This window comes from Petromyzon marinus, chromosome 13 (genome assembly GCF_048934315.1).
Source record: "Petromyzon marinus isolate PM22_M1 ecotype Great Lakes invasive population chromosome 13, UKy_Petmar_22M1.pri1.0, whole genome shotgun sequence".
In the NCBI taxonomy this organism is placed as follows: Eukaryota; Metazoa; Chordata; class Hyperoartia; order Petromyzontiformes; family Petromyzontidae; genus Petromyzon; species Petromyzon marinus.
The window spans coordinates 7039897-7285101 of NC_133679.1; the positions used below are offsets into that span (position 1 = coordinate 7039897).

At 42.3% G+C, this 245205-nt stretch overlaps 3 protein-coding genes across 8 annotated transcripts; all 3 read left to right on the plus strand.

The window, feature by feature from the left end:
- The first annotated feature begins 61549 nt into the window (after window positions 1-61549).
- Window positions 61550-131209, plus strand: MSH3 (mutS homolog 3). 5 transcript variants are annotated; one of them, XM_032953273.2, is made up of 23 exons: window positions 61550-61839; window positions 64436-64568; window positions 66033-66451; window positions 67658-67774; window positions 68349-68466; window positions 69763-69911; window positions 74120-74286; window positions 82223-82347; window positions 85688-85802; window positions 89760-89844; window positions 90432-90541; window positions 93319-93451; window positions 94192-94379; window positions 97284-97452; window positions 100416-100480; window positions 105203-105319; window positions 108149-108256; window positions 112405-112519; window positions 112961-113118; window positions 123945-124131; window positions 125588-125708; window positions 126934-127111; window positions 128408-131209. In XM_032953273.2, exons 1-23 carry the CDS (start codon window positions 61690-61692, stop codon window positions 128487-128489), a joined length of 3309 nt encoding a protein of 1102 aa, XP_032809164.2. In that variant the 5' UTR covers window positions 61550-61689; the 3' UTR covers window positions 128490-131209. The 5 variants fall into 5 exon arrangements, 4 of the variants coding, with proteins under 4 accessions (XP_032809164.2, XP_032809165.2, XP_032809163.2 ...); XR_004402739.2 differs by having other exon boundaries at window positions 61552-61854; window positions 126984-127111; XM_032953272.2 differs by having other exon boundaries at window positions 61553-61854.
- A 9521-nt stretch (window positions 131210-140730) lies between these two features.
- On the plus strand, window positions 140731-225272 carry LOC116941917 (ras-specific guanine nucleotide-releasing factor 2). Of its 2 annotated transcripts, none has more exons than XM_032953275.2 (27): window positions 140731-142325; window positions 158385-158491; window positions 178598-178745; window positions 181058-181150; window positions 187043-187296; window positions 188059-188138; window positions 188535-188728; window positions 189276-189385; window positions 190835-190953; window positions 194345-194505; window positions 197016-197082; window positions 200239-200378; window positions 201296-201378; window positions 202068-202316; window positions 202799-203166; window positions 204313-204429; window positions 207885-208094; window positions 209744-209838; window positions 211108-211220; window positions 211358-211418; window positions 212588-212715; window positions 214041-214125; window positions 214652-214849; window positions 215085-215164; window positions 215545-215662; window positions 216625-216693; window positions 217894-225272. In XM_032953275.2, the coding sequence occupies exons 1-27, from the start codon at window positions 142053-142055 to the stop codon at window positions 217984-217986; spliced, it is 3813 nt and encodes a 1270-aa protein (XP_032809166.2). In that variant the 5' UTR covers window positions 140731-142052; the 3' UTR covers window positions 217987-225272. The 2 variants fall into 2 exon arrangements, with proteins under 2 accessions (XP_032809166.2, XP_032809167.1); XM_032953276.2 differs by having other exon boundaries at window positions 140734-142325; window positions 212612-212715.
- Window positions 225273-234200: 8928 nt separating this feature from the next.
- Window positions 234201-242354, plus strand: LOC142924424 (ARL14 effector protein-like). The gene is made up of 3 exons (XM_076066825.1): window positions 234201-234483; window positions 240309-240436; window positions 241219-242354. Exons 1-3 carry the CDS (start codon window positions 234433-234435, stop codon window positions 241448-241450), a joined length of 411 nt encoding a protein of 136 aa, XP_075922940.1. The 5' UTR covers window positions 234201-234432; the 3' UTR covers window positions 241451-242354.
- The last annotated feature ends 2851 nt before the right edge of the window (window positions 242355-245205 follow it).

Consider the following 245205-nt stretch of genomic DNA (forward strand, 5'->3'; position numbering starts at 1 on the left):
CCGGCAGTGTGGGATGACAGACAGCCCCTTTCTCGTGAGTCAAACCTTGATGACAATAAAGGTTCCAATTTAAAATTACCAATTAAATAAACCTAACTTAACTATGAAAACCTTGAACATTTTCATCTCAGGAGGAATAATAACAATGCGAATGATTATTGTAATAATAATAATGCTGTGAAATTCAATATATTGATCATGATTATTGTAGAAATTAAAAAATATTTTGTCACTACAATATATATAATAATTAATCTATTGTAATGATATATTCGTGGAAGTAAATTAAAAAGCTCAACAAAAACAACATACGATGTAACTGGTATTGCCCACACATCACGATACTGAAAAATTACCTGTAAATTACTAAATTGGGATGACTCACAGCAACATTGACCCCTAACTGAAACAAACAATACTTGGCAGGAGCCTGCTGAAAAATAGTCTTGAGGCTCAGTTAGACCTTTCTGGGTCAACCTGCATAATAACTATAAATATAATAATTATGACGGCCATGTATTGTCATCATTGTGGTGACTATAAAACAATGCATGCTGAAACTATCTAACGCAAAAAAAAAATAACCTATCCAACTGCCGATACAAAGATCGTACTGACAAATATCGTCTTTCTTTGGCAGAAGTGAAAATTTAAAAAATGATTGGTGTGAAATTTCTTTGCACATTTAGCCAAGGCCTCACCATGCCGGTGTTAAAGTAATGTTCCCATTTCAAGTGTATATTTTTACACACTCTCATGTTTGTTCGAACATGGGGCAGCAAATGTAGGACAGTTGAGCGAACACTTTTTTTCCGGCAGCTTATTGAGACAGCTTATTCTTTCCACATTGAAGGATTTTAATTGTTTCCTTCAAGACGTGACCGTTTACAAACTCGAATGCTTTGGAGGCAAGGTTACGACACGTGTACGTTTCTGAAACTCCCAAAGCTCCTCTGGGCTGTGAGTTGGACAGGAGTTGGGAGTAAAGTTTCATGACCACCATCTGTGTGGATTTTATTCACGTACTCTGTTTTCTGTGCACGTGCAAAAAAACACTCCGTAAATGTTTAAATTATTTGCAAAATATTCCAACGCAGAGCACTCTTGAAAAAGGTCCTGGTGACTCAGGATTCAGTGCACAAAGGAGTTCGATTGGAATTGTATTATTATTGTGAATAACATTGCATGCACCCAGAGAGATGAGTCAAACGGCACTATTTTTGAATAGTTTATGTCATAATTTGATTAAATTTAACAGGTTACCAAGAACAATTTAACTTATTACGCCCTGGCTTTGATCATTTTAAGTCTCCCAACATACAAATATAATTACCATTATGTTTATAATTATATCGACGACTTTAATTTTATCATGGGACCTTTTTTCCAATGTAAATGTATGAAAAATAATAGGTTTCACATTTTCTGGCAATAAAACAGGAGGTGTAAAGATGTGCAAACACCAAATAGAAATCTTTTGCAAGGAATCATGTCTGCATTAACCACGCGTACTCTGATCTGACACTGGTGAGACTACACAATAAAAAGTCCGTCTTTGGTGTAGGCCAAACAGCTTCAAAGACAATGCGTATATTATTAGAGCATGTCTGTTTGCGTGTTCGCCACAAGTACGTGTGGTTCATGCAGACTTGAATCCTTGTGCAGTGTCTTAGGTCTCTTCTCCTTCCCTCTCGCTTCTCGAGGCGCGTGGTGTGCGGGTGGCGTGCGGCGCACAAGCACTCAGTCGGAGGCGAGGTAGTCGCAGGAGGCACCGACTTTCCTTTATTACGTTCACGCCACCAACTCCGGCCTCGTCTCTCACGACCACGCTGCCGTACGGCGCGGCCCAGACACGACCCTGTCCGCGTTGCACCGACGGCGTCGACCGAGACGGCCAACCGCTGTTCGGCCTCGCAATCATCGGGCGAAGGCGGCGGCGACGAGGGCGACAGCGACGACGAGGCGAGTCCAACCCCAGAACCGGCAGCCCCGAGCCCTCGCTTTCCGCTGCTTTTATTCCCCTCGGCGCGGCTTGGCTCCGCCCTAGCCACACCTCCCTTTTCGAGCCCACCAGAGGGTTCCAGGGGCTTCCCCACGAGGTCTACCGTGACCCTTGCCCCAGTTCCTCCGCCCTGCCGGCACACACACACCGTGTATATGCTCGACATCGTGTGCGCTAAGTGTCCACCTGCAGTTGCTGCTGCTGTACAGCAGTCGGCGCTCTGTCACTACACTTGTAAAAGGTTTCCATTGTGTGCTTGGACTACAATTTTAGACAGTCTAGATAAGTAAATGCACGTCTTATATAATGAGTACTGCACATGTATTTCGTATGAATTTAGTTAGACCTCAGGAAAGTGCAAAATTAATTCACTTGTTAGTTTTAAATTATAATTTCATACGGAGCACCGTATACGTCTTTATATATTTTTTATCACATAATAGTTTTTTTGGTTTATACATTTGTACTTTTGGATGAATTGTGCTCTTGGATTAATTGCTAGTCATCAGATAAACATAAAACTATGGACTCATGGGGTATACCAGTGAGGAATATTTTAAGACCGAACGCAATTTAAATTTAATTCCCTATTATTAAAATGCAGGGTCGAGCAGTTGCTCAGTGGTTACCGCACCATGAACCCAGCGATCCGAGGAAAACATTTTTGGCACGGCTCAGTGGCAAGTTATATCTGAACCGGTCCTTACAAACACCCTTTCACCATCCCGCATTGACCAGCATGGTGAAGTATGGCCAATAAAAACCTCCACGACTGAGACAATATGGGTGAAGCTTTAATCCAGTATTGGATTGACAAAAGGCTGTAGCATATTATTATAAAAATGTACCCTGAACGTGCATAAGTAATGAATCAAAAAATAATTGATTTGTATGAAGTTATGTAAAACACACTTGTTATTATGCAAAATCAAATTTAAATCAACGCTTTTGTTTAATCAAAATGCTATGTTTAGACACACAGGTCATTTCATTGTCGCAAAGATATGCTCCGAATGAATTTCTTTCGTATTTTTTTAGTCACGTTCATATCCTCATCCATTGCCATTCGACAGTTAAGGTCATGGACTGCAAGTCATTAAAGGTGTGTAAGTCAGATGCTCTGTGATGAAGAATAATTGTTTAATAAGGGTCAGTAGCCTGGATCAAATGGAACTCTGCAGAGCAACTCCTGTGTACTTCACAATTAGCTGCTGCTTGTTGAAACTGTGCCGCATATCTATTGGCGTGCTCGCTGCGTTCTCATTTAGCAACAAAGAATGAATGAATACAGAAGATACATTCGCACAATAAGATGAGTTAAATGAATAAAACGTCTCGCAAATGAATGATCAAATGTTAAGAAGATGTATATGAAATGTGAACATTTTGCATAGGAGGAAAAAAAACCTATTTTGTTCTTTAAAAAATATATATAATCTTAAAGTCCTCATAGGCATTCTCCTCCCGGTGATTAACCACAACAGTGAGCCTGTTCATTGCTTAATTTGCCGTGGCCCTTTGTAGAGCTCCTAATCCGCAAGCTATTGGCATGAAGCACACATTCGCCAAATGCACGATTTCTACTTTCTTGTCTAACTTTCTAACGCCACTCTTATGGCGCGATGTCCCAAGACGCCAACTCTGCATTTGACACGAAGCAGGCGGCTGTCAAAATGGAAATGAACTGCGAGGCTTAAGCCAGCGTTGACGGCGAGCGGTGCTGAAAGCTGTTACCATTTCGGTGAAATCATCGAGGATTACGCGGGCCGGCAAGCGCGTAGACACATTAGCTTTGAGCAGTGTGAGGTTTGCATTGTGCTCAGACAGTCCCATAGGCAATATGCTTTTCGGGCACGTTTTCCAACAGATTACAGCAGTCGCCGTCAACTCCATGTTAAATTCATTCCCCGCTGCTTCTCCCTAAGATGCTCAGATTACACAATCCGTGTTGTCTCCTCCAACAGTAAATACCCGCGTTGTTTTCCGCTGAGCGCGTGCGATAAATGCACAATCTCCTGCGTGCCTGTCAGAGTGCGGGTGTGGTTAAACCTGCAGCCTCAGAACAGTCGGATGCCGAACAACTCCACTGGTGTTGCAAATTAAATAGAAATCAGCCGTAGACTCGAGGTATAACGCTTAAAAAGAAGAAAATTATTCCCAAAGCGTGCCTTTAAAAAGAAAGTAATTAATATAAGGTCATACGATTTTGTCAATGCATTTTTTTATACTCTCCTAACAATAGTTTTCAATCTGTACGTTGTGTTGAAATCACCTAGCGTATGTTAATTAACATCACATTTGCGAATATAATTCACATCACCCACACAAATAATACTTGTGTGCTAATTTTGACCTTCTCTGACTGGTGAAGGCACACTCTCGGTCTCTGTTATTCGGTACCAGATGGCCACATTTTTGGCAAAATTTCACGCGTGTTCCCTGGAGTATAGCTCTGCTTGTCAGAATGAATCTCATAATTTGTCATGTTTGTTTAGCTCACAAGAAAACCCTATAAATAAATATGTCCCTACATGCAATTTAATCGTTATTTATTGGTTGATGTTGAAATATATGTTTTGAAGAAGGGCATTTCTGGACATGCCACTTTTAAACGTGTCTTTAGGCTGACATTTAAACAACAACTAGTGGTGAGTGATACCTTAACTTCAATTTAAATGAAGAAAAATAACCCAACAAGGTCGCCTTCATGTATCCATAAGAAAAGGTTTTTCTTACGCAAGAAATACGTAAAGTAATTTTAAGTGATTTTAGATTTTAACATGGAGAGACGGATATACGAAGGAGACATGCTGATTTCAACTGAAATGCATCGATTGCAAAAATATAATAAAATTGCGATAAGTTAATTACCTCCCTCGCCTGGTATAAAGGAGGTCGTGGGGTCGATCCAGACAATGACGCCTCTATATTTGATTGTTCTCCTCGTGGTCGTGTGATTTTTTTTTCTCTGGCTCTTCCGCTTTTTCCCTCCACATTTATTTAAAAAGAAAATATGCCTTTAGAGTATTTGGCTCCTATAATTTCCATGTGATAAGCTACTTAGTTGAGCTATCACTTGTGAGCAGGTCGCTTCTGAAAAAGAGCTACCTACATAGCTCAGTGGGCTTTACCTGGCAAAATAAAAATATATATATTTTAAATAGTTTGAATCAATAAAAAGCATTTGTGACATCTAAATACATTTGTGCAAAGTCAATTGGGCATTTCTGTCTTTGCAATATTATGGCAATAGAATCAATAAGTTAGCATGCTGGTGGTGGATGAGACTCAATTTGCATGGCTAGGATTGATGCTTAATTACGAAGTGTAATTTTCTGCCACGATGTAGCCATGTCTAATCATGTGGTTGCCTAAACACTTAAGTGTTGGGAATTGAGGCGATGATACGGGCCTGTGATGAAGTGATTGTGATATGCTCTTGGGGTTTACGCATTTCCCTCATCCAAGCGTACAAAACATAGGCAATTGAATTATGCTCACATATTCGTATGAGAATTCCCCAATTACCTCGATTTATTCAGTTACTTCACGTTGAGCCCACTTATGTCTTAAGAGCGTTAAAAGCAGTATCAATTTAATATTTGGCAAATATGTGAAAAAATATTTATAGCCTCATGTTACAAGCACTTACCACAATTCGCACATACTGGCACGGCATGGGGAGGCCTTGATAAATGGCTGCATATTACTACAGTATTATAATTTCAATATACAGATATTATTTCCTGCATTATCATTAGATGTAATAATAAATGTGTCATTAGCGAATCTGAGATGGGTCATGTTTAGTCATTAATAATTACATGTTTACAAAAGAACGTTTAATATTCCTGCGGATAAATTATGTAAAAGAGTGCCACCTTGTCCGATTCCTCTTAAAAACGTGTATTTTTGTTCTTTTCGTCATGCCATTTCAGTCCGGGATGTGGTCGACAAACATGGGGGGGACTCCGGGGGAAGGAATGGCTAGTCGACAACAACCGAATTCCTGCCCTACACCAGCGCTTCCCACCCCCTTTTTGACCCCTTGTCAACCTCCAAACATTTTGACGGTCCACCACATGCCACTGCTTATTTGAAATGATCCATTTCCTTGGTGAGGATGTTATTGTGCTTCACCTTCTTCTCCTTCTCCGTGGATCCCCTGTAAGCAGTCTCGCGGACCACAGGCTGGGACCCGCTGCCCTATGACACGTGTTGGGTGGTGTTGTCGGTGTCAATCGGAGCGAGAAAGTTCCCTTCTCGTCGACTGCCTTGACGCGTGCAAAACGGTGCGTGCGGAATTCATTCGACGAATGTATCACAAGCATAGTGACTTTGCAGGAGAAATCAATAGTGTTATTACAACTACTACGTATTACCCTTCCTCTGACCTTTGTGGAGCCCATTCTTTTTATGATCGTCGACAATTCCTGGGAGATTTCAAAACACGCCGCACGCAGTTGACATTGAAATTAAACGCGCGGTAAAGAGACAACATGAGTGTGTGATGTCCGAGCATGCTCTACATCTGCTTGACGGGAGTTATATTTGGTTGTTTATATTCTCCGGGACTAGCAAGAGTTTGTTCAAAGGTTATAAAAACCTGAAATTACCCATCGGGTTTGTAAAAACTGTGAGCTGAAACAACGTGGTTGTGTATCAATCTCTCTGGTCTCTCTCACTGCCTCTCCTTTGTATGCTAGGCCAAGACAGAAGGGCCTTAACTCCAGGGTGCTCTAGAGAGCCCCCCCCTAGATGATACGTTGGCCTTCTCTTCTACACTCGGCCAAACGTATTCTTGGTTCTTTCAGTAAAAATCACGTAAATAGAAAAAAATAATAATAAATAAAAGACAAAAACCCACGACGTTTCGATCGCAGCACAAGCGGTCTTCATCAGGATGTGTTGCGATCGAAACGTCGTGGGTTTCTTGCTTTGATTTTGTTTTTGTTCTATTTACGTGACTTTACCGAAAGAACCAAGAATGTGAATTCCTTTTCAGTCACGAAAGTTTGAAAGTCTAAATTTCGGCCAAACTTATTTGACGAGGTGGGAGTACACACGCATTACCCCATCCACACGTGACCTGCCAATCGGCTAACTCTGGACAGAGGCAGGGGAGAGATTTAATAATCCTGCTCATTGTTTTAACTGCCGTGCCACGATGAGAGCAACATCCCCCCCCCCCCCGGATTGCACGTCTATCGTGCTGTTCCACCGTGGCAGCGTGTCAAGAAGCACGTAACAGTACAACCTCGTTATTTCGGTATTTGATCAATCGTAATTGGAGATATTTCGGCACGGCTGCGCTTTTGACTCAGTCGAGTCGCGGCGCACGTGGTGAGCGTTCGTGCAGACCCGTCGCTTTGGACTTTACCTTACTGATGCACTGTGTGCAAGCCAACCCTCTCAGAAAAGTCGTCTACGCCTACATAAAGAAGTAATAGAAAGGGTCTGAAGTATACATCCCTTAGTCTGCGAGACAGCTCCAAAGTTGTTGGATATAATTTATGCAGGGTGTGTGCCAATGCGTATGGTGCGTTAAGAGTTTGGAAAACAAATTTGTATATATTTTTTTTTTAAATTGGGGCAGGAGGCACTGGGAAGAGTACCATTGTACATAATTCGGAATATTTTTGTTTTAATCTAGCAAGGCCAGAGGCCCATGTGTGTCGAATTAACAATGGTTTACTGTAGAGCGCATACACGTGCTCTGTATGGTTTTACGGCATTTTCAATAGGAAGAAGGCATTTGTGAAAGGGGGCGTTCGGCATACAACAAAGAGCGGTGGCGCAATGGTTAGCACGCCGCGCTACAAACCCGGCCACCCCAGTTCGATTCCCGCTCACGGCCAACACCAAGTGACGATTATCTGAGCCGCTCCCGGGCCTCCCCGAGGTCGACTCAGCCTCAAATGAGTGCCTGGTGCGTTGTGTAAACATCGCCACTGGGGAGACAAAGGTGGCCGGGCGTGGTTGCTGGCCACCCACCTCCTCGTGTGCCGTTCTGGTGCTCGCTAATGGCACTTGCCCCAACAGTCTGTTAAGGCTACACGGGAGGGGGGGGGGGGTCTTTGTCTTTGTTTGCCATACAGTACAGTACAGTATATGGAATGCTCTTTCGTGATTTCCCAAAAGGTGAAACAAATGTCAAGGTGAATCCAGAAGGACAACGCAAACAGTGCATTGCAAACATGTGCAGTGTGTGTTTATGTCCATGTTAGAATTCGCCTGAACGTTACATTCATGGGTTTTATTTGTTTAAATTGCATACAGCATTGCAATGGTTTTGTGTACGTTAAAAATATATATTGTTAAACATATTTTGTTATCCTTTACAACTGAGGTCGTTTTCCCTTCTAACGTTGGGTCATCATGACAACTCACAAAAATATATATTACAAAATTGTGCTGCTTCTCTATTAGGCAATTTCCTTAAGGAAAAACGCCTTTTGACCATTGCGATGACGTATCGCGCAATAAGCCTATCTCCCAACGACGTAATTATTCCCGACACCAACATGGGACATCACATTATGCGCCACGTGATGTAATCTCATGCTGCTTGGAAGGTAACGTTATATACATCATCATCATCACCAGGCATGATGAATCCACTGCTGGATGAAGGCCTCCACAGCCACCATCATCCCCCAAGATCCTGCAATGTAACAATCCACCTCGCACCTGTACATGAGGTTTAATCGCTCCGTCACCGCGGTAGATGCCCTCTCCTGCGCATTATCTCCGTGGCTTACACTCCATTATAAATTCTCCTGCCCAAGCCCGCTTGCTTGCTTTTCTCAGCAGTCAATACGATGTCTCTAACTTGCACGTGTATCCCAAATCCCGGTGGCTCCTCATTCCGTCTATCGGTGTAATTATACAACCATGCACCAATGTCACAACCATGGCGTGTTCTAAATAGCGTGTGCAATATATTTCGTTTCAATACCTAAATAATGTAAGTCCAATGTAAGTGGCTTGCGGGGCCCACAGCCAAACCATTTAGGGGCCGTCCATACATGACTTCACGCGATTTTGGACTATTTTTGACCCCCCGCCCCCCTCGTCACACGGCGTCACAAAAAGTCAGACCCCCCCTAAAATATGACGTCACAAAGCTCTGCCCCCCCCCCCAAAAAAAATATAAAACATGCTTCAAATCGCTTTAAACTTTTGTCATTGTAGTGCGTATATAATGTGCCGCTGCACTCTGATGTTGTATGAGAAAACATTTATTAAAAAGTATATTTAATTAAGTAGAACGTGTTGTCTATATTTATTTAAAGTTGCGCATTTTGATGTGACGTCACGTTTCTCAAACCCCTCCCCCTCACACATCGTCACAAATGTCTGACCCCCCCCTAGGTGCGTGACGTCATTTATGGACGGCCCCTTAAGACATATCAGGTTAGTGTTTAATTGCCAGCATATGAATAAAAGAGGCAGCTGAATGATGTGTCTGCTTTAAAGTTGTACAAATTCAGTCGATCTTGTCGGGACAGATATGCAAAGGAGGTGTATTGTCCACATTTAGTTATTTAGCTACTTTATACTCAACAACAGCACTAATGATTATTTATTTCGTATTATGTACAAACAATGGTGTAATATAACACAGGTGAGCCACAAACATAAAAAAAATTATCTCAGTCGATTGTCACACCAAGAAGCAATGTTATTTTTTTTCCTTCCTGTGATGGGATAAAATACAGCACTGTTATTCTGCCAAATCAAAGTTCCAGAGGGATATTTGTGCCATTGACTCTATATATATACATACACGTAGAGCATGATAATCAAATTGCTGAGATAATCCTTTTTTTCTGGCTGCTCCCATTTCTACATGAACCAAATATGAATCAAGGGTTTCAGAAATACAAGCTTAGTGCTCTGATGAAGGTTAAGCCCCCTGATCCACTCAGCCACTGAAATACGTGATATATATTTTAAGTGTGCACACTGCAGACAGAAGTTGTATTTTGGCAGTTGTGCATTGCGATTATTATAGACTCCATAATTACTATGTGAAAAAATATGTCAGTATGTTAATAATTAAACCCCACTTAACAGTTTTTTTTAATGTGCTGCGGTTATAGCAGGGTATTTTTTTGTGCAGTTTTGATATTATCATACTCGGCAGTAATGATCAATCCACTGCTTGATGAAGGCCTCCACAAGCCACTGCCATTTCTCAAGATGTTGTAATCCAACAACCCACTGAGCCATATTTTCATTTAGATATTTTTCAGAAGCGACCTGGCCACAAATGATAGCTCAACAAATTGGCTTATCGTGTGGAGATTTATTGAGATTTATTGAACCCAAATACTCTTTAACATTATTAATTTTACTTAAAGAAGCGCTGCAAATGAACGGTTACAATGATGCACAAATCAACATTGAATGCCAAAACTAAATCAACACGAGCATTGAAACTGCCCAAGTCATTAAAACGATAAAAATACCGTACATTGCGGGAGTAACTCAAAAATTAACCAGATGTTTGGAAAAACAAAACATCCGAGTCAGATTTGGCACGGTACGTAAAACACAAAAAATAATATCTGGTACAAAAGATGTGTTACCGAAGCTATCAACAGAAGGTGTGTACAGGATTAACTGCACGTGTGATAAACGTTATGTTGGGCAAACAGGACGAATGATCAGCACGAGACTAAAATAACATAAGATAAATATTCAATTCTCCCAAATACAACTGTCAGCAGGAGCAGAACACATGTGCCGACAAGGACACTCAATTGATTTTGATAATGTTGACGTTCTGTGCAAAACTAGCTACTATTGGCCAAGACTAATTAGATAATTTATCGAAATTGAAAGAAATAAAAATAACTTTAACCGTTCAGATAGCTACCGCCTTAGTGCTGCGTGGAAGCGAATAATCAAATAATGCATTATTTAAATGCATGCCTGCAAAGGGCAGCATACTTCAATAGGGATTACCGTTGGTACGGATATTTTAATACACACAATAGACAGGAAAGACATTGTAATTACTGCTGAAACGTCGTAATCAGATTGTAAATGTTATGGCTTGGCTCTCCAACACACCGGCGTGCTGTCCTAGTGACGAATTGGCATGTTCTGTTTACGTGACAACCCTTACTAGTTGGCTGTGTCGGGTGGTGGCGGGTTTAACGATACCCTGACCCCAACATTTTATTGTTCAACCTTGAATAATAGATTCTTCTAACATGTCCTGCTGTTCATTTCCATTGGACATAATGGCTATGTCATTGGAAACTGGTTTCATTACATTTTCTGCAACCCCTTTTTTAATATAAAATTATTATCTCTTAAAAATATAATGAATTATTTTTTTGGGATTCCATTTTCAGTGCTCAGGTGCAATTAATTATCCACAAGATAACACATCAGTGTCTACAAAATAATACTTTAAGCCTGTAGTTGGATGTACATGTGGATATTAAAAATCTGCACAACGTGAACTTAACAATGAGGCTATTGTGTGCAGTGCCATCTCATACATTGATAAACCGCACCAAACACATTTGCCTATAGAGGCGTCTTAATAAGTTATCTGTGGTGCTTAACACCTACCCTACACAACAGGATAAACGATATTGTGCCATTTCAGCTGAAAGTATATCTCATATGTTTTCAATCACTGTGCAGGATGTTAATATTAAAGTTTTTTGTGCTCTTGTGATTGTAAAAGTTATTTCATCCCGCACTTGATTTACTTCATGTTGAAATTATTTGCACGTCACCATGAAATAAATCATGATCAATTCCTGATCAATCAATTGCTCAAATCAGTTAGAAGTATCTATAACAACATTACTCCATAGTATTACACTAAAACTTAGCAAATATTTATTCTATGATAGCCAAAACACACGTGCTATATAGGCTATATTTCGATTTTAAACTTTCGTGACTGCAAGGATTTATCTTCTTTGGTTCTTTCGGTAAAGTCACGTAGAATGAGAATAAAATAATGAATTAATAAAATAAAATAACACATTAAAATTCTCACGACGATTCACCTGATGAAGTGGCCTTCATCAGGTGAAGGGACCAGACTGTCGTCCCTTCACCTGATGAAGGCCACTTGTGTTGTGGCCGAAACGTCGTGAGAATTTTATTGTGTTATTTTATTTTATTAATTTATTATTTTATTCTCATTCTACGTGACTTTACCGAAAGAACCAAAGAAGATAGGCTATCTTTGTTAGTGGTCATATTTATGGTCATTTCATTGCATATTCAATTGACTGCACGTTGTTTGTTTATTTATAGCCATAAAAGAAATGTTATTTTATTCTTTTGTAACATAGTTATTTTTTTCGCACTACCATAAACGAATGGCCAATGTACAAATGGAACTTTGGAAGGGAACACATTTTAAACAGATATTCACCACTTTAAGAAGTTAACTGTAACAACGTTTGTCACTTTCTATCTATAAGTGTCTCTCACTGCCATATGTATTAGAAGTAGTGCAATTTACCTGCCAAGCTTGTTTTTTCCTTGTTAGATTATTAGATGTTACTTTAAATCAATGGACGTGTGCCCATGTAATTTTCGGACGTACGGCGACACACTCTTGACTTCAGTGCTTGATTAGGTGGGTGGGTGGATCACCTCTAGATTATATTCTTAGCTCTTTCGGTAAAGTCACGTTGAAGGGAAACAATAAAATAATAAAATATATATAAAACAATAAAAATTCTCACGACGTTTCGACCATAACACAAACGGTCGTCATCAGGTGTGAAAAAAACCAAGGGCAAGAAACATTTGAAAGAAGTGTCGGTTCGCATTAATTTATTTATTTTCAAACGGTGTATTTGTTTATTTATTAAAAAACCGTCAGCGCCACGCGCAGCGATTTGGCAGTCAATTTAGAAGGACTAGTCCATCTATGTTCTGAAAAGAGGAGGGGGGAGACGAAACATTAATGTATGCTGTCTGAAAGCCACCGTAAGCATGAACAATCAATTAAGACCTGAAATGGTTTATCAAATCCTTCCAATGATTGCTAAGCCAGAATCCATCTTCTCGGTTGAAATTGTCTCTGTGCTTGTATATGTGGATAGCCTCATGAACGAATCTCTCATGGTAGCCAGATGGCTTACAAAGAACCTCTGTCTTGGAGAAGTCAATGTCATGTGAGCCTACTGAATTATAACAGTGATCTGCCACGGCCGAGGTGTTGGTCCTACCGTGTTTAAGGTCTGCTTTGTGTTCACGAATGCGGTCCGAGACATGGCGTTTGGTTTCTCCAATGTAACTACTACCACAGAGGCAACTTAGTTTGTAGACACCAGGGTACTGTATGTCCGGAATCACATCTTTTACAGACGGAACCAGATCACGGATTTTATGTAATGTGTTGAAACGGACCTGGATCTTGTGTTTACGTGACAACTCACATGCACATATGTTACCAGCAGGTGGTAGTACAGCAAATAGGTTTTGGTGACTGATATGTTAGGATTCTTGACTATTCTACCCTCATATCTGTGACTTCACCCCTACCCCCCCAGTCCTTTAAGCAAAGTATGTGCACACTCTAAACCATGTCATTTATGAAGATCAGTGTGGTATGTTTTGCCACATTATATCTCAAGGAGCCAAACCCACTCCCTGGGTGCATTACGAAGGTCTGGATAACACCAAGTAGGCTTGCTCGTCTTAGTGCAGCAGCATTATGACTTTAAATGTCATTTTCTCCCCCCCCCCCCCCCCTGCTAAATGTCACATGTGTATTTTTGTTGTGAAACGAAAAGTAAGTCGTGTGGTTACATAACACGAGCTGTGAATCTCGTGGTAGGAAGGATTAGCGGTCGTCTAGCCAGCCACAAAACACGTGAAATATGCATACAGCTCAACGTAGGTGTCATCTTCCACTTGAAGAATGTGGGGAAATGCGTAAATGAACGATGGATGAAACCATTCGGGTATGTTTTGCATGTATGCTTTCACAATGTGTGAGTACAAATGAAAGTACCACCATGGAATTGAAAGAAGATATACACACACAAGCATACATACACGCCATGTAACACTAACTGATGAACATGTATTACACACTCTGAAAACACAGGGTGTGTATGAGACTTCATCCTACCGTTATAGTGGCCTCAGATGAGAATTACAAAACACAAGCATCAATCGAGCGAATGGTTTGTGTGATTTACAGTCATACATTTTCTTTTCAGAGTGGGTATTATTATATTCTGAATCAGCACTATTATTGATTCCAACATTTTCGTGTGCATATGGCTAATACAGTATAATCTGTTCCAGTTTTAAGATCTAAAATGCATATGTAGAGAATATATTGCTTAGCCAGTGTTCAGATTGTGTGTTGTCATCTGCTTTATATTCAGCGGCCTTTGTCATGCAATAATTATCGTGCTGTCAGATGTGCTATCTCTACTCTGGAACCTCTTTTCTCTTAGAGGATATTAATTGCTTTGCTATTGCTTTGGTTGTTTGAAAGTTGATGGGTGCCATTGCTGGATGTCGGATTACTGTATAAGCAGGCACAACAGAACCGGGTTGAAACGGGTCACTCCTTCAGTTTATTATGCTTCAAAAGGTAAGATAACACTTTTTTTATTTTAAACCCGATTAACCATCGCCGTATTAGGACATCTGATAAATGCAAATATGACACGTGTCAGCCTCACTGCCTGCTGCCGCTGCGCGCTGTTAAACTTGGTTTATGGGCAGTGAGTGTCGTTTGATTGGTCACAAATTAAGCGATGGGTTCTAGCCTCACAGTGCTTGTGGTAAAAAAAACGGACAGAACTGATAAGCAGAGATATTTCTAAACATGGCACACCGTTTATAATCCATCAGATGGCTCAACAGGCAGCTTTGAGTGGCTTGCTTAATTCCCACTGGCCTAGGCTGTCCCTGGGGAGCCAGGCTCATTTTGCAATGGGTCAATTTTCACACGGCAAGGTGCCTTGGGTGAGTCACTGATTGGGAAATCTGCCAACAGCAGATGGAGAGGGTGGCGATATTTAGGTATTCTCGGGAGATGTCCACACCACGTGTTTCTTTGTGGTATGGAAGATGTGACTGTATTGTTAAAAGGCATGTGTTAACATGCTCATGGAGGAAACCCCAAAAAATCCAATGATATGTCTGGATACTCTCGTATATGTAAGTAAATGTTTTTTTTTTAAAGCAATACATTTCATTTATGCAAGTTGCAAAACAATGTGAACCTGGTTCTGTTACAGCAATCATCTCTCGTTGTTTTGTATTCGCTACCATTTAAAAATATATATATTTGCCACATTTCGATATGATTTTAATAGCCTTGCTGCAAAAGGCAGAATGACTCTGCGGCATTGCATGAAGATGTACATGGTGTTCCCAATTGCACAATAGCAGCAAAAAAAAGACACCCAGATATGGACACTAAATAATCGATATCCAACACTTATAACCAGTGTGTAGAGGCGATCGGCTTTTAGTCGTTCCTGGAACAAGTAAGTTTGTAGCTGGGCTGTGAATACTACAAGGCCTTTGAGATGAGGGGGGCTAATGTATAGGGAACTGTGTGTGCTGCAGTGGAGGAGGTTGTAATGCGGTACGATGTATAACTGCGTGCGTGTGCATGCGGCTCGTGTGTTTGTGTGCTCGTATACGAACACCTCCCACGTGGACTGCTACGTGGGTGTTCGTGTCAGTGCATACATTAAATATTTTTTTTCATATATATAATTCTTCACTTAAAGCTTTCGTGACTGCAGAAATTCACACTCTTTGGGTCTTTTGGTAAAGTCAAGTAGATATATATATTTTTTATCTCCGTGACTTTACCGAAAGACCCAAACAGTATAATTCTTCAGTTTTGAGAGGGTTCCAAAAAAACACCGTGCTCAATCCCCCAGTCTCTAACTAAGGCTGCGATATAATTCAAAATTAATAAAAATGTAAATGACCTACACGCGCACAAAAAGACAAAGATGCCCCTCATATAGCCTACACAGGCTGTTGGGACAAGTGCTGTTAGCGAGCACCCATGAAGGTCGGCACTACACAACGAGTGGGTGCTTTTGTCTGTACCATGGGGAGCCACATTTGTCTTGCCCGGTGCTGGTGCATACGCAAACACACACACACACACTTTGTATGTGTGTGCTAATTTACCTGGAACCTGGGGTGGTGTTCCATGAACAAAATACTTGAATGTAACAGGTTTCAGAAAGCAGCAGGGATTCGTGTGTGATGGTGTCCATGGGTTCACGCCCCCCCCCCCCCCTGCAGTTACTGAAGGTGTTACCGTTCACAGCAATATCAAAGCAACCAATGTTGCTTGAATCGAATCATGACAGGGCTGGTGTGAATTGTTGTACCGCTAATTTAAACTGTAACCGATGATTCCAGTAACATTTATGATAAATCACTGTTGTCGTTAATCCGGAGAAATGCAAAGAATAAAATATGTCTGGGCAATCTTCTTAAAATATATAATGTACTCCTAAAATGTAATTAACTTACATTTATAAATAATCTATCACCCTCAATAGCTTAAATAAAGTGACATTCAGAAGAGTTGCACATCACGGGCTGTTATCTGAGTCAAATTCCTCGTTCACCATGAGAAGGAATTCCATTCGGAAAATTAATGCGGATATGATAACAGAGTTTGTCACAGCTGTCAATGATTTTCACATTTTTTATATAAAAATATGTGTGTTACATCCGATGTTTGATGTGTTTTAATACTCACGTTGTATTTGTTCTCATAATAAAATCTTGTTTGAAATATTTTCTTGACATTTTTTTTTAATGAACAAGAATATTCCAATATATAAGTACAATTTGCAGTATATTTAATGTGGTTCTTTTTAAACAGTTTAAAAGGCTTGAAATTTGTTCAAATTATCCATTATGACATCAGTATCGTTCAGTAGCTGTCATATGCCTTATGCAGAAATCCAATTAGTGCTGCAGTATAAGTACTTTTTTAAACGTTTCAGATTTATGTTAGTGTATTTATTATTATCACATTTAGCTAAATATTCAGCTGCGATTGGTGTCAACTTCGACGTCCTGTAATTGCATATCAGAAAGGTGCTGAGCAAGAGCTCTAAGATAAATTTCCTTGACAGCCCGTGAGCATAAAATGCATTTAGCGAATTCCATTTCACACGACTTCCCACAGTCAAAACACCAGACACATTTACAGAAAGAAAAAAAACGATAGATAAATGATTTTTTTTTTATTTGAGTGAACGTCAGCCCACGTAAGCCACAGAGCCACTTTCCAGCCTCCTCCTCCTCCAGCACTTGCAGGGAGTAACCGGTCCGCCCGGCGGCGCCCTGACGCACGGCACAGCCGAAGAGAACGGAGCGCCACGGCCTCGTGGCGTCACCGCATTCACGCAGCGGTGGGTGCCGTCACGGAGCACCGCGACCCCGTCGATGTTCAAACGCTGCCTGGCCACAACGGAAGGGGCTTTACGCACATTTGTCTTCGCGTGGTCGCCGGACTGGGGAGATCGGCGAGACGCCTGCCGGGGTTGTTTTCACCAAGAAGGGGCGCACGAGGGTTGGCCCGCGTGGTTTGGAAAGGACACAACAACCCTGTCAACCCACACGGTTCGACCCCGTATTCTTTTTGCGCAGGGGAATTGGGTCGTCACGTCCAGACGGCGTGCAGCCGTTTCAACACGGGCAGCATCGAAAAAAATGCCGTTGTCCTATTGGGTCTCTCGTGATGAGACTTTGCAGGATGAACGTGGAGATTTATAATGGCACGGGGTGACCAGTTTAGGTCTGAACTGGTCTGTAATAATGTAGGCACTGATAAGGGGTTGACAGTTATCCTATACACTACACTATATACTACGATACACTACATTATGATACACTATACTATTACACTACTATACACTACACTATATACTACACTACTATACACTACACAATACACTATCGCATACCATACCTGTCAACCCATACGGTTTATCCGTATTCTTGTTCAGGGAAAATGAGTTTTACAGCGTACAGCCGTTTAAATACGGGCAACACTAAAGTATCGTCGATGTATTTGTGTTTGTCTCCTTGTGCTGGGACTTTGCACGATGAACGTTGAGATGTATAAGGGGTCACGTGGTGACCAACAAGGTGTGAATCGGTCTGTAATAAGGTAGGGCACTGATAAGGGGTTGGCAGGTATGAGGACACCATCGTCAATTTTACCAGTTGGGCTTCGTCATTGTCGTTGTGCACGCGTGCAAATGGGGGCGGAGGGGCACCTGCCCCAGTCAAATTGTGCACGTGGACGTGGCAGATGTAGCCCATTGTCACGAAACCATCGTCTCATCCATTCATTTTTTTTCCCAGTGCCACATGAATGAACGTATGTAGCAGGCGGTTCGCGGTGGATGGAAGGCACTGGTCGGTAAGACGAGACAGAAAGGTCACTGGGATATTAGCGAGAGGGCATCAACAAAGATATTTAAGAAATATAAAAGTGTTGAGGTATTATAAGTGTTGGAACTGAAAGACTGCCATCAAAGATAGGCAAAAGTTAAACATTTCACCCCCTCTACACCGTTCATCATGCTAAGTCCGCCAATTAAATGCTAATTTTTATGCTAATTCCTTTGTCAAGGAGCTCTGTTTCTTCTCACACAGCTTAAAGGTCGCGGTCTGTGCTTGGCTGTGTTCGCTCCAGCGCTGTCCTCCAGACAGTCTCGTCCCTTCACCTGATGAAGACCGCTTGTGTTGTGGCCGAAACGTCGTGAGAATTTTATTGTGTTATTTTATTTTATTAATTTATTATTTTATTCTCATTCTACGTGACTTTACCGAAAGAACCAAAGAAGATGAATCCTTGCAGTCACGAAAGCTTTAAATCGAAATTGAATTATGTTTGTTATAAGTCTTCCGTCTCAAGGCAAAAACATTGTTTCATTACGATTTATTATTAATTAGGAAATTAACAATTAAACATTGTAGTCTTCTTGACAATGTGGTGTTTCCAGGATACACATAGTTTATGTTTACACCGAACACATCAGTTGGGTATAGCAGTGATGCAGTGTTCAGCACACTTCTGTGTGAACCCGGCAACCTGAGGCCGATTCCCAGTCACAGATAACATCAATATCGCGTGCCATCTGAACCGGTCCTTACAAATTAGCTCCACCAGCTTGCACTGACCACCATGGTGATGTACGGTCAAACAACTGCTGTGACTCACATGGTTTTGGGAAGCCTGTGTCTAGAACTGGATAGACGAAGGGCTATGAAGGATTATAATATATTTTTGTAGTCTGTTCTTTCGGCACAGATGTGTAAATAATTTTACAATGTGGCTTTTAAAGTATATTTAACAATTATATTTGGCGCAAATGTTACAGTGAAAATGTGTATGATGATTTATGTTTTATTCATGATTGCTCATTTACACTTACATTAATTTTGCAAGAACGCAGGAGAAGATTATCAAATGTTAATGTGCTTTTATTGATGGTAGTGGTGCAAGCAAGTGTAATGATTGTAGCTTATATATTAAAAGAGAAAGTATACATCTGAATGTATGAATGTTAAATGCAAGGGAAGCCTGAATCTTGCATGGAAAAAAACATACATCAGACATCAAATGACTAACACGGCTACGCACACTGCCACGTATTTAACTTTGCATATCCTGTGGGCAACAGCAGCATATTACGCGTGAAAAGTCCAATTCATGAGTCACCAAATCGTCTTGTTCTCCTGAATATTGCCAAAAAAAATCACTGATGTTTCCATCACCAACAATGAGGAAAATGGCCAAGGCTATATTTTATGTATATGTTAGTTCTCGGCTATTTTGTCGGGATGTGAATCTGGACCAAAATATAAGTATAATTTGTTTGTCACTGAGTCCTCCTAACCTCCCCCACCACGTGCATTTCGTTCTTTTTGGATACCACTTACACGACATTCAGAAACGATAGTATACTCACACAGCGCTCGTGGTTGTTCTTCACATATATTTCAGAATTTTTTAACCATGGATAGTGCGACGGTATAATGGTTCATACACTGGACTTGAAATCCAGAATTTTTTGCCAGTTCAATTCCGTCTTGCAGTGCAGTGGTTTAAAACAAGTGGCCATTTCTTTGTTTAAAATCTCCCTGCCTCTGTCCAGCTAGCACTATAAATGGGTGCACCACAGTTAGTTGATCGGCACGTCGCGTGGGTGTTTGGTAACGTGGGTGGGTGCTCCCACCTCTTCCAGGATGTCTGATCAGAGTGGAAGAGTAGGCCAAAACACCCTCGAGAGGGGTTGTTTTGAGCTCACTGGTAGAGACGCTTCCACCAGCAGTGGCGTGATTTTAGGGCTGCATCTTTATACTTTACCTTTACCGGGGTTTATGTAGCATAACTAATTTCACACTTGTGTCATTACGAATTGCTCTTGTGCAACCCCCCCTCCCCCCAATATTTCCCATTGCCTAGGCTCCTGTTACAAAATATTAATACTGCAAATGCTGACTGGATGCATGAATTGTTTTGAGAGCAGTCCGCAAGCACTATACCGGGGATCCGTGGTGGGGGGATATTTTCTACATGCTCGCTGCTCGCGCCATTACGTCTCACAGTGACCTTTATGAGGCCACGCAAATGTTGGCGATAAATTGAACACCATGTGGTGTTTTTCAGTGGTGGTGGTATTTTTTGTATTGTACATTCCCTCGCCCGTCTACCGAATTTGCATCTGCCAAATGCGCAGTATACTTTAATACAATTCTCAGTTTAAAAAAAAATAGTATATTATCCTTTTGGCAGCTTCCTTTACGTATCATTTCCACCTTAGATCGGTAAACAGCAGATCACAAAAAGGCATCAGCTCATGTGCCGTTGTTCGGTAGTGTCAGGCGGATTGTTGCATTGCAGGATCCCGAGAGATGATGGAGGCTTAGGGAAGCCTTCATCCAGCAGTGGATTAACCAATGCCGTTGAAGATGATGACTGAATGACATGCCGCATATGATGGGTGAAAGTGTGAGCATCCCACACTTCTTCCAACCTATCTGGCTATTTTGGAAGGGTTGACTCTGAATAGACATCAATAGAATGAGACCATCTGAATTGAAGTGACGTGAAGCAGTATTCGACGGGCATATGTTAAAAATGTATACTGTGCTGTAAGTATGGCATTTTTAACACTCTCTCATGATAACTGGTTATGGATTTTCAGGCATCGCCCGGCGGTGGCAGCGCCGATCGGTGGTGGCTATGCGCGTGGGCAGTAATGGAGCACTGTAGAAGCGAGGGTTGATGGATCACACACAAGCGTCCTGAACATTCGTGGGCGTCCGACGGTGCCATAGCCTCCTCGCTTGCCAGGAGAATGCGGTGAAGCAAAGTGTGGACTAATTTCCATCTGTCTCATCTAAATGAGATAGAGTGATCGCCCTCTCGCTCGTGTTGTTTTCCTCACATATGTCGAACACTCATATAATTGGTTGATAAAACCGTGCTGTACACACAGGCACCGGTTCACCGTGTGGCTGCCTTTTCAGCTTGTCCGCAATTCTGAGTCATTCTCTCGTTTCGAGAGCGAGCGCATGTGTGCTGCATTACAAGTTCCAATTATTAGTAGATGGGTAATGATTCCCTCCGAGGAATTCGATTAATTGCCACGATTTGTGGTGATGGTTTGAATAACAAAAACATCTAATGACATTTTATGTTGTGGTGTTTGCAGCGGCCAAAAGTGGTGGCAGGAGTCACATGAACTCATTAAATACAATTCAGATGAATTGACAAATATCGATTTTTACACACCCAATTTATTGTGTGTATATTGGGCTGAAGAATTTATAACTATTCTATACATTTACTCCTCTAGAGTATATATTTAAATATACGAGGACAAATAACTGGTTTGGAACATTTCATTCCAACATCTCAATCAAAAGTGTTATTGTTTTGTTATTGTATAGCCTTTGGTGAATCAAGTTATTATTGTTTCTCAGAATGGAAATAATATAGAGTTATAATTTACGTATTTTAATGTACCTACAAAAAATATCAATCTTTCCATTCATACTGAGGCACAAATACACGATTTACAACTAATTGAAAATATTTAATTGACTGACTCTTCAAGAGCTACTTCAATAACTGTATTATTATTTAATGCATGTGACCACTGTATGGGCAAGTATATTTATACTACTCTAGGTTAGATGGCTGAAAAACTTTCAATTGATGCTTTTGTAAATGTTACGATTTTACTGCCTGCCATTGCCATATCTGGTGAGGAACACCCATAGCTTGCCTCTGAGAGAAATCACTCCATGTGATGGAGATGATAAAAAAGTCAAAGTTATTTTAGCTCAAATGACCATTTGAAGCGTTGCTCCTCTCCTGTTTACCCCCTGGAGCCAACGGCGGAAATTCCACATTCCTATGGCCATTAGTTGGGTGGGGTCTGAATGCTATCGGGCTTCAATGTGCCATTCCCCTTGTGTTCAATCACAGGCAGGCACATGGCAGGAGTCCAATTGGCCCAGCAATCAACTGAAACGCTGAAGAAGCTCTGACCAGACCTTTGTTTTGACGCTTCAAGCGTATGATTTCCCCACAGTTTGCTCTTGCTAACGAAATTCCTTATCACCTGGAGCCCGGCTGTCATGCCCAGTTTAGACAAGGGAGCTCTGGTTTGCCCATTGTTGTTGAGCTTGGCAACAACTCTGTGGCTTGCTATTTAAGATTCCTTATATGTTCTGATATTAATGCATTGTGTGAAATGCTGGGGAAAGGTGTGCCATCCTTCAGAGGGGAATTTACACCTGTAAATAAAGTGTGCAGTCAACAACCAACAATTTCATATCACCCACAACGATTTTATCGATTGTCACCTATCCAGCCAAAATATTTCTGATTAAATGTAAAAGTTATATTTAGAAAAAAAAGTCCAGTATTCACACAATTGGTGGGGTGGGAGGGGTTGGGGGTAATTAATTACAGATGCCGAGGATAGGTATGTATACAAATATGTTGAGCTTCTTTCACACCGTGCGTAGCCAACCGTGCTAATAGGAGGTGCAGGCACCTGCAAGGACTGTGCTCCTTCATGTGTGGTCAGTATTACATTTTATGTTTGATTACTTTATCTTCAAATGATCATTTGTATTTCTCACCTGAAAAAAGTTGTTCAAGAGTGGAAGATTTTGGGGCTGAAACATTGCTCAGCCTTTCACACGGGAGGGAGTCAATGGGAAGACGACGATGGTTTAAGGAGCAAGTTTCGTGGAACGTTTCTCGCTCGTTAAGTGAGACGCGCACCGGAGGATTGTTTTTTTAATGAATTAATAACTAATATGAACAAAACATGCATGAATTACTGTTCTTCTAACATATTCCTTCCGAAGTGAGATTGAACGCAAAGGTAATTACCCTAAAAGCATTTGCATTACAGATGACATTTTTTTTTACAATCAGTTTGACCTGATGTCTGCTGTTAAAAATGGATCGTATCCAAGAAGAGCACGATGAAGGGCATTCGTCAAGGGGACCTGTAAAGCACTTTATGTAATGAATTAGGTCATTTCTCAGTGCAGAACTACAATCCTTTATTATAAGCTCTTGTTGCTCCTTTAAATCCTCTCCCCGAAAGAATTGGCCAACTAAAAAAAATCACACAATACAATAAAATAGTTTAAGAGCTACCCCTCAGACCGTTCTCAAAATGTACACAGTGATAACATCTCGCCCACAAATATTAAAATAACAAAGGGTGTTCCACAAGTTGCATGCTGGGTCCAAATCTGTTCTCCGTATATTTAAACAATTTTGGACTGAACTTATATCACTCAGAATTAAATATCTTTGCTGATGACCCTGACATGCTAGTATTAGGTAAGTCTTCAAAGGAAGTGTGCCTTACCTGGAAAAATAAACATAGTTTTCGTTTAAAATAAAAATAGAATATCTTAAGTCAAACAGAATCTCCAAAACGATTACGACTCAAGTCAATATCAATTATCATCACTGAAAATGCTCCTAAATCTCCCCAAAAATTAAGATCGTGCTTTTTACTTTAAAACAAAAATCCAGTTTCATTCTCTTCACCTATTACGGATATCAAAACAACATAATTTAGCAAACGGAGTGCTTCAAATACTTGGATTTGCTGATTGATTATAAAAAACTTCCATTCCAATCCCCATATTGATAACATCTGAAAGAAAATCAAACACATTTTTTTTTAACATACGTACGAAGAAATATTGTTTTTCCATTCGATTGCACCTGCAAATTTGTGAAGCTATAATGATACCACTTTTTGATGACTGTGACGCTGCTTACAGACCAGCTACTAATGAATGACTAAACAGACTAAAGCCAAATTTTGATTTAAAGCTTTCGTGACTGCAGTAATTCATATTCTTAGTTTTTTCGGTAAAGTCACGTTGAAGAGAAACAACAAAATAACAAAATATATATAAAACAATAAAAAATTCTCACGACGTTTCGACCATAACTCAAACGGTCATCATCAGGTGTGTCGGTTTGCATAAATTTATTTTGAAAACGGCATATTTTATTGTTTTATATATATTTTGTTATTTTGTTGTTTCTCTTCAACGTGACTTTACCGAAAAAACTAAGAAGACTAAAGCCACTTTATTATTCTGCTCTTCGATTTGCACTGGATGTTCCATAAGGACCCACACCGTTGTGATCTCGACTCAAAATCCAATCTCACATCACTTGATGCAACATGAAATCTACATTGGGCCCTGTTCATCCATAAAGCATCGTTAGCAAATCTGCTCTATACATAGCTAATTATTGAACCCCTTTTTTCAAAGCCAAGAAATCTAAGACGTCCTTCTAATTGCCTTTAACTATCCCTAGAACAAAAATTGGAATAGGTGACAACGCCTTTGCCGTTGCAGGACCAACATTTTGGAAGAACAACCATAAAATTTTTATTTAAATCTTTCGTGACTGCGGGGATTCATATTCTTGGTTCTTTCGGTAAAGTCACGTAGGTGATGATGAGTTCTTGTGTTGCAGTCGAAACGTCGTGAGAATTTCATTGTTTTATATTTTTTTAATTGTTTTGTTTCCCTTCTACGTGGCTTTACCGAAAGAACCAAGAATAACAAACAACCTTGTTTCCTCCCTTAACATCATACATCTTCCTTCAAAAAATATTCAAAGCAATATATTAGCTCTGGATACTACCACATTTGCAAATGTGATTTGTAACTTTGATCCTTACCGATCTATTGGTAGTTCAACTTAATGTGCAATTTTATTGAAGGACTGGTTGTTGTCTTGGTGTGGTCTGGGACTGTTTTTGTTTTGCTACCTTGCCAAATATTGCATCCGATGTTGAAAAATCGGCAGAAATGTATGTACTGTATGCCATTTTACTTATATCTTTTATGTATTTGTATTTAGTGACCTTCTTAGCTTTCCTGCACTTTGCACTCCTATCGGTGTTTGTATTTTTCTTCTTTGGTTCTTTCGGTAAAGTCACGCAGAATGAGAATAAAATAATAAATTGATAAAATAAAATAACACAATAATATTCTCACGACGTTTCGGCCACAACACAAGCGGCCTTCATCAGGTGAAGGGACGAGACTGTCTGGTAGGACAGCGCTGGAGTTATTATTTTATTCTCATTCTACGTGACTTTACCGAAAGAACCAAAGAAGATGAATCATTGCAGTCACGAAAGCTTTAAATCGGTGTTTGTATTGTTTGTTGTCGTAGCTTTCTCAGATTCCCCGACTGGACATCTGCGAAAAAGAGCTTTATAGCCCATCGGATTTTTCCAGTTTAAATAAAGATTCTGATTCTGAGAGTTGTAATAAGGGGAATAAATAACTTCAGTGCAAAGCATAGGGGTGACAGGGGAGCTTTTCGTCTCTCTCCCGTGTACTTCTTTACCGAATACTGCACGTTTCCCCAATAAGCATCGATTATCAGCAGCTGTGTGTAGGACGTGATCATCCTTTACAAATCACAATGGTTCTTAGCAAGAAGTGCAAGGTGGTGCATTCTGTGTGCATAGGGACATTGATTGTTGGCTCTCTTCCTTCTCACACCGATAGTGTCTGAGCACACTGAAATTAGAAACATTTCCTGTCTTGGATTCAGCCATCCTCGATCCGAGCGTTGGCAGCGCCATGGGCAATCCTTCGCTACTGACTTCAGTCTTCTGCTATCCTCATTGTCTGTTCCAGCGTGAGCTCGTCCATGCTTTAATTGTATCTATCTATGTCATCCTTGGTCTTCCTCGCGCACGTGAACCGGGTTTTGTGTCTTGCATAATTTGCACAGTTGCCGGGATGGAAATATTTGTTTCTTGTACCCGATCATTGCAGCTTAGATGCTGGCAGTGACAGATACAATTCATTTGTGGGGCACCCCTGTTGTCAAAACGTCTTGAACACTGCAAAAAAAAACCCAGTACAATTCATAATATATAATTTCTTGTTCAGACTCTAAAATTGTCGAATGGACTTTAAAAATAAACTCTAGTTTTTCAGTAGTGCATTATATAGCTACGTAACTCTATAGTGGAGCCTTGTCGTGCATATATACAGTATAGCACCGCAGCTGCTACTGACGTCTTGTTCAGACACGGACACCATTAAAGGTTAAAAATAATGCGATTTTTTTTACAGAAAATTACATAGATGTAATATGTATGATGTGTGTGTACTGCCGTGATGCTACGGTTACCACTCTGGACTTGCAATCCAGAGGTTGACAATTCGATTCGCCGGCGTGGCAGTTGAAACGATGGACAAGATTCTGTCCACCTCGCATGATTAAACTATAAACTAAACCATTTTTTATTTAGCCCGGTAGGGCCCACGGAGCTGTCTAGCTCTTTTTCAGAAGCGGCCTGGCCACAAATGATAGCTCAACGAAGTGGCTCATTGTGTGGACATTTAGAGCAGCCAACTACTTTAAGCGCATGTTTCTAAATGTGAAGGGGGAAAACCGGGGGGACTCAGAGAAAAATCCACGCGACCAGGCGTCAAGGTCGGGATGGAACCCACGACCTCCTGCGTACCAGGCGAGGTAGTTAACATCTCCTAGCCGCCGCGGCACGCATTGTAAATGTGGTTACTCCCATCTCTTCCAAGACATCTGACCATCATGGAAGAGTAGAGCAGAATACCCTGTCGAGGTGTTCTCCAAGTAGAGGCGCTCTCCTATACTCCACGAGCGGAGACCCCAGAAGAGACCATTCCGCCATCAGTGGCTTCATCCTGTGTATCATTTAATCAAGTTTAATGAAGATGAATAGTCTATGTAAATCGCAGCTCACAGCTAATATAATATATGAAACTAATTTACTGTATTCAATTTCATTTCAACATGTATTATATAACATGGCATCTTAAGAGTAATTGAAACTAGTTGCAGGTACGGATTTTCGATAAAGATTAAATGAATGTGCAGCAATACCCTCATGCTGCTAATGGAATGATTATGCAGTCAAGGGGATGAACATGATTTAAATGACGTTATCTCCTTCAAATCAGACTATATAATAGCGTGTTATTATTATTAGTATGCACAAAGTCCCGCGTCGTTACGTTGTGTAAACACTACTCGTGTAAATGCATTTATTTCACTACACGTGTGTTGAACAATCGGACAAACATTACTGTAGATGAGTGAGGTGTGCCCTATTTGTAATGTTCCAAGCATAATGACAATCATTAAAATTGTGATAATTTGGCGTCGGTAGTTTCGCTCGCGTTTTTAAAACGCGTTGAACACGTCGCTTCAAATGTTACTGACACCAGCGGCCCAAGTTACTACACGGCAGGGTGATCACTCATCATCCTCTTTCCTACTCTGCAATCCTTGACACGAACGTTTTTGCAGCCAATGTTATGATTCATAAATGATCCTACGCACATATATATGAACGAGGAGGGAAAGAGTCCACATTACTTGCTTATATGAAGTGCATTTACCATAACTGTAATGGGCGAATATGGCATAACAAATATGCTATAGATAACCCCGATTACCACCTACATGGTATATGATAGCATTTATAAACACATCTGTTAACATCGCTTGTATTGAGTGTGCGCGCAGCCTTCCTTTGTGACAGTCATGCACGTAAAACTGAATGGAATGGTTTATTTTCATTGTGTGTTAGATCGCTTGGCTAAGTGTGTGGAAAGTGGCAACACAACACCCTCATACACAAAAAAAACCGTAAGAGCATGAAACAGTGAAGCTTTCCTTCCAAAGGTCACGGATAATCCTCGGACTTGCCAACAGCGTACAAACCCAATCATGATAAGTTCCTTCGAAGCTATTATTTAACGAGGGCTCAATTTCAATACTGGACAATACATTAACGTTTACAGTGCGTTCCAAAGTCAACTGTAATGAAATAATGGAAAGCAATTGTGCACGGAACGTTAACAACTCGAACAATTATCATCTCTAAATGACGAGACACCCCACCATAGTCGAAAATTAGTGCAGGCTGCAAAGGGGGGAAAGTTTCAACGAGACGCCAAAAACGTGCACCACGTTATCGCAAAACCACCAGTTCCTGCAGAACTGCATTGAGGGTGTTATCTTGCAATTTAATTGCAATCCACAATTTAAAAGTACTCATTTGGCGTGGTGGCACAGGATTGCTCTGATAATTAATAGGGTTGTTAACATTATGAGACCTCATTTGCCAGAAACAAGATATAGAAATAGGTTTTACCCTTTTAACTGTTTTGTGCCAGTTAAAAGGGTAAAACCTATTCCTATAATAGGGTTGTGTTTGTGAGGACTCGGGAGTCGTGATGCCGGATGGACACGGGAGGTTTTTCTTCGGTTGGTGCCACGGTTTCCTGCCACGTGTATGAACGCTCATTAAAATTGCACTTTAACATCGAGATTGAAAACTCATTGATTTCGAACTGCTTTCTGGTGCTTAGTTTGCTGTACCCCCCCAACCTCACCTCACCTCCGACCAGCACGCTTGCCTATGTACGGTGCGAAAACAAGTTTTAACAAACATACACACGTACATGATTTGCTGAAAACATCTTCGAATAAAAAAAACCCAATGCGGGAACCTCCTGAAAAACAGTCGTACGACTCACTGTGGGTTTCCTCGATTAAAAAAAATATAAGCGAATGCTTTCTCTGATATTAGTGTTCGTGCATAAGAATCATTTTTCGTGGCCCCGGGGTCCCACAAAAATCAGGTCAATAATAATAATTATTATTGTTGTTCAGTCCGCCCACTACGTGATCCCGACAGCAACGCGCCACCCGCCCAGACTACCGCACCACCAACAAGCGCCAGCAGCAGCAGCAGGCGGCGATCACCACGATAGGCGCCACCCCACCGGGCAAACGCGAGCCCCGGGGGGCGTCCGCCGCAGTCGACGCCCTCCGGTCAGCCGTCGATCCTCAACTTCTTTGCCAAGGCGAGCCCCACCGCCGCCCACCCCCCCAGGCAGTGAATTTAACGTGTTTATGTAACTTTTCAACTTTTTACGAAACTTAGTGCCCCGAGTAGCTCTCGACGAGGCCAATCGATTGACGCTAGTTTTGTTGTTGTCGGTAAGGCAAAGACTCGTGTAGCCACGCGGTTTTTCCCACCCCGGGGCAGTGATGGGACCCCGGGGTCCCGCCAATTGCTTCAGCTGTCCACCACATGGATGGAGAAATGAAGTCACCTGGTGAACAGGAGCTAGATGGAGTGTTGAATAATGGGATGGTAAGAGATGGTGATGACTTGGAAAGGCTTTCATCTATCAGTGGATAGATCACGGCTGCTGATGATGATGAAAATATATTTGCAGCCGTGCATATAAATAAATACCGCAGATGGAATGTCTGCTTGGCAATGCACATTTTGGCTAAAGTCTGCCATTAATTAACACACCTGCATACAATGACGCAAGTAGAAATATTCATCAGTAATTATTCAGTTGTGAACATCTATTGATTTTGATAGCATTTGACAACGTTGTTAATAAATGGCACACAGTCGTTACAAATAGTTGTGTCAATTACGAAGCTTTAAACTGAGCTTGAATCACACACCATCTCATGCATGGTCGACGTGCATATAAATGTATACTGCTGCAGTTTCTGCACTTTGTATGTAAATGAGTGTGTAAAGCACAATCAGCTGTTATCTTAGAATTCTTAATTGAGTATTTTTATTATCATGCTGCACACATACAACGTATTAAGAGCTTTACATATTTATATGTATTTTAAGGTTCTAAGTGCACAGGAATGTAATTTGCATCTTTAGGAATAAATTATATGCATCTCATATAAAACTGATTAACACATTTGTAGTTTCTAACTATATCCTGCTTGACTAAGCTATTTTGTGGGGGGAAAGTAGTGCAGTTATTAGCGCATTTCATTTACAAAAACCGGAGACCTGAGTTGATTTCCCAACCATAGTTAACATCAGCAGCGAATGAAATCTGAACTATAATAATTTGTTTTTATATAGCATCCTTCATGCAAATTGCATCTCTAAACGCTGAACATTTTAACCCACCACACGTACATCTGAAATATATATTTAAAAAAATGAATGTCACAAAAAGGTAGGAGAACACTACGAAGAAACACCGCAACCAAGGGCACGAAAGTTCATAAAGCATGGACCAGGCGGGGCAACATCAATTGTTCGAGCACTCAAGCTCCCAAGATCCAAGAAAAGTCCAGGGCATGATGATAGCAATAATTGAATTTCGTACAGCGTCATGCACGCAAATAGTACCCCAACACACTGCGACATCGTAAAAACCCGAGCACGCGTTAGCCAAAGGCAACGGTAAAGAAGAACGCGTAGAACGTGTTTCAGTGTGATGCGAATATTGAAAGGGCGCTGAGCTGACGTATGGCCCACGGGGGTGGGGGTCCATTCCACGATGGAGCTGTCAACGAGAGAACGCGTCGGGCAGCGGTCGTGCACTTGATCTTTGGAGTGACCGGCAACTCCAGACCGGCAACTCCAGACCGGCAACTCCAGACCGGCAACTCCAGACCGGCAACTCCAGACCGGCAACTCCAGACCGGCAACTCCAGACCGGCAACTCCAGACCGGCAACTCCAGACCGGCAACTCCAGACCGGCAACTCCAGACCGGCAACTCCAGACCGGCAACTCCAGACCGGCAACTCCAGACCGGCAACTCCAGACTCGCAGCCCTAGACTCGCAGCCCTAGACTCGCAGCCCTAGACTCGCAGCCCTAGACTCGCAGCCCTAGACTCGCAGCCCTAGACTCGCAGCCCTAGACTCGCAGCCCTAGACTCGCAGCCCTAGACTCGCAGCCCTAGACTCGCAGCCCTAGACTCGCAGCCCTAGACTCGCAGCCCTAGACTCGCAGCCCTAGACTCGCAGCCCTAGACTAGCATCTCTAGACTATCAACTCAAGCGGAGATGAGCAATCCCGGGCCCCCCTAATTCACCAACCAACCTGTACTGATCAGGGTGGTTAAATGTTGAAGGTATGAGCTCGCCCTTCATCAAGTAGTGGATTAAGAACAGGCTTTAAATTATCGTTAAGGATATCTTTGTGCATTATTACATCTGATTGCAATCATTTAGTTGATTGCCTCGTAGGCTGTGTGAATAACAGTACGGTATGAAAGAAGTTCTACCTACAATCAGTATAAAAATTGCAACCCATTGCCTTTTGACCGTGATAAAAGGAAAGCATGCACAATGAATACATTATATGTGCGTATTTTGTGAATGTACTTCATTGGGTTCGTTTTACTTGCATGGTGCCACTGTTTGGGTACAATTGGGAACATTGCAACAGTTACATTTATCGGTGGCAGAAACTAAGTCTTATTCTTTTTTTTTGCAATTAAAAATTGACAGATTTCATGAATATCTTGAAAGCAAATTATACTTCTATTGAGTCTCATTCCCATTGTTATTGTGTCACCGCGTTGCTGTGGGGTAGAATTGTGGCTGCACGCCGAGAGACGTTTTGATTACGGAAAGCCACTCGCATCATTTGCAGCTGTGTCGTGCATAATGTCATTGACAATCGAGCCAAACACTTGATGATTTGCTTAAAATATTCAGAAAACCCCCCGAGGCAACAAATAATGTCATAAATAAAAGGGTTTACGTCTCGTGTTTTTGGGTATCCAAATAGAAAAAAAAGCTAAAGCATCTTGCCAAAAATGTCAGTTAAATTGCAATGCATGAAAAATATGGGTTAAGTCAGGTGAATTTACCTCTAGATATAAACACGGACACACACATGCGCACTGACAAACTGCATGCATATAACGATGTTAAATGTACGTGTTTATCTTTTAATTGGATTAAACCTGAGAACAAGGCAGGATATAAATAGCTGTTCAATATTATTCAATGGTTTAACAGTGTGTTGTCAGGGTCATGGATTTTTCTTCATTGCATTCGGAAACACCAAATTTGTTGTGTTCATGTGATTTAAACACATTGAGAACCACGAGGCTTTGTCATTATCCACGTAATATGTTGAATTGCAAACACTGATGCATCTTTAAATAAAACCTCGCAGGGAATATTACATTATATATGTATACATTCTACATATATTTTCGTCAGGCATATGGGCATTTGTTTATTCATGCTAAATCAATATTGTTTTGCATGAAATAGTTTTGCTTCATGCTGAGCGGTAGATATTGAAGCAAAGTAGGGTGGAGTGAAGGCCACGTCTTACCTCGTTGGGAAAGGAAAGTTGCACAACTTCAAAGCTCCTTGGGCTGAGAGGTGGGAATGATTTGATACGGCAGTAGGCATTTTAACGAACCCATTTTTAATAAAGTATTAAAGCTTTCGTGATTTGCATAAAATTGTTGTTGACCTTGAGAGTTTATCCCCTCGTGTGTATGTGTGGGGGATTTCTTAGGTTACTCTGGTTTTGTCCCCACATGTAAAACACTCCTTTGAACATAAATTGACAAAATGTTCCTTCTGCAAAGAGGTTATGAGAATCGGTGAGGCTTTCTTGAATAGATAAATAAATACCTTTGGAACATTGCTTCATAATGATTCTGTCACTTGTGGAATGCCACCGTGGTATAATTATCATCACACTAAATCTCTGCATGTCTACCCCACCCAGCAGTATACATTCGCACACAACAGTCGATTGTCAGGTCGCATGTGGTGGGATAGAGTGTGGGTACTCCCACCTCGTCCAAGATGTATGTTGAACTTCTTTCGCACCGTATGCTGCCAACAGTATGGCAAAGTAGACCAAAATACCCTATCAGATGCCCTCTTTAGTGGAAACCCTTCTGCCAGCAGTGGTGTTTACATGCAAGCACCCGTGCGGACAAGGACATCTCTCACTTGAAGGCAATGCCAATCTCTTGGTGAAATCCTGGGATGGTATCACTCCAAATTTGCGGGTGTGACCAATGGAATAAATGGAATATTGACACTGCGCAGCATATCTGTAGTACCTGTTTGCTTAACCTGGTGTGGGGCATTAAACTAAATAATGAATTGCAAATCAATGTCGGCTCTAAGAATAGGCCATGACACTGGATATTTCCTGCTCTGAGAAATGTGGATTCACTGCAGAAGTTTTCTTTCTGAAATTAACTTTGCGTGCAACATGAGGCAAACGAAAGTTGCATGAAAATTAAATGTAAATGTCAAACACTGGATTTGTAATTTCCTACAGAGTGCGTCGTCAAAGATAAAGCAGTAACATTTGCGCAAAATAAAGAAACCCAAATCACTCAGCGTGACGTCGCAGGAAAATGCCTGCTGATAGAATTGACTTTGCTCGTTGTGCACAAACTACCTCATGAATATTCTTAATTGAACGCGAGCTTGCTATTCTGGTATCATCCAGAATACAATACGGTGCTGAATACCGTAACAAGATAATAATAATGCAATGGCTGTCTGCTTGTTTATTCTCAAAGACGCACAACTCTGTGCCATGACAGCAAAGAAAATGATCAAACTTATCGCTGTGACTAACTTCTGCAATTAAATTACAACATTTTCCTTTCGGAGATCAGTTGGTTCTACCAGTGTTTCAAATCGCCTGGTTCAACATTGAAAGTATTTCAGACAGTATAATAATGATTTGAACGGTTGTAATTTTTTTTGGAAATGCTATTTCCATTCTTCGTAATGTATATTTGTTCGTTTTATTTATTGTGCATTCCTAAATATTCGTTATTGTGTATTGTTGTAGCGATAAGTCAAGAAACATATAGTCTGTCCTCTCTAGATGCCTGGGTGAAAAGTGATGGGGCTTTGTCCTTGCCCAATCCTTGCTCTGCTTAAAAACGCAACAAACACAAATCATCAGACAGGCATAATTGTATATAAAAACCTAGAATGCTTACTGCTAGGATATTCCTTAAAACGGCAGGGTCATATTAAACTGCAAATACGTCTTCACACCTATATGCAAATCAAATAAGTGTCTGCTGAGGAAATTTTCTTTTGCTTCTTGTTTAAAAATGCAATTAACACTTATCAGAAATCTTGCTCTGTCCAACGTTGAAGGATCACCTCCTCGTGCTGAAACCATAACTTCTGTTTTATGTTCTCTATTTTCTCTATTAACCATACAAACTGAAAAACAATTTGCTTGGCTGTTGAAGATGCACTACTTTGCTATGTTTTTTTCTAGGCAGTGTGTGCAGATAGCATGGTAGGCTATGGTCATTTTGTTTCAAGATGCTGTCGAGAATCATTTATTAGCTTGGATGGCAAGCCCCAACTGATGGAGTGTGGAGCCCGTTCAAATCCATTAACTGTACAGCCGAGGGTAAATCGCATTTGGAGCGCTCATATAGACACATGTAAAAAAAAAACATACATTGTGTTGCAGATATCCAAGCATTAGTGGTAGGGACAGATAGTTGTGGTACAGATAACATGGATAATACAGAATTACGCTTTCAAAATGGTCCATATTGATTCAATGAAAATCACAATTTCGATGTATGTAATCAAAATGCTCAAGAACATATTCCAAATGCACACAATACAACTTGATTATCCAGTCAATATTATTACATAAAAATAAGGGAAAATATTAATGAGACTTAGGCTTCTTTGATATAATCCTAATAATTACACTCAACGCTACCCACCAATTACTGAACAAATGATATGCTTGTCATTGTATAAAAAGGCTCACCAATAACAGGACGAAATGTAATGCACCTGTAAATAATAATTAGCCTCACATTCACATTTTCCTTTTTCTTATCACATTATTGCATGCTTTTTAATTATACGTCGTATATTAAAAGAATATTGGCCATAAACATTATTTTAGAGAATTACTCCTCTTGTCCCACGGTGATATGGAGGACACACATATTTTATTATTGGCAGGGTTATGCACGATTTTACTCTTCTTATCTTCACATTAAAAATTGCAGATAACACTACGATACACAATTTTGTTCCTGGGTAGTAAGTCTTATTTCGTAATTGCTTATGCCTAAAAAAGTATTGAAAATGGCTATTATTCCCCACAAACTTTGCTTTTGTGACTAAGACAGTGATATTTGGAAATGTACCTATTTTCAATGAGAAAATGGGAAAATTTGTGTCTTTTCATTCAGATGAAGTCAAAAATTAAAACAACATATAAATCAAAATTAACATGTATTTATACTAAAGTAATACAAAAATGACTACAAAAGATTTAGAAGTGAGTAGTTTTTCGAGATTTACGATTAAACTGTAAATCACTTTCACGAATCAGCCCCCAAATGTAGTCTCCCATCATGGTCTCGTTCTACTGTCCTTGGTAGCGGTGTTCAAATTCCAGTATATCCTGGTGGAAGCGCTCGCCTTGCTCCTCCGAGTACACTCCCATGTTCTCCTTAAATAGATCAAAATGAGCATCAAGGATATGGACTTCGAGGGACATCCTACAGCCCATTGTGCAGTAGTTCTTCACCAGAGTCTCAACCAGCTCCACATATTCTTAGTTTTTTCGGTAAAGTCACGTTGAAGGGAAACAACGTGACTTTACCGAAAAAACTAAGAATATGAATTACTGCAGTCACGAAAGCTTTAAATAAAAAAAATTCAGCTCCACATAGTTTTCGACCTTGTGATTGCCCAGGAAGCCACGAATTACTGCGACAAAGCTGTTCCAAGCCGCTTTCTCCTTACTAGTGAGCTTCTTGGGAAATTCATTGCACTCCAGGATCTTCTTTATCTGTGGTCCGACGAAGACACCGGCTTTGACCTTTGCCTCAGACAGCTTAGGAAAGAAGTCTTGAAGGTACTTGAAGGCTGCCGACTCCTTATCTACAGCTCTGACAAATTGTTTCATAAGGCCCAATTTGATGTGCAGTGGTGGCATCAGCACCTTCCAGGGGTCCACCAGTGGCTCCCACTTGACGTTGTTCCTCCCCACAGAGAACTCGGTCCAATGTGGCCAGTCCCGCCTGTGGTAGTGTGCCTAGGTGTCCCTGCTGTCCCAAAGGCAAATATGGCAGGGATACTTTGTAAAACCGCCTTGGAGACCCATCAGGAATGCCACCATTTTTAAGTCTCCGATGACCTCCCAGCCATACTCATCATACTTCAAGGTGTCCAGCAAGGTCTTGATGCTGTTGTAATCCTCTGAGGTGCACAGAGTGAGCCAGGAGAAGAGACGGCTTTGATGCTCCTGGATGAGCTGTCAATGAAGAGGCGCCACTCATTCTGGTTCCCGGCGATTCCGATTGCCTCGAACAGACTGGTCACATTGTGGCAGAAGCAGAGCCCATCTTGATGGGTTAAGAAGCTGCAAAAAGGTTGGTGACGCTTCCTCTGATCTGCGTCTTGCACGCTTGTATCCAACAAGTTCCACTGCTTGAGCCTAGACATCAAAAGCTCGGCATTGGACTTGGTGAGGCCAAGATCTCTGATCAAGTCGTTGAGGTATTTTTGGTTGGGGTAGTATGGGTTTCTTTCCTCAGCTACACCTCTGATATTGTCATCGATTCTACAACGTCTTCCTCGCTCTCTTACTTGCTGCTCTCTTCTAAAAGACGGCTGCTCTCTCTCCAGAGTGGGTATGGCGAGCTCATGGCATGGTGGCACCAGGGCGATGGATGAAGGAAGGTCTGGATATGTGATGGCAGGTGCATTCTTGCCAGTCCGACGTTTGGAAGGGTCCACCATGCAGAAGTAGCAGTTGCTTGAGTGGTCAGTGGGTTCCCGCCAAATTCTTGGGATAGCGAACTTCATGGCTCTCTTTTCCCCTCTGTACCATCCTACAAAAATAAATTTATTTCACCCATGACTAATGTGTAAGAGGTTCTCGCAACATTTTTCATATATTATATTATTTTCAATAACATTGAAAATTGTAAAACATTTTAAAATTAAAAACTTTTACAATTTTTTTTTACAAATTTTATAACATAAAATTCTGAGCAACAATTGTCCATCTTACCTTCCAAAGTTTTTTTTGCATTGCTCGCAGGTGAAATGAGGTGCCCAGGGTTTGTCTTGTTCCTCGACAGGCATGCCGAAATATGCCTTGTAGGCCTCACACATCTTAGCAGATGCTTCCACAGAGTACTTTTTTGCTCTTGTCTTGATAAATTGGCTGCAGAAATAGCAAAATGCATCTGCCGGATGCTTGCAGCCTCTTGATGCCATCTCACAAAAATGCAGATATGTACCACTTAGGCAGCTGGAACTAAATTGAACTGGTGGGCTTAAGGCCCCTGTATTTATACTACTATTTATATTACTGGAAAGTTCTAGAATGTTCTAGAAATTACTCCAAGTTTACTCAGCACTGAATTTATCTGGAGTGTTCTGAAAAATAGGTAAATTTCAAAATATCACTGTCCTGGTCACAAAAGCAAATTTTATGGGGAATAAGAGCCATTCTTTATTTGAAGCTTTCGTGACTGCAGGAATCCATACTCTTTGGTTCTTTCGGTAAAGTCACGTAGGCAGAAAAATAACCCTTACTGGCAGCTGATCTATATTTACTAAAGCAGTGCGTGGCCTCATTTGCAGTTGAAATATGCTGTGGAACTGATGCATTGACAATTTGGTGACGCATCACTTGAAATGCTATAATTTATGCACATGAAAATAAAAAAATACCGTGAAAATTAGGTTTTTTATTGGCTCTACCGTAAAATATATATAATGTCTGTGCATGTGACATTTAATTATGCCACAGCAAAACATGCGAAATATGTATTTATATAATATAGATACATATGGTTGGTCATGTACATGAATGGCACGTGGAATTTGAAGATGGTTTTCCGTCTGTTTCCTCTACGTGAAGTCAGCCTTTATTGAGCACCAGTGGTTAAGTTCCATAACATATACGAAGGGGACACTTTTACTTCAGGAATTGTAATGCAATTGTCCACTGCTGTGATGTGTGAACATCACCACTGGGAAGAAAAAGGCAGCTGGGTGTGGTACTTCCCGCAATACCGCCCTTAATGTGGGGTACAATTCTTCACATAAAATCACTAAACCACACTTGGCCTTACAGTGGCCACGTCTGCAAGGAGACGATAATGAATTTTGTATATGGTTTTGAAGGAAAATCAAGAATTTTTTCCTGATTCTGTATTATCTACTAAATCCAACAAAAAACATGTTTTTACAAAACACCATAGTCATCAAGGTTTTCAATCCATACAAAGTAAACATATTTGCAGCTCTCTCCCTCTTCTTATTCCTGACCTCAGTGATCAATTACTGGTGCATGCTGTGCTCATAGACACGGGCAAAATGCCATTGCTTGTAAGCCTCCAGTGTGACCTGGCCTAATGAGCTCCTGTAGACCTTGACATAAAATACGATTATCAGATGCGTATCATATAATTTGCCTCGGGAATAATCTCTGATAATCCATTTATTTCAGGACACAGACAATGTGAACTGGTATTTTGAAAGTTGCCCTGGACAGAATGCAATTTGAATGCAATATGACGTCTGTAGATTTTTTTGTGTGTACAGACTAGAGTTTTAGTATGTTGTAATGTGCACCATTAACATTATTAAATGGCCTGTCGTCTCGCTTCATCGCTTATGTTCACCAATGTAATTGTTTTGTAAATATTGCCACAGCAATACCTATGTAAAACACAAGCTGGAAAATAAACCTGCAATTGTGAAGACAAAAAGCATCAGACAAATCGCCAAAGATTAAAAAAAAATGCCCTTTTGTTTATGATTCACGGAAAGATATATTTTTTTACGTGTGAAACAAATACTACATTCACACCTTGCCTTGGTATGCACGTGATATTTTATTTATTTGTTATTATTTCGCTTGTTTACCCAGGAAAGACTCTGTTTCAAGTCTCGTTTTCAGGAGAGGCCCGCTAAGTTTTCGCAGTCGGGGGCGATGGCCCAACTTGTTAATCCTACTCTTTGGTTCTTTCGGTAAAGTCACGTAGAAATAAAATAAAAAAAGCAAAAACCACGACGTTTCGGTCACAACACAAGCGGTCGTCTTGTGTTGTGTTGTGATCGAAACGTCGTGGTTTTTATTACCGAAAGAACCAAGAATAAGTCTACATTATAGACTGCCAATACGCTCACTCAGGATAAGAACCAGGATACATTCTACATTATAGACTGCCAGTACGTTCACCGAGGTTACGAACCAGGCTAGAGTCTACATTATAGACTGCCAGTACACTCACTCAGCTTAATAACCATTGCTACAGTCTACATTATAGACTGCCAGTGCACTCACTCCGATTAAGAACCAGGCTACAGTCTACGTGAGTGTTTTTTGCTATTTTTTATTCACTTTATTTATTATTATTTTATATCTACGTGACTTTACCGAAAGAACCAAAGAATATGAATTCCTGCAGTCACGAAAGTTTTAAGTCGGAAAAATTCAGTTTGGTTTCATCATGCAATCACAATGTTACACTGAATCAGCAGTACAACTTCATTCAATCAGAACTTGTCACCACAGTAACTAACCTTGACCCTATAGTATCATTTGGCTTAAGTAGGGTGGATGTAACATTACAATGCGCTCCCATACAATGGCAGGGTGCCAACATAACGGTTAATCACACAGCAGCGATTACAATGCTCTGCAACGCATTCAACACGTTAAGCCATTCAGGTGTATCAGAACAACAAAAACAGTTTCTCCTATCACATATCCTGCAAACACACAGACCTTATTGTGTAATTCATCAATCCCATCAATAGGTCACAACAAATGAAATCGAGTGTACACAGAGAACGTGTTTTCTGCTCTGATGGTCACTATGCATGATTTATTTAACCTGTACAAATACATCCCCTCACTGTGAATTACTGGCGTGCGTCCAAAAGGTAGCCTGCACCCGGGATACACCAACGAATTGTGGGTCCCATTGATTTTCATTTGTGTGCTGAGTGGTTTGTTCGGGGTATTTTGGGGGCACGGGGAGAGAGGGAGGTGTTAAAGGAATGAGAATAGATCTTCTGTATTCTTATAAGACGAGTTCGTCTAAAGACACGATGGAACAATATTTGATAATTAGATGGCATGGTTTTGAGTGTTTTGCCTGTGAATCCTAAGATGTACGATAGTTAATCCGCGAGTAGTGTAGATGACTGGGATTCATAATTTGCGTCATTTCCACAGGGGCTCACCAAACCAATGGCCAAATTATGATTTTGTTAACATGTGAAAACTCATCTAATCCCCCTTCCGATGAATTTCACATGATACATTCCACAGTTTTCATGGACCATAAGTGATAACAGAACCTCCAGAGGAAAAGCAAATACTAAAATTCTGCACAATATATGTTTCAGTCTATTTTTGTTCATTCTGTTCTTGTGTACGATGGCAGTGTTCAGGAGCAAAGTGCCAATGTCGAGGTCTGCTAGCCACGAGAGGGCTTCAGGAGAGCGTTCGTGTAGTTTTGCTATTACACATTGCAAGTCACATATCAGTGGTAATAAAGGAAACCCTAGTGTGTGCCGACAAAGACATTTAGTTCAGTGCAAGCATCAATAATGAAATATCTAACAGCTAATTACCACGTGACAAAACTCACGTTTCATTTAGGACATATCAGACAACTTGGCGTACACAGTACTTGGCATTTTGCAATTTAATTTTTTTTTTAAGGGAAACATCTAATGGTTTAAACGTATGCAATTAAAATGTATTAATTATCCTGCAATAATGGATCCCCTGTGTCCCGCCACGGTGCTGGCAAAAGCTCATGAGTGGCCGTGCTGTGAGAAGACAGCCGCCTCCACAGAATCATGCTGGCATCAAGGAGAATGAGACATCGATGCCGGGACTATGCTGAAAAACTCACGATCTAAATGGGGATAAAGAAACACAGAGCACACGTGTAGTGGGTCCGACTGAGTCGCAAACGTACTTCTTAGAGGCAACACATTTATTTCACCAACACGAATACACAAAGGGGTAACTGCCCATTTACCAGATAACAGCCTAGGGTGGTGGACCACCCGGCTAACTACACTAACACACTGGCAGTTAGCTACAACGGACCGGACCCCAGCTCGGGTTCCGGACCACGTGTTGGAGACTCTTCTGGATGAGAACATAGATCTTTAGATGACTGTAGCAACAACCGACCCCGGTCCCTCCGGGGACCCGGCTTATATGCTCCCGGCTCGGGGCCGGCTCCGCCCTTGGCCCCGCCCACCTTCGAGAGAGCTCTGGCTCTCTCTCTCTCGACTCTTCTTGAGACAACTCTCCCGTAACACGTGACCACCCCTTAGCCCCCACCTGTGGGCCCCCCTGTAGACTTTGCCGGTCACGTGCCTTCGGGGTCAACCAGAGGTGCCATGGCCCAGGGTAACCCTGGCCCAGGGTAACCCTGGCCCAGGGCTGACACTCTCCCACTCCCTGCGGTGGGAGATGGCACTGCATGCCACGCGTGGTGCCACTGCGCAATCCCAGCGCTCAGCAAGCCCTCACTAGGGCTGGTACTACACCCACCTACGGGGTGTCCGCGATGACAATGCATCGCACGCCGTGCCTTGCTAGAGCCGGCAATACTTGGTGACATGCACGATGCTGCTGCATACGTGATGTCCACGATGTGAGTACATCGCACGCCATGCCCCTGTAGGGCCGGCACCATACAGTGACATCCGCGATGTCCCTGCACGTGTAATTTCACGTGATTTGGAACGGTCACAATTCGTACGTTCACTCGATACACCGCCTTTAAAAATTGCATGCCAAACGCGCGGGGCTATTTATGTGTATGGACAGTTGAAGAAATTAAATAGCATATTACATTTTTTGTAAAGTTGCTTTAGTGAGTTGAGTTACTGGTCGCGGTGGAGCATCGGTGAGCACACTGTGCTATGAGCCTGGCATTCAGCGGCGAGTGATTTTTCCAGCGCATCCTTGAACCCAAGCACGTCTTCACCAACCTTCACTAACCAGCATGGTGAAGTATAGGCAAGCATCCACTGTGACCGACACGGGTATAGGGAGTCCATACATTTGAAAGTATCCGGTGAAATAGGAATACACTTCCTTAACAGTTCCACATACGGCCTATGTATCGTTTTTGCCAATCGGCCTTTGGGCAATTACGATCAGTGCACACATGGGTGTGTAATGAGCCTCGGGACTGGCGAAGACCGGCAAATACTGAGCCCATTCTTGAACCTGAATCTGTCTAACCCTGCTGATCATGTCTGAAATTGAATGAATGATGTCCATTTCACCTAGATTCCAGGGGTCGGCTATCAAAATAACAAGAGGAGCCATGTTTTTGTTTTTAATTTAGTTTAAAAAAATGCAATATTTCAAGAGCCGCAATGCACGTGAATACAAGACGGACCTTAAAAAAAAACATCACGAAGCAGTCCTTAAGGAGCCGCATGCGGCTGCAGAGCCACAGGTTGCCGACCCCTGACCTAGATCATTGCATTAGTGGTGTTTAAAGTAACACGAAAACACGTAACAAGTGAGCTGTGAGAATGCGACTGTGTATGGACTAGATAGTAAACAACTGTAGCCTGCACTCTGTCAATGGAGGAATAGCAACACTCTCTTCCTGAAGCCCTTTCGTGGCAAGCAGGCCTCGACATTGGCATTTAGCTCCTAATACATTGCAAGACACAAGAATAGAATCTGTCTACTGCAAGTACCATGTGGAAAATGGAAAAGATTAAAGTGTGTTATAAATAATGAGGTGCCTTCGGTATATTTCAGGAAAAGGTTCCATATGTTTGTTCCAGGTGTCAAATATGTTGTCCTAGAAGTTTACTGATCTCTGAACGTGCATTGCCTACAGGAGTTCAGTATAAGATTGCTGTACGTGACATTATATACACGTAGCAGTACAGTATATATGAGTGCGGGTATTCCCACCTCTTCCAAGACGTCTACCCAGCATGGGACAGTACGCCAATATCATGCTATAAGAGCTCTTCAGAGCCCCATCTAGTTCATACCCTCCACCAGCAGTAGTCTGAGCAAGGAATTGCAGGGCTGCACCTTAACATCTAAAGCAGCATAGCTTCACGGATTGAAACTCCAGCAGGTTAACGTGCTGAATATTTAAAAAAAAACCTCCATAGTTAAAATTCTTTGCAAGAGACTTTATGGTCAACACTCTACAATAACTGAACGACGAAGGATATTTCTGAACCAGGAGACGTGTTCTTCAAATGGTTTTCAATGTACATTTGCCATCCAACAGCATGTTGAAGTCTAGCAAATTGATGATATGATGCAGTTGATGATTTCAAGCATCGATGAAGCAAGTGGAGTTAAAATAAACATTTTTTTCTTTCTTATGTTCTAGGCAGAATTAATGGATGGCTTAGGTGTTGCGCACTATACTGTGATTTCATAACGTGTACTTTTGAAGCAAAGTTTTAAGATATATTTTCGTCATCCTAACATTTTTATTGGAAATAGTTTCGAAGTCTGGATAAGATGCTTGATGTGGCTTTGTTTATATTGCATAGCATATTTTTTAAACAAGCTTATTGAGGGTTTTCAAGCAAGTTGTTGATATTACCCAAAGATGATCACTGAGCAACATGGTTTTAGTCGAAAGCATGACCGGTTAGACTTTTTTTGCTGTTGTAAAAGATAGGTAAAGGTTTAGCCCTCTTAATTGCTTGCTCATCCCGTGGTTGGCAGAAGGACCTCCACCCAAGGACGCTCGACATCGGTGTTCTTCATGCCCGTGGGCCACTGTCGGCCCCTGGTGGCCTTTAGTGCGGCTCATAACGTGACAATGCCATACCTGTCGACCCCGTTATCAGTGCCTACCTTGAATTTTGACTTAAAACTTTCGTGACGGCAGGAATTCATATTCTTTGGTTCTTTCGGTAAAGTTCAAAGAATAGTGCCTACCTTATTACAAACTAATTCAGACCTTACTGGTCACCCCGTGCCCTTATAAAAGCTCAACGTTCATCCTACAAAGCCCGTATTGAAATGGCTGTATGCCGTTTGGACCTGAAAACTAAATTTCCCTTTATAAGAATACAGGTAAACCGTATGGGTTGACAGGTATGCAATACACAAATGTGAAAACACCCTATCATGCTGTCAAACCCAATGTTTTTTTTTATGTGTGGCGGCCCTAACACTGATGTCTTATCGGTGAAAGTGCCCCCCCCCCTCCTCCTCCCCTCTAAAAATAGTGAATACCACTGCTCTACATGGACCCTCTGGTGGGTATTTGGACCACTCTTCCACACTGGCCAGACGTCTTGATAGAGGGGGGTATTTGGACCACTCTTCCACACTGGCCAGACGTCTTGATATAGGTGGGAGTACACACTCTTGAATTGTGTCCAGACGAATTGTCAACACAAAATCGCATGGTTCCATCACGTATTTTAACGGGGACAATAGGGGCTCCCCACGGGCTGGACGATGGGGCGATAATATCTTGCTCTAGCATTTCATCAACAGATCGCCGAATACATTCTTTCTCAAGAGGACCTACACGATGCGAATTTAACCTGATCGGGGGTGCGTTTCCCGTGTCAATACGATGCTGCAACAACGTCATTCGACCCACGTCGTATTTCCCCGAACTGAACACATCCTTAAATTCCACTAGCAACGCATGCAAACTCGACCGTTGCACAGGCGATAGCTCTGGGTTTTGTTCGTAAAGATCCCTTAACCATTCCGGATCATCTTCCTCCCTTGACAACATTTCATCCTGTCCCGTAGCAAAACATGTTTTTGTTTCAGGACCCAGCGCACCCGTTGCGTGCGCCAACGTAGTGCCCCCTTGAATAACAACCTCTTTGTGCCCCGTGTTTACAATTTGAATGAAAGGATCACAATATGTTGGTATTATGGTCAAAGCTCCTACCACGGTGGGCATTCTCAATACAGCATTTGAGGGTGTCAACAGCACTCCCTCCTGCAACTCATCCCAAGGCAATTCCTTCTTTAACCGTAGCGGTACCAATATTTGCGATGCAGGCGGGACGCGCACGGTGCGGCTCACCACGGCCTGCACCACAGCGTTCGCCACCACAAATTTCGAAGGCGTCCCCAAAAATTTCATACATCTCCACGACGGTAATTCCAAACAACCTTTTGTCCACCGAAATCTGAATTGGCATCTTTTGCAAGAAATCCGTGCCCAACAAACACGGTACCGCCAAGGCCGTTGAAACCAAAACACTTCCCGTCACAATAACCTCCCCAATTTGAATTGTCGCAACCACGCAGCCCATAATGCCCAAACTACCCCCGTTTGCTGCTACGCATGGCCCTTCCACTGGCCCCAACGATCCAGGCGACGTCGGCAGCGACCGAAAAGTTTGCAACGAAATGAGAGTCGCCGACGCCCCGGTATCTACAATAACCCGTACCATAACACCTTGAATGCAGGCCATCACATCCGACGATCCCGGCGCGGCCCCCAACACATGATGTACCAACGCGCCCCACGTATCTCGGCCATGCATACTATCCGAACCCGATGAATACGGGTGAGATGACGCGGATGAGTGATGTGGATAGGGCAGCCATGTATTGAATGCATCTCGACTCACCCGGGATCCTTGGTCTTGGGGGAACCGCCCGCTGCAGTTGTTCGGCGCCCATGGAGGACCACCTCTCCGTCTCCAGCAGTCGCGGGCGAGATGACCCCTCCGCCCGCACTCGTAGCATGTCCGATGCACGCCGTCTCCATATACCCCGGGACGACGCCGTCGTTGTCCGGTCGACACCCCGGCCGCCACTGCCATCGACGGCGTCTCGTCCACCACCACCGCCACCGTGCTCGCGGCCCCGGCAGGGGTCATCAGTGACGGGTGCGCCGCCGCCGCCGCTGGTTCGTCTCGTATGTCAAGGTTGACTTGTATGTTCTTGGCAATCAGCAACGATGACACGTCGTCGTCATCATCCTTGTCCGGGAGCGACAAGACGACTTTCAGCTCCTTCGCCAGCTGCAGCATCTTCTCTTGCAGCAGGGAGTCCCAGCCCTCCTCGTCCATCGCCGGGTACGCAACCTGGGCGAGGGCCAGCAAGGCGCTACGGAATGCCAGAGGGGACTCCGTGGCCTCCCGTTTCCTCTGTTGAAATCGACGTTTGGCGACCGACCGTGGCTCGTAGACTTTCCTCATTGCCGCAATAGCACCGTCCAATGTTTTTCTGACAGCGGCAGCGAGTCCTTTAAAAGTCGCCAAGGAGTCATCATCCAATGCCGTCGGCAGTGCTCGTAACGCGGCACTCTCCGTCCAATTCAGGGACTTGTAAGCCGCACGGAATCTTCGTATGAACGCCGTCCAATCTCCCACTTTGGCCTCAAACCGTTGTATGTGTAGCCGTCGTGCTGGTTTCCGCTGACTGGTCGTCTTCGTCGTTAGAATCTTCCAACCGCTCCAGCTGAGCGGCAACCTCCGGCGATAGACCCGGTACGGGTAGTTGAATGCGGTTCTCCGTCAAGAAGTTCCGGAACTCCTCCGACAACTTCTCCATCCTGGCCTCCCACTGGGTCATGAGGACTCGCCAATCCTCTGGCGATCCCGAGCCTTCAGCACCACCCGAACTGCTGTCGCCGTCCGGAGTACTGCCGGCCATCTGGCCGGGCTGCACATTGTCGTTGTCGCTGTCGCCGCCTGAGTCCACGGGCACATTTGTTTTCTTTGCCGCTTTCTTTGACATCGTGGCGTGTTCCGTACTTTTTCTGACACCAAATGTAGTGCCGTGAATTCACTCGGACGACAACCGCCTTTCTTCCACCGTCACTTTTATTTCCATCGTTCCGCACACACACACACTATATAGTTTCACACACACACAGTATATAGTTTCACACACACACAGTATATAGTTTCACACACACACACACTATATAGTTTCACACACACACACACTATATAGTTTCACACACACACACACTATATAGTTTCACACACACACTATATAGTTTCACACACACACTATATAGTTTCACACACACACACACTATATAGTTTCACACACACACACAGTGATTCTCCTCTTCGCGCTCCGCCAACTCGGACACTCCGATTCACCTCAGCACAGTCCGCTCATCCTCCTTCCACACACAGTGGTTCTCTCTCTATCTCCTCACACACAGTGTCTCCTCTATCTCTTCACACGCAGTGACTTTCTCTATCTCCTCACACGCAGTGACTTTCTCTATCTCCGCACACACAGTGACTTCTCTGTCTATTCACACACAGTGACTCTATCTATCTCCGCACACAGTGACTCTATCTGTAACTCTCCCTTTACCTATCTCCCCCGTAACTACCCCTCTGCTAATGCTAACTCTCCCTATCGCTATTTACTGTCCTTTGGGTTCGGCTCTCAATCTATTCTTCCCTAACATTTGCCGGCTCTCCTCTTCGCATCTCTCCACCTCTCGCCAACAACTGCCCAACAACAACCCAACTCCCCATTCAAATCACCTAGCGTTTTATCCCCTTTCCAATCAGCCTTAATTAATTGCCACGTGGCTCACTGGCATTTTCCCGCCAGCTCGCACCTGTCCAACGGTCCAGACTTCGCGACGCCGCCACTTAACGCTAACAGCCTCTCGACCAATCACAGCCCTCGTGCCATGACTCCTTTAATTACTTCGGTTTGTTTACGCCACCCGTGACTCAACCACCTGCTCGACCATATGTGACCAACTCTGCTTGTATGTATGTACTGTATGTGGCCAATTTACCTATGCGTATCCTTTACTCCACTACACAAGTAAAAAATGCAATATGTATCGAAAAGAAAAGTCCGTATTATAAAGCAAGTAATGATAATCTTTATAATTTAAAATCAGACCAAATATATAGACCCACGAAATTGTGATTCTATTGCTCATGGTATAGCAGATTATTTCTATGCACATTCATCTGAATTACAGCATGCTTCATCGTGACTTGCAATCAACAAGAAATATAATTAAGCCAATAACACATAATTATGCGCCGACATGATTAATGTTCATAAACTGATATTTTACAAATTAAGAATTGGAATGAGGGGTGTTTAAACTCGTATTCTACTACACTACTATACATTCAGAAGGCCTATACGCTCGGTATGGTTCCAGGAAATATAAGGAGGACACTGAACAAATTAGATTTATCCAGTTATTTTGTTATTTGTGAAGTGCCCCAGTTGCTGCAGGGAAAATATTGCCATTGAAATATCTTTGTCTTTAAGTATAAAGCAGTGATAGATGAAAATAATAACACTTTGCCTCCTGTACACTTGAAATTCACACTGGAGAGTGGAAACGTTTCCAGGCATCCCACCACATGCAATCTTAAAGGAACTGCCTACCATATTGTTTGCGGGGATGTTTGCATGTTTAATCTCAGATGTGTTTAATGACTTTACATTTTCAACACATTTTTGTTCGTGATGTTTAGCAAACATAAATGAGATGAAAGGATCTCATTAATACTGTTTTGCTCGTGAATACTGCATACATTTGACACAGACTGTACACTACATTGCTGTATGATCTGATGCACCAGCTATATACGTACGGACGGTGGTGGCATATTTGCTGACGTAAAGGGATGCGTGAGTGCAATAATGCTGTGAAATATGTTTAAGTGGAAATAAAATGTAATATTTAACTCATTTACTAATTTAACCAAGATGTGTACAGAGTAATTTAATACATTACGCGTTAATATACAGTTGAGTATTACATGTTTTCAAATTGTTTAAAAGTATGTCATTATGTGTTACATTAAGTAGAGGACAGCAGACATCCAAGAATCCGCGATAAAATGATGGATTTCTAGATCTCTTCCGGCAGTGGCTAATTTCCTGAAGTAACCCGCGGTGATCTGTGGATTTGTTAACCAGTCGTGCCAACCTCGTAATCCACACATTTTTAGCAAATCAATGCAGTAGCTTCTCACGTGGTCCGCGATCTTTGGCAGCTTAATGGAGCGACGAATTCCTCCTGTCGTCCGTGGCACACCATGGCGGAGCGGCATGTTGTTCGCGGAAGCAGATCTCACCTTCGCAATGCGCCACGAACTACAGGATTCATGATGTGGTCCTGCCCCACATATCAACATGGATGGCTGGAAGTCTGCTGTAGTCACATGCTTGTTCGTGACAGTATTTGTTCAAGACTGGGAGGTGGTGACGCATGCCTGTAATCCAGCCCTGCGGAGGCCAGGGATGGTGGATCGCAAGAATATTACAAAACTCCCTTCCCATGCATGCAAGGATCAGGCAGTACAGAAAAGTGTGGACTAACATCATCTGTCCCTTCTGCATGGGATAGAGTGTTGCCCCCTCGCACGCGTGGGTTTTTCCAGGTGCTTTAGTTTCCTCCCACATATATAGAAACATCTTAATATCGAGAGGACTGCAGAGCTTGGTCAATTGTTTTTGCCAGCTCACCGGGCTGCTGCTGTCTTGCAGCTTGTCTGTGGTTCCTCAGCATTATGAAATGTAATTTACAAGAACGACGCTATATAAATTAAACATCACGACATTGTTTTGATATTCTAATTCTCTTTCAATTGTGCCTCATTGTTTATTTGTTTTGATAAGCAAAATACAGATATTCATACACCATATGGACAACTATAAATAGCTAAGTATGAAAGATGGACGTTTGTTTTCTTCATCAAATGGCTATTATGGTCATGCACTGCATTTCAAAATTTGTTTGCTGTGCACGTGCAAATAACTATTTAAAAAATTCAAGACAATCACTTATCAACTAAAAATTGTCTTCGGTAAACCATTTCATATTGGTTTGCGTTGGTTGTTTGCAAGGGCAAAAAATAATTGGGCATTTAGTTACGATCTCATTAGTGTAAATCTTGTTAGAGAAAAGCTGCATGCGAGAGGGAATTTGCCCCGTGCATATTTGGCTTTTTGGGCCATGGTTGAGGGAGCATGCAAAGTCTAATAGCGCTTTCTCAATTTGTACATTCCGTATTTTCTACAGACTATTGTACTTAATGAAACTGCACTAATATATGTATACTATTACACTGTTGTTGTTTTCCTCAACATTGATTTACGTAAAAAACTAATGTTAATGGACAGACACAATTATATTATGTTGATTGCTTATTCAAAGAGTTCATGTAAATTTGAGGCTTATGAAACTGCACCATTTTTTTCATTACAGTTCTTTATAAATCCACTGCTGGATGAAGGCCTCTCCAATCCTTGTCCATCATGGGAGCTATATACATACATATACGTATCGTAGATGGCAATTACATGTGGACAAGACAAGCAAGATTTAAATCTTTCGTGACTGCAGGGATTCATATTCTTGGTTCTTTCGGTGAAGTCACGTAGAAGGGAAACAATAAACTAATACAAATATAAAACAATAAAATTCTTACGACGTTTCGACTGCAACACAAGCAATCATCATCAGGTGTGAAAACCACAGGACGAAAATTTGAAAAAAGTGGCGTTTTTTTAACGTTAACACCACGGAGCGATTTGGCAGTTATTCAGATGGACGAGTCCATCTATGTTCGGAAAAGAGGAGGGGGGAGACGAAAATAATGGTTCTTTGCGAGCCATCTGGCTATCATGAAAGATTCGTTCATGAGGCTATCCACATATACAAACACAGAGACAATTTCAACCGAGAAGATGTATTCTGGCTTAGCAATCATTGGAAGGATTTGATATACCATTTCGGGTCTTAATTGATTGTTCACGCTTACGGTGGCTTTCAGACCGCATCTATTATTTTCGTCCCCCCCCCTCCTCTTTTCCGAACATAGATGGACTCGTCCATCTAAACAAACTGTCAAATCGCTCTCCGTGGTGCTAACATTAAAAATAACCGCCACTTTTAAAAAAAAAATCTTGCTGTGGTTTTCACACCTGATGATGAGTGCTTGTGTTGCAGTCAAAACGTCGCGAGAATTTTATTGTTTTATATTTGTATTATTTTATTTTTCCCTTCTCCGTGACTTTACCGAAAGAACCAAGAATAAGACAAACAAGGTAAAGTCCACAAAACTAAAATACAGTCACATTGTCTTGAGCCATTCAGTGGGCCTCTGAGTCGGCAGTGTTCAAATTGAGAAGGCCTCATGGGGAGTCCAGCACAGAAAGATCAGTCCATCCAGCATGTGCACAGCAGTATCATCCTCCTCCACAGCACTGCAGTTGCACCGTGGCTGTTCCGGATGTCCCGGGAGTGATCGGGTTTGGCACAGCAGAGCACATTGCACCTCAACCTCTAAAGCTGGTATGCGGGCCCGAGGATGATACTTCACAACCTCATACTTGCGCCAACTCATTGACATTCAAAGGAAATTTGTTCAACATCATTTTTTTAAAGTGGTATTTTATCCACTTTGAAAATGGGTATCGGTAAGGGTTTAACAAAAAAAATCAGCAACAGACCACCTAAACCGTTAAAGTTTGTAAGTATGCCACTATTTCCATGTTATTTGATCCTTATTTGGTACCCCGGGGTACCAAATAATACAAAATGGCCGAGGCAATTAAATATTTTATTTCTGGGACGCTTTTTTTTCCAGGGGTGTACTTCATTCCGCGACTGGGGTACCAAACAATCCGAAATCAGTGCGACTCCGCGATGTTCAAACACAGCGAGGACGATTGCGCTGAATCCCCTGAACGCTCGCGTACGAACCGTAGTGGTGCATCGTGAGTACAGCTCGTCGAGATGAGTCGATTGCCGCATCGCCGACCATCAACAGACTAAAAATAACTGCATTACGGACATTATGCGAGAGCCGGGGTACTGTGGTGCCCCGGGGTACCGCCATTAGTTTCATTTGTCCGTTTGCCCAGGTGATCCACATTAACCTCTCCCACAAAGTACGCCCTCCACTGGATCCAGCAGCAATCTCTGCTTGTCACTCAGACCCACAATAGACGCTGGAGGGATTGAACTTCGCAACTGTATGACAATTTGAGTACAATCTTCAGCTGTGGCATAATGCCACTGCTCATGGGATCTTTCAGCCCCTACAAGATTGGAATGCATTCCCATCGATTCTCCTTGGGACAGATTCGAGCGTCTGACCCCAGGGTTGTGGTGAAAATGTATCCTAATTAACCACCCAGCTTGTCTCATATATACACATTTTGGCAAACAACGCCTAAAGAATTAATATGATATGTTACAGAAATACTATGTTAGAAGTTACTTGCCAAAAAAATAAATTTGGCACAACCTCATACATATTTACTTAGGTACACAATATTGCTATTATATGGGAGTGTTACAACTGTAACCTGGTGATATGTTTTGAAGTTAATGTGTGAGTGCTGGTAATTGAATGTTTTTTATGTGATAAAAAGAGTATTCATTTTTATGTTAAAACTATTTAATTGTGAAAATTATGCATTAGCATTCCCTTTATATGCTCACTCGCTTGCTTCATAGCAATACAAATGAAATCGCGAATCGTCCATCAGTCGTGGTGAGCACTGCCAAAGCGGTGAAATACAATTTAAAGGCGCAATTACGGTGCAATATTTTATGAAACCTGAAGATACACATTTACAGTGAGGGAAAAAAAGTATTTGATCCCCTGCTGATTTTGTACGTTTGCCCACTGACAAAGAAATGATCAGTCTATACTTTTAATGGTAGGTTTATTTGAACAGTGAGAGACAGAATAACAACAACAAAATCCAGAAAAACGCATGTCAAAAATTTTATGAATTGATTTGCATTTTAATGAGGGAACTAAGTATTTGACCCCTCTGCAAAACATGACTTAATACTTGGTGGCAAAACCCTTGTTGGTAATCACAGAGGTCAGACATTTCTTGTAGTTGGCCACAAGGATTGCACACATCTCAGGAGGGATTTTGTCCCACTCCTCTTTGCAGATCTTCTCCAAGTCATTAAAGTTTCGAGGCTGACGTTTGGCAACTCGAATCTTCAGCTCCCTCCACAGATTTTCTATGGGATTAAGGTCTGGAGACTGGCTAGGTCACTCCAGGACCTTAATGTGCTTCTTCTTGAGCCACTCCTTTGTTACCTTGGCCGTGTGTTTTGGGTCATTGTCATGCTGGAATACCCATCCTCGACCCATTTTCAATGCCCTGGCTGAGGGAAGGAGGTTCTTACCCAAGATTTGACGGTACATGGCCCCAGCCATCGTCCCTTTGAGGCGAAGTTGTCCTGTCCCCTTAGCAGAAAAACACCCCCAAAGCATAATGTTTCCACCTTCATGTTTGACGGTGGGGATGGTGTTCTTGGGGTCATAGGCAGCATTCCTCCTCCTCAAAACACGGCGAGTTGAGTTGATGCCAAAGAGATCCATTTTGGTCTCATCTGACCACAACACTTTCACCCAGTTGTCCTCTGAATCATTCAGATGTTCATTGGCAAACTTCAGACGGGCATGTATATGTGCTTTCTTGAGCAGGGGGACCTTGCGGGCGCTGCAAGATTTCAGTCCTTCACGGTGTAGTGTGTTACCAATTGTTTTCTTGGTGACTATGGTCCCAGCTGCCTTGAGATCATCGACAAGATCCTCCCGTGTAGTTCTGGGCTGATTTCTCACCGTTCTCATGACCAATGCAACTCCACGAGGTGAGATCTTGCATGGAGCCCCAGGCCGAGGGAGATTGAGAGATTGTGTTTCTTCCATTTGCGAATAATCGCACCAACTGTTGTCACCTTCTCACCAAGCTGCTTGGCAATGGTCTTGTAGCCCATTCCAGCCTTGTGTAGGTCTACAATCTTGTCCCTGACATCCTTGGAAAGCTCTTTGGTCTTGGCCATCGTGGAGAGTTTGGAATCTGATTGATTGATTGCTTCTGTGGACAGGTGCCTTTATACAGGTAACAAGCTGAGATTAGGAGCACTCCCTTTAAGAGTGTGCTCCTAATCTCAGCTCGTTGCCTGTATTAAAGACACCTGGGAGCCAGAAATCTTACTGATTGAGAGGGGGTCAAATACTGATTTCCCTCATTAAAATGCAAATCAATTTATAAAAATTTTGACATGCGTTTTTCTGGATTTTGTTGTTGTTATTCTGTCTCTCACTGTTCGAATAAACCTACCATTAAAATTATAGACTGATCATTTATTTGTCAGTGGGCAAACGTACAAAATCAGCAGGGGATCAAATACTTTTTTCCCTCACTGTACATGCTAAGCCTTGGCAGTTAAATTATGGTAGCTGGGGAATTAAAAAAACAGGTTGAGAATGTAGTCTTAATTCGCCTGTCAGTTTGATCCATAGATGGCATGTTGGAAATTATTAACTTTGACATTGTGTCCAAAATCGTCGCTATGTTATATTCAAAATGTTAATTGTTGAGCCAATCTCACGTTTCATTATTTTAACAGGGAATTACACGTATTAACGCCTGTATATTATATGCCTCCTCTGTGAAGTATAATTACGAAGCATTTTTTAAAATATATTTTCCTTTGAACATTAATTACATTGTTAAGAGGGTCTTCTATGGCCACTGTCTTGTTTACGGCAGTATTGTTATTCACTATGATGGATATGCGCACTGGGGGCTAGATTCTGTACGGTTTGGATGAGTCACACTTTTATCCGACACTCAGGGCTTCCAATTTAGTCCCCAAATTCAGGCCATCTGAAAAGTTATTGAGCAACATAATAAGTATGCTACACGCAGAACGGGATGTCAGGGCCAGCTGTCTCCTTGGCTTGGTTGTGGGTTAAAAAAATAATGCATCACGCTCATTTCAACATGAACTATTCGCATGCTGGTGTTACAGCTATACTTGCCAAGACGTTATTCCCTTCGTGTCAATTTTCCCACCAGAGGAGGGAGAGGACTTGATAATAAATCATAAGTAGAACAGTGGAGCTAGTTTGTGCAAATATGCTGTATGCATTCATTCTTTTCTTCTTAATCCAACATTTAATACCAACCTCAATAGACAACAAATAATCTGCACATCTATCCTGCGTGGTTCAGAACCACCTTAGAAAGATTCAATAACACACAAAGGTGTGATATTACATGTGCAAAAAAGCTCCCAACTTAATCCAGCTTCCCACCATGCTCAGAAAAACAGTGCATTTCATTATGCGCTTTGATGTCTTGGATGAGATTTAATGGGCGGGCAACAGCTGTCAAAGTGAAAATGGTTCTGAGAATTGGCTTTAGTCTCTCATATTAAGTGGTAGTGTAGCAGCACAAGCCAATAGCACACAGGGTTTCCACAAGAAGAGAGCATGGTACATTGACCGAATATGTCAGTCCGTCACTCGAACATGAGCATTTATTGCCCAATGGGATTTTTTTCCCCCCGTGCCAAATAATAATTAAAAAAAAACCGTGCTCTCATAGTGGCAGCCGTACACTCAGTTTTCAGACAGTGACATAGATTTTCTTTACAACAAAGAAATCATCCATGAATGTTGACATTTTGACAGCGACCTAATAAATAAGGATTTTGAAAAAGGATGAACGTTGTAAACAAATACGATGTTGAAATTGACGTGGAGAGAGTGGATTACGAGTGATTGAATGTGTTTCCTTATGAATAATGAGCAGTGTTCACGAGGCGGTGAATTGCGCGTGTGGGTGTTTTGTGATTGTTGAAAAGAACACGATTTGGAAGAGATTGAAAAAAGGTGGTGAGTTAGGTTGGGTATCATCAGCTGTGTCCGGGAAGGCAGTTAATGATTGGGTCGGTGTTAAAGCAGAGGGGGAGTGGTGGAGCAATGATTGTGGCACTGCTCTTTGAACCCAGCGTCCCGTGTTCAATTCCATGCCACAGCTAACATTAGTCGGGAGTGATATCTGAAATGATGCTCTCTCCACCCCTTTACCAACCTACATTTAGAATCAGAATATTTATTTATACGGAGAAATCTGATTAGCTATGAAGCTATTTTTCACAGATGTCTAGTCAGGGTGGGTCAGAACGTTACAACAACAAACAGTACAAAATCACAATATGAGTGCAGAGTATAGGAAAGGTAAGCTAACATTGACGAGTGTGGTGAAGTATGTTCAAACAACCATGAAGGCTGACATCGTGTGGGGTGGTGTTCATCCAGAAATATATAAAAATCGGACTGTAGATTTAATCAAAGAAGGAAGATTACACGTTGCTGGGCAGGGATCGTTCCACACTGTGTTGATAGAGGGGAATGGAAATACTGTCTGGTCGAAATTAATGTATATCAAACAATGGACATATGATGAAGGGGCGAGTTGAGGGAACAGTATGGACCTCATTCTGTAAGGGGGAGGTGAGGATGCAAAGTTGGGGAGAGTGGTTGTGGAAAAGGTGATCGAATGTGAGAGGAGCCCTTGATCATACTGATGGCAGCCAGGCTGGGCTCTGAGGGCTGTGTCACTGCATTCGGTAAGAGTATGTTCCAGACCGAAAGAATAAAGACTTTACTGTGTTGTGTTCAAAATCATTGATATGTGAGCTTTGATGATTATTTCAGCACAGTTATTTAACAGAGCAGTGCAATTCTAAAAGGAGCCAACCAAGAATGAACCCTTTACATCTGTCACAACAGGTTAACTCCTATGTGACCTAAAGTGTCTATACTGTATATCTAAGGTGCTGCTATTTTTATATTTTAATTGGAAAAATGTGGCTGCGGCAGGAGGTGGCTGTATGATGTGTGCTCTTGCGTAGGGTCAGGAGGATGGTGGTGGTGGCTCATCCCTGCGAAATAACCAGAGGAGGTCCACGACAGTTTCCACTCTCACAGGCACCCCGAATTGGACTATCCTCTCTGTGTGGCGAGGGCCTTGAATAGCATCTGCTGCGAACACTTGGCGAGAGAAAATGAGATTGGCAGATGCCTTGACTATGCCAGCCATGCCTGTGCCACATTAAAATAACAAAAAAGAGAGAATATTAAGAGCACCTTTGATGACTTTAAAAATGGAACATATTTAACGTTTTTTTTTACACTTAACGTTGTATATTGCATTCAAGATCAAAGGATGCAGTGTGTATTTAATCGTATTAACATTTCAAAGGCACGATATTGTTATTTGTTAATGCTACTTTTATGAGAACACTTTGTCCACACTGCGAAAAAAAATGTTCCCATTATATTTAGAATGTGTTTATATTTTCATGAAACTTTTAAAAGGACATACACAATTATTTGTGTACACATATACATTTAGTGTCCTCTTCTTTGGTTCTTTCGGTAAAGTCACGTAGAATGAGAATAAAATAATAAATTGATAAAATAACACAATAAAATTCTCACGACGTTTCGGCCACAACACAAGCGGCCTTCATCAGGTGAAGGGACGTCCCTTCACCTGATGACGTCCCTGATGAAGGCCGCTTGTGTTGTGGCCGAAACGTCGTGAGAATTTTATTGTGTTATTTTATCAATTTATTATTTTATTCTCATTCTACGTGACTTTACCGAAATAACCAAAGAAGATGAATCCTTGCAGTCACGAAAGCTTTAAATCGAAATTAGTGTCCTTTTTCCTGCACCTCTGATTCGTTCCTTCCCTCGCACCTCCGATTAGCACGATTGGCTAAGTACGGTTCGACAGAAGTTCAACGTGCAAATACATGATTTAACCACAGTGAAATCATATCGGACTATGCCGTGCTCTTTATTGTACCAGACCTAAAACGTGCAGTGGGATTCGCATTGCACGTGCACACTCGCCATGCGTCGGAGGCGATCTCACCAGCCGAACTGCAAATACAGTGTCTACGTAAATCAGCTCTCTAGTGTGCTCTGAAGGATGACATAAATAGGGTTCGCTCTATGAGGCCAATATAGCCTGGGGTAGATGGTGCAGTCCGCTGCCATTTTCACAAAGTTACACCCCCCTTCTCCCGTCACTGACTGCCTGCCTTGCTTCCCTTCATTGTGGATTTTAAAGAGGCATTCTTGTCGCCACCACCACCACATTGTTACCAGATTTCCACTCGGCAATTCTGGGCACAAGTACAAGGAGAACCCCTCGAAAACGACGGTAATTGGTTCCACGAAACCGGTTGGTAAGTGATTTAGTCGTTAAGCGAGTATAGGAAATACATGTTAAAGGCTTAATTCGTTCTGAGAGTTACCCTTTTTCACCCAAAAAAACGACTTTAACATATTTAAACAATTGATATTAATACATAAAGATACTAACAACATTATAAACACATGTAAAAGGAAACATGGTTACTCGATGCATGAATTAATATTCACTGCACCTACAACAGCCCGTTAAACAGGAGAATGGTCGGTAAGCGAACACATCTATGGAGGCCCGTCGTTAAGCGATTAGTCGTTAACAGAGGTGGTCGTTCAGAGGGGTTCTACTGTAGAGGGCAACCTGTGTGTGGGAGGGGGGGCTGGAGAGAGACTGATAGGCATAATCACGATAATCATCCTCTCCAAATTTTAATCCGTCCCAGTGGTTAGGCCACCATTTCTCACAGTGGACCCGGTGCATATGCCTGCCATTGGCGCAGAGCACCCAATTGACATTTACAAATCGTGAATGTGGGAATTAAACAAAGAAAGTTGAGAATAATGAGTACATTGATAACTCGTACATGATTTGTATTCAAAGACATTAATTCAGAACGATATACGTTTTAATTGGATGATTGAGCACGGCGGTTTATGCAGCCATCAGTGCACATAAGCTTCAGCTTAGAGAAGTGCATTACCGTATGTAAATTATTTATATATACAATAATACGGGACTGCACTTACATTTAGTCATGCATATTGCCTGAGGATTGAGATACATTTTCTAAAATAATATCTTAATGCTATTACGCTGTTATCCTAAACACTTTTAACTTCTACAATCTGGTGAATTTATTGCAACATTTCTACACTTCTATCTTTCCATCCAGAACAATTTTGGGACCACAAAGTAACCATAATACTCATTACTTTCACTTAAATTTTGATTTAAAGCTTTTCGTGACTGCAATGATTCATATTCTTGGTTCTTTCGGTAAAGTCACGTTGAAGGGAAACAATAAAATCATAAAATATATATAACAATAAAATGTATTATTTTATTGTTTCCCTTCAACGTGACTTTACCGGAAGAACCAAGAATATACTATCACATATTTAATCAAAAGCGTGTCAAGGACCAGAGGTTTAGGAACAATTAGGCCGTTGTGTGACTTTGATCGATTCTACCTCTGGGGAAAATGTCACCATCGTTGCCCTTTTGCGGAGAAACACGCAGAGAAAGGTGGGCGTCACAGAAGGTTAGGACACTGCGTGAAATACCAAGCAGCATTAGCAGGCCCCGTACACTGTGGTGTACACAATGCAAAGAGTAGTACTCGCGGTGATAATAACTTCATGCAGAATGTACGATGCATAGAAGGCCTATGTGCAAAACATTTTTTTGTAAAGTCTATGAATATTGCACTGCAACATGAAATTATGAAATGTGTATGCCAATTAAACTTCATATTTGTACACAGACATGTGCAGCGTGCTCGTAAACTAAAGTTGTGTTTTTTTTTTATTAAAGTAGGTAAAATTGAAAAAAAAACCCTGAAAACTATATCTCGGGCGGCTGTGGCATGAACACACAAAGAGGCCAAATATGTGAATACTGATATTAGTACTGCAGTGTTAACATATATACACGCAATGAAGCAATGTATTTATATGCATTATATATGATACATTTCAACAAGTAATTTACTTTTTAAAATATAACATTTGTAATGGTAACATTGTAAGGCTGCTCAATGCATTATTTCAAACCACAGTAAACCATAATTGTCAAGTTGCAAAATCCTTTAGGCTAGGGATGCAATTTGCTGAAGACAAAAATTTAGGACAATTCAATTTTGTGCCTCATTACACAACATCTTCTGAAGGCATTAGACAGTCATGTTTACTCTCCATTGTGGCAATTATTTCCCCCAAATTTGCATGTAAGCTATTCAGGAGTGGAAATTGCATGCTGCTAAATAAAATAGCTTCCAACCTCTAAAACATGTGCCGTTATTCTACAGAGCAAATTAAATGAAACATACGAAGTCTTTTATGTGATGCTTTCCATATCCCTTCGCATTGCAGCTACAACTTTATTATAATCGGCTCCTTCAATTTTAGGAAAATTGTACGATGTCCAATTTTCAGACCACCCTTGTGTTTGATGGTCTGGCAAATCGGATCAGGTTGTCATCCGTGCCACCTGGCCCTGGTGAGATTAAAGGTAAAGATGCTTAGTCATTCTCAATTTCATTCCAAAACTTCTTGTCAGGAAATTGGATTTTTGTAAAGGAAACTTTTTGGTACCGTATTGTTTATAGTAAAAAAAACTAAGTGACACGGACGTTGAAGGTTATGTGTTATGACTGGTTGCAAAATACTGGATGTTGTTATCTTGAAATGCTACGGAAGCCCATCCCTTACTCTTGCCATCTCGAACATATACGGGACTACGTGAATGATAGCAATTCGCCTGCTGGTGCAAGTTAAAGCGACATCGGGCAAAACCTTTTGCCGACAAGAGCTCTGCAACGCCACATTGTGGTATGACTGGTGTATAACGTTCGATGGAAGAGACTTCGTATGTAACAAAATGGGGATTTATACACATGGTACATGGATTAAACTAATTTATTCTACCATTTAATATGGGATTTGATTCCTAAGAATGTATATTTTAGTGGGAAAACAATGCAGTATTCCAAAAGTATTTGCAATAGAAACATTCCATTGTAAGCCATGATATGAACATTACCACACATTTGTTTGGGATCCAAATAATCGAGAATAGGTGCACGCTTTGATTAGAGACATGAAGAGGCACACAAGGATTGGAGAAAATACGCAGATTAGGGACATCGAATTAACGGTTAATTGCAGGCGGCTAGGATAGAGCGCATAGCGAGAAGGGATGACGGAGCACCCGGGGGAGGGGGGGGCAGTGGTGGCCTAGACTGACAAGGGAAGAAAACGCCAGCTGAAAAGCACGTGGCGATGGATAAGCTTAAGTGTGGGGCGGAGCATCGCGGAGTGGGCGGAGCAGAACGGCATGTGGGCGGGGCATCACGATGAATGGGCGGAGCGGCGTGACAAGTAGGCGGAGCATCATGAGTGAGCGGGGGCATAAGTATAAATGGGCGGAGCATAGGTATAAATGGGCGGAGCAGCGCGACGAGTGGGCGGAACATCGAAGATTAGGCCTCGCGCCTCTCGGCTTTGGACTTCTTCCCTGCCACGGAGAGGCGTAATTACCAAACGCAAATGCCGCGCAACAGAAGCAAAAGAGCCAAGGCGTCTGCCACGCCGCGGGCCAAGCAGCAGCAGCAGCAGCAGGGGATCAGCCACTACTTCACGAGGGCCGCCAGCGGAGCGAGTGCTTCGCAGCACGCGCGGGCGGAGCGCCATGCGGAGGCAGCAGCGGTGGAGGTGGTTGCGCACGACGCTTTTTTTTAAGCGTTCACATTTCCCACCACGCATTGGCCTGAGCCTCCGCGCCCGCGTTGCGCGGTTGGTCGCTGCTGGGTTTGTTTGAGCCAATGGGAATGCACGCTCCCAACGGCGCGCTGCCATTGACCAATCGGTAGCCGAGCTTGGTCGGTTTGCGCTTTATCCGGTCTGTGGATTTCGACTCGTGGCAACGTTTATCTTTTAGGAGTGATGTTTTAAATGAAGACGTGACCCAAAAAGCTTTATAAAATATATATATACGGATGCAGACTCAAATTGCGTGTCTCGGACTGTGCGACATGAAATGCAAATCTTTAATGATACAAAAGTTCGGACTGGTTATTTAAAAAATATATAATTATGTTTTAATTGCACATCCTCCCTTGCATCATAACATTGCAAACACGTTGACGTTACTGGCGGTAGCAGCAGCGTGGGGGGGGAGGGCGGCATCGTCGATGGTATCGGGCACGCCGCACTCATCACAGCGGGCGGAAGGACGGGGAACCTTTACACGAGTTCTTAACATGTCTGTTGAACTTTTAACATGTCTGTTGAACTTTTAACATGCATGTTGAACTTTTAACATGTATGTTGAACTTTTAACATGTCTGTTGAACTTTTAACATGTCTGAACTTTTAACATGCATGTTGAACTTTTAACATGTATGTTGAACTTTTAACATGTATGTTGAACTTTTAACATGTATGTTGAACTTTTAACATGTATGTTGAACTTTTAACATGTATGTTGAACTTTTACTGGTAGGGAACGTAGTGGACTGGAAGCCCAACCGGGATTAATTCGCAGGAGGCAGGGGATTAATTGTTGTGTATGTCTGTGGATGTCTGTCCACGTCGGAGGGGTGGGGCTGGGTGGGGAGGGAAGAGGCTGGGTGGGGGGGGTGGGGGCTGGGTGGGGGGTGGGAGGGGTGGGGCTGGGTGGGGGGTGGGAGGGGTGGGGCTGGGTGGGGGGTGGGAGGGGTGGGGCTGGGTGGGGGGTGGGAGGGGTGGGGCTGGGTGGGGGGTGGGAGGGGTGGGGCTGGGTGGGGGGTGGGAGGGGTGGGGCTGGGTGGGGTGGGGCTGGGTGGGGGGGTGGGAGGGGTGGGGCGGGGCTGGGTGGGGCTGGGTGGGGCTGGGTGGGGAGGGGCTGGGTGGGGAGGGGCTGGGTGGGGTGGCGCTGGGTGGGGTGGCGCTGGGTGGGGTGGGGCTGGTCACCCCGTGGTGCCCTTATATTGACTGGAAGCCCAACCAGGATTAATTCTCACAGGAGGCAGGGGATGATACACTGCACTTTCTGGTGCGACCTCTTTTACACTGCAACTTTCTGGCGTCGTTTTATAATTCTGCTCAATTTTCATTTTGCTTTCTTCTGCGCACGACCCTAACAAGTTTGGCTTAAATATCCGTACATAATTACTTCAAAATTACTTCAAAATTTCCTACCAGCCCCCTCCGCAGGAATGTGTTTTCGCACGGTAGAGGCCAACCGTGCTGATGGGAGGTGCGGGGAACGACGACAAACTATACACAAAAAGCAGTTCTAAAATTAGTTTCCAATCTCGATTTTTTTTTAAGTGTATAGCGCCAGTGGCTTACTAATAATATCGCTACCTTCCAAGTCCTTTGGACGGCGTGTCCCATTAAACGTGCAACTTTCACACGTTGTTGCCCGTGTAACCTTTTGGAAGAAAATTTGAATTGACGTTCCAAGTTTACCAGGATATTGGTGTAACCGGCTATGTTTTAATCCTCAGAATTGGAATGAGCAAATTTTAGTGAGCAAGCAAGTTGCATTGATATGGTGGCTTTGTGTGTGCAGTTATCGTAACCAGGCTGTGTCATCAACTTGCCACACTTGAGAACCGGGTTAATCACGTGTGACAGAAACCTCAATTGACGTGATAATTACACATTGAGCCACCTATATCCCCACAAGTATCACCTTTTAAAGAAATAATACCGGCTATGCCATCTGTATTCAATGTAGTCATGTCCCAGAAGTTAAACCTCTGGGGTTGAACAGTGCTTATTTGTGGATGTACCTTCACACTAATTTACTTAATGATAGTTTTTCTACAATTCTTAATTTTTGAGCAAGGGGAATTGTCAACATTGCACGCTTGATTGTTTACAGAAAATACCGTGTCTGTCAGGGGTCTGCTGAGCTTTGTCTACCTTTCCACTAGCTATTTAAATCCTATACATTTTAATTGAGTTGTCAAATCAAATGTATTGTTGCACACATTCTGTCAATTAATTGCAGGTTTCATTTAACCATTTGAATCCTGTAGTTGCTTTTTGAATGCAGTTCAAAAACTTTGGTCCATTGCTATCAGGTGTTATTATTACGATTTTACCTACTATGGATTATAATAACGTTGCTTTGTTGCATAAATGTTTTTTTTCTGACTGAGACTAGTATTTAACACCTGGCTCAATTTTATAATTTTAACATTAAGTGATTTTTTTAGTGTATGACAAGCATAAAACAAATCACAAATAGCCTTGGAGAAAGTATAATTTATATATGTGTAACGAATGGTTGTATAATGTGAAGCTTACAGCAAAGAGAAAAACGAAAACGGAGAAAAATGGTGTAAAAGAGATTGTGCCACCGGCCAAAAAACCAAAACGAACCTGTGAAGCATTGGAGGACGCTGATGCGTTTGCATCTTCCAGTGATGATCACGGTAAGTTCACTGTTTTGGCTATAACAACAGTTAACTCTTTGGTGCACCGACGTTATGGTAGGACCTTGTCTACCATCTTTTTCCATCCGTCTCTTGTTTTCCACAAATTACACTTTCAGCTCTTTAAACATCCAAATCCTTGGCCTTCCTATACTCATGTTTTTTGTTCTTCTATACTAGCCTTAGTTAAACCATCCTGTCATAGAATGCGGAAACGCTCACAGTGGACATGAGTTCCTGATGTCTTCCACGGTTGTGGGCAGTCACATTTTGTTGATTCTTTCCATTTGTGGATAAAGCTGCTGACACCCGCCGTAGCAAGTTCAGATATGATTTAAGTAGCCCACTGCTTGCAGGGAAGTATGCTTCCTTATGGTTGGATGGTGGGACCCTCTATAATTGTAGGTGACGTTTATGTTTCCCCAAGTGTTTGTCCCATCAGTCTGCGATGCTGCCCAGTGTCCGGCATAGTCTTCTACAGTGTTTCAAGAATGGCTTTTGCGATTTCGGGGTGCATTATCGGGAAACGGTTGAGGCCTGTTTGAATGGGCAGGTCTTTATCTTGGTATCGATTGAAAGCTTTCGTGACTGCAAGGATTCATCTTCTTTGGTTCTTTCGGTCAAGTCACATAGAATGAGAATAAAATAATAAATTGATAAAATTGTGTTATTTTATTTGATCAATTTATTATTTTATTCTCATTCTACGTGACTTTACCGAAAGAACCAAAGAAGATTTATCTTGGTAGTCGACGTATTGATGAAGAGTTTCTAATAAATGGTGGGGGTGTGCTGGTTCGATATGGCAGAATACGGGTAACCAAGGCTGTGGACTTTATTTTAGTCACGATTGCCAGCTACGATTGTCATCGCCGAATTCAGCTGGACAGCGACGTTCCTTGTGTCCGATGAGCTGAAGAACCAAACTGGGGAGCAGCACTCAACCGTAGAGTACAGCAATCCCTCGATATATTGAACAGATATGTGCCTGACAAGCTATCCTGAAAGCAAAATTCTGTATTTTGAAATGTTTTCCCATTGACTTTCGTTATATAATTGGAGATGTATTGCTACGAAAAAGGGTTCAGACCCAAGGATGGATATGGAACTGTGGAGGGCAGGGGCATTCCCTACAAGTGTCAGAATTTCAAGTTAATTCCATGATATTCTGAACTAAGCACAGCCATTTATAAATGTGAGGTTTCAAAATATCCCATAATAATGTGCCTTTGCTGTGGGGAAATATTATGAATGGTCCTCAATGACTAAATTTAATACATGTCTCTGGACTAAATACATTAGAGTTTTGAATATCAATAAGCCAAGCAATTCATGAGGCTATGCTTTAAATTTGTTGGAAAATTAAACATTAAGCGTTATTGGTTGCTAAAGTAATACTCCTATTAAGTATAAAGCAACCAAATGAAACTGATGTGTTTTCATTAAAGCTTTTGGCATTTACAGAGGAGACGCGTGATACTCCAGCGGAGAAAAACTTGGCCCCCTCCACAGCAGAGAGGCTTCGGGGCTTCTCGTCAGAGGCTTTGGAAGAGGTTACGACACGAGCATCAAGCAGAAAAGCTGGCTCACACAAGAGTCGGGAAGCCTTGGATACAAGAAGTACCTGCACCACGTCTGACATTAACCACAATTCAACTGCGGATGAGAAGTCACGTAGCACATCGGCATTCCTGAGAAGGTTTTTGTCGAACAGTGGACACTCGGAGAGACCGAAGGCGGTCGACTCCACACTAAATAAGCGGACAAAAACCATATACACGCCCTTGGAGCAACAGTACCTGGATATTAAGGAGCAACACGGTGGTACTTTGCTGTTGGTGGAGTGTGGCTACAAGCACCGTTTCTTCGGGGAAGATGCAGAGGTCAGGTTGATATTAAATATTTTAAGGGTGACTTATTTGTATAATTAGAAAGGTCATGTCACATGCAATTCATTACTGGACTTGCAATACAGAGGTTGCTGGCATGAAAGAGCAGGCCAAAATTCCCTTTAAAAGATGTTCTCGAGAACCTTCTCTCGTGAAACCCCTTCTCCCAGCAGTGGCATGAGAGGGTAATTGCAGGGCAGCACCTTTGACCTTTCAAAAAATAATGCTTTAATATTTTAACTGTTAATTGTAAAAATTCTGATAGTGATATTTAACTTTTATTTATGGCATGCAGTTATCGTGGGTCAATGTAAGTTTGAGAAAAGCAATTGATTGTACTAAATAAAATAATTCATACAGAGATAGAACTGTAATATCCAGCAGAATATGTATACTGAGCTCAATGATTGACGGCTGATGAATATGATTATATGAAATGGTGAACCTAGAGCAGAATTAAGTGCTTTCTTAAATCTGATCATGGAAAGCTACGTACCAAAGTGCCTGAAGAGGAAAATATTAATTGTATATTATCCTTCGTGACATATGGGCACTAGCAAATAAAATGGAACAAAAGCTGAAAAAAGTGCACGAAAGTTTAGAGATATGTTTGCTTGTCAGAGGGTAATATGTTTCAAATAAATGCAAATCGGATACATATTTACTGTTCAGAAAAGTAGACTTGGGCAGGACACAGTGCTAAGATGAGATGTTAGCCATTCGACTGGATTGGTGACAGAAGGTTATCCAAAGAGAAATACCCAATAGGGTGATAAGAAGATCAGTAAATGTCCAGTACTGAGAAAGATTGTGGCATCACAGGACCATGTGGATCACTGCACAATGGGGAGGGAGAGAGAGTCTTTTATCCAGCAGTGTAGAAATAGTGGCTGCTGATTATGAGTTCGTTTAATATCGATTGTGGTTTAACATTATTTTGACATGCGACTATTATTAGCTACTTTAAACAACAATTATTATCTGTGTTTGATATAGCGCTGTTTACACAGAGAGCGCTATAAATCGGTTTACTCTTTCATATCTCTGTAAGTATATGATTACGTCTATATTTGTGATAGTCTAGTTAAATTGAGAAACGGTAATGCTTAATGTGCAACTGTTACCGCCCTGGAAACGGGGCATTTTTTTGTTGTATTATTGATGAAGAAATTATTGGTTGGTTTAATCAATTAATTTCAGATTGCAGCAAAAGAACTGAACATCACCTGCCACCAAGACCACAACTTCATGACGGCCAGCATCCCGACGCATCGTCTCTTCATCCACGTCCGACGGCTTGTGGCCAAAGGCTACAAGGTCGCGTAACTATAGCATCTTCGTTCCAAGCACGTCTCCTTTCAGACCTTGCAACACCAACGATGAGCTTCCATTTTCTCTGGTTTTGTGCCACTCCTCCTACATTCCTTTCCATATTTTATTTGAGGCTATCTTCACATCTTGTTGATGGTTTTACTCTGCTCATTCCCATTGCACCATGATCTTTCCTAGGCTACTGCTGCCTTTTTCTCATTACGTGCTGCACAGTTTTATCAATAATTTGTTCGCACATTTTAAGAGTGATGCTCAAGGCATTACAATTAATGATTATTACGCAAATATCTACTTTAAACTGCATCACCATGGTTATCCAAGGTACGAAACTTTGGCAAATAGGGTTTATTCTGATATGCTCATTTCCTTAAGTGTGCAATTATCTAGTGTATGATTAAGTGCCCATTAAAGCTTGGGGGCAATTTGGCTTGAGTTTGATTTAAGTGGTGAGGATTGTTTCATATGAAGAGACACGTGTATTTTTTTCTGCATAATTCTACAATTTAATGATAATTCTACTGTTGAATGTAAGTTATACTTGTACGTTATTGTGGTTCAGGTCGGTGTGGTGAAGCAGACAGAAACGACTGCCCTCAAAGCTGCTGGTGAGAATAAAAGTGCCCTCTTCAGCCGCAAGCTTACAGCCCTCTATACCAAGTCCACACTTATCGGAGAGGATATCCTTGTGAATGTGCGGGTCGAGCACCTTGGTTATAAATTTGCGTATTATTTATTATGTGGCCAGATAACGGTATATTTATTATGCAATTTTATGTAACATTAAGCATTAAACACACCAAAAAATTATCTTGTTATAGGCCACTGTCCTAGCCTTACATTGAATGTCAGTCATTTACAAAATATATTGTATATATTTTAAAGCTGAAATGTTACTTTATATATCCTTCAGACGGATAGTACTTCTGTAGAATACTTTTTTTTAATTGCTGTACAATTAGGAAAAATATATTTTGCACATGGTGTCTAACACAAATTAATTATGTCGCAGAGAAGCAGATGTTCCACTAGATGTCCCACTAGCTCAGATGTTAACAAGATCCCTTGAGACGCAGCACAAATTTACCATCAATAACCAACTGCTGAAAATGGTTGAAGCTCTATAACATGGGCTAACTGTAGCTAGAGATCTCACAATTATACACATTTTACATTGGAGCAGGATTTCCCCAAGTACAGTCTTCATGCCCTGCCACAGTGCATCCATTCCTATTTACGTCTTTGTTCACATACAAATGAAGCCGTTATGTGGACACACGATCTCTAGGCTAATTTAAGTTGGCGCTGTATGTCATATGGGGATTGTTTAAGAATAATCAAGTGTGTGCAGTGTGTATAAATGAGGGGTGTCCTGGAAAATACTTGATTACCTACTTTTTTTTTTTAGAAAACACTGGTTTCATGGAAAACCTGACAATCTGTGTTTGTACTCTTTGTTTTTTTCGGTAAAGTCACGTAGGTAAAATAAAAGAAAACAATTAAATCACGTGACTTTACCGAAAAAAACAAAGAGTTATGAATCCTTGCAGTCACGAAAGCTTCAAATCTAGAAACTGTTTGATTTTTGTATCATCTCCTCTCAATTGGCCATGTAATTTAACTGAATAATGTAATTCACCGGCACTCAACAAAACCATACTTTCTGGACAGTGAGTTTTCATAGGTTAACAAGTTATTCCAAGACATCCCTCGCATGATTCCTGCACATCTATTCATTTGATTGTAGAAGATTGGAAAACATGGGGAAAAATATATTTAACTTTGACGCTATAATATTATACTGCAGCTCCATATCAGTACAACTATGATATATTAATTGAATCTGCATGTAGGTTGCTGATTTATACAACAAGCGTATGTGTGTGGCAGATAAACATACTCTACAGTTCTATAAACCTTCTCCGCCTACCGTAAATCCAAATGACCTGTCGACGGGACACTTAACGGCTGTGCACATGTTGACCCATTGGATCGGCTTGGAGAGGAGCCGGAAGAAGATGAGGATCAAACTTCCTCGCCCAGCAGCTACCTGCTGTGCCTGAGCGAAGTGCCAAGCGGCTCCAGTACCCGACAGGGTGGTCAGAATGTCACCTTCGGCCTGGTGGTGAGTTTTGCAGCAAAGGCAATGGCATTGGCATGCCAGGCACAATTGCTTTTGTTGCATGCACTCTTATAAGCACTCTCATAATCATGTCATTGGGTGTTACCCCCAGACCTGGGATTGACAGTTTTAGAACTCCCCAATCTGTTTGCTGCCCCTTATCTCGTGTTACATGCTACACTTCGTCTCAGCCTTGTGAACAAAAACGACTTCAATATGTTGTTGAGCTACACTTTATCTCCCTTTCAGTCTCTTCCCTTCAATATTGCCGTTAATGTACAAACTTATCCAATAATTAATGTTTTTGCCAGTTATGGATATTTTCGCCAGAAATGCATACTCATCGGCGAAGCACATTTTGATGCTTCGATGGTTAATGTTAGTTGAGTATGAACTGGCTATTGATTTGTAGGTACAAAGTGGGTCATACATTGGCAGTTGATTGTAAGACACTTCTATTTCACTACCAGGTGGTGGCAGCAAAACCTCTTGAAAAGAGAATGGGCATAAATTGACTCATTTTTTTAGGTTGGGATTGCATTAGTGCAGAAATTAATCGGTACCGTCTGTATAAACCAGGGGCCAGAAGTATAGAACCTGTAAACATCCCTGGATGTTCGGTTGTGCAGTGATGTACGGAGGAATCCAATTTATGTTCCCTATCATTAAAGGTGAAAATAATTTTACTTAAATATGAAAGGGTTTTCTTCAAGATGTCTGGGAGATTACCGCCCTTTGGGAGACAGGATTGACATTGCAGTTTATATATGGATTAATAATCTACAGCGTCTGTATTAGCTCAATATGTGCATCGAATCACCTGTTAAAATTAATGTATGATGTATCCAAATTATATGGTAATGTTACATTTAACAAGACCGAACAAACAAGAATATATGAAACATTTATTCTCAACAAACAGAATAAACAAGACGCATTGTAAACCTGAGTACGAATGAAACTAAATAAAAGCAGTCCCTGAATACAATTGTGACCGAGAATCGTGACAATTCATTGAGGATGGTTGGGGGGGGGGGGCATTCAGTTGTTACCTAACACTTTCCAGATCATGTACCATACAAATGTACTGTACTGTAAAGTTGGTTGCCATCGTACAACACTATCCCTTATACCCTTTATAAATAAATCCTAGAACAATTAATACAATTGTTTAAGATGCAGGGGCACAGCCACCGATTTATGAAGACAATCAAGAATACCTTTATCAAAAGAACGTTTACTCCGAAATATCCATTGTCAATAAAATTATTAAGTTGTAACCACCGCATGATCATTGCCTCCTGTATAGGCCCAGTCACAGTGTTCAATTACATCCGCAGATGAATTAAACTGAAGGTTTCATGCGCACACAGCCGGTTGCTTTTCTCGTTTGGAGCCTGGTCAATGCTGCGTTATTTTCTTCGGGGGTCCCATGGTATACCCTCCACCTTATTTAACCTGCAGGTTTCATCAATTCCGCAGTAAAACAAACTTGCCCACAACCCCCCCGCCTTCCAATCTAGAATGCTTGAATTAGAGCGTGAATGCTTGGCGCTTGGGCAACCTAGAGATTGGCAAAATAGGACAGCCTTTTTTTTTTAGCATGTGCCATTACGACATTCCATTTGTCTCTACTCGGGGAAATAGCAGGAAACAGGATTGAGACTTAACAGCTCGCATTGTTCCAGTTTCAAATTGTCGCACACGAGGCCAGCATGCTTCAGTGATTGTCAAATATGGGTATAGTGTGTGTAGGCGGCTGGCCGAACTGCCATTGCTGATCATTCTATTATGAGGTGAGTCCCTAGGGGAAGGAGTTGCTGTGGCTTTATATTTGCTAGAACAGGACGATGGATGGGTGCCGCTAATGAGTTTCGGATTATGAGCTTAATTTATTATCGTGTACAAATATCACAATTTATTTACTACACCTGCTCAATTACTATCATGTAAGAAGTGAGGTTTTTATTCTATACTGCGCCAAACTTAAGCATGCCTCATTCACACAATGCTGCCTATATCCCAAAATACCTCACAGCTATTACTTAATTTAATTATTCCTCTGAGGTGCATTATTTCATATTTTGTAGTCTTGTTAACACATACATTGACGAGACAAAATAGTTTAACATTTTATATAAAAGCCTTTCGCATTGAAGTGACATCAGTAACATTTAGTGTCCCAAAAAACATTAAAGGTTACCATCGCAAGAACCAGATAGGTTGGAAAGAACAGTGGCTAATTAGCTTAACCTTATGCAGATCAAACATGGGGAGAATGCGAGGGAAACACATAATTGTGTATATATGTTCAACTTTGTTCGCACTGTACGTAGCCAACAGTGCTAATCGGAGGTGCACTGTTAAAGCTTTGCATTTTACTTGCAGGTTTAAAACACGGATTTTGGCATTGACGTAATTGTGATGATAACATCTAGATTGCTAAATTAATTCCCACTAACTATGCATGCATGCATTTCACAAGAAGCACCATTTCTTCTGACATGTTGCTGCTTTATTTGTTGTGGTGAGTGCATTTTTAAACCATAGACTTGAATGTCTTCCTTACATTTTTGTTTTATCATGTATAGGTGCAGCATATAAGCAGTGCTATGTAAATTATGTTTCATAAGTAATTCGTTCCAAATACAGCTTGGGTTAATCACGAGACGCCATGGTCACCCTCATTACAATGCACCACCATCTCATTTTTGAACAGTCGGATAAGTCTACTGAACACAAAAGGGCTGTTAATTAAGGTAGTGCATGCTTATAATCTCTCCTCTGGTGGCATAACAACAGTACATCTTTGGAGCTCACAGCCTGATGATGAATATTGATTGGTAGAATATATTGTTTTTAATATTGTTAGCAGTCATCAAAATCACAGAAATAATTGATTCACAGTATGAGGCCATTCAGAATACTGAACCTGAAAAGGAGACGTTTAAGGCACACAAAAATAACCGTAAAGCAGATTTAATATTTTAATGCCTCTTTACATAGCTTACATTAGTTTTCAGAGTGGTAGCATGGAGAGATATCCCTATTCATTTATTCAATACAATTATTAGTACTTGCAGTACGTACATAGAAGTGTATGTGAGAATGGATTATTTTTCTTGTATGGTATTTGTAATACATTGCAGCCACTAAATCTACCACATTATTCAAATATATATTCGTTCATAAAATGTTCACCTGTCATCTTGAAAGGGCATTGAATCACATTTTTTTTTAATTTATCGTTTTGAGACGTTTATTTTAGTATAAAAGTCATGGTTAATAACCTGTTAATACAATTATCTTGCTGAGTGATGCTGTGGTTATTAAACCGGGCTATACTGCTTGACTGGCAAGACTCTTGTGCACCAGTTGTGACAATCTCTTCTTTACAACGGGTTTGATGTACCATTTTCAGCTGGAGGATGAATCAGCCCTTTAACTTATCCCTTTTGAGTTTGATCATATGAGTAGTACTTTGTGGGATACCAAGTTGACTTTAACTATGGGTTAACTGACACTTGTCATAGGAATGTGGACTTTTCACCACTGGCCCTTGACTGTAACAGGTCATGAGCGCTCTCATGTATAAATAAATGGAAAACTAATTTGATTTTTCCACACTATATTACAAAAAAATGTTGCTGGCTGGATTCCTGCCTGACTGGCATGCAAGCGCGTATGCGCAGTGGTGATATCACCACGCACATCTGCATGATGATGTGACCCACATCCCACCGCGTTGAACTGGGTTTGTGCATTGAGCTGATGTCACACCTCCCTACCACCCAACCTCCACCCCGGTCGTGTATCCCACACAAAAAGTGATAGAAGAGAGAGAGTGAAATGGCATGAATCGGAGAGGAAAGATATAGAGCAAAACAGAGGAGAGCGAGGGAAAGCGACAAGCAGTGGGAGAGAGGATTATGGAAAGGCAAGAGAGATTGAGACGTGAAAGGGAGAGGTGGGAATAAGGAGAGCGAGGGTGAGAGGTGAGAGAGATACAGGGAGAGAGATGGGGGAAAGGGAAGTGGGTGAGATACATTGGAGAGAGGAGAAAATATCCTGCTAGGCTGGCTGGAAGGAACGGACAGACGTATGGTCACGTCCAAAAGGACTTGTGGGTTGTTAGTTTTATCGGTTGGCCTTTACCTAACTATGCAAATTTCCTGCTGCATTTAAAAATGCCTTCGCTTCTCACCACTCAGGCAGTGCAGCCCAGCACTGGAGAGCTGCTGTTCGATTGCTTCGAAGATGGAAAGGCACGCCTGGAGCTGGAGAGCAGAGTGCTATCACTGCAGCCCGTGGAGTTGCTCATCCCAGCCGCTCTTTCCGACGAGACTGAGAGGTCGCTGTGCTCACTCACAGCCAATAGGTAAGGCCAGAAAACTGGATCACGTCGCTGACGATACATTTGTCTGATTGCGAAAGCCTCGGCGTGAAAGCGAGTGCCCTTTATAGTCCCACAGGTGTCACTGTGAACCATAGACTCTTTAACCCTTTCCCGTTCCGAGACGACAACAAGTTGGAGGGTGGGTCCCGTTCACCGCTGAATCTCGAAACGCGCAAGCCGTTCAGCGTTAATTCTATTTAGAGAGGCATAGTGCCGTTGTTTTTAAAAAAACATTATACTCATTATGAGACCTCCTTTGCCAGTAACAAGATATATATATATTCCTATATATATATTCCTATATCTTGTTACTGGCAAAGGAGGTCTCATAATGTAAATGCTCACCCCGAGCCCTCAATACTCTGATAGTGCGCTGTTTTTGAGTTGTACGCCTTTTGGCGTCTTCTGGTCCAACACCAGTGGAGACTAGGCTCTAAGAAAAGCCGTCTCGGGTGTGGACCAATCAAATTCAAGGACAGTGCATATTATTATCAGAGTTGTCTCTTTTGTTTGCATTTTGACTGCTTGTGTTGTGGTTATTGCAAACATGATGCCTTGAATAAAGGTGTCAGTTTTTGTGCCAGTTAAAAGGGTAAAACCTATTCCAACATTATACTCACCGCAGAGAACTTGAGCAACACCACCGCCCTCTGATAGCTGGCGCCAAACTGTGCCACACGTTCTCCCGAATGGCCTTGTGGGAGCCTCGTTACTTGATGAAGCTATTTTATTGTCGTTTTTCTTCCAATTAATTTGAAATTTGGTGGAATGTTGGTGCACGAGTTTTATTGAGTCGGGAGTGATATCTGAATTTGTATTGGACCCCCCCCACCCTTCACAAATGTGCATTGAACAGCATGGTGACATAGTCAAACAATCCTCATAACCAACAAGGTTGGAGAGGCCTTGAGTGGATTGACAAAGGGCAGTGAATTATACGTTCATGCCACGACTTGAGATGCCATTTTAAATATAATTCATCTTTGTCTTATTAATCAAAACACAATTGAGCAACCTTAAAAAAGTGAAACTGTTATTTTATAGTTAAGAGGCTTTTGTATGCCAGTTGTGACAATCTCTTAACAAGAAAAATAACATGGATTGTGAAAATATGTAAATTTAACACTAAAATAAGATTCACATATATTTCAGAGCCTATTCTGGTAAGCATATTTCATCAATTAAAATATAAATTGTAAACATTAATTATTTTGTTATTTGTTTAATGCATAGGGAAAAACTGGCAGTACACTTGTGCACGTACCCAGCAAATGCAAATGTGTCTTTCCCTGTATCACAATCAAGTATGAGTGCTGAATCAACATATATTCCCCTTCATGTATTGCTTCAGTCAGTGCACTTCATTGCTCTTGAATGAACTCATTTAAAAGTAAATGAGCCTGTTCTGCACAGATATTTTCACAAGCAAAATCCATTTATTTTAAAACAGTGGATGGGTGCAAATCTCCTTACTGCCTTCTCTCTGTTTAATTTGCAAATTTACATTTTCTTAAAGTCCTGTTCATATGTGTGTCAAATGTGTACTCCAGTAACCTGTTATGCTTTTAAAGATGTGCTGAAATGTTCTAGAAACATTGTACATTGGACAATTCCAGAAATATTTTACCATAAGATATCAGTCACATAGGTGAACGTTTTTTAGATGATTAATTTGTGAATTTTGTAAGATTATTTGAAGTGCAATAGCGCAATGCATTCTTGTTAAGCACGTTTTAATGTACACTTGGGCAATAATTTATTTAAAAGGTTTTAGGTTTCCTTTTTTTACTGGTAAAGTTATCTGCCGTGTAGTAGAAAAAATGACGTGAAACTGATTATAGCAACATCTATTTGTATTGGATTGTTGTTACTATGTGGAATAGATGTATTTCACAGTAAATATCACGTTCACTGCTCTACAAATGTATCAAGTTATCTGTTTACAACAATACGTTATTTTGCTGGAAACTTACGGAAAAGCATCATTCGTTTCATCCCCAAATTGGGATGCCACTGGAGTTATGCACTTTTAAATATAGATTGAAAACTAATTTATTTAGAACTGCTTTTTGTGTCTAGTTTGAGGTCCTTCCCCCACACCTCCTATGCACAGTGGGAAAAGTTCAACATACATGCATATTCACATCAACTTAAGAATGTTTTAAACAAGTCAAAACTCTGCGATACTAGGTATTATGCCCAATGTACATATATTAAGTATAACTAGACCAAGTATAACTTACGTTGGTGGCTAAGTCACTCAACACAGTGCACATCCAAGCTGTGCGTCCAAACAATAGTAAGGCCGCTTTGCAAAAGGCACTGTCCAATTCTGGCACTTGCTTGTTTGCCCGGCTGTCCCTACAAAGTATTGCGGATCTAGGTCAGTGCTCTCCCATCCCTCTCACTGTGGGGTTGCCAAACAATGAAGAGCGGCTGATTTAATTATCTCGTCACTGTCTCGATGCTGCCACTGCTTACAAACACCATGGGCACGATGCCCCTAACTGACAAATTTGGAGCATGAACAATAGTTCCAGTTCTAAGGGTGAAGTCCAGGAAAAAGCTGTGTTTGTACGTGAAATCAGGACATACCTTTGCATGTGAATTAAAGTTTTATATACACATTTATATCGGTGTGCTTTAATTGACGAATTTCCTTTTTTTTCATTTGAGAATGAATTAAGTAATTCAGCAAACAAGGCAAAGTAAACGTGATCTGTGGACAATATAAGCGGATAAGCACTGGTCAATCCATTGCCCATCCCCCTTTTCCAATGACGGGCTATCACGATTCAACGAGAGTTAATTTAAAGTGGAAGGTTTGGCTATTTCATTACGCGTGTGTATTAAGTCAGCATTAAGAAGAAGTAATTAATACATGTTTTCTCTTATTCTGGGGAAAATTCACATGCAACTATTTGAAACGCATTACGTGATATTTTGTAGTGTTCCACATTTTTCAGTTTCCGTGTAATGAATAGGTTGATGAATGCATCCAAGCTGAACGGTGTGATCTGCATTTCATCAGGGTCATGGTGGTGTCCTCGGCGAGCGTAATTGGCGTGCCTTGGACAGAAATCTGCAAGGCCGCATCGTCGAAGCTCCCCTTCCCGATTCACAAAACATTACAGGCTTGGTTTGCTCGTGGCTCAAGGTGGCCGATTCAGGAAAGTGGTGCGGCGGTGACCCAGTCAGGGCATTCTGGCTAAGTGCTGTCATGGGTTATTTGGTGTAGTCAGAGTGTCGGTGGTCAGTGTTATGACTTAACAGGGTTTCGGTACTTACGTTAAACCCGGTTTTCATAGTCGGCCACCGACACGCTCTGCACCTACCCACCTTCCTCGCAAAAGTTTTTCCTCGCCTTCACCAAATTGGCCAGTGGTGTGTCGGTAAGAAAGTTAAGTGTTAAGTTGTGCTTGCGTGGCTTGTTGTGTTGAGTTGCCATTGTTATCCAGGAAGTCAGACTTGGCTTATTCTGCGTCTGGTCAGGAGCAATTGTCATTGAAGTTAGGTTTAATTCGACTGTCAGTGTGACTTTAGAAAAGTGGGTGAGAGAAGAGGGGGTCGACAGGGGGAGCTATGTGGGGGTGATGGCTGCCTGCAGTAGCGTGGGCTTCCTGCTAGTGTGGTATCTGCCTATTCTGAATAAGAACCAAAGAGTGTGGATCCCTGCAGTCACGAAAACTTCAAATCTCGATTTAGCAACACTTGGCTTACATAATACACATCCAGCAGGACCACACATGGCTGTCCATAATGCATATCCAGCGGGACCACACATGTTGTAATAGGTTTTTCACTAATGCGCAAATTCATTATCAGCTCATTGTCAAATGTTAAGTGCTGCATTTGCAAAAAAAGCCTAACATCTGGCATGACAATCTGGACTTGAGTAAAGAAATGTCAGCCACATGCTTAGTGTCATGTTTGAAGATCATTGTGCGAGAAGCATAGGGATTTTAATTCCACATTCAGACCCAAGTGGTGTAGATTTTAAAAGACTCTTTACCTGAGCACCAGCAGTTTTTTTTTTAGTACCCACCTTTCTATCCAGCAATGGTTTTGCCATTTACTGTTAAACAAAAATGGTCTGTAGCTAATACATGGATTTTTTTTGTCCACTGCTGGATGAATTCCTCCCCCACTCAGTGTTGGTAATGGGGGTTATTTGAGCATACTTCACCATGATGGATAGTGCACGTTGGCAAAGGGGGGCACGGGATTGGTTATGAGATATCACTCACCACTGACAATAGCCATAGCCGGCATTTGGACTCCAATTGCAGAATTCATAGTGCATAGCTTAATCGCTATGCCACTGCTTCAATGATGAAATTATTCACACTATTTCCACAATTCGTTTTTTTGTGACATTGGTGGGTTTTTTGATGCTAGTGTTTTCATTTACAAAATAGATATTAGTTTTTAATTATGATTAGTTGACACTGTTGGATTGGTTCTGGTAGTTTAGCAGGAAACGAAATGTAAATTCACTGACTGCCCTCAGCCAGTATCTGGCCAGCCCTTAATGGAATGTTTGATATTTTCTCTTCAGCCAGCAGAGGAGCGTCAGGAGAGTGTGAAAGGCTCCTTTGGTGACAGCTGCTGGCAGTGTCCTTTGAGACTCGATAATTAGGTGCCAGCCAAGCAAACTAAGGATAGCGATATTGTGGCAGTTTGTTTTTTGTGAATAAATTTAAGTGAACGTCAACAATTCTGTTTTTAAAAAGAAACATACGCGAATTACCAGAAGGTTTGTCTTGATAGCAAACGGTAGTTCAACATAAACTACAGTAGCTAATATTTTGCTGGCTTTTATGGTCATGTACTAAAGATATACGATACCATTAATTATCCATATACCAAACATAGGTCTTCTCTGAATACCAATTTGAAGCCATATGTTTTTTTTTGTATTTTTATTGTATTTTTTTTAAATACTTGGAAACTTTGTGTTCCTCTTTCTGTATTTCTATGTCTCGTTTGTCTCTTCTCCTGATATGTATACATCTGTTATGTCTCATTTTGTGTATCCCCGTCTCTTTCCCTATGGCTCTGCCTCGTGTCTCTCTCTGCATTGCTGAGTGTTTCCCTCTGCCTCATCTCTGTCTCGCGATTGCCATGTGCTCGTGGTGGAGGTTGTTGCTGCCACAGTTCTGATCTCCTGTGCTCACCTCCTGCCTGCCTGTCCCATTCCCACGACGGCCCATGGTCATCGCGTGAGCTTACCGTTGCAACATCTTCCCTTCAATACTGTTGAATGTGATAATATAGATAAAAAGCCCACCTGTATTCGGCCATGTGTAAAATCGGTGAATGTTCAGTGCACTTTTACTCGTAATGTTTTCTATTTACAATGAGTCGTAGCAGTTACATATACAACGGTGGTTCATTTGAGTTGTTGCTAAGTGACTTATTTGCACTTTAATTCATTATAGACCTCGAGTAATTAGCTTGCCAGTGAAACTGCCTCTTCATGCCAGGGTAATTAGAGGGATGTGCAGGCGTTATTATGAGCTGTCCCAGGGGAGAGGAGTATGGTTGTCTCACCTTCAGGGTTGGACCTGTCCTGCAAACACCCACTGGTGATCACATTTTGAGTGGGGAATCCCTTCCTGCTACAAGCAGTAGTGCTGTGTGTCTGTGTGTGTGTGTACGCGATGTGCTCATCTGGCAGGCTTGGCATATTTGCGCTTGTGTGTGGGAGCCAAGGATTATAATGATTGTGGAATGCCCGCTCTGACATTTGCTTTAAAATGCTATGCTGTTCATAATTTGCCTATGCATGTGATGGGATTACAATTTATATAGATTGATGGTATTTTATGTGCTGTATTCCAAAGAGTTTAAAGCTATATCGTAATTGAAAAATGGCATTATATGCAGTGGTTTATATTTATCAGGACATTAATCAGTATTTGTTGAAAAACATATTTTTTCCTTTTTTTAACCTTTGTTTCAATTACCTTTTTTAGTTAAGTGTTAAAGTAATATCCACTGTACAACTAGACATATATGTTACAATTATATAATGATCAACTAAATGCGATGCTTAACCTAAAAAAATCCATCCATTCGACTAAACATTAATTATTTTTGTTCATGAATCCCTTTGCGTCTACATTGGATGGAGAACTTCAATTGAAATATAGTGCTGAGTCTGTCAGGTGTTGCCACACCAATACAATTGGAAGAGGCATTTTTACACACATACTATAAGCGGAAACAAATATGATCTCAATTGTAATGGGCTAAGAATATATGGGAAGCCATCTGTAGCAGATTAGCTTATAGCAATACAGCCCTTATTAAAGCTGTATATCAGCTGCGTGCTTTGGGACAACGTGCCGTTGTTCACTGTTGCACTTCAACAGCCAGTGCAGAGGATTAGTGGGATTTTATTAAGCACTTGTTCACTCACTCTTAAAGTAAAATGGACTCGCCAAGTTGATACTTTTGCATAAATAACTGAATGAATCGCATGCTATTGGTAGGTTGTTGAATGTACTATATATGCAATAATTTTCAACCCCCATATCAATACACTGCTGGATGAAAGCTTCCTTATCCTATGTCGGTCATGAGGGGTGTTTCACCATACTTCATCACCTTTGTTAATGTGGGTTGGTAAAGGGGTGGCCCAGAACCGGTTCAGAATTCACTCACCACTGGATGTTAGCTTTGGCTGGGAATTCAACTCAAATGCCTGGATTAATACATCGGTGTTAACCATTGTGTCACTGCTACCCCCACTCTATAGTAATGCAAAGGGGTACAGGGGAGCTTAATACGGGGTATGTACACTGGCAGTAGTGCTGAATGTCAAGGGAGTAAATTGGTGAAGTTGTAATAAGCTATTTGTAAAATAGTTAATTGCAAACAGTGCTAAAATGTGCACACTGTTGCATTTTTTTACATTTTGGTTCAGATTGAGATGACGTTGCACACGTTACGAGTTTCTGATACGATTATTTCCCATTTATGCATTATCTGGTAATAAATATTACATTTTTACATCTCAAAGAAATCCCAAATTGTCGATTACAGTTATTCTGCAATTTAATATTTTCCCACATCGAACATTCAATTTGGTTGGTCCTCTTAAAAGACATGTAGAGGTTTCACTGTATTTGTTTTTGAGCATCTGTTCAATCTTTTTTGCTTGTGCTGTTTTTATCAAAAACAGAAGCTTCTCAGAGTGCATAAAATAGGACAATAACATTAATTGGTGATTGAACAGAGGAGGGTTTTTCTTCCTTTCCTGGATTAACTTAATAGTTCGTATCAATTGTATATTTCATTGAAATTTTTGGTGCATAACTGAAAGTGATGCTGCTCTACATATTATTGGGCCGCACTAACACATTATAATTGTTACACTGTTGATCTGCTTGAATGGAACTTTAGCCCTGTTTATGTTTGTGCAAATTAGTCATGGGGTAAAATGTCATGTGTTTTTTTTTTCGGCTAAGTCTTAACAATACCAAACAGCCCCAAACAGAGTACCCCAGAGGATCCACTTTAAATTTCTTCTGCCCATGTGTGGTGCTTGCATGAAGCTGTATAAAATCGTCACTGGGCAATTAGCACACATTTTTTAATTCGTGTAGAGGTATTTTTTGTTAAATGGATAGTGGCAAGCAGTACAGTGTTTCCCAGTATGACAAGCACAACAGACCCAAAGAAAAACAACAAAAAACCAGTGATCCCTGGGGCTAGAATGTGCCTCCTCTCCACTGATCTCTGATTCGTTTTGACGCTGCATAACATTGATGTGTCTTCAGGCTCAGCAGTGAAAGCAGTCTCTAAACAAAAAAAAATCCACCTATCATCTTTATGCTTGAGTTGTCATTGCAGTGATTGTCGATGCCACCTTACAAGTGCAAACAGTCTTGTGTTGTTGTTGTTGTTGCAGCTCGCAGGGTGACGATCGGGTACGTGTTGAACGTGTGGACGTTGATTTGTTTGAGCACAGCCGTGCCTTCCAGGCCGTCTCGCGTTTCTTCGGGGCCGAGAGTTTGCAGTCCAACTGCAATCATGGTAATATATTTTACTTGCTTCTGGGATCTCTCCAAACTGAGATGCAGCACAGGCAGACTTGTATTTGCAGATTTGAATGTTTTGACTGCTGCAAGTTTATTGCCAATAACGTGAGTGCTCGAAGTTTGATTTCAATCTCCCACTTGGAAATGTAAAACAATTCGAATTGTGGTAGTTAAAGCGAAAATTAGGTCGTGGCTAGGACTCTGAATGAGGTGCTGTTTAGATGCCCTGCAGATGATAAAGAGTGGCCCAGATGACAGAGTGGCCCAGCATGGTTCTGGTTTTATGAACATTTTGCCTTTTAACTTGATATATTGACCAAAGTTAATCTAAATATTAATGTTACAAAATATTTAGAGCCAATTCATGCGGTAATGCTGATAATTTGTGGAAAATGGTCAAATAGATAGAAAAAAGTTACTTGCCCATTTTTACACGAATATATGAATTTGCCTGTAATTCATTTTATTCTACGTATAAATATTATAATTAGTGTATGCATACTTTTGATGAATTAAGCATTAATTTTAATTATGGTAGAAAACAAAAAATCCATTAATTAACTTTTACCTATTATTAGCTGTGTAATTATAGTGGCATGTAAATAACTAAATAATACGCCCTATTAAAGCCTCAAGACAATTTTGATTGCCAGGAAGAATTACAGGCTTTCTTCCTCAGTAACTTAATTATGAAAAAATCCCATTACGCTACAGTGACCTCTGTATAAGTTTGAAAATCAAATTCCAAAGTTTTTAAAATTGGACATCACTGCATCTAATCTTGCCATTTCAACAATATTTTGAGCTTGGGCACAAAGGAATGGGTTCTATTGGTTTTTCCTACCGCAAGATAACATTTCCTCCAAAGAATAGTCATTAAATGGTCTTATTTATCCTCCACAGGCTTCTGCTATAAGAAGCTGCAGATAAAAAATAATGTAATGAAACCAGGCTGACAATAAAAAAACGTTCAAAACTAGCAATGTGTAAAACATACAAAGGAATGCCCGTGGGCAGTACTTTAGTAGAGAGAAATGAAAAGAAAATGCAATGACTTAGAATGTATAGCGTTAGACAACTAATTTATACAGTACTAATCAATCTTCAAAGAAATGCATTCCAAGTATAAACTTGGCTGTAATAGCCACGTGTGTAAATGTAAGCCTTCGTGTGAATTTCATGCAGAGGGAACCCTTGCTCTTTGGGCATTTGCAAATTGAAAGATGTGCACATTTTAAAAGTACCATATTTACCTGGAATGGATAGAGCTGCCGTTGTACTTTTGTGGGATTTACCAATTTAAGTTCAAGCACTTTGCCTCGTCCTGCTCTTCCAAATGCCTTGAAAAAGGGAACCTTGGAGAGGTTGTCAGTGGGTCTCCTCTGGGCTGGCCTTTTTTCTTAGCTCTTCCCTCTGCACCTCAGTTGACAGCGCTGAATTATGTGTCAGCGTCGTGAAGGTGAGAATAAAAATTGCCAAATTACTACATTAAAGCAGCACGGTGCACACATTGGACAATTTCACCATTTCACGCCCCACAGCAATCGTAGCACAACCACACGGAAAAACAAAACCACTTAGAGTGCAGGTCGTGGGGTCGCACTAACCACCAGGCAGAGCATGGGTGCAATCATTCGCTTGGGGATGGAAACAGCATGCCACAGCATGCAAGGATACAGCCGGTGGGAATTTTCTGCTGTAATTATAAGTTAATGGGGGATTTTTTTTTGAAGAATGCATGCAGTCATGCGCGTTAGTAATATGCCTATGTGGTACACTCCATTTTCATTACTGAATCCCTATCCAGTTATAAGATTTAAATGCAAGTTCTTAACATGCATTATTGACTCTACTTTACGCGCATGGGTTTGTCATAAACATGGTGCTTGAAAGGCTCTTAATGGAGAAAAAGCGAGTTTTCTGATGAAGTCAGTAGTGTGTCCCTGTTACTCATTAAAATAACTATGACCCAGAAGTCAACTGCTGTACTTTGTGTTTTGATTGTGTAGCATAGACTCATATAATTCTATGTCCCGATTCTATTTGCCTTGACCAATCACCCAGAATGCACCTGATCTCGTCGCATCTTGGAATCTAAATGAGTTGTGCCTGGATAGTGTTCAGATGGGGTTATGGTCATGTTATTATAGGCTTGGGGGCTACGTTGTGGGCAGCAGAGGATAGTACGGCAAAATCCATCGTTGTACTGTGCTTTGCTCCCACACCTATGCTCCCCGCCTTCACCAACATTCACTAACCTGGGTGTCGAAGTATGGCCACATAACCTGCACGGTGAGGGGAGACCATCATCCAGCAGTGGATTGACAAAAGGACTCTGAATATACACCTTCGTGATCTCTATTCAAAGGTGATCTTAAGCCAATCAAAGAAAAGGCATATTGATGACATCCAGCAATAGGTTCAAATAAAATATTCTCTAAAAAGAAAAACTATTAATACAGGTACTTCATATTTGTATCATGTTTTAAAGAAAACATTTGAAGAGGTGAGTGCTCCTCACATGCTATAATATAGATCCCTTTGTCAATCCACTGTTTTATGAAGGCCTCTGTTCACTGTTCGATGTGGATGATTGTTTGGCTGTACTTCACCACGCTGTGTAGTGTGGTTGGTGTAGTGGAGGACTCAGGACCAGTTCAGATATATTATCAGTCACTACTGATGTTAACCATGATTGGGAAATAAACCTGGGTCACCAGTGTCATAGAACAGATGATCAACCACTCTGCCACCACTCCACCACCCTCAAATGTATGCATGCCTAGTTTAGGATTTACTGAGTCAGTTAATAGCATGCAATGAAGGACTAATCACTGAAGTGTACAAACAAACCTTATAAAATTTGATGTTTGTCTGCCATAACATAATTTTTTCACTTTGGCTCCAGACAAACAAGCGCATTAAGCTATTATTATTATTTAGATTATTTTGGTGCTGTAAATGTACAAATGATCGCCGACTTTGTTGAGCTATAATTTTTGGCCTGGTCGCTTCTGAAAAATAAGTGAATACCTCAGTGGGCTTTTCCTGGTAAGATGGGGATGGTTTAGTTTTGTTTGTGTATGTTTGGGTGATTTGTTTACCTTGTATTTTGCACTACTATCGTGTTTTTTTATTGTTTGCTGTTGTAACGTTCTTAACCGCCCCTGCTGGACATCTGTGAAAAAGAGCTTCATAGCTCATCAGATTCCTCCAGTATAAATACATATTCTGATATTCTGATTCATGGTGCCGCGTTTCCAGTTTGTGTAACTTTATTTTTTTTTATGTGCTGATTGGTGTTAGTGTTTGTTTGTTTTACAATGTGTAAACAGATGAACAGAAGCTGTCCCATGTGCTGGCTATGGAGAAGCCCATCATTGCTTGCCTCGCGGTCCTTATTCACTACCTAACGGAGTTTGGGCTGGAGAGGGTGCTTTACCTGTCAAGGTACGAACACGTCCTCGCCTCTGTTTCACTCTTCTACAATCCATGGACTTTCTGCTCCCAAGAGTCCAAGGCATTTCGTCGAAGCCCCTGGTTAACCATCGCTCAGTTATGGACGCTCAATTATGAGGAAGCTACTAGAGCTTGATTAGGAAGCCACTGAAAACTCATTTCTTTAGAACTGATTTTTGTGTTTAGTTTGTTGTCCTTCCCCCGCACCTCCGATTAGCACGGTTGACTATGTACGGTGCGAAAGAAGTTCAACATACATCCCTACATCTATCCTGACTCTGAAAAATGTATATTTGAGTCGTATTCAAAGTATTCCAAAGGTGCAAAAATATAGTGGATAAGCATGGAGTATAAATAGAAAATCTAGATTAACGTTTCACTGACAATGTTGTGTTTAATCGCTGGCAAGCTGTCTATTATTGTGTGAATTTGGCAACATTTTTACTTATGTTTTGATTATAATGCGAGTAATTGTACATTACATTGATATATGAGTATCCGTAGAAAAAAATATATTTATGCATTAATTTCCCAAAGTTTTAAAGGTGTTTTTACATTTGTAGTGACTGACTTGGAGACGTAACTTATTGGAGGGAATTCTTTAATTTTAACACCGAGCACACTTACACACTCTCTGCTGTTACACAACGCTCTGTCTCTCGCTTAAAGGCAACTCTACTCTGGTTGCTCGCCTACAACACAACGCTAGCCGTCTGACACTGACGGTGCTGAGCTAAGACAGCCAACTACTGCTAGCAGCGCAATTATCAAGTGGGTGACGACAGCGACGAAGGCACGAGACGACAGCGGCAGAGGCGACAACGACGACGACGAGGAGATCCCACTCCAAACGACGGCCCCGATACCCCGCTCAGGGTCCCCTTTTATCCTGTCAGCGTGGCCTCGCTCCACCTCGGCCAGAGGCGACAGCGACGACGACGACGAGGAGATCCCACTCCAAACGACGGCCCCGATACCCCGCTCATGGTCCCCTTTTATCCTGTCAGCGTGGCCTCGCTCCACCTCGGCCACGCCCCCCTTCTGGAACCTACGAGCGGGCTCTCGACGCATCCCCTCCATAACCTTTACCCTAGATCCCTCTCGGGTCTGTCACGTGGCCTGCTGTCAGTCAGGGCTGCTTCACTCTGCAGATCCCCTTCCCTGCCAGCAGCCAGCGCTATGCTACGTAGTAACCAATTCTATGTCGCTACACATTGTTTAGATTCATAAGCACTCTATTTAGATTTTTCTCTTGTATTTAATGATAATGGTTTCATTACGATAAAAATAACAATAGTTTAGAGTCCATGGTCAATCCACTGCTAAATAAAGGCCTCCCCACGTAAGTTTGAGCTGCCATTTGTGGCCAGGTCGCTTCTGTGGGCTTTACCTGGGAAGTTAAAACATAGTTGCGTTTTATTTGTATATGTTTTTAAAGTGATTTGTGTACCTTTTCCTATACTTTGCGCTCCTGTCGTGTTTTTGTATTGATTGTTGTAATGTTCTGAAATGACCCTACTGGACATCTGTGAAAAAAAAAAAGAAATCTATAGCTCATGGTATTCCTCCAGTATAAATAAATATTCTTATTCTGATCCTCAGAGAGGTTGCTTGGCCATACTTTACCAGGAACTGATTCAGGTATCACTAGACCCTGATGTTGGCGGTGGTCAGGAAGTACGCGCGTTGTCGCCAGGTTTGTGGCGGAGTGTGTGAACCACTGCACTACCGCTCAGCCTCTCAGTACATAATTGTAAATGCTTAAAACCATGATGGATTTCGCAGTAGTTTGTACCAGAATGTAGATTAAACAATCAAATGTCCTTTCAATGAAAAAAAACTGCGCAGCCTGAACATTTTTTTTATTTCGAATGAGGGTGAAACAGGTGTGTGCTCAGCCAGGTGATTTCAAAGAGGGAAGCCAAAGTGGTGCAGTAGTTTGCGCACTCTGCCACGAACAAGGTGACCTGAGTTTGATTCCCAGCTGTGGCTCACATCAGTGACAAGTGATATCCGAACCGGTTCTGTGTCCCCCACTCTTCTCCAACCCACGCCGACCACGGATGTTGTTGGTGAAACAACATCCGTGATTGATATGCAGTGGAAAAGCCTTCATCCAGCAGTGGATTGACAAAGGGTTTTAAATTATTGTGACAAATCCTATTCATGTTCTTTGGTTCTTTCGGTAAAGTCACGTAGAATGAGAATAAAATAATAAAATAAAATAACACAATAAAATTCTCACGACGTTTCGGCCACAACACAAGCAGCCTTCTTCAGGTGAAAGAACAGAACTGTCGGGACGACAGAGCTTCAATTGAAATGTCGTGAGAATTTCATTGTGTTATTTTATTATTTTATTCTCATTCTACGTGACTTTACCGAAAGAACCAAAGAAGATGAATCCTTGCAGTCACGAAAGCTTTAAATCGAAACAAATCCTATAGTTAACTGTCGCATTAAAAATTATTTCTGTTAAAGTTTTCCTGTCATTACATGTTTTTCATACAAAAGCTCATATTTCCTTATTTTATCTACACCATTGAGTGTAATAAGAAAAACATGTGTGATTAGGCTATACAAGATTATAAAAACGTGGTATTTACTGATCAGTATCACAGCTTAAAGGTCGCGATCTGAGCGTGGCTTTTTCACTCCACCGCTGTCCTCCAGACAGTCTCGTCCCTTCACCTGATGAAGGCTGCTTGTGTTGTGGCCGAAACGTCGTGAGAATATTATTGTGTTATTTTATTTTATCAATTTATTATTTTATTCTCATTCTACGTGACTTTACCGAAAGAACCAAAGAAGTATTGGTTCCGTGTACAAGAGTATTTAACATAACCATGAAAATGAATAAAAATGAATACGCTGCTGTTTTTCAGATGTTCAATATTGTATGTTATGGCATGTTGTTGGATGATAATGCACGATAGAATACAACAATTTTGTAGAATTAAATATAATTTTTAAAATATATATACATTCAGATATTGTATGTACATGTCAGATGAAGAAGCTGAACTGGCTACTGCTGTTCCGATTGCGTTGATCACTGTGGTCACTTCAGCATGAGGTGGAGTCGATGAACATGGCCACCGGCGTCACAGCAGCAGCTTTTTCACTCTTGATAAAATATCAGAATTTCAATTATTGTGTAAGGTGGTCTAATAATAAATCACTTAAACCGCAATTCAACTTCCCCATTTACTAAGCCTAAATGTATTTTTTCCGGTGCGTAATGACAGATTTATTTGAGAAAATTGTCCGATTTGAAATAAAATTGCAGACCTAACAAAATGTTCCAATTGTTTTGGCGTATGGGAATATTGGATGGGGATGATGCGTGCACATGCAGCACTGCCATTGCTTGCACCCCTTATGCGTCCATCCGTCAGGTGGCCAGATAGCCGGTGCTTTGGCAGGGTGGCCCTGTCGTTACAAGTCGGCTTTTGCCAAGTGATAAATGCAGTGCCTGTCGCTGAGCGGCCAGGCCGATTCTCAATAAATGTTAGCTGTCATTTGCACGACCGCACTGGTGCACGGATTGGGAACTCCGCTGGCCTGCTGTGACACGTGGCATTTAGGATGGATGCGTTTAAGCGGTCCGAGTGGAAATGGGCTCTTTGAGATGTACCATCATGCTTTGGAAAGGGGCGGGGGTGGGTGGGCTGGCTGGCACTATTTGATAATTGTGCTCGCATGAAAAAAATGTGTTTTTGGAATGTGCTGAAGAATATGCTGTTGTCGGATCATTTGTGTTTTGAATTTACAAACGATATTTATATTCATAACATCGAGAATGATGCTTGTTCTATTTGTTTACATGAGTCGGCAGTATGTGTAATTATTTTCCGAAGCCCACAGAATATTTTATCTATACATTGGATAAATTAAATTGGGAAATGCTATATTTTAAAAACTAATCTACTTATGTTTACTTCGCAGCAATTTTCAGAAATTTTCCATGGAAAGTGAGTGCTTGCACATCAATGGAATTACACAAAAAAATATGGAGCTTTTCCAAAATCAGGTAATATCAATAATATAGCCATTTTCATAAATACTTACATTACATTTTGATATATAATTGTCTGAGTGAGCATTTCTTTATCTCTCTAGGTGATTGTTAGATCTTTTACCTTGATGAGAGTTTCTGATTTAAAATTTTAGTCTCGTATTTGCAAGGACACTTGATGATCATTCAATTGGACACGAATAAATAAGCCCTTATTCGCCGTGATTTACACAACAGGATTGTACATTTCCAATTATTATTCTAAGCTCATTTTAACTCCACTACTGGATGTTAGATCTCCCCACGCTTTGTCTGTCATGAGATATATTCCACCGTACTTGATGCTGGTGTGGGTTTGTGAAGGGGCGGTTCTGGACTGGTTCATACATCCCTCACCATCTATGTTAGCCATGGCTGGGAAGCGAACTTGGCTAGATTCATGGCACAGTGGTGCTTTATCTGACCACTTCTGCCATCACTCTACCCCACAAGTGAACTTATCAGTTGTAAAATGTTTGCAGTTATTCAAAAGTAGTTTGAACTGTAGTACATCAAAATATATAAAGTTTTCCTTGATGACGAATTTTTTTTGTTTTTTGTAGACCAACGGCAAGGTGAAGGGGAGCTTGCTGTGGGCTATGGATCGCACGTGCACTCCGTTTGGTCGCCGCATGTTCAGGAACTGGCTTGGCCGCCCTCTCATCTCAATAAGGTACCTGAATAAAAAAAAAACTATACGTTGAAGCATATCTCCACGGACAAAAACTCTTGACATTGCGATTTGCTTTTCCCGAGAAGAACGTGTCTCGTCTGGTTTGTGTTTTAACATACTGGTGATGATTAATACATGGGCTGCTATTCTCTGCACCTTGATATTTGAAGCAGTCGTTCTGATTTCTGTGCCAAAAGCACCATTTAATTTGACGACATTTTTAACTCGGAAGAAATCCACTGTGTTTTAACCAATTCGGCTACTCTAGTTGCTGACTTTGAGACATGTATGAATAGCAGTTATATATCCAGCAAAATGGCATACTTAAATCTTGACATTTCGAATATCTTCTTATCTGAAAAGTAACTAGTTTACTGGGGTATATGATGGACTTAATTTTGCTTGTATTTCCAATTTAAGAAAAATAATGATCAACCTTTTTATTTAAAAAGGTTTGAATCATTTTCCAAGGTTATTTTCTATCTGTTCTCTTTTGGAGAAAATATGTACATGTTAATTCGAATCTATTGAGACCCTTGCAAATTATATATCCCATATCAAGGGATTATGCAGATAAGCTTTTAATTAATAAAACCAGCATAGCTGTTTCACAGTGCGATGATCACATTTAATGACTTTGGCTTCATGGTCGAGACATTCACTTTATTTAAGTCTTTTAAAGATTGAAAATAGCATTTGCATTGGAATATAAGAATGGCAATGCAACATTATTTCTGATCGGTATATTTGTCATTTTATAACTACCCTTTGATGGACATGAAGGATTTTGAAATATACATTTTTTTCCCATGGAAACTTTTCTCAATCATGCCCACAGCTTTTGACAACCATTTATTTTGTTCCGCCTATGACATCTGCAATTGGTACAGGGTTTAATTTAGATCTCTTGCGGGTGTACAGCAATGTGGCGAAAAAATGTGTATGACAATACTTATTTCCATGTCATCATCCAAACAGTATTATTTTTCAAACTCTTTCTGTGTATTTGCCTTTTCCAATCCTTTACAGTGCGTTTTTTTTTTCTTTTTGAATTTCACAAGAGTCATTGGGCCTCCAACTCTAATTGATAATGTTCAGGAAACTGTTATCCACTCTCATGAAGGTTCTACTCTTGCCTATGGTGTAGAAAGTAGTGGCTATAGCAAGGTTGTGTATTTGGGATAGTTTAATCATTTTCCATTCTGAAAAAGAAATTGATGTTTTTGAAGTGAAACTCGTATTACATGTTTGTTTTCTGTTCTATTCAGAGCTCTCGGATGAACATATAGCAAATGAAATAATAAAATTACGAGACCTCCTTTTTCACACTTTCCTTCTGTTCTTGTCACTCTGACTTTCTTTTTGGTTTTACTACCATGTAATTGATGAACGTGCAACTGACCCTATATTTAACATGTAATGTCCACAGCAATTAATAAAGAATGTCAAATAGATATCCATTTTTTATACATGCATACATGTTTTACTTTATGTTAGCACTTGCCTATTTTGAACAAATTTGAAACATGAGAGGTGTTTGTTTAAAAATAGATGCCGATTAATCGATTGTAAAAATAATACATTGCTTGTTTGAATCTATAAAATGTATGCATAATTTCAGCTATTTTTTAAGTATTAATGGCTCTTCTGATGTTTTAAATGACAACATAACATTGCCATGACAAATTGTGAGAATTCCGTAATTTACCCTGTTCTCCACGCAATGTTTAGGTTTGGTTTTAATAGCCGGTTAAGTAAATTATACTTTGACTGAAGTACATTGAATTCGGCTTTCACATTTTGGTTTGTAAAAAAGTAGGATCTGCGTTTTTATTCTTTCTGTCTCACTGCATAAATCCAGGATCTTCTAACCGTAAAAAAACGTCTTTTGGGGTGGTCTTTCTGATTGTTACTTTAGAGCAGCAGTCCTTAACCCGTGTGGATTGTCCTCCTGTGAGGGTGCAAAAGCCTTTCAAATGTGGCTTAGGCAGTGGCATGGATACCTTGTAGGAAATACTCGAATGTGTGCAGGGAACGTCAGAGCGAGGTTGTGGTGACAGAACACACTAATAGCACAACATAAAACAAAGTCATTCCTCACTCCGCATTGACTAGATGTGTGGACATGTAATCTGTCTGTGTATTGTAGACTGTGGCAACCTGGGGCTGGGGTATGCTAAGGGACCACGGTCCGAAGGGGAGGGCCTGTGGTCTTAATTGGGGGGGGGGGGCACCAGACCAAAAAGGTTGAGAACCACTGCTGTAGAATTTACGACAAGAGGCAGTGCAATTCTACCATTTGATCTGTGGGCATTGCTTAATATATGCTACAATTGTACTCTTTTATGAACACATCATGGGAACTCTTTGACTGGTCAATTGCTCAAATTGTAAATGTTGTGGATTTACTCTCCAACACATCGGTGGGCTGAGGTTGTAACTAATTGGCGTTTTGTTTACGTGACAAATCCCTTACTAATTGGCTGTGTCGGCTGGTGGAGGGTTACGACACATTTATACTTGCACGATCTAACCCAAAAACCATTATTATTATTATTAAAAAACATGTCTGCTTATAAACTAAAAACACACTTTTTCAGCATACAGACAAGCCTATCCATTTTCTATATAGTAAGTCACATTTTTAATGTGTGCCCATTGCAGCATAATAGCATCCTCTCAATACTGTAAATTACATTTTTTTTGTAATAGTTAAGTTATATGCTTAGTAATTTTACTGCTGGCGCAAGAAGTATTAATCACGTGTGCCCTCGCAGTGACATCAATGCACGTCTGGACTGTGTGAGTGAAATCCTGGCATCGGAACACATGGTGCTGAGCCGTGCTAAGGAATTGCTCTGGAAGCTACCAGACCTGGAACGTGGACTGACCAGCATCTATCACAGAAAGGTACCGAGTGTTTAACATCTAAAAAGGCTTGCTTTGTCTATGCGTACGAAAGTTACTGTTGCCCAAACCTCAAAGGTCTTGGTCCTTATGCGAGGTCAGATAAGAACAGTTACCACGAATGACCCTGGTGGCTATGAAGGATCCCAGTGGCTTCCGACAGCCCATGACTAATTATGAATACAAGTATATGTGTTTAAATCGGACAGCATGAGTAATGTCAAGGTGAGATGGTGCATGAAAGGTGCAATATTCACGTAATTTAGGGGTAAGTAATTCAGGCAAGCACTTGTTTTTTTTGCTGTGAGCACACCCGAGAGTAGGTTGTTCTGGGTCATGTAGAGTTGGCGGTTTTCAATTCTGTAGAACCAGACACATTATCAAGTACTCATTTGGGATAAGTCAACTTGGTGGGGGCCTTAATCACGTCCAGACATCTGTTATGCCCTGAGGATGTTGAAATCCTGTCTCAAATATGGAAAGAGACCGCAGAGCCACACATTGCCTGCTTCGGTATTGCTACGTACAATTTATATCTTAACTTTACAATGTGTACTCTTTGGTTCTTTCGGTAAAGTCATGCAGGTATAAAATAAATTAAATCGCGAAGTTTCGATTGCAACGCAAGCAATCATCATCAGGTGGGAAAACCACAGCAAGAAAATGTTTTGCTGAAGTGCGTTTTATTTTTTTCATTTTATTAATATTGCATCAGCTTAAATACTGGCATGTCGTTTACCCAGTGTTCAACAAAGGAGTTCAGCCTGATTGCTAGCAGCCTGGAGAGACTATGTACAGAGACTCACGCACTGGCCGCATCCGCTCAGGACCAGCTCTCCTCTCCGCTCCTGCTCGGCATCCTCCTGGATGTGCCGCGTCGGCTGCAGCATGTACAACACTACACCCGTGTGCTGGACAAACAGGCCGCCAAGTGAGACGTCTGCACCAATGCCTTTTGTCTTGTTCTCAATAGTGACTTGTGTGTTTTTTTTTCTTTTTTTTTCTGGCAGCTCTTGTTTCCATCTGTGTTGACCTGGGTGGTCCCAGTGTTTTCCTGCCATTTAATTTAACTTTCAATTTTAGGCACCAACATGCAAAATTTAGCACCCATCGGGGATTGGGCTTTGTTTTATTGGTTTATTAATTCTGGAATGTTTGTAGTTGAATGCTGGAGTTGGCATAGCAGCGCCACTCACAGGATCGTGTCGATTAATTTGCTCTCATTTGTGCATTCTGTAAAAACCATTGAAACAATTATTTTAACCTGTGTGAATGTCTATGTTGAGCAGAAATACTGTAATTACAAAAGACAGACTTCTAACTCTTTTAGACCAACTTATAGAGCATAGGCAGGTAGTTATAATGTCTACTGTATTGTATCTACGTATAATACAGGAAACCTTGAGATTACTTGAGCAGTAATGCAATTGTAACCCATTTTTTAATTTTTCCAGATAGGTAGTAGACTGTAGATATAAACTATTAAATGTACATTTTGTACAAAACGAACACAATAACTAACATTGTTCCTTTTTAAAACTAATATTGTTTGGCTTGCATGGAGCTTGAGTATACAATTATCATAGTTTCCCTGATTCAATTGTAATTGGTTTGCAAAGGTTATAGCCTGCACGGAGCAGTATTACGCATTCAAAACCTATGGCTGTGTTTTTTAAGTCTTAGATTGGGCCCTCTGTAGAATTGGCCTGAAATGGAGAGCTTCTCTTGTGGGATAGCTTTGCAGTCATTTCTCATTAACGCTTAATGCCATGAGGTGCTTCTTCCATCACACCTGGCATTTGGTGATGTAGAGGTACTTGATAAAAGACCGGCTCTGACATTCCAGATTTCCCATCCAATAATAAAGTCTCGGCATCAAAGTGCAAACCTAATTGCTGTTTTTAATTTGAAATATTAGGAATAACGGTTCTATTGTTGTGACTCACATTTGTAGAGTCTTACAACTAAATGCTAAATTAAACTCGAGCACAATCGCTCCATAGAATCATTACTTTCTAACTCGTATGTGCTGTGCTTGAATTATATTTGACGTTATTATTCGTAAAACAACAATGAAAATAATCCTTACTTTTTTTCTGCATGATTTTCTGTTCATTGCATGTGTTTTGAGTTTAACCGAATTAACAATGTGAAAATCCAATTTTTTTTATTAAATTCATGAATTTGTTACTGCCCAATAACCTTCTAACAATGGTGGTGATTTTTTACCTCATACTTGGCAGCCTTTGATTTAAGTAAAAGCATTGAGAGAGACAAATGTGCAAGCATTAGCAAATTTTGAATTATTAAGGAAGGGCAAAAGGAACTTTAAAAGCTGCTGCGTTTCAGATCAGATATATTAGTTGCTGATGACAAAACTCCTGCCCTTCATCTCATCTCTCAGGCGGTCAACCACAAGACACAGGGTTAATTTTTACATCGTTGGCTACGGTTGAAAAGAAAGGGCCAGATATTTATGGACTTATTTTTTCAATTGATTTTTCCCCACATGTTTAGAATGATTCTGACATTTGTTGACCTTGATGGAAATTCGACGTGAATATAATGTGCCTCATGTCTGAAAGGACATTGTGAATGCAAAATCGCCAACAATTTAGAAACAAATGCCTTTATTGGTGGCTGACGTCATTAACGATACATTTGACTTGTTGGTCTAAAATAATTTCAAGGTTATATTATGCACAATTCACAAGAATACAACTGTGCTTGTGTACACGGATTCTTATATTTTGCCGTAAAGCAAGCCAATGAGATAACTTGTACTCTTTGATTCTTTCGGTAAAGTCACGTAGGTGTAAAATAAAATGAATCGCGACGTTTCGATCGCAACACAAGCGACCGTCATCCGGTGGAACAGATGCAGCAGGAGAACTGCTGACATAGGAGAAAGAGAGCTGCTGCAACAAGAGTCTATGTAGGATTTTGGTGGGCTCAACCCAAGGGTAAGTGGGCGGAGCTAGAGAAGGAACTTGCGCGTAAATGTCAATGTGAGAGATTAGCATGTCAATGCGAGACGGTCCCAGCCACCGGAGGTGGCGGGGATCCTCCTGTTGCTGGGCCGCCTCACAGATATTCAACCTGGTGATGTACTCAGAGAGTCGGAAATAACAACTGACATAGGCAGGTAGGATGGAAACATCACAGTCAGTTCAGACTTTACCTGGTTAATAACGTCCTTCCAATGATTGCTCAGTTTGTATCCATCTTCTCAGTTGAAGTTGTGTCTGTGTTTTATATATCTGGATGGCTTCATGAACAAATCTATGAAGGTAGCCGGTAGGTTTGCAGAGTACCTCCGTCTTGAAGAAATACATTTCGTGTGAGCCCACAGCGTTAAAACAATGATCAGCAACGGCAGAGGTATTGGTCCTACCGTGTTTCAGATCTACCTTGTGTTCACGAACGCGGTCCGAGACATGTCGTTTCGTTTCCCCAATGTAACTGCTGCCGCAACCACAACTCAGTTTGTAGACACCAGGATATTGCATGTCAGGAATCGCATCCTTTACAGATGGGATTTAATCACGGATTTTGTGTACTGTGTTTAAGCAAACTTGGATCTTGTGTTTGTTTAAGATTTTGGAAATATTTTTGGTAACCCCTGCTATGTATGGTAAAGTGATGGTTTTGGTTGGATCCTCAAAAGGTCGTCTCCCCATGGCTGGGGAGACGACGCTTTGCGGATTGTCCGGTCCGAGTATCCGTTTATCCTGAGGGCTTGGTGTACGTGCTCCAACTCACTGCCTAGGTGGTGTTTTTCAGAAGTGAAATCTTGTTATGGTAAGTGTCGTAACGTGGGTTTATGATTCGGCAGGGAAGGTGACAAGACACGGCTATTCACGGACCTGACAGGCTTTCCCCGCATGCTGAGGCGTAGCGAGGAGATCCGGGCAGTCTTGGAAGAGCTCAGGGAACACCGTACTGAGGTCCGGCGGACTCTGCGTAGCCCAGCCGCCGACTACACCACCGTCTCCGGCCAAGAGGTGCCTGTCCCCCCCCCCCCCGTGACCGCCAGACTGGCGCGTCTAACTTAGCAGGCTAAGAACTCAAGATTGTAAATGTTGTGGGTTTACTCTCCAACGCACCGGTGTGCTGCAGTAGTAACCAATTGGCACGTTTTGTTTACGTGACAAACCTTACTCATTGGCTGTGTTGGGTGTTGGTGGGTTAAAGACACATATTTACACGATCTAACCCTAAAAAAGCCCCTTTATGGATAATATTGGTTGCCAAAGCCTACGTGTCAAACAGGCCAAGAACCATAGTCAAGGCGTGCGGTCGCCGATCCGGGCATGGTAGTGCAAGCCCGTGATCCAACACTTTGAATGCAAGGGTTGGTGGATCATGCACGATTGTAAACCTCCCATAACCACAAGCTGGCCAGGTGGTGGCAGTGAAGAAAATGTGTTTGTGGACCCATCAGTGTGGGACATCCGTGTGAATAGTTTCCACTCGCATGCATAGGTTTTTTCAATATACTTTGGTTCCCAAACACCCCCCCTTGCCCCCCCCCCCATATGCTAAATGCTCATTCATGCAATCGATAATACTTCCCAATGTAGGACCGTCATATTTATTGAATAATTCCTGGATAAATAAAGGGTATGTTTAAAACATTCAAGTACATGCAAGTATAATAGGTGTAACAAAATGAGTTTTATCACTTTGGCACGTTCTGTTTCCGTGATGACCCTTACTAAATTTCGATTTAAAGCTTTCGTGACTGCAATGATTCATCTTCTTTGGTTCTTTCCCTTACTAGTTGGCTCTGTCGGGTGGTGGCGGGTTTTAACGACACATTTATATATTTACGCGATCTAACCGCCCAAAAATAAAACCTCTTAAAGATGGGTTTTGAGTGCTACAGATGTATCTACCTTATCGGCAGGATGTGATGTTATCCAGGGTTTTGCTACATTATTGGTGATCATTTTGCACAGCCTCACTATGCTGGAATATTTTGTATTTCATCTATATGTATGGATGTTCAACTTATTTCGCACCATACATGGCCAATCGTGATAATTATCTGGCCTCCCTTATTTATTGTGGGGTTATTGAAATCTTCAATTGGAAGTTTCAACATTCTTTGCATGCCTCCAAAATGTTTTCTACCATTTCTGGGGACTCTAGTTAAATTTGGCTGATGAAAAAAAAATATTCGAATATTTTTATTGCTTGGAAAATCGTAGCAGAGTAACATAGCAATGAAGACTTACTCTGCTGACGTTTATTTATAGGGCACATAATCTGGTCATGTTACGTTTGTTTAGGCATCATAGTGAGTTTTCCATGCATTTGGGGAATACAAGCATTCTGAAACAAGTTTACACGGTCCATGTTTGATCATTAAATTATTAGTTACCTTCATACTATCAATAATGTGACACAATTCCATATGTTGGGGTGAAATTTTTCCAAAGAAAGAACCATACATTTAAAGAAATGTATTTTGCTTTTTTTTGTACTTTTTGTTGTTAAACACTAAAATTTGTTTAAATCTACCTAAGCTTTTAAAAGGGTTTAACTCTACTGTAAATAGTCCTGTGCATCATTTTTGATTATTTTAAAGAGCACTATTGCCGGGTAAAGCACAAAGGCCTGGCGTCAAACAAAATGATGAATGGTTTTCTGTGTAGTCCACATTACATCTATTAATCGAACTGGACGTGAACACTGTGATTCCATTTTGCTTATCAGATTGATGTTTAATTAGTCTCCTGGGTGCCACCATCCCAGTCCCTGACCGCCTTTCGCCTACTATTTTTGAGGATGGATCACCTCTGCACTAGCTTGGCTTTTCAGTAGTGCAGTTGTTGCTGATAGATGCAAGTTTTCTCAGCATTGCAATAACAAAAAAGCTTACATATTTGAGCACATTTTTGTTCTTAGACGTAATATTGCTGTTAGAAATTCCAATTCATTGTTATTTATGTTGTCTGTGTATAATATTGAGTGGTAGTTAATGCACTTACAATTTGGTTCATATTTTACATATTTGTATCTCACCTCGGCACCAAGAGAATATTTCAGTTGGGGACATAATCCAACTTATGTTTAAAAGAGCCTAAGACATTGGACATGGGAATGTAATTCTGCATTACATAACAATTTTTAAATAAACTACCATAGTTTGTAAATTATCAAATTACTTATATTATTTTTAAGAAGAAGCATCTTATCAAAGCTGGCACAAAATCACTGCATAAGCACAATCATAACTGTATTACAAAATTTATTTTATTTTAAGCGAGGATAATGCAGATTTAAATTTTTGCTTTAATTTGAAAAAAACTCTAAATCGTTTTTTCAATAATTTGGTTTCATTTGAAAAAGTGTCACTTTTTGATATTTGTAACATTCACGTAAAACTGTCATATTTGTTTAATCTGCCTACAGGACCTAGTCATCCGCAAAGCCATTACAACTGAGACATCACTCTTCTGCAGAGAATTAAAACTCTGAAATTGTGGGTTAGGTATGGAGCTAATTGATTTGATGTAAAGAGCTTTGAAGTGTTTTTTAATCAAAGACCAACATCGCTACAGGTGTTACCTCCTTATTGCCATGAATAGGAAGCCCTAATTAGTAGATAGCTCTGCTCTTGACCTGTTAACTCTGGCTGCCCTGTGCTTAATGGCCACTAACCTACACTTATATTGTCACATATGCCCAAACATTTCTTTAATTTGCTTATAAGCATGAGAGCATTAAAGTGGAAAGGTTTTTCTGTCAGTATTTATTTTATTTTCATTCTGTCTCCTGTCTTGTGCAGCACTTTCAGATCCTTAATTAAATGCTCTGTACTATTATAAGTATTATTCACTTAAGTTATGACAATTTTATACCTAAGCACTCTGTAGTATCATATCATAACATATCTTGTGCTTTTTTTCTGTTTGTTCAAATACTTCATTGCCTTTTTTACCCCCCCCCCTCCTCCCAGTTTTTAATAGAAGTGAGGAATTCCATGCTACACACAGTTCCTTCCAACTGGGTAAAGATTGGCAGGTGAGATTTCCCTTAGATCGAGCACTCCTCTTACTGATTTACATCTCAGGATGAGCGGCTTGCTGAATGCATCCCGACCAACCGATAAATGCACCGATTTGGAAATGCTGGTGATGGGTATTTAAAGCAATGAATAGTCTGAGACTGTTTTATGGTGAGTGATGCAGACAATTAATCGTTGAGGGGGCGATTGTAGAATGCATTTATTCACGTTGGGTCGGGAGACACTGCATGCCCCACCAAATTCATGGGCAAAAGGACACGTTCGTGACTCGGCCACCGTTGTGGAATCATTACGTAAACCACGAGAGACACCGCCAGAGTTATAACTTTCATTATACGTGGCGTGCGATAGGTTTAACAGCTGGCATTGGAAATCACCACCACCACAAACATTTCCCCCAGATTAACAGGCCTTTCCACTGTGCTGGGATTTGGATTTTGGGATTACAAGATGATTATCCTTTTTAGATATTCATATACTGTATGTGTAAACTGCTCAACACATAAAAATCGAATACAATGCTTAATTGTTAAATAAATAAATAAATGCTGACAAGCTAAGGTCAACGATTGATTCATCCTCTAGTAGTAAGGTGTTATGAATTTAGAGGTGTAACTTTTAAATGTCTGTGCTTTGTCATCTGTTTTTTGTTTAATAGGGTATCAACTGATATGTCTGCAGTATATTATTCATAAGTGTGACGTGACCCATCATTAGCGCGTTCGCCGCTTGTTCGAATCCAGCATTAGCGCGTTCACGGTTCGAATCCAGCGGCCGCCCTGATTCCATATGCGGGTGTAATAACCACGATGACACTACGCGCCGTCTGTTTCACAGTGGACATTGACAAATCCCCCTGATGTCATTGTGTGCAGGCGTCAAGAATCCAAATTTTAAAATTCAAAAAGTACCTACAAATGACTCAATTTGGGATTGGGCATAGCAATAATTGGCCACAACTGACAGACATAATGCCCATTTGCAGGCAAGGTTATTCAGATTATTTTGCCGCTGTAAATTTCCACATGATTAGCCACTTCGTTGAGCGGTCATTTGTGGGCAGGTCGCTTCTGAAAAAGAAGCAAATAGCTCAGTGGGCTTTACCTGGTAAGATGAAAATAGTTTAGTTTAATTTGTTAGTATTTTTTTAAGGGGTTCGTTTACCTTTCCTATACTTTTCACTCCTATCGTGTTTTTGTATTTTTTGTTGTAACATTCTGACCTTCCCTTTCTGAACACTAATGAAAAAGAGCTTTATAGCTCATCGAATTCCTCCAGATTCTGAGTCACTTTGTGCCCACAGTTGACAGCTGCCACTGGGGGTGCCCTTTCAAATGTTTGAATTGAGATGCAAAGCAAAGCCCTCTGAGACGCCTCTGCGTATAAGGCGCCATCTCTAAATCAAATCATTTTTCAGTGTAAATATATACTGTGCTGTATACATGCTGTATATTTAACATCTATACTCTAAACGTTTATATATCCCTTATGAACCTAGATTCATGTAATTATAATATATATAAATGCACAAGTGTGTGCATGTATATAATGTGTACATATATGCATAAACACAGACTGATAGTGTTTGGCTTGAATCATAAGCATTTAACTTTGCCACAGATGCATTCAGGTGCATGCACAAATGTACTTAATTTAAGAGAAAACGACAGCCTGGTAGAGGACTGATTTATGCCTAACTAGCTGGAAGGAAGCTGTCAACTCGTTCAGATATTTGTTGACATTGTCGCTAGCCATGCGTATTGCCAGAAAACATATGCGAGAGCAGGAATATCCCTCGACAAATTAGAATGTATGTAATAAGAAAATGTGTTCAAATTGTTGCGTAAGTTTCCCATTGAATTTTATTTCTCATAATAATTGCCCACTTTATTTTGATTTTAACATATTGGGGATTATTTAAACATATATATGCCTTATCTCCAATGAACCTGATTCGCCAGATGTTCATTATTTCCATCTCTATGTTGTTCGTTTTATTAGAATGTGTTCTAAAATGTGCACATGCAAAGCTTGTGGCAGGCATCAAGTGTTTACGTGTATTTGCTGATCGTTATTGAGTAATTTTATTCCGATTTTCACAATGACATACAGTGTAACTGTTTTTGCATATATCTGATTATAAATTATGAAGGAATTGTTTTGCGTGACGTTGCAGTTCAAAGGCATCAAAGAAGTGATAACCTTTTGACACCAGGTGGCAATCAATGCATTACCTAGGTGATCTGAAGAGTGTCTCCTATACGTGTATATATATAAATAAAAATGTACCACTACTACCTGCAAGCAAACTATTCCCCTTGGTATTTTAAATTAGAATATGAAGAAAATGTTCCTTGGCTCAAAAAATGCATCGTGGCAACATGTGTCCCAGAGTATCATTTCCATTTGCTTATTGCAGCCAGTAATAACTCCCTTTCATGGTGTGCTCTGTATGGGTTGTCCATAAGCGTCCGTTGTTCCGTGCCGTGTGCTACGCTGCGCTGTAAATGTCAAGGCGGTTTTTTTTGTTCCCTGTTCCCATTTCTTCTAAACCTATTTCCCAAGTGAGAGCCATCGTGCACAGCAGTCTATGGGTTAATGAGGAATAGTCCGGCTCGTGCACAAATGCATGAGATGTGCAAAGTGGGGTGTGGTTGTGCAGTGCATAATATTTGACTTTGACAGCCCGCGTGCACAGCTTTTATAATTAGTTATTAGACGATATCCATACCATAGTGAGTATAGACATTTGCTGAGGATTTAATTGCAAAAAAAACCCACGGAGGATTCCAGATCACTGCATTTCAAATACAGTCTTAACATTGGATTAATGCATTTGAAGTGTTTCTTTCCATAAAGGCCCTATCCCCAAGGTATAATGTAATTACGTTATTATTGCACAACCACTCGGAATTCAGAATTTCACAGCTGTGTCACTTAATTACCCTTTATTATCAAGAGTTAAAACTAATAAGTTTTATTCAAATTTTCGTCTTTATAAACGTGCGAGTCACGGATTATGAGCACAGTTAGTGGGAAGCGATAGTGCAGTGGCTAGCACGCTGCGCTACAAACGCGGCGACCTGAGTGCCGGCCTTCATAGGTGCTCGCTAACAGCTCTTGCCTTAATAATCTGTTAAGGGCTATATGGGGGTCTTTGTTTGAGCATCAGTTATATATTGGGTTTTATCAGTTGTAACATTGCAATGCACTCCTGAATACAGTCCACCACAAGAGTATTTTATTTCTACAATGAAAGTGCACCTTACTGTCTGCATGTTTCCTTATATAGTGAATTATGTAAATTAAGAAATCCACTAAGGACTCTTATTTAGATGGAGCCCGATTCTATTAAACCATATCCTCACTGAGATTGAGGTCTTGGTTATTAAGATGTAAGCAATTATAATGATCCACTGATACCTCCCTGCCATTGTTTTTTGGGGTACACTCCTTTACAAAGTTGTTTACAATTTGGAACATTTTCAAAATACATTGTACATTGTCTTTGTAAGGCTATGCCTTAATGTTTCCAAATGCCACATGGGCACCCAGGTTGAATTAAAGCTAAAAATGCATGTCGACTTTAAAGAAGCTCATTTCCATGATAAACAACTTTATCATGGAAACAAGCTACTGGACATATGTGGAAAAGAGCTTTATAACTCATCGGATTCATCCAGTATTAATAAATATTCTGATTCTGAACTTACCTCTGAGTTCCTGCAAAGCTCCAAAAAACTCTCATACCTTTTACCCTTTTACCTTTATAAGCGTTATATAGGCAAATTGCCTTGTGTTATGTTCATGGAAGATGCAATATAATAACTAATATAGATAGATACACGCCTTCAGCTTATTTTCTGGACTGTCCAAGGCAAGTGTGAAGATTTGTTGTGAGATAGTAAGAATGTTTTATCTATAACCCTAGTTAAGAGCTACCATAGCAGACTAGTGACAATATATTCAAACACATGGGTCAGAAGTTACAATGACATCGGTAAGTCGGGAGTTGTAATGATGCCCTCGACGATAACTTTAACATATTTTTTCATGAACGAATTTTCAAACGTGTAATGACAGGGTGACACCTGCTGGCCAGGAAAGGGAATCACGGGTATGAGCACGGTTAAGTACCAACCAATCAGAGAAGGAGGTGTATCTGGGGCAAAGGTAACAGGTGGAGGTTAGCCGAGGTACTCCGGGAACCTGCTCGAAGGTTCCACGAGAGGGCGTGGCCAGAGGCGGGGTCTAGCCACGCTTGGGGGGATATAAGGGGGAGCGGACCGGGGCTCGTGTGTGGGGTCTTGGGTCCTGGCTGCGTCGCTGCTCGCCGACATCTCTCTCCGTCGTCCGGCCACGTGGAAGGTCTCCTGCGGGGTTTCCATCGCGGTCATCGTCACGCCGCCAGCCAGCGGCGTGGCCGAGTGAGGGCGGTGGGACCACGCCGAGTGATCGGCTGTGTGTGTAGCCAGTGGAGGTGTTATTAACGAGAGTTATACTCAGTGTGAGGAAGAACAGGTGTTGGCCTGTGTGGTGCCCAGTGTGAGTAATAAAGAAGAAGTACCCCTCTACACGACGTGTCGCGGAAGTCGCTCATTACACATGCATTGGACAGTTCTGGACACAAAGCCTAGGTACGCACCTACAATATCAGAGCCCCACATATTTTGAGTGATATTTTTTCGTAATATATATTTATATTTTTCTGAACACAGTACGAAGGCGGTGACTCGGTTCCATACGCCTTTTGTGGTGCAGAAGTTCAAGCAGCTTTGCCAGCTCCGGGAGAAACTGCGAATCGACAGCAACGCCGAGTGGCTGGGTTTCCTCACGTGAGTACTGCATCAGCAGCCACAGCAGCGCACCTGAGCCGTAGCGTAATGTGAAGAAAGCGGTACAGCAAAGTGTGGACTAATGTCATCTGTTGCTACTGTATGGAATAGAGTTGCTCCCTCGCATGCATCGATTTCCTCCGAGTGTTCCAGTTTCCTCTCACATGTATAGACACCGATTAATTGGCTGAAAACATCATATATATGTACCTCCATGTTTTCCACATTGTGCAGTGTTGTGAGATACAGTTTGGATGAACGGCGCGATGTAAAAACGCTTGTTTTTTTATGCACGTGTAGTGACATCAGGGATGTCACTGTATGGTGCCGGCCCGGAAGGGTCGTGCCGTTCGATGTTCCTCCATCGTGGACAGCACCGTGTGGGTGGCTGTGTGTAGTACCAGCCCTAGCGTGGACAGCACCGTGTGGGTGGCTGTGTGTGACACCAGCCCTAGCGTGGACAGCACCGTGAGGGTGGCTGTGTGTAGCACCAGCCCTAGCGTGGACAGCACCGTGAGGGTGGCTGTGTGTAGTACCAGCCCTAGCGTGGACAGCACCGTGAGGGTGGCTGTGTGTAGTACCAGCCCTAGCGTGGACAGCACCGTGAGGGTGGCTGTGTGTAGTACCAGCCCTAGCGTGGACAGCACCGTGTGGGTGGCTGTGTGTAGCACCAGCCCTAGCGTGGACAGCACCGTGTAGGTGGCTGTGTGTGACACCAGCCCTAGCGTGGACAGCACCGTGTGGGTGGCTGTGTGTAGCACCAGCCCTAGCGTGGACAGCACCGTGTAGGTGGCTGTGTGTAGTACCAGCCCTAGCGTGGACAGCACCGTGTGGGTGGCTGTGTGTAGTACCAGCCCTAGCGTGGACAGCACCGTGTGGGTGGCTGTGTGTAACACCAGCCCTAGCGTGGACAGCACCGTGTGGGTGGCTGTGTGTAGTACCAGCCCTAGCGTGGACAGCACCGTGTGGGTGGCTGTGTGTAGTACCAGCCCTAGCGTGGACAGCACCGTGTGGGTGGCTGTGTGTAGTACCAGCCCTAGCGTGGACAGCACCGTGTGGGTGGCTGTGTGTAGTACCAGCCCTAGCGTGGACAGCACCGTGTGGGTGGCTGTGTGTGACACCAGCCCTAGCGGGGCTTGGTGAGCACTGGGATAGTGCGGGCACCACGCACAGCGTGTGGTGGGGGCTCCCCCGAGGGGGAGGGGGTGAGCGTCAGCCCAGGGGCAGGGTTGCCCCGGGCCATGGCACTCTAGTTGACCCCGTAGAGCTCTTGAGAAGGATCGAGAAGGCGGGCGGGGCTGAGGGCGGAGCGGCCCCGACCGGAGAGGGATATAAGGCGGGTCCCTCAAAGGGACCCGCCTATATCCCTGAGAGTGACCCGGGTCGCTGCATTCTACAAGCTGGAAGGTCAACATCTACAAGCGGGAAGCTCTACGTCTCAAGCTGAAGCTCTTCATCTTACGAGGCAACCACGTGGTCGGAGACCCGAGTGAGGGATCGACCCTTCGTAGCAGTAACTCGCTGTAGTCTGGTAAAGGGGCAGTTACCCTTTTGTGTTACGGTGTTAGGGTGTTTCAAATAAAAGTGTGGCCTCTAAAAGGAACAACGTTTACGGCTCAGTTGGACCCACTACACATGTTTTATTATTCTTATAGCATAGTTTAGAGCACAGCCTAGTGGCACCGGACAGGAAACCACGTAAGTGTTGATGCAGTGCATTGGTACCCTGGGGTAATTACGAAGAGCATCATTGTTGTTGAGATGCCTCGCTCTCTTTCAATTCGTGTTGTTGTAACTGCCGTGCCATCCAGCCTGCATCGGTAATCTCAAGATTCCCACTATGCATTGGGAATGCGAGTCGTGTTTGTGACGGGGACAATGTTAAGTGGACAAGGCTGCCTTCACAAGCACTCGGCTTCCCATCCATCAGTTAGAAGCAACTTGTGCGTGACGCAAAGTAGCCGTGACCGAGCAGCACCACACGCCTGAGTTGGTTTAACCACCGTGTTTATCTTCAACTGGTCGTGCCTGTGTGCAGGTAACAGCATGGGTTTAATGGGATGGTGCCCAATTTGCACTCTTGTATTTTGTGGAGCAGTGTTGCAGAAAATGTTTGAAATTTAATTTTCTTACGTATGTTTTTTTTTGTTTTACGACTGGGGTTTTCTTTGTTCAATCAATAATGTTAAGTTCTCTTCTTATGACATTCATGTCTGTGTTCATTCTGACAAAGAATGGTTCTTAAAATGTTGAGAATGAAACACTTGCATCAAGTTAAAGGTAGTTTATTTTTGAGCGCTTGTACTTTTTAATATACAGATATATAAAAAGCAAATACAAGTAATCACACACAAATGTATTATCCTCCTGGAAAAAAAAAACATCCATTTGGCCTTAAATACTTTGTAAACTTCTATACAGAAAGGGCAATTTCTATTCCTTAAGCGAGATATTAAAATGAAGCGTACACTTTCGATTTAAAGCTTTCGTGACTGCAATGATTCATCTTCTTTGGTTCTTTCGGTAAAGTCACGTAGAATGAGAATAAAATAATAAATTGATAAAATAAAATAACACAATAATATTCAAAGAAGATGAAGCGTACACGTTGTTGAAGACACAAGTTGTGCCTAAGCAAGTGAGATTTGCACTCGCAGACGTTGCACAACACTGTACACGCGTATAATCAGCGTGGCATAAACACGTTTTCACGGTAACCTTCAATCACAGTTAGACATATACGTGTGCTCCACGAATGACATGAATTGTAACTTTGAAATGTTGTGGAGGAGAGGTCACCGCTGCTCCCTTCCTGTGCCCCACCCCCAGGCAGTTTGGAGAGCACTACCATAACTTCCGTGCCGCTGTGGCACAGCTGGCCACACTCGACTGCCTCTTCTCACTCGCCGCCATCGCTTCCAGAGACGGCTATTGCAGGTGTGAGCGAGTCTTCCATATTCGCCACACTCTTCTATTCGAGGTGGCTTTCTGAAATGTGTGCGCGTATAGTGAGGAATTATGCCATCGGTTCATGAATTGCACCGTGAGAACCTAGATTCGATTCACGGCCATGAATAACTGCAATAGCAATGTTAATTTTATCTTAATTATATCCTGGGCCTCTGAGTTTGGCTCCGATTTTACACAAATACCTCGTGTGGTGTGTAAACGTCACCACTGTGGACACAAAGGTGGTCAGACATGGTTGTTGGGTACACCACATAAGTGCTTACTAACAGCACTTATTCAAATGTCATATATGGCTATTCAGGGGTCTTTCTCTTTTTGGACCTATACTTATCCACTATATGAGTTCACTATATGCATAATGCATATACACACAAAAAACTCAAATGTAACATTTTATTGGTATTCTTAAGCCTTTGAAAGAGATGCTGAAAGTAATTGTATGCCAACATATTTTTACATAGTTCAATGTAAATATTCAGAATAAAACCAAATTAACTTACATTCAAATTGGATTCTAATCGTAGGTTGTATAAATGCTTATTTTATTTTTGTATCATTTTAGCTTTTTGGTCTAATTTCTATATTTTATTGCTCTCCTTTTTATTTGTTTTGATTTTGGTAACCCAAGTCACTTGCAAATTAGACTTTGCCAGTCTGATTAAACAAACAAAATAAACACATACACAAAATGTCATTCTCATCCATTTAACATATATAAATAAGGGCTTGATAGAGCTACACATACAGACACCACAATATGGTCAGTTCTAAATTCTGCCAGCATGCGACCATAGAAAGCAGAAATGTTTTTTTACGTGCTTCCACAAGCAAATAACCGGTGCCCAGAGGAGAGAGGTTGGCCAGGCCACAGAAGAACTGTCCATGCCCTTGTCTCCACGGATTGTGCCCATACATTCGATCAGCCGCGGTGGGCACACCGCCATCACAGACTCCCGTGACCTGGCGACCTGGCACCACACGATGGCCCCCGTGATCAAAAGCACTTGACCCAGGCTCCTATGCATGCGCACTGCAGTGTGTTATGGAGAGCTGTGTGCGGCTCACCTTTCAGCCTCGGGGTTTAGACACACAGACCCAAGCCGTATCCCGCCCAAGGGCCAGTTCCCAGCCTTGTGTCTCAAACAACATGGTTAGGCAGCAGGCCCTCGCAATTCTGGCTGCTGTCCCTTCCTCACCAATGGGGGATGGTCTTACACGTACACGAGGAGGATGAGAATATGGGCTATGATTCCTAGAACTTGGAGACACTTCCCCCTCGCTCAAAGGCCTCAATACGGTTCAGGCCCTGTACACAGCGGTGTTCGAAACTTAGTTGCCGGAGAAGGACCGGCGTAAGACGGAGATGAGTACTGTTCTCTTCAAGCCTTATTGCTGCAGCTAGCTGAGAGCAGCTAAACGAGGGGCCTGCTTGGCTTCAGCTACACCCATTCCTGTAATAGGCATCACTTTTTGTGTACAAAGGAGGATGTTAGAGGCCCCAGCGAGGGCTTTCTGCAAACTGGCCAAGTGCCCCAGTCAAGAATGGAATTCTCACACCACAGAATCATGGTTGGCAAGGAGATCCAAGTCTGATGCCACCTCCATGTGGGGGGCTACCATGGTACACAGTCCTGCGCAGTAAACCAGGCATGCCTCCACATGGACTGTTACAACTCCACGATGTGCTCGACAATGTTTTGGAGAGAGAATGAAAGTGGACTCGCATGGTGTATCTGGGATGTTATTGCCTAGAGCTGTTTAAACGTATTATTTGGTTAAAATATAATAAGTCCTCCCGGAGAGGTTTAAGTTGCCCAGGGACACACTCACTTTTATCCGCCAGTACTTCTTAGAACTGGTTTTGGCAGCAGCAAGCCATGTGGTCCTGGGTATTGAACTCGTGTCCTGAGAAGCAACTCCATGTCTGGGTTAGTCACCTGCTACAGAATTCTATGGGCGGAGAAATTACGCCACACCTGCCGACACAAAAAAGTGCTCTGGTGGGCTTTATTTTCAAGAGAGAAGGTGTGTTCAGAATTGAAGCTGTGCCTGTGACTAAGGTGATGTACACCAAAGCTGCTTAGAAAGGAGACCACATTCTTTCTGAAGCAGAGTGAGAGCCAAGCATCAAAGAAGATGTTTTCAAGAGTGCACATGGTTCCGCCGCTGGGTCCTAGGCAAGTTTCGACAGGACCAGCCACAATGGTGCTTGTGGTGACCACTATTGGAGTAGGAGGTACCGGTTCGCCGAAATGACGATATCCCAAGACAAGCTACGGATGCGGGGTCTCATGCTTCCGATCGCGGGGATGATTACGTGGTTGCCAGTCACTAGTTGGTAATGGTGGCGTGGGTGGTTTTCCCATCCCCGGGTTGGCCTCTCTCCTCTGGGTTGGCAGTTATTTGTGTTTGGAATGAAAAAGCAATTGTAGCTTTGTTTATAAAGTGTTGCCTGTTCTGTGTTGCACACCAGCACGACCTAGCAATTACTGTGTCCTTTTCAGCACAACAGTGTTTATGGAGGGATAGCCAGCAGGTTTTAATGCATACCTAACTATAATAAATATCTTTAAAAAAATCTAACAGTTAAATGTCTGTTTTGATTTGTTTCTCAACATCTGAAATAATCCAATTGCACCTATCTACGTCTGCTGGAACAGCTTACTGCCGTCTCAAAATGGTGGCTTATTCTGATATAAGTTTTCTGTCAGACCTGTGAATCATCAAATCTGGAAAGTTCCAGTTTTGGAATAGATTTTTTTGAGCACTGTATTTCTGTACAGCAAAGGGGCAGTTGTTATTCCTGAGGATGATATCTGGTCAGCTAAAGGTCTTAGTCTATTCCTTCACCATTGTTCACTGTCATTTCCATACCTAACTTTTTTCCCCCCATTTTAACTCTTGCAACCTGTGATTGTTTGGCTATGCTGTGCTGGTTAGGGCTGTTGACAGGGGATCTTAATTTGCTTTCCAAAGTGCACTGCCGACATTGTCCCAGCTGCAAGCCGTGTAATTGCTGAAGATTAAAAAAACATCCCAATGTAATGCTACCTTGAACGTTTACAAAGCAGCTACAAAACACTGTGTCACTCTGGCACAAAATGGAATGTGACAAATTAAATGTTGTACACACGGTGTTGTGTTGCAAAAGGTGAAATGGCTGCACAGCTTTGCAATGTATTTATTTTGGAAGTGTTTCATTTTGTGTGGCTATGATGCAATTATTTTATTGCCAACACGTTCATGTTCTTTTTCTTTCCATTACATCGACTGCTGTTTTCGGTTTCTTTCACAATTGTCTAGTCATTCGGGAGATTATGAGTAGTTGCAATTGTGAACATATTATTATTTTACGTAAATGGTGTATTTTCTGCATGGAATATATTTGGAGGCCTGAACATTGTCACTGTATGATACAGTGGCCTTGGACCATTTGGTTACCGAATATTTTTGCGGGTATCAAATTTTTTGCCCACAATTTTATATATATTTGTGATTTTCGATGTTGTTTTAAACTGATGGGGGTTATTGCCATTTGTTTTTGCCTAAACTTTAAATGTCACAACAATGCGTTTCGTCTTTACATATTGTTGTTGTAATTTTGATAAATTCAGAATAGCCGAGTTTGAAACCCAATAAAATTATTAGCCAAAATGTTCAAAGATTGAGATAATAGAAAATCATATCAGATAATATAATATATTTCCTTTGCACTAATCATAGTCTTGCAACAGAGCATTGATGTTCGGAGTGATAATATTAAAAAGAAGAAATATAAATCACGCATATGCATTCCAGTAATGATTTAAAATGTGTAATGCAAGTCAGAATTGGAAACCTAATTATCTCCAAGCTTTAGGCAACCTGCTGATCAATTTGGCCAGTTTTCTTTACAGTCAGCCCCTAATTGAAACACAAGTTTAATATTAAGTGTAATTCATTTAATATACAGTTATCATGCCCCCCCCCCCGTTATTAAAATTATCCTAAACAGATTTGTAAATTGAAATGTATTAAATCACCATGTCAGAAAGTTATATTACAATGCCACTAACTTGATTGTGATGCATCATACATTTTTGCTGTTGTTATTAATGTTGTTTTCTCGGCATCAGGCCCGAGTTTGTCGAGGAGAAGAGTCTGATTGTCATCGAAAATGGCCGTCACCCTGTAGTGGAGCTGCTCATGGGTGACCAGAATCAATATGTGCCCAACAGCACACACCTTGATGTGAGTGACCCTGTATGTTAACAGATGACTCTTTAGCAATGGCAGTGTTGTTTAAAGGGAGGGGAAAAAATACGCCTTTGCTTTTGTCCATTCAAAGTGAGGTATTTGGAGCACATCTATATCAATTGTGCAACCGAGCAAAATAATACTTAAAGTGTACCAAGTGTGAGCTTCGTGCAGTTGTTACTTATGCCGAAAACGGTTTCTGCGAAATCTAGTCTGTTGTTGTCCCTTTGCCAAATGGCTAATGCAGCATGACTTTCATGTGGCAACCGCTCATGGAGGAAGGAAAAGATTGATTGTCATCGGCAGCCACATGTGCGGAAAGAGTGCATTTTTCCGAGGCGTGTGGATTTTGTGAGGATATCATTGAGTGCCCTGTGGCAGCGATCGATTGCGTGCCCTGCTTGCTGAGTGCCACTTCCTTTGGTCCGTTGGCAGGCTGACGGGAAGCGAGCCATGATAATCACAGGCCCAAACATGGGTGGCAAAAGCTCGTACATCCGGCAGGTCGCCCTCATCGCTGTCATGGCCCAGATGGGCTCCTTTGTTCCAGCGAGCCATGCCAAGCTGAGCAGCCTCCATGCAATTCACACCAGGTGAGTGAGCCCAGAAGCAGCAACCAGTTAAAATTCAGAGACAGTGTGTTTGCTACCTTTGAGTTCATATTTTAATCTAAGGGAACAGTGCTGGTGTTGAGTGACGTGCATTGACATTATTAATGTCGTGTTTGTCCCTGGCTTATCTCAGATTCATCACTTTACAACCTAAAAATCAGTGAAGGAACGCTTCGTGGCCTAAATATGTAATGAAAAGAATCGACCCATTGTATTTAAATTCATCAGAATAATCTGAATTTCAAGATAGGTGTACATGGCGCCGCAAATAATGGCAGCACCCAAAGCCTCTCTCAGCATTAGAGGGGGAAACCACAGGCCTGAATGCCAGACATGAAGTGAAACCTTTGAGTTATCAGAGGGAAAGGATTCTTACAAGAGGCTAAGGTCAACTGTCATGATGCACACACAGACATGCATGCTTGCATGTTTAAATCTCTGCTCAAGCTTGCATAGAGTGGTGACAGCGAATGCTGCCATGTATCTTTGCATGAAAACAAAAAGCATTAAATGCTCTGCACATTTATTTGTAGAATAATAAGCGGTGTTGCACGAGAATCTAAGGATACTCATGTGCACTCGTGCATGTGAACACTTATGTAGCTCCGAGTGCTTGCTTTGGGTGTGTACCAAGTGAAGGTTGCTAATAGCATATTTCAAGATGCTTGTCTTGTAATGCTGATGTGTTGGCTCGTTACTATTAGCTAAGCCATTAAACTCGTGTGGCTAATGTATAAAGTACATAGAACACACACATTTCCAAGGTTATACTTTCCCCAAGAAGGTTTACCATCAAGGATTGGAACCCTGATAATGCATGCTCTATTTCACATGAAAAGCTTTGATGGTCAAATTATATAGCCCATAGGAAAATAGCAGCGTATTTCCCTCATTAGTATCATCTTGTTCTGCAAGTATATAAGAAAGGATTACCAAAAAATGCAAAATATGTTCGTATAAAGAACACGCTTTAAAACTTTGTTATATTTTTTCAGTTTTCATTGTTGGCCTACACAAACATTTGTGCAGTCTACTCTTGTACTAAGTCTTCTTTTAAGCTGCTTTTAATGCCTTGGTAGAGTCGTGATTGTGGTAATACTAGGTGTTTTATACATTTGTCCAATTTTTTTATTTTACTGTTTTTATAAAGTGAAAACTTGTTTTTAACAATGGCACCTGCCTACCAAAATAGATTGCCTCTTTGCATTCTTATGCAAGTTAAGAGTAAGGGCCGTGTGAGTTTTAAGTGAACCCCATCTGTTTTGTCCTAAGGGTTCAACCACAAATCTCTAAGTCTGTGCATTTCATTAATCACCTTATCTTCCTATTTAAATTCCTCACCGATTAAACTCAATAATTTACAGCCAGCCTTATTAATAATGTACAAAGCGAGTCTTACCACATTTAGGTAATGACATAATTCAACCTGGAGCTGTGCCGATATTTCGAATGGATACCTCTTGAGTGTGTGATGAAATGGTGTGCACACGTGTGTCAGTGTACTAAAAATTCCTGGGGATTCACATTACTAATTTTAGATATCTTGGAATTTAAAACGAATTTAAAGTCTCCTGTGCGATGTGACTTGTTGTTAATTTAGAACCCTGCCTACTGTACACGGTTGTTTGTGACGACCATCATATGCACATTTTAGCATCGCATATAAGCGTGCATACATAAAAGGAATACAGGTATCCCTCGATGTACGGAAGAGATATACGTTCTTGAAAACTTCCTAAAGCGAAATTCCGTTTATCGCGCCCGATTTTCCCTTTGACTTCCATCATATAATTGGAGATACCTTTTATAGGAAAACATAAATCAAGTAAAAAATACTGTACAGTACTTACAGTCTCGTTTTGCACTTATGATATCACTTGGACTGAATGGCCTCTTTCCATGCATCTTGACTTACTTTTAGTGAAATTGCAACATTTATAAAGAGTGAAAAATCCTGCACGGTGCAGTACCGAGGCGTTATCAACACAAAGAACTGAACCAAAACGACCCAAGCTTGGCCACCACAAAGAACGCGGGAAATCGGTGAAGTGTGAAATCAGTGAAGTGTGAAATCAGTGAAGTGTGAAATCAGTAAAGTGTGAAATCAGTAGTAAAGTGTGAAGTCAGTAAAGTGTGAAATCAGTAGTAAAGTGTGAAATCAGTGAAGTGTAAAGTCAGTAGTAAAGTGTGAAATCAGTAGTAAAGTGTGAAATCAGTAGTAAAGTGTGAAATCAGTGAAGTGTGAAGTCAGTAGTAAAGTGTGAAATCAGTAGTAAAGTGTGAAATCAGTGAAGTGTGAAGTCAGTAGTAAAGTGTGAAATCAGTAGTAAAGTGTGAAATCAGTAGTAAAGTCTGAAATCAGTGAAGTGTGAAGTCAGTAGTAAAGTGTGAAATCAGTAGTAAAGTGTGAAATCAGTGAAGTGTAAAATCAGTAGTGAAGTGTGAAATCAGTGAAGTGTAAAATCAGTAGTAAAGTGTGAAATCAGTGAAGTGTAAAATCAGTAGTAAAGTGTGAAGTCAGTAGTAAAGTGTGAAAAGTGCACGACGCAAACCATCTGGAGCAGCAGCACATGCATGCGAGAACCAGTGACAGACCATTGTTTGAATGTTTCCCCACAAAAACCGTAACTTTTTAGACAATCAGAATTCTTAGAATGCAAATTTAACGTAACGTATATCAAACTCGTTCCCTAATTTCTTAGGTAAATTTATATCGACATTCCGTATATTGATTCGAGTATAACGAGGGATGACTGTGATTTCATGAATTGTCACGATTTGGGGTTTCAATTGGGGTTACAATTACATTAAATAATCTAATCCTTTTAAACGTGGTGAATGCAGCACCTGTAGCAGTATAATCATGAACATAATAATCTTTTTATATCAACGAATCAATGTATTATATAGCTCAGTGGTTCTTAACCTTGTTGGAGGTACCGAACCCCACCAGTTTCATATGCGCATTCACCGAACCCCTCTTTAGTGAAAAATAAAATGTGATTTTTTTCAAATTCAAGACATAGATATGTTTTTTACTGGTACACAAAATGAGCCGTGCATGAACATTACCTTGTTCAAAGAATAAAACCAACACAATGCATAAACTCACAACAAATTACATACCTGGAAATCAATGTGACTTCTGCTGTTGCCTTTGAGAGATCAGTTCAGATATGCGTGGCTTCACCTTGGCAAGTGCCACTCTCATGTCGTTTTCACAGCAAAGTCTGTTCCTTTTCTTCGTTTTTATGTCCAGCATCCTCGAAAAGGATTGCTCACAAAGATATGTTGTAACAAATGGTATAAAAAAATCCAGGGCTTTCTTAGCAATAACTGGATACTTGTTCATTTGTCGACACCAAAACGTTGAGAGCGTTGTTGTTCTGAAGAGTTGCTGTTGAACCTGGCTCTGCTGAATTTCAATGATTTCGTCGAGGAATTCATCATTGACATCTGCTGTTTCAACAGCAAACGTGAACGGCTGTCTCACCCATGCTGGATATGACTCTCTTGTAGGGAAATATCCGTCGAGAGACTTTGCAAGCTCATCTAAGTGCGTGGCAATTGTTTGCTTCAGTACCGTGGATACAGAAATATCTCCGATTCCAGACACATCTTCGATCTTACTTGCACAGTCGTCCAGAAGCGGGAAGTTTGCGAAGTTATTGTTCTCTGTTCGTCGTTTCCATAACGGTAGCTTTTTTTGAAAAGCCTTCAGGTGTTCTTCCGCTTCCATGATATTGACTCCACCACCCTGCATCTGCTGATTGAGATGATTGAGAGCTGCGAATATATCAGCCATGTACGCTAAAATGAGAATGAACTCAGGATTTTTGAAGCAATCTGCATGGCAGTGTTGGTGCTCTTGCAAAAACAGGGCTAATTTCACACGCATGGCAAAAACACGATTCAGCACCTGTCCCCGGGATAACCACCGAATATTAGAATGGAGCAGAAGTACCTCAAATTCAGAGCCCATTTCTTTACACAGCTCACTGAAGATGCGGTGCCTCAGAGCACTTTTTCGCACATAGTTCACACATTCCACCACAGTTTTTAATACTTCTGCCATTTTTGGAGGTAAGGTTTTTGTTGCCAACGCATGCCTGTGCAGAATACAATGCGTCACAATGATGTGTGGTGCATCGGCCTTTACTAGCGCACCAAAACCAGACTTTCTTCCCAGCATGACTAGAGCTCCGTCCGTACAAACTGCAGAAACCATATCCCATGAAAGATTGTTGTCTCTGAAGAAGTCATCCACAAGCTTCTTCACATCGGCTGCCTTCGTTGTTGTTGTAAGAGGCTTACAAAATAAAAACTCTTCTTTTATCATGTCGTCTTTCACATAGCGTACAAAAACAGCAAGCTGGCTTAGATCAGAAACGTCTGTGGTTTCGTCGAGTTGAAGGCTGAATTTTGCCGGGCTTGAAATCAGATCCGCGACTACTTGAGCCAAGATGTCTTTACTCATGTCTTCTATTCTGTCACTGACGGTGTAATTTGAAAGGGGAATTTGGGATAATTTACCTTCGGCCGCTGTTCCGAGTATCAGATTCGCCATCTTTAATGCAGCTGGTTTCACAAGTGTTTCACCAATGGTGTGTGGCTTGCCCTGCTTTGCGATCAGGTAAGCAACTTTGTACGATGCTGTCAGGATCGGTTTGTTAACAGGTACAAATCCAAGAGCAGGCAGAGTGGCCCTTTCATCGAATCTGGCTCTCTTCACCCTGAATTCAGCAAGTGTTGTGTTCTTGTATTCCCCGTCTCCATGCAGCTTCAAGAAGTGTTCCTTTAGTTTTGCCGGTGCAAGACTAGAGTTGCTCAACTTGGCGTTGCAAATCATGCAGATAGGACGCTCACTCCCATCACGTTCCGTGATACATGAGAATCCATGTTGTACATATTCGTCCGACCACTTTCTTCTTTTGCCCGACATAGTTAGTATGGATAAAATATTAAAGAAATCACACGACGTACGACAACAGTCACACGTTGACTACTGAGTACGCACTAAATTCCCCGCAGCGCTGATTGGCCAAGCAGTGTAGCATGATCATCTGCAGCCAGTGATGGCCAAGCGGGCCGTGTGTGTCATCACAAATTTACACAATAATTCAAGTGTGTCCGGACCTCCGAGGCGGGGGCTCTGCCGAACCCCTGAGATCGACTCGCCGAACCCCTGGGGTTCGATCGAACCCAGGTTAAGAACCACTGATATAGCTAATGTACACATTACAGGTACATTCATGCAAACCTTAGACGTGCGGTAGACTCGTGGCAAATCCACTTGTGTGTAATGTGGCTTAAAGGGATGCAAGAACAGCATATATTTGAGATCAGATTGAATTCAATACCACCGGTATGTAATTGTTGAGGAAGTAATAGCTGTCTGCAGTGTATAAAAACACAGTGTTGGTTGTCATCTCTGTGTTAATCAAAGTTTGAAAACTGCCACTTTTGCAGATCATCAATGCTGTATGTGTGCCAGCCCCTCTGGGCAGCAATGTTCCATGTGGTGAGATTGAAAATAAAGCCTGTTCTCATCTTTCCACGTTCAGTGAAAATAATACACACCAATTGAATGTGTAGTTAATGTTAAAACCTTAACCATGTGGGCTGTTAAAATTATGCAACAACATAAAAAACACACATTCATCAATAAAATGTAATGTTAGCAAAATAAGTGTTTATTTTATTAATTCTGAAAAATAAAGCCAGTGTAGATTAAAACTATTTTCATGAGCATCCATAAGCCATGTATTCTTACCTGTTAATTTTATTCATGCTTTGGGTTGTTCAGATATTTAATTTGCACGGATTAATTTGTTTGATAAATTTATTGTTGCAAAGTAATTTTCATTCAGATGCATTTGGGACTTAGAATGATTGAGCTTATTTTGCATTTTAGAATCCAGAAAAGTGTCCAAGTTGTCCGCACAGGATACAAACTTGCGGTGCAGCATTTAAATTTGCCTTGCAGGATCGTCGTACATGCAACGTGCTTCTCTAGGGATTTCATCGGTGCTGTCGTAATTGTTACGTAAATAAGTAAAAAAAAAAGCCATACCATTCGATTAGTAATAGTACATTAATGCAGACATTCAAATGAAGTAGTTAAGCATGGCAAAATTGGTTGCTCACAATCAACGTCTTCCCGTTTTGTTATGCCTGTTTAGTATGGTAAGTGCCACGCGCAGAAATATTTTCAGAATAATTTATCAAACGCTGCATCCCCTGGCTTTGAAAGCCCCGAGCCCTGCCAGAAAAGGAGAAAAGAAGAAAAAAAATGTGTGCACAGCTTGCTTGGGGTTTGGAAGCGAGCCCTCCTTGCTTTTTTTTATATGGGTATTCAAGGGTGATGTTATTTTAACACTTGCATTTCATAAGAGAAACATTGTGATCGCTGTGAACCCACATGTATGTTGTATCCGCTAATTCATACATACACAGCGTACAAACATGCCGATTTTAAGCCGTGTTTGCTCACGAGACGTTGATACTGCAAATAGAAGTACTCGGTTCAAAGGTGGGTCATGCATTGTCCAATATTTTTGTTCAATGAAGATGCCTAAGTCACGCTTAATAATAGTGTGCATAATTGTATTTGTAACACAACAGGCAGGGCTATATTTTCCTTGTATTATCATTATTTTTACATTATTAGGGGAGGACTGCAATTATACTGCAGTAATGTTATAATAGTTCGCTGTAATTTTATAATACATTTAATTTTTGCCGTTTGATCCATGAGGTCAGAGTATTGATATGGAGGAGGGCATTATTTTTTATAAATGCAGGGGCATCACTGCAAATTGTGTATTAAAGTATCTCAAAATTTTGAATGTGAAAAAGACATGTTTTTCTATTATACACGACACCTCGGAGATTCACAATGTCTCCACATGATTACCAAAATAACGAACTTACTTTTAACGGCATGCATGCAGAGAATGGCCACCACATCCAGTGGAATGATTGACATTTGTGTTATGCTTACATTCACACTACATTCATGCCCCACTAAATCAGGGATATCAATTATCTGGCTTGTAAGAGGTAGCTTTTGGGGTTAATCTCTCATCGTGAAGTGCATGTAATGTATTGAAATCATTGCAACTGTCATGAGGCTTATGTTTCTTCCCTTGCAGTGGACTATCAATGTAAATGTAAATAGTCTGATTTGATAATTGTCTGGGAGTTCCCTGAAGGGATATGTAACACTTGAAGCTGCTTGAAAATTTCTGAAATCTGGCTTTCAAATCGAGCCCTGGATTTGTTATTGCAGATGGCTTAAAAAATGTTTGGCCCAATCTGTTGTCTTCATATATTTTTCTTCTATTATTTCTGCTAAACATTTGAGACTGAGTTTAATTCGAACCACAGGAGTTTGTATACGAGAGTGTAATTGGAAATATATGCTCTGTTTAGTTGTCTTTATTACATTTTGGTTGTTATATGCAGCCATAGGCACATTCATTACCATCTTGAACACAATTCAGTGGCCAGCACGCAATCAGAAATCTATAAATTAAACGTTTGCGATGTTTTTTCCTCTTCGTACAATATTAGGGCCCTAGGGGCATATCTGCACATGTGGTCCCTGCGCCAGCTGATATCAGTACAATAGATTTCTGGGCCCAACTCTTCTCTGTTTGTGTGGCTCTATGGGAATTTTAGTTTTCTCATGGCTGTACCTTTTTAGCCACTGCCTTTTGAGACATTATTCGGTGATGTTCATAGCCTTAAAACGGTTTTCCTGGTCACTGTAACATCTGCCTGATGGGTGGGGGAATTTCAAGCTTTGGTGCCCTGTGTGTTTAGGAAAAGATTAAATGGTATTGTGGACCTTCCCTGAGTTTCTGTCAAAGGTGGCCTCTATTCATGTAAATTGGGAGATTGCACTCCCCTCTTTCTGTCCAAAGCCCTTTCTATCAAATCGAGAAGGCTGCATGTCTTGGATGTGGTGAAAGCTTCATCATTTTTCTTCTGATAGTTATGTGTTTTGCCTGGAGCCCATATGAAGGGGGGAGGCTGCGTCCAAGAATGTGACTGGTGCATACATGCATATTTGTATTGGGCTATCTTCGTAAAAGGCAGGGAAGATGCCTCTGAACTCTGTGAGGTCCATGGTGGTCCTCTGGGTTCGTGAGGTGGGTATCACTTTGCAGGATATTTGGAAGACAGCAAGCTGATCCTCATCACACACATTTTCCAGACACTACCATCTCAACATGCTAGCTTCGAGAGACGCTCGTTCATCATTAGCAGCCGAAACCTGGATTCAAGCCCAGGATCCCAACAGTGGCAACTAAGTGCTCTGACTGCTGAGCCAGCTGACCTTCTCTGGAAAACAATGATTGAATGAAACCTATTGTCCAAACCTGACAAGGTGCCTTGTAAATATTTGTCTTGAATGTTTCGTGACATCAAGAGTTTGTTAAAAGCATTGTACATATTACACTATGTTCATCACGTGATGATGCTTTATCCATTCAAATTCTTTTTTAGAAGGAAGGTATGTTTTTTTTTCACATTGCTACATACAGAAGATCTTAGTAGTTATTTTGCTCAACCGTGCAGTCGTCAATTATTCCAGCCACATTTTGCGATACACACTAATGTCAACCCATTTCGGAAGCCTAATCAAACGGACTTTTAACGATCTCATTTGTTCTGTGATTCATGTCTTCGACAGCAGAAATACTTGCCCTTACAGCAAACTGGGATAACAGACCACATCTATAATTTTTTCGCCATAAAACCCACTTCTGATTCACACGGCACAAGAACTTTTGAATTTTCTATATACATACCACGGTTATTTACATGGTAGATATACGCTAACTCTATTTCCAACTGTGATACAAATATTTTACTTTGACACGAATCAACACGTTGATTTAAGGGGAAAAAACTAGATAATATATACTATTTGTAGGAAATTATATTATAATTACATGTATACTTTACCTTCCTTGACAATGCGAACACTGGGAAAATACAGTGAACCTGTCATACTTAGAAAAACTAGAAATGTTTTTTTTTATTTTACCAGGTTAGGCCAAATTTGTTATTAGCTTTTTTTCATAAGTGACCTGGCCACAAATGATAGCTCAACGAAGTGACTTATGTCGAAATGTATAGCAGCCAAATACTCTAAATGCATGTTTCTAAATATATGGAAGGTAAAAGCTGGAGGACCAGGAGAAAAAAAAACACAACCACAGAGAGAATATGCGAACTCCAATTATACAGGGCATTCGGATCAGGATTGAGCACCCGACCTCCATACCAGGCGAGGTAGTTAACATCTCGACACCACAGCGCCCTTATCAATGCAGTATAATACTGGAACGGAGACTGGGTCTTGACTTGCTTTGTACACATGACAATTTGGCAGTTATTAAATGCCTCTATAGACTGACAGGGCGCACCCATAGAGAGATATCCGGCCTGCCAGATGCAGTCCTTGCACAGATGTATTTTTAACTTTGTCAATAATGTTTATTTGTTCTGGGCACAACTTCTTGCAGTTCCCATGACCTACTGGACTCTGGTATATTGGTGTTTTTGTTTGACTTTCTCGCACAGATCTGCCTTTGTCTCTGGCTACATTTTGAGGTATAAGTTATTCAATTTCATTATGAACTTGAAACAAAATAACGACTGCAATACCAGAAGAAACATTTTCACGTCAGAATTAAACAAAAACTAGCAACTTTTGTATTTAATTTGATTAACAAGGAAAATCAAATGCTTTGCTGATTAGAATATTTGGTCCATTGACCGTTTCTACCAGTTAAGAAAGACATTGTAGTTTCAATATACTTCTGTAAAATAGCATTTGATTATGTAAAAAAAAATCATTCACTTTATTTTATAAATAAAAATATGTAAATCTTAGAATCCATTACCTTCGTAATTAACCCCAAAGACTGTGTAATGGCATTGTCTTTTAAAAGTTTCCATTCACCGATTCCCACTGATCTATGAGTATGAAGGACATGTTATCTGTATTGCTGTAACAGGATTGTGCCCTATACATTGACTGAATAAAAATATTCACAGGAGGCCTCACAGCTATCAAAACAGAACTCAGGTTTCATTTGACAGAATTGTATCAAGAAAGAGGGACCCCCCCCCCCCATCATAGCTAGAATCGTGTCCTCGTGATGCCTTTTTAGCTTTCTGGGGCGATTTTCCTGCAACGTCTATAGATATGTTTTCAACTACTACATTTAAGACAAACAGTATCGTGTATTCCACATATCAGACATTCATTCAATGGCTCTTCATGCAAGTTATGGTCAGATTTTGTATTTGGCTAGATATGATTTTCTTACATCAGATATATTTGCAAAAAGAAATATACATATATGCTGTCTAGAGGCAGTTATTTTAATACATTTTTGCATTCATTTGTATTCGGGAAACATAAATGGATTGTATGATGTATAGTTACAATTATTTTATGAGCATTTTATGAAGCTGCTGTAAACATCAAAGACAGCTCAATTTCAGAGTGAAAATTGCATATGGGCATTCAATTAAGTGCTTATGGAATCTCACCTGCATTTATATATATAAAAAATATAATGTAATCATTTGGGGGCGTTAGCAGTGTTGAAGGAGCAAGGACAGTTTTTGTTTTAATGGAAAATGAGTGCATTTAATGTGATTGTCATAAAAAAGTGTACGTTGATGAATGCAATTAACACTTTTTTCAGGACATCTCACTCGTGCAGCCAGTGGATTCTAATTGGCTTGCACTGTGCCCCCGCCACTAACCCGCACGCATTCAGGATGGGCGCATCAGACAACATCTACAAGGGCCACAGCACCTTCATGGAGGAGCTGAGCGAAGCTTCGGAGATCATCCGCAAAGCGACGCGCCACTCGCTCGTGATCCTGGATGAGCTGGGCCGCGGCACAAGCACGCACGACGGAATTGCCATCGCTTACGCCACTCTGGAGTACTTTGTCAAGGAGGTCGGCATTTCCTGCACACCTCCCGAGCTCCCCCCCCCCCCATAAATTGACGAGCAGTGAAGTTAATGCCCTCTGGTTACACGCGCAGGTCATCATTGTGGCTTTATTGCTGAATTGCATTTTTTTTATGTTTCCATCCCTGTCGTGCCATCTGGACGGTTCACTCTTACAAAAAAAAACGTCTTGTGTAGTTCATTGGATGAAACTTTTATTTTCATATAAAGTAGTATCTCGAGTAATGTGTATATATTGTTACTGGCATAAGATAGCATTAAGAAGAGTTGTTTTAGCTCAGTATGCAATGTTAATAAGGCACATTTAATGATTACAGTGGCAACTGGATAGTTGCTCTGTTCATGTAGGGTGCATCTCAGTTGTGAATTCTAAGTGAAAGGATAAAAGTTATGCTAAAATAATATTTTGTGTAAATCATTAACTCCATGCAGTTGCATTTAATTGTAATAACTTAACACTGCAAGTGACAGTCCTTGTGCTTATCAATTATGATAACTATTCAGCATTTGCATTGCCTAGAGTTATGAATATACAGCCTAAGTTGGTGTTCAATAGTATTCCATGACAATGTTTATACACATACCTAAATGCATATTTGATTAAACTGTATGATAAATTAGTAACATTGAAAATAATATCTTGATTGCGCTCTTATACTGTTATTTAATAAATATGTTTTGTCATAATTTAATGAGTTAATGTCAAGAGCTATGGAAATAGAGGAACAAATGTATTCATAATTATTAATGGAGTGGAATATTAACTTTGCTTTTGTGTCCTGGTCACAAAAGCAAAGTTTGTGGGGAATAATAGACATTTTCTGTACTTTTGAGGCATAATCAATTAGGAAATAACACTTACTACCCAGGAACAAAAACATTTTTTTGTTACACAGTATAAGCAAACATGAGTAAGAACTTAATCTTATCCCCAATGCTAAGTTTATAGTTGACACATCATCAACTAATTTTCATCAGGGAGCACAGCCTTTATTACCATCACATGTTTGCAGGTGTCAATGCTCAGAATGTTCTTTAAGTATCGACTCAACGGTAAAAGCATTCATTGATACACCCCATTTCCCGTGTCACAATTCTGGGTCCCGATTCAACCTAAGAATAAAAAAATGTTTCGTCTGTTTACATGTATGTGTTGTGTGTCTAAGGTGCTTTGTGTCTCTTTGGATTAATTATCTGTCTCATTTCTGTCCTATCTTTGTAATGTTTGGCTCATGTTCCACATTGTTCCGTCTCATTTCTATTGTCTGTTTAAAATGTTATGCCCATGTTATTTATACGTTATGCCCTATGCAACAACATGAGCATATTTCTGTATCCAATCCAAGTATAGTGAGCATCAGAGTTAATTTTCATTGATTAATTGACGCATCTTTAAAAACCTGCTTTGTGGCGTGTCTGGCTTGTTCTCTTCTATCCGGCAGGTGCAATGCTTGACCCTCTTTGTTACACACTACCCTCCTGTGTGTGAAATGGAGAGACTAAACGCGGAAGTTGTCAGCAATTACCACATGTCTTTTCTTCTCAGTGAGCCTGAGGAGACGGGTAAGAAAATCTAGCAATGCATCCACTGAGCTCTCATGTACTACTCCTTGTGATCATTGTTCAAGTCTTTTAGAAAGGAAGTTTTGGCATAATGGTTACACAAACATGTGTTTCATTCATTCTTTGAGAAAGGAGACTACCATTATCTTCTTGGTTGACGTTGCAGTATGTGCACAGGATTGTGTAGTGCATGAATGTCCGTGAGTACACAATCTCGTATGTATTTTATTTGGCGGTGATATCGCCTAGCAGAAGCGTGTTTGTCGCTTGTTGCAGATGTTCACGGTTCTAATCCAGTGGCCGCCCTGGTTATTACTGTGGGGTGTAATAACCACAATACGCACAGTCTGCTTCACAGTGCACGCCATCGATGCCCTGTAGTCATTCAAAATAATTTGTGCCAGCATTACCTGGAAATTACTCAATTGGCAAATTACATAGCAATCAGCGCTTCCTACTAGCTGACCAACGCCACAGGTCACTCTTGCAAATGAGACTCTATCCTGGTCTCTTGACTTCTCACGTGGTTTTAAAAGAAATAGCTTGAGCTTATGTATGGATACAATTAAGAGCCTAATTTTAATAGATTGAAACCCTGTTTTAGGTAATTATAAAATTACATCTCACATTCGTTAATTAAATCATGAAGCAGAGAAATTACCTGTGTGTCCGGTGCACTATTCGTCATGATCCGACCGATTTGGCACTGGCGTGAATGCTCTCTAAACTATTACTCTGAAAAAGGTTGTTGTGCACTTGTAATGGGCGAGATGTAAACAAATAGAAGAAAAACAAACCCCCCACATGGTGTTACCACAAAGTAACCATGTTGCTCATCAATGACAGCGTCATAACAGCTTGCGATTTATCAGATGGACCTGAGGCAGCAGGAGCCGGATTATAAAGCTGCCACAGTTAAAAAAAGCGTATTGTGCAAACATCTCTGATGCGTTGTGCATTCTCGACATGGTGCCCGCGCGCACACCTTCTTGACGGTTGCCTCAAGCGTCGTGACATATTGGTCAAAGTGAAACGGAGGTCAGCCAGGCACCTCATTGGCGCTAATTGGCTAAATTACAGATTCATCTCGCTGGAAAACCGAGCGCTGGCATTTTAGAGACCAGAGGGTGTTGACTAGTGCGTTGCATGAATGTATTTTTATTATTTTTAGGCTCGACCTTCCGTTTCTGCTCGAGGCAAAATTGTGCATTGTGTGATGTGCTAGCGCAAGGGGAAGACGGAGAGAGGCTGGAGTCGGTGACCTTCTTGTATCAGCTTACAGAAGGGCCAGCCGCTCGGAGCTACGGCCTCAACGTCGCGCGGTTGGCTGCCATTCCTGAGCAGGTGTTGCACACTGCCGCTCAGAAATCCAGGGAGCTGGAGGCTCACATCAACATGAAACGGTGGGATTTTCAAACGCATCGTCCAGTAACTCGGGAAAATGGTGGTACAGTGTTTCAGCACTGCGCTATGAACTTGGTGATATTCATATCAATAGGCAATAACGTTAGCCTAGGCCGCAAATCAAACTCAGGTCACAAAGTTCATAGCGTAGTGATATGAATATCAATAGGCAATAACGTTAGCCTAGGCCGCAAATCAAACTCAGGTCACAAAGTTCATAGCGCAGTGCCTATAACACTGTACCACCATTTTCGTAGGTCTCCTCTTCACCAACCTTCATCGACCAGTTTGGCGAAGTATGGGCAAACAACACGGCATCGAGAGGTTCTCATCCAGCAGTGAAAATATGTTTAAAAAAATAGCCATTTGGCATTACCTAACATGAATAAACAGTGAATGTTACTAATGAAGATAATGAATTATTACGCTGTTGTGATTCCTTTTTCACATTTTGCTACCAAATACCATCGTGTCATTCTAAAGTAGAGAGATCTACTTTAGATTTGAAGTACTTAATTTCTTTTTAAAATAAATGTGAAAAAATATAGCACACGACAGAGTGTGTGTGGCATCCAAAGGAATGGATTCTTATATTCCATACAACGGGTAAGAACAGTATGCATGTAAAGTAAAATTGATAGTGCACATATGCACACCATCTTCTACCACATGCAGCTTCATTAGAGTGTATAAAAACTACTTTAAATTAAATACGTTTCTGGTCCAGTGTCTATTAAATGTGTGCAAAATGTTCAATATGCTCTTCGCATCTTTATACATCTACTCCTGTAACGTGACATTGATTTTGGATCTTGGCGAAAAAAATACTTTCTTAAATTCCATAGCACTGACTTTGTTCTGTTAAAATCAGGTTGTCAGCTGCGTGCAGCTGAGATGGAAACCTGCAGAGGGGCACACATATTTAAATCGGCACGTTGGAATAAAGCTGTTGATTGAATTGTATAGATGAAAAGCAGGCTGAACAGAGAGTACATCTTTGATGTTGGGGGCTTGTTGCCGTGGTCATCTCGTCATTCAGAAACATGAATATAAATACTATTAGGGGAAACGAAAGATATGCTTTTAACATATGACAGTTTGACTGCATATACAAGTTCATTATAAGTGAATACCGAATACACACTGTCCCAAAATCTGGAGTCGGGGTCATTAATTACAACTTTGAGAATTTATATACAGTGCATTTGATCATAACGTTAGAAAATGCAAGTCAGCCTTTGTGTGCATATGAATGGATTTTTATTGATGATCTAAAAGGTAATATGTCTTTGCAGAAAGAACATCAGCCACTTCTTAAGAGTCTGGGATCTGGAAGAATATGAAGCTTCCAACCAATTACAGACCTTGTTTTCCTGATGCCGGCTGCTCATGATTGTCTTGCGCTCCTTTGCTAAAAATTCCCTGTGATGCATAGGGGATGATGTGGAATCGCGATGCTATCCTGTACAGCCGTGTCCTGCTGAAATTGCAATACCCGCATTTCTGACTGTTGGTGATGTTGCGCATGCATCAAAAGAACAAGGGTTATGCAAATAAGAAAGACACTGGATATACTTTGTAGGTTGTGATCTCGGTATTTTGTTATTCAGTAGCACAGCCTGGATTGATAATGGTTTTGCCAGTTAAATGGTTACAGTGTAAGACGAACAATTCTTCCCCATTACAGGAATGAACCACTGTACTCTGTGCTGCTGTTGCTATATTTTTGCTGCTTTATTTCCGAGCCAGTGCTGATTTTTGTGATTGGAATCATTCAAATTAGCCGTCTGAGATATGACAACATTTTTATGATGCAGACTATATTCATCTTAAATTACTGATGAAGCAAACATTGGAAATGTTTATAGAAATGTAATTGTAACAAATTTGTTTTGATAGTTGACTACATCTTAAAACTATAAAACCTGGAACATTCTCTACGATCAAAATATTTTTTTTTCAAATTCACCTTTAAAATCATTTGGAAGAAGCCAACATTAAACATTGTTTACATTTTCAATATGTAACATTGTAATTTAACTAGCCAGATGTATCCTGCCATTACCTTTAAAGAAGGCAGATTGGCACTTCTACTCGGCACATAATGTTATGTAATAGATGTTTAATGTTTACGAGTGTGTGCTTCTAATGACCAAGTGGCTCGGTGTTTGAGGCCATGCTTCCCCAGAGTTGAAATGTTCACATTTACTATGCAACCAATGTGATTTTTTTTTTACCCTTGACATTGTTATATTTGAATGGGGAATATTGATCGTGGAAGTATGGAGGGGAATAAACATTTCTGGTATAGACTTTCCCAACCCTCGTATTGACATTGAATGTAGGAGAGGCTCAGGATTCTAATGTTTACTTCTGAGGTACCGGGTTCAAGACTTACTTGGAGGAGCCAAATGGAAGTGATGCAGCTCTGTCAGTCATATTGGACATTCGCTACTTAAATAAAAGAAGCCTACAAAAATGCTTCACGAGCAGCTCATGAAAGTTGTTGCCTAATTAATACACGACGTGTATAGTGAAACACTCAGGCTTTCTTAATGTATTATTAAGCAGGCATCATTGTATATAATACACCAGTGAATCCAATGCTTTGGAGACGACGGTTGGTAGATTACCGATGTCCCAAACCCAATGGGCTGAATTGGCTAGAAGATGACACTCCAGTACATCGGTTTGTGAATGTGTGTCTCAGGTCTTCAAGTGTTATCCAAATTGGCAAATTAGAAAACTACCCTCAAAATTACTCAATTGGACTTACACATAGCAATCATCGCCCCCTATTGGAAGATGAATGCCCATTTCTCGGCCAGGTGTTGAGTCACCTTGTGCCCAGAGGGAGCAGCTGCCACATGAGGGTGCCCTTTCAAACGTGTGCGAAATTATGTTAAGCGCTCTGACGCCCCGGCATGAAGGGCGCTGTGTCAAAAGACAATCATTATCCCCTCGTACGTTTGGGTTTTCTACGCTTGCCCTGGTTTCCTTCCACGTGCAAAACTTTCCTCCAATAAAATTGTTCAAACGTCATGAGAACCCTCGTGAAATGGCCTTGAGACCCAGTGAGGCTTTTCTACATGAATCGTTTTCATTTGGGCATTTATTGATGCATCGTATGATTAAAACCAAAATGTTAAAATGATACTAACTATTTAGCAAACGAATTACGACCAATAATCATTGAATTGCCAAGGATGTAAATTTTATAATGCATTGTTGACTTGCCATGCATTATGATGACTTGCCACGGTTTAAACGGAAGGTATGTGTAATAATTACTGAAATATGTAACATTCCATAATAATGTACAGCCCTTTTATCAACCCACTACTGGATGAAGGCTTCCCAGCAAAGTTTTGGCAATGGTGGTTTACCACACCTCACCATGCTGGTGAGTGCATGTTCGTGAAGGAGGGGGCCAAGACCAATTCCAATATCACTCCTGGAATCAAACATTGATCGCCAGGCTCAAAACACAGTATTGCACGCGAATCACTACAACACAGCTCCGCCCCCTGTTTCTAATTTCCTGCCAAATGTCATTTCCATGCAGGTTACTAAATTTTAACATCAATATTAATAACACTTCGGTGTGAAACTTTCATGAAGCGGGTCAATTATTGTTGAAAGGAAAAAAAAAGGTTGCTCGTTGGAATTTGTTGCCTCGGGGTTAATAAACAAAGGCGGGTAGAAACATGTGTAAAGCACTAATCAAGGCAAGGAAATGCAAACGTGATGAGCTGGATAATTCCTTGGAAGTGTAGATGGTTGCATCCCATGTATGATTGATGCATTACCTGGGGGAATTGTGGGAAGCAGCCCTCACCGTGGTGACATAAAACATCCATGATTAAAACGGGTAATTTCAATAAATGAATACATTGGAACTTTACGCAAGACCCTTGGTAATATGTTTGCACATGTGTACTGTATTTATAATACATGGTCGGGGTACTTTTTTTATTTAATGCTTTCAAAAGACCGCGCACATCACCTTTGAGCACTTGAGTGAAAAGCTTCATCAACCGCTGTATGCTTGTAACAATGCAAATGAATGCTCGACCCAATAAAAAAAACACTTCATATACCTTTGTTGGTTACCTTGTTTATACTATTGCATGGATATATAATGATCAATCGATTAATATAGATTCTCAAGGCTCATACGGTATGTGCATCGAAACGGACATGTATAAAAAAAAATTCCCGATGTTTGCATAAAACTTAATATCAAAGCGCTTTACACATGAATAACATATGAAAGGGGACTGCGGTGAGATGAATAATATTGTAAACTAAAACTACCATCAAACTTTATATTTTACCAGGTAAGGCCCGCTGAGCTATATATCTTTTTCACAAGTGACCTGCCCACAAATGATGAAAATGTTTAACAGCCAAATACTCTAAACGCATGTTTCTAAATGTGGTGGGAAAAACCGGAGGACCCGGAGAAAAATCCACGTGACCACAGGGATAGAGACACGCAAACTCCAAAACATACATGGGTCGGAGTCGGGATCGAACCCATGGGCTGTATACCGGGCGAGGTAGTTAACATCTCGCCACTGGATTTGCGCAGCGCTGAAACGGGACCACATCTCTCTCGAAACGCTGAAATGGAGACGGTCAAAAGCACACTCCATTGTCAAGAGAGACGAACGCGTCCTTCGTGGACGCTGACGGAGCCACAGGCAGGGCCTGGGAGAGCATCCAGGCTACACTGCAGACATGATGGCCTCGAGTTACATCGAGGCTAATACATCTCTCACTAAAAAAAAATTGTACAAATGAGACTGACAATTTTTTTTAAAATAAGAAATACAGGAATACGTACGCAAAATTATTTAGATCGCAGACAAGCATCGCAGTCTTTTAGTTGGCTGCTGACTGGGCATGCTCCCGAGTGCGTTTTGAAGGGATACAGAGATTTTTTTTTTGTAAACGAGACACTTCGTTTATCTGCATAAATGTGACACACTCAGGCTTAAACGTTTTTGTGCGCGAGCGTAATCCGTGAATGATATTTAATTTCATTGACCCCAAATACATTTGTATTTACATTTTGTGCTCATGGCATGTTTTACAACTAAATGGGTGTTGCAGCGTGAAGCCAATTGGTCACTGAAGCTTAAATGTAACTCTTTGGGGCTGTGGGATTATTTTGCGTTGTAATCCATTAAGCTGCAGAACTAGTTGATGCTTTTAGTTTGAAGGGTTGGTAGAATTTACGATTGTAAAATGCAACTGTTGTCTTATTTAAATCGGTATGATATTCCACGATTAAATTAATATATCCCGTCTTATAGTCCGTGTAAAAGTTGCGAATATATGTTATAATTTCGGAAAATGTTGGCTTTTGAAAAAAACACATTGTAAATGCCAGCAAAGCAGTTCTCTTCATTTAATTGTGATGGATACCAAATCACCTCGACTGATGTTTAACTAGAACATTGGCAGATGTACCAAGCTTAAGATTTTGCAATCCGTTTCACCTGCCTTCTTGGATAGTCCAATCTTTAGCTGTGTTTGCCAAAGCTTGCTTGTGACCATTATTATTATTGTGCTTTACAATGTAGGAGGGGCCTGCATTACATTACACAGCTTTTCCTACGAGGGAAACGTACCCATGGTCGACAACTGCTCATGAATGCACTCAACACCGTGTACCTCAATCACTCATGCGAATCCCTCTGGTTGCCAAGAATTATCAGGATAAAATAATTCTCCGTGGTCTACGCTAGATTAAAACGATAAGATCGTTTTATATGAACCAACGAATATGAGGCATATAACTATTCAAAAATGTTATTTGTTGAAATGCAAATAGTGTTTCTAGCATGGCCATTGATGTTGAAAAAGCCATAGTTATCAGTCAATCGGCAAGCCGAGTGTGGTGGGGTAAAGTGTAAGACCAGCGTGGAAGAGTAGACCAAAGCACCCTCTAGTATGGCTCTTCAGTTGCCTCCAGTCGAGGCCCCTTCTGTCTGCGTAAGCAATAAATTGCCAGATCGTAGTACTGTACTGTACTGGGCAATACCATATTACAGTGAATTCAATCAAAACGTATCTTGTTACTTGAATGTATATTGAACTTCTTTCGCACCGTACGTAGCCAACCATGCTAATTGGAGGTGCGCGGAAGGACAACAATATCCAGGCAGTACTGAGGCATTCGTAGTATGATGCATAGATCTTCCAGCATTGTCATTAGTCATGTTACATCTTGACTTTAAGCTTTTGTGACTGCAGGATTTCATATTCGTTGGGTCTTTCGATAATAATGTTTTTTTTTCTATGTGGCTTTACCGAAAGACCCAAAGAATATTAGGCATGTTCTATCGAACTGCTGGATGAAGGCCACTCCGAAATCTCACATTTAAAATAAAATATCTTTCGCTCCTTCACATGGCCCAATGTAACGTACTCCATCTCCGCAGTGAAATCCCCTCCAATGAGTTCCCTCCCTTGGATGGCATTCTGTAATGAAGCTCGGCCACCATTTCACTATCCTCGTGGCAAGTTCTGCCCCAAGCTTCTGTAACTTTTTTCAGTCGATATAATTATAACTTGTACTTGTTTTATGATCTATGTGTTCCTCTTTCTGTGTAGTTCCAAGCGTGCATGTCCTTCCTCAAGCTTCTATGCACTGTTCAGCTTTTGTTAAATTTTCATTGTAAATGTTCATGTTTCTGTTGCACGCGTCGCATCAGGCAATATACACAATCAATTAGCCAAAAAATAAATCACTCTTCTGAAGTCACGTTGATATGTTGCTTTTCATCATTAAGATCGGTTTAAAAAAAAACACTGCAACCTGCTCTCAGCTACCTCTCTGCGACATCATTCTCATCCCAGCGGCGCCTTAAATAACTGCCCCAGGCACACGTGCTCTGGTCGACAAGAGTTGGAATGTCAGGAAGTGATTGAAGGACGTAATGAAGAAAGCGATCAGGTGGGGCTTCAGATACAATGAGGAAAATAAAAGTCACATATGTAGTGACATAGAATTAGCTTTGTAGCAGCATAGCGCTGGCTGCTGGTGGGGAAGGGGATCTGCGTCTGACAGCAGCCCTGACGTCAGTAGGCCACGTGATACACCAGAGGGGATATCTGGGGGAAAGGTTACAGAAGGGGCACGTGGTGGAAGCCCGGGAATCCGCTGGTAGGTTCTAGAGAGGGGGCGTGGCCGGGCCGGAGCGAGGCCACGCTGGGAGCATAAAATGGGGCCCTGAGCGAGAGCTCGGGGCTGTCGTGTGGAGTGGGATCCCGTCGTGCTGGTGGAGTCTTCACCGTCGTCTCCGTGTTCACCATCTCGGAGTCTCCAGTCAGGCAGCCTGCCAGCTGTCCTGACTGTGAACCGTAGTTACCAAGTGTTAACAGTTAGGCCGTGTTAATAAACAGAGTGCCTCCGACTCTTAGTGTCTCCGAGTCAGTCACTGCAAACACAATAATTTGACAAAATAATTTGGAGATGTATGTTATAGGGCCACAGCTGGAAAACACATCGGAGTGTGTGTACATTCCAGAATTACTCGTGATATACCTACTATAATCACCCAGGAATGTCCTTAACGCTTGTGACGTCAGTCCACATCGACCAGCTCCCCTCATCAATATTCATGAGCAGGTTGACGTCCTCTGAATGGACACCCCCGCCATTATTATTACCTACTATAATGAGCCAAGAATATTTGTGTGCAAAGCTCGTGACGTCACTCACGTCGACCAGCCCCCCTCATTAATAATCATGAACAGGTGACGTCCTCCACATGAACACCCCCCCCCCCCCCACCATTAATAATAATTAGCGGCTGACGTCACTCCACATGGGGGGGGGGGCGAGGCGCCTCCTCGCCCCTCCTCGGCGTCAACTTACAACCCTCACTACAAAGGCAGAACCCTCACGTCACGTGATCTCCGTGACGCTGTTGTTGAGACATCAAAGTAAAAAGGACGTCATGATGAACAAGGGATTATAACGGTTTAACACGTAGGCTTTCGCGACCAATATTATTCATAATAACGGTTTTTGGGTTAGATCGCGTTTATTTATAAATGTGTCGTAACCCTCCACCACCCGACACGGCCAATCAGCAAAAAAGTGTCACGTTGACAAAAGACAAATAATTCACTACTTTAGCCCACCGGTGTGTTGAAGAGTGAATCCACATTTACAGTTTGAGTACGACGTTTCGCTGGTAAGTACTTCCAGCATCATCGGGCAATTCGCCAGAAAGGGATTATAACCTTTACATTAAATAAGTCTGTTTCACTGTAACCTAACAAATTGCACACGAATTAATGCAATGAATATCATATCGCGGTCTGCTTTTTGCTTGCAAGTTTCAGATTTACTGCAATACACCCATCCTTAGACGGGCAAAAGGCTAGTTGTAATATATTCATGCAGTACATCACTCACCAATACCCATGCAATTGTCTATGGGACCATATTCTTGCATTAAGGTGACTCATACTTTCTTAATCTGACAGATCGTGTGTCTGCAATGTTCCTTCTAGGCTATAGACTGAATTTCAAAGTGGTATTGATTGAACAACGAAAATAACGAATGCACAAAACTCCATTTTACTTATTCTTGGTTCTTTCGGTAAAGTCACGTAGATATCATCACCTCCCGATGACGGTCCACCGACTTGTAGTTACAAAGTCACTCTTTCGCTCGTGTTTATTCCGACGTATGACTTGATTGGCACAGTTCCGTGCGGTACGTGTTACCTTCTCGTTGTGGGCCTTCTCCTTGAGTCGTACTTACGGGGTCCATCTTATTGGCGTCCATCTAATTGCCTTTGAACTATCCCTAGAACAAGAATGAGAATGGGTGGCAACGCCTCTGCCGTTGCAGCACCAACGTTTTGGAACAACAACCTTATTTCCTCCCCGATCGTCGTAAATATTCCTTCAAAAAATATCCTAAAGCAGAAGATCAGTGCTGGATACAATCACATTTGCAAATGTGATTTGCAACTTTCATCATTACCGGTGTATCGATGGTTCAGTGTTAATGTGCCATTTTATAGAGGGACGATTGCTGCGTGGCGTTATCTTGGTGTGGTTTTGGACTGTTTTGTTGTTTTTGCTGCCTTGCCCAATCTTGATCAATCGGACCTATATAATAAATGCGTGTATTATTGATGTGTACGTAGTGCCTTGCTTACCATTTCTCTCGTATTGTTTCCTGTTGTAACTCGCTGACCTGCCCACACTGGACACCTGTGAAAAAAGAGCTTTAGAGCTCATCGGATTCCTCCTGCAGTCTAAATAAACATGATGATTCTGATCTCCACTTATTCACCAACTTATTCTTTACACGTTCACTCTTCAACAAACGGCAAAACTTCAGATCTCCTTTACACAGCTCCACCACCGCATTATTTCACCTTCTGAACTCCTAAAGCTCCCCGGTAGCTTATTGCTATTTACTTACTCCACCCGTGTCACAGCTTCTCTCGCCTCTTCTGCTTCTTCTTCCACCGCCTTCCCACTCTCAACGTTCGGTGGTGGCGCGTTTGTCTCGACGGCGTAACAGCCCGGGTCTCGTGATGATGGAGCGGCTTTCCAGGAGCCGCCAGCGATCGCGCCCGGACCAACGTGAACGACACACGGTGCCCTTGCCACTGCTGGTCTGCCCGCAAGTTCAGTGGTGGCATGCGTTGGATATACTAACATCATGAATTGACCAATGTATACGAATTGCTTGTTTCATTTGTAAGCTGATCTTTCCTTTGAGGAAGACAAGTAGCCTCTCTCCCTCTCTCTCTCTTGTGAGGCAGTGGAGACCTTGCCAGTGTATTTGGACCTCTACAGCTGGCCATCGATTTATCCTTTTTCGGAGACAAATGTAGTTTACGTGTTGTGTGGCCTCGTGTTTAACTCGGGGTGCGGCGCAGCTGATCAGTATAACAAGCAGCTGGAGTAGAGGGTGTCTTTGGCACAGTAGGTCTATGTATTTTGAACTTCTTTTGCACTGTATATAGCCAACCGTGCTATTAATTATGAGCCAATCTATGCAGGATTATCATCGTCACATAGCCCTGGAGCCAAGTCAGACTCCTGTTTGTGGTTCCAAGATCATTTCAATTTAAACACTTATATAACAAACAAAACGTTATTCACACACGGCAATTAATGCATTAATACACCTAACTAATTTGCTCTATAGAATCCCCCCGGCAAATGAATGCCATTTCCATGGCACAGTAATTTGAAAGCAACATTCTTTTGACACATTTTGGCAAGGGTGCTTTGTCTGTGTCCTATCATCTCCAGCGATCACATCTGGGCAGTGCAAGAATCTTTTGAAGCAGGGAGAGTTGCTATAATGTAAAACATATAAAAGGGGGAAAAAATGTGCAAGTTGAGCAATTCTTACCAAACCCATTTAAACCACAGTGGAGTAGTGGTCCATAAAAAATCATGTTAGCAATTATCTGTGGGATATTTTTTATTTATTCGTTGAAGCGATTTGGAAACTTCTCTACTGCCAATAAATCCACTAGTGCTGGGAATTCACCTTGGTCCGTCAAAAATGACAGTGGTACACCCACCATTGGCCATGGGGAAATTATTTATGTTACAAATACAATGATATCACATTGATCTGGTCGGTTGTAAGGCTTTGAAATTGTGACTGGTATCACTGCGATCTAGCCTAACCCAGCATTGCAATGATATTGAATCAGTCTGCACATTCGTATAACAATGTTCAAGGTCCCACTAGCGCCCCAACAAATATTGTGTCTTGACAGTGACTTATACTTGGAATATATTTCGATTATCTATCCAGTGAATGATTTAGGAATTCTGTGTTGTGTCTATTTGTTACATTGGTCATCAGTTTCAAACATAACAACCCAGTGACACACACATGCACACAGTATTAGTAAACATTTGTATCATGCACGGGTAGATGGACGCTATCTGCCCAAAACTGACCATGACACCTGCTCATACAAAACCACTCGTGTTGTGCTGCCATATAATTGCTATGGCAATATTTGGTTCCTACAGAAAATCCATACGAGAGCTTGTGGTCACAAAGCCGTTGTCACATTTTAATCACTGGAGGACACACTTCAGCAAAATATTCACAAGGTGACCTCCATCAATAGCTAACAGGCAAGGCCACTCCATTGAATGTAGCTACCCTTTTGTACTCTACAGATACGTATAAACGTAGAAAATATACCTTGGAAGATTGCTAAATAAATATATTCACCATAAATGTGAGGCATTTTTTTATATACTGCAGATATATTAGCAATATATACTGCCTTTGCTAACATGTGCGTAAATGTATTTATTCTCTGCAAGCACAGAGTGCTAGTTTAAGATTGACAACCACATGTTGCTTTGTTAGAGGAGAACGTGAGAACGTATGTATTGATGTTAAAGTCCCTGAAAATATAGGGAACGTCGCTGATTCATCCCATTAAATAATTAAATCATACACCAACATGATGTCCACTGCTGTACAATACAAAGGAGGAGTTCATGGTGTGTTACTCTGCATTTCCCTTCTGTGAATAATTAGGTATCTCGTTACACGATCAGCACTGACCCTAGACATTCAAACGCCGTTAAATTCTCTCTCCGTTAAATTCTTCTTGCTAAAAACAGCAGATGGAAAATGTAGCTTAAACATTTAGAATACAATGGTTTTTTTACAAGTCAAATAAGTATATGGGCTTCTCCTGACAGACATATACAACACACTTATATTTGCGCTCTAGCTATGATTCAATACTAATGAATAAAACGTGTATTGGCACATTGGGTACATTTACATGCAAGCAAACGTATATTTGCGCTCTAGCTATGATTCAATACTAATGAATAAAACGTGTATCGGCACATTGGGTACATTTACATGCAAGTCTTAAGTTATGCTTTCAAAATTAGTTTGAACTTCGAAAATTCTACTCGCTCGACATTATTTCAGAAACACGTCAAAGGGTGTTTTTTTCTCTCTCTCTCTAAATCTTTCATAATGAGTTAGGAACATCTCACAGGCATAGAGTGGCGCGGCTTTAAGTCTATGCCACAATTGCGGGGAACGGGTATTAAAGGAAAAGCTCAGCCAAGCATTGGCGTGCCGCGCGTCTTCATGTGAAGGAATCCGTGGGATGACCTCATTTAAACATTTTATCATGGGACGTTTGAATTGAAATCCTCAACTTTCTAACACAATAACAACAAAGATAGCAGGTAAATGAAAAAAAGTAGGCTGTTTTAATTAACCCCACACACGAGGGATGGGCTTGCTGCATTGTGTTTTGTTGCACTTTAATGGTAACACGTCTGATTACAGCCGCAGGCATGCACGCTTGAATACGGTCCACCATTGGCACATTTGTAGAGGCGGTGGCCTTCGAGGGATCTGCCCCTCCTTGTAAATGAGGCTCCATAACACAGCCATTTGACAGCATGGGTTGTGGGGGCCTGAATTTCTAATACACATGGGCTTCCAGTCCCCAGGACGAGTAACATTCATATATACATCATCAGAAGGGTCACTGGAAGCCCTGGGCAGCCCCTGACTAATTCAACAAAGAACAGCAGCCATCTCTACTCTGCTCCACGGACCACACTTAATGTCCTGTTTTTTTGGTAATGGCAAGGATGTTCAATATCGCTCAAAAACTGTTCACCGTGCAACTGCCACTGCGGCTCTAGTACAGTACAAACACTGCCACAGGATCCCCAAGCATGACCCTCCCCGTAAGGTGCTTGAATATTTGGTAAGATATGGTTTGTTTTTTTTGGAAATTGTATGAATTGAATGGGTGGCGCAGGAACATTGAAGCAGGTGTGGAATGTTGAGGCGCGTGTAATGTTGCAAATGACAGCCGTGAGTGCCTGTAAAATGTATCCCGTGTAAATCCTCCTATACGATCTCTATCGATATGTTGTCATGAAGAATGGCCTGCACGAACATCAACATTCAAATATTGCCATTGCTTTAAATCGACTTGTCTAACAGTACCATTCTGTTCACGTGACACACCTTACTAGTTGGCTGTGTCGGGTTGTGGCGGGTTTAAAGACACATTTCTATATTTACGCCATCTAACCCCAAACAAAACCTGTATTATGACCATGCTTAGTTGATTAGTTTGCTTGTGATGCTATGATTTAATAAACGCTTTTGCAACAACTTGTTTTGTCACATTATACAAAACTAACGACAATATCACAATGTGTTTTCGTTCATTGAAAACAATAAAACGGAAAGTTAAACACCACACGGTCACACGCGCAAATAAAATCCCGTTTTATTTATTTTTTGCATCATAAAACGAAAACACTCGGAAAATAAAAGTTGTTTTCATGAAGCAACGCCATCCTGGAGCGTGACACATTTACTCGGTATTCATATTTAATTGCTTTGACATAATTGCGTGTAGTCTGCGGCACCGCGCGCATCAGAATGTCCCCAAATTCTTTAGTGTGCGACAGCCCGAGCAAAATATTCAAGATAAGTTCGTGCGTTTTCCTGTCCTCACATCATCATCATCAGTCTCATTGCCACCAGATGGTCGCGAACACAGGGGGGAGGCTGGAAAGCAAACAAGCTTCCCAGCTTGCTGGGTCAGGCCGGATTACTGCCGCTGATCCTCGTGAAAATATATCAACCCTAATGTGCCCACTTGGGAGGTGTGGGGGCAGGGAACTCAAAGGGTCTCCTGCACCTAAATGCGCTTTAAACTCCAGCGAACCGTGGAGTGGCTGCCAAGAGTGAGCAGAATTGCATACAGTGCTTGAGAAACGCTACCAGGGCTTGCTGCTTCGGCAAAAAAAAAACAGCACAACAAGCAAGACAAAACTGCCAATCTTTAATAACTAAAATTATAATCTTTATGGGCAAGGATAAATGGATTTTGAACGCACGCTGGGATGTAAAAGTTTAATCTTGTTATTGCAGAAAATGCATTAATATTATTGGTCCGATTCCCTTCTTTGGAGCGCGTGTGCAGATATTGCCGTTAGTCATTCCCCACTATTTGCCCATGATTAGCCAATACCCTTTATATACTCCCCTGCGTGCAGTTCCATGGTGCAGTAGCAGGAGTAATATTAGTAGCAGTTAGCGCCATACCTATCAACATTTGCGGCCACGTGCGCATCTCTCTGTGAGTCTAGGGAACTGAACACAGCCAGGAGGGCGCTCTGTTGTGGACTGCAGTCGCCAAGTCGTCGTCGTTGTTGTATATACTGGAGAACTAGACGCACGCGATTGGGAGGAGTGGGGGAGGCGTACATGGGGAGAGTTAGGGACGCGGGGGAGGGCGATGGAATTCGGCTTAATGGAGTAAATCCCAAATCCTCGGCGCGCGCGTGGCGTGCACGTGCGCGTCTGTGCGCAGGGTCACTCGCAGTTGTTGCCATAGCGGAACACGACCCCATCCAACGGGAGCTTCACATTGAACGCAGCAACACTCTTTGTGTAGTGGCTTGAACGCGTGCACGCGCGCCCGCGCGCGTATAATATATACGTTCGTTTCGAGAGACACCGGAGTCTTCTATTCGGAAATGACGGCCAGGAGGGGGAGGAGATCGGATTGATAGCTTCTTGCATTCTCACCAATTACACGGCACACGGTCCCTTCGGCTCCCCCCCTGCAACAGGTCCTGGCTGTTTCATCTTCGATCGTCGTTGTGTCCAAAGCATCGTGCGTGAGCGCCACACGCACGCACGCGCGCGCGCGCACGCGGGGGAGTGAAAGAGGCACTGGCGGTGGAAGTGAAGGAGGGAGGAGAAGGGAGGAGGTGTTGGCGGTAGTGGTGGTGGTGGTGGTTGTTCGAGCCAACCGGGTCCCACCACCTTCGTTGGTCGGGGGGGTGCCTCTCAATCTCAGCAGCCCAGACAGAGCAGGAATTGTAGGCAGAGTGAGACAGCGGCGAGAATGCAGAAGGGACTGCGCTTCAACGAGTCGCACTGCCTGCACTTGGCTCTGCGTGCCCGGCGGGACGCGTGCAAGCTGGGCTACGTGCGCAAACGCAGCGCCGAGACGAGCAGATGGCACCTCCGCTGGATGGCCCTGTACCAGAACCTACTCTTCTCGTTCGAGAGCGAGGCGAACGCGCGGCCCTCGGCTGTCCATCTGCTCGAGGGCTGCGCGTGCGAGCGGGTGTCCTCCCCCAAGCCCGGCGGCTCCCGTGACCTCCCGGAGAAGCAGGTGAGTGAGGGCGAACATCGTCCAACACGTGCATTGTATTATCGGTGTGTGTGTTTGTGTGTGTGTGCTGAACTTCGTTCCAACCGTACGTGGCCAACCGTGCTCATCGGAGGGCGGGGACAACACATAAAACACACGAAAAAATCAGTTCTGAAATTGTTTTTCAATCGGTATCATCATCATCATCACAATCGTCACCCAGTGTCGAATAATAAATAATAATGGTAATACAAATTGAAAGCACTAAAAATCCGTCCGGAAAAAAATTAAGGCTATAAAGTATTGAACGTGATGTTATTTTGTGTGAAATAGCGATATACGATGACGGTTTGGCAGTGAAGAAAGATGAACACCTGAGTTTGGTCGACTTGAAACCTGATGTACCCTTCTGACCTTCTTGTTTCAGGCTCGGAGCACAGTCGAACGTCCCCTATACGATATGTACACCTGTAATGTTCTGTAAACAAAGATTTGAAGTACCAGTGCATGATCCGTGCCTGTAGGCAAGTTTTAATTGGGGCTCTGTCATCATCTCTAGAGTTACACAAAACACACAAACTACCAGGCCAGAGTTTGTTTGCTTTGACAAATACTGCTGGATAATGTTGGTCTGGAAAGCCGATATGTCTATGGACTAAAACATGATTGAATTCATATGTGGAGACACGGAATGGAGTTCTGCTTATATTTAATTGCATTACTCCAAAGTCCTTTTTTCGATATGCAGTTTGATTCGCTAGTTGGTCTCTGTGATTTAAGCAATTTTGCAATATACCCTATACACAGATACAACACGCATCACATTTGAATGTAAGTGATTTAAACTTCATACGATGTACAGGTACAATTTGCATTTTAACTGTTGGTAAATATTCAGTGGATTTGTTTTGAGTTGCGTGATGATGTTTCGACTTGTTTGCATGTGAGTTTGTCTCCCAGGCATCACCTGACAAAAATGGACCTTTGTTTCGCGTAAATGAGCTCTCACCTGATGTACATAAAGTTGATGTAAGTGGTGATGATGAACCGCGCTCAGGTGCAAAGGACCTGGGATTTGCAAGCACTTTTAAACAAGCAAGCAAATGATGTAGAGCTGAGAGAAATGCACAAGGGGGTTCTCTCTCTCTGGTGCCAAACTGAAGATTTACGGGAACAGGTTTTACCATTTTTAACTGGCACAAAAACTGACACCTTTATTCAAGGCATCATGTCTGCAACAATCACAACACAAGCAGTCAAAATGCAGACATGATGCCTTGAATAAAGGTGTCAGTTTTTGTGCCAGTTAAAAAGGGTAAAACCTGTTCCTGTGTCTTGTTGCTGGCAAAGGAGGTCTCATAATGAAGATTTACACTTTGGCAGTTCTACTAAAACGTATTTAACCTGCAATAATTGTGCATCTCTAATGCATAGTGCTTGAGACATATACAGTGAGGGAAAAAAGTATTTGATCCCCTGCTGATTTTGTACGTTTTCCCACTGACAAAGAAATGATCAGTCTATAATTTTAATGGTAGGTTTATTTGAACAGTGAGAGACAGAATAACAACAACAAAATCCAGAAAACACATGTCAAAAATGTTATAAATTGATTTGCATTTTAATGAGGGAAATAAGTATTTGACCCCTCTCCAAAACATGACTTAGTACTTGTTGGCAAAACCCTTGTTGGCAATCACAGAGGTCAGACGTTTCTTGTAGTTGGCCACCAGGTTTGCACACATCTCAGGAGGGATTTTGTCCCACTCCTCTTTGCAGATCTTCTCCAAGTCATTAAGCTTTCGAGGCTGACGTTTGGCAACTCGAACCTTCAGCTCCCTCCACAGATTTTCTATGGGATTAAGGTCTGGAGACTGGCTAGGCCACTCCATGACCTGAATGTGCTTCTTCTTGAGCCACTCCTTTGTTGCCTTGGCCGTGTGTTTTGGGTCATTGTCATGCTGGAATACCCATCCACGACCCATTTTCAATGCCCTGGCTGAGGGAAGGAGGTTCTCACCCAAGATTTGACGGTACATGGCCCCGTCCATCGTCCCTTTGATGCGGTGAAGTTGTCCTGTCCCCTTAGCAGAAAAACACCCCCAAAGCATAATGTTTCCACCTCCATATTTGACGGTGGGGATGGTGTTCTTGGGGTCATAGGCAGCATTCCTCCTCCTCCAAACACGGCGAGTTGAGTTGATGCCAAAGAGCTCCATTTTGGTCTCATCTGACCACAACACTTTCACCCAGTTGTCCTCTGAATCATTCAGATGTTCATTGGCAAACTTCAGAGGGGCATGTATATGTGCTTTCTTGAGCAGGGGGACCTTGCGGGCGCTGCAGGATTTCAGTCCTTCACGGCGTAGTGTGTTACCAATTGTTTTCTTGGTGACTATGGTCCCAGCTGCCTTGAGATCATTGACAAGATTCTCCCGTGTAGTTCTGGGCTGATTCCTCACCGTTCTCATGATCATTGCAACTCCACGAGGTGAGATCTTGCATGGAGCCCCATGGCCGAGGGAGATTGACAGTTATTTTGTGTTTCTTCCATTTGCGAATAATCTCACCAACTGTTGTCACCTGCTCACCAAGCTGCTTGGCAATGGTCTTGTAGCCCATTCCAGCCTTGTGTAGGCCTACAATCTTGTCCCTGACATCCTTGGAGAGCTCTTTGGTCTTGGCCATGGTGGAGAGTTTGTGGACAGGTGTCTTTTATACAGGTAAAAAGCTGCGATTAGGAGCACTCCCTTTAAGAGTGTGCTCCTAATCTCGGCTCGTTACCTGTATAAAAGACACCTGGGAGCCAGAAATCTTTCAGATTGAGAGGGGGGTAAAATACGTATTTCCCTCATTAAAATGCAAAGCAATTTATAACATTTTTGACATGCGTTTTTCTGGATTTTTTTGTTGTTATTCTGTCTCTCACTGTTCAAATAAACCCACCATTAAAATTATAGACTTATCATTTCTTTGTCAGTGGGCAAACGTACAAAATCAGCAGGGGATCAAATACTTTTTGCCCTCACTGTATATCTCAGAATACTAAAAAACATTATAAAGAGAACATGTGCACATTAAAGTAGATGTACTCAATATCACAAATGTATTTATTATGCTTAATTACCTCACATCAAGGCGAATTATTGAAATACTGTAAATAGTGATGTAAGTTGACCATGTTTTTAAAATAGTGCATTGTTGACTCAATATGCACTTCTTGTTGACTCTAGACCGATCCAGCTTGGAGAAAGTGTTAGTCCATGGGCAAACACTAGGTATTTCACTTGTCCGTACAATATTTCCCAACTATTAGTTGTGGTCTTTCAATAGATCTCTAGCACATAGGTGGTATTTGAAAGTGCTGAGCAATGAAAATAAATGATGGCCCTGCTGCCTCCCCATCCACATGGAGTTATTTTAAAGGTCTTCCTTCTGCTGGTTAGTGATGGTGATTTCGTATGGCTTTAAGAGTAACTTGTCGATAATAATTGTCCTAGTGATTTAGCCATTCAATTGCTTTTAGAGTTGGTTAATTGCTGATAAACTCACCCACTGCATTCAAATGCATAATTGTGGCAGTGCAAACTTATATGATAGCGATTTGGTGATGATAGTTTTTTTTCTACTTTACCATTAGGCATCTGTATCTTCCATGATTTGGAAAGTGTGGTTTAATTAAAGAAATATCCAGCACTGGTGTAAGATAACACTTGCCACTGATGTTAGCCATGGTTGAGAATTGAACTCAGGCCGCCGGGAATTCGTAGCACAGTGCAAGCACCAATGTGGTACTACGCCAACCTACTGAAAAGGTGATTGCATTGATTCACGTGTATATTTTTGTTTTATTCTCTTTGTGTTGGCCTTGCAAAGAAATTGGTGCCCTGAACTTTTGCTAACCACGTGTGGTTTCGATTTCAATGGTTCATTGACGACACAAGAAGGGGGTCACACAGTCAATGGTGTAGTGGTTAGCGCAGTGTTGCCGTGTAGTGACCTGGTGACCTGAGTTTGATTTCCGGTCATGGGTAACATCTGTGGCAGTGATATTTGAAACAGTCTGCCCCTCCCCCAACACCCATGCACCACCCTCAGCCACCACCCACCGACAACCTATCTGCGCTGTCAGCACGGGGAAGTAAGGTCAAACAACCCTCTACGACTGATGTGGAATGAGTAGGCCTTCCTGCAGAGCAGCAAATCACTGCACCTGAATGGGTTAAATGATGACGTCACCCTGCTGCTCTATTTAAGACCGGGAGCAAGTGAGGGCTTCTTCACTATTCTGGCGAATTGCCCGATGATGCTGGATGTAATTACCAGCGAAACGTCGTACTAAAAAATTGTAAATGTTGTGGATTCACTCTTCAACACACCGGTGGTCTAAAGTAGTGAACTATTTGTCTTTTGTCAACGTGACACTTTTTTTACTGATTGGCCGTGTCGGGCGGGTGGAGGGTTACGACACGTTTATAACTAACGCGATCTAACCCAAAAACGTTTATTATGAATAATATTGGTCGCGAAAGCCTACGTGTTAAACAGCAAATCATATTATAATCGAACAAACATTTTATGGCTGGATTCTTGCCTGGATTCCTTAGCTGTCGCTCGCCCAAGTGGGGCGCCGAAGTGGCGAGATGTTAACCGTCTCCCCCTGCTAATCAGGAGATTGTGGGTGCGATCCCAACCCTGATGCCTGTATATTAGGAGTTTGCATGATCTCTCTCTCTCTCCCCGTGGTCGTGTGGCTTTTTTCTCCGGATCCTACGGTTTTTCTCTCCACGTTTAAAATCAACATCACGCGTTTAGAGTATCTGGCTGCTCTAAATGTCCACGCGATGAGCCACTTCGTTGAGCTATCGTGTGTGGACAGGCCGCTTCTGAACAAGATAGCTGCATAGCTCAAAAGCGGGTCTTACCTGGTGAAATTAAAACCAAATACAGTAGTTTATAGGAGGGATGTAGATAGATAGAGGAGCGAGGAAGAGACGGAGAGGAACGGAGAGGAGAGGGGCAGGGAGAGTGAAAGGGTCGTGGAACGGAGAGGAAAGAGAGAGAGAGAGAGCAAAACGGAAAGAAGAGAGAGCGAGAGAATCCGACAAGCAGTGGGAGGGAGGATTTGGGAGAGGCAAGAGAGATTGAGACGGGAAAGGGAGAGGCAGGAATAAGGAGATCGAGGGTGAGATGTGATAGAGAAACAGAGGCAGAGATGGGGGGGAGTAAGTGGTTGGGATGCAGTGGAGGGAGGCGAGGAATGTAGAGAAGAGAGTTAGACAGAGGGGGCAGAGGAAGAGAGAAACGGACAAAGCGAGAAAGCGACGTCAATTGGGATATACAGTACAGAGAAGGCAAGATAAGTGAAAAGAGACAGGAGCTCTACATAAGATTAAAAGTTTTGCTGGCTGTCTGGCTTGGAGGGACGTGTGGGCTGCTTGTTTTTTATATCCTGGCTAAGCAGCAGCATCACACTTGGGCATGCACCTGTTGCTTGGAGCAGTGGGATGAAGAGGCAAGCTGTGCCTGCAGTATGTTCAGCATTTTGACGTAGCTTCCACCTACGCATAGACAGTACTGCATTCATTTCCATTGCATTACACGTATGCAGCACTCCTAATTATTAAAATCAAAGAGAATGCAAGATTTGTTGATGCTATTATTACAGTGCTTCGTAATTATTCATGCTGTAGATATAAACGCTGCAAGCACTGGTAGGCAGGTCGATGATATGTGAAATGTATTAAATCTCACGCAGCTCCACATATTAAAGGGTGAATTCGAGGTCAGCGCAAGGAGACAATGCCTTTTGAAATCTCTCGGCAGCTGTAATACTGGCTCGGGAAAGCTGCAGCTGCGTGTAGCATTTCAACAGTGCAACTTAAAGAATGCTCGTTATTTTATCATACGGTTAGCTATGAACATGAAAAATCAGTTACATGTTTCTCCTGGATGCACAAAAAGTTGCGTGATTGTTTTTTTTCCCCCAACATGAAAACGAATATTTTAATGTTTTTACATACACGCAGTGTCCGTTGGGGGAGTGGAGATTACAGTCGTAGTTGCAGATTGTAACCAGTCCGTTACATTATGCGTGCGAAAATGTCTTTCAGTAGTATTGCGTGTAACGTTCGTCGATGTTTGACATTAAACATGTTTTACAAACCATTGTTATAGCCATGAATAAATAATGCCCGTGCCAGAAATGCGTAATGATACGCGCTGGCAGACATTTTCTGGACGAATTTAACAAGACCCCAGGCAAATATTGTTTCCAACGTTAGTCTAATAAATATTGCTCTGTGCACATAAAAGTACTGAACGATACCTTAAAGGCATTGCATACGAAGGGGGGGGGGGGGGGGTCAGAGATAAACTGATTTTAAATGTGCAATCATGTCCCTCTAAGAGAAATTACGAACATCAATACATGATGTAGAACCTCAATGCAATGTACAACACTTTCGTTGCATGCATTAGGCTTACTTTGTTTCCATGAGCCAGTAACATTAATTTTCTTTAAATATTAATATTCCGAAATCTTAATGAAAATTACACCCCTGACATGAAACATACATTGAATGTAATAATTCTCGTAAAACTACGATGGCATCCGAGCACGGTTTGCGGTGAAGTGGGTTACTTTAGAATGCACTATTCATAAGCGTATTCAAGCATGACCGGCTGATGAGACACTGTATGTCGAAATCCACAAAGAGTTTGCTTGTCTTCGACAATGCCGCCGAAATTATGCACTCCCAGAAGGCCGTGTAGCTCACGGGTTGTGTAAGAAATACTTTTTTTTAAGTTGACAGAGATACATCCCTGCTTATTTATTTTATCAATAGCTCATAGGCACACGAGAACACGCTCTGTAAAGCATCGTAAAATCCCAGTCTGTTTTCTTTATACCCTGTAAAGATGCACTTTCGACTGGTAGACGTGTCCACGCAACATAGACTATCACTTTCTTGAGTTGCATGTGCCAAACATGACCTCATGCTGTGGGAATGCTCTTAAGAAAGGGCCGAGTTGAATCGTCTACTTGGAAAGTTTTGGATTGCTAGTTATAGCGCATATTTATTGTTTTGTTTTTTTAAAAACTAGGATAGACTACTGCTGCTAGATGTAATTTTTGTAATTTGATATACAATATTTAATAAAGACAATTCTCAACCCATTACTGTGGTGAATATTGGCCAAGCCACAGTTTGACTAAATTGTAAAAGTAAGGGCGCATAGACACGTGGATGGGTCCAGGCGTATCTACTCAATAAATAACCGGGCTGTGTTCGAATGATATCTCTTGAGGAGTTGGCAAGGAATGAAGATGAACCACAAACGGCAAGGGTATACAGCTGCCGCGTCGGCTCTAGCGCTTGCGCCGCATATCTCGCAGATGTGTTGGCTGGTTACACCGCGCGTTGCTTAGCACGATGTCCGACATTCACCTCGCTTCCTGAAGTGAAGCAACCACAGTGTGCAGCAGAGGCTGAGATTAAGGAATTGGGTCAAGCGCCAACGACCCGTTGTCCCATCTTGTATTTCACACCGTTAAAATGTACCCTCATGTTTTAATACAACAACAATGTCACTGCACTGCTGTATGCATGAAGGCCTCCCGGTGCTGTGTCGGTCATGGAGGATTATTTAACCATACTTCGCCATGGTTGGTGATGTGGGAGTCCAGGACAGATTCAGATATGACTTCTGAACTGGCGTTAGCCATGGCCGAAATTCTAAAGCAGGTCGTCAGATACATAGCGGAGTGCGTGAACCACTGCCCCCCCTCCTCCCCCCTTCCCAGCTGCGACACTTCTTTGCAATGTGGTATATTTTTATTCTGTAACAACTGAAGAGTGTACCATCGTACACTTATCTGCACGAGCGCAACCCATATCGGCATGGACCAATATAACACTCGAATGTGTGGGCAAGTCTAAACCTGCAGAGTGTATTTGCTGGAATGCTTGTGTTTTTTTTTAAACGCACTTTCCACACTTGTCCTTTATTTATTTTCTCTTTTTTCCCAAACCATGTTGGGCTTTGAACTTTCCTTCAAACATTTTCCCTCCACTCTCCCAGCAAATGACGCGATGACATGAGATTGTACAGCTGTCTTGGCGCACCCTGCACACATGTGAACGCGATAAAATCAACAGAGCAATGAGTGGCCAAAGGAATAAGGAAGTGAAGACGTTCAACGTTGTTCCAAAAGTCGCACTGGAAATATTGCGGTGATTTGACGTGCAGCCGTATTGAACTTTATAATTCGTATAGTATAGCCAATACACGTGCAGTGCAACGTCTTACTTTGGCAGACCACTGATATTATTCCTGACACAAGCTCATTAGTGTTGTTGCTAGGCAGTGTTAATTATCACCCTCGCCCCCCTCCACCCCCACCCCTAATATTAAGAGGTCAATCAATCGGTGATCTCAGTAAAACATTTTTATATATTCACATATAGGCAATTATACATTTTAATCTCCCTCGTTGCTGTCTCTAATAACCTTTCTAAATAATATTTTTCTGCACCTTCATTCAGACGCGTTCATTGAATCTCATCACAGTCCGTGATACTTTTGGCCTTTAATGGGTCGTTATCACGGATTGATTGGGTGGGTTCATCCGCTCGTAGTCACTGTTGACATAAATAAAATCACTTTTACTAAAAAGAATTCACCACTTGTTTTGCAAACAAACTGAACGCTGCTGATAGGTGTATAATCATCCCCCCCCCCCCCCCCCCATTGAAAGTCAATCAATTGTCACAATTCAGGGCCTATTTTAAATGCAATATATATAACAACATTTCCACATGATATATCAGGCGGGCACTATTGGCTGGAGGAGGTCATGTGAACCTATTACATGTATCATACACAAATATGTAATACAACCTGCACACGTGCTTTGATGCATGAATCGAGTCTTAGAATCGATATTAATCGATGTATCGTTGCACACCCATTCGCTACCCCTCCTAATCTTTCGCTCCTGCTGCCTGTTCATTTGTGGTGCTCTTTATATTGTACGAGACTGGAGCTGCGTTCAGTGCTAATCCGCACATTTTTCACATGTCTAAAATGCCAAGATAGTTTAATTATCATTGGGTGAGAGGCTGAAAATAATGGTAAATGTTATATATGCTGGCACTTCATTTATTTCTCCTGCTTTTGAATAATACATGACTTTTACAAAAAAATGTTTAGATATATTCACAAGAAGCACAATGCTAAACGTGAGGAAAAGGTTTTAACGTTAAAGTAGTCATCAAATGAGAGATGTTATATCAGTAATTAAATGCAATTCATTGTTATAACATGTGATTAAGCTTGTGTGTGTCTGAAATTACATTGCAAAATGCCTTACAGCGCATTTCATCTGTAGAGTGTAGTCAGCCTTTTTAGGCGACGTTCTATCATCAAAGATGGGAGGGAGTGGGGGGGGTAGACGGTGGGGAAGGAAACGACAGTGATAAACTAAGACATCGGGAGGAAATAGTTGGATTCATCTTCTAGCTGGCCATGAAATAACCATTGCCTCTGATTCTCTCGTGTTGAGAGAAATGGGCAATGTGGGAGCGGGTTAGAATCATCGCGATCGACTTTAATTATAGTAGATTGTCAAAAAGAGAAAGGAAAACAATCTAAGTGTTAGAATAAATTCGTATCTTACAGCACAACTTGGCACAACTTGGTTAATGAATGTTTCAAATACAGTCGTATCTCGCTAACCTTTTAATCAAGCAGAAACTACACTCTGCTTCATGATTTTTTAAACTAACAGTCTGAAAAACTATCTAAAAAGTAATTGTACAAAGTGACTTGCTGTTTACTAAATTGAGGTGGCTTGTATCTCAAATAAAACCCTTACATGCTCAATAAAAAAGCAAACAAAAGGAGATATGCTTGATTGCCGAAAGGCTTGGAAAAAAATTGGTAGAATATTAAAATAAATAATGCCACTCTTGCACGTCTGTATACACAACCTTATTGGTTGGATAGCCTTCTGTGAGTGCATCTTATCAGCAGCATTGGTGCAATACAAGCAAATCCTGGACTGGTTGCAACACACAATATTAGATTGCAAATAACTGAGCAAATGTGCCTCATAAGAGTTGCTGTGAACACTGCAGGGCAACACTGCAATACACATTGTCCTGTCTCTCTTCTCAGTCGCATCATTAATGAAGTATTGGCACCCAACCCCGAAGTCCGTCTTGCTAACCCACACAAGTCTTCTTCTTCTATTGCATGCCGGGAAAAGCGTATACAGGGACGTCCAGTTTGGCGATCCACACAATGCCTCACAAAGATGCAAAGCGGAGAAAATGAGGCGCCTCTCGCAAGCAAACCCGAGCGGGTGCGGGTCGATGCGATACGTTCCGCGGTCTGGGGACTCGTGGCCACAGTCGCACATCGTGGGTGGGAATTTGGTCCATCGCTCATTTTCCACTCGTGAAGCTGGTGGCCGCATCAGCCGTATTTCCCGCTTGGATTCGGTCGAGTGCCGTCCACTGTCCCCAACGGGGTGAGAGGGGTGGGGGGTCGAAGCCAGAGACCTCTGCCGTTGAGTCGGTGACGAAGCGCCGGTTATTTATGTTGCTTGCATCACTCGGCTACGTCCATCTGGATAATGGGTCCCGATACCAGCTGCGCGGATATTTGCCGCAGTTCCTCACAGTGGCCGGCGTTATTGTGAGCGGGTTCAGGTATTCGTGAATTGGGAGGTCAGGGTTGCTGTTTGCTTATTTGTTCTATCTCACCGTAGCACAGCGCTGTCTCGGTGGTTGACGGGCAGCGTAATGTGGCACAGCAAAGGGGGCCACTCAGTTCGAGTGGACTTGAATAAACAAGATCTTTAGGTCCTGACGAATGTCGGTGTACATGCTGGTTCAGCAATGAATGTGAACGGGGGCAGTTTAAAGTAGAGAATGATGCTAGCCGTATGATGCTAGTTGTAATTACCGGCGAAACGTCGTACTCAGATTGTAAATGATGTGGATTTGCTCTCCAACGCACCAGTGTGGTGTACTAGTAACGAATTAGTATGTTCTGTTCATGTGGCAAACCTTACTAATTGGCTGTGTCGGGTGGTGGCGGGTTTAACGGCACATTCATATTTACACAATCTAATAAAAAAACCTGCATTATGGATGATATTGGTCGCAAAACCCTACGTGTTAAACTAAAGTAGAGAATAACTGTTTACCAAATAGTTAAAAGTGGCACAGATTTTCACTTATATAAAGTTCCAATTTTATATGACTGTGCCTAACACAGTGATATATCAAACTCGTGCAGTTAATCTTAGATTGCCTAATATTTTCCAAATGAGTTAAACAAAACCCCACTGGTCTCACTATCTGCCGCCACAACAGGTTAGCAAATACTATGTTGAGACCACTAGTGATCAGGTTACGCTGAATTGATGTTAAATTTGTGACAACAGCTAAGCCAAGCGTAGGCCCTTAGTCTAAAAATGTTCGACTTGGAAATTACCCTTTTGACTAAGAGGTCCATAGCGTCCCCAGGGGTACTTTTTGCCTTTTACCGCACCTATTCATGAACTTAAAAGTACCTTAAAACGAGAGCGAGGATCCTGAGCATTAACTTGTTATGCAATGCTATTCTATTCTTGTGCTTTCATATAAATGTAAAATAGAGCCTTTGGGAAGCATACACTGTATACCGGGGTTTCACAGAGAGATAAAATGGTGCAGCAGCGGCATAATAAATTAACGTGAGGCTGAGACTGCCCAAATTAAATATGATGTATGCAAAAGCGCTAACTTACACGTTGTTATCATGACTGCTCTATGCATTCGAGTTAGTGTTTAAACATTCCCGATTGACCGTTTGTGAGTATGAATTTGTCGTGTGAATTTCCACCAGCTGTTTATTTTACATTTGATGATATACATGTATTCAATGTAAACAGTTTGAGCAAAATGTTTGAAAATAAAGCTGACTCGAAGGTTATAATAAAAAAAAGAATTTAGTTTTTACACACATAGACAAGTGGAATTTGTTGAGAAATCTCGTTCAATTTCGTAGTGTACAAAGGTACACTAACAACACAATCCAGTAATAATCATAAAGAATAATGTATGAAATGCATTTATGTTGCTGTACACAATGGTCCATTTACAGATACCACATCGATGTCTAATGGCCCCACATGCTTTCGTCTCAATAGATGAAGGAATATCGTGAAATTGATGGCTCCAAGTGTTAGAGAGGAGCGTGTTAAAACCTTTAATGAGTGCATTGAGATCGGTCGGAGACACGTAGAGGCATTTATATAAAATGCTGTTTTCTCTATCGTGCCTGCCCCCCCCCCCCCATAATTAAAAATCCTAGAATGGGGCGTCTATAAATGGATCACCATTAATATCGTTTTGCCGAACATCACTGACATAATTCGATGGTATCAGTGTACGCTCATTAGACTTAAAGGGTAGGGACACTTTAATGGCACGTCATTACGTATATTGCTTTTTTTGTCTCTAATACTGAATCATAATTTAAAATAATACATAAAAAACCTCTGAAAAAACTGCATCAATTTAAAAGCACCGGCCAATGGAGCTTGGAGGGAGGCTGCTGCTGCTGCTGCTCCTGCTCCTGCTGCTGCTCCTGCTCCTGCTGCTGCTCGGCGTGAAACGTGGAAAGAGACGACGACGACGATTGTGGATGCTCTTCCGTGCGCAATCTCGCGCGCGTTATTTATTTCACTCTCGGTCAAGTGTGAAGGCAGAAAACGTTATAACCACAACGCATGCGTGCATTGCACTTATTTAATGGGGTGGGTGGGGGGAGGTCTTCTCTACGCTTTATTATCATCGTTATTATTAAACGTTGCGAGCTCTGGTCGACTACCTTCCCCCCATCACCACTCAGCCTGGCCGTAGGTAACGTCACGTGGGCGAGAGAGGCACAGCGGGTCAACCCCGCACCGTTCACCCGTATTCCTGTGCAGGGAAGTTGAGCTTGCAGGTCCATACGGCGTTACAGCCGATTCAATACGGGGCACAGAAACATGCTGGTTTTTTGTTGTTGTCTATTTTGTGTGTGTGTGTATCCCTTGTGATGCGACTTTGTAGGATGAACGTTGAGATAAGTGTGCACGGGGTGATCAATGAGATCCCAATTAGTCTGTAATAAGTTAGGCACTGATAAGGGGGTTGACAGGTATGGAGACATCCGAGGCGGTGTTCGTTTTCCAACCCGCACTGACCCAGAAAGGTGAAGTATGGTCATACAACTCCCATGATTGACATGGCATCTTATCGTATCTACACGAATTATAAATTGTACATTAGTATTGGCTGATAGGGAAAAGGGGATGGGGTTTGAGTGTCGGGGAGGGGAAGGGATGGCAAAGAAGGGTGATGATAGGGAGAGGTTAGGAAGGGGAAGGAGGAGGATGATGGTCAAGGTTTTAAGGATGCGGACAGGAAGTATTAGGGATACGTTATTAAAAGAAATGTCATGGGGACCTCCCATCAACCAGCCAGTTCATTGACAAGAGGCTCTTATTATAGTTTTAAATTGCATTCATACATTATTCTTTTATATACGTGAGACATTGCTCAGATCGCTCATAACGAACGCATTCTGCAACAAGACAGATAATGCTTATGCAGGGTCCTCCGTTTCGCCCGCACAACAATCTCCCTATATTGTTTGGGTCTGTCGGTAAAGTCACGTAGATATGTTCAAAGAAAAATCACAAAAAACTACGACGTTTCGATCGCAACACAAGCGGTCGTCATCAGGAAAAGGGGGTTAGCTTCTCAAGGAAAACTGTTTATAAAGGTTTAAAATGGGCGTAGCCCAAGTGTCAGCAGCATGGGTGGGGCAGCTAATGTTAGTGATGTGCAGCTAATGTTAGTGATGTGCAGCTAATGTTAATGTTAGTGATGTGCAGCTAATGTTAATGTTAGTGATGTGCAGTTAATGTTAATGTTAGTGGTGGGCAGCTAATGTTACTGTTAGTGATGTGCAGCTAATGTTACTGTAAGTGGTGGGCAGCTAATGTTAATGTTAGTGATGTGCAGCTAATGTTAATGTTAGTGAGGTGCAGCTAATGTTACTGTAAGTGGTGGGCAGCTAATGTTACTGTTAGTGATGTGCAGCCAATGTTACTGTAAGTGGTGGGCAGCTAATGTTGATGTTAGTGATGTGCAGCTAATGTTACTGTTAGTGATGTGCAGCTAATGTTGATGTTAGTGATGTGCAGCTAATGTTACTGTAAGTGGTGGGCAGCTAATGTTGATGTTAGTGATGTGCAGCTAATGTTACTGTTAGTGATGTGCAGCTAATGTTAATGTTAGTGCTGTGCAGCCAATGTTAATGTTAGTGCTGTGCAGCCAATGTTAATGTTAGTGATGTGCAGCCAATGTTAATGTTAGTGATGTGCAGCCAATGTTAATGTTAGTGCCGTGCAGCCAATGTTAATGTTAGTGATGTGCAGCCAATGTTAATGTTAGTGATGTGCAGCCAATGTTAATGTTAGTGATGTGCAGCCAATGTTAATGTTAGTGATGTGCAGCCAATGTTAATGTTAGTGCCGTGCAGCCAATGTTAATGTTAGTGCTGTGCAGCCAATGTTAATGTTAGTGATGTGCAGCTAATGTTAATGGCGGTGGGTTTCCACCAATTGAAGGGCTGTCAGGTAAAAAGAAATGTGCATGTTGCTGTGAGATCGGTGAGCGGCCTCCACGGCGAGCGTGCTGAGGTGGTTATGTTAATTATGAGAGATTAGTTTTGTTAATGTACCGAAAAACCCAAAGAATATTAATTCCTGCAGTCACGAAAGCTTTAAGTCAACAATCTCTCTCTCTCTCCACCCCCGCTGTACTATCTACACTATCTAGGCTACACACACACACATATACACATCATCTATCCAGTGCCGGATTAAGCTAGCGCGGGGCCTGTACCACAGGTTATTAAGGGGCCCCAAATACAAAATTAAAATATAAATAATATTTAAACACTCATTTTTAACTTGCATAGTAAAGTAATTGTATTTTTTTAATTGGCTGTACAGTCAGATAATACGACAAATCGTTAACCTTTAACACCCAGTCGTTCATAAAAGTTGAAGGCGGTATAGTACTATAGTGATAGAGCAAGTGCAGAATCACTGAACCGGAATTGATAGCTGGAAAGCATTTAGCGCGGGGACCTTGAAAGTGCGGGGCCCGTAGCATTATGTAGCTACTTTTGCTCCAAGGATAATCCGGCGCTACCTCTATCCACACTTATACAGCCCTGATTGTCATGTGAGGTTCTTCTGCAGTGTGTGCCTTTAATGTACAACAACAAATGCACTCTGTTACACGTATACATTGGGGTTTTGTTTCAAGGTTTAAAACTCTTCCTTGGATCATCTCGCACCTCAGACTTCGTCACAAATGTAAAGGCGCTCTGCGTGCAAGGGCCTGGAGGTTGTACATCACTCGCAGCCGCCCATGGTTTATGAATGTCATTGCAAGCACCAATTATTGTCAGAATCCTCACCGTCTGCTTCTCCAATGCATTTGCCAAAACCACTCACTGGGATTTTTAATGAGAAAAAAAAGTTAAAATTCCGTGCTGTTATGGTTCTGCACATTGGCCTTGCAATGTAGAGGTAGCTCGATCGATTATATCTCCTATAATGACAGCTGAAATAATGTTGCAGGTTTATTAAATCCCCCTCCCTCTATCTACCCAGCAGTCAATGAGAACACCAATTCTACAGAAATGTACCAATATTTGTCATAACATCAAATATATATAAAAGTGTACTAATTGCTCACAATATACTGAAATGTTCCTTTGGCAGTAACCAGACAAATATATTTACTAAATTAGTTGACATTCATAACTTTGCCACTGGTTACCGAAAATTGTTGATAGCTTCGGCAAGCCTTCATTCAACAATGGCTTGATTATGGCTAATGATGATGATAACGGTATGTTAAACATCTATTGAATGATCGTTTTTTTTCTCGCTATGCCTCGGTGCTCTAACGTTGATGTACGTTTTATTTCTCTCTCATGATGTTTGCCCGCTCGCAGTATTACTTCACAGTGCACTTCGGGCACGATGGGCAGAGGGCTCTGGAGCTGTGTGCAGAGGACGAAGCAGACTGTGAAGCTTGGGTCTCTGCCATCTCTCAGTGCAAGTGAGTGCTCAAGCCACGTGAGTTTCTGGGGTGTGCAAAGTAGAGCAGCCTTATTGTATCCAGAAGAATGTGTCCATCCATTGCCGAGTCCTCACACACACACATTCAGTGATCACAAGATAATAATATGTTTTTGTTTAGAACTTATGTTTATATATATATGTAAAGGTGCACCCCTGCAATTTCTTGCTCAAACCATTGATGGTTGGGTGCTTATAAATTGCCACACGCAAAAAACAATAACAATGAAGATTTAGTTAACTGGCTTTCATATTGCCCGAGCAGCATGTGTCCTATAAATTCGACAAGTCACTTTTACAACGAAATTAATTCTTTCTCGTTGAGCCTCGATCTGGTGAATTGATTGTGCTGTCGTTTTTTTTATTTTGAAGTGAAACAACTCGGGCAACAAATGATTTGCTGCTCAGAAGGGCAAGGTGTTAAATGTTTACTGTATTTATATGATGCCTTTGGCATTTGTTGGAATTATGAAATGACTTAAATTCGAAATATAATATTTCTGGCAAAATATCCAGGATAGAGAATTATTGGGGTCTGGGGGCTCTTCCTCCATGGAACTTAGAGCTGTCTCTGCCCTGCCCCCCGCAAGGCATCAGTATGACATGTGGTTTGTGAGCAAGTGGATTAGACTTGAATTGTATTTAATTTTAAAGTAAGTAGCGAGATAAGCCAAGGATTTCAATGCGCTCCGTGACACGTCATGCCTCTCCACTTTCCACGAGAACAAATTCTGTGATGTAGATTAATTTCAGTATGACTGTTTGCATTCGCATCGAGGGACCGGGGTATGAAAAAGGTAAAATTACATTTTACAATATTACGCTCACTAGATTCATCATAAAACATTTTCACAAGCCATCTGTTATGTAACCACACCAGAGACGATGGCACAGAAACTATACTATCCAAAACAATAGCACAGTATTAAACGTTATACTTCACTCGACACATCGCTTTAGTGTGCATTAAATCTGGTAGTTTTGTTGAGTAAAATAGCTTAAGCTTTCATGTAGAACTGAAAATGCAAGCCTCATGAGGCAAGTATATATCACGGCGCTGTACCTCCATGTGGCATGTTGACTACTCGGATTAATTTCACACGCGAGCACATAATGATGAAGAGGTCGTGGATATACATTATCTCACCAGGGGATGAAGCTGTGAAATTTCGCTTTGTGATTTCTGACCTATAATATACGAAGGACAATTGTCACCAATTGTGGATTCTCTCTCTTCGTCTTCTATCTTCTGTTTTCAGAACCAAATGAAGGCGTATTCATAACCTATATAAAAATGTGTCAAATTGTTTAATATAATAGTTTAACATTTAGAACATTGTTTAATGTCAATAAAGGTTGTTAAAATGTGTATTTGTCAGCTTGTCGGATTGCTCGGGGTCAAAGCACTGAGCTGAACTCCTGGGATGGATCTGGGTTTCAGTCTTCGCTCCTGAGGATGAATCTGGGTTCAGTTGCCACTCCTGGGGATGGATCTGGCTTCAGTCTCCGCCACTCCTAGGGATGAATCTGGGTTCAGTCGCCACTCCTGGGGATGGATCTGGCTTCAGTCTCCGCCACTCCTAGGGATGGATCTGGGTTTCAGTCTCCGCTCCTGGGGATGAATCTTGGTTCAGTTGCCACTCCTGGGGATGGATCTGGGTTCAGTCGCCACTCCTGGGGATGGATCTGGCTTCAGTCTCCGCCACTCCTAGGGATGAATCTGAGTTCAGCCGCCGCTCCTGGGGATGGATCTGGGTTCAGTCGCCACTCCTGGGGATGGATCTGGGTTCAGTCGCCACTCCTGGGGATGAATCTGGGTTCAGTCTCCGCCACTCCTAGGGATGAATCTGAGTTCAGTCGTCGCTCCTGGGGATGGATCTGGGTTCAGTCGCCACTCCTGGGGATGAATCTGGGTTCAGTCGCCACTCCTGGGGATGAATCTGGGTTCAGTTGCCACTCCTGGGGATGGATCTGGGTTCAGTCTCCGCTCCTGGGGATGGATCTGGGTTCAGTCTCCGCCACTCCTGGGGATGAATCTTGGTTCAGTCGCCACTCCTGAGGATGGATCTGAGTTCAGTCGCCACTCCTGGGGATGGATCTGGGTTCAGTCTCCGCCACTCCTAGGGATGCATCTGGGTTCAGTCGCTGCTCCTGAGGATGGATCTGGGTTCAGTCGCCACTCCTGGGGATGGATCTGGGTTCAGTCTCCGCTCCTGGGGATGGATCTGGGTTCAGTCGCCACTCCTGGGGATGGATCTGGGTTCAGTCTCCGCCACTCCTGGGGATGAATCTTGGTTCAGTCGCCACTCCTGGGGATGGATCTGAGTTCAGTCGCCACTCCTGGGGATGGATCTGAGTTCAGTCTCCGCCACTCCTAGGGATGCATCTGGGTTCAGTCGCCGCTCCTGGGGATGGATCTGGGTTCAGTCGCCGGTGGCTTGAACTGGAATTTCAACTGTACCAAGTTCACAGTCTCTGCCCTGCCACAAATGGTTACACCAAACAAAGTGCATCATATTGTATTTGGTTTTCACTTTATTTGGCTCATTACAGTTTTGACTGACGTGATATGAGGAGGTCACACAAGAGGTTATAGCCCCCCCATGTGCGTGTAAAGAAGCCGACTGAAGGGACTTGAGAAGACGCAGGTCTCTGATATAATCTTTCGTGGATGTTCTCAGACAAAGGATGGTGCAATACTAGCTGCCAGAGTTTCAGATGGAGTTTGTCTTCATCTCGTGCCATGAAACCGATAGGGTATACGAAATATAGCTGGTGGAGAAATGTGCCTTGATGGGGGGTGGGGGGGAAGAAGTCTGGCTGCTAACAGAGGTCTGGAATAGTGATTTATATATTTACTTTAGTGCTGTGTAATTCAGAGTGACTTGATTAGTGGTATGAGATGTCCCTACCCACCCACGTTTCTGGTTAAATGCGTTCAACCGTCTCCATGTGTGTAGTATTGATCTCAAGACCAATGATTGCTAACCTCCTTGTTGGGTCAACGGTCAGTGCCGCACATAATTGGAGCATGCATTGTTTGCTGTGTGGAAGGGTGTGGAGTATCATTTAAGGCCATTAAATGTACGAGACGCGTCTGTGATGAGGACTTATTGAGAAGGAATACATTGCACAGGCAATCCTTGCAATAGCTCCTGTGTGCACATGTTCCCCCTCTGTGCAGTGCAACAACTCACGCCTTCAAGTGTTCCGGGAGCTCAGAATAGTGGGAGTAAAGTGCCATTTTGTATTATAATCCTTCTGATGATTTACATCAGTATTCAATGGGGTGGTTGGTACCTATCCTAGAAGCAAGGCAAGCACAATAGGTTATAGGTGCTACTCACTATGTGAGGTTCTTGTTAAAACACAGACATTATTATTGATCTGCTCAATGAGCTGTGTTGCCCAACGGAGTGCCGGCCTTCATGAAATATTGTCATTTAACACTACATGTACGAATACACACTCACCTTTCCATGTGTCCGTCGCAATTGCCATTGGCTATTATAAGCAGACGCCACGCATTTTAAAGAAGAACAATTGTGATAAACTTTACAAGTTATTTGAAGGCCAGACTTTTCCCTGTGTTTTTTTACAAAAAAAAACTGCAAAAGAAAGTAAAGCTAAATTCACCAGCATATGAAGGCTTTTAAAAAATGCAGCTATATTGGTGAAAATTCAGTTTAACAGGTAGGCTTTTGCGACCAGTATTATTGATAATAAGGGTTTTTGGGTTAGATCGCGTTATTTATAAATGTGTCACAGTCCTCCACCATCCGACACGGCGAATTAGTAAAAAATGTGTCACGTTGACAAAAGACAAATAGTTCACTACTTTAGCCCACCAGTGTGTTGAAGAGTGAATCCACAACATTTACAATTTGAGTAGTACGACGTTTCGCTGGATATTACATCCAGCATCTTCAGGCGATTTGCCAGAATAGTGAGGCCATCCACCTGCTTCCAGTCTTAAATAGTGCAGAATGACGTCATCGTTGTTGAACCCCACCAGGTTTCGAGATCAAAGGTGGAGGTGGGGGTGTATGCAATTATGTAATAGATCCGTAATCGGCCACTTAGCATGTGACTCACCTGAAGGAACTGCAATATGTGTTGTGTACACCTACTATAATCACACAGGAATGTCCTTAACGCTCGTGACGTTACTTCAGGTCAACCAGCCCCCCTCATTAATAATCATGAACAGGTTACGTCCTCCACATGGATCCCCCCTCATTAATAATCATGAGCAGGTGAGGTCACTCCACATGTAGTACCCTCCCCCCTCATTAATAATCATGAACAGGTTACGTCCTCCAAATGGACGGAACAAGGGGCCTCCTCCCCCCTCCTCGGCGCCAACTGACAACCCTCACTACAAAGGCAGAACCCTCACGTCACGTGATCTCCGTAACGCTGTTGTTGAGACATTGAAGTAAAAAGGACGTCATGATGAACAAGGGATTATAACCTTAAAATGAAATAGGTCTGTGTCACCGCGCCCTTACAAATTGCACACGAATTGATGCAATGAATATCACGTCGCGGTCTGATTTTCGTTTGCAAGTTTCTGAATTACTGCAATACACCCGTCCTTGGACGGGAAAAAGGCTAGTTACTTAATAATACGCTTCCAGGCTGCGCTGGAAGCGTATTATTAGTAACTGTCACAGCCGTTGAAATTATTTGAATTCTTCTCAATTTCGATTGATTCTCTAACTAGTCTCGGCCAGTTATAATTAGTTCTGCATAACACTTCAACGTTATCAAAATAAATTGAATGATCTTGTTGGGAAGCATGCTCGACCACTGCTGACAGCTGTGTTTGGGAGAATTTAATGTTCTAATGGTGTTATTTTAGTCCTACGCTAATGTTACATCCCGTCTGTCCAATATAACACTTACCGCATAAGAAATTTATCCGATATACACCGTCTGTTGATAACTTCGGTAATTCATCTTTAGTATAAGACACTCGTTTTTTTATTTTGTGTACCGTACCAAATCTCACTTTAGTGTTTTGCGTATGCAAATCACGGGCTAATTTGTCAGTAACAACCGAGATATATGGTATTTTAATTGTTTTGATAATTATATGATTCTTACAGCAGTATTATTGTTCGGTCTTGGTTTGGCATTCAATGCTCTGTTAATTTTATCATTATTGTAGCTATTCAGTCTTAGTGCTTCTTTAACATATTTAATCTCCTTCCTTAGACTTTCACTATCTGACACTGTCTTTCCCCGACGTATGAGCTTCTTGATGAGAGAGGATTTCTGTGCTGGGTGATGATGCGAATCTGCATTCAGATAGGCATCAGTTTGCGGTCCGTTTCGGTAGACGCTCTGTGTTCTTTTGTCATTTTGACCGCGTCCAAGCAAAATATCCAGGAAGGTGAGTGTGTTTTTCACCTCCATTTCCATGGTGAACTGAATGGCTGGGTTTTTGTGCATCTAAGGAAAGAGATTAAACATGTTAAAGAAACACGAAGGCTGAATGGCTACAATCATGCTCAAATTAACAGAGCATTGAATGCCAAACCAAGACCGAACAACAATACTGTTTAAAGTGATCAGGTAATTATCAAAACAATTAAATACCATATATATCGGGAGTTACTGACAAATTAGCCCGTGTTTTGCAAAAGCAAAAGCAAAACATTAAAGTGAGAATTGGTACAGTACACAAAATAAAATAAAAACTAATGTCTTGCACTAAAGATGGATTACCGAAGTTATCAACAGAAGGTGTATATCGGATCAATTATATTGGACAGACGGGACGTAACATTTGTGTATTAAATTCATTAAATTCTCCCAAACACAGCTGTCAACAGTGGCAGAGTATGCTTGCCAACAAGGACATTCATTTTATTTTGATAACGTTGAAGTGTTATGCAGAACTAAATATTACTGGCCAAGAATAGTTAGAAAATCAATCGAAATTGAGAAGAATTAAAATAATTTCAACCGCTGTGATAGCGACAGATTAAACGCAGCCTGGAAGCGTATTATTAAGTAATACACAACACATTTTGCAATTCCTTACAGGTGAGTCACATCCTAAGTGGCTGATTACTGATCTATTACATAATTGCATACACCCCCACCTCCGCCTTCTGATCTCGAAACCTGGTGGGGTTCAACAATAACGATGCCATCCTGCACTATTTAAGACCTGAATCAGGTGGATGGCTTCACTATTTTGGCAAATCGCCTGAAGATGCTGGATGTACTTTCCAGCAAAAACGTCGTCCTACTCAAATTGTAAATGTTGTGGATTCACTCTTCAACACATCGGTGGGCTAAAGTAGTGAACTATTTGTCTTTTGTCAACGTGACACATTTTTTTACTGATTGGCCGTGTCGGGTGGTGGAGGGTTGCGACACATTTATAAATAACGCGATCTAACCCAAAAACCTTTTTTATGAATTGGTGAAAATTATCTGTATTAACATTATTCCACAAATACAGTACTCTGGACTGTATTCAAATAGTTTGTTACCATATGACCAGTGAATAGAGAACTTGCTGTAGGGTAGGTGCAGAATGAAAGCTTTTAGTGTTGTGTACAGCCTTGACCAAACAATTGATTTGTACACTGATGGAAGGTCAATGGTTGCAGATCTTTAAAACAAATGAATGCACACTGGTCTGCCAGTTCCATTAAATAAATCCACATCCGCAAATGGAAAAATGAACGTTGAAAGCATGTTTTCCTCTTTCTGGTGGAAATGCATTCAATTGCGTGAGATTTGAGTGAATAAATTGACATGAAATGTGTATAAATGGTAATTATACATTTGCCAATTTGCGTCGAAATGTCCCAGTTCAGTGCCGTGAGTGTGTCAAACATGTACCACACTTTATCAAACATCCAATTACGGAAATATTACCGATTTTCATTTTCAAATACACGTCCTTTGTAGCCTGCACATGCAGTCTAAATTAGGCTTGTCAGGGACATCTCAAGCAATTTTTATACATTTTTGGAAAAAAATGTTTTATCATATCATATATCTGCGTATGATTGGAAATGCTTGGTACTAACCATTATATCATATATTGCTGTCCAAGTGTTGCCACGCATAAACATTGAAAAATCAATATATGTGATGTTATAAATTGTAATAGTTTACACATACTAACAAAATACATTTCTATATTTGTTCTTTAGGCTTTTGACAGGCATGGCTTTTTTTAAAAACACCTTTTTCAATGTTTTCAAATTGGATGCAGATTGCAGGGGATTTGTACAGTGAGGGAAAAAAAGTATTTGATCCCCTGCTGATTTTGTACTTTTGCCCACTGGCAAAGAAATGATCAGTCTATAATTTTAATGGTAGGTTTATTTGAACAGTGAGAGACAGAATAACAACAACAAAATCCGGAAAAACGCATTTCAAAAATGTTATAAATTGATTTGCATTTTAATGAGGGAAATAAGTATTTGACCCCCTCTCAATCAGAAAGATTTCTGGCTCCCAGGTGTCTTTTATACAGGTAACGAGCTGAGATTAGGAGCATACTCTTAAAGGGAGTGCTTTTAAAGGGAGTGCTCCTAATCTCAGCTTGTTACCTGTATAAAAGACACCTGTCCACAGAAGCAATCAATCAATCAGATTCCAAACTCTCCACCATGGCCAAGACCAAAGAGCTCTCCAAGGATGTCAGGGACAAGATTGTAGACTTACACAAGGCTGTAATGGGCTATAAGACCATTACCAAGCAGCTTGGTGAGAAGGTGACAATAGTTGGTGCGATTATTCGCAAATGGAAGAAACACAAAAGAACTGTCAATCTCCCTCGGCCTGGGGCTCCATGCAAGATCTCACCTCGTGGAGTTGCAATGATCATGAGAACGGTGAGGAATCAGCCCAGAACTACACGGGAGGATCTTGTCAATGATCTCAAGGCAGCTGGGACCATAGTCACCAAGAAAACAATTGGTAACACACTATGCCGTGAAGGACTGAAATCCTGCAGCGCCCGCAAGGTCCCCCTGCTCAAGAAAGCACATATACATGCCCGTCTGAAGTTTGCCAATGAACATCTTAATTATTGAGGACAACTGGGTGAAAGTGTTGTGGTCAGATGAGACCAAAATGGAGCTCTTTGGCATCAACTCAACTCGCCGTGTTTGGAGGAGGAGGAATGCTGCCTATGACCCCAAGAACACCATCCCCACCGTCAAACATGGAGGTGGAAACATTATGCTTTGGGGGTGTTTTTCTGCTAAGGGGACAGGACAACTTCACCGCATCAAAGGGATGATGGACTTGGCCACGTACCGTCAAATCTTGGGTGAGAACCTCCTTCCCTCAGCCAGGGCATTGAAAATGGGTCGTGGATGGGTATTCCAGCATGACAATGACTCAAAACACACGGCCAAGGCAACAAAGGAGTGGCTCAAGAAGAAGCACATTAAGGTCCTGGAGTGGCCTAGCCAGTCTCCAGACCTTAATCCCATAGAAAATCTGTGGAGGGAGCTGAAGGTTGGAGTTGCCAAACGTCAGCCTCGAAACATTAATGACTTGGAGAAGATCTGCAAAGAGGAGTGGGACAAAATCCCTCCTGAGATGTGTGCAAACCTGGTGGCCAACTACAAGAAACGTCTGACCTCTGTGATTGCCAACAAGGGTTTTGCCACCAAGTCCTAAGTCATCTTTTGCAGAGGGGTCAAATACTTATTTCCCTCATTTAAATGCAAATCAATTTATAACATTTTTGACATGCGTTTTCTGGATTTTGTTGTTGTTATTCTGTCTCTCACTGTTCAAATAAACCGACAATTGAAATTATAGACTGATAATTTCTTTGTCAGTGGGCAAACGTACAAAATCAGCAGGGGATCAAATATTTTTTTCCCTCACTGTAAGTATTCATTGTCCCTTAACATAAATTTCAATGACTTCCTGTGCAATTACTAGACATTGAAAAGCCCCGAACAATTGCAGGAGATGATGTGTTCATCATGAAGTGAACTCCAAAATAGCGCAATAACAATTGCAAAATAATTATAAAGGAAATTGACTTCTGCTGGCATTTCGATTTTGATTGAATAGCGAAACAATAAGGAATTTAAATATATTATAAAATATCCATTCGATTGCATCTGGTTTAACCACGTAGATTGCTTTGTTACTACGAGTGTAACAATCCTGAATAGTCTTTTATATATTTTTGCTTTTCATTTAATGAAAAATATATATGATGTATAACAATACTTTACCTGATTAATCCCTTGAGATGAGACATCTTGTTTGCAAAGGTGTCCAAGGGAATTGTATTCTGATAATGCACCACAATCACAGCTTTGGACATTTTTTTCTCTACATGCACGTGGGGATCAGTTCTGCCATGCGATGACATCAATAGCAATGTCACTCACGGTAGAAATTGACAAAATGACACCACTCTCCCTATGACCCCAGTTTGTGACACACTCCACTTGATTATTGTTAAATGCCGTCGCTCACGGGCAGTGTGTGGCCAAATTAATGTAATTGTATTGTCATTGCTTTTAAATTACTTCTAAGCTCTAATCCATTGTCGTTTGTTGCGCCGCTTCTCCTTTGTGCATTTCGAGGGGATGCAACGCCTAGGCATGACTTTTTTTCTTTCTCCGCAGACCCATGACCCCTGATACAATGTTATACGAGCCTCAATTCGGTAGAATAAGAACACGAGCCTTTCGGGAGGATATAGCACATGCTTATTCGTAGATATGAAATGACACTTGATAAGAGACACTCAGGGCTTGAGTGGCGGTGCACGAGATAGCACACTGCACAATGAACCTGGCGACCTGAGTTCAATTCCAGAATTCCAGTAATGATTGACATCAGTGACAAGTGCTATCTAACCTGGTCCTGTCACGTTCCTCCTCCTTCACCAACCAATACTGAGCAGCATGGTGAGGTAAAAAACAAACAATCCTCATGACCAAAATTCATATGGAGGCATTTGGACAGCAGTGCATTGATAAAAAGACCATTCCATTCGTATTTGTATAAAGACATCTTGGCTTTTTGAGTCACGTTTTCACGAGAAATGTTCATATAGATGGTGTTCTGAAGATAACCCTTTCATAATATTGTTGAAATCAAAACGTGTTTAATATAGGAGATAATGAGTTTTTATAAAAGTATTGTTTTTTGTGTTGAAGAGGGTCCTATAGTTTATATGGAATGCAGTTGTCAATTACATCTGGTGATCCAGCAGCATTTGTTCAACAAGCCTGACTACTGATGAGACCCAAAAGGTCAAAACTGCTCCAGAATTTTCAGCGTAAACAAATACTTGACAATATTGGGCTGCAAAGCCAATACCATGATACGTTTAAAACATATTGTTGTTCATATGTGGAGGCATAGAATGGAGATTTGCTTATGTATGCTATATACAATGCAGCTAATTCAGTAAAATGTTTTTACTTGCACTTATGACATTTCCAAAAATTCCAACATGTTGACCAAAAAATGTAATATATGCTTTATGTGTAACTTCTGTAACCAACATCACTAAACTATACCAACCAATGTATTATGTAATTTGTGTATAAAGGGATACTTCACCTTAATCTTACTCTTAAGTTACATTAATATTGCGTTGTATCTCATTCTCAATGTTTTATTCTGTCTTGCATATAAAGAAATAACATTTGTGGATTTTGATTTAAAGCTTTCGTGACTGCAGTAATTCATATTCTTAGCTCTTTCGGTAAAGTCACGTTGAAGGGAAGCAATAAAATAATAAAACATATATAAAAAAATAAAAATTCTCACGACGTTTCGACCATAACACAAACGGTCATGATCAGGTGTGAAAACCAACGGTAAGAAGCATTTGATAGAAGTGTCGGTCCGCATCTATTTATTTATTTATTTCTAAACTGTCTTTTTTTTAAACGTTAACACCACGGGCAGCGATTTGGCAGTTTGTTTAGAAGGACGAGTCCATCTATGTTCTGAAAAGAGGAGGGGGGAGACGAAAAATTAATGTATGCTGTCTGAAAGCCACCGTAAGCGTGAACAATCAATTCAGACCTGAAATGGTTTATCAAATCCTTCCAATGATGCTAAGCCAGAATCCATCTTCTCGGTTGAAATTGTCTCTGTGCTTGTATATGTGGATAACCTCATGAACGAATCACAAAAAAGATCTCCAAAATCTTGAATAAACACAAGATCCAGGTCCGTTTCAACACATTACATAAAATCCGTGATCTGGTTCCGTCTGGAAAATATGTGATTCCGGACATACAGTACCCTGGTGTCTACAAACTAAGTTGCCTCTGTGGTAGTAGTTACATTGGAGAAACCAAACGACATGTCTCGGACCGCATTCGTGAACACAAAGCAGACCTTAAACACGGTAGGACCAACACCTCGGCCGTGGCAGATCATTGTTATAATTCAGTAGGCTCACATGACATTGACTTCTCCAAGACAGAAGTTCTTTGTAAGCCATCTGGCTACCATGAGAGATTCGTTCATGAGGCTATCCACATATACAAACACAGAGACAATTTCAACCGAGAAGATGGATTCTGGCTTAGCAATCATTGGAAGGATTTGATAAACCATTTCAGGTCTTAATTGATTGGTCACGCTTACGGTGGCTTTCAGACAACATACATTAATTGTTCGTCTCCCCCCTCCTCTTTTCAGAACATAGATGGACTCGTCCTTCTAAACAAACTGCCAAATCGCTGCTCGTGGTGTTAACGGTTTAATAAAAAAACACCGTCTAGAAATGAATAAATAAATAAATAGATGCGAACCGACACTTCTTTCAAATGCTTCTTGCCGTTGGTTTTCACACCTGATCATGACCGTTTGTGTTATGGTCCAAACGTCGTGAGAATTTTTATTGTTTTATATATATTTTATTATTTTATTGTTTTCCTTTAACGTGACTTTACCGAAAGAGCTAAGAATATAATATTTGTGGATTTGCTTTAAACTAACACTTGGTAGGTATTCACAATAGTAATGGAGATTGAAGCAGTTGACAGGTTCCTCAATGAATGTTGTGTATATATAACAAATTTCAATGTAATGAGGGGATTAAAATCTCGGCGGTAATACATTGCAATTTCACAGCACTTCAGGAAATCCCAAGGCTCGTGTATGGGCGTGAAAAACGCCATTCTGAGCAAGAGATGGATTTAGCGTTAGGCATGGGGCCCCAGCACCAGCAGGCTTGATGGCTCTGCCATTGAATGAGAGATGATAGCTGTGAAATGTATGTAAGTATCACATATTTCTGATGTGGGGTACAAGAAATCTGCACATTGACATGTACACCCAACTGATGGATGATGATAATAATAATCGTCGTCATCATGAACGTATATTTTTTAATACATAGCCAGTATCGTGACACACACAAAGGCAGATGGGGAGACGTGGATGAATAAAGTTTCTTAAAAATTCACACGTAACCTTCAGTTAACTTAACACGCAGGAGGCTTTCGGGACCAATATCATCCATAATACAGGTGTTTTGGGTTAGATCTCGTAAATATATAAATGTGTCATCAAACCCGCCACCACCCGATACAACCAATTAGTAAGGTTTGTCACGTAAACAGAACGTGCTAATTCGCTACTAGTACAGCACACCGGTGTGTTGAAGCGTAAATCCATAACATTTACAATCAGAAAACGACGTTTTACCAGTAATTACAACTAGCTTCATCAAGTTGCAAGTACTGGCGAAACGTCGTACTCAGATTGTAAATGTTGTGGCTTTGCTCTCCAACACACCGGTTAGGGCTGTACTAGTGACGAATTGGCCACGTTCTGTTCACGTGACAAACCTTACTAATTGGCTGTGTCGGGTGGTGGCGGGTTTAACAACACATTTATATATTTACACAATCTTACCCAAAAAAACCTGTATTTATGACCTTCAGTTATATACAATGATCTAGTATCACATGCTCATGGGAAAGGTGCGTCGTTATTGTTTTGTATTTCAGGACTACTTTGTATGCGTGCCCTTTAGGCGTATGTACAAAGTCTTGTACCGCTCGTATGACCGTGTTGCGAGATTTCATCAAAGCAGATAGATTTTTAATGATGTTTACAAATTGATTATTTTAATGTTTGAAATCAATTATAATTACTAATTCATTATCGTTTCTCAAGCATATGTGATTTAGAAACCCCAAGGGAAAAAACCCGAACATATTTTTACTTAATTTTTTTTTTATGAAAGATTAAGTTTAATATACAGCACATAGAACAATTCTGGAGGAAACTTACATATTTTATATATATACTGTGCTAGTTGAGAACCTACTATTATGCACCGGAAAATAAAAGACAACTATCGTTTTACTCTTCTATAAATGCTGTACTCGGAACACTAAAAGTAATATACTTTTCAAGGTAATAAAATGTCGAAGTAATTTCTCGTGAGGTTTTTAAAAATATATATATGATTATCTAAGATTTAAGGAATATTCTGATAAAATAATGAGATTAAAAACAGCACAAATTGAAAAGATGGAGCAATTTTAAATGAACCGTGTCAGTCTTCTGTGTTCATTACTCCCCCCTTTTCGGTATCCCTATCTGTTAAATGTCTTCTTCCGTTTCAATTAATATCAATGTTTATTTGTTTCATGGAAAATCCCATTCATGCAAACATTTTTTTTATATCTAGTTTCGGTGACAACAGCCAGTAGCAGCTAAAAATAAAATAATATATGTCGAACTTTTTTCGTACCGTACGTAACCAACCGTACTAATCGGAGGTGTGACCACGCTAATTGGATTGTTGGGGTAATGAGGAACCCAGTCAGCAGCCAGCCAGGAAACCTGAAGCATCGATTAGTTTTAATCGTATTATGAAACATTATATGCCTGTTAATGGGGGCATAATGATTGTGGGTAATGGTGTGTTATGAGCATGGTGAACCGAGTTAAATTCCTAGCCAAGGCTACTGTCAGTAGCGAGTGAAACCAGAACTGGTCTGAGCCCCCACCCCAAAACCTTCATCGACCCATACTGACCAGCGGGGTGAAGTATGGTCAACAAAGTCGGGGGAATTACCTTCCTCTGGGGTGTATTTTATTTAGATGACAGTTCAAATGTGTCAATAAATGGTGTTATGTTAATGCATTCCATTTTTATGGATTCTTTGCATTTGGAATGCTGCTTATTTATATATTTTAAGCCACGAGAGGGAAATATTGCAACTCGAATGAAAGAGGCTATTTCCTGCTTTTCTAATATATGGAGAATTATGATCATTTGAATGAGAGCATTGTCTTTCAGAAATTTCACGTGATAAAAAAGTGAAGTCGTTCAAAAAAATGTCAATCAATAGCCATACATGGACTTATCTATGTTGTTTCCATGTCACAATTATATACCACTGAATTAAAGAATGCCCTACTTATGGCTCTCCAATCTGTTTTTTGGGTTGTACCGCGTGATGTTTCACATGATGTTCAACGTTTCCCTCCAAGTGCTGGGAGCTTCTTAAAGCAACACGTCAGACAGCATCACCAACAACATACGGTACGCGAAAGCGTACGTGTTAAACTAACATACGGTACGACGGGAAAACCCATGGGAGCGCTTTGCAGCAGAGCTGTGAAGACCTTACCGTATTTAAAGAGTTTTATGAAACAGGATTTAAATTGAATAGGCATGTTTTTGCTAGGCTTGTACACACTAACATTGAAGTTCAATCTTGTCTTCATGATTCTCATTTCTTCTTGCAGGGGGCCACCGCTTATAAAACAGATTCATCCAGCCTCATGCAAGGGTACATTTCCATTTTTGTACCTATAATGAAGTCGAATGCTGTTGTGTGAAAAAAAAAATGTTAATCTGTCCGTGTAATATCTCATGTTCAAAACATCTAAGCATCCCTGTACTTCAGCAAATAGACCGGAAACATAGACATTGACAAAAACAATTGGGACAAAAAGGCTAAAAAGTCTGCAAAGAAGCATGGCGAGGTGTATGCTTGAAATGTCACTGAGAGACAGAGAGAGAGAGAGAGAAACAGACGGATCGGTAAGAACACCCGCAAATTAGAGACGTCAGAATCTTCATCAGAATCTATGTATATATTATATTGGAGGAATCCAATGGGCTATGAAGCTCTTTTTGTTTCACAGATGTTCAGTAATGATCACTTTATGAAAGTAAGTGGGTCTTGGGCAGCACGTGTGCCCTCGAAGAGATGATGACCGGGAGTCGAGGAAAGCGACAGGGCCCGGACGAGAGGAAGTCCACTGCGAAGATGGAGTTGATGAGATCAGCTCGCGCGCAAGAGCCACATGGATCGCTGTTTCACGGGACCGCAAGGGGGGATGACGACTTTGAGAAGGCTTCATGCAGCAGTAGAAAGATCATGACCAGGGTCGGAGCCAGGATTTTGACTTTGGGGGGGGGCTGACTTCAATATTCTCAGATATCTCAGTGTGTTTATGTCTTCCAATAGGCGCCACAAATGTATAAAACATTTTATTGGATATGAGCGCGGAGTTTATTAATAGGTCGGAGCCGCTGATGTGGCTAATAAGTTCGATAAGTTTTAAAGGCTGCCGCTCAAGCAGCCTGCAGGGCAGCACAAGGTGGCAGCCTGCAGGGCAGCACACAAGGTGGCAGCCTGCAGGGCAGCACACAAGGTGGCAGCCTGCAGGGCAGCACACAAGGTGGCAGCCTGCAGGGCAGCACAAGGTGGCAGCCTGCAGGGCAGCACACAAGGTGGCAGCCTGCAGGGCAGCACACAAGGTGGCAGCCTGCAGGGCAGCACAAGGTGGCAGCCTGCAGCATTTTGCAGTAGCCGGATATTCGGTTATCCCGATTACCGACTTTCCCAAAATTTCAGGGGGGGCTAAGCCCCCCCCCCAGCCCCCCCTGTGGCTCCGCCCCTGATTCATGGCTGATGATGAAGATATATACTAATTTTTGTATCCTCGAATAAACTGGCCAAAACCTTTAAAATAAAATTATATATATTCTTACTGGATATGCATCGTTAATTTTAACAGCCAAAATGGCCCCTGCTAGTGCACAGAATGGCCTTTGCAATGAAGAGCGGTGGTTTTGTAGTTCGGCTTCAACAGGTTGCATTAAGAGCACAATTTGAGGATTTGAGGTCCGTCTGTTTGTATGCGCATTTGAAGACACGTATATGTGGCAGGCGAGACTAAATGGGAATGCAGCCATGTTCACCACCATCTGTTTACAGTCTTCCCAGCTAAAGCCATAAATCTCGTGCTTTGTGGTCATGGAAACGAATTCTGCTCTGTACCTATGATTTATTCTGCTCCTCTGTAAGGTGTTAAATTGTTGGGTCATCTTCGAAATGATGGATATTTCTTAAGGAAATTAGTGGGCTTCACTTTTTACAACATAATTAGTGAGATTTTTTCATATGCATAAAACGTATATTGTTGGTTCTTTCGGTAAAGGCACGTAGATAGATAAATAAAAATAATACAATTCTAATTAAAAAATAAAAATAATAAAACATAAAAATAATACGTTGAAAATAAAAGCAAAACATAATAAAAATAGTACAATTAAATAAAAAATAAAACTTGTATGAGAACTGAAAAAATGTATTTAAAAAAAAACATCAATTATATTTATTCTTTGGGTCTTTCGGTAAAGTCACGTAGATAGGTAAAAAAACAAAATTACGACATTTCGATCACAACACAAGCGATCGTTATCCTGATGACTATGAACTCCTGCAGTCAAGTCAAAACATAAATTCTTAATTTTGACCCCCTTTGTTAACGTTCGATAAAACCACACAGCATACCAAACACAAGTCCTGTAAAAAAAAATATGTAGTCATAGCCAACAGTGGTTTGCACGAGTCTCCAGTCGAGACAACAATAGTCCCACGTTATTTAAATATACAATTCATACTTTAAATATACAATTCGTACGTTATGTTTTTTTTTTATTCTGAAAAGGAAATCGCAGGATAATACAATGGAGTCACATTTTATAACTGGGGTTATTTTTTTGACACGAGGTATACGATAAAGTAGTTGTAATTTTCAATAAAATTCAAAAGAAACAAGCGCTTTTTATTTAAATGTATTTCATAGAAAACAATGCACTTTTTTCACTTCAGATGTAATTATACACAACATCGAAAGACAATGTGCATTCATGAATAACATATGCTTTCGTTTTGTTGGAATGCAAGTCTTGTGGTTATAATGTTGTACATTATATTTAGACACTGGTAATGCCACACCCCTCTTAGACTTGTATTAAAGTTCAGGGGCTTTGAAATCATACGTATTTTTCTAGGATGGAGTTGGGTAAAACCTATTGGGGAAACTCCCAGTGCCATATGGGAATCAGGGACAGTGGCAATGAAGATGGATTTTCGAGTAATGGTTGTGATTCCTGCAGTTTGCTAAATGGACTTCATGGATTACCCTTATGTTCACATGTGTACCGTAATTAGCGACGTCTGAGACACGTCGTATAGAGGGCTTCTAATTTATTCTCACACTGGGCACAACACAGGCCGATACATATATATGTCTCCATTCACTGGGCACAACACTGGGTAGTATATATACACACGTCTCTACTTTAGCTATGCACAGGCGACTTCTCTAGATAGTCCCATCGCCTACATCCAACCACACAGCTGACTGACTAGTGTGACAATGACGGCGATTGGAGCCATGCAGAGGATCTTCCATGCGGCCGGACGATGGAGAGAGATGACGGCAAGCAGTGACGCAGCCAGGACCCGGGACCCTGCAACAACCCTGAACCTTCGGTCCCCATCCCCCTTATATACCTCTCGGCGTGGCCCGACCACGCCTCTGGCCACGCCCCCTTCCAGAACCTTCGAGCGGGTTCCTGAAGCTTCCCGACTAACTACACTTTTAACCCAGATACGCCCCCCCCACTTCTGATTAGGTAGTTGTTACATAATCTTGCCCATACCCGTGGTGAAATGACATTGCATAAGAACAGCTGTTGGTTCAGGTGTTTTACTGTACTCTTATTCACATATGCCTTTTTCAATATTCGTCGGTGAGATTTAAATTACTTGCTTGGTTGAAATGGAACCTTTACGTTAATTTGGTGGTAGCGAAGTAGTGCCGTCGTGGTCTATGCCATCAGAGGCACAATACAAATGTAGAGAAGTAGTGGCGCAGAGGTTAGTGATCTACGCAATGAACCCATTGACCTGGGTTTGGTTAACATGCACGGCGAATCGTGTCTGAACCAGTTTTGGGCTCTCCCTCACTGATCTATATTGGTGAAGTATGGTCAAACAACCCCCACGAGCGACACTGTGTGGAAAGGCAATGATGCAGCAGCGGATTGTATGCATGCATGTATGTTGCATTTCTTTCATACCGTACGTAGCCAACTGCTAATCGGTGGTGCGGGTTGACAAACGGCTGTAAATATATTTTCTGATACAAAAAATATAAACATATAGTTAATGATATTAAATACGGTGATGTTACTGAATTGCCCCAATAAGCTGAGTTTTTTGTTTGTCCTGTTACTATCGATGTTACACCTCCGATTGGCACGGTTGGCTACGTACGGTGTGAAAGAAGTTCAACATGTTCATGTATTCATCATCTTTACAAGCAGGTGGTGAAAAACATAACTTTTTCATTTTAGATTTAATTGTTGATTTTAATATTGTGTTGGTAAGACGTGAGTAAAATCCCGAACATTGTGTCTTAATCATATTGCAATTACATAAGTTCCATGAATGGCATATTGCTTCCTAGGGCATTGATATATTGTTCAATGGTGGCAGATTTCTACAGCTCAATTTTATAGCTGACCCAGACCAACTTTGAGTTGAATTAAACTTCAGAGATTATTTGTATTATCAAGGAATATGTATTAAAGGTTAATCAAAGACAAACCTGCAAACTCACGTGTCTCTCACAATATCTTCCCATCTGCACTGTAGTCTGCCCCGAATGCTTTTGTACATATACAAATGTGCCCTTAGGGACTCTGCTATCTGACATCTTGGAAACATGACAAGCTCAGCACTGCTGCTCTGTCTGTATTATTGCACTAAGTGATGTCTGCTGTGATATATTATAGAACTCATCGTTTGATGTGTTGTTCTGTCATTCGACTATGAGGCTCCAATGAATACAAAGCCCATAAAATCTTGTAGACTGAGTAATTTTCATGCTTTGCCTATACAAATTGTGTTACTCCCCACTTCACATCATCAAACATTCACACGACCTCTGAATTAATGTACCCTTAGTCTGGAATACTGATTTAGCTTGTATTTATTTACTATAAAAGGCAACTTAAAAGTGATTTGTGGCAAACCATCATAACCATTACACGGTATTGCATGCATTTGTGTATGACTTAAATCATGTGCATTTGAAGATTTTAAATATTTTTTGGTTATTATGTAAATTGTTATTGTATAAATTGTAGGTTTATTCCACAAAGTGTCAATTAAATGTTACAGCCAATTAGCCGTGGCAGTCAGTTTTGGTGGATTTTGTTTGCATGATCGTTGTGAGTCAATCACTCAATCTGCAGCGCTTCCAGGTGGCCACTCGGCATCTATACGGTGAATACATTACCTGACCTATTAACATCGATTGATTTGATTATTTTTGGCTTCATCCCTTAATAAAAATGAAATATATAAAAAAAGGAAAAAAACGTTTCTCCTCCACAAGGAAAACATAAATCAGCCGTATATATCCCATACATGGCCATCGCGAAAAATAGTCTTTGGCCTCTGTGAGACCCCCTTGGTGGAGTACATTCCTGGTATTCTTAGCTCTTTCGGTAAAGTCACGTTGAAGGGAAACAATAAAATAATAAAATATATATAAAACAATAAAAATATCACGCCGTTTTATATATTTTATTATTTTATTGCTTCCCTTCAACGTGACTTTACCGAAAGAGCTAAGAATATGAATTACTGCAGTCACGAATGCTTTAAATCAAAATTTACATTCCTGGTGTTAGTAGGGGCCTCGTTACGGTCAACTCTGAACAGCCCCGTCTCCTTGCGTGTTCGTTGTTCCGGGCAACGCTCTTGTCCGTTAGCTACAGCGACATGATGATCGAGAGAGAGGTGCTCGCCCAGAAGTACATTCACATCATGCAGATCGTGGAGGCAGAGAAGACGGCCGCCAATCAGCTCCGGCAGCAGCTGGAGGACCAGGACACGGAGATCACGCGCCTCAAGGCAGAGGTACCGCCCTCGCACATCCACTAACACCACGTGCTCCGCGTGTATCCCCGTATACTCCAGTAGTGGTAAGATGTGTGTATGTGTGTGTAGTGGTTAGCACGCTGCGATACGAACCCGGCGACCCAAGTTCAATTCACGCTCACGGTCGACACCAGTGACGATTATCTGAACCGGTCCTTGGCCTCCCCTAGGTAGACTCAGCCTCGAATAAGTGCGTTGTGTGTAAACATCACCACCGGGGAGACAAAGGTGGCAGGACGTGGTGTTGGCCACCAACCCCCTCGTGTGCCGTGCTGGCCTTCATAGGTGCTGCTTGCTAACAGCACTTGCCCCAACAGTCTGTGCAGGCTATACGGGGAATCTTTATCTTTGTATGTATGTTGAACTTCTTTCGGACCGTACGCCGGCAACCGTGCTAATTGGAGGTGCGGGGGGAGGGACAATAACATTGTTTGTGCATACACACAGGGCCCAGATTAACACAATTGGCTGGGCCTCGTATTTTAAGGATCCTCTACAATAAACACATACGCACTCTTTTATCATTCTTCAAACACAATACTGCAGTATTATGATGAAGCCTATGGTGTCAATTGATCATTAAAGCAATAGCATCACGACTGTGTGTGTACTGCTACCAGTTATGCGCCGAAATTCAAATCGATTTGATCTTTTTTTTTACTTTGATTTCGGTTTATGACTCGTCTCACACGTTTTAAAACCAGAACTCAAATAATCAAGGCGATTAACAATGGTGGGTCTGGCATCATTGGGTTGGGGTGGTGGTCAAACACCAAAGTGAATTGATTGAATGTACAAATAATTGTGTACTCTTGCTTTATAAGGCAGTGTTGTTGACGAATGTGTTGAATTTTATTGAATATGTGGTGACATCGCGGGATGTCACCGTGTAATGCAGGCCCTAGAGGCACGGCGTGCGATGTAGCGACATCGCGGACACCTCTAGGATGTGGGTGTAGTACCGGCCCTAGAGGGGCTGGGTGAGCGCTGACTGACAGCGCTGGATGGCACCACGCTTGGCGTGCAGTGCCGACCCCTACAGGATAGGGTGTGAGAGTACCGGCCATGGAAATGGGGTTACTAAGGGCCGTGGCATTCTGGTTGACCCCAGAGGACACGTGACCGGTTATGTCTACACAGGGGTCCCAAGTGGGGGCTAGGGGTGGTCACGTGTCAGGGTCGAGATCCTGCTCGAGGATTCCGGAAGGTGGGCGTGGCTAAGGGCGGAGTCAGCCACGCCACAGAGGATATAAGCCGGGTCCCCAAGAGGGACCGGCGTTGTTGTTCATCCTGAAGAATCTACGTTCTACGTCCTACAGAGTCTCCAACACGCGGACCTGGACCCGAGCTGTGGTCCGGTCCGTTGTAGCTAGTTACGTTGTAATTAGTGTAGTTAGCCTGGTGGTCACGTAGCTAGTTACGGTGTAATTAGTGAAGTTAGCCTGGTGGTCCACCACCATGGGTTGTTATTCTGTGAAGGGGCAGTTACCCCGTGTGTTGGTGTTAATACATGTGTTGCCTCCAAGAGCACGTCTGCGACTCAGTTGAACTCACTACAAATACACAAAGAAGCGCCTCCAACACTATAAAAGCCCCAATCAAACTTAATCTGGCCCCACATACACATGTGCGCGTGTGTGTGCATGTGTCTTTTGATGCAGTTGATATTTGGACGCTATATAAATCCAATGTCTTTGTTTTATATCATGCGAATTATGTCAAATATATAGCAAAACCTACGGGTAAAAAAAGCACATTATGTTCTGTCGGAATTCATATTCTTTGTTTCTTTGGGTAAAGTCACGTATCTCCGTATCTACGTGACTTTACACAAAGAACCAAACAATATGTTTCGTCGTGAAGGATTATGGTAATAAAATACTGAATAGGCAGATAGACAAAAGTCTCATAATGCTTCACATCAGCATGAAATGAGGTTTGTGCAATATCACTGTTTTGCATTGAAGGTTCCTCACGTCGTTGATGGAGAGCTCTTGCCTATATCATTTGGAAACCCAGAAGGATTTGTCTCACAGATCCAACTGTCAATGAGGTTCAGAAAGTCAAAACCATTGCCGAGGTTTACCTGCTTCTACAAGCATTGCCAAACATGTGTGGCAATGCTTCTACAAGCGTTGCCAAACATGTGTGGCAATGCTTCTACAAGCATTGCCACACATGTTTGGTGCAGAAAACTGATGGACTAAAATGTTATTTTATTTAGGCATGACACACCACTTGCCTGTTTATAGTATTACTTGCCACCTCACAAGTATTCTTTTTTGCGGTAGATTGTGGCGCTAAACAAAACTAAGGAGCGCATGCAGCCAAGGCAGCTGGTGGGTCAGGAGGATGAAGATCCAGACATCAAGAAGATCAAGAAGGTCAGTCTTGAGCGCTACTGGGCGCAGTTGTGTTTGGAATTTGAATGTTTATTTTTGCTGTGATATTTTAGCATAGATGCCATGGTATAGCTCCAATTTGTTCCGATATAATCTCTTGGACTTTTCGGCTGGCATGGCCCACAAAAAGGTGATGAGATCAATATTATCACTGGGCCATCCTTGTATTCCGAGTGATGATGGTAATTTATGAAGCAAAGTGCTCATTTGAGGCTGAGTAAGCTCAGGAAAAACTCAGGCCAATATCAGATGCAAGTACAGCTCTTAATTATGGGATCGAACAGTGGCGTGAAACAAACAACGAGCACTAACTCATTATTCCTCACCTGTGGCGTGTTCAATTTGCTGCCTCTCACACGCACAGCAGCACCGCTATTACCCGAGACAGTCTAGAGTACGAGCGTTCATTGAGACAATGGCAAATGCCTCAAATGTATATCTCTACAATGCAATGCTTGTCAGAATCATCGTTTTGGATACAAAGGAAAAAAATAAATAATGTTGCACTTGTGAGTTATGACTTGCATGGTTGCGATGGTTTAATCTTGGTGAGAGAACGGTGAATACAAGATAGGCAAGAGAGGTAAGGAATGCAGCTTTGACAGTTATACATAATTTTAGTGTGCATTCCAAGGCTATTATTATATATTCTCGCAGCTTCTTCATTCGTGTCTAAAACACTATGTATAAAGCAATGGCATTATCGGTCCGTTTTATCGATCCACGATATGAAAAACAATATGTGAAGAAGCAGCTTCTAACGGCCATTTACGTTGACCTCGCTTTGATGAATTTAAACGGTGACATCGCGAGGCATTTCATTTTTTTTATGGAACGAATAAGCCTGAGGGGCCAATTAAAATTTTAAGTACAGCATCGTGTGGAGCAGTAATGAGGCAAATGTGATTAATGACAACAATAAATTTCCTTCATCCCGCCCCCCGTCAACATGAGGAGGTGACTCAGGCATTATGGAGCTGCTGGTTTCCGCAAATGCCTCGCATGGATTTATTTCAGCCGCTGTCTAAAGAATTATTTGTTCGCAGAGCGCGATCATTCAATCCCAGATCTGGCTCAACACAAAACCGACTGCCATTGTTTGGACATCTCGCTTTCTATGTGTTTGTACCGATACACATGATTAATTCACATATAAACTTATGTAAACATATGTATATTTTCCCTATTCAATTGTACCACACAGAACATACCTTAACAATAACAGCTGACACAGACGTATAGCGTATGTCTTAGCATACCAAGTTTCCTTCAGCCTACTCTGAGGTAATTCAATTATTTTTTGAGACATTTAAGTAAACCCTATTTGATTTTTAACTATGACCATTAGTAATGCAATTTAAAGAAACGTATTATTACTGATGCACATTAGGTTTTATTCCAGCCTTTTTAAGCAATGCATATGTATTTCTACAAATAAATTAATTTCAATTATATGTAAGTTCATATTCTTGGTTCTTTCGGTAAAGTCACGTCTTTACCGAAAGAACCAAGAATATGAATCCCTGCAGTCACGAAAGCTTTAAATAAAAATGTATATGTAAGTTATTCAAATTATTTATTATGCTTGGGCATATCGATTGCCTGTTTGGCCAGATGATGATATAGCCAACTATCGTTGGTTAGCCATATCATCGTAAACTAAATTATACATTCATTACAGCAATAATCAATATAAATTTGATTGATCTTATCATATTTCAGGAGCTAAGGGTGGGTGATCCTGGTTAGTACCGGCATTGTAGACTGCCTGGCAATACGCTTGGACTGCAAGGTGTCCGGGAAATGGCAGACAGTACAGAAATGGTTTCTTGAATTCATCTGTGTGGAGCTTTAAGTGTTTACACCCTCGTATGTCGGAGTGGGTGTTTCTCTGGGCGCAGTATTCTCCCACACGTAAAGCACTCCTTAAAATGGAATTGGCCGTGACATCCCCAATAATTCTCATGAATCGCTGAGATTTCCGGGATAAATGAAGAGTAATATTATTGTTTTATATGTGCGAAGCTATTCGTGTAAACATTCTTCATCAACACACGTGTACGTGTTTTCTGACTGTGAGCTCGCACGGATCGCCGCTCTGGATTTAATACAGAGCCTTCTCATGAGACACATTTTCAGTACAGAAGACAGGAGGAGATTTAATTTTGAAAAATCCACTGACATGAACCCCATCTCATTCACCGATGCCTGCAAGCACAGCAGCAGCGCTCTTCCTTTAAGAAACTACACGTGCAGGGATTTTTTTGGTAAATGAGGTTTGCACTGCATTTACCATCCATTATATATATTCATGTGTGCGTGTGATTCCTGATATATTCAGTGCAGTCCATCATGTCGGCTTAAATTGCCTGGCTGATTTGCGCCGTATTTCACACGGTCCCCACGTGCACAATGCTGTCATTAAGCCACGCTAACAGCCTTCCCGATGGAATGTACAGCACCATCGTGAAACAAATCCCCAGCGTTAGTAGAATGGAACGGGTCAATAGTTAGAGTTATTTGAACTGCCGACATCAGATGGACACACATTGAGTGCACATTAGTATCTGCAGATGCCGCTTTCAACATTTCCATTTGAGTCGCCATGACAGCGACGGGTTGAATGCTGCAGTCAATACCCAAACTGGCTTCCTGATTACATTTAGGCTTACCGTGCGAGCCATTGTCATACATGTTTGCATGTTAATGCTGGAGGGTTTTTCTTCTGTCATGGACACGACTCGAACTTGTGCCTTGATTTCTGCTGGAAATTCGTCTGTGCTTGGAAGCAGTGATTTCTGGTGGATGTACAAATATCTGTCAGGGAATTCGTGCTCATGATTCCCGGGTAGCAACACATACGACGCATCCCCTTCCCCAATTGCAACATGCCTTCGCGTTGTGAAGTATTACCTTTAACTCTCGATACACTCCGACGACGCATGTCGGGGGTTGTCGCTGTGCCTTGTTCGACACGGTGTCCGACGTTTCGCTACGCCCACTGGAAGCTTCCTCGGGAACGAAATTGAGCGTCTCACTCCGGCATGCATAACGGAGGGAGAAAAAAAATGAGAGGCTCAAAACGCGTAGCTGAAGAGGCTCTCGACCGCGTGGAGCAAAAAATGTGTGACATCATCCCGAACAACGAGCCATAACATCCCCAACACGCATCGGAGGGCTTTGATCCTTGTTATTTCCACACTGTCGGTGCGGCGGGGGGGGGGGAATTCAGTCAATCAATCTTTATTTAACGTGCCAATATCGCCGTCAATAAAATCGGCATCAGTGCACATTGCGACGGTAACGAGAACGGTACAGAGAACATAGCGCAGCAGCGACAGAATGGGAAAAAGAATCCCGTCACGACCTCGGCGGATAACAACGACTGAGCAAAGTAAATTGCGACCGTGCGCAACGAATCACATTTACCATTGGTAAATGTAAAAAATGTAACGCAAAGAGGCAGTTTTTTTTTATTCTCTCATTTTAAATTGTTGATTTTATGGGAAGATCCGCCTGAAAACGTGTGACTTGCACACCTTGGATGAAGCTGTGGCAATGACGAAGCTGACTTTATTTATTTTAGTTCCATTATACATGGCTCTGTAATCAACATTTGCGATGTCTATAGCCATTTAACCATGATAGAAATACTGTATGTAGAAATAATCAAAAACGTTGAATTGAAGATCGCACAGCCACACCGAGAGTGCTTGAAAAAAAGTCTAAAACCGAAACATCAGAAGAGCAGTCAGGCAACGATATACGCTCTCAGTTGGTGACATTTGAAGTGACATCCGAAGACATTTTCCAAGATCTAGGTTGTATAAACATAAATGGACTAACACGATCGACTATTGTTATCTGAACCAGTACCGGCCTCCCAACTTGCACTGACCAATGTGGTGAAGTATAGCCAAACGAACCACATCACCAGGTCCTCATCCATCACTATAATGTCAATTATTGTTTGCTTATTTGTTTTATGCCCATTATCCAATCGCAAAAAGTACTGTAATTATTCAGAGGTCAATAAGACAATGGGGTGATTGATGTGACATTTTGTTGTTGTTAATGCCTGTGAAAGGTTCGCAAGAGCAGTGTAAACACAGTCCTGTGGCCTCTTGTCTTGAGCTGGCATATTATCTGCCCTGCTGGTACCACACTGCCTGCCCACCGCCAGTCAGAGCAAACGTCTGTGTTCCACAGCGAAGGTTACGTTCAAGCTCCGGCTGTTGCGTTTGCTTCATAGGAGCGGTGAGCTCCCCGAAGGGAAGGAGTTGTGCTAATTGACAGCAGCTGCGTCGGCGGCGGCGGCGGCAGCGTTGGCTCCGGAGCGCCGCGCCCACACATCCCGGGCCAACCGCGGCGATTTAAGAACACAAATCTCAACCAACCCCCCCCTCACCCCCACAGCTTCTGCGATTCACGGCATGAATGACTTCACGCGCGCCACTGCCTCGTGCGTTGTGAACGCTGCAACTGCCACCCCTCGTCTGCTTCTGGATGTTCGCCTTCAAAAAAAACACCAACATACGGCGCGTGGCGTGGTAATCACGCCAAATTAGCCACCTGACATAATCAAACTACAATCTGGCATCATGGGCTTCGCCTGCATACTCTAATGCAGTTTTTTACATTCATACAAAGAAATACATTTTAGTCTCACATTGAACCTTACTACATCACCTATAAGTGGATGCTCACATATGCTGCCACCGAATAGAACACATTCATGTCGATATACTCCAATGGGCTCTCTAATACAACTATCAGGGTAGGTTCTCTTACATTTGGCAAACGAGCGGTTGGTGTACTCTACTCATATGTGTCAATGCGGTCTTTGAATGGTAAATGGGGCTGAACCTTTTAAACTCACAGCAGGTGCGAGGGCAGATTCTGTCAGGTGTATCGGCCAGGAATTTGAGCCGAGGGCCCCACTAGTGCATGCCCAGTCCACCAATGTGGGCATAGCGTCAGTCCCTCGAGTCACCCGGCAGCCTCATTCCAAGTTGTAACACCGGCCCAACGACCTTTGTCGATGCTGTTCTCCCGCTATGACCTCCAAGCATCCTAGACTTCGAGCGGGTCGGACCGATGAGAGCAAACTGCTGTCACTTCGGACGCAGCGTTGGCTTCTGGGAAGAGTGCCCGAGTGTGAGTTGGACTATAGTGAACATGTAAAGAGAGGGAAGCTGCCCTTAAAATGCGTGGACGGGGAAACTGCAGAAGAACTGTGCCAGACACATTCCAGGTGCTGGACTTGGCATGCCTCATTTGGCACAGAAGAGACGATCACAACGCCACTATGCCATGGTGTCAGCTGCTGAAGAATGTCTGTCTGAGTGGATGGACCAGTCTCAAAGGTCTACTTGTGAGGGGAACGATGTCGCGATGATAATGATGATGGCGGTGGCCACAATTCCCTCGACCAAGCCCTATGTGTGTTTCTATGAGTATACATTGTGTGAGCATGGTTTGTTTACGTCAGAGTCTGAGTACAGTTGATGCAAACCTGTGACGCTTCAGTCAGCTCTTAGTTTGCGGATTTCGTTTCTTTACGCCTTTAGTCGAGGCGACTAAAAGCGGTCCAACATTGAATCCACTCTGAGTTAATTAATTCCCACCCCCCCACCCCCCCGCCGCCTAATTGATCGCAATTTGCATCTTCATTCAGAATGCGTGTCGTTAATTCCGTCTCATCATGGTCAGTTGCGCACAGGTCCTTTTGTGTCTGGTCATAGTGATTGTCACGGTTGATGATTTACATCCACTCACGGCCGTCGTTCGTTAAAACGACAAACGACGCTTCACAATCGACGAGCATCTCCGCATACAAAACCGATCCGCCGCGCGCTGTCCACCCTCCCGCAGGTGCAGAGCTTCTTGCGAGGCTGGCTGTGCCGGCGCAAGTGGAAGACCATCGTGCAGGACTACATCCGATCGCCGCACGCCGAGAGCATGCGCAAGCGCAACCGCATCGTGTTCAGCATGCTGGAGGCGGAGACGGAGTACGTGACGCAGCTGCACACGCTCGTCAACATCTTCCTGCGCCCGCTGCGCATGGCGGCCAGCTCCAAGAAGCCAACCATCTTGCACGACGACGTCAGCAGCATCTTCCTCAACAGGTGTGCGCTGCCTTCTCTAGAAGCCTCACCTATTTATTCTCAATTGGCCAATTCCCTTCCTCTTCCATTCCTTCACCCCTCCATTCCTTCCCGTCCCTCCCCTGTCCTCTTGTGATCCCCGCGTGCCCTCTGTTATGGTGACTCGTCCCTCAGCCCCTGCACGCCCCTGAAATCACTCTATTTGTTGAGCGCCTTGAAAAAAGGCGCTCTATAAATATAAAATAAGCTATTCACCAAGTGCTACCGCGAGCCTTTTCTGCGTGTCGTGTCCAGCCACTGGGACCGGTATTAGTTCACCTGTCGAGCTCTCCCATAGTCCAATATTTTGCTGTGTGTGCTGGGAGCTTCATCTGAAGTAGCCTCTTCTGAAGAAGAATCTTCTCCTAAAGCTCCCAGCACGTGCAGCGAAACATTCAGCATCACCTCATCCTTGCAGAAGCTTTTGGCTAGCCATCAAACAAAGGGCGGTCACTACATTTTGCGCTTTCAGATGCGCTTCTGCGGCTGTCTGGAACGCTCTTCCTTCCGACATTAGGAAGCCATTGGAGCTATGCACTTTTAAATCATCTAGATTGAGAGCTAATTTCTTTCGAACTGTTTTTTTGTGTTTAGTTTGTTTTCCTCGCCCCGCACCTCCGATTAGCACGTTTGGCTACGTACAGTGCCTAGGATGCTCAAGTACATGTAGTTAACGTGTTTGTTCCTAACCTACGTTGTGCAAGCATGCGAGCGGAATTCAAATCCTCATTCCTTCTCTTGCAGCGAGACCATAATGTTCCTGCACCAGATCTTCCTTCAGGGACTAAAAGCACGACTTGCCAGTTGGCCAACACTGGTTCTTGGTGAGTTGTTCGTGTTCATTTTTCCCATGATGCAAGATAAAAAAAAGAAACATGGTATTGTTTTCTTGGTTGCAACAATCCAATCCTCCCACCCTCAACCCCAGCATTTAATTCCACGAATTTTCATCCAGATTTCCATTCTGTTATTCAACAATCGATTATATATTCTTTTCAACCATGCTACAGGGTGACGTGAACTCATCTCATGCGATGCATGCACACCAAAAGAAAACGCCGATGATTGTATTTCACACGCGAGTTGATGCGTACATTGCGATATTCAACAAAACACGTACAGTGATAAATTAATTGATGCCGAGCTACGCCCCTAAGTATCCTATTCGTTTAAATTCCCGTTCACACCTGGACATTGCCTGTAAACGTGCATTCTCCCAGCGGACCTGTTCGACATCCTCCTGCCCATGCTCAACATCTACCAGGAGTTTGTGCGCAACCACCACTACAGCCTGCAGGTGCTCGCCAACTGCAAACAGAACCGGGATTTCGACAAACTGCTCAAGCAGTACGAGAGCAAGGCAGACTGCGAGGGACGCACATTGGAGACCTTTCTAACATACCCCATGTTTCAGGTACGTGGGTGGAAAGATGAGAACGATTCTCAGTCTAACCAGCGAACGAGCTTCCAGTCTGCTGCGTAGGTTTTCGTTTTACGGCTGTAACGCTCTCCCGTCCATGTCCCTGGGCTGTGCCACGTGTAGTTCGGCAATTGTGCCTCTGTGGAGCAGCACCAGGCTCTGAACCATATCTGGTATGCACAGTCGCATATACGGTAGCCGCAGCTGTCGACTGTCTCCACATGATGCTAAATATTGGCCATGAGCAGCTTTGCACACGTAGTTATATCTGACTTTCTGAATGCTGTGAGTCCAGATCCCAAGTGGGGAGTTCAATTTGAGCTCATTATATCTCCTTTGTGGGAAGTCAACAATGAATAGGCTGGCCCTCGTCACAGGAATGTGGAACTTCCACCTCCACTGTTCAAGGGCCTCAAAATCAATAAGCGTCAACCAGTGATGGTTTGAGTAGTGGCCACTTTTACTATGACCTTATGTAGAAAATTTAAAAAAAAATTATAATTATTGTGATTGTCTTGTGCTTGCTGGGCGCTTGCTACAGATCCCCCGCTACATCATCACCCTGCACGAGCTGCTGGCTCACACGCCACACGAGCATGTGGAGCGCAAAAGTTTGGAGTTTGCCAAGTCGAAGCTAGAGGAGCTGTCAAGGTAATGTGGAGTCATCGAGTGGAAACAGCCAGAACCAACGCATCGCCCGCAGAAAACCCACACGAAGAGCTGCGAGGGGGTGTAACGATGCATCGATTTCGTTGAATTAAAATACATTTTACACTTGTGATACGTGCATCGAATCACGCAATGTGACAATCGATCATTATTGTCGGTTTACACGACATTGTAAGGGATGCTGCCCTCGTGTAACGGTTACCGGACCGTGTTCGATTAGACCTCCCAGCGCTGCCGTTAAAACAGTGGTGCAAGTTTCTTAAATCCCCCGCCTGTCAGCCCAGAAGCGTACACGACTGTAAGTGGGTAGCCCCACGGCCACGTCTTTCGGCGGGGTGAAGTGTGGGTGCTCCCACCACTTCCAAGATGCCTGACCGGTGTGGACGAGTCGGCCAAATGGCATCCAAAGTGCCCCTCCAGAGCTCCTTCTAGTCGAGGCCCTTCTGCAGTAGTGGCGGCACGGGCAAGAAATTGCGGGGCTGCACCTTTACCGTGTATACATTGCAGGAACTATCGTTCAGCGCAACGTCAACATGAAGACTCAAGTCTCGGATCAAATGACAACCGCTACATTGTGACAATTCATCGAATTGCGAGGAGGGCAGAAATGGTATCGTCCAAGCGAGCGTGGCAGATTCGAATGCGGAATGTTTTCAATCAAATGTTTATGCAGACAAATGCAACTTGCCACAATATAAAACGATGCATGTATAGCTGCTTTAGCTCAGCTGTAGAATGCACACGTGTGGACAAATAACCCGCGGCTTATTCCGTGTATGTAGGCGTTCCATGTTGAAGGTGATGATTGTTGCATAGCAGCATGACGCGACTGCTCACCATCACGCCGGCTGTAGTGGAGTGCACCTATAAGCCATTGCTTTTGATGTGGGATTAGTGGCTCACACATGCAGATAACATATATCATGTGTATGAGCAACCTATCTGCAGGACTGGTAGGTGACCAGACCATGACAATACGAGTAGGTTGAGCAGTTATCCATTGTATTTTGGAATGGGTATTTAATTCCTCAGGCATCTCAGCGTCCTCCCACTCAGTGCTATTTATTTATATTTATACGTGTGAAAAACTCAATCAGAGAGCAGCCAAACATGTCAATGCAAATTTCACTTTAAAATGTGCCTCGAGTCTGAGTGAGGCTTTTTCTAGATAATGAAATGGCACTATTTTGTGTCTTGCCTGGTGGTTGAGATGATTGAAAGTGGCAGCCAAAGGAGTGAGTGCATCTATGAGCACTACCTCCTTGGAGATGGAGTATTAATATCGGCTCGCGTGCAGATGTTATAGATGGAAGTTGCATCGCAAGACCGCGCGAGGTGATTACAGGTTTTGGACGGCTTCTTCCAGCGACAGTGGATAGGTGATCGCTAATGATCACGATGATAATGACGATGTTGTGTGTTGCTCCTCAGGGTGATGCATGATGAGGTGAGTGAAACGGAGAACATCAGAAAAAGCCTGGCCATCGAGAGGATGATTGTGGAAGGTTGCGACATCCTGTTGGACTCCAGCCAAACCTTTGTGCGACAAGGTGCCTCCTACACACTTCGGCACGACGCTTGCATCTACACACGCGCGCAGTGGTTGCCTTAGTGACAATCAATGACCGAGAAGCATTTCTCTGATAATTGCAGCAAAAGCAGATTTAAATACCGCAATTGTCAGCTTGCAATGCATTAAGGTCACCAAGGCAATGCTACTTAGCATTGTCCTCCAAAATCCATGCTTTTTATAACACGGACTGCTTTTAACTACCAGAGGTGCACGTGACGAGAATGTTTAATCTTGATTTGAAGCTTTCGTGACTGCCGGAATCCATACACTTTGGTTCTTTCGGTAAAGTCACGTGGTAGGTATAAAATAAAATAAATCACGGCGTTTCGGGCGCAACACAAGCGTCCGTCATCAGGTGGGAGAGAGTGCCTGAGTGCATCGTGCCGTGCAAGTAAAGAAGAATACAGAACCTGTTACTTCTTATTTGATCTTTCCCTAAATGGCCACGAACGTTAAGATTTCACAGTGGCGCACAGGTGGTTGTTTTTGATACGCTGCTTTAGGGGCCTCGACTTTAATAGGCTGCTGCGGAGTGACAATGCCGGGCCGGGCATCGGTGCGCTCCGGTGGGCAACATGAAGCGGACCTCTGGCACGGGTCTCTCGCATGCACACACGCGCGACGCTTGACCTCGAGCATCCGTCGCACTCTTAAAATTCAGGGAGCATAGCGAGCGCTCGTGAACACTACGACGCCGCAACAGAACGCGACAAACGCGGCGGAATGAATGGGGGGGGGCAAATTTGAAGTAATGAACACGATGCAATGCGGTGATAAATTTGATCCCGAGAAGGGGGGAAAACCCCCATGGTTTTAACGGATCAAAATCCAACGCTTCCACAAACGGTGCCTTGTAGCGAGATAAGATAAGCTTTTAAATGTTAATGTCAAATTTGAAAGAAAAAAAAACGTTCCGTGATATTTTATGCTTCTCACACATGGAATGACACTGTATATGTGTTTTATTTAATGGCATCCTTTTCATTAACAAAAAATTCAAGTGTGTACATGCCGTCAGAGTCAATTATTGGCAATAATTTACGCATTTTACATTCGCAGGCACTATTCTGTGAAAGATTTCAAATGATTCCGTGTTGTTTAATTGACAACTTGGAGTCCACCGTTCTCACGTAAACAGCGTTTGATAATCTTACATTTCACCATTTATTTTTTAGTTTTTTATGCCATGATTTTTTTCAAATCGTACTGTTCATTATTGAATAACAACACAAATGTTGATTCTGCTTTGGCAGTAGTGCACAAATGACACAAACGCAACACATTGTTAGTGACAAATGTGTTTAATTGTTTGTCTGTTCTTCATAATTTAGATGTATATGTCGAAATTTGACGTTATTTTAGTTTTATTCAACTCAAAACAAAAGACCACTGGTATCGTCACACTGGTATCGTCACACGCCACAGGCAGTTACAAAAATATATATCTACCTGCTTAGTAGGCTAACGTTTCAGGCAACATCCTTCCTTCAGAGCAAAGAAAGCTTCAAATATAACTATTTGACTGTGTGACAGTTCAGGAATACAATCTGGTACCTTGATAGTCCAGAAGTTAAAGTGACTTCCTGCTCAAATGAGCTTTGAGGCAGGGCTCAACCTCCTGTTTACAGCCCCCAAGCAAATGGTGGCAATTCAAAACTTTCCCACGGTGATGTGGAATCTCTCCATAGGACAACCACTTGGTGACTTCCCCACAAATCGGTGCAGGTTTCATTGATGCCCCCCCCAGAGAGATTATGGGCTGAGTCAATCACCACAACCAGGATTTGAAACTCACGACCTTCAATCACCACAACCAGGATTTGAAACTCACGACCTTCCAAAGGCGAGGTTATTTCTCTACTGCTTTTGGCGAGAGCAAACGGCAAGATAAGTTGATAATTGAGTAAGCAAACAAACTCTTAAGTGGTCAGATATACACATGTAAAATTATTTATGTTCAAGTAGTGCCGTACATCAATTACAAATATCAAAACCGTGTGATGAAAGACACGTGTGTGTGTGTGTGAAGCTGTTGTTGTTGTTATTGACGTTGTTCAATTGCCATTTTTATGTTATTAAGTCAGCTGGTCCAATTTGTTCATTGGAAAGTTAATTGACAATTGCACAAAAAAACTGTTGTACTTTTACATTTGTGTGCATCTGTATAAATGCTCGTGTGCATTTGTGTACACACGCTTACACATGTGTGTGTACCTGGACGTGTGTGTGTATGTCCAGACACCATATCTGCTATAGCAGAGGTGTAGGGAATCAGAACAGGATGTACGTGTCTTGCTTTATTGACCTGCTCAATGCCGATTAAACCATCAAGAGGCCAGGGCTTAGGGTCGTTCTGTATGATTTCACATTCTCTCACCCTAACCCTACTCACGATAATTAAGGACTTCCATGATGCTGCGTGGGCCCTGGTAATGCTGCATGGCCAGCAGTCAGGGTCACTCCCTGTTCACCTTAGACTGCGACGGAGGGATGAGGTTGACTACATCCCTTCCTCGCATGTCACGCTGACCTTAATTGGTATGTCGGAGGTTGTGGGTTCGTTCATGACCCTGACGCCTTTATATTTGGAGTTTGCATTTTCTCACCCGTGGTCTGCGTAGATTCTTCTCCGGGTCCTCCGGTTTTTCCCTCCACACTTGTAAACATGCGTTTAGAGTATTTGGCTGCTATAAATGTCCACATGATAAGCTCTTCATTGGGCTATCATTTGTCGCTTCTGAATAATATCTATATAGTCTCAGTGGGCCTTACCTGGTAAAATAAAAATTAATTAGTTTAGTTTTAGTTTAATTGGTCTTCACTTACAGTGATTTCCCCAAGTTTAATGTAGGATATTTGGCTTGGCAAATCGCATATCTGTGCCCGTGTATGAAAATAAATGTACAATTCCAAAACAAATTGAGACGTTACATTTGTGTGTGCTTGCAAATCGGTTAATGTGTACGTATGCAAGTGTGTGCATTTACATGCATGGGTACCTGCACGTGCACATATGTGAATATCTGCATGTATTATGTATGTATGGGGTTTATGTGTAATAGTCTTCCTGTGGCTGTTTGGGGGAGCGGTAGTGTAGTGGTTAGCACACTGCGCGACAAACCTTGTGACCCGAGTTCGATTCCCAACCATAGCCAACATCGGTGACGAATATCTGAACCGGTCCTGGGTCTCCGCGTGGGTTGTCTCAAGTCTTAAATGAGTGCCTGGTGGTGCTCTTTAAACATCAGCATTGTGGGACACATTGGGCCGTGCCGGGTGTCCCATGCGTCCTCGCTCAGGGCACGTGCCCCAAAAGTCTGTTCAAGGCTAAACGCCGGGTGAACCGTTGTCTTTGCGGTCGCATGCAGGCTCCCTTATCCAGGTGCCGTCGGTGGAGCGGGGAAGGATCTCCCGTGGGCGGCTCGTGTCCTTGACGCTGAAGAAGGAGGGTGAGCGTCAGTGCTTCCTCTTCACCAAGCACCTCCTCATTTGCACGCGCAGCTCGGGCGGGAAGCTGCACCTGGTCAAGGTACGGCCACGCGCAGGCACGCACGTGCATACAATGACAAAGATTCCCCAGTACAGCCTTGACATGCTGCCGGGGCAAGTGCGGTGAGCGAGCACCTATGAAAGCCCGGCCGCCTTTGCCTCCCTAGCGGCGATGTTTGCACACCTCACCTGGGTGCTCATTTGAGGCTGAGTCGACCTAGGGGAGGCCCAGGACCGATTGAGATCATCGTCACTGTGAGCGAGAATCGAACTCGGGTCATCGGGTTCGGAGCCGCAGCGCGTTAACCGCCACATGTACGCCCACACAAAGCCACGTGCAAACACACACGCACACTCACTCAAATACACAAACACACACGCCCACAAAAATGCACACACACACACCCGCACGCACAAACACACATATATATACACACACACACAAGAACATCAGTGCTTGTGCCAGGCTAGATTCCCTTTGAGGCCACGTGAAGTCGCCGAAGCCTCACTGACAGTAGGTCACGGGAGAGACCCGGGTGCCATGGGATGACTGACTAAGATGACTAGCAGATGCGACACGTGCTCCCTACTGTGCCAACTTGCTGTATTTTATCCATCCGGGACTCTGCCCGTTGTTGTGTACCTCCTCTGAATTGTGAGTGTTATTCCCATTGTTGTCCGAGGGCGACTGCCTCCAAGTGCCTAGGAGAGTCTTTCACGAGTCTCCTCCACAGAGGGCGATCTTGACACCGCTGGTACCAGTCATCAGCAAGTCCACTCAGCTCCACATTCTCCCTTAACCACATGAGCCCGTCTCTTCTGTAGTCCGTGCCATGCCCGTTTAGCTCCTTCTATGAGGCCAAAGAGAAGCTGCTTGGGCATGTGGTGGCTGGGCATACGGGCTACATGACCCAGCCAATGCAGCCTTGCCTGCCGGAGGAACCCATCAATGGGACGATGTCCAGATCTTTAAAGAATCTGTGCACTCCTCACACAATCCAGCCTGTGTTAAACCCAGAATGGATCATAGATAGACCAGGCAGAATGTTTCAAACTGTCACAGATGTTCCTTCAGAAAGATCCAGGTTTTGTTCGCACAAAAAACAAAGTCAAACACACACACACACACACGCATACATACATACAATTATACATACACACCCATGCACATCCACTCTCACACAAACAAACACCCACACTAATGCACTGACATGCACCCACGCATGCGTAATTTTACTTTTATATGTTCACTATTCTCACGAAGCAGAAAAGAGCAAGGACACCAAGAGCATCCCAGTAGGCGCTCAACGTGAACCAATTGTGAAAAGAATATAGAAGAATTATAATTTATAGCAATTTCCAAATCCACTGCTGGATGAACGCCTCCCCACAAAGTCTTGGGGGTTGTCCAACCGTACTTGGCGATGATAGTCAGTGCTGGTTGGTGTGAGGTGTAGACCCAGGATCAGTGCAGATAGCACTCGCCACTGATGTTGTTGGCAGTGCCTGGGAATCGAACAGGTTCACAGTGCAGTGAAGTAACTGCTGTACAAACCACCACTCCTCTGCATTGCCCCATTGGTATGATCGTATTCCTCGGTACGCCTACAAGCGCATTAGCGTGTGCCTGATTGGCGCGGGTGAGCGTACACGCTGAATGCACATGTCAAATAACCCACGTTTTTCTTGCTGGGTCTCAATTTTTCAGCTGGAGCAAAAACAAGAAGGCTTGCGTTTTCAGTCTGCGAGTGCCAGAGGCAGGGAAGGGGACAAACATGAGTGAGGTCAATCATTTATGTGAGCCCTCATCAAAGCGTGTCGAGTAGATTTAAAGCGATCAGAATGGAAAACTATCAATCACTCAATTAATTGTGGTGGCCTCACCTGATGATGTGGGCACCTTTGGAGACAACTGTGGTGGCTCGTTTTTACTCCAACTTGGATCCGTGTCAACGATTGATTTTCATCTTTTATGATGCGAAGGTTATGTTGTTCCTGTGAGACAAAGTCCATAGCACCTTTTTACTATTATTATTATGTTTGTAATTAACGACTGCAGCCCTTTGTCAAATCCGCTACTGTGTGTGCCGTTGAATCTACAAGAGGTCTGTTTGACCATACTTCCCCATGCTCGCCAGTGCTCGTCGGTTAAGGGGGAGCTCACGAATGGTTCAGGCATCGCTCGCCATAGAGCGGTGCCTTCACCACTATCCCACCGCTCCTCCCATTCAATTCGTATGAATGCTTACTTACTGAAAATGTATCATGGTGTTATGCAACGTGAATATTGCATAGTTTATCAATATTGTCTGACCTTGGATTGAAGTTTATAATCAAGACAGTTCTAATAGTATCACCGTCAATAGCAAGAGAGAGAGGCAATTATGGAAGGTAAATTAAACTCGTATAGTTTCCATTCCCTTCTCTGGCAAAGCTGAATTCCTAATACAGCCAAATGTAGTGGATGAAGCGTCTACGCACAATCCAGATGTCATTCCCGATGGAAAGTGTTTCTTGACGAATTAGTCAAAGTATATTTGTCTCTTTCAGACTGGAGGAGTTCTGTCTCTCATTGAATGCACCCTAATAGAAGACAATGAGACTTCAGAAGATGAATGTAAGTGCCGTTCGCTGGCGTTGTTTGTTGTTGTTAAAAACAAACGTGGTCAATTTCCAAATCGGTTATTAATGTGGTAATAATACATTGTAAGCAAACTCTCTTTTTTATCAAACCATGTTGTTATAGTCTTCATCTTTACTCAAGCGGAGTGAAAGTCCATTGCAATTGACGTTCTTATTTCCAAACGGGGTGCTCGGGAAAAACGTGTCACTCGCAAGCACAACCGAATCACTATTACACAGCACATAGAAAAAGTTATTGGAATAACAAAACGGAATACATATAATGACAGAGAGTTCACAAATATTTTATTTCATCGCAGGCATCGAATAAGCTGCTTCGGTCATTTCCTCCAACTGCGGCGTATGCAGGGTCTACATGTGTTGTGTGTGTGTCATGTGTATGTATGTGTCTCGTGTGTGTGTGTCATGTGTATGTATGTGTCTCGTGTGTGTGTGTGTCATGTGTATGTATGTGTATCGTGTGTGTGTGTCATGTGTATGTATGTGTCTCGTGTGTGTGTCATGTGCATGTATGTGTATCGTGTGTGTGTGTCATGTGTATGTTTGTGTATCGTGTGTGTGTGTGTCATGTGTATGTATGTGTCTCGTGTGTGTGTGTGTGTCATGTGTATGTATGTGTGTGTGTGTCATGTGTATGTATGTGTCTCGTCTGTGTGTGTCATGTGCATGTATGTGTATCGTGTGTGTGTGTCATGTGTATGTATGTGTATCGTGTGTGTGTGTCATGTGTATGTATGTGTATCGTGTGTGTGTGTCATGTGTATGTATGTGTCTCGTGTGTGTGTGTGTCATGTGTATGTATGTGTCTCGTGTGTGTGTGTCATGTGCATGTATGTGTATCGTGTGTGTGTGTCATGTGTATGTATGTGTATCGTGTGTGTGTGTGTCATGTGTATGTATGTGTCTCGTGTGTGTGTGTCATGTGTATGTATGTGTCTCGTGTGTGTGTGTCATGTGCATGTATGTGTCTCGTGTGTGTGTGTCATGTGCATGTATGTGTCTCGTGTGTGTGTGTCCTGTGTATGTATGTGTATCGTGTGTATGTGTGTGTGTCATGTACATGTATGTGTCTCGTAGTGTGTGTGTAATGTGTATGTATGTGTCTCGTGTGTGTGTGTCATGTGTATGTATGTGTCTCGTGTGTGTGTGTGTCATGAGCATGTATGTGTCTCGTGTGTGTGTGTGTAATGTGTATGTATGTGTCTCGTGTGTGTGTGTCATGTGTATGTATGTGTCTCGTGTGTGTGTGTCATGTGCATGTATGTGTATCGTGTGTGTGTGTGTGTCATGTGCATGTATGTGTCTCGTGTGTGTGTGTGTGTCATGTGCATGTATGTGTATCGTGTGTGTGTGTCATGTGCATGTATGTGTCTCGTGTGTGCGTGTCATGTGTATGTATGTGTCTCGTGTGTGTGTGTGTCATGTGTATGTATGTGTCTTGTGTGTGTGTGTGTGTCATGTGCATGTATGTGTATCGTGTGTATGTCCTGTGCATGTATGTGTATCGTGTGTGTGTGTCATGTGTATGTATGTGTATCGTGTGTGTGTGTGTCATGTGTATGTATGTGTCTCGTGTGTGTGTGTCATGTGTATGTATGTGTCTCGTGTGTGTGTGTCATGTGCATGTATGTGTCTCGTGTGTGTGTGTCATGTGCATGTATGTGTCTCGTGTGTGTGTGTCCTGTGTATGTATGTGTATCGTGTGTATGTGTGTGTGTCATGTACATGTATGTGTCTCGTGTGTGTGTGTGTAATGTGTATGTATGTGTCTCGTGTGTGTGTGTGTCATGTGTATGTATGTGTCTCGTGTGTGTGTGTGTCATGAGCATGTATGTGTCTCGTGTGTGTGTGTGTAATGTGTATGTATGTGTCTCGTGTGTGTGTGTCATGTGTATGTATGTGTCTCGTGTGTGTGTGTCATGTGCATGTATGTGTATCGTGTGTGTGTGTGTGTCATGTGCATGTATGTGTCTCGTGTGTGTGTGTGTCATGTGCATGTATGTGTATCGTGTGTGTGTGTCATGTGCATGTATGTGTCTCGTGTGTGCGTGTCATGTGTATGTATGTGTCTCGTGTGTGTGTGTCATGTGTATGTATGTGTCTTGTGTGTGTGTGTGTGTCATGTGCATGTATGTGTATCGTGTGTATGTCCTGTGCATGTATGTGTATCGTGTGTGTGTGTCATGTGTATGTATGTGTATCGTGTGTGTGTGTGTCATGTGTATGTATGTGTATCGTGTGTATGTCCTGTGCATGTATGTGTATCGTGTGTATGTGTCAAGAGCATGTATGTGTATCGTGTGTGTGTCTCATGTGTATGTATGTGTATCGTGTGTGTGTGTGTCATGTGTATGTATGTGTATCGTGTGTATGTCCTGTGCATGTATGTGTATCGTGTGTGTGTGTCATGTGTATGTATGTGTATCGTGTGTGTGTGTGTGTCATGTGCATGTATGTGTCTCGTGTGTGTGTGTCATGTGCATGTATGTGTATCGTGTGTGTGTGTGTCATATGTATGTGTATCGTGTGTGTGTGTGTGTCATGTGTATGTATGCTGTTCTCCCCGTTGCATTCATCAATATTAGTCAGTGCTTGTTCATGTCAAATGGCAGACTGGTTCGCAGCAACACGCATTGCTCTATTCAAAATATTGTTTCGCGAACCCTTTTGTTGACGCTGTTGTGCTGTTGTCTTTCACCCACACCTGTTATTAGCACGGTTGGCTACGTATGGTGCGAAAGAAGTTCAACATAATACGCACATTAAAACACTTCATGTGATCGCTGATCCAAGGGGGGAAAGAAAGAAGAGTGACGTCGGTTACATTTGTACAGCTGCGAAAGCATAAAACACAAGTTTGGTGGAGTATTATTATTTAGCGCTGCCTTACGAAAGTTTGTTTCAGTTGCATCCCTGTAGTTACCTGCCGATGCCCCCCATAGAGCGTATTTGGCCTCCTCTTCCAATCTTGTTGCCTCATATGTTCATTTCCGCACCTCTGATTCGCACGGTTGGCCACGCACGGCGCGAAGGAAGTTCAACAAACCTACGTACGTCATTAACAAGGGCTTGTCCATGACATCGCGCGGGGGAAAGTTAAATGCGGAACATCTGGATTTTGTTGGTGCAGCAAAGGGCGCAATCGGCTCAGACATGGAACACCTGGATTTCAAGGTGGCCGTGGAGCCCAAGGATGCGGCGGCCTTCACGGTGGTGCTCCTGGCCTCCTCTCGCCAAGAGAAAGCGGCCTGGACCAGCGACATTAGCCAGGTGAAGAAGGTCACTCTTGCCTTGCCCGCCGCGGTGCTCATGGCCTCTTGCCGGCGGGACGATGCCGCGTTGTGCGCTGACGTAAGCTGCAATTACGGTTGCCACCTCTAATCTAGGAGGAGTCTCTCACAGTGCTGTAAGATGGGGAGACATACGTGCAGAGAGAGGCATTGTCTTGAGTGGTGTGTCATTATTATTATTATGACGCAACTGACAAACGAATTCGGTTTTAATGTAATGGGAAGACTTAGGGGTTTCCCAGGACAGCTACCTCAGGATGTTTTGGGAAAGCTGGGACAGGTCGCAACCCTGGAAGTGATGAAGGACCACAAACGATTCACTGGAAATTAGCAATCGGGATTGAGGGTTTGGGATAAGGCTTAAGGTTTAGTCTTGCGGTTAGAGATACGGTGATGGTTCTTGCAGAGATATATATGTTAGAGCCACGCTTGGAAATGTTGTGAACGAATGACACATCTGTCAAGTGTTATTGGTTAATGTAACTGGCAGCAACACTCTCTCTGGGGATAATCTCTCACATCATACCACTAAGTCTAATAGTAAGCCGAACCCTCGACTGAACACACTACCCGTTTTAAACGTTATGCCAAATTAGACAGGAACGCTATCGAATTCATGAGTTTGAAGTAAATAGGTTGTGTTGTTGTTCAGTCACGCACATTGAAACTTATTATACAAATTCTAAATGACCGGCTACTGTGGCAGATTTTAAAAGCATGAAACACTGATTGGAATTGTGTCAATGTCGATTTTTTTTTCTTTCACAATGGAGATCTTATATCTCGAAAAAAGCACGCAATCCAGGTGCATTGACATGAGGCTTCTCTGGATGTGGACTTTGTTTCTATATTTTGTGACTAGAATACCATCCGTTAATTAAACGTGACCTCTTTCAGTGCATCGACAACATCCGCTGCAACGGGCTGATGATGAACGTATTTGAAGACAGCTCCAAAGTGACCGTTCCACCAGTCATAAAGTAAGGCATTATTTATGAATAAATAATCAAGTTTACATTAAATCGATATATTTTTTTTCATTGTAAAACCCACACAAGCATGCGATCATTCTATTTTTATTACTTCATACAAATTCCAGGAATAGTATTTGTAAGTAAAAAAAAGGTTAGTTGGTAAGAAATGAAATTTTTCTCGATATCGGGTGTATTATATATGTGTAAATATACAAAAAAGCGCCTTAAAATGATAGCCTCTATGTCAGCAAAAAAGTTAAAATCAACGACGTTAATTTATTCCTGTTAATAGATGAAACTAAAACGAGCCAACTTTGTTGAGTCGATATCCTAATATTACTGCCTAGGATTTCGCGTTTGTGCCATATCGCTCTATAATTATTTTCTGGTTGTACCGTGCGTTAAAGCTAACGATTGACATCGGCTGGTCCATATCAAACACCAGCAGCAGCCGGCAACTCTCCAATTGAGTAGCTGAGCTGCTCCATTCAGTTCCAGAGGATGCTCCCAGCACGTGGAGCGAAACGTCAGACATCGTGCCGAAAAACACACCATCTATTTCGCGAACGCTCTTTCACGCGACTTCCCGCAGACAGTCAAACACAGAAGCTCGGAGAGCTTCTCCTCGTCCGAACGTCGCAATACATGACGCGTGTGACGTTTGTCCCCTGTCTTCGCCGTGCCTCATAACGAAGGTCAGACACCACGCTGTATTTGGACGATGTCGACATCCGATTCAGCAAGACGCTGAATTCCTGCAAGGTGCCTCACATCCGCTATTCGAGCGTGGAAAAGCTGCTGGAGCGGCTCACGGATCTACGTTTCCTCAGCATCGACTTCCTCAACACCTTCCTGCACACGTACCGCGTGTTCACCACAGCACAGGCCGTGCTGGAGAAGCTAATGGACATCTATCGCTGGCCTCTCAAGGCCATCTCCCCACGGTGGGCCCTGCGCAAAACGAACCTCGCATTCCTAACTGTTGAGCAACATGCGTGCGGTGAAATGTCAAATTATAAAGTGAATCTCTCTCTCTCTGAGCTGTGGGTTTTCTGGAGGTAAAAAAAAAAATAGTGGTCTGTCTGGCTTTGAGAGTTCATGTGGTTGTCAAATTTTGCAATGCCGTGTTCATAAAGTCCGCTAAAATGCATTTTTGTATGAATCCTCAATTTTTCACGTTACTTATTTAGATATGTTCGTAGCTTAAGGGTCAGTGGTGGTGCTATCCCATTGAGAGCCCAGAGCAGAAAAAAATGTTTTTGCCCGCCAACTCTTTTCTGTTTAAAAACTCCAAATGAGATGGCAAAAGGGATGTCACTGTAGTGAAATGATTGAGGTGTAGATAAGAGACTAATGTTGTGAAATCAGAGCCGACATACATCCTAAGGGTATATCTGCTCTCATTCCCCCTTCGCAACGTCCTCAGATCTCTGGAATTGTTCTTTGCCAACTCTTCGGGAGGCCGGCTGGGCTGCAACGAACCTGCGCGGTCGCCTAAGCCTCTTCGCAGCCTCCCCTCCACTCCGCTCGTGGCCTCCTCGCCGGTGCGGAGCCGCCACTCGCCGCTGGGCGCCGTGCCGACCATCGGCAGCGGCGGCTTCCAGGCGCTCGACTTGTCCCTGGCTGGCGCAGCCGACGCTCACGGCACAGCCGCGGGGCCTCCAGCCTCCGTGCCCTCGCCGGCACATGCACCGTCGCCTTTGGATCTCACCACGGTGGGCATCGTGGAGGAGGGAAGCGGGGACAAAGGCCCAGTGGAGGCGGAGAGCCTCCTCAAGAAGAGCTTCAGACACGGTTAGTTGATAAGATGGTGAGGAAGTTGGGGGTGGGTGGTTGGGTGGGTGGGGTGGGTTGGGGGTGGTATTACGATGGACGTCCCAGTACCTGGCTGTCCCTGGAATCTAAACAAGAGTCTTGGGAATCGGCGTGTCTGTCTTACAGCCTTGCCCAATTCAAGAACCGGAACTCTGCAAATTATTAAATGCACTTTTCCCCACGGAATTTTTAAGCAAAAGTTGGGGCTGTGTCTAATAATTCAGTCGGTGTGTGTGTGTGAGCTGATTTGTGTAATGGCTTGCCATGTTACAGAGCTATATAAATTGTCGTCATTATTTGTTGCCTTCGGGCACAAGGTTGGTCTGTGTCGTTCTTTCCACTGTTTGGTGATTAGAGGATACATGAACTCTCATTTAAACATCTTCAATCGTGCTGTATGTTGCTGACCGCTTTGAATTTTGGGTCTTTAGTGACTGAGCTCAGTAACTGTGATGCTTTGAAATTTAATGAACCAGTGGTGTACATTCTACACTGCTATGGCAGGGACCGATTTATCCGTGGGGCATCTGCTGTTTTGTGTGTGTGTGTGTGGATAGTTAAGGGCCTATAGCTGTAATATGATAATGATGGGGCTGACATTCCAAGAAACACATCACTGGGTTCTGAAATGTCTTTCTCGGACTGCATAATGGCTCAATGTTGGCCGGTAGAGTCATGCCAACTGCCCGAGAAAAAAATATATATAATAATAATGATGAATGATGGTATGTACATTCTTGATTTGTATGTACATTATATTTTTGCACAAGTTATCTTAGGCAAATCATCTCATTGCCGATGACACTTTCAGCTTTAAAAATTATAGCAGTTTTTTTTCTGTGGTGAATTTTTATTTTGTGAATGGAAATGTGAATGGAAATTATTATACGTATGGGAAATTTAAACACATTAATGTGTGGCTGTTTAATTCTGTCTGAATACACATTTAAGTAAAACAAACGTCTACATTACAGCATACATCTATCAACATTTTAATCCTCCCCGTGTGGTTATGTCTCATTTAAATTCGTGTCTTGTGTGCGTTTATATCATGTGAGTGTCAGTGCGTGCTTATGTGTACGTATGTGTGATCTCGTGTGTGTGTGCACTGCGTGGGGTGTGAAGCGATGAGTGCAGGGCTGTTGGGACGACCTGGAGTAGAATTAAGCGACACTGCCAAAGCTGCAGAGTCTCCCACGAGATCCCCAGCGAGCCCACGGCACCTGTACTGCCTCTCAGCAGGTGAGACACCACGGCACCTGTACTGCCTCTCAGCAGGTGAGACACCACGGCACCTGTACTGCCTCTCAGCAGGTGAGACACCACGACACCTGTACTGCCTCTCAGCAGGTGAGACACCACGGCACCTGTACTGTCTCTGGGCAGGTGAGACACCACGGCACCTGTACTGTCTCTGGGCAGGTGAGACACCACGGCACCTGTACTGTCTCTGGGCAGGTGAGACACCACGGCACCTGTACTGTCTATAGGCAGGTGAGACACCACGGCACCTGTACTGTCTCTAGGCAGGTGAGACACCACGGCACCTGTACTGTCTCTAGGCAGGTGAGACACCACGGCACCTGTACTGTCTATGGGCAGGTGAGACACCACGGCACCTGTACTGTCTCTAGGCAGGTGAGACACCACGGCACCTGTACTGTCTATGGGCAGGTGAGACACCACGGCACCTGTACTGTCTCTAGGCAGGTGAGACACCACGGCACCTGTACTGTCTATAGGCAGGTGAGACACCACGGCACCTGTACTGTCTCTAGGCAGGTGAGACACCACGACACCTGTACTGTCTCTAGGCAGGTGAGACACCACGGCACCTGTACTGTCTATGGGCAGGTGAGACACCACGGCACCTGTACTGTCTCTGGGCAGGTGAGACACCACGGCACCTGTACTGTCTCTAGGCAGGTGAGACACCACGGCACCTGTACTGTCTCTAGGCAGGTGAGACACCACGGCACCTGTACTGCCTCTAGGCAGGTGAGACACCACGACACCTGTACTGTCTCTCAGCAGGTGAGACACCACGGCACCTGTACTGTCTCTGGGCAGGTGAGACACCACGGCACCTGTACTGTCTCTAGGCAGGTGAGACACCACGGCACCTGTACTGTCTCTAGGCAGGTGAGACACCACGGCACCTGTACTGTCTCTAGGCAGGTGAGACACCACGGCACCTGTACTGTGTCTGGGCAGGTGAGACACCACGGCACCTGTACTGTCTCTAGGCAGGTGAGACACCACGGCACCTGTACTGTCTCTGGGCAGGTGAGACACCACGGCACCTGTACTGCCTCTCAGCAGGTGAGACACCACAGCACCTGTACTGTCTCTAGGCAGGTGAGACACCACGGCACCTGTACTGTCTCTGGGCAGGTGAGACACCACGACACCTGTACTGTGTCTGGGCAAGTGAGACACCACGACACCTGTACTGTCTCTGGGCAGGTGAGACACCACGGCACCTGTACTGTCTATGGGCAGGTGAGACACCACGGCACCTGTACTGTCTCTAGGCAGGTGAGACACCACGACACCTGTACTGTCTATGGGCAGGTGAGACACCACGGCACCTGTACTGCCTCTCAGCAGGTGAGACACCACGGCACCTGTACTGTCTCTGGGCAGGTGAGACACCACGGCACCTGTACTGTCTCTAGGCAGGTGAGACACCACGGCACCTGTACTGTCTCTAGGCAGGTGAGACACCACGGCACCTGTACTGTCTCTAGGCAGGTGAGACACCACGGCACCTGTACTGTGTCTGGGCAGGTGAGACACCACGGCACCTGTACTGTCTCTAGGCAGGTGAGACACCACGGCACCTGTACTGTCTCTCAGCAGGTGAGACACCACGGCACCTGTACTGTCTCTCAGCAGGTGAGACACCACGGCACCTGTACTGCCTCTCAGCAGGTGAGACACCACGACACCTGTACTGCCTCTCGGCAGGTGAGACACCACGGCACTCCCATGCACCTCTGGATATCAGTGACACACTTGATGTGAGACACCGTAGAGATTCAATTAAGGTGCAGCCCTGCAATGTCTGTCCTCTCACCACTACTGTCAGAAGGGCCTCCGCTAGAGGGAGCTCGAGAGAGCCCCCTGCAGTGGGTATTTGGCCTTCTCTTCCACACTGGCCAGACGTGTTGGAGGAAGAGTTGGGCAGTACCTACACATTACCCTACTGCACGTGTCGGCTGCGTTGTTCAGATATGTCAAAAATAAACGTGAATATTGAATCGAGAATGACGTGAGAAGATGGACTTCTTTTCATCCCCAGTGGTGTCTGAATCCTTAATTTGTGAGTGGATAATTTAACGAAATTAACCTGTTCGATAACAAGCTGTTCGATCACAGTAAAGCACACAATCTACACCTGTAAGGAAATCAATCATTGCTCAGTAATCCATGTATCAATATGGTCCGGGCATGAATTCTTGGACATTATTAGAGGTGGTGCTGATTTACATTGTCTTACTCGTTCCCTCTGCACTGCATAAACATGCAGGCACATCCAATATCTCAGTAGGTCACTTTTACCACTGATGCCGCTGTGGGGGATTCAAATAAATTGAACCAAACAGCCTGCATGCAATAAAGATGCAACGGCATATATATATTACTGACACATCAAGCTTCATGCATTTTGATATCAAGTTCTAAAGTGCAATAAAACAAACACCCTGAGCCCACCAAATAGGTCATTGATATGCGTTTTGTGTGAACTGTTTGCATATAGGAATTGGCCATAATAATACAAATACAGTAGAATTATGATCAAGTTCTACTTATACAGCCTACACACTTATCCAGGAGGATCCTGTTTGAGGCTGTTTGGTCATTTTCTTGTTGAGTGTGGAAGAAACATGAATTATGCCTGCATGTGGGTATTTCCCGCATGTGCAGATCTCTTTGTGATCCACCAACTATATCTTCTAAGCATTGCAATTGCTTATGCACCAGCACATCCAGCAGAGAGCAGAAACCGTCAACAAATATTGTTTCCATTTTTTCATGCTCCCTTCATTGGCAGTGTGTGTTAATGAAGGCTACATTTAAAGTAAACACTATTTAATTCGCAAACAGATAATGGCCTCTCTGTCAAAGCCTGTTGATCACCCATTGGCTAGCCTTAATCTATATAGTCATCAGCAAACCCTGTCTTAAAAGCACTGCATTTCTAGCCACATCCAGGAAATAGCGACAAACATGAAACCAATTGTCTGTTTGATTCATACTTCCTGTTAAAAGCTAAAAGGTGTAGCCCTGAAATGTCTTGCTCATGCCACTGCTGGCAAAATGCCCTCAAGAGTCCTCTCTCGAGGGCATTTGCCCTCCTCGTCCACACCGGCCAGTCGTCTTGCACGATGACATATTCAAAGTGAGCAGAAAAACTCTCCGATCCCTGCTTGACTGAAGAGCACAGAATTGCAACGACGTCACAAGTAGGGCAGTCGCGAGAGGCAACTGCGGCGGTGGCGGGGAAGACGATGGGGGCCCGGCGGACGGTCTCCGGGGAGGCCCCCTGCGTTGACAGGCAGGAGCTCGTGGCCCCTCTCGTTCAGCGGCGGCCGCGTTCCTCGCCCGCGGGGCGTCCGGCCTCGGCGTTCCGTAACGGACGGCCCCTTCCACCCCCACCCCCCCCGGCTCCCACCTGCCGCCCCACGCCGCAGACATCTCGCTGCTGCACCTGAACAGCGGCGGGTCGGGCTCGGGCGTAGTGGCGGCCAGCTCGCGCGAGGTCGACAACCACCTGCGCTCCGTGACGGCCGTGTCCGCCTTCGCCATCGCCACGGCCGGCGCCAACCACGGCAGCCCGGCGCACGACGGCCTCGCGGGACCCCCCACGCACGAGGAGCGCCTGCGCAGACACTCGCTCAACGGTGAACGGAAGCCCGACAACAGCAGCAAAAAATAAAACAAATGAATCACCCACCCAGCGTCTCTCTCTCTCTCTCGCCCCCGTTGGTAAAAGTCACGGGCTCGGTGTTAGCGGCGGCGGTGGCTTCGCAGCGATGGACAGCTTCAGGTTAACCGGGAGCCAGCTCAGTTCACCATTCATCGTCGTTGTCGTCATCATCCACGATCAATCTGTTGCCGGATTGAAGGCCCCCGCGAGCAAATGGCATCATCGCTCATAATCGCGCAATGTAAATAATCCACCTTGCACCTGCACGCGAGCTGATTTCATCGCTCCATCTCTATTCGGTGGACGTTCTCGCGAACACATTCTATTCCTTCCCCGCCAGTCCGTCAATCTTCTTGACCATGGGCCATCATCCCTTCGAGTGACATCTACTGCCCAAGCGCTCTTACTTTTCTCAACAGTTTTAATTAAGTCCTTGAAGTAATGCTTTTAAAATTGCATGAGCCGTGACCAATAACTCTAATGTTATGAGTGGTGATAAAAAAATGTAAATGTGGAATATTGCTGATCAAAATGTCAAGATAATGAGATATATGAAATTGCCCAAACTAACGAGATTTTCGATTATCATCTTTTGCATGCACTACTCATCATGTATAATTGTTCACATGGTGTTCATGAAGACCATTTAAACTTGGAAGTGTTACGTTTTAATTGACAAAAGGATAATGTCCATCTCTAAAAACCGGTTCACCGATTGGCTAGCCTTTCTTTAGTTTATACCAAGAGAAAATACATACCTGCCGAGTCTTTGGTTATTTCGGTAAAGTCACGTAGGTGACTTTACTGCTGAGGCAAGCCCATGGCTTTCCCACCTGATGATGGACGCTTGTGTTGCGCCCGAAACGTCGTGATTTATTTTACTTTATACCTACGTGACTTTACCGAAAGAACCAAAGAGTATGGATTCCTGCAGTCACGGAGGCTTCAAATCAAGATTGATACCTGCAGAGCTTCATTTCTCACAGAATCTGTTCCGAGTCATTGTTAAGACTGTAGTAGGCATGTGGCGAATATCCACAGCCATAAGCCCGAGGTATACTGGATGCGGTGTGCCGTGTACAAATATATTTTGTATGGATCACTGACATAGACAGGTCCAGCTGACATCAATCGCCATATATCTGGCTAATAATACGACTCATTAGCAATGCCACGCATCCAAGGCTCCAACCCTCACTTTCTGTTTGGTTGAAGAAATAAATAAAAAACTATATTTAATTTATTCAGTCAATGTAGGTATAGTCACTGAAGGATCATCACATTTCATATGCACGCCACGTAACAGCAGCACTGGGGTCACCATCAGTCATTGTGGGGGGGGGGGGGGGGGGTTATTCCCGAGAGACCCAATAATCCTCACAAAAACTTGAATACCTTTGTCAGTAAACACTGCCTTAAAAGGAAAATATATAATAGTCAACATTTGGGGCAATGGTCCTTCATAGCACAATTATGCTTAAAATCACCACCTTAATTATCCACAATGGCCACATTTACAAGGACTCACACCAACACGGCATGACTACTACTAAGCGGTGGGCCATCGTGTAAAATGTGCAACAGCCCATTGCATGGACGGACATGCGGGTGTTTATTTAACAGACCAGCAAACCTTGGACAAGGAGTTTGCGATCCGACGGGCTGCCAAGAACCGTGTCTTGAACGTGATGCGCCACTGGGTTTTCAAGCACTCACAGGTTTGTGAAGCACTGCTCGAAATGGGGAAAGTCACAAAACAGAGATGTTCCATATTCTACAGATTATAAGATGCACCCCCCCCACTCCCATCTTTCAAAGTTAAATTGGGGGGGGGGGGGGGGTGAATTGTATAATAACCCGGTTGGTGAATGTGTATGAACAGATTTGTTTAACTTCCCGGATACCAGGTACAAGTTTGGGGTCTGTCTTTTCGGAGTGTATTATGACAATCACAATAGCATGGCCAGTTGTTCATGATTATTACATATATTCTTAATGAATATTTCCAATATTAATATTACATAAATATTTGGTGTTTTGTTAGGTCATAGTTTGAACTACATCAACATCATGTTATTTATTCAGACCAGACACTATATGGATGGCTGGACCACATGGGTTTATTTTTTTCCTCACAGGTATCGAACTATACCTCACGTGTTTTGCCACATTTTGCCATGGTCATTAACAGATAAGCTAGTCACACAATGTAAACAAATGGATATGGCTGCTCTAAAAAATATTTTCACAATTTTTCTTTTAAGTATGTAACTTTTCATTTTTATTGAAAGCTGTAATACAAATTATATGCAATGAGATTAATGTGGACCGAGGCTTTTTAAATGTGCTGAATTGGATCTCATGGATTAATTAACCACTGCTAGCCATCAATAAGGCAGACACACTACATTTGTTTACTTTGCAGAAAATAGCGTTCAACTGTTTCAATTAAACCCTCCAACCCGTCGCCAAGAAGGCATTCCATGCTGCACGATCTTGCAGTGGCTAAATGTGACCACCACTTACCGCATTAATCTCAAACTCTTCACATTTAAGAAATAAATAAATGCTCCACTGTGCCACATATCATACTTGGAGCAGTGCGCGGAGTTTATAAATTACTTTACAACATCATTCCCCTTTTACAGCAATTGAGTTAACGTATTATCCCCCCCCCCCTCCACCCGTCACAGTGTACGGTACAAATGAAACACCGAACACAAGTCGCCATCATTTCCCACCTCCATAATGTCCCTTCCCTCGAGCAATAAAACACTGACATTGAGCTCGAGACATCATTTCTATTTAACGTCAATTGAAAGAGGCAGAGACCATTGCTAGTTATATTCCAATATACGACCGAATGTGTATAGATAAGTATCCTGCCGCCGCTGCTGCTGCTGCATTGGTAGAAGAATGGTGCCTCGCACAATGTAGTTTATTTTTAGATTCAAGGCAAGCCATTGCATTTTTTCTCTCTCTTTTAGGATTTTGAATTGGATAGTAAACTGAAAGCCACGGTGATTGGATTTCTAGAAGACATAATGCGTGATCCAGAGCTGTTGCTTCAGGAGAGAAAAGCCGCAAACAACATTCTAAGGTCAGAAACGAGGGCGGTATTGTTCCCAGCTGTGATGCAACGCATTCTTGACATTCAAAAGAGCGTTTGCTTGTATTTGCCGCTTCATGTTTAATTCGCGGTTTTCATTTTAAAGCTGCCACTGCTGTCGCGTGCAGAGCCCTAATGACAGAAGAGGCAGACGATGGTCAGCTGACTCTGGAGAAAGTCTCACTGACGGTGGGTGTGCACGTACATTCCCTCTATTAACTGCCATTCCAACAGTCATATACAGACTGGCACGACTCTACTCTCATCTGCACTTAATATGGCACCGGCAATAAAAGGACTTTTATTCGTTTCAAAGCCAGGGCAGTATTTTCTCACCGTTAAATGTTTAAGGTGCAGCCCTTCAATTGCTTACTTACACCACTGCTAGTGGAAGTGCCTTCGCTATAAGAACGCTCTATCAAGCCCCTCGAGTAAGTATTTGGCATTCTCTACCACACTGACCACATTGTCTTCGAAGAGGTCAGAATACCTATATTTTAACCCACAGTATATTCTCTATTTTATTAACATTTGTGGGGTTTGTTCTACAAAACACAAATCAAAATGAGTACAAATGTAATATAATGGCTTGTTATGGCGATGAAATTAACCATTAGGTGTTACTTAATGTGATTAAATTGTACCTTCATTAGAGAACACATTTACAAACGACTGCGTATGATCTCACACAATTAGGAAAGTCAGCACACCGTAATAACAGTCTGAAATGACCTGCATCTGTAATATGTCCCATGCAGCAGCAAGTTAATTGGCTTATTGTGTCATTCGTATAGAATACACCATGCATATAATCGTAAATATGGAATTGATCATTAGCTTTGCAAAGTAAGCATGTATTAAGATATGAATATTCTCAAACAAGATATAAGACTCAAGACTGAGACAATGATTGATCACCTGTCTTGTTTTTCTCTCTTGCTCAATCTTTATGCTATTGTCGCCCAGCTGATGGAGTAAGAAAGCTGTGTCTTGTGTGTGTACTCGCTGTTGGATCTGCATTGATAAAAAAAAATCATTCTATCACCATCAGTGCTGTACTCTATAAATACGGTGTTGTTTCTTGTTTGCGCAACCGGGTAAAACATGTTCAAATGCATAATGACATATTCTTTGAAATGAGTGGAAGGCTAATAATATGGCTACAAGTCGGTTCTGTCGGCCCATTTAGTTAATCAAAGACGCTAAGTGACAGAAGAAAGAAAAAAGATTTGAAAGGAATTAAAAATGAATGTTTTAGAATGCACACTAATCCAATGGAATAAAATCGTAACACTCGGGGCTTTATGTCATGTGTTCAAGGTATAAGGCTCAACAAGTAGCGTTTTTGCTATTCACAGGGAAGTACGTTTTGCAATTTTCAGAATGAGGAGATGAAGCCAGAGCAGTTTGAATACCTGTCCGTGTTGGAGCTGGCCGAACAGCTGACTCTTCTAGACTTTCTCGTGTTCAGAAGCATCCCGTACCAGTGAGTGCAATTTTTGTTGTTGTGCAACACACCGAGGTTCAGTCTGATGCTCAAAGCTGAAGAGCAATCAAAGTGGAGGGATCAGGCAAAGGGCTGCATTGTTATGGAATGTGAATTTCTGTTTCAACATTTACCGCGCAGGCATTATTTATATGAGTGTTTACCACGTGCCTCTGTTGAGAGACAGTTAGATTCACACCTTTGAATACCACCGAGACTGATTTAACAGTTGCCTTTCCAATCGACTCCCTCGGGTTCCCAGAGATCATCGCGGCTGTGTGCGCGCGCGCGCACTGGATGTGTATTTATGAATTAATTATCCTTCCCATCGCACGGATCACAGGGGGTTCATGTGAGGTGGCCCAAAAGTGGTGCCTAATTTTACCTTTTAGTTACGTCTGCATCGTGTGCCTTGCGGTGTTTATCGAGTCAAGATGATCGTAAATATTAGGCGGACACGTTATTTGATGACACTGCGTTGGCAGTGAACGAACACAAATAAAAGCGCCTTCTTCATTCACACTGCCGTAAAAGGATGAGGGGTATGCCAGTTAAAGTTTCGAGGCAATCACCATCCAGAGCACACTGAGAAGGCAGAGAGGGTACATTTGAAGTAGCTGTGTGATGCAAACCATGCCTTTTGTTTTGTGTGCCCACCTAAATGTGTCGCTCTTGTGCTTGCAAAATGGAAATGGGCTGCGTGCCTCGCGGCTGCTTCCGATGTTAATTTTAATTAACTGTAATGACGGCGGTGACAGGGCCTGTCAGAAGGAGGCATTCTAAAACGGAGTTCGTGCCCTGCATCTGATGTGTCCAGCGATAAAACACACTATTACTGTAATCTATTAATGTCGTGCCCCACGATCAATATACGTACAGTGTTGCAATCACTAAAACAAAGCTGGCAGCCTGACGTGGTTTCCCTGCTGGGTTAGTGAGGCTTAAACTTCAAAATCAATAAGTAATAATAATTCATTTGTTACAGATTCCTGCATTGTTTAAAATTGATTTTTGCCTACTACTTAAAGGTGCGCAAATACCGCCCTAACTCCTTGGCACACATCCTTTTTGCAGCATTGCATCCTTGCTCCGTGACACTTGCCCTGGCTACAGGGCCAGCGCAGGCACCCATTTACATCATCGGTTGACCCTTTGCCTGTCGAAAAGCGGCAATGAATCAAGGGATGAAACACTGCCCTTTCAATTCCCCCACCCTACCGACACAGCGTCGGATGTTTTGACATTTTGTCAATGTGCAAACCCATGTTATTTGAGGAGGAAATGTCACATGTGGAAAATTAGATGCGAAATGCATGTCGTCGCAGGGAGTTTTTAGACCGTGGATGGATGAAATCTGACAAAAACGAACGTGCGCCGAAAATCATGAGGACAAGCAAGCACTTTAATGAGGTAATGGCACGAGGGAGCGGCACACGATCACCTTAGGCTTGTGGCATGCAGCTTAATGGAGACAAATATATGTTTAAAAATATGTCCAAAAAGTAAGCAGAAAAATCCTACTCGCGTAAAAAGAATACATAAACTACGGGTACTTGTGTGTGTTTTTCTAACGTGTTGTCATTGCATATGGATATTGTATGCATTGCACTCTGTTGTTTATAACAGTTTTATTTGACACGCAAACGTGGAAATAAAAGGGTTTTTTATATCCAATTTGCAGAACGAGACAGGCCTCGGTCAAAAAAAGCTGCTCTGAATCACATTTCAACGCGAATGCACCACCTTGTACAAATCCCAAGATTAATAAATACATTAATTTAAATAATACGTTTTAAAGTAAAGGCATCCAAGTTGGTAATTTTCAGGGCAAGGGAAACAAATAATAAAAAAAAACAATCTGGACGCGATTGAATCTTTGATGGTGGTCTCGGTCTGGTGCACCCCAAGTCTAACAAAGACTCAATTTCCCGCACAGATGAGCAACTTGGTGGCCTGGGAGATTGCAAGCCGAATGGATGTGGGAGCCCGAGCCGCTGCCATCGACAAGTGGGTGGCAGTGGCTGACATCTGCCGCTGCCTGCACAGCTATAACACGGTGCTGCAGATCACGTCCGCACTCAACCGCAGTGCTGTCTACCGGCTCAAGAAAACCTGGGCCCGCGTATCCAAGCAGGTGAAAATATACACGGCAGACCTCCCGATAAGACTTCTACGTACTAGCTGACATTTGATTTCGTTAATCGTTTGCATCGCACGGTTTCTCTGTAAATTTTTGTAATGAGTCAAAGGGTTGCTTGATCGGAGTGGGGCATCGGAGCCTTGAATCACGTGGGTTCAGGTATTGTGCACCACCGTCCTTTTTATGCCGTTCCAAATGAATTTGGAACAATATTAATGTTTAATTTCAGACAAAGGCGCTTATCGACAAGCTCCAGAAAATAGTTTCATCTGAAGGGCGATTTAAGAATCTCCGAGAGACACTGAAAAGGTCAGTGAAGTGAAGGTCACAGCACAACAAAATTTACCTTCCACAGCTTATTGCCCAGTCTGTCTAAAAATGTTTCGTCTTTTGTTCTGCCATTATAGGCAGCTATTATTCTCAATTATAAATCAGACTTTATTACCTGTCATCATTTTATAAAGTATCCAGAGACACCTACGCTTCTGAAGCAATATAAAACTGCCGTACCGTTGATCAGACACAGTCACAATTAATTACTACACAATCTCGAAATAACGAAGCATCCTAAAGCCACCGTATCCCAAGATTGCGCTAAAACGCTGCGACGTGCACATTATTCATGGGGTGGGGGGGGGGGGGAAAGACGTAAGCATACCCTTTCCTAATACGTGACATGCCCTGTGCAGCTGTGACCCACCTTGCGTGCCCTATGTGGGTATGTACCTGACGGACCTGGCCTTCATTGAGGAAGGTACACCCAACTTCACGGAGGAAGGACTCGTCAATTTCTCAAAAATGAGAATGGTTGGTGCTCACTGTGCATGTCGCCTGTTTCTTCTCGCGATCACTGCTCACCAACAGCTGACATGTGGGCTGAGGGTGTCCATGCTGTTACACTCTCATACCAGTGAGGGGCAATATAGTCTAGTATTTTTTTTTATATTTCTCTGTATCATGAAAAAATGTACAATACTGCAGGCAACTGCACCTTACCAAATGTTTCACTCGCTAGAGGATTAAATCCACGTGTTTTACATTATAAGTTCGTTATATATATACATATATACAAGCTAGTTTTTAATTACATTAATATGTACATTTCAACGTGTGTTTGTGTGAGTGTATTAAAAACCAGTGGTGGCAAAACCACAGCTCACAAGCCACATTAGTCCTTGAGCCCAGACCAGATATTTTTACGTGTCAGTACCAACTAAGGTGGCATAACTGTAGCGGGTTCCAATTAATTACATGACCAAAAGGAGTGAATTCTGTGAAATTAGTGGGTTGTAAAATAATTTACTCGTATCAGCTGCATAAATGCATCGATATGACTAACGTTTTGCGACTTAACGCAGTCCCAATTTTCTGCTGTCGCCCATGGAATATGTGTGATTCCTGGGCAGTTCTAGTTTGCTCGATAGAGACACAGATAGTTGACATGTGTTCAATTAATCTCTATTTGAAACAGGACACTTCTGTGGAAGCGAGAGCAGCACGTAGTACTCATGTAGGGCAGCTGAGCCAGGCATGAGTACTCGCGGGATACTCCCATAGATTTCTAAATTCAAACCTACAGAGCCAACGAGCACGAGAAAACCAACCACGTGACCACCATACGTGACCACCCCGTATAACTCATTCAGCATATGCAGAAGTTGGCATGTGGCTCGTAGGGTCAGGAAGTTTGGCTACTCCTGATAGATGCGATATCTTCATTTTATATATGCTTCCTCGTTTTTCAAACAATGTCCCATTTCACATTGCAGATTTCGCATATAATTAGAGAGATACGGCAGTTCCAGACAAGTTGCTACAACATCGAACCCCAAACAAGAGTAAGAATGAACTTTACCCGTTGCATTACCAAACACCGCAGTCACAAACATCACACACATGTGATCGAGCAGTTGGCACAGTTGTTTGTGCACTGCACGATGAACCCAGCAACCCAAGTTCAATTCCCAGCCACAGATAATGTCAGTGGCAAGCGATATCTGAACCGGTTCAGGGTGCCCGCTTTATCAATCTGCACTGACCAGTGTGGTGAAATATGATAAAAACAAATAATAATGACCAAAATGGTGTGGGGAAGCCTTCATCCAGCCTTGACATAGAAATCGCATCACTGGTGATGATGATGATGATTATTATTATGATATACATTATATTAGGATCTTCCACAGTGTCATGGTTAGCACATTGGGCTTGCAATCCAGAGGTTGCTGATTTGATCTCCTGGCGCGTCAGTTGAAATAATGGGCACGTTTTTGTTTAATCCCCCCGCTTCCTTCGATAGATCGGTTCACCGCAGTCGATCGGCAGATCACGTGTGGTTACGTTAAATGTGGGCACTCTCAACGCTTCCAAAATGTCTGGCCAGCGTAGAGGAGTAGGCCAAGATACCCTCTGGAGCAGCTCTCCCGAGCTCCTTCGTGTGGAAGCCCTTTCGCGAGCAGTGGCGTCAGCGAGAAATTGCAGGGCTGCACTCTAAGCTATATTGCATGTAAGATATATGTGAATGCAATTTCCTGTATTTTAGAATTTAAAGCGTTTTAAATGTATAAAAATCCCTGAATTTGAATTACGTTTCAGAGGTTGATGTTGGTGCATTGCAGCAGTGGTGGTGGCTAGGCTCAAGAAAAGCATGCAGAAGCTTAGGGCTCCAAACACCTCAAGGGGCCCCAGATTTATATATATAAAAAAATCATGGGTGCATCAAATATCAGCTCAAATTCAAATGCAAACAAATATAACAAGCTAATTACCATACAAACCTAATTAATCAACTCTATGTTGCCAGCATCTCTCTTCCCTGATCTCTCAGTGGATCTCGAATGTTGTCTACGTTTCTCTTATCTCGCCACATTCAGTATCTCTTGTCTCTATCTCCATTGTCATCTCACTGGAATTTTATGGATTGAAAGATGGGGGCCAGCCTCTTCCCACCACTGAGACTACACCACCACTGCATCGCAAGTACTGCTGTGCGTGTTCCAACGCGAGTGCACTGCGTGCGTGTGTGCGGCTTGCTGTAGGTGACACGCTTCCTGCTGGACCGGGCTCACGTGTGCGACGATGACAGCCTATACGCGCTCTCCCTGCAAATCGAACCCAGGCTGCCCACATGACTATACCGGTGCATGATGCGCCAAGTCAGTTGAACGCTCTTCTGACTCAGAGCACACGGACGAGGCCAGTTGGGTTGGGGGCTTGGGAGGGAAGGCGGGCCTCGCCTCCGCTCGATTACCCTGCATGATTTGAGGGAATCGGATGTTTGCACGGACCTGCGAGGTGTCTAAGAGAGTCTTGGACGGAGGTGACTGCTCGGAGTGGCAGAGGTTGCAAGCGAACGCGGAATAAAAATGTGTCTGGCAGCAGTCATGTCTCTTGTGCCAGAAATTGAAACGGGAGCTTGCCACAAGGTGGACTTTTTTTTGTAACTAAGGCTTTATTTAATATGCAGCAAACCAAGTTTGTGCTAATGCATAGTGTTTAAGCATGCCTGCCTCACATCAACCATTAAGTCCAGCATGGAGATTAATTATTGTACAGAGGTGGTATTATCAGTACCTTGAGGCATAGGTAGCGCATGTGAATGGCATTTTATTCAAAAATGCACGAATATGCCTTTTTTCTCAATTCGTCTGATTTAAAAAAAAGAAATGCATTACAATATTCATACACCATTTAATTTAATGGAATGTGAATATAAATGTACATTTAATTTAGTTAGCATGTGCAAAAAATTACAGGAATTGTATCGTTGCTTATTCGGCTATAGAGGTTAATATAAATGTGGCCTTAATTTAAAACGCACGCAAAATTCTTAAAATAGCTACACAACATGGAAATGAACATTATTGTTGAGAAATGCAGATGCTTGGGCTTGCATGCCCTGGGGCGAGTCGGGAGGGGGGGGTGGTGGTGGCCGCGGCATATTTCCGAGTCTTCATGCATGGACTCGCATCGCCAGTTGTTTTCTGCGGCTCAGCACGGCACGGGCGCTGTTGACAACGTGGTCTCTCTGAACGCACGCACCAAGATGACCACGCGACGCGGTGACGATGGCTCGCTCGCTCGCGCGCGCGCGCGCGCGCTCGCAGGCTCGGACCCACGCGCACCCAAAGGCGTGCTCTCGTTTTGCTTTGTTTGTCAAACCTTGGCCTGATTGACGTTGCACTATCATGTGCTGTTTATTTATTGGCTGTGTTAAACGGCACAAACTTGCATGATGTTTTGATGGTTTCTGTTCTGGAGTCGGTGAGCTTGGTAACTCTAACGCATATGTGCAATGTTGAAATGTAATCATGGTTATAACATAAAGTGCAAGAAAGCACGCTACACCTTGGTGTTTGTTTTTCATAAAAGGCGGCTTATGTGCAGCCAATAATTTGTATTATTCTCACTCGTGACAAACTCCTTCCGCTAAATCCTCTCCAAGAACACGCGATCAACCCCTATGGCCTGCTAAGGTGTCGTTCGTGATGGCTGCCCTTTGTTATTCACACGATTAGAAATAGCAGCCTCCTTTCGTCCGAGCAGAACATACATTGCCTAGCACTCTTCCATGATGTCTGACCAGCGTGGAAGAGTAGGCAAAACTCATTCCGCCAGCAGTGGTGTGAACAAATCATTGCCGGGCTGCAACTTGGCATTTTTATATTTGACCGTAGGTTCCATTTAGCCTACATATTTTATGCATGATACACAATGAAAGCATTTAATTTCTGAACGAAGCACTGACCGCGACTTTGATTAATTGTGTTCAGTGAAATCAGTCGTGAGATTTCACCGGGAAATGTTGCACCCAATAAGTGTGAGCCACATTTTAACGTGCGTTGTGCAACACGATCAGCACTCACATTTACCTCGTCTGGCTTCAAAGCTGTAGAGAACATGTGAGTATAAACTACGTGCTATTATGTTGTATGTACATTAACATAGTTTTCCTAGGCGTTGGAACGGTGTACATTATTTGACATAAGGTACCAAAAACATTTATTCAAATGGAAATGCATTTCATGGGTTTGAGGGGGGGGAGGGAAAAACTCCGTGGGTTATTAATGAGATACAGCTCATTTGGCTGCATATTCTTAACTGCAAAGGAGGATGATAAAGCTGCGATATTATGAGATGTCAAAAACCAGTAGATCATACTTTTATTACTTCCTCTGTAACTGTTAACTAGAAAAAAAAATCATCTAACTTTTGTCCAAACATCATATTACTTAAGAATTCGTAGATATTCAGGTTGAACATTTTGGCATGACTTTAGCGTGAATAAAAAAAAAATACTTTCATTAAATGTAAGGAAGGGAAAGTGGTATTAAAATATATTTTTACAAGTGATCATTTCTTACACTAAGGATCTCCACACTGCGAGGGATACTGTGCACTGCTTCAAGTCAGTCTAATAATTCAGATATTTTTTCTTAAGACCTTTTACTTCGTTGTGGTGATGGAAGAAGATATTCTCTCTGGTGGTACGGAGCAAGCAATCAGCTGGTCAAGTGTGAGAATTTGTCTTTGCATAGCATTTTATATACATGAAAAGTAAAATGTACAGTACTTTCATAGAAGGAATACAGTATGCAAATGTACAGTCAATCCACTGCTATATTTGAGCCTCCGTGCTGTGGAGAGAATAGGTGAGGTTTCAGCCCATGGCCTTTTCATTGCAGAGAGATCTGCCTGAAACATAATATACTATTTAACTTAGGGCAGTGTTTGAAATAACGTGTTAATTTATTTTGCCATGTGTTCCTCGTACACAGCTGTCAAAGCAGTATCAGAATAGATGTCTCGTATCACATATGGCTTTGTGGTGGGCACATGGGTTGCACATACGAATACCAGCCCGTGGCAGAAACCATTCGAAACAGCTGCCTGCAAACAAAGTATTTCTCAGCAGGGTCACAGTTGTCCAATACTTGGCACACGTGTGGAGATAGGCACAGTTGAAGATCAGCGTTGGTCTTACTCATCAGCAATGCACAAGCGTACTCGCATATTGTATGTACTACAGTCTAGTGGGCTCATAATTGGCTTGTTTTGGGGGATTCGAAGACCATAAGACTGGCCCCCTATGAGGAGACAACTTTAACCGAAGTAATTTTGATCACTGGACTAATAAGCCTGGTGTTCTATGTTCACTGGGGTTCTAAGCGCCTCTTTATTTTTACCTTACTGTAAGTTATTTAAATAAAAACATGACATTATGGCTGTTAACGACACGCATTAAGCTATGTGTTAATATATAATGTGCTTTATTATCATAGAGTCATGAGAAATGATCTGAGCGGTGTTTTTCCATGAATATTGGAAAAAAATATGGAAATTAAGATAAACTCCTATTTATTAAAGTCAAGTTTACATTTGTTTAAACCCTAAATAAATATACAACTACAGCACATAATGCATCTCATAAATAGTGTAATAACCAGCAACGTTCACAATGTAGAACGTACTTGTATGCTATATTTTCCTTATGATTGTGTGCAGTTGGTAAGAGAAAAAAAATATCTGCAGCGAAAAATACAGATGATGCTGAAGGCTTGACACGGCTCTGCCAATGTGCATCGTTGGTGTACAATCGGCAGTACACACCATCGTTTAAGCGGTTAGTCAGTCACGTGCATGGCAATTAACAGTTAAACACCGGTAATGCAAAATCATACACAGCCATCTCTAGATTACCTGATATAATGGTGACAACGGGTGGCCCGAATAAAACAAAACACCTGAGCGATGAAAAACATGCATGAAACGAATATTTATTGTTTACTTACTTAGAATTATGGTTTAATTTACGACACGTTTGCGGTTGTACTCATTAAACACAAAGTGCTTGTTACAAATGAACCACGATACATTGCTGATCTCGTCAAGGAGCAAAAACCATTACGCAAACTCCGATCATCCTCGCAGTGGCTTTTGGGTGCTCGCCGTGGAACAAAGACGCTCACCGCATCGCGCGCTTTCAGATGCGTTACTGCGGCCATCTGAAACGCTCCTCCTTCCGACATTATGAGGCCACTGGAGCTATGCCCTTTTAAATCTACATTGAAAACTCATTTAGTTAGAACTGATATTTGTGTTGGCTTTGTTGCCCTTCCCCCTGCACCTCCGATGAGCACGGTTGGCAACGTATGGTGCGAAAGAAATTCAACATACATGCGAGCATGAGTTACTCCTGACCCATAACGAGTCAGGAGTAACTCATAATGAAGCCAGCACATGCCCAAATCTGCCCACAGATAATCCAAAATTAACAGTACCCGCAAAAAGCAGGTGTTGGATGCACTCAAACATGAGAGAGCAAATGCATTTTTTAATTTGTAAATAACGGTTTTGAGCAATATTGTGCCGCACAATATAATTGCAAACCAAATTGGATGTATCATTTAAATGAAATGAATAGGTTTTCATCCAAGTTCGGTGAATATTTCATGTATATTTAAGTGTTTAGTGTTAATCCATGCACTGCAACAATTCCATAAAAAGCATTATCTGATTAATGCCTAATCACCCCTCTTGGAAGCAGCGCTCGACTGAATAAAATTTGCACGTCTATGATTTTTAATGTGCTTAGTTAGCAAGGCGTTATTAAACCCGGGGTTTAATTATTCAAGGAGGCATGATCATGTATAATGCTGTGCATAAAACATCTTCGTTCTTAGGCTTAACGAAATACGCAGTTTGGTCCGAAGGCACATTGCTGTAATATCCGTCTCATGGCAGTTTAGGAGGTGTTTCTTGCTTGCTGATTACATATTCATCTGATCATGTCTGTTCCACATGATTACTGCACTTGAGCTTGAAGTGTGGAGACTGTAGAGGAGCACATAGATTCTGAAATCGGTACGTGCCTTTTCTCTCCTCGATGTAGCATGAGTCGGCAACTGGGGTGCGATTCACGGAGCATTCACTAAAAAATGCAAGCCTCATTTTAGCATTGTACGCTTCACTGATTTGCCGATTGTTATTAATTATTAAGAGTTTTTTTTTAAACGATTGGCTTATATTTTGCATGACTGTTCTCCCTATATACAATCGTGTATAGTGTTCTCTCCGGAGTATGTTAACTGAGTGGTCCACTCAACTAAAATTGGCTACCACCTGGCCAGAAAATTCGCTGCTTGCCTTGCTTTGAGGCAGTCACCCAGGAAACCTCTTAGCGGGATGCGAGAGTGGGTTACGCGAGGCTGCAGGGGAGGTATTCGCCTAGCATGGCCCAAGGCAATGTTTTTACTGTTGGTGAAATGTGAGGTTGTGAATCCGCCCTGTGCTATAGCGAGCCACCCACCTCCCCCATTCCGTTGTTCTCAATATACCGTCGACGGCTGTTGGTTGAGTGCCTAGAACTCCTGGAAAAATGGGATATATACACACATAAGGCTGGCTGGGTAGCAGCCAGATAAGTGTGGTACAAAGGGGAATGGGCGCATGGCGTGCTGGATATTAAAGGAATGAGAGGTAACATTCAGGGAGTGTCTAACTGTGGGACACGTGGATACGATGAGGATGCGGGGGTTTAAATGAAGAGTAAAGTAGGGGAACGTCATTCCGCTATTTAAGGCCGGTGGCAATATTATCCAGCTCCAATGACTGAAATTTATGCATGCTGGCTTAGCACCGTGCAAGCTCAATACTGTTAGGGGTTCATACGCATCAATGCAAACACGACTATTCACGCACATTCAGTTTATCCCACGTGTGGGCACATATAAATAAACAAATACGCTTGAGCAAGAGTTGGCACACCTGTGGCAAATAATATACGAATTTTACATTGCTTTAGACACGTGCTAATCCAATTGAATTGCAATAGAACGGCACCTGTTTTTTTGTTGAGGACGTTTCAGGTTAGAGGTCATCAGAACTAATAAACTGTTCACAATTACCACTGAATTATATGTAATCAAACCGCATCTTAACAGCGCAAACACAGCGCTGCTCTTAGAAGTGGCCTCGTGTAATTTATTTGGGTTTTAATTATAAATTATGCCACCCGTGTGGTCATGTCAGCTGCGAGATTTGTACATTAAACAAGGTAATTATTATTTGATATAATACCTTGCAGACTGAGAAGTTGCATTTAATTAACTTGCAGATTTGCATGTCTACTTCATATACGAACGAGTACACGGAGTGATGATCGTTCCATATTTTAGGAGCTGTGGCATTCTTCAGCGTTACAAAACGAAAATCCTGCTTCCTCTTCTACCAACAATCCATATGAACAGCGGGAGGAGGAGAAATTCGTAAAATTGTATCAGCAAAAAGGCATGTAGCTCGTGAACAAATACGTGTTACTATTAATAAAACATTTAACGGATAATCATGTCATGTATTACATTTTGCTAAAGTTCAAAACTACGTCACTCAATAGAGAGCCACTGCATCTGAGCGGGCGGTCTGTCATTTTGGTGACCCAGATTACTTCTTGCAAATGAGACAATACTGGTCTTTCGATTTTTCACCTGCTTGAAGAATTAAACTTCACTTGATGCTTTAAACTAAGCCACCTCATGCCCTACCTACCCCAAACCGGCTGCTTGCTCCTCCACACCGGTGCTACTTTTTTCACATTCAACACCGATCTACTGATAAATAAGTATTGATTATATATGATTATATATAATCATGGCATTTTCTCAGCACCACCATCCCACAAATGAGTCGGCTCCCTGGCCCACCCACCACCCCCTAATTTTTACAATTGTAGCACCACCCATGGCCAGAAGCGGGATGCACCACTCAACAGGATGTGACTTGGCAATCTGCTTCACTAGGGCCAAATACGTGTAAGTCTTCGTTGTGCCTTACATGCATGGACTTGCCCGTTTTGGTGCCAGACTGACCCCTGCTGCCAGATTAAAAACCATATGGACCTCAACTCATGCACACACTGCGCCCTTTTGTATACACGACATGTAAACTAAAAAAAAGCAGGCTCACATAATCGTAAGTGTCGTTGTGGAAAATGTAAATAACAATAGATGAGCGGACAATATCTCTCATTCATATATCTGTCTCTGACACCATGTCGAAACCGGTCAATAGTTTGCTTGTACTGAATCAATGCTGCTGCATGTATTCACGAATCAAAAGGCCTTGTTGGTGTCAATTGGTTATAGAAATAATAGTTTTACTATTTCTGTGGAAAGACAGATATGTGAAGCAGACATATTGCCTGCGTATCTATTAAATGCACGCTCACACACTCACACGTGTGAATACATGCGTACACGGGAATGCATGCGCAGATGTCGTTGTATATGTGAGAGCATGTCTTTGCGGCGTCTATAGATAACTAATTCAGCCTTGCACTTGCGCATGTTGTGATGAACCTGTGATGCCAAAATCAGTCGTTTTCCACTCATTCGTCAAATAAATAACTCAAATTATTCGACTCCACCTCAGCCTGCTTTATTAAAATTAGTTGAGTATCTTACAGCTTTCGAAAATGGAATTCTCTGTAAAGGCCACTTTTGGCGCAGTGTGTTGTAATGAATGCATTGTGAACATTATGCCCCTCATTATACCTGTCTGTAATTGCATGGAATCTGCCATATTTTTTATATTCATGCTTTGTTTTTTTTTTGCATTCAAAATGCATTGATTCGACACAAATATATATCAAGGCCGTTTACATTATCATTCTGTTCAAAGGTAGTCTGAAGTATACGTCTTTTTTAGAAGGACATATACAATTACATTCGTCCTTCTAAAAAAACACAAACCCTTTTGTTCAAATCAATGTCAGTTATCGGAATAGAAAAAGTGAATAGCAAATCCAGTATAAGTCTGTGCCAAATCTGGTGGACAATGGAGCTAAATGAAGTGCATTGTTATTAACAAACATCCCCCATAGCTTTAACAGACTGTTGGGGGAAGTGCTATTCGTGAGCACCTATGAAGGTTGGAACGGCATACGAAAGGGGTGGTCGGCCAGCACCACGCCCGGCCGCCTTTATCTCCCTAGTGGTGATGGTTACACATCCCACCAGGTACTCATTTGAATTTCAGTCGACCTAGGGGAGGCACAGGACCGGCTCAGACAATCGTCACTCGTGTTGGCTGTTAGCGGGAATGGAACCCGGGTCGCCAGGTTCGTAGCGCAGCGCGTTAACCGTGACACTCACCCTCTCCATACACACATACACAAACACACACACTAATTTTTTTAAATAAAAAAAATAACTTCCAGCATGATCTGAATACGCTTGCCAAGATCAATTTGTAAATAAATATTTGGCTTTAACCTCCTCCTCCTCCTTACCTCACTCTCCTTTGCTCCCACTACCACCTCACATTTTGCCCACACCTGCCTCTGATGTTTTTCCGCCTGCCTTGTTGTGATTGATTGCATTTGTACAAAATATCCTCGACCACAGAGATGCTACTGTGTACATATGCTGTATATACGAGCTCATTCTCTATGTGCATTGAGAATTATTGTGACCCCCTTAGCTGTAGTAAATAATATATTAATCAATAAAGGCTAGTGCCACCCTACAATGTTGCAAGTAACGCTTTCATTCCAGGAGCTCTAAAGTTATTGCCAAGCGGCAGACAGTTCCATTCCTATTACATGAATAAACATCCATTGGATTTTCTGTCAAGTTATGCATTGAGAATGACATATTGTACATAAACACATGTAATGTAGCACTCAGAGACACTGTCTTGTTCCAGTATGAAAATATATTTATTGTCTATTACGGTCCGCCCGACTCGATGGCATGTTAACGGGTAGACGCGAGTTGGCTATTACAGTGGGTGACTTTATGTGACTGCTACAAGACGGTCACCTATACAGCTGGCTGACTATATAGGAGCCGATGGAGTAGCAGTTACGGCGGCGATATATAATCTCCCCCTGGTCTTCCAAGACGATAAGGCGACCCGCTCCCAGACGGTGAGGGCGATCTACTCCAAGATGGCAACAGCGACGACGGTCCAACTTTGAATCCCCACAGCAGCCCTGAGCCCCGCTCCCCACTGCCTTTTATCTCCCCCTCTGGCTTAGCAACGCCCCTCGACTCAGCCACGCCCCTTTTCCCCGAACTCTCTCCTGCCTCATTTGACCCTGCCTGTCCCTGTCCGCTTCAATTACTATTTACGGCCACTAGACCCCATACTGTCCTTACACATGTGTATATGCTTAAAGCAATATACAGTTAAGGAAAATCACGCACTAAATGCAGGGAAATACAAGCGATACATTAAGGAATGAATAACCTTGTTCCACGCAGCTGTCCTTTTTCTATACAATATAACTACAAAAGATGTATGTATATATTCTATGTCTAAAGTTGAATTGCTGACTACTGGCTGGGCACTTCGCACCCTAACAATAACCTTGTTAGTGGCTGTGTGCCGCTGTCACCGAAACAACTAGCTGGGTAACTGGCGAAACGGGATTCTCCGTGTAACAAATAAACTTTGAATTGAATAAAAAGTTGCGGAAGATGTTTGGAAGACGTATAAACAAGATAGCGACACCGACGAGGTGGGAGTAATGAATACAGAAGACTGACACGGTTCATTTACAGTTTCTCCAACTTTCAACGTATGTCATTCTTTCACCGGAATATTCTTTAAATCGAATTTTTATTTTTAAACCTCGCAATCTATATTATCGTGGCGTTTTATTAAGTAAAAACCAGATTACTTTTAGTGCTCCGAGTACAGGATTGTGAGAAGAGTCTAAAAATGATATCTGTCTTTTATTTTGCATTGCAGAGCAATGGCTTCTCTACGAGTACATATATTTTTAAAAAAGCGGCTTAACGCATTCAGCCACCTCTATTCATCGTGGGCATTGTCAGCAAAAAAAATTACACATACACACTGGTATGCTTATATCGTATTGCATGAAAAAATAAGTATGCATCGAGAAGTGCAGACTCTCTATTCAATATTACATTCAATATGGGTGCGCACATCATAACAGAGATCATGAAACATTGCACAAGACCCACAGATATATACACACACGTTGTACACATGCATAATTCTACATCTCTTGTAACTGGAGGGTAAATTTATATGTACACCCAGATTAAATCACAAATAATGCTTGTAGGTGCACACCCATAATCCAGCACTTTGGAGGCAATGGGGGTCCGTGGATCGCACGAAGATTTGTGAAACTTCAAACCTACACTGGGCAGTGAGATGTTCAGAAGACGCCAGGTGGGTTCATGAACCTGTGAGTAAACCTTTGAATGTTATTTATGCGTGTGCACGGTGGAATGACGACTGTGTCACGGTTGTGTTACATTATACAGTGCAGGTGTGTTACATTACAGAGATCAAGTGTGTTACATTATAGAGAGTGGGTGTGTTACATTATAGAGAGCAAGTGTGTTAGATTATAGACATCAGGTGTGTTACATTATGGAGATCAAGTGTGTTACATTATAGAGAGTGGGTGTGTTATATTATAGAGATCAGGTGTGTTACATTATAGAGAGTGGGTGTGTTACATTATAGACATCAAGCGTGTTACATTATAGGGATCAAGTGTGTTACATTATAGAGAGTGGGTGTGTTATATTATAGAGATTAGGTGTGTTACATTATAGAGATCAAGTGTGTTACATTATAGACATCAAGCGTGTTACATTATAGAGATCAAGTGTGTTACATTATAGACATCAAGCATGTTACATTATAGACATCAAGTGTGTTACATTATAGAGAAAAAGTGTGTTACATTATAGAGATCAAGTGTGTTACATTATAGACATCAGGTGTGTTACAATATAGAGATCAAGTGTGTTACATTATAGAGATCAAGTGTGTTACATTATAGAGAGTGGGTGTGTTACATTATAGAGAGTGGGTGTGTTACATTATAGACATCAGGTGTGTTACATTATAGAGATCAAGTGTGTTACATTATAGACATCAGGTGTGTTACATTATAGAGAGCAAGTGTGTTACATTATAGACATCAGGTGTGTTACATTATAGACATCAGGTGTGTTACATTATAGAGATCAAGTGTGTTACATTATAGACATCAGGTGTGTTACATTATAGAGATAAAGTGTGTTACATTATAGACATAAAGTGTGTTACATTATAGAGATCAAGTGTGTTACATTATAGACATCAGGTGTGTTACATTATAGAGATCAAGTGTGTTACATTATAGAGAGTGGGTGTGTTACATTATAGAGAGTGGGTGTGTTACATTATAGACATCAGGTGTGTTACATTATAGAGATCAAGTGTGTTACATTATAGACATCAGGTGTGTTACATTATAGAGAGCAAGTGTGTTACATTATAGACATCAGGTGTGTTACATTATAGACATCAGGTGTGTTACATTATAGAGATCAAGTGTGTTACATTATAGACATCAGGTGTGTTACATTATAGAGATAAAGTGTGTTACATTATAGCCATCAAGTGTGTTACATTATAGAGATCAAGTGTGTTACATTATAGACATCAGGTGTGTTACATTATAGAGATCAAGTGTGTTACATTATAGAGAGTGGGTGTGTTACATTATAGAGATCAAGTGTGTTACATTATAGAGATCAAGTGTGTTACATTATAGACATCAGGTGTGTTACATTATAGAGATCAAGTGTGTTACATTAAAGACATCAGGTGTGGTACATTATAGAGATCAAGTGTGTTACATTATAGAGAGTGGGTGTGTTACATTATAGAGATCAGGTGTATTACATTATAGACATCAGGTGTGTAACATTATAGACATCAGGTGTGTTACATTATAGACATCAGGTGTGTTACATTATAGAGATCAAGTGTGTTACATTAAAGACATCAGGTGTGGTACATTATAGAGATCAAGTGTGTTACATTATAGAGAGTGGGTGTGTTACATTATAGAGATCAGGTGTATTACATTATAGAAACCAGGTGTGTTACATTATAGACATCAGGTGTGTAACATTATAGACATCAGGTGTGTTACATTATAGAGATCAAGTGTGTTACATTATAGACATCAGGTGTGTTACATTATAGACATCAGGTATGTTACATTATAGAGATCAGGTGTGTTACATTATAGAGATCAGGTGTGTTACATTATAGACACCAGGTGTGTTACATTATAGAGATCAAGTGTGTTACATTATAGACATCAGGTGTGTTACATTATAGACATCAGGTGTGTTACATTATAGAAATCAAGTGTGTTACATTATAGACATCAGGTGTGTTACATTATAGAGAGTGGGTGTGTTACATTGTAGAGATCAGGTGTGTTACATTATAGACATCAGGTGTGTTACATTATAGAGCTCATGTGTGTTACATTATAGCGATCAAGTGTGTTACATTATAGACATCAAGCATGTTACATTATAGACATCAAGTGTGTTACATTATAGAGATAAAGTGTGTTACATTATAGAGATCAATTGTGTTACATTATAGACATCAGGTGTGTTACATTATAGATTTCAAGTGTGTTACATTATAGAGATCAAGTGTGTTACATTATAGAGAGTGGGTGTGTTACATTAAAGAGAGTGGGTGTGTTACATTATAGACATCAGGTGTGTTACATTATAGACATCAGGTGTGTTACATTATAGAGATCAAGTGTGTTACATTATAGACATCAGGTGTGTTACATTATAGAGATCAAGTGTGTTACATTATAGAGAGTGGGTGTGTTACATTATAGAGATCAAGTGTGTTACATTATAGATATCAAGTGTGTTACATTATAGAGATCAAGTGTGTTACATTATAGAGATCAAGTGTGTTACATTATAGAGATCAGGTGTGTTACATTATAGACATCAGGTGTGTTACATTATAGAGATCAGGTGTGTTACATTATAGAGATCAAGTGTGTTACATTATAGAGATCAGGTGTGTTACATTATAGACATCAGGTGTGTTACATTATAGAGATCAAGTGTGTTACATTATAGACATCAGGTGTGTTACATTATAGACATCAGGTGTGTTACATTATAGAGATCAAGTGTGTTACATTATAGAGATCAAGTGTGTTACATTATAGAGATCAGGTGTGTTACATTATAGAGATCAAGTGTGTTACATTATAGACATCAGGTGTGTTACATTATAGAGATCAAGTGTGTTACATTATAGACATCAGGTGTGTTACATTATAGACATCAGGTGTGTTACATTATAGAGATCAGGTGTGTTGCATTATAGACATCAGGTGTGTTACATTATAGACATCAGGTGTGTTACATTATAGACATCAGGTGTATTACATTATAGACATCAGGTGTGTTACATTATAGACATCAGGTGTGTTACATTATAGAGATCAAGTGTGTTACATTATAGACATCAGGTGTGTTACATTATAGAGATCAAGTGTGTTACATTATAGACATCAGGTGTGTTACATTATAGACATCAGGTGTGTTACATTATAGAGATCAAGTGTGTTACATTATAGAGATCAAGTGTGTTACATTATAGAGATCAGGTGTGTTACATTATAGAGATCAAGTGTGTTACATTATAGACATCAGGTGTGTTACATTATAGAGATCAAGTGTGTTACATTATAGACATCAGGTGTGTTACATTATAGACATCAGGTGTGTTACATTATAGAGATCAGGTGTGTTGCATTATAGACATCAGGTGTGTTACATTATAGACATCAGGTGTGTTACATTATAGACATCAGGTGTATTACATTATAGACATCAGGTGTGTTACATTATAGACATCAGGTGTGTTACATTATAGAGATCAAGTGTGTTACATTATAGACATCAGGTGTGTTACATTATAGACATCAGGTGTGTTACATTATAGACATCAGGTGTGTTACATTATAGACACCAGGTGTGTTACATTATAGACTTCAGGTGTGTTACATTATAGACATCAGATGTGTTACATTATAGAGATCAAGTGTGTTACATTATAGACATCAGGTATGTTACATTATAGACAGTGGGTGTGTTATATTATAGACATCAGGTGTGTTACATTATAGACATCAGGTGTGTTACATTATAGACATCAGGTGTGTTACATTATAGACATCAGGTGTGTTACATTATAGACATCAGGTGTTATTTGGTGACAACAGGTGTGTTACATTATAGACATCAGGTGTGTTACATTATAGACAACAGGTGTGTTACATTATAGACATCAGGTGTGTTACATTATAGACATCAGGTGTGTTACATTATAGACATCAGGTGTGTTACATTACAGACATCAGGTGTGTTACATTATAGACATCAGGTGTGTTACATTATAGACATCAGATGTGTTACATTATAGAGATCAGATGTGTTACATTATAGAGATCAAGTGTGTTACATTATAGACATCAGGTGTGTTACATTATAGACATCAGGTGTGTTACATTATAGACATCAGGTGTGTTACATTATAGACACCAGGTGTGTTACATTATAGACATCAGGTGTGTTACATTATAGACATCAGGTGTGTTACATTATAGACATCAGGTTTGTTACATTATAGACATCAGGTGTGTTACATTATAGACACCAGGTGTGTTATATTATAGACACCAGGTGTGTTACATTATAGACATCAGGTGTTATTTGGTGACAACAGGTGTGTTACATTATAGACATCAGGTGTGTTAAATTATAGACAACAGGTGTGTTACATTATAGACATCAGGTGTGTTACATTATAGACATCAGGTGTGTTACATTATAGACACCAGGTGTTATTTGGTGACAACAGGTGTGTTACATTATAGACATCAGGTGTGTTACATTATAGACACCAGGTGTTATTTGGTGACAACAGGTGTGTTACATTATAGACATCAGGTGTGTTACATTATAGACATTAGGTGTATTACATTATAGACATCAGGTGTGTTACATTATAGACATCAGGTGTGTTACATTATAGAGATCAAGTGTGTTACATTATAGACATCAGGTGTGTTACATTATAGACATCAGGTGTGTTACATTATAGACATCAGGTGTGTTACATTATAGACACCAGGTGTGTTACATTATAGACTTCAGGTGTGTTACATTATAGACATCAGATGTGTTACATTATAGAGATCAAGTGTGTTACATTATAGACATCAGGTATGTTACATTATAGACAGTGGGGGTGTTATATTATAGACATCAGGTGTGTTACATTATAGACATCAGGTGTGTTACATTATAGACATCAGGTGTGTTACATTATAGACATCAGGTGTTATTTGGTGACAACAGGTGTGTTACATTATAGACATCAGGTGTGTTACATTATAGACATCAGGTGTGTTACATTATAGACATCAGGTGTGTTACATTATAGACATCAGGTGTGTTACATTACAGACATCAGGTGTGTTACATTATAGACATCAGGTGTGTTACATTGTAGACATCAGATGTGTTACATTATAGAGATCAGATGTGTTACATTATAGAGATCAAGTGTGTTACATTATAGACATCAGGTGTGTTACATTATAGACATCAGGTGTGTTACATTATAGACACCAGGTGTGTTACATTATAGACATCAGGTGTGTTACATTATAGACATCAGGTGTGTTACATTATAGACATCAGGTGTGTTACATTATAGACATCAGGTGTGTTACATTATAGACACCAGGTGTGTTATATTATAGACACCAGGTGTGTTACATTATAGACATCAGGTGTTATTTGGTGACAACAGGTGTGTTACATTATAGACATCAGGTGTGTTACATTATAGACAACAGGTGTGTTACATTATAGACATCAGGTGTGTTACATTATAGACATCAGGTGTGTTACATTATAGACACCAGGTGTTATTTGGTGACAACAGGTGTGTTACATTATAGACATCAGGTGTGTTACATTATAGACACCAGGTGTTATTTGGTGACAACAGGTGTGTTACATTATAGACATCAGGTGTGTTACATTATAGACACCAGGTGTGTTACATTATAGACATCAGGTGTTATTTGGTGACAACAGGTGTGTTACATTATAGACATCAGGTGTTATTTGGTGACAACAGGTGTGTTACATTATAGACACCAGGTGTGTTATATTATAGACACCAGGTGTGTTACATTATAGACATCAGGTGTTATTTGGTGACAACAGGTGTGTTACATTATAGACATCAGATGTGTTATTTGGTGACAACAGGTGTGTTATATTATAGACACCAGGTGTTATATGGTGACAACAGGTCCTCTCAGAAGGGGGCAGTAGAGTTGCTGCGTGGTGTGGCCACGATAGCAGAAAGGTGAACTTGAACGGGCCAAACCGACATTCGGTGTTGATGGTGGTGGCGGGGAGGGCCCAACTCGAGAGCCCAACCCCAGAACCGGCTCAGAAATGAATGCGCCCACATGCCCAGGGCTCGCGTTCACCTTGACACGCAAGTGCCACCCAAGTCAAATCAGAAACGACGAAACATGAGAACATCATGGGTTCGTGTACAGTACCAGGGGAGGTGTGGGGTGGGAGGTGTTGTCTCACACCGCCTGTTCCGCCCATTCTACCCGCCCACCCAATGTAAATTTTGCTGTTCGCTTGCTGTCATCTTGCTGCTGCGCGGATATGGATCAGAATCTTCGCACGTCCGAGGGAGGGAATTCGGCCACAACGCAGGTCTCTCTTGCTCCCGTGGGCCCCCCACTCCTCCTGCTCCTCTTCCCCTGTGGTGGTGGTGGTGTTGTTGTTGTAGTATCGACACCGGGCCCAGACGTGAACGTCTTTAACGCCACCGTGGGCTGCTGATAAGCTGAACAAAAACTCGAATTGCGGATGCCAGGACCGAGGCCTCGGCAATAGTAGTTGTATTAACACGACAGAAAGTATTGTCGCAGCCGGAGTAGAGAGCGTGTGGGGAAGCCTCAGTAGTGTGTTCATGTCAAGACGATACTCAGTAACTACAGTGGTGTATGGTGTCAGACGATACACTGCTGCAAGTGCGGGTGACAGTAAAGAGACCTCCGTGTTTATTTTCTCTCTCTCTCATCAGGAAGTCACTTTCGAGTTGCGTCTCGGTTTTTATTTTAATTAAAGAGAGACGGGGCCTCGTACGAATAAGAAGGTCCTGCTCGCTACCGCACAACGATACTCGTCCCGTGTAGAACGGCGAAGGCCCTCGTGGCGTCTGTTCATGTGGCCACGACGAGGACGAGGAGGACGACACGTGGGGCTCCCCCCCCAGCGTGGGGGGCTCCCCCCCCAGCGTGGGGGGCTCCCCCCCCAGCGTGGGGGGCTCCCCCCCCAGCGTGGGGGGCTCCCCCCCCAGCGTGGGGGGCTCCCCCCCCAGCGTGGGGGGCTCCCCCCCCAGCGTGGGGGGCTCCCCCCCCCCAACGTGTGGCCCGGACTAAACCCTCCCGCGTGTCGGCCTCGGTGTGCACGGCTCGCTCCGTACAATCGCGTTAGGCCAGGGTCAGTCCACTGCTAGATTACGGAACCCACTTTTGTTGTTGTGTTCCACGACCACCACCCCCCACCACCTCGCACCAACAACTCCCATCACCCCCCGGTGGACGCGCCTCGGGTTAGTAGTAACGCGTTCCGTTGGCTTGTTTGTCGCGACAAGGTGCACAACAACAACACGTGGTGTTGTTTGTCGCGACAAGGTGCACAACAACAACACGTGGTGTTGTTTGTCGCGACAAGGTGCACAACAACAACACGTGGTGTTGTTTGTCGCGACAAGGTGCACAACAACAACACGTGGTGTTGTTTGTCGCGACAAGGTGCACAACAACAACACGTGGTGTTGTTTGTCGCGACAAGGTGCACAACAACAACACGTGGTGTTGTTTGTCGCGACAAGGTGCACAACAACAACACGTGGTGTTGTTTGTCGCGACAAGGTGCACAACAACAACACGTGGTGTTGTTTGTCGCGACAAGGTGCACAACAACAACACGTGGTGTTGTTTGTCGCGACAAGGTGCACAACAACAACACGTGGTGTTGTTTGTCGCGACAAGGTGCACAATAACAGCAACACGTGGTGTTGTTTGTCGCGACAAGGTGCACAACAACAACACGTGGTGTTGTTTGTCGCGACAAGGTGCACAACAACAACACGTGGTGTTGTTTGTCGCGACAAGGTGCACAACAACAACACGTGGTGTTGTTTGTCGCGACAAGGTGCACAACAACAACACGTGGTGTTGTTTGTCGCGACAAGGTGCACAACAACACGTGGTGTTGTTTGTCGCGACAAGGTGCACAACAACAACACGTGGTGTTGTTTGTCGCGACAAGGTGCACAACAACAACACGTGGTGTTGTTTGTCGCGACAAGGTGCACAACAACAACACGTGGTGTTGTTTGTCGCGACAAGGTGCACAACAACAACACGTGGTGTTGTTTGTCGCGACAAGGTGCACAACAACAACACGTGGTGTTGTTTGTCGCGACAAGGTTCACAACAACAACAACAACACGTGGTGTTGTTTGTCGCGACAAGGTGCACAACAACAACACGTGGTGTTGTTTGTCGCGACAAGGTGCACAACAACAACACGTGGTGTTGTTTGTCGCGACAATGTGCACAACAACAACACGTGGTGTTGTTTGTCGCGACAAGGTGCACAACAACAACACGTGGTGTTGTTTGTCGCGACAAGGTGCACAACAACAACACGTGGTGTTGTTTGTCGCGACAAGGTGCACAACAACAACACGTGGTGTTGTTTGTCGCGACAAGGTGCACAACAACAACACGTGGTGTTGTTTGTCGCGACAAGGTGCACAACAACACGTGGTGTTGTTTGTCGCGACAAGGTGCACAACAACAACACGTGTTGTTTGTCGCGACAAGGTGCACAACAACAACACGTGGTGTTGTTTGTCGCGACAAGGTGCACAACAACAACACGTGGTGTTGTTTTGTCGCAACAAGGTGCACAACAACAACACGTGGTGTTGTTTGTCGCGACAAGGTGCACAACAACAACACGTGTTGTTTGTCGCGACAAGGTGCACAACAACAACACGTGGTGTTGTTTTGTCGCAACAAGGTGCACAACAACAACTTATTTCACGTATGTGCATAAATATATTTAGGCTCGCTGGTCACGTCATGAAACTGCAATGAAAAAGCACCGGGGGAGGCAGCTATCACATCTGCCTCCCTTAGGGGGATGCGTCTAACACGCCCCCCTCAGTGAGGCCACGCCCCCACCTCCGTGAAGCCACGCCCCCCCCCCTCTCTGTGTGACTCTTGACACTAGCCAGTGCCTCCCCAGCCACTGACCTCACTGCACGTCACTGGTACTGACTGTCAATGTCGACTTTGGGGCACCTTTTGTATGCAGTGCTGATAAGCTTCGTGTGCGTATCGCTGTGCGGTGAAGTGTATATACGCGGCGCTCGTGTGGAAACTTGCACCGCGTACGCAACGTTCTGGCAACTGTGTCAACCAAGCGCACTGGCGCTCTTTAGTTGCGTGTTGTCGTGCGCTTTGTGGCAACGTGTGTTATTTGCACCGTCTGCTCTTGCCAGTTACATCCACGTGCTTTTCCATTAAATGCGTGTTTTCTTTCCAGAGTACACGCGCTGTCAAATTATACACACACACACCTTTTCCCATTATCCACATGCGCTTTGCATGTTTAACACGTAGGCTTTCGCTACCAATATTTTCCGTAATACTGGAGAGGTTTTTTTTTGGGGGGGGGGGGGGGGCTGGTTAGATCGCGTAAATATAAGACGAGGTTTTTGTTTGCCCGTCCAATGACGGGTGTATATTGCGGGACGTCTGAAATATTCAATAGAAAAATTGTTCAGCTCATGATTATTAATGAGGGGGTGGGGTTGCCCCCCCATGTGGAGTGACGTCACCCCCCCCATGTGGAGTGACGTCACCCGCTCATGGTTATTGTGGAGGGGTGCGGCATGTGGAGTGACGTCACCCGCTAATGGTTATTGGGGAGGGGTGCGGCATGTGGAGTGACGCCACCTACTCATGATTATTAATGAGGGGAGGGGTGCGGCATGTGGAGTGACGTCACCCGCTCATGGTTATTGTGGAGGGGTGCGGCATGTGGAGTGACGTCACCTACTCATGATTATTAATGAGGGGAGGGGTGCAGCATGTGGAGTGACGTCACCCGCTCATGATTATCAATGAGGGGAGGGGTGCGGCATGTGCAGTGACGTCACTCATGATTATTAATGAGGGGAGGGGTGCGGCATGTGGAGTGACGTCACCCGCTCATGATTATTAATGAGGGGAGGGGTGCGGCATGTGGAGTGACGTCACCCGCTCATGATTATTAATGAGGGGAGGGGTGCGGCATGTGGCATGACGTCACCCGCTCATGATTATTAATGAGGGGAGGGGTGCGGCATGTGGAGTGACGTCACCCGCTCATGATTATTAATGAGGGGAGGGGTGCGGCATGTGGAGTGACGTCACCCGCTCATGATTATTAATGAGGGGAGGGGTGCGGCATGTGGCGTGACGTCACCCGCTCATGATTATTAATGAGGGGAGGGGTGTGGCATGTGCAGTGCGCGACCTTCTTGTGCGTCAGTGTAAATTTACACGCGGGCATGAATATTAATGAAGGGGGGGGGCTCTTTTGCAGTGACGTCACCCACGGATGTAGCACTGTGCTGCGTAAATTTATTTTTCACTTTCTGTAAAGAAACGTCATATTTGAAGCGACTGCATAATAAATTATTTAATTCGGCTCGACCTTCCTCTATGTTAGTGTAAAAATCCACCCACTCATGAATATTAATGATGGGGGTGGGCCTCATGTGTAGTGACGTCAAGTGGGGGGGCCTCGTGGAGTGACGTCACGCGGAGGGGGGCTCACGTGGAGTGACGTCACGCGCGTGAAATTCTTGGCTTATAGAATATCATAAATCAAAATGTATAGAATGTCGTGAAACCCGCCACCACCCGACACGGCCAACGTAACGAAGCCAGTGTGACAAATTGGCATGTTTTGTTTGCGTGGCAAACCTTATTAATATGCTGCGTTAGGTGGTGGCGGGTTTAACGACACATGTACGGTTTAGAAGTCAAGATTACCCTGGCTACTGCCGTGATTAACTTTGCCAGTCTGCTGCCGGATTCAGTCCTCCACCCGTAACACGTCGTGTCGGTTTGCGGATGTTGCTTGAGTTCTCATACTTCACACTGGTCAGTGCAGGCAGTGGAGGCTGTTCAGCCTTAGCCGGGAATCTCGAACGCAAGGCAGGAATGCGTCTTCACTCGGTATCACACGATCTCTATATTGTATAGTACAGACGTGCAATAGGAGGCAATGGATAACCATTGTCATTTTTACACATTCATTAATTCCTCCACCCCCCCTGCACGTGAAGGGCTCACAGGTGACCCCATCACATCTGCGCCTCTATTTAAGGGACATAACGGGAGGATTTCTCTCCACAAATCTGCCGGTTGAAATTACTGGCGAAACGTCGTACTCGGATTGTAAATGTTGTGTATTTGCTCTCCAACACACCGGTGTGCTGTACTCGTAACGAATTGGTCACGTTCTCTTTACGTGACAGAACCTCACTAATTTACTGTCGGACGGTGGCGGGTTTAACGACACATTTACGCGATCTAACCCCCCAAAAAAACCCTCTATTATGGATGCAATATGAGCATAACTTACCAAGTCCCTTGTCAAAACGTGAATTTCATCCCATTCATCACACTTCGTAGTGGGACCGGGATACACTTTTAATGGAATATTTTACTAACACGAAGTCAGCCTGACGGCTGTTGCCCGTAAAGACATTGACCCAGTACCCCTGTCGACAACCCACTGTTGGTAACAAAATACAGGACTTTGCAGAGTCGTTACATTAATTGCGCAATCCCTCGTGGGTTAGTGTTTATCATCGCAGCAGCTGATGGCATGCCCAAGCTATACACATACCATATTATCCGGATTATAAGATGCCCAACCCCAACCTTGCCTGTATTTTTAAAGAAAAGTTGGAGGTGCGTATTATGATTACGTGCGAACAGCCCTTTTGTCTCAGCTCATGGGCTTATTGGCCCTCTTTCACCACGGTGGTGGAGTTGAAGGCAGTGAGCATGCAAGTCCAGTGCAACAATATTATGTTGCACAGAGCCTCTCCCCCAGCACCCTATAAAAGCAACCTGCTGTTAATGATGCACAGTGGCCACCTACCAAAGCAATATACAGGCTCAACCCTGGTATTCCTTCCACGATCTGGCACATTCCAGGTTGTTTGGTTATAAGGCAAAATACTCTCCTCTTCAATCAATGAAGAGCAACAACAAATTTGAACAAGGAGAATGAGACAATACAAGTAATATAAACAACAAAAATGAGTAACCCAATGGTATCGTAAATGGCCACCCATTGTGACAACTGAATCGTGGAAGATGCACACTCATCTGACAAAATGTTTCCTACTACCACTTTGAAGCCGTACACAGCACTGACAAAGCTTTCGCTTACAGCCGCAGACGCCCAAGGCAATACGCACCTTGCGCTTCCTCAACCCTGGTCCCAACATCTCGGACTTCAACCCTGAGAACAGCAAGCGGGAACGGAGGAAGCTGCAGAGTAAAGTCAAAACCGCAGAGAGGTGGGACCCCACACATCACCAGCGTGTTTGCAAAAGGGCCACATTGTGTCAGGCGAACCAAGGAGGGCAAGATCAGCGTGGCATTGCTAAGAGGACTGTGTGTAATATGTTCTGCCCTGGCTGGCAATGTCGATCAATGTAATTCGTGGTTTGTGTCTCGCGACTGGCTGCCAAGGCAAAATGACCAGAGTTGCAGCATTTAAGTTAAGGATGGTTTGTAATGCACGTCATCATTTACTTGGGCACTAAATTGTCCCTGAAAAGTACAATACGTGATTTAGAAATACTGCATGAATGTATAATTATTTAGAGTTTTCCCCAAAGAATGCAGTAAACGGACATTTTTGCAAGTTAGCTGCCTTATATCTGATGCATGATCTGCACTATAAAGATGCATTGATTCATAAATAAGTGTATATGCTCATGCATGCATCATATATCAAAGGCTTCATTAATTTATATTTAAGCAAGCTATATACTAATGTGCTGTACATGGAAGTTAATCAAATGGGTGACAGAACAATTTGGGACAAGACAATAAAAACGAAATGTCATAAACTAAACAAAAAACATACTTCTAAATCGGAGCATGCACCTGAATCACGACAACTTGCTGCTCAGCTGAATCACTTCACATTTAGTTTGCAGATGCTACTTACGAAAAGGTGCAATGACGTCAATATATATGTTGGATTCGTGCATTTGTGAACGTGAACGTGTTTTCAGAATCGCCGCCTCATTTTGCTTACTGGAGCTCAATCCGTCGGTTGTGGCACTGCCAGGCTATGTCAGCAAGCGAATCAGCGCGTGTACGATGAGGCGGGGCGGCTCATCTCCGTGGGGATTGACCTATGCGACTGCCTGGACGAGGACTGTCCAGGCTGCTTTTACAGCTGCTCCCAGTGCAGCTCCCCCAAGTGTGGTCTCCAGTGCCGCGTGTACCGCAAGTGGCTCTACGATCGCATCGATGTGGAGGGGGGAAATGCCTTGCACAATTGTGCTGCCAACGGCTAGGCCACACGCCGGTCGCTGCGGTGCCACGCGCGCGTGTGTGCGTGCGTGGCATGTTGTTTACCTTCCAGTTCACACTCGGTGATATCCCATTATCAAAAAACATTGACACGCTCTTGCGTATGTATGTCAGTGTATCCTGTGGACATTTTTTTCCAAAAGAGCATATTTTATTCTGGAGTTATTGCACTTTAAGTCATCTTAGTGAAATTACAAGATTTTGTTTAAGTCAATGCAGTGTGCTTATGCATGACTTGCATATCGCATACTAGCACAGCCCGCACATCTGTGCGGGATGTAGTTTCACCCCACGCTTGCCCACTGCGCAAGGGATTTGGTGTGAAACGTGATGACATCATAAAGTCAATCAGCCCTATATTGTGATGTCACAATGCCGAAGCCAAGCACGTTAAGGAACCATGGCTTCATGCAGAACATTTTAACATAATTAATTAATGGGGAACGTAACTTCCTGACGACGCATCTTCTTGGTTCTTACGGTAAAGTCACGTGGAAGGGAAATAATAAAATAATAAAACGACTCTACGAATAAAATGAAAGTCGATCTTCCGAACATTTTTGGCTTCCCATTGGTTGGTATTGGACATACTTTTTTGGAATTTCACGGGCAAAATGTGAATTCGAAAAGGCAAATATTTTGCGGGTATGTTTTCCCCGAGAAAATGTTGAGTGTTCGGGTTGTTTTTGTACAACATACCCTTTGTGGCAAAAGAGCCAGATGGACACTTGCACGTTTTATTCGCTGTGTATAAGATATTAAATATATTAACACCTGTCATTTTGGTTTTAATAAATATACAAATATTCTCATTTTCTATTTAAGTATTCTATTTTTACCAATAACTTATCAATCCTGTTTAGTATATGAATAAATCCTCTCTCAACATGTGGTTTGCAAAATATTCTTGGCCTTCCGTTTACAAAAATGTATTGGGATTCTCCAGAATAGTGTCACACCAACAGCGTTGCTAAACAAATGGTTCTTGCCAGCATACAGAGAAAATATTGTTAAGTAGTAAATAAAATGTTTTAACTGCTTACCGGCAGCAATGAGAGAAACTAACACGGGCCAGCAGGCCACACAATCAACCATGCCCCATTAGTGGTCCTACGGGCTAATCCCATGAAGACCATTGCCCGTGTCTTGAGGAAGAGGGGTTCATGCTGCTGTACAAGAACAATACGACGAGACATATTGACTGGTTTCCCCGCATGTGCCTTCGTTTAGGCAATCCAAACGGAGTATCGGTGAAAATTACACGCGTGTCGCCACGAACACAGAACCTGGACGCCACGGAACCCATAATGCAGATTGATGTAATGAAACTACATCCAAAAACGCTTGGAAAACTAGTTCAGGAGATATTCCATGAAAAACTCCCAATGCAATGCTTTTTGAGTTCCAGACACTTGGTCTGATGACAAATATATGGTATTCTTTATTGAAGTACAATAAAAAATACTATTTGGAGAAATACTAGCTTATTGTAAACCGTAAAAAATATAAATGACTCGGGAAGATAAGCAACATTAAAACTCAATCTAGATTTAATCAACATTAAAACTGAAAAGTAAAATTACGTAATGTACCTTGATAGGTATATTGTGAGTGGTTTATTAAAAATATTTTTTTCAATTACAAACTACTTTCAGCAGAACATTACTATATTTTAGGTGGAAAACATTGTTTCAAATGCATTGTGTACATCGAAGAGAATTCCAAAAATCCACAAAGTCCGAAACTTCACAGATTACCCATGGTTCGCGACTCCTCCCAAAATACACGGGACCATTTATCCTGAAATCAATACAAAGAGTAAGAGTTTTAGCTCTCTCCTGGGAGCAGCCAATTCCTCTCACAATCTGTGGCCCACCTCGTCGGCAGCTTATTATAACTATCATAACTTAATATTAGAAAAAAATGGAAAGCACTTCGCATTGCAAGTAGGCTACTGGCTTCTTTGCATTATGAACTATATTCCCTTTTTTCAGTGCTTCACATTGCAGATGTCGCTGGGTTTGCACTCCTCACCCTTTTTGAAGTGCTTGAATAGCACAGCTACAGGTAGAATCGTCGAACTGAATTTATACAGTGAGGGGTATAAAGTATTTGATCCCCTGCTGATTTTGTACGTTTTCCCACCGACAAAGAAATGATCAGTCTATAATTTTAATGGTAGGTTTATTTGAACAGTGAGAGACAGAATAACAACAAAATCCAGAAAAAAAACGCATGTCAAAAATGGTATGAATTGATTTGCATTTTAATGAGGGAAATAAGTATTTGACCCCTCTGCAAAACATGACTTAGTACTTGGTGGCAAAACCCTTGTTGGCAATCAGAGAAGTCAGACGTTTTTTGTAGTTGGCCACCAGGTTTGCACATATCTCAGGAGGGATTTTGTCCCACTCCTCTTTGCAGATCTTCTCCAAGTCATTAAGGTTTCGAGGCTGACGTTTGGCAACTCGAATCTTCAGCTCCCTCCACAGATTTTCTATGGGATTAAGCTCTGGAGACTGGCTAGGCCACTCCAGGACCTTAATGTGCTTCTTCTTGAGCCACTCCTTTGTTGCCTTGGCCGTGTGTTTTGGGTCAGTCATGCTGGAATACCCATCCATGACCCATTTTCAATGCCCTGGCTGAGGGGAGGTTCTCACCCAAGATTTGATGGTACATGGCCCCGTCCATCGTCCCTTTAATGCGGTGAAGTTCTTGCCGGTGGGGATGGTGTTCTTGGGGTCATAGGCAGCATTCCTCCTCCAAACACGGCGAGTTGAGTTGATGCCAAAGAGCTCCATATTGGTTGCATCTGACCACAACTCTTTCAGCCAGTTGTCCTCTAAATAATTCAGATGTTCATTGGCAAACTTCAGACGGGCATGTATGTGCTTTCTTGAGCAGGGGGACCTTGCGGGTGCTGCAGGATTTCAGTTCTTCACGGCGTAGTGTGTTACCAATTGTTTTCTTGGTGACTATGGTCCCAGCTGCCTTGAGATCATTGACAAGATCCTCCCGTGTAGTTCTGGGCTGATTCCTCACCGTTCTCATGATCATTGCAACTCCACGAGGTGAGATCTTGCATGGAGCCCCAGGCCGAGAGAGATTGACAGTTCTTTTGTGTTCCTTCCATTTGCGAATAATCGCACCAATTGTTGTCACCTTCTCACCAAGCTGTTTGGCAATGGTCTTGTAGCCCATTCCAGCCTTGTGTAGGTCTATAATCTTGTCCCTGACATCCTTGGAGAGCTCTTTGGTCTTGGCCATGGTGGAGAGTTTGCAATCTGATTGATTGCTTCTGTGGACAGGTGTCTTTTATACAGGTAACGAGCTGAGATTAGGAGCACACTCTTTAAGGGAGTGCTCCTAATCTCACCTTGTTACCTGTATAAAAGACACCTGGGAGCCAGAAATCTTTCTGATTGAGAGGGGATCAAATACTTATTTCCCTCATTAAAATGCAAATCAATTTATAACATTTTTGACATGCGTTTTTCTGGATTTTTTGTTGTTAATCTGTCTCACTGTTCAAATAAACCTACCATTAAAATTATAGACTGATCATTTCTTTGTCAGTGGGCAAACGTACAACATCAGCAGGGGATCAAATACTTTTTTTCCCTCATTGTAAACAGGTGAAATGCATTTTTTTGGGCAAAATTGTGTTTTGCATAAACACATACTTCCCCCCACCTCCGATTAGCATGGTTGGCTACGGACGATAAATAAGTTCAACATA

Bases quoted from the DNA above. Each gene is read 5' to 3' on its own strand.
- MSH3 (XM_032953272.2), top strand. From the start codon at position 61,690: ATGCCGCGCAACAGAAGCAAAAGAGCCAAGGCGTCTGCCACGCCGCGG. The intron at 66,452-67,657 runs GTCAGGTTGATA...AATTAATTTCAG, and splicing joins TCTTCGGGGAAGATGCAGAG to ATTGCAGCAAAAGAACTGAA. The intron at 97,453-100,415 runs GTGCCTGTCCCC...CCCTCCTCCCAG, and splicing joins CCACCGTCTCCGGCCAAGAG to TTTTTAATAGAAGTGAGGAA.
- LOC116941917 (XM_032953275.2), top strand. From the start codon at position 142,053: ATGCAGAAGGGACTGCGCTTCAACGAGTCGCACTGCCTGCACTTGGCT. The intron at 178,746-181,057 runs GTACCGCCCTCG...TTTTTGCGGTAG, and splicing joins TCACGCGCCTCAAGGCAGAG to ATTGTGGCGCTAAACAAAAC. The intron at 204,430-207,884 runs GTGAGACACCAC...CCCACGCCGCAG, and splicing joins CCTGTACTGCCTCTCAGCAG to ACATCTCGCTGCTGCACCTG.
- LOC142924424 (XM_076066825.1), top strand. From the start codon at position 234,433: ATGGATCAGAATCTTCGCACGTCCGAGGGAGGGAATTCGGCCACAACG. The intron at 234,484-240,308 runs GTCTCTCTTGCT...TTTCGCTTACAG, and splicing joins GGAATTCGGCCACAACGCAG to CCGCAGACGCCCAAGGCAAT. The intron at 240,437-241,218 runs GTGGGACCCCAC...TGGCACTGCCAG, and splicing joins AAAGTCAAAACCGCAGAGAG to GCTATGTCAGCAAGCGAATC.